The 288,358-nt window shown below is 38.7% G+C and overlaps 2 protein-coding genes and 1 pseudogene across 2 annotated transcripts; 2 read left to right on the top strand and 1 right to left on the bottom strand.

Moving 5' to 3' along the window:
• Nucleotides 1-47,081: 47,081 nt before the first annotated feature.
• On the top strand, nucleotides 47,082-245,460 carry LOC122038718 (annotated as a pseudogene).
• Nucleotides 245,461-258,475: 13,015 nt separating this feature from the next.
• LOC122038713 (13S globulin basic chain-like) lies at nucleotides 258,476-261,388 on the bottom strand. The gene is made up of 5 exons (XM_042598606.1): nucleotides 261,385-261,388; nucleotides 260,585-261,308; nucleotides 260,425-260,496; nucleotides 260,065-260,083; nucleotides 258,476-258,607 (listed from the first exon to the last, which is right to left on the bottom strand). The coding sequence occupies exons 1-5, from the start codon at nucleotides 261,386-261,388 to the stop codon at nucleotides 258,548-258,550; spliced, it is 879 nt and encodes a 292-aa protein (XP_042454540.1). The 3' UTR covers nucleotides 258,476-258,547.
• A 17,007-nt stretch (nucleotides 261,389-278,395) lies between these two features.
• Nucleotides 278,396-281,940, top strand: LOC121967711 (ankyrin repeat domain-containing protein 13C-like). Its single transcript, XM_042518113.1, has 2 exons — nucleotides 278,396-279,855; nucleotides 281,283-281,940. The coding sequence occupies exons 1-2, from the start codon at nucleotides 278,443-278,445 to the stop codon at nucleotides 281,628-281,630; spliced, it is 1,761 nt and encodes a 586-aa protein (XP_042374047.1). The 5' UTR covers nucleotides 278,396-278,442; the 3' UTR covers nucleotides 281,631-281,940.
• Nucleotides 281,941-288,358: the final 6,418 nt, after the last annotated feature.

Below are 288,358 nucleotides of genomic sequence, written 5' to 3'. Positions count from 1 at the left end.
TTGAGCTACTTGTTTAGGATCTCTTTTCACATTATGATTGATATTGGAAGTTGATATGTATTTAATAATAATTATGATTCAAAGAACTAGGCTAGTACTTTGGTTTCCTAGGTGAGCCATCACTACATTTTAGTTACTAGAGAAAACTTAAATCATGATACTTATTAGGAAAAATTAAAATCCCGAAAAAGAGAGAACAAAAGAATGATATGAGTGACAAAAAAAAAAGAATATGAGATAAAAAAAATAGTTGTCATGAGTGGAGAGTAATATGGTACACCTTTGACAATGAGTTATTTTACTAGCGAAATACCTATCATATTTCTCTAGATATCGAATATTTCTTTGAGACCTATGTAAATAGTGCATAGAATCTTAGGGGGGACTAACCTTGCATGTGATAGATAAGTACCTATCGCTAGAAGCATTAGGAACATAGTTAGATGACAACTTGACTAGGATTGGAAGTTAAAGTTAGAAAGAGTTAATTCACTTTTTGGACTAAGCACAGAGAAAATTTAGTTAGGACACATTAAGATAATTTGGTTATCTTTGCTCATGAGTGAAATTCATGATAGGATTTGACTGATTCATTAGGGATCATGATGCGTCATTCACACATATAGATCTAGATTATAAGTTTTGCTCAAGGACAAGTACAAGTTTAAGTTTGGGGTATTTGATGTGGTATTTCATGAATAGTTTTTGGTATTGTTTACATTCATTTTATTTCATCACATGAGCATATCTTATATACTTGCATTTTATTTTTATTGTTTTCACTATTTTTGTTTGGAGATATTCTCTTTGTGCTTTTCAATTGATATGACACATAATTAGAGATAAATAAGAGTTTATAAGCCTAGCTTGGCATGTAATTCAAAGCAAGGAACATGCTATAGTTGTGCCCCATGATTGGCGAATTCCTCTACCCGAAGATAGACAAAAAATGGAGCAACAACTGAGTCCACAACTTCTAAAATGCCTAGGTTGTGCCCACGAGCATGGCTGCATTCAAAGACTCAGCCTTTGACACACCTTGGTCATGGCAACTAGCATGGCCATGTTGCTTGGTGCCTCATGGTGGGCTGAAACAACAGAGCAAATTTACAAAGGACATACCTTTTGACTCAAGTTCCTATATAATATATCAAATTAAAGATAATATAGTGATTAACAAGTTTTATTTAGTGTGTAACCTATAAAAAACTAGTTTAAAGGCCCAAAACTCATGTTTTGTGGCATGGTGGTGGCTCCTCAACAATTTAGGAAAGGTTCAACAAATTTGGAAGGTTTTAGAGGCTATAAAAGGACCCATGGGGTTCATGTTTCCATCATCTAGGATTTGGGGATTCTTCTTGTGGGATCGGTATGCATGTTAGAGGAGGAGGAGGAGGGGGGGGGGGCGGCTGAATCATGTGGTTTTGAAAACTTAACTTTTCTTCAATTTTGATAAACAACGGAAAAGATGAAAAGAGATAAAAAGGAAAACCAGAACACAAGAATTTTACTTGGTTCAGAGTGTTCGGCGACTCCTACTCTACGACCCACGATCCTACGGACCATATCGATGGGCAATCCACTATGATCCTCTTCCGAAACCGTCGAAAGAAGGAAATGTGTATAATGAAAGGATGGGGACAGTATAGCAACCTACACTTTTCCTTTTTGCAGCAGTAATAAAGAAAGCAACACTTAAATAAATTTACCAACTGTTTGAGGAATGCTTGCGTGTTGCTGTCAATATGCTAGAGATGGTCGGATCACTCGGAGGAGTAGCTCAATGGTAGAATGACTTCTTTTACATAGTAGTAGAGCTCAGAAGGACACTTGAATTGAGTGAATATTCATTGTTTTCAAAAAGCTGATTCAAGCCTCCTTTTATTTGCTATTGGGGCGCCGATAATAGCCTCCAGAGCACCTCCAACATCAGCTAGCTTCAGAGCTGATAAAACCCGCTTCCTGTGGTTTTTATCCTACTAAGGGTGCCTCCATCAACCTCTATGGCACCTCCAACCTCTGACCGTAGTGGACCTGATAGCCTTCGCGAGCTTTGCTCCTATCCTACGTGAGCGTGCCTGCAATCACTAGGAGGCACCTTATGCTCCTATCCTACGTGAGCGTGCCTGCATTGTTCATCTGAGGCATTTTATGCTTTTTCACTCTTGCAAAACATGTTAGTCCAAAAACTAAATACAACCTGCAAAACAAAGTTAGCACACTAGAAAAAACTAGCTTATTAATTATTTTATATCTTTCCAAACCAGAAATTAGTCATGGTCTCAATTTAGATATTCAAAATGGACCTAAATTAAACTAGTGGCTAAAGTCCCCAAATAGGATTTGTCCTCACTAAATCACTTTCTTCCAGTGACTTACCTTACTTACCATGCAGAATCGCTTAACTCTATTTTGGTCAATATGCCAGAGATGGTAGGATCACTTGTCAAAAGTATTTTTTTTTTAAGTTTTAATTTTTAGGGAAACTTTTGAAAGTTAATTTTTTAAAGCACTAAGGCAAGTTTTTGAAGAAGTTCTACAATTATTTTTAAAGTGTAAAACATGTTTCAAAATATCTTCAAAAAATTATAGAATAGTTTTGAAAATATTTACAAGATATTTTTTAATAAAGTTTCAAAAGAATTTGCAAATCAACAGTTTGAAACAATTTGTAAAAAAAAAAAATCCTTTGGAAGCAATTTTCAAATATCCTCCCTTTTAACCTGATATTACTTTAAAAATAATATTCATCAACAAATTATCTTTAAATGTCTAACCTTTAGTTACTAACTAACTGTTAGAAGGTAGCAGCGTTCACTTGGTTAGTCAAGTTAAGTAATATTATCCGGTTAGAAGTTTGCTAAAAAAGGACTACTTAACTTGATCATTGTATTTTTATATTTTCCACCCAAACTTATGTTGTAACGCCCGAAAAATCTCAAAATAATTATTAGAAATATTCTATGATTTTTTTCTGGAATTTTAGGATATTTTTATAGAATTTTTAGAGTAGCGGAAGTAGCAAAAACAAATAGAGTCGTAAAAGGGTCTAGGCGAGTATTGAACCCGAGACCTATTGGGTCCTACGACTTATAGTGGACTCTAGTAACCAAGTGAACCCAGCAGGGTCGTGCTGAAAGGAGAGGGAAACAATTATATTTATATTTGAGTTGGGCCGAATTACCCACTTAATATAAATAGGGAATTTAAGTGAGGAATTGTTATTTTCTTAAACGAGAAAACTCTTCCTCAAACCCTCACCCGCCGACCCCTCTTCTCCTCCTCATCCTCTCGGCGCCCAAGTCTAGGAGACCTAGGGTTTCATCCCTAGGGTCGTAAGAGCACCTTCCGGCAACAACTCCGACACGAGGACGCTCCCTCCGCGAGAGGAACGCATAGGCGCAAGAAGATCGTCGAAAGGATCCTCTTCTCCGGAAATCTAGCGATTAGAATCGTAAGAAATCTAGCGCAGGAGGTAAGAAACCCCTCACCTGCAGTATAAGTAGCTCTCGTATGAATTTCTGCCTTGTTTAGTAGCATACGAATTTTTGACACATAGGTTGTGCAATAGTGCACACTAGGTGTTCGATAATAAGTGTAGCACAGGAAAAGAATGCAACTTAGGCATTTTAATAGCTTAGTAAATGCTATAGAAACATTTATTCAGTATGCATAGTTTTATTATAGTCTTATGGGACTACGGTCCAATGGGTGGTCTCCCACAGTCGCCTCTAGGTTCAGATAACCTAGCTCTAGGTTCAAATAACCTAGAAATAGCAATATAAGAAGAACTCAGCTATAATCAGTATTTTATTTTAGCAGAGGCACTGTACTGGATTAGATATCCATTGGGTTGGGCTCCCACAGTCGTCCCTAGGTTTAGATAACCTAATAACCCTACTAAATTCGGATGCGCGCACAGCAAGTACAGTTGCCAGGCCCAAACAGCAGCATGATTATTATTTTAATCTATTTATGAAAATAGTTTCCAAAACTTCACAAATAGTTATGTGGATTCAGTACAGCTTTAGCATTAGTTTAGAATCAGCTCAGCTCAGTTTTGTATCGGTTTAGTTTTCTATTAATACATATGATAGCTTATGTTAGCACTTGTTGCCATGACTAGTTTGTTTGTATGCCATGCTATGCTTTTACATGTTCTGTATTCATACATTTCAAATAGCATCTTTTAAAAGCATGATTTCATCGTATGCATGTTTTTGTGAGGTAGATGGTTTCTTACTAAGCTCTCAAGCTTACAGATACTCTTTTCCTTATACTGCAGATAAAGGTAAAGGAAAGATGGACTAGTGGAGGTGGAGGTCAATGCGATGAAGATGTGTGTGGATGGAACTTGGAATAAAAATTTTGGAGAAACTAGCAACTAAAGAACTTAGTATTTCAGATTTTAGTTACTTTTCCGCATCTTAGTATGTTTAAGTACCATGAACTAGTAAACTCGTGAACTATGCATTAGGCTATGCTTAGAATACTAAATATTTGTTGTTAGAATGTTTCCTAGCCATTTTTGAACCTGTATATGTGATTTAGGCACGAACCAGTGCTGAAATCAGAGCCCAGCCGTGAAATCAGAAACCCCAATCGATCAGTCGATCGATTGGGGGTCCTCAATCGATCAGCTGATCGATTGGGAAGTTGGGTTCCACGAACAGTAAGCTTCTGGATCGATCCTCCGATCGATCCAGCCGCATTCTGTCGCGAACAATAAGCTCCTGGATCGATCGTTCGATCGATCGGGGAAAACGCTCCCGCGAACAGAGAGCTCTGGAATCGATCAATGGATCGATTGGCCAGTCTGGATCGATCAGCCGATCGATCCAGAATATTACCCCGAGCACAGTAGCAAGCTGAATCGATCCATGGATCGATCCAACAGCTTGCAATCAATTGAGTTGAGTCTGGATCGATTGGGAAGCTGGGTTTCGACCAAGAGACCTTGTAATTCAGCTCCTTGACCATAGGGGATGCAGGATATGCCATGTATACCTTAGATTGCATCTCTTAGTACATGTAGAGCCAAGAATTTGTATTAGCTTGGCAAAGTTTTAAATTAGTTTACGTTTCCGCACCTTAAAACATAGCCTAGCACAGCATATTGTGACGGTCTAGCCTTACAGCCTAGCCAGTAGAAGGCGGGTCGTTACATATGTTGATGCACTGATATAAGTATCTGAAATCCAAGTAAAATACCTACACATCTCATGTTGTTCTAAGTTTTTGAATACACACAATCTGTTGGTGCGGGAAGCATCTGACAATCGAACTCGTATTTTGATAATGGCAAAGGATTCAAAGTTAAGATGTTTAGTGATCTAACAAATCTGTTAAGCGTTTCAGGAAATGACCTAACTGTGGTTAGGCAAGGTAAAAACCCGAGGGGGTGGTAACCCTAGGTCATAGGGGGTGGTAACCCTATGCGGAAAGTCTTGGCAGGTCGAAGGCTTCAGGCAAAAGTCCGAGGGGGTGGTAACTCGAGGTGGAAAGTCCTGGTGTCTAGCAGAAAGTCCGGAAGCTTCGAGTGCTGAGCAACAGTCCAGTCGATCTGGAGGGCCGCACTGGCAGTAGGTAAATCTCCTTAGTGGAGTAGGTGAGGGCGCGTTCCCCGCAAAGGGAACAATAGGCGTCGGGTCGACCTAGGGTTTCTGGTTGGAAACCCGAAGTTAGACTTGGACAGTCCAGAGATTGTCAAACTTTCACTTTTATATTATCACTTGTGTTATGAGCTAACTTTGTGCTGCAGGTCATTTTTGTGTTTAACATATCTTGCAGGGACCAAAGTGCAAAATTGGCCTCGGATGAACAGTACCGAGGCGCCTCCATGGAGCTTGGAGGCGCCTCGGGTGCAAAACCTGAGCTGGCTGCGAAGCAAGCTTAGAGGCGCCTTGAAGGAAACCAAGGCGCCTTGGACAACTTGATGAAGGCGCCTTCAACCTGATAAGGTTCGACCAGTTCAGCCCTTATCTCCGCGGCTGAATCGGCTCATTCAAGGCGCCTTGGTGAATAGTAAAAGGCGCCTTGAACACCCTTTATAAGGGATCTCGACCAGCAGCTCATTCCAAGCAATTCCAAGTAATCTCTCTGCGACCAGTTGCTAACGACACGATCCCGAACTGCTGTGACAACCACCCGACGACTCGGAGCTCCGAAACTTCAATTTTTCTCACTGTCGTTGGTATAATTTAATTGTTTATTGTTAGCTATTGTACTTCATCTTGTAATCATTTTTATCGAGCTTATAGTTGTTGCCCACGCAAAGCGATCAAGGATCGCGGGCCTTCGAGTAGGAGTCGATCTAGGCTCCGAACGGAGTAAAATCCCCTACGTCTCTCTGTGTGATTGTTCTCTATTTATTCCGCTGCTTTAACTCTTACGCCTTTACGATTCCGATAAACGAAACAAAATAGCCGCGAGCGCTATTCACCCCCCCTCTAGCGCTTCTCGATCCAACAATTGGTATCAAAGCGGGGTAGCGTTGATCTGGTGCAACCACCAATTATGCAATTTTTTCGCAGCGTTTTAAATTTTAAGGAGTCAACTGAAATTAGTATTATTACTATATTCCAGTTTTTTTTTCGTTCGTTCGCATCAATTTCGCTCGAGGTTGGTGCAACACCACTCGAGTTAGTTCTCTTTTCAAATCTTTACTCCCGCACTGCTAATCCAAGACATCAGCACCGTCCATCCCCCGCTCTTCTCTGGAGAAGATTTCGGGTACTGGAAGGGATGGATGTAGACGTTTCTAAAGATCCAGCTCGAGATGCGGATGATCATCTGAACTAGATTTCAACTACCGACTGACACTGATGGCAAACCTACTCCCTACGAAGACTGGGAACCCTCCCTCATCAAGAAAGTGGAAGCCAACGCCAGAGCTACCTGCACCCTCTAGTGTGGACTGACCAAAGAGGAGCTCAATAGAGTTGGTCCGTTCTCATCAGCAAAGGAGCTTTGGGAAAAGCTGATTGAACTTCACGAGGGAACCTCTGACACAAAGGTGAGTAAACGTGATTTACTACTTAATAAATTATATAATCTGAAAATGCAGGAAGGTGAGACGGCGAGTTCACTACACCCAAGAATTCAAGACATCCTCAACTCTCTCCACGGAATCCAGCAAAAGATAGAGAATCGGGACATCATAAGGTACACACTAAACACGTTTCCGAGGAGCACATTGTGGGCATCAATGGTAGATGCTTACAAAGTCTCTAAGGATTTATCTTCAATAAAGTTAGATGAATTATTCTGTGAGTTTGAATTACATGAGCAGACTAATGCATAGCCGACCGAGAAGGGGGTTGCTTTGATTGCAAGTGCCAGTCGAACACGTGAACCGAGAGCACGACGAAGAACTGAACCTGAATCGGAAGAAGATCCTGACTCAGACGATGAAGACGACGAACTAACAACCGAGCTCGTGAACCTCGTAAAGAAGCTCTACAAGAAGAGAAGGGCTTCAACAAGAAAGATCTAAAGAAGGTGGTACAAACCAAGGAGGTTCAACCAAGTTCGAAAGGTAAGTTTGAAGTTATCTGCTACGGGTGCAACCAGAAGGGGCACATCAAGGCCAACTGCCCAAATCAAAAGGAAGCTAAGAAGCAGAGAAGGAAGAAGGCCCCGAAGGCGACGTTGGATGAATCTTCTTTGGAAGACAATGACGACGAACTTGATCAGAAAATCCTACTTGCTCTGATGGCCAGGGACCAGATTGACGGATCCAAGAGCGAGAGTGAGTCGTAGACCGAGTCCGAGCGAAGCCACGGATCCGTATCTGATTCTGAAGGGCCAGATCCCACTGTAAGTATCCCTCGTCTAAATAATCTAGTCAATTATTTGTTGCGCAAACTAGCTAAGTCGAACCTTAAGGTCAAGTCACTTCTAAAGGAAATAGTAGTCCTTAAAGAAGTGACTAACTCTAAATCATTACCTGACCAAGTTCAGACTGGAAATTCAACTCAAGTTCAAAAACTTGAGGAAGAAAACACTGGTCTGAAAAATCAGGTCAAGAATTTAAAAAATACTTTAGAACGGTTTTCCTTAGGTTCAAAGAATCTTGATTAATTCTTGGGGCACAAAGAGCCGTTTATAATAGAACTGGGCTAGGATACAAAACCAAAAAGAAATATAAATCTTATTTATCCTTAATAAACAAACCAAATATTAAATTGGTCAATCAAGTTGGACTTGGTCAATACTGGGTCCCGAAAGATCAAATACACTACCTCGATAGGCCATATCGAGGCTATGATTCAGGGGGAGTTAACAGAAAAACCATTAAAATTAAAATTTAAAATTCAAAGTCAAATTCAAAATCAAATTAAAAATTTGAAATTAAATTAAAATTCAAAATTAAATTAAAAATTCAAAACTAAATTAAAAATTCAAAATTAAATTAAAAATTTAAAAATTTAAAATCAAATTAAAAATTCAAAATTAAATTAAAATTCAAAACTAAATTAAATTAAAAATTAAATTAAAATTCAAAACTAAATTAAAAATTCGAAATTTAATTAAAAATTAAATTAAAATTCAAAATTAAATTAAATTCGAAATTAAATTAAAATTCAAAATTCAAAATCAAATTTAAATTCAAAATGAAATTAAAAATTTGAAATTAAACTTAAATTCAAAATTCAAAATTAAACTAAAGTTCAAAATTCAAAATTCAAAATTCAAATTTAATTCAAAATTCAACTTAAATTAAAAAAAAATTAGAAAGAGGAACCAGAATAGCTGGCACCCCCAACTAAACTACCCGACAGGGTAACCGAACTTAATCTACCCGAAATGGGTAAACAAGAGTAGACTACCCGCTAGGGTAATTAAGGTTAGAAAAAAAAAATGGGCTAGGTTTAACTTGATCCACGGTACTAGTGAAGTTTTTGGATGATAGTACGTTAGGGAAGCTTGGGCATCGCATGTCTACGAAGATATGGCTTCGACTTGGTGCATTTGGCCAAGTGGAACTGACCGAAGCTACCCTTAAATGGATCCTAACTAGTTAGACCAAGGTTTAGTATTAAGTTCAATGGGTAGGACTATTTGGGAAACCTCGAAGGCATGGTTACTTTAATGAGTTCCTTATGACTCACCATAGCCCAGAAGTTTATCCAAAGAATGTTTACTTGTTGAACTCAAAGCTAAACCTGAATCTAATAGAAAGTTAAACCAAACTCTTAAATTGAACCTCAATTCTTCTCACGAAAATTATAGGATTCCCTGATTGAAAAGATAGAACGGGTGAGATGACTAAGGAATTTAAAATTCAAATTAAAAATTAAACTCACAACTATAATTAATTCACATTCTATAATCAATTAATCAACTTTCAAAATTATTTTAAAAATCTTTTTAAAAAAAACTTAATTTCAAAATTACATTCAAAATCATTTGAAAAATTCTTTAAATAAATTATTCTCAAAATTTAATAAACTTAACATTATTTTCAAAATTTCTAACTTAAATTATTTTCAAAATTAATTAACTTAAATTAATTTCAAAATTAATTAACTTAAAATTATTTTCAAAATTAATTAACTCAAAATTATTTTCAATTAACTTAAATTTATTCTCAAAACTTAAAATTATTCTCAAAACTTAAAATTATTTTCAAAATTAATTAATTAAAATCATATTTAATAAACTTAAAATTATTTTCAAATTTAATTAACTTAAAATTATTTCCCAAATTAATTAACTTAAATTATTTTAAAAAGTAATTAACTTAAATTATTTTCAAAACTTCTAACTTAAATTAATTTCAAACTTAATAAACTTGAAATTACATTCAAAATTTAATAAACTTAAAATTATTTTCAAATTTAATTAACTAAAAATTATTTCCAAAATTAATTAACTTAAATTATTTTCAAAATTAATTAACTTAAATTATTTTCAAAACTTCTAACTTAAATTATTTTCAAACTTAATAAACTTGAAATTAATTTCAAAATTTAATAAACTTAAAATTATTCTCTAAATTTAATTAACTTAAAATTATTTTAAAAATTAATTCACTTAAAACCTTTTCCAAAACTTTTCAAAACGTTAATTTATTAAAACCATAGGATTAATTGATTGCTAACTTAGGTTGGGTGAGATAGAAAAAGTAAGGAGTCTACTTCAATTAAGCTATCTTTGAATCCATTAAAAGGAAACCTATTCAACTACTTCTTGTGTAGGAATTGGATCAATGGATGTTGGATAGTGGATGCTCAAGACATATGACTGGAGATAAGTTGAAGTTTACTAAACTCAAATACAAGAATTAAGGATCGGTTGCATTCGGCAACGACGGTAAACTGAAAGTAATCGGAAAAGGTAATATTGAACTTAGTTCTGACTTCATTATTCAAAATATTTTATTGGTTGAAAATTTTAACTTTAATTTACTAAGTATAAGTCAATTGTGTGATAGTGGATACTTAGTCAATTTTGACAAATCTGGGTGTTTAGTTAAAAACATCGAAAACCCTAGAAACAGACTTAAGGGACTTAGAAAAAATAACATCTACACTATTAGTTAGAGCCCTAGAGCCAATCATTTGATGATTGTATGGACTCATTGTATCATATTCTTGTATATTAATAAAGGCATTTGTTTGGTTATTATACTTATTTGTATTAGTGCCAAATAGACTAAGTATAATAGCGTCCTTGAGTAGAAGGTTCATACCTATATCAATCGATTAGTTGAATCGATAGTGAGATGAAATAGGGAACACTACTCTAAATCATTCCTAGTCGAGTATTAATATTCAGGGACAATGTTAATGCAATAAGACTAGCATGTAGGTCAGCTCGATGACTTGATCTCACAAGTCATGGATATAGAGATATCATGCTGACACATGGGTATACATTGGAGAATGTATACTGAATGACCCGCCATGAGAAAGTATCATGGATCATTATATGAGTGTAATATACTTTCTCATGTGACTATTAGTCCTTAGACCTGAAGTCACCATGGATCCCTACATAAGGAGTTATGTACTTTGGTTTCGTCAAACGTCACCCGTAACTGGGTGGACTATAAAGGTGATTACTGGGTATATAACGAATTATGTAGAGGGATGTGAGTGATGTAGATGGGATCTATCCCTCCCATATGACGGGAGCGATATCGGTATTCTTGATAGAGTGAGACCACTAAGTGCATGACCATGCCCAAATGAGTCAACATTAGATGTTGAGCTCATTTGATCGAGTGAGTCTACTTGGAGTTCAAGATTTAGATTGATTAGAGGATGACACGGTCTATGCCTCATATTGATCAATCTAGATGTCTAGGATAGAAGGACAATGTCACATATTGTGAGGAGTCACAATTAGTAGTCACAAGGTGATGTCGGATCTCGACATTCTTGTAACTTGGGTAGTAATGATGTGTTGCTAGATACCGCTCATTACTTATGTTCCTAAATGGGTTTAGGGCATTGCCAATGTTACAAGAACCTATAGGGTCACACACTTAGGGCAATTAGATGGAGATTAGGTTTATATGATGAACCAAGAGGATTAGATTCATTTGATGAATCAAATTGGATTAAGAGTAATCCTAATTGGGCTAACTTGAGTTCGACTCAAGTTGATTCATGTGTTCAATGTGTCTAATTTTGATTTTTGACTCATTGAATCAATTTAATTAAATGAATTAGATTCATTATATTAAGTTGGCTTGAATCAAATGGTTGGATTCGATCAACCATGGAAGCGATTTGGTCAAGTTTGACTTGACTTGAGAGGAAGATTAAAAGTCAAGTTTGACTTGACTTTATGACACCTCATTGGTGAGTTGGCATTGAAGTGGACCAATGATGTTACTCCACATCATCATGGGTGCCACCTCATGGAAGTTACAAAGCCATTCTCTTTAATGGCTTCATATTAATTGCAATTAATGCAATTAATTTGGGAGTTTTCACCATTGAGAGTGGCCGGCCACTTTGGGTTTGAATGTGAATTCATTTTTCATTCCAAGTGGTGTATCTTCTTTCTTCTTCCTCTCAAGCTTTCCCTCTCCCTCTCCTACTTGCTTGGCCGAATCTCACTAAGGTGCTTGCACACCTTTGTGTGAGGTTTTTCTCCACCTACGTGTCCGTGTGGATACTTCTAGAGGAAACTAACTATGGAACACATAAGCACACAACAAGGGTAAAGCTCTTAACATGTAGATCTAGAAGTAGATCTAAAAAGGTTTTTGAAACTCGTACTCGTAATTTTTCGTTCGGCTTTCCTTGCACGGATCTACGGCTTTGGGTGATTCGGGGTTTCCGCGACGCGAAAAGCGGTTTTCGCGGCCCGAAGAACCCAACAGTGGTATCAGAGCCATGTGCAAGGCTTGTACGAGTTTGTTTTTGGTTTTATGAAAACTAAAGTTTCTGTAATTTTCTGTAAAATTATGATTTTTGAGTTTTTATGGGTAATTTTTCCGTAGAAGCGAAGCACAAGTGTCTCGGCACTTGTAGGCTTCGGCTACAAAATTTCAAAGTTTCGCCCCAAAATTTTTGGGGACAGCGGGCTTGGGTGCCATTAGATCGCTTAGGAGCAACTCGCGATGGTTAGATCGTGGGTAGGGGTACTGCCCCTAACCCCGCAAGGGGATTTGCTCCGCGGTTGCACCCGAAATCGCTAAAAACGAACCCGCCGGGAAGATTTTTCCGAAACGACAATGTCTCGCCCCAAATCGTTTTGGGACAGCGGGTTTAGGCGCTTTTGGATCGCAAAGGAACCCTCACGATGGTTAGATCGCGGGTAGGGGCGCTGCCCCTGGCCCCGCAAGGGGATCCGCTCCGCGATTGCGCCCGAAACCACTAAACGGGTCCGCCGGGAAATTTTACTCGTAAAATTGTAAAAATTAATTTTAAAATTACAGAAAATTATGAAAAATATATAATTTTGAATTATATATTAATTTTTTAATAGTCATGGCCCAAAAACCCAATATGATTAGATTGTGTTGTAATTCATAATACGGCATGCGTGCCGTTATGTGTTTGCGAGTGTTGTATTATATTCGCGACCTGCGCGTCATGCCTTCTCTTATATTCTTGTTGTAAATTAGATTTAGACTCGAATGTAACTCGAGTTTCAAATTGTAATGTACAAATTAGAGCGGTGGAGGGTCCACACGAGACGGAGTTCCGAGGCGGGCACGAGCAACACAAGGTGGTCAAAGGGAGGAGCTTGGAGAAGCTGTTGACCCTAGGTTGACCAATCGATCTTCTCATTGGCTTGAGAAGATCGTAGTAGGGCCATGACTAAATCACAAATAGATTAATTAATTGCTTGTGTATGTGATGCATATTTAATAAGTAGTTAATTAATTAGTGCCTTACGATTAGATTAGATCTAAGTTGTGCACATGATGCACCCTTGCGATTAGATTAGATCTAAGTCGTGCACAAGATGCATCCCTTTCGATTAGATTAGATCTCAATCGACTCAACTCTAATGCCTAACCGTGCCGTGATACCTATCACTACCTCGATCACATGTATTGTTGAATCTGCCAAAGCAAAGCAATACATATTATCTTGGTAGGGTACGGAGGGACAATCTTGGTCCCGCCTATCAACGCATGGGTGAATACAAGCTCAATTAGATTGAGTATTCCTAGTTACTCGGTTGGATCGAGTCAACTATAGGTATTTTTCCAATAGTTGGAAAGGTAGGACAAAATCACGTTTATATTAACTCTCGGGCGTATTAGCCAAAGATAACTCGAATTTTAATATAAATACGGATCTTGATCCTATAAACAAGAGTTGCATAGAGATGTAATTGGTAATAGTTATCTACCGATCATACTAAGCCTTGGGCGTATTTGTTAGTTAGAGCCCTAGAGCCAATCATTTGATGATTGTATGGACTCATGTATATCATATTCTTGTATATTAATAAAGGCATTTGTTTGGTTATTATACTTATTTGTATTAGTGCCAAATAGACTAAGTATAATAGCGTCCTTGAGTAGAGGGTTCATACCTATATCAATCGATTAGTTGAATCGATAGTGAGATGATATAGGGAACACTACTCTAAATCATTCCTAGTCGAGTATTAACATTCAGGGACAATGTTAATGCAATAAGACTAGCATGTAGGTCAGTTCGATGACTTGATCTCACAAGTCATGGATATAGAGATATCAAGCTGACACATGGGTATACATTGGAGAATGTATACTGAATGACCCGCCATGAGAAAGTATCATGGATCGTTATATGAGTGTCATATACTTTCTCATGTGGCTATTAGTATGACTATTAGTCCTTAGACCTGAAGTCACCATGGATCCCTACATAAGGAGTTATGTACTTTAGTTTCGTCAAACGTCTGGGTGGACTATAAAGGCAATTACTGGGTATGTAATGAATTATGCAGAGGGATGTGAGTGATGTAGATGGGATCTATCCCTCCCATATGATGGGAGCGACATCGCTATTCTTGATAGAGTGAGACCACTAAGTGCATGGCCATGCCCAAATGAGTCAACATTAGGTGTTGAGCTCATTTGATCAAGTGAGTCTACTTGGAGTTCAAGATTTAGATTGATTAGAGGATGACACGGTCTATGCCTCACATTGATCAATCTAGATGTCTAGGATAGAAGAACAATGTCACATATTGTGAGGAGTCACAATTAGTAGTCACAAGGTAATGTCGGATCTTGACATTCTTGTAACTTGGGTAGTAATGATGTGTTGCTAGATACCGCTCATTACTTATGCTCCTAAATGGGTTTAGGGCATTGCCAACGTTACAAGAACCTATAGGGTCACACACTTAGGACAATTAGATGGAGATTAGGTTCATATGATGAACCAAGAGGATTAGATTCATTTGATGAATCAAATTGGATTAAGAGTAATCCTAATTGGGCTAACTTGAGTTTGACTCAAGTTGATTCAAGTATTTAATGAGTCTAATTTAGATTATGACTTATTAAATCAATTTAATTTAATGAATTAGATTCATTATATTAAGTTGGCTCGAATCAAATGGTTGGATTAGATCAACCATGGTAGAGATTGGGTCAAGTTGGACTTGACTAGAGAAGGAAGACCAAAGGTCAATTTTGACTTGACCTTTTGCCACCTCATTGGTGAGTTGGCATTAGGTGGACCAATGATGATGTTCCACATCATCATGGTGTGCCACCTCATGGAAGTTACAAAGCCATTTTCTTATTAACTCCACATTAATTGCATTTAATGGGGAGTTACTCTTGTGGAGAAAGTGGCCGGCCACTTTGTGTGTGAATGAGAATTTGATTTTCATTGAAGTGGTGCATCTTCTTCCTCCTTCCTCTCAAGCTCTCCCTCTCCCTCTCCTCCTTACTTGGCCGAACCTTACCAAGGTGCTAGCACACCTTTGTGTGAGGTTTTCTCCATCTAAGTTGACCGTGTGGATACTTCTAGAGGACCGGCGCTTGACGGTCTTGAGATCCGGCAAAACCTTGGAAGAGCGGGATTCGCGTAGGGCGCGCATCAAGGGTAAACACTTTTTCTCGTAGATCTAAGTAGTAGATCGGTTTTTGAACTCGTACAAGAAATAGTTTTTCGAATTTTCTATACGAATCTTTGAAAAAGCGGTTTTCGCGGCCCGAAGAACCCAACAGTGGTATCAGAGCCACGTGCAAAGACTTGTACGAGTTAGTTTTTGGTTTTTGGAAAACAAAAAACTTCTGTGATTTTCTGTAAAAATTCAATTTTTATGTTTTTATGGGTAATTTTTCCTTATAGGCGAAGCACAAGTGTCTCGGCACTTGTAGGCTTCGGCTATCGGGAAGAATTTTCCCAAACGGCTTCGTTTCGACCCAAAATCTTTTGGGACAGCGGACTCGGGTGCCTTTAGATCGCAACGGAGCAACTCACGATGGTTAGATCGTGGGTAGGGGCGCTGCCCCTAATCCCGCGATCGCACCCGAAATCGCTAAAACGAACCCGTCGGGAAGATTTTTCCAAACGGTAATGTCTCGGCCCAAATCGTTTTGGGACAGCGGGTTTAGGCGCTGTTGGATCGCAAGGGGATCCGTTCCGCGATTGCGCCCGAAACCGCTAACCGGGACCGCCGGGAAATTTTACTTGTAAAATTGTAAAAAATTATTTTTAAAATTATAGAAAATAAGAAAATATATAATTTTGAATTATATATTAATTTTGTGATAGTCATGGCCCAAAACCCAATATGATTGGTTGTGTTGTAATTCATAATACGGCCTGCGTGTCGTGATGTGTTTTCGCGTGTTGTATTTATTTTATTATTCGCGACCTGCACGTCGTGCCTCGTCTTTTATTCTTGTTGTAAATTAGATTTAGACTCGAATGTAACTCGAGTTTCAAATTGTAATGTACAAATTGGAGCGGTGGAGGGTCCACACGAGACGGAGTTCCGAGGCGGGCACGAGCAACACAAGGTGGTCAAAGGGAGGAGCTTGGAGAAGCTGTTGACCCTAGGTTGACCATTCGATCTTCTCATTGGCTTGAGAAGATCGTAGTAGGGCCATGACTAAATCACAAATAGATTAATTAATTAATTGTTATGTATATGATGCATGTTTAATAGTTAATTAATTAATTAGTACCTTAACGATTAGATTAGATCTAAGTCGTGCACATGATGCACCCTTGCGATTAGATTAGATCTAAGTCATGCACAAGATGCATCCTTCTCGATTAGATTAGATCTAGATCGAACCAACTCTAAATGCCTAACCATGCCGTGATACCTATCACTACCTCGATCACATGTATTGTTGAATCTGTCAAAGCAGAGCAATACATATTATCTTGGTAGGGTACGGAGGGACAATCTTGGTCCCGCCTATCAACGCATGGGTGAATACAAACTCAATTAGATTGAGTATTCCTAGTTACTCGGTTGGATCGAGTCAACTATAGGCATTATTCCAACGGTTGGAAAAGATAGGTCAAAATCACATCTATATTAACTCTCAGGCGTATTAGCCAAAGCTAACTCGAGTTTTAATATAAATGCGGATATTGATTCTATAAACAAGAGTTGCATAGAGATGTAATTGGTAATCGTTACCTACCGATCATACTAAGCCTTGGGCGTATTAGCCAAAGCTAACTCAAGGGTTAGTATGATGTGGATCTTGTCCCACAAGAATTATAGTATTCAGTGGGAGCATCATTTAGTTAAAGGCCTAATTAAATGATTTTAAAAGAATATGATATTTATTTCTGCAAATTTTTCTGTTGTAGATAACCATGACGTCAAATACGAACATTTTCTCTCGATCCGTCCTTAAGAAGGACAAGCTCAACGGAGCAAATTTCTGGGACAGGAATCGAGAATAGTTCTCACCCAAGAACGTAAACTGACGTTCTGGAGCAGGCAGACCGAGATGCTTACAAGAAGCATCGAGATGACGCATTAGATGTGTCTTGTCTTATGCTCGCAACCATGAACTTTGAGCTTCAGAAGCAACATGAGTTGATGGGCGCTTACGATATGGTTGAACATCTTTGTCACCTATATCAAGGACAAGCAAGGCACTGGAAGAGGAACTCCAAAGAATACCTGGAAGATCTTAAGAAGAAGAGAAATAAGATTTCTACTTCAGGTATAAATGTTATAGAAGTCAACCTCTCTATTTCTTCATCGTGGGTATTAGATACCGGATGTGCTTCGCACATTTGTACTAATGTACAAGCGCTGAGGAATAGCAGAGCATTGACGAAGGGTGAGATAGACCTACGAGTAGGCAATGGAGCACGAGTTGCTGCTATTGCTGTAGGAACTTATCATCTATCTCTGCCCTCTAGTACTAGAATTAGACGATTGTTGTTATGTGCCTGCCTTGACAAAGAACATAATATCAGTTTCTTGTTTGGACAAGAGAGGATACTCGTTTATAATAAAGAACAAATGTTGTTCCGTCCTTTTAAACGATATGTTCTATTGTAGTGCACCTCTGATAAACGGACTCTACATTCTAGACCTAGAGAGCCCTGTCTATAACATAAATACCAAGAGGATCAAGTCGAATGACTTGAACCAAACTTACCTCTAGCGCTGTCGTATAAGCGCTTATCCCAGCTCCATAAGGATGGTTTGCTGGACTCATTTGATTTTGAATCATATGAGATATGCGAGTCATGCCTACGAGGCAAGATGACCAAGACTCCCTTTAGTGGGCACGGCGAGAGAGCGACTGATTTGTTAGGACTCATACATAGTGATGTATGTGGCCCTTTCAATGTCGCTGCTAGAGGCGGTTATAGGTACTTCATCACATTTACTGATGACTTCAGTAGATACGGTTATGTGTACTTGATGACACATAAGTCCGAATCCTTTGAAAAGTTCAAAGAATTCAAGAATGAAGTACAGAACCAGCTTGACAAGAGTATTAAGATACTTCGATCTGATCGAGGTGGTGAATACTTAAGCCATGAGTTTCGTGACTACTTAGCTGAGTGTGGGATTTTATCTCAACTCACTCCTCCTGGAACACCACAGTGGAATGGTGTATCCGAAAGGAGGAATCGTACCCTATTAGATATGGTACGATCTATGATGAGTCACACAGATCTTCCGACATACCTCTGGGGCTATGCTCTAGACACGGCAGCTTTCATTCTCAACCGAGTTCCATCTAAGGCCGTGATAAAGACACCATATAGGATATGGACTGGGAGAGATACCCAGGTGTCTTTCATGAGGATTTGGGGTTGTGAGGCTTACGTACGACGTCAAGTCTCAGACAAATTAGGACCCAAATCCGACAAATGCTATTTCATCGGATATCCCAAGGAAACTAAGGGATATCACTTCTACATTCCCAGTCAGCACAAGACTTTGTTTCTAGAAAGACTAGTGGGAGCGCGTTCAATCTTGAAGAAGTTCAAGATGCGAACAATAGCACTGATGCCTCGATGGAAGTTGAACTGGAACCACAAAGTGTTGTGGATGATGTTGTTCCACAAAGAGTTGAGGAACAACAATCAGTTCATGTAGACATACCTCGATAGGGTACGTCGTCAGCCTGAGAGATACTCATTTCTCTTGTCTGACCATGATGACATTGTGCTCATAGAAGATGAGCCTACCACCTATCAAGAAGCTGTGATGAGACCAGATTCTGAGAAAAGGCTAGAAGCCATGAGATCCGAGATAGATTCCATGTACACCAACCAAGTATGGACTTTGGTTGATCCACCTGAAGGGGTAAAACCCATTGGGTGCAAGTGGGTCTTTAAGAGAAAGACTGCCATGGATGGACTTATCTATAAGGGTCGCTTGGTAGCTAAAGGTTTCAAGCAGATTCATGGTATTGACTATGATGAAACCTTTTCTCCAGTGGCGATGTTTAAGTCCATTCGGATCATGCTTGCTATTGCAGCCTACCATGACTATGAGATATGGCATATGGATGTCAAAACCGCGTTTCTGAATGGAAACCTACTCGAGGATGTGTACATGACACAACCTGAGGGTTTTGTAGATCCACAGCATACTAGTTCTATTTATGGACTACAGCAAGCTTCTCAGAGCTGGAATCTTCGATTTGATGATGCGATCAAACAGTTTGGTTTCATCAAAAACGAAGATGAGCCTTGTGTCTACAAGAAGGGAAGGACATAGTTGTCTTTCTCATATTATATGTGGATGACATACTAATCATTGGGAAGGACATCCCTATGCTTCAGGGCTAGGGAGTTGCTTCTCAATGAAGGACTTAGGTGAGGCATCCGCATTCTAGGGATCTATAGAGATAGATCTAAAAGATTTCTTGGCCTAAGTCGAGTACATATATTGACAAGGTACTCCTTCGGTTTGCCATGCGGAACTCATTTCTGGCGATGTCACATGGCGTGAGTGTTTCAAGACTCAAGGTCCCTCTTCTAGAGAGAGAGACCGCATGGATCAGATCCCTGCCTCAGCCATAGGATCGATCATGTACGCCATGCTACTCGACCCGATGTCTCGTATGCTTTGAGCATGACGAGATGATACCAGGTGAAAGTCATCGATAGCGGTCAAGAATATTCTTAAGTACTTACGGGACTAAAGAATATTTCTTGATATATGGAGGCAATGATGAGCTAACGTAAGGGTTACAGCTTCCAGACCGATCGGGATGATTACCGATCGAGGATTCATATTTTGCATTAATGGTGGTGCCGGAAGAGTTCGACGGGTGATGGCGATTCTACAGTATATTGCGCATCGAGGCGAAAGGAGGCGATTGGATCTACAAGTTCATCACCGAACTTGGGGTGGTACCTAACATCACCAGTTGAGCTCTATTGTGACAACAATGGAGCTATAACACAAGCGAACCTCGCTCACACCAGCGGACCAAGCACATACTACGGGCTTCCATCTCTTCGAGAGATTATCGATAGAGGAGATGTGAAGATTTGCAGAGTACCTACTAACATCGCCGATCCCTTGACCAAGGCTTTGGCACAGAGGAAGCATGATGGTCACACTAGGTCATTAGGCCTTAGAGCCTATACTGATTGGCACTAGTGCTAGTGGGAGATTGTTAGTTAGATCCCTAGAGCCAATCATTTGATGATTGTATGGACTCATGTATATCATATTCTTGTATATTAATAAAGGCATTTGTTTGGTTATTATACTTATTTGTATTAGTGCCAAATAGACTAAGTATAATAGCGTCCTTGAGTAGAGGGTTCATACCTATATCAATCGATTAGTTGAATCGATAGTGAGATGATATAGGAACACTACTCTAAATCATTCCTAGTCGAGTATTAACATTCAGGGACAATGTTAATGTAATAAGACTAGCATGTAGGTCAGTTCGATGACTTGATCTCACAAGTCATGGATATAGAGATATCAAGCTGACACATGGGTATACATTGGAGAATGTATACTGAATGACCCGCCATGAGAAAGTATCATGGATCGTTATATGAGTGTCATATACTTTCTCATGTGGCTATTAGTATGACTATTAGTCCTTAGACCTGAAGTCACCATGGATCCCTACATAAGGAGTTATGTACTTTAGTTTCGTCAAACGTCACCCGTAACTGGGTGGACTATAAAGGTGATTACTGGGTATGTAATGAATTATGCAGAGGGATGTGAGTGATGTAGATGGGATCTATCCCTCCCATATGACGCGAGTATCATCGGTATTCTTGATAGAGTGAGACCACTAAGTGCATGACCATGCCCAAATGAGTCAACATTAGATGTTGAGCTCATTTGATCGAGTGAGTCTACTTGGAGTTCAAGATTTAGATTGATTAGAGGATGACACGGTCTATGCCTCATATTGATCAATCTAGATGTCTAGGATAGAAGGACAATGTCACATATTGTGAGGAGTCAAAATTAGTAGTCACAAGGTGATGTCGGATCTCGACATTCTTGTAACTTGGGTAGTAATGATGTGTTGCTAGATACCGCTCATTACTTATGTTCCTAAATGGGTTTAGGGCATTGCCAACGTTACAAGAACCTATAGGGTCACACACTTAGGGCAATTAGATGGAGATTAGGTTTATATGATGAACCAAGAGGATTAGATTCATTTGATGAATCAAATTGGATTAAGAGTAATCCTAATTGGGCTAACTTGAGTTCGACTCAAGTTGATTCATGTGTTCAATGTGTCTAATTTTGATTTTTGACTCATTGAATCAATTTAATTAAATGAATTAGATTCATTATATTAAGTTGGCTTGAATCAAATGGTTGGATTCGATCAACTATGGAAGAGATTTGGTCAAGTTTGACTTGACTTGAGAGGAAGATTAAAAGTCAAGTTTGACTTGACTTTATGCCACCTCATTGGTGAGTTGGCATTGAAGTGGACCAATGATGTTACTCCACATCATCATGGGTGCCACCTCATGGAAGTTACAAAGCCATTCTCTTTAATGGCTTCATATTAATTGCAATTAATGCAATTAATTTGGGAGTTTTCACCATTGAGAGTGGCCGGCCACTTTGGGTTTGAATGTGAATTCATTTTTCATTCCAAGTGGTGTATCTTCTTTCTTGGCCGAATCTCACTAAGGTGCTAGCACACCTTTGTGTGAGGTTTTTCTCCACCTACGTGTCCGTGTGGATACTTCTAGAGGACCGACGCTTGACGGTCTAGAGATCCGGCAACTCCTTGGACGAGCGGGAACGCGAAAGGGCACGCAACAAGCGTAAAGCTCTTAACATGTAGATCTAGGAATAGATCTAAAAAGGTTTTTGAAACTCGTACTCGTAATTTTTCGTTCGGCTTTCCTTGCACGGATCTACGGCTTTGGGTGATTCGGGCTTTCCGCGACGCGAAAATCGGTTTTTGCAGCTCGAAGAACCCAACATACACAATTGACCTATCAATATCCTCAATAAAGTGTCTCATGACACAACAAGAGGAAACCCAATTGTCGCACAGAAGACTAGGTCACACTTACACTAGACTCATTTCTAAAATGAGTCAAAATGGTCTAGTTAGAGGTTTGCCAAAATTAAAATTCATTGAAAACTCAATCTGTAATGCTTGTCAACAAGGAAAACAAATCAAATCAAAACACAAGTCAACGAATCTAGAAAGAACTAACTCTGTGCTTGAGCTCCTTCACCTTGACCTATTTGATTCACATGGAGCCAAGTCACTAAGCAAGAACCAGTATTGCTTAGTTATAATTGATGACTACTCTAGATTCACATGGGTAAAATTTCTAAAAATAAAAGATGAAACCTTTGAAATATTTAATAATTTCTGCAAATTAACAGAAAATGAAAAAGATATTAAAATTAAACGTATCAGAAGTGATCACGAGGGGGGGGGGGGGGAATTTAAAAATCATAGGTTTACCCAATTTTGTGAAATAAATAGATACCAACATGAATTTTCATGTCCTAGAACCTCCCAACAAAATGGTCTAGTGGAATGTAAAAATAGAACCCTACAAGAAGCAGCTAGAACCATGCTAAATGAGTATAACTTAAATCATCAATTTTGGGCCGAAGCCATAAATACAACAAATTATATTCAAAACAGAATTCTAATTAACAAACCTCATAATAAAACACCTTATGAACTTTATTACCATAAAATTCCCAACCTAAACTATTTAAAAGTATTTGGTTGTAAAGTTCACATTTTAAATACTTTTACTTAGGAAAATTTATACCCAAATCTAACCAAGGAATATTTTTAGGATACTCCTCATCCAGTAGGGCCTTTAGAGTATATAATAAAAATACCTTAAAAGTTGAAGAAACAACTAATGTAATATTTGATGAAGAAAACAACCTACCTAATATAAATGAAAATATTGACATCAATCCAAGAACTATAGAAGATGATGAAATCCAACCTAACCTTAATAAACTAGAAGAACCAGTTTCTGACCCACACATAAGACCAACTAAAGTAAGTACCTCTCACCCACCTGACCAAATTTTGGGTGACCCAAACATAGGAGTCAGAACTAGATCCTCTTATAGAAACCTGAGTCAGATTGCCCTTATTTCTAAATTTAACCTAAGACTATAGAAGAAGCCCTACCTGACCCAGACTGGGTTATTGCTATGCAAGAAGAATTAGCCCAATTTGAAAGAAACCAAGTCTGGGAATTTGTACCTAAACCAATAGATAAGTCCATAATTGATACCAAATGGGTATTTAGAAACAAATTGGATGATCAGGGTGATATAGTATGAAATAAGGCAAGACTAGTGGCCAAAGGGCTCAGTCAGGTTGAAGGTTTGGACTATGATGAAACCTATGCACCAGTAGCTAGACTTGAATCCATTAGGATGCTACTGTCTTATGCAGCACATAAAGGATTTAGACTATACCAAATGGAAGTCAAGTCAGCCTTTTTAAATGGGTTTATTAAAGAAGAGGTCTATGTAAGCCAACCCCCAGGATTTGAGGACTTAGACTATCCTAGTCATGTATTTAAATTGAAAAAGGCTTTATATGGACTTAAACAAGCCCCTAGAGCATGGTATGAACGGTTATCCAATTATTTAATATCCAAAGGCTTTAAACAAGGTAACATCGATCCGACCCTATTTGTAAAAATCATAGAAAAAGACATCTTCATAGCCCAAATCTATGTTGATGATATAATCTTTGGCTAAACTAACTCTAAATTTCTAAAAGAATTCGTTAAATTAATAGAAAATGAATTTGAAATGAGTATGGTTGGAGAACTAAATTTTTTCTTGGGTTTACAAATTAAGCAAACTAAAGATGGTATTTATATTTATCAAACTAAATATGCTAAAGAATTAATTAAAAAATTTGGCATGGAGAATTCAAAGATAATTAATACACCAATGGCTACTAATGCTAAAATTGACTCAGACTTAGAAGGTAAACCAGTAGATTTGAAATACTATCGAAGTACAATAGGAAGTCTACTGTACCATACTGCGAGTCGACCAGACATAATTTTCGCAGTAGGTATGTGTGTACGATATCAATCTTGTGCAAAAGAGTCTCACTTAACCCTTGTCAAAAGAATCCTTAGGTACGTTAAAGGAACTCTAAATGTAGGACTATGGTACCCTAGATCTGGCACGCTTGACCTAATCAGCTATTCTGACTCAGACTATGCCGGATGCAAGCTAGATAGAAAAAGCACAAGCAGTAGCTGTCAATTTCTAGGACAATGCCTAGTAAGTTGGTCAAGTAGAAAGCAACACTGTTGTTCGCTCTCCGCAAGTGTACGGAAATGTCGCAAGTAATATAAAAGATTATCGTATCCACAGGGACTGTTGATTAAGCATTAGTTAACTTCGCACGGCGAATTATCTAGACAATCGAAAAGTGGTTTACAAATGTTAGGATAAGAAATAGAAGAGAAAAGAAAGAGAGTAAGAAGGGAGAGAATGAGCGTAGTGAATGGAGGGGAATAGATACTAGGATTTTGGTTTCTTTGTGATGTTATTCAATGTAAATGGTTCACCAATTCTTATCCCTCAATTGCCAAACACTTGTAGAAAGTTGCCGGTTCACTCTTGCAATAGATAACCGGCTAAGGACTGAGAAATATATCTAGATATGATCAATTAGACGTGAACCTACGTTGTCCTTACACAGAAGCGCACCTATTACTATGCCTTCCTCGGATATCAACATAGAAGCCCACAACTTATTAATCTATCAAGATACAAGAAACTAATCACAAGATCCATCCTACTCTCTTGAATATTCCTATTTCCTCTTCAAGATTATCTCTCAAACGTCCTTACACGGGCTTGCACCTGTCACGTGGATCCCTCGGATGATCGAGTGAGAGTTTATCTTTACAAAGTCCACAAGAAATCCAAACATTCAATCAAGCATGGTCATTAAGCCAAATCACCATATTCCACACAAGATCAAATAGGTACAAACAAGGCAATATCATGGAAACAAGAAAATGACAAATCCACAAAGGTTTGCATACAATCACATTACATCAAACAAGAACAATGCATCAACAAGTCATTGAATAGAATCATGGTGTCTTCATAGTTTTACATCATTCATCTCATCACAAATACTTCCTACATCCTAGATCTAGAGATCTACTCCATTGCAAGATAATTACAATCAAGAGACAAGAAATAAAGCTATCTACAACTCAAAACATAAGGAGAAGAGAAGGGAAAGCTTATCCATGTAGCACCGGTCTTCTTGGATGCAATCTTTGCTCCGGAGGTGGACGGATCGGCGAAGGATCGAAGATCTAGGGTTCCCCCAAGGGGGAGAACCCTTCCCCAAGCAATGGGGAAGAGCCCCAAGCCAAAGACCAGCCCCCGATCTGAGAAAAGGGGAAGAAAACCCCTTTTATAGGCTTGGCACGGGTGCCACACGGCCCCGTGGCACGGCCGTGTGAGGCTCACACAGCCTGCACCACTTCCTTCTCTGCCAACCTGACACGGCCGTGTGCGGAACACGGTCATGTGAGGTTCTGCTTCTGTTTCCTTTGCACGACCGTGTAGATTTACACGGCCACGTAAGGTTTCAGCACTGGATGCCATACATGGCCGTGTGCAGCTCACACCCCCTTGCATGGCCCTTGCACACCCTTTGTCTTAGCTTTGAATAGTTATGTTTCATTGCAACATCTTTTAGGCCACCAAGATGGGGTTTTATCTCATTGAAGTCTTCATCAAAGTTGTAGATCTTGAAGTTATCTACAAGTTGGTATAAAGAACAGCCAAAATCTCCAACCGAGCATAAAGTTATGGCCATTTTAGTTTCAGTCTGCAGTGCAGAAAACCTCACACGGCCTTCACACGGCCGTGTGAGGTTCACACGGCCCCAACATGACCCCTACACGGCCTTAACACGCCCATGTGAGTTCTACACGGCCAGAACATGAAGAAAACATAGTTTTGCATGCCCATGTCACTCTGGAAGCTCTAGACTTCATTTAAACTCTGTTTTTACTCCAAATCACGTCCTGTCAATCAAAATAAGCAAAGAGTAGATCTCCGAACAGAATATAATGAAAGTATGACATTCTAATGAAATAGGGTGCAATAAACATAGATTATGTCAATGAAATACAAGTAGATGTGCGTCAAAGTATGCATAAAAGAGTATATAATCTACGCACATCACACCCCCAGACTTAAACTTTTGCTTGTCCTCAAGCAAAACCCACAATCTAGATTCATGTGGTTAAATAGTGCATCATAATCTCTAGCAAGTCAATCTAATCCTTTCAAATGATTTCATTGGTGAGCAAGATACAAAAGTAGTTTGAGTATGACCTAAATAGTAGTCCTCCGTGCTCAGTGCGAAAGTGACCTATGTTTATCAAGTTTCAATCCCTAAGCCTAGTCAAATCGTCATAAAATTGTGTTCCTTAAGCTTCCGACGATAGACACTTACCTGCCACACGCTTGGTTCATCCTTCTCAATCTACCCAAGGTCTCAAAGGTGTGCTCGATATCAAGAGAAATATAGCAGTTATTTCCCCAGTAACCTAACTCGGTCTCAAAGGGGTAACTTGCTAATTTCCACTCACGACAACTATTTTTTATATCCCTTATTCATTTTTTTTCATCATTTCATTTTTTTTTAAGTGATTGCAAGATGCAACACTGGAACACAAATGCATATAAGTGCAAATGTTGGGATATTTTGATTTTTCCAAATGAGTTGACATGATTCGAGCATCATCCAGTAACCAAAATGTAGTTTGAGAAATCACCATGAAAACACTAGTACTAAACAAGTTTTATGAATCATGACTATTTTAAGAGTTATCTACCATCAAAACTAGGCAAAGTGTATAAAGGTCCTAAAACAAGGTCAATACTTAAACTCTTATAGTAAACACATTGCTCACTTCATGCTATCATAGATAGAAAAAGAAAGATCACTAAACATACTAGCACCATAAGTAACCAATAAACCACATAAATCTAGAACAAACGTGCTAGTATTTTACATTAAGGAACAAACAATCATGATATGATGAATGATGCAACTAGCAAAAACAAAAAATTTATTATGCAAAAACTAAACTAAATCAAATGCATCTAATGCATCCCCCCAGACTTAAACTTTTCATTGTCCCAATGAAAACTAAAAACAATGTGGAGAATATTCATGAAATTTAGAGAAGTTACCAAGTGATGAGCTCCAAATGGTTGACATTCATGTTTTAAAAATACTCCTCTCTCCAATGCTCACATTCCTCCACAACTTTGAATTCTACAAAAATAAGATAGACAAGAAAAATTAAGTAGAGGATACATGTTTATTATAAAGAAAGAACTAAAGACATAAAAGAAAACAAGGAAAATGAACTTGGGTTGCCTCCTAAGAAGCGCTTGTTTAAGGTCATTAGCTCGACCACCTCATTAGATTCATCGAAATCTCTCTCTTAGAGGGGTAAGATATTTTAGAACCTTCTTACCAAGGGTTCTCAGTTTTTTAACAAATAAGCTCTCCTTCAAAGGTTCAACACTATCTTTACCTTGTGACTCTTGTGCAACGTATGTCCTGCCACCATCATGCTCAAAAAAGAATTGATTAGTAACGATAGAAAAATTAATTGAAATTTGACTTTTACCAATCACTAATGTAAGAAAGTCATCAAGCATGGTTTGACATTTAGATAAGGAATTTCGTGGCTCAAGTGGTAGTCTTTCTAAAAGATGTGATTCTTGAGACTTAGCTTCTATTGCACAAGTCCCTACACTCTCAACTTCAACTAATTCATGTCCTACATCATCTAAAGTGACTAATGGTTGTGTGATTAAGGGGAGTGATTCTTGAGTCATCCCTACACATCCCTCCACAACATGACTATAAATTGATTCAGATGTAGGAAGGGAAGGTTCTTCTATATCTTCAATATTAGGAGGTAATGGAGTTAAAGTGATGCACTCCTTTATCAAAATCTTAGATTCATGATCCTCAAGCTCATCACAACGTTTTCTTATCATAGACTCGAGATTAGCTGATATTCTATTATTTGTTGAGTCTATACTATCAAGTATAGCATGCATTTTCTTGATGTCCTTGCGTGATTCAGCTTGAATAGATAGAACCTCCTCTAAACCTTTCAACACTCTATCCATAAATGATGAAAATTGGGGGTCATTCGAGTCAGAGCCATATGTGTGTGAATTTGATGAAGCCATTTCATCTATCTTTCTATCGAGTTCATCTATTGATAATCCCAAATTGTATAGCTTGTAGCAACTCTCAATTGAATGGCCTATTTCATTGCAAGCTTTACAAAAATTTTGCTCTGACCTATGATTAAAGTTAGAGAAAACACCCCTTCTTTCAACATGCATTCTATATGGACGGTCAAGCAATATTGGACAATTATCATATATATGACCAGTTGCACAACAAAATTCACAAAAAAGAGTACTAGAGTTCCCAACAAACATTTGGTCAAACTTTTGAAATAGAGCTTTCAATCTAGTAATCAGTTTATACATGTCCATCTAAATGATTATAGCCAAAACAAGATAGACATGTAGAAGTAACAAAAAAAAATGCAGAATTTAAATTGTAGGAAAAAAATGCATAATGAAAACAAGAAAGAAAATGCAAAAAGAAAAAGAAAAATGTCTGGAGTAACTCATATGCTAATCAACTAATGTTAATCGAAAGCAGTCCCCGGCAACGGCGCCAAAAACTTGTCACGCTCCCGCAAGTGTACGGAAATATCGCAAGTAATATAAAAGATTATCGTATCCACAGGGACTGTTGATTAAGCATTAGAAATCTCATAGCGAATTATCTAGACAATCGAAAAGTGGTTTACAAATGTTAGGATAAGAAATAAAAGAGAAAAGAAAGAGAGTAAGAAGGGAGAGAATGAGCGTAGTGAATGGAGGGGAATATATACTAGGATTTTGGTTTCTTTGTGATGTTATTCAATGTAAATGGTTCACCAATTCTTATCCCTCAATTGCCAAACACTTGTAGAAAGTTGCCGGTTCTCTCTTGTAATAGATAACCGGCTAAGGACTGAGAAATGTATCTAGATATGATCAATTAGACGTGAACCTACGTTGTCCTTACACAGAAGCGCACCTATTACTATGCCTTCCTCGGATATCAACATAGAAGCCCACAACTTATTAATCTATCAAGATACAAGAAACTAATCACAAGATCCATCCTACTCTCTTGAATATTCCTATTTCCTCTTCAAGATTATCTCTCAAACGTCCTTACACGGGCTTGCACCTGTCACGTGGATCCCTCGGATGATCGAGTGAGAGTTTATCTTTACAAAGTCCACAAGAAATCCAAACATTCAATCAAGCATGGTCATTAAGCCAAATCACCATATTCCACACAAGATCAAATAGGTACAAACAAGGCAATATCATGGAAACAAGAAAATGACAAATCCACAAAGGTTTGCATACAATCACATTACATCAAACAAGAACAATGCATCAACAAGTCATTGAATAGAATCATGGTGTCTTCATAGTTTTACATCATTCATCTCATCACAAATACTTCCTACATCCTAGATCTAGAGATCTACTCCATTGCAAGATAATTACAATCAAGAGACAAGAAATAAAGCTATCTACAACTCAAAACATAAGGAGAAGAGAAGGGAAAGATTATCCATGTAGCACAGGTCTTCTTGGATGTAATCTTTGCTCCGGAGGTGGACGGATCGGCGAAGGATCGAAGATCTAGGGTTCCCCCAAGGGGGAAAACCCTTCCCCAAGCAATGGGGAAGAGCCCCAAGCCAAAGACCAGCCCAAGATATGAGAAAAGGGGAAGAAAACCCCTTTTATAGGCTTGACACGGGTGCCACACGGCCCCGTGGCACTGCCGTGTGAGGCTCACACGGCCTGCACCACTTCCTTCTCTGCCAACCTCACACGGCCGTGTGCGGAACACGGTCATGTGAGGTTCTGCTTCCGTTTCCTTTGCACGGCCGTGTAGATTTACACGGCCACGTAAGGTTTCAGCACTGGATGCCATACATGGCCGTGTGCAGCTCACACCCCCTTGCATGGCCCTTGCACACCCTTTGTCTTAGCTTTGAATAGTTATGTTTCATTGCAACATCTTTTAGGCTACCAAGATGGGGTTTTCTCCCGTTGAAGTCTTCATCAAAGTTGTAGATCTTGAAGTTATCTACAAGTTGGTATAAAGAACAGCCAAAATCTCCAACCGAGCACAAAGTTATGGCCATTTTAGTTTCAGTCTGCAGTGTAGAAAACCTCACACGGCCTTCACACGGCCGTGTGAGGTTCACACGGCCCCAACATGACCCCTACACGGCCTTAACACGCCCATGTGAGTTCTACACGGCCAGAACATGAAGAAAACATAGTTTTGCATGCCCATGTCACTCTGGAAGCTCTAGACTTCATTTAAACTCTGTTTTTACTCCAAATCACGTCCTGTCAATCAAAATAAGCAAAGAGTAGATCTCCGAACAGAATATAATGAAAGTATGACATTCTAATGAAATAGGGTGCAATAAACATAGATTATGTCAATGAAATACAAGTAGATGTGCGTCAAAGTATGCATAAAAGAGTATATAATCTACGCACATCAACTGTGTTGCTTTTATCTACCACTGAAGCTGAATATATAGCCTTAGGTGAATGCGCATCTCAATTGCTATGGATGATGCATACTCTTAAAGACTATCAACTGGAATATAATAAAACAAAAATCTCAATTGATAATATAAGTTCAATAAATCTAACGAAAAACTCAATTCATCACTCAAGAACTAAACATATAGAAATGAAGCACCATTTTGTAAGGGATCATGTAGCTAAGGGTGATATTGCACTCAACTATGTTGAGTCAAAATTAAACCTAGCTGACATCTTTACATAGCCCTTACCTGAACTTGAGTTTAGCTCATTTAGAAGGCAAATAGGAATGTGTTGGGTAGAATAAAAATTACTTTTCAAACTCATTGTCCTATTTCAAAACTGGTATCATTTTAAAAAATTCTAGGAAAATATTTATTTCAAAATCCTAATTAATTAGATTTTTCGAAAAGTTGGACTTAGCCTAGGCTTTCCCCCTAGATATCATGTTCCCCTAGACTTAAACCAGAGCATCTCACAAACACCTAGGTATACCTTGCTTGTGCTTGTAAAACATAGAACGGCGTGAGATGCATAGGGTACAGCCTGGACTCAAGAATGCTTATTTTTGTGCATCAATATGAGTCTGGGCGTTAAATACTTTATTAACAGTAATCCAGTCAAGTCTTCCAGTCTTAGTCAAATCTAACTAGACTAAATGACTTAACTCGACTAACCAAGTGAAAGTTGTTGTCCTCTAGGCAATCAGCAAGTAGGTACTGTTAGTTAGAGCCCTAGAGCCAATCATTTGATGATTGTATGGACTCATGTATATCATATTCTTGTATATTAATAAAGGCATTTGTTTGGTTATTATACTTATTTGTATTAGTGCCAAATAGACTAAGTATAATAGCATCCTTGAGTAGAGGGTTCATACCTATATCAATCGATTAGTTGAATCGATAGTGAGATGATATAGGGAACACTACTCTAAATCATTCCTAGTCGAGTATTAACATTCAGGGACAATGTTAATGCAATAAGACTAGCATGTAGGTCAGTTCGATGACTTGATCTCACAAGTCATGGATATAGAGATATCAAGCTGACACATGGGTATACATTGGAGAATGTATACTGAATGACCCGCCATGAGAAAGTATCATGGATCATTATATGAGTGTCATATACTTTCTCATGTGGCTATTAGTATGACTATTAGTCCTTAGACCTGAAGTCACCATGGATCCCTACATAAGGAGTTATGTACTTTAGTTTCGTCAAACGTCACCCGTAACTGGGTGGACTATAAAGGCGATTACTGGGTATGTAATGAATTATGCAGAGGGATTTGAGTGATGTAGATGGGATCTATCCCTCCCATATGACGGGAGCGACATCGCTATTCTTGATAGAGTGAGACCACTAAGTGCATGGCCATGCCCAAATGAGTCAACATTAGATGTTGAGCTCATTTGATCAAGTGAGTCTACTTGGAGTTCAAGATTTAGATTGATTAGAGGATGACACGGTCTATGCCTCACATTGATCAATCTAGATGTCTAAGATAGAAGGACAATGTCACATATTGTGAGGAGTCACAATTAGTAGTCACAAGGTAATGTCGGATCTTGACATTCTTGTAACTTGGGTAGTAATGATGTGTTGCTAGATACCGCTCATTACTTATGCTCCTAAATGGGTTTAGGGCATTGCCAACGTTACAAGAACCTATAGGGTCACACACTTAGGACAATTAGATGGAGATTAGGTTCATATGATGAACCAAGAGGATTAGATTCATTTGATGAATCAAATTGGATTAAGAGTAATCCTAATTGGGCTAACTTGAGTTTGACTCAAGTTGATTCAAGTATTTAATGAGTCTAATTTAGATTATGACTTATTAAATCAATTTAATTTAATGAATTAGATTCATTATATTAAGTTGGCTCGAATCAAATGGTTGGATTAGATCAACCATGGTAGAGATTGGGTCAAGTTGGACTTGACTAGAGAAGGAAGACCAAAGGTCAATTTTGACTTGACCTTTTGCCACCTCATTGGTGAGTTGGCATTAGGTGGACCAATGATGATGTTCCACATCATCATGGTGTGCCACCTCATGGAATTTACAAAGCCATTTTCTTATTAACTCCACATTAATTGCATTTAATGGGGAGTTACTCTTGTGGAGAGAGTGGCCGGCCACTTTGTGAGTGAATGGGAATTTGATTTTCATTGAAGTGGTGCATCTTCTTCCTCCTTCCTCTCAAGCTCTTCCTCTCCCTCTCCTCCTTACTTGGCCGAACCTTACCAAGGTGCTAGCACACCTTTGTGTGAGGTTTTCTCCATCTAAGTTGACCGTGTGGATACTTCTAGAGGACCGGCGCTTGACGGTCTTGAGATCCGACAAAACCTTGGAAGAGCGGGATTCGCGTAGGGCGCGCATCAAGGGTAAACACTTTTTCTCGTAGATCTAAGTAGTAGATCGGTTTTTGAACTCGTACAAGAAATAGTTTTTCAAATTTTGTATACGAATATTTGCACGGATCTACGGCTTTGGGTCTTTCGGGGTTTCCGCGACGCGAAAAAGCGGTTTTCGCGGCCCGAAGAACCCAACAAGTACAGGTTAGATAGTTGGTGAAGGAAATGGATCTATTAAGGTTAAACATGCTTGTACTTTCGGAATCTGATACCTGATCAAATCATATTCATAATTTAAAATTTCTTTAATTTGACTCATGTTTGGACTTAAGGACCAACTGAATAATTCACCTCAATTTTTAGCTACTCCCTCTTTGTTCTAAATATTCCCAAGTTCTTAATTTTACCCCTATTTTCAAAATCAAGTGTTGTGTTATTCAAGTTAAGCTAAGTTTTTTTTAAATCTTAAGCTATATTTTCGAAATTCAATGTTTGCAAAAGACCTAGCAACTTTCATTTTTTAAAACCTCTACTAAGCATATTTTTGAGCTAAGGTTTCTCACAGAATCATTCGTTACTTAAAAATTTAAAAATTTCTGCTAAGCAAAAGTAGCTTTCAAAATTTTCTACGTTTGAGTACTTGGTTTTTCAACAATACAAGTTCAAAATTTTCTAAGTGTTTCACTTAGCTAAACGATGAAATCACTTATAAAATGCTAAGTGTTTTTGAAATTCTCTCTCTCTTTAGAAATCTATTGGCTATTTAATTCTCTATCTTTCTAACAAACAATTGTTTTTGGAAAATCATTGACTATTCTACCAAAGCCAAGTATTCCATTACTTACTTTTGATATATGACAAAGGGGGAGAGTAGCCAATTCAAAATTAATCACAAAATATTATTTAAAGGGGGGAGTAATACTTAAGGGGGAGCTTTACAAGATCATTTTTGCTCGCCTTAAAATTTTTTCTTTATGCTTGCTTTACTTGCATATCTGTTTACTTAACTTTGAATTTGAGTTGCCATAATCAAAAAGGGGGAGATTGTTGGTGCGGGAAGCATCCGACGATCGAACTCGTATTTTGATAATGGCAAAGGATTCAAAGTTAAGATGTTTAATGATCTAACAAATCTATTAAGCGTTTAAGGAAAAGACCTAACTGTGGTTAGGCAAGGTAAAAACCCAAGGGGGTGGTAACCTAGGTCATAGGGGGTGGTAACCCTATGCGGAAAGTCTTGGCAGGTCGAAGGCTTCAGGCAAAAGTCCCAGGGGGTGGTAACCCTAGGTGGAAAGTCCTGGTGTCGCTGTCATGCCCCAAAGGAGTCCTTGTCCGAAGAAATTTCGACAGCATCTCCCCTGTACGGGTGACAATCTGAAGCATTTCTACATAGAAAATATACATCAGCCACATTCGGCTGGAATATATACACAACCACGCAGTTTATATCATCAGCCCACCCGGCTGGAACAAAATAAACACAACCACGCAGTATAATAAGCCTACACGGCTGAAAGTAAACACAACAGCGTAAACGTAGCAGAAAACAAAAAATAATACGAACATAAGACCAACAATGGTACTAACAAAAATACCTGCAACCACTAGGCGAGACTCCAAAAAAAAAATCCCTAGTGACTTGTTCAAAAGCAAAGTACGCAAAATTAACATACAATCCAAACGATAACAAAACTCAAAAAGAAACTATTCCCGAGTGTGACGTAGGACGCAGGACTGGCAGCCGGCATCTCTCCAAGCATCCATGGCTCATCTACCTGTTACCTGGCGAAAGAAAACCATTTTGTGGGGTGGTGAGTATTGGAACTCAGCGGGTAAGAAAAGAGATAGTGCATGAACATAACATATAAGTAGAGAGTGTCAACAATATACAACCTCATAAGAAGAATAACAGATACTATAATAGAACCAAAATAAATGCTCATACCTGAAACCATATCCTATGCTAGGTATAGTAGGTCAGAACTAGTACTAATCTGCTACAGTATTACTCATACTATAGAGGTAATAAGAAAGGTATATACAAATTTCCAATGACTAAACATCTACAATGAGAATATATCTCAACATAAGTAAGCATATCAGCATATGTGAACAACAACAGTAAGCAATAACAGCACATATAGACAGCAGCAGCCAAAGCAAATATAATAACAGCGTATGCACGGATGGTCACTCCCGCCCACCTCTCTGCACCATGACCCCTGTATGGTCGAGAGGCCGGGTCAGTGACAGACTGTACACCACTCCAGCTACCACTCACACGAGTGGCCGAGGGGACAGTTGCATAGTAGCTAACTAGCTACATCTGCGACGGGGTCCCTGCTGCTCGTACTCCAGCTACCACTCACACGAGTGGCCGAGTGCGGCACGATAGGACAAGCGGCATCAACTCCAGCTACCACTCTCTCGAGTGGCCGAGGATGCAACATGCATGCAATGACATGATGCGAACAATGCAACAGTCATCATATATATATAAGAAGAAACTGGTATGCTACATGAAGCCAGCATGCTCAATATCGTACGTAAATAAGCAACAGTCAAAGTATACAAACATGGTATCTAGTATCTGCTACTGATCATTAATAACAACAAGAGACTGTATAGATATGAAAATGGATTTCTGAAAGATCACATGAAAGTATCAAGCGCAGGAAAAATAAGAGTGGAGTCAAGGTAAAATAATCCTTATCCAAATATAGTTCATGCACAAAGTTCAAAGAACTATAGAATCAAGGTAAGAAGTACCCGCCTCAAAAGAAAATCGTATCAAACCAAATCCGACGTCGAGACGCTCATCTCGAATAAGAGTCTTGTAAATCATATATATTATACAATTTAGCTAACAGATAAGCAATAAGTGGCTAGACCTAAAGATCGAAAACCTCAGAAAAAAAAACCCAATTCACCATTTAATCTCGATTTATCTAATCCATTTGATTGAGTCAGGTTTAACCCAACATTCCCAATTCATCGAATAAATCCAATTGTAAAATACTGGAAAAATGACGAATATTAATAAGGGAATTTTCTAGAATTTTTGGATATTTTTCGGGAATTTTTCGGAGCTCGTATGGACGAGTTAGCGGGGACCGGAACGGGGCCCAGAAAAGTCTGTTTGGGCTACCCGTTTTAAGTGAGGAATTGTTCCTTTAATAAATTCTTTTATTAAATATTTCTTATTTCTTTATTCTCTCTTATATCGCCGAATCCCTCAGCCCCGATCCGCACCTCATCTCTTCCCCGACGCCGCCGACTACTCCAAGCCCTAACCGCTGCCCTCTCCGCCGCCGAAGCCTTCACCCCTCGGTGCCCTAGCCACCGGCGCTGACGCCGAGCACCGCTCCTCCCCGCTGCGTACGGTGATCCCGACTCCTCTGTGCCGGCAACCGAGCCCTAGAGCCGACGACCACCTTGTGCCCTAGCCGACTCCTTCCCGACGCCACTGCCCTAGGTTTGGGCCACAGCTTTGCATTTCCTTTCCTCTGCCCTTTGCTGTGGAGTTTACAGCCGCCGACCACAAATTTGCATTTCCTCTGCCCTTGATTCATTCAGCACCGTCGGCCACAGTTTTTCCTCAGCCTTCTCCACTGCACAGTGCTGACCACGACCTCACCTTGTGCCCTAGTGCTCTTTGCCTTTGATCAAGTCCACGGTGAGGTTTTGTTTGGTTGGAAATTTAGTAGGTGCAAGGATTTTTATTTTTGATCTGGTTTGCTTGTGGTGTGCTTTGGTCCAGCGATTCACCTGGTTGCCAGTAGCAACGATCTTGGCAGAGGATCATCAGAAGAGGGGCTGTGAGGAAGAGGTAAGGTGTAGTAATTATGTTCATGAGTACTTGGATTTAGGTTTTTGGATTTCTATCTAATGGTTTGTTTAGAGGTAAGGTGTATAAATTTGTTCTGGTATCAGGTTCGTATTTGGGAGAGTTTAAGTTGATTTAGGTTTAGACCTAAATCAAATTTTATAGTGGAACGAATTAGGGTTCTGGTAAATAAGGAATTTTCTTTAGCTATGTGATATATATGTAGCTAAATTAAATGTGGTTATTACAGGACTGGTCGCGAGACGAGTATCTCGATTGGACCTTTCTATTTTCGGAGGTGGGTACTTTTGACTTATGTCATTTGATATGCTTAGTAATTAAATTTAACATGTTGCATTAATTGTGTTTCTTATCTTTCGGTTAATCACTACCCAAATCTTACATGCTTGATTGATTGATTGGTTTTGCATCTCGGTATATTTTACCTGTTTATACATGCTTATAGGGTAGTGATATGCCATGCTTGACCATGTTCAGGACCTAGGTTTTTTCTGTGTACCTTGATTTGATATGATTCTTTGACCTAGGGTGCACATTTCTATATATATGGATTAGGTCGGGATGTTTATATGGTTATTGCCATGCATCATTTGCATGATTGCATCCTGTGCGATAGTCCGCTCCACTATTCGAGCACATCGCCTACATGGATCTGCACACCACCACTCATGGGTTAGTGGTCGATTCAGTGTGTGTTGCAGCAGGGGACTCTGTTAGGCACCGTTGGTCCGCTCATGGGTAGTGTGACTGCAACGTGTTATCCGGCAGATCCTCGCGTACTGGGAGTTGAGAGCATTGTGCTCCCCATCTATGATTTGGGGTAGGAGGATAGGTGTACTCCGACGTCCACTCGGTCACTCATCGGGAGTAGTGACGACAGAGTGCACGGTTGTCACAGCCCTACCCACTCGGCCTCACTTTGGTATGAGATGATCGACTGGCGTCAACCAGGACCCATCATTGGCATCATATGCATGATGCATTTATTGCTTGTGTTTGTTGTGTATGCTGCATATTGTTTGAATACCTATGTTTGACATGCATACAGGATTTCCTTATCCCTCGGATTGTTTGACCTTATACTCGGGACTGGTTAGTATAGTATTCTTATTTCAGATGCATTCTTATCTTTCTTATCGGGAACGTATGATTAGTGCTAGGTGTTGTTTCTTTACTTTGCATATCAACTGTACTGCTGAGTGTTGGACTCACCCGCCTCCATTGTTGTTATTTTCGGGGTTGATCTTTCGGGAGGAGTTCCATCGCTAGTCCCCACTGCACGTAGTGCTACTCCGCCTGGGTTTTGAGTTGTTTCATTTTAGCTTTTTCGCTATCGGACTTTATTTTAGTTTTGTTTTGGACTTACATATGGATATTGTATGGAATCTTTCCGTTGGATGAACTTTTCGTATGATTTGGATTTACTCTACTACATGCTGCCTGAACGGCAGAAGAGGTAAGAAAAAATCGGATTTGGGCTTTACGAGTGTAGTTGAGTAGGGTTGATTTCAAGTCAGAGTTATACTGCGTGGTTGTGTCAACCAAAGGTGAATATATATATATAAACTGCGTGGTGATTGATTTTCATTATTATTATGTAGCTGAGTATTTAGTGCTTGTAGAAAATTTTGATTGTCCACCGTACAGGGAGCTGTCAAATTTTCTCGGACATGGACTCTTCCGAGGCGTGACAATTTAGTGGTATCGGAGCAGGTTTACGATCTTGTTATTTGTTTTGGGATTTAACTGATACCAATTTATTATTTGGTATCGAGCCAGTTATGATACACTTTTGGTGTCGGAGATTTATCGGATACATTGTTGGTATTCGGATATTTGGGTTAGCTCGCATTATCAGATTTTCGATATGGTTATGTTTGGATTTCCGTTTGGATTTATTTGGTTTCGTGATATGTACGCGTTGAATTTTGAGGTCAAATTTGGGACTGGACTCCAGACAGCAAATAGGTATGTTATTATTTTATGTTGGTTATATTGGTATTGATATCCGTAATTTAATTTAACGAGATATGGAGCGATCTACTCGTATTCTTGCGAGAGGCGTCGGCGACCACGTGCGAGGACACAGGATCTCGGATATGCCGAGATGCCCATTGTTAGGATGCAGCGGGAGCATCGGGCTCTCAAATCCCGATAGCTCCTGTAGAGATACCTACTTTGGCCACACCGACGGTATCCACGCCTACCGCATTTACGGTACCATTAGGAGTACCATTGGTGTACCCACTTGGACCTACAGTGTACCCGACACCAGTGGCACCTGTACCCCCACTGCCTACAGTAGCAGCAGCTGCTCCACATCCGGTACCTTTTCCTACCGTACCTTCGGTTGCCACCACTTTTGTTCCCCAGGCAGTACCACAGACGGTCTATGCTTCGGTATATACAGCAGTACCGGGAGTTCCTCCTTCGGTTTATTCCAGTTCCTGCAGCCGTCCCGACACAGCTCACTGATATTGTCGCTGCACGAGCTAGGATTCCAGCACTGGCCGAGTCGATGAAGACTCGTTTCACTCTTTTCCGCGGAGATCTCGATCCGAGTATGACTCTGTCATGGATAGAGACTATGGAGCAGACTTTCTTCTATATGGCTTGCTCGAGGAGAAAGCAGTATTGGTCGCTTACCATTTACGGATGAAGCTAATGCCAGTGGGTTACTCGGTTCTATTATTGGTGAGCGCAACGTCACATGGACCGGAGTTGAGAGGCTTTTCCACTGTTCTATCAGATGTCTCGCCGACAGGATTTTATGAGTCTGAGGCAGAATAACCGCTCAGTGACTGAGTATAATACAGAATTCCTCCGGTTGGCTCAGTTTTGTCCAGAGTTAGTTGCGGAGGACAGAACTCGCATGATGCAGTTTATACAGGGATTGGATGGTTATCTGCATATACAGCTTGCCGGATTAGGGATTTCATCTTACTCGATGCATTGAATCGAACTTTGATGATAGAGTTAGCTCGCGACAACATATCGGAAAAAAAGCATCTGGTCGACATCGAGGCAGTCCAGCGACATGCTGACGGCCATGGCTGAGTAGTCGTGAGCGGTGGTCGAGTACTGGGCGTCTCGAAACCTGATCGGTCTTCTTGGGGCGTTCCGGTTTTCTTAGCGAACCGGCAACCATCTTCGTGATACTCATTGTTTCAGATGTGGATCGAGATCACCTCACCCGGCTTGCTCTGGGACGATCGGTTTGCTTTATTGCAACCGCCGCACCTGAGCCGAGATTGTCGGTGAAGGCTCGGCTGGAGGGTCGGTCGAGGGGCAGTCTAGTCGATCGGCATATCGAGGAGGCGAAATCCCAATCTTCACGTCGTGAGAGAGCGGCTCCCTCCGGCAGATTTGGCATGCTTGGGAGAGTACTCACAGCACCCAGTTTGCACGGACCTTATTATCCGACTGTGCTCGTACTCGGTCAGCCGGTACCGTCGATCACCATCCTCTCGGTCTTATCGGCACATAGTCGGCTGGCGAGCGGCGGCATTGGCACCACCTCCTCCTCCGCCGACGAGACCGTTCGCGACTACGGATGCTCGGTGGACAGCGGATCCGTTTTCATGATACGATTTCCATTTATGCATTTACTGCTATTTTGATTGATATTGGTAGTTCGCACTCTTTTATATCCGTACATTTATGCGGAGATTGGTAGATTACCTCTTGTTAGGTTGCGGCGATTGATTTGTCTCCCTCGGTGATACTTTAGCGTCACCCGGAGATCGAGAGGTTGCCGTTAGACTTTGGCAACATGATACTTACGGTAGATCTTCTAGTATTGGAGATGGTCGAGTTTGATGTCATACTTGGCATGGATTGGTTAGTTTATCATGCTACCGTTGATTGCCGGACGAGGGTGGTCACCTTCCGGCCTCCGAACCAACCTCGTGGAGTTTCACCGGCATCGAGATGACGGCATCTCGATTATTTCAGCGATTCAGGTCACGGTTGTCATGGTTTTGTTATCGTTGATCGATCGAGGGATGTAGTAGTTCAGACTCTCGAGCGTTCCTATTGTTGGAATACCTAGATGTATTTCGGAGGGCTGCCGGTTGCCTCCCGAAGGCGGTGGAGTTCGCTATTGAGTCGATTCGGAATCGCGCACATCAAGCTCCGATCGTATGGCACCAAAGAGTTGAGCAGTGAAGGTTCAACTCCGAGGATTTTAGACAGGGGATTTATTCGCCCTAGTGTTTCACCATGGGGTTCTCCGGTACTGTTTGTCAAGAAAAAGATGGTACTATGAGGTTGTGTATTGACTACAGGCGGTGAATGCGATTACCATCGAAATAAATATCCATTACCGCGGATCGAGGATTTGTTTGATCAGCAGGTACATCGGTGTATTCTAAGATTGATCTGCGATCCGGATATCATCGTTGAGAGTCGATTCGATATCGAAGACATTAGTACGGTCGGTCATTATGAGTTTTGGTAATGCCATTTGGGCTTACCAATGCTCGGTGTTTATGGACTTGATGAACCGCATATTTCTGGAGTATCTGGATCAGTTTGTTATCGTTTTCATTGATGACATATTGGTCTACTCTCGTTCCGAGGAGCATGCAGACATCTTCGGATCTTGGAGATTCTTCACGACATCAGCTGTACGCGAAGTTCATGCCTATCTCGATCGGTTTTCCGGGACACGTGGTTTCTAGCGGATTTCAGTTGATCCTCGAAGATCGAGGTCACCGGTTGGGAGCGACAAGTCGATTCGATCCAGATTTTACGGGATTGGCGATATTACCGGCGATTTGTCGAGGACTTCTCGCGTATTGCACGCCTTACTTGGAAAGGCGTGAAGTTCATATGGTCCGAGGATTGCGAGACTAGCTTCCAGGAAGAGGAGATTAGTGTCGGCTCCGGTTTTGGTTTTACCTTACGGAGAGGATGGATTTATACTCTACACCGCGTCTCTTGAGGGTTTGGGTCTTGATACGATGCGACAGTAGTCTCTTATGCTTCTCGTCGGTGAAGGAGCATGAGAAGAACTATCCAGTTCATGACCGAGTCGCCATCATCTTTGCTTTGAAGCTTTGGCGTCATCATTTATATGGCATTTGAGATTCTCACCGATCATAAGAGTCTCAAATACATTCACTCGAAGGCTTAATCTCCGACGGAGGAGATGGATGGAGTTCTGAAGGACTACGATTGTACCATTAGCTACCAGGAAAGCTAATGTGGTTGCGAATGCACTCGTGAAGTCGAGGGAATTTGGCTTGCCGACTTGATCACGGACTTGATTCGAGTTTCTCGAGTTAGATCTTGAGGCGAGGACCGGGGGTATTACGGTTACCATGGTTGCTTAGTCGTCGATCGGGACGAGGATCCGAGAGGCAGGCGATGATCGGCATTTGTAGTTTATTAGCGATCGAGATAGCGAGTTTACGAGTTTACGAGAAGGGTATCATATACTTCCGAGGCGATTATGCGTCCTCGGTCTCATCCGGTCTTGGAGCTACTTGAGAGGCACACCGTTCTCGTTGCGATCCATCGCGAGGACCCGTATCGAGACTTGGCGTTCCTATTGGTGGGCACCATGAAGAAAGACATCGCGGTTTCATAGGTAGGTGTCTTGCTTGTCAGCAGGTGAAGGCCGAGACCTGCGGGTTACTTCAGATTCCTATTCACGAGTGGAAGTGGGATCACATTACCATGGACTTTGTGGTAGGATTGCCGAGGACACGACGAGGCCATGACGCGATTTGGGTAATCGTTGATTGATTAACCAAATCCGCGCACTTGGAGGACTGATTCCCTGGATCGATTGGCAGATCTGTATTGCCGAGAGATTATCAGACTACATGGTGTTCCATTGAGTATCATTTCGTATAGAGATCCACGGTTCACGTCTCGTTTCTGGCAGAGTCTGGAGCAGGCCTTGGGCGCACAACTCCGTTTCAGTACAGCTTTTCATCCACAGACAGATGGACAGTCAGAGCGGACCATTCAGACTTTAGAGGACCTGCTGAGGTCATGTGTTATGGATTTCGGAGGCAGTTGGGAGGATCATCTGCCGTTAGTAGAGTTTGCCTACAACAACAGCTTCCATTCGGCTATCCAGATGGCACCGTTTGAGGCGTTGTATGGTAGACCTTGTCGGACACCCGTCCTTTGGGATGAGGTTGGAGAGGCTCAGTTGTTGGGACCTCATAGAGTTCAGCAGGATGCAGAGTTGGTCCGTACTATCAGACGGAGGATGTCAGAGGCGCAGGATCGTCAGAAGAGTTATGCTGATCGGAGACGCAGACCAGAAGAGATTTGGCCTCAGGGGTAAGCTAGCTCCACGATATATTGGTCCTTTCGAGATCTTGGAGAGGATCGGAGCAATAGCTTACCGCCTGGCACTACCACCGTCTCTATCAGGCGTGCACGATGTATTTCATGTATCCATGCCGAGGAGATATGTGCCGATCCAGCGCATGTGCTGTCAGAATATCAGTTCCCTTCAGCCTGACATTACCTATGAGGAGGTTCCAGTACGGATTCTCGACCGGAAGGAGCGTCAGTTGCGGAACAAGACCATCCGGCTGGTTAAAGTCGGATGTCAGCATCATTCGGACGAGGAGGCTACTTGGGAGCTCGAGGATACGATCCGAGCTCGATATCCCCATCTTTTCACTTGAGGTATGTGAGTTTATTTACCGTTCAGCATTTATACTGTATGTCTGTTATTAGTACTTGCTGATGGTAGATACTGAAATTTGGGGACCAAATTTTTATTAGTGGGGGAGAATGTAAAATACTGGAAAAATGACGAATATTAATAAGGGAATTTTCCAGAATTTTTGGATATTTTTCGGGAATTTTTCGGAGCTCGTATGGACGAGTTAACGGGGACCGGAACGGGGCCCAGAAAAGCCTGTTTGGGCTACCCGATTTAAGTGAGGAATTGTTCCTTTAATAAATTCTTTTTATTAAATATTTCTTATTTCTTTATTCTCTCTTATATCGCCGAATCCCTCAGCCCCGATCCGCACCTCATCTCTTCCCCGACGCCGCCGACTACTCCAAGCCCTAACCGCTGCCCTCTCTTTCTGCCCACCGGCGCTGACGCCGAGCACCGCTCCTCCCCGCTGCGTACGGTGATCCCGACTCCTCTGTGCCGGCACCCGAGCCCTAGAGCCGACGACCACCTTGTGCCCTAGCCGACTCCTTCCCGACGCCACTGCCCTAGGTTTGGGCCACAGCTTTGCATTTCCTTTCCTCTGCCCTTTGCTGTGGAGTTTACAGCCGCCGACCACAAATTTGCATTTCCTCTGCCCTTGATTCATTCAGCACCGTCGGCCACAGTTTTTCCTCAGCCTTCTCCACTGCACAGTGCTGACCACGACCTCACCTTGTGCCCTAGTGCTCTTTGCCTTTGATCAAGTCCACGGTGAGGTTTTGTTTGGTTGGAAATTTAGTAGGTGCAAGGATTTTTATTTTTGATCTGGTTTGCTTGTGGTGTGCTTTGGTCCAGCGATTCACCTGGTTGCCAGTAGCAACGATCTTGGCAGAGGATCATCAGAAGAGGGGCTGTGAGGAAGAGGTAAGGTGTAGTAATTATGTTCATGAGTACTTGGATTTAGGTTTTTGGATTTCTATCTAATGGTTTGTTTAGAGGTAAGGTGTATAAATTTGTTCTGGTATCAGGTTCGTATTTGGGAGAGTTTAAGTTGATTTAGGTTTAGACCTAAATCAAATTTTATAGTGGAACGAATTAGGGTTCTGGTAAATAAGGAATTTTCTTTAGCTATGTGATATATATGTAGCTAAATTAAATGTGGTTATTACAGGACTGGTCGCGAGACGAGTATCTCGATATCGGATTGGACCTTTCTATTTTCGGAGGCGGGTACTTTTGACTTATGTCATTTGATATGCTTAGTAATTAAATTTAACATGTTGCATTAATTGTGTTTCTTATCTGTTTTCGGTTAATCACTACCCAAATCTTACATGCTTGATTGATTGATTGGTTTTGCATCTCAGGTATATTTTTACCTGTTTATACATGCTTATAGGGGTAGTGATATGCCATGCTTGACCATGTTCAGGACCTAGGTTTTTATACCTTCTGTGTACCTTGATTTGATATGATTCTTTGACCTAGGGTGCACATTTCTATATATATGGATTAGGTCAGGATGTTTATATGGTTATTGCCATGCATCATTTGCATGATTGCATGCTGTGCGATAGTCCGCTCCACTATTGCTGAGCACATCGCCACACCACCACTCATGGGTTAGTGGTCGATTCAGGCTGAGTGTGTTGCAGCAGGGACTCTGTTAGGCACCGTTGGTCCGCTCATGGGTAGTGTGACACAACGTGTTATCCGGCAGGGATTCCTCCCCGTCATCGTGTACCGGGAGTTGAGAGCATTGCGCTCCCCCATCTATGATTTGGGGTAGAGGTGTACTCCGACAGCATCCCGTCCACTCGGTCACTCATCAGGAGTAGTGACGACAGAGTGCACGGTTGTCACAGTCCTACCCACTCGGCCTCACTTTTGTATGAGATGATCGACTGGCGTCAGGGGTGACCAGGACGCATCATTGGCATCATATGCATGATGCATTTATTGCTTGTGTTTGTGTTTGCTGCATTTATGTGCTGCATATTGTTTGGATACCTATGTTTGACATGCATACAGGATTTCCTTATCCCTCCTGACCTTATACTCGGGACTGGTTGTACGATTCTCTGTTTATTTGGATGCATTCTTATCTTTCTTATCAGAGTGCGCATGATTAGTGCTAGGTGTTGTTTCTTTACTTTGCATATCAACTGGCTGAGTGTTGGACTCACCCGCCTCCATTGTTGTTATTTTCGGTTGATGTCAGGAGGGAGTTCCAGTCGCTAGTCCCCACTGCACGTAGTGCTACTCCGCTGCTGGTTTTTGAGTTGTTTCATTTTAGCTTTTTCGCTATCAGACTTTATTTTAGTTTTGTTTTGGACTTACATATGGATATTGTATGGAATCTTTCCGTTGGATGAACTTTTCGTATGATTTGGATTTACTCTACTACATGCCTGCCTGAACGGTAGAAGAGGTAAGAAAAAAATCGGATTTGGGCTTTACGAGTGTAGTTGAGTAGGGTTGATTTCGAGTCAGAGTATTATTACTGCGTGGTTGTGTCAGCCAGAGGCTGAATATATATATATAAACTGCGTGGTGATTGATTTTCATTACTGTTATTATTCCAGCCGCCTATGGCTGAGTATTTAGTGCTTGTAGAAAATTTTGATTGTCCGCCGTACAGGGGAGATGCTGCCGAAATTTTCTCGGACAGGGACTCTTCTGGGGGCGTGACACCAATAATCCTCAATCAAAATCAAAGACTCTACGTATGATAATCAATTCAATGAGCCCATCGACAAACATACAATCATGATATTCAACTAATCCCAATTACGTAAACCATGAGAGATTTACTAACACAAAATCCACGTTTAACCTCATCAATCAACAAACCAAATCGAATATAGAAATGAAATTAAATTAACAACAATCCATTCCTAACTTAAAACACCAAACAACATTTGAAGAACCCTCTTGAAGAGCCGTACATGAAACCAAAAACCGTTCAACCTCCCTAGAATCCAAAATAGAAACTCAAGCAAAAGAAACCCTAGCGTAGAACAGGGCAGCCTCTGAATCTGCATGCTAGCCTACAAAAGAAAACACTCATCCATACCTATAAGGGAAGAGCTACTTGTTGGATTAGTTAGGGCACGTCTCAAAGAGATGAGGATCGGTGTCTTTGCTGCTCGCGTGAGGAGGAGAAGAAGATCGCCGGCTGCTGTTCGCGTGAGGGAGAAGGAAGAAAGGGGTTGGATGCTCGTGTCAGGAGAGGAAAACGCCGGCTGTGTGGTGCTCGGGCAAGGGGGAAAGGTCGGCACAGGTGCGGAAACTCGGCGGTTATTGCTTGATGGAGAAAAGGACTGACGACAGCTTGGGGAGAAGAGGCTAAGCGGAGGAGGGGGGAGCGGTGTCGGGAGGCGATGAGGAGGAAAAGGGGACGCTCGGCGCCGCGGGGGAAGGGGAAGCTAGGGCACGGGCAAGGGGTTTGGCACCGAGAGCTTAGGGGAGAAGATATTTATATTTAGAACTTAGGATTCGGTAAATCAAAACCTAAGTTTATTCCTCAATCAACTCCCATATTTGGGTATTCCAAACAGGCTTTTCTCAAGACCACAAGTGCATCCCCTCTAAATATGTCGTACAGACTCCAATTAAATCCCAGAAAATTTCTAAAAATTCCTAAAAATTTCAATAAGATTATTTATCAAATAATCTTATTTTTTATTATTATTTTATTGCCGTATTTTACATTCTCCCCCACTAATAAAAATTTAGTCCCGAAATTTATTGCTCAACTCAGGGAATCCTCATCCGAGGTAACAACCAAATAACACACCCATAAACTAGTCCAACATAATATTATGATCAAATCCTTAACCGAAAAGGATGCTTCTATGGGTTATGGACTCATCTTGCTTCCACTGCGCCACTCTGATATTCTGCCTTCACTTGTTGACACAAAGAGAATCAAACTTCAAAGTTCACAATATTATCCTCTGCATTTTCCCTTTCCATAATTGCTATATATATAAGGAGTCTTAGACCTATGAAAGAGTAAGTGGGTCTCCTACTGATTAAGCTAATAAGAGTAAATCAGTCCTATACTAACCAAACCAACGCGGGTAAATCGATACTCTATACATCGGGTACATAAAAAATATCTAGGGCACTGCAAACCTGAATAGCAATATCAAGGACTCCTCATGTCCGTACAACAACATACCCCAAAATAAGATCACTGGCACAAAGTCTGTAATCTAACCTTCAACTAAAATCACCAACTCCATAAGCATCAAGACATTATACTCTTTAAGTTACTATCAACATCAAAGACTAAGTAATAGGCCATCAAGTCTAATATCCACGAATAGATCATCAAAAGACCACATATCATCATTTCTGATCTAACCAATGACTGACACAACACAAACCATACATGATATAAACACATGGTACAAACAACTAAACATTTACTCATGGTATAAACAACTACCCAAGTACTAATAAATATGTATGATAATAATTTACTAACATACCTCCTATAGCTTGGAGATGTCCTGCTACTGCCTGGTCCCATAACTCGAGAGTCATATCGAGAGATCAACTTAGAAATGGAAAACAAAACAATCGGAACACCGAAAATCATAAATCGAAACAAGATCAAAATTTCAAAACACAAAACACGACATTTGACCCGAACCGTGCTCTCATACCATTAAATTGGTATCAGACTAACTCAAAGAATCCAAAATGAAAAGCAAGTATTACAAACCCACTCTGATACCAAAAATTAGTATCAGATTAACTCAAAAATAATTATAAATCAAAACAAGATAAAAACTACTCTGATACCATATAATTGGTATCAAATTAACTCAAAAATAATCATAAATCGAACCAAGATCGAAACAGCTCTGATACCACTAAATGTCACGCCCCAAAGGAGTCCCTGTCCGAAGAAATTTCGACAGCATCTCCCCTGTACGGGTGACAATCTGAAGCATTTATACATACAAAATATACATTAGCCACATTCGGCTAGAATATATACACAACCACGCAGTTTATATCATCAGCCCACTCGGCTGGAACAAAATAAACACAACCACGCAGTTTAATAAGCCTACACGGCTGAAAGTAAACACAACAGCGTAAACGCAGCGAAAAACACAAAAATAATATGAATATAAGACCAACAATGGTACTAACAAAAATATCTGCAACAACCAGGCGAGACTCCAAAAAAAAAATCCCCAGTGACTTGTTCAAAAGCAAAGTACGCAAAATTAACATATAATCCAAACGATAACAAAACTCAAAAAGAAACTATTCCCGAGTGTGACGTAGGACCCAGGACTGGCAACCGACATCTCTCCAAGCATCCATGACTCATCTACCTGTTACCTAGCGAAAGAAAACCATTTTATGGGGTGGTGAGTATTGGAACTCAGCGGGTAAGGAAAGAGATAGTGCATGAACATAACATATAAGTAGAGAGTGTCAACAGTATACAGCCTCATAAGAAGAATAGCAGATACTATAATAGAACCAAAATAAATGCTCATACCTGAAACCATATCCTATGCTAGGTATAGTAGGTCAGAACTGGTACTAATCTACTACAGTATTGCTCATACTACAGAGGTAATAAGCAAGGTATATACAAATTTCCAATGACTAAACATCTACAATGAGAATATATCTCAACATGAGTAAGCATATCAGCATAAGTGAACAACAACAGTAAGCAATAACGGCACATATAGACAGCAGCAGCCAAAGCAAATATAATAAAAGTGTATGCACGGATGGTCACGCCCGCCCACCTCTCTACACCATGACCCCCCTGTATGGTCGAGAGGCCGGGTCAGTGTTGTAACGCCCCGCCCCTTCCTGCTCAAGCTGACGTCTTATCTATAGTATGGTCGAGAGGCCGGGGGTTACTTATCATTTCTTCTTAAAACAGCGGAAGTCTTATCTATAGTATAATTTTTTTTTTCTTTAAAACTTTTTCCTTACTTTTCAAATCATCATCACTAACTACTTATCATATGAGTCACATAACATGCTTAACATAAATTTAAACCATGATACTAAAGAGCATGATGAAATGTCATGGAGTCATAAAGAACGACATAAAACATAATTCTTATTATCTAGAAGCAGGTCTTTCTCTTTAGCCGAGTCACTACTACACACGTCCTTCTTGCCCCCTCCTGCTGCTCCCTTAGTACATCCATTCTTTGCCCTTTTCTGTGGTACAAGGAAAGTAAGCTGTGAGCACACAAGGCTCAGTAAGATCCTTTCCTACTCACAAAAACCGTATAGCATAACTAAATCTCCAAGGCATAAAGCATAAATACAACTCATCATATCATGTATAGAAGCATCATATCATAACATAATCGTAAGGTATCATGGCATATCATAACATAATCAAAATCACAACATATCATAACATGATCATAAAGTTCATCCTAGAATAACATAACATAATCATAAGCATATCATAACATGATCATAATGTTTATCCTAGCCTAACATAACATAATCATAAGCATCATAGCATATCATGATATAATCATAAAGTGCATCCTAGCATAACATAATCATGATCATAGCATGTCATAACATAATCATAAAGTTCAACCTAACATAACATGTCATAAGCATCATGGTATATCGTAACATAATCATAAAGTGTTATGCGAGATGACTTTCAAAAATATGATTCATGCAATAATATATGCAACATGTCCTTTGAAAACTTATTATATACATACTTAAAACATAATCATAACATGATTAGGGCCCCGGCTTGTACAACATACATAATTGCGCGCGTCCTATGTAGGTCTAAGGTAGCAAGTCTTGAACCCTACAAGGCATACATACTAGGCCCGTTTCTTAGTCCATCGACCTAGGGGCACTTAGGAGCTCATCCCTAACGAGGCCCGTTTCTTAGTCCATCGACCCCGGGGCACTTATGGAGCCCACCCTTGGTACAAACCATATAAAGTAAAGTAGCATGTCATACATATCATGGTTCTTATTATTTCATGCACATCATATTTCTTATCATATCATACCATATAGAATTTGGGCACATAGCTCATAATAATGGTATATACAATTTGGGCACACAGCACATCATAAATACATGCATAGTTAGGACACACAGCTCATCATAAATAGCATGCATAATTTGGGTACACAGCTCATCATAAATATCATGCATAAATTGGGCACACAGCTAATCATAAATAGCATGCATAACTTGGGCACATAGCACAGCATAAAGGTTATCATCATACATAGATCATAAGTGCACATAATTAAACATAGAAACATAGTTGGTTCTTACCACATCATAAAACATTGCATCTGAGATACATGGAAAATCATATTTGGATTTCTAACCCTAATGTCATATAATGGCCAAAATATATAGTTGTGTCTTAGGTTAGAAATCAACATACAAGCATGTGAACCCTAAACCAATATCATATCATATACCATAAGAAAACATCATGAGCATGTTTAGGTTAGGTTCTAGGTTTCCTAAGCTTATAAACTTATCATGGCCGAATCTTATCAAGCATTCCATGGGTTAAAATCAACATTCACGCATGTGAACCCTAAACCAAATTTCATAGCAATTATTACAAGAAACATCATGAGCATAATTAGGTTAAGTTCTAAGTTCCCTAGGCCCTTAAACTTGTTGTGGCTTGAAACCCTTAAGGCTTAGAACTAGGTTTCAAGTGTCATAAAAGCATGAGAACCTTAAACAACTTCCATAGCAATTATTTCAAGGAACAACAGGAGCAAAGTTAGGTTAGGTTCTAAGTTTCCAATGCCCTTAAAACATGATGTGGCCGAGACTTATCAAACTTAAAGCTAGGGTTCAAGTGTCATGAAAGCATGAGAACCTTAAACAAATTTCATAGCAATTATTACAAGGAACAACATGAGCATAATTAGGTTAGGTTCCAAGTTTCCTAGGCCCTTAAACTTATTGTGGCCGAAACTTATCAAGGCTTGAATCTAGGGTTCAAGTGTCATAAAAGCATGAGAACCCTAAACAAATTTCATAGCAATTATTTCAAGAAACAACATGAGCCTAATTAGGTTAGATTCTAAGTTTCCTAGACCCTTAAACATGATTGTGGCCGAAAGTTCATGGAGCATGAAAACAAGTTCTAACCTCACTACAACATGAGCATGTCATATTATTTCCATAACTTGTCTTAAGGAGGATCAAGGCATGATTAGTTTAGGTTTAACAATTTTTCTAGGCCCCTAATCCTATCATGGCCAAATACTTAGGAGCATGGAACATAATTTATTCATCATATAGGCATGAGCATATAATGTTAACCACTTTCTCATCATTAAGTACTTATCATAAAACAAAAAGAAGCATGCTTGGTTTGAGTCTTAACTTATCTATCTCCTTTATTCATGTTTGGCCGAGAGTCTAAGGGTATGAATCTAAGTTCCAAATCAAACATTCTAACATATGAACATTAGATAAATCCCTACCTTAAGATACATGTTACAAGAAACATATTTGAGTATGTTAAAATTTAGGTCTTTATATTTCCTAGGTCCTTCCTTTTGATCTTGTCTTGGCCGAAATTCTTCATGAGGTTATCTTAGGTTTTTATGTAACCAAATCTCATAGAAAACACAAAAGCTATTGTACCACAGGTGAGGGAAACTTACATCCTTTCGCTTGTGGTTTTTTCTTAAGGAAAAAGGTATCCTAAGAAGAGAGCTTCTTCTTCTTGTACCTCCTTTTGCTTCTCTTGCTTGGAAGGGATGGATCTTGAAGGCTTCTTCTCTAAACTTAGTTTTCTTGGAGAGAAACTTAGCTTAGCTTTTGGAATATGGAGAGGGTAGGGCTCTTGGTTTCGGTGAGAATGAAGAAGGAGAAGGAAGGAGGAAGAAAAAAGAATTAAATCCCTTGTTTTTCTTCTCCCAATCCTATTTATTCCTAGGTAAATGAAGCATGTCTTCATTCATTCCCTCAACTCCTCTTTTCCCTCATTCCTTTAATTCCCATGAAAATAGAGAGAGGGAGGGAAGTAGGCAATTTACCTTTTGCTTGCTTCTTCTCTTAACCAAGTGGAAGAGGAGGTAAGCCACTTGGTTTTCTCTTGCTCTTTTGTTTAGTTTTCTTTTATTTCCTTCTCACCTTTAACTAAATTTTTCATTCCTTTCTATCCAAATATTATTGATTATCCTAGTGGTTATCATACACTAATTTATCTCCATTATTTGTGGGAGGTTCAAGGTTCAATCCTTGACCTCACCTCTTTTATTTTTGGTTTCTATTTTCCCTTTTCTCTTATCCTTTTTATTTCTATGCTCTAATGAAAAATAATACCCATATACTTATCTTATAATTTCGTGGGTGTTACAGTAACCCAAACCTCATAGAAAGTTCATCCTCGAACTTAGAATAACGATGTCAGGTGGTACCAGACTTCCGGCTGAGTGCATCGGCCACCTTGTTCGCATTCCCGGGATGATAAAAGATTTCGCAATCGTAATCCTTGACTAGCTCGAGCCATCTGCGTTGTCTCATATTTAGGTCATTCTGCGTGAAGAAATATTTCAGATTCTGGTGGTCTGCATAGATCCTGCACTGGCTCCATATAAGTAATGCCTCCATGTTTTTAGAGCGAAGACCACTGCTGCTAGTTCTAAGTCATGAATGGGGTAATTTCTTTCATGATCTTTGAGTTGTCTAGAGGCATACGCGATGACTTTGCCGTCTTGCATCAGTACAGCTCCAAGTCCTAGTAAGGAAGCATCGCTATACATATCAAAGCCTTTGTTACTTTCCGGAAGAGTAAGGATCAGAGCACTGGTCAGTCCCCGTTTCAGTTCCGTAAAAATCTTCTCGCAGTCGTCCGTCCATACATACTTTTTGTTTTTCTTGGTGAGATTCGTCATAGGGGCCGCAACTTTGGAGAAATCCTCTACGAACTTCCTGTAGTAGCCTGCTAATCCCAGAAAACTTCTGATTTCGCTGGCATTCTTTGGCCTGTTCCAGTTACTTACGACTTCAATCTTGCTTGGATCTACCATGAATCCATCCTTGGAGATGACATGACCCAAGAATATTACTCGGTCTAGCCAGAACTCGCATTTGGAGAACTTTGCATATAGTTATTTTTCTCGGAGAATCTGCAGTACAATATTCAGATGTTCGACATGTTCTTCCTGGGTTCTTGAGTAGATGAGAATATCGTCAATGAAAACGATCACACATTTATCGAGATATGCCGCAAATACCCGATTCATCAAATCCATAAATACAGTAGGGGCATTTGTCACTCTGAAGGGCATAACTACGAACTCATAGTGTCCGTATCTTGTTCGTAAGGCTGTCTTTGGTATATCATCTTGTTTCACTTTCACTGGATGATAGCCGGACCTTAGGTCAATCTTCGAGAAGACAGTTGCTCCCTTCAATTGGTCGAACAAATCGTCGATCCGTGGAAGAGGGTATCTGTTCTTGATCGTTGCGTTGTTCAGCGCTCGATAGTCTATACACATTCGCATAGACCCATCCTTCTTTTTCACAAACAGTACCGGAGCTCCCCATGGAGAGTGACTAGGGCAAATAAGTCCCTTCTCGAGGAACTCCCGTAGCTTTTCTTGAAGTTCCTTCAACTCCGTCGGCGCTATCCGGTAAGGTGCTTTAGAGATTGGTTTAGTACCAGGAACTAATTCAATCGTAAATTCTATTTCTCTATCAGGGGCTAATCCCGGTAGTTCATCAGGAAATACTTCTGGATAGTTGCATACCACCCTGACCTCTTCTAGCTTCTAGCCCACGATTTGACTTGTATCAACCACGTGCGCTAGAATTCCAGTACATCCTTTGTCTAACATCCTCTTGGCCTTTACCGCTGATAAGAATCTCTCAGTTTCTTTCCCAGATTCCCTAATAAATTCATACATCGGTTCAGCTTCAGGAAAGGAAGACTACCTTTCTCTTACGACACTCAATTGAGGCGCCGTAATTGCTCAGGAAGTCATGCCCAGTATAATGTCATAATCCCGCATGTCGAGTACTATCAGATTGCAGTAGAGTTCCTTGTCTGCGATTCGGATAGGTACGACCCGCAGCATATGATCCGATGGCATAACTTCCCCAGATGGTAGGGTTGTTAAGAACGTGCCATTTAGTGTTTGGGGTGGCATGTCTAATTTCTTTGTAAATGGTGTTGAGACGAACGAGTGTGTCGCCCCAGTATCAAATAAAACTAAAGCATACTGACTGAAAATAGGCAGCTGACTTGTAACGACAGTAGAGGCGTTCGCCACATCTTCTTTAGTAAGCGAGAAAACCCTGGTGTTCATTGTAGTTAGTGGGGCTTCCAATCTCCCTTGGCTAATCGGTGTTCCTTCAATAGTGGCTTGCATCTGATGTAGTTGTGAGGGGGTACTCTTATTCTGGTTGTTCTGCTGGGGTGGTGCCTGAACCCGGTTAGTGCAGTCTCTGGCCAGATGTCCTTCCCCTTCGCAATTATAGCACCACCTTGTACCCTTGTGGCATACTCCGGAATGCAGCTTTTCGCAAATAGTGCACTGGGGGTATTTCGGTTGCTTATTCACTGAGCCACCTTTAGTATTGTCCCATTGTTTCCTTTTTCCGGTAGAGGTCCCTTTCAAGCTTGTTTTGCTACCTGAGGGTCTCTGTCCTTCTGTTCGGGTCTGGCTCTTATTCTCGTTCATCGCTTTCTGAAAATGTTCTGTGATTAGGGCACTGCTGACCAATTCCTCTATAGTTTGCGGTCTATTAACTCCGCCGGCCACGTTCAGTGCTATCTCGGGTCGAAGCATCTTCAGCATCAGTCTGACCCTTTCTCTTTCTGTGCGAACCAACTCCGGACATAGGCGTGCCAAACGATTAAAGCATTTTACTGCTTCGTTCACTGATAGGTCACCTTGCCGAAACTCAGTGAACTCGTCGTAATGCCGGTTCGTCACTTGCATATGGAAGAACTCCTCGAAGAACTCTTTCTCGAAGTCCGTCCAGTTCATCAGATTAATCTGTCTCTTTGCTTTTACTCTTTCCCACCACATCCTTGCGTCTCCGGAAAAGAAGAATGATACACATTTGATCTTTTCCGATACGGGCCAGTCCAGTAATTCCACTATGCTTTCCACTATCTTGAACCAGGCCTGAGCGTCCCATGGCTCGCAAGTACCTGAGAAGTTTTCCGGCTTCAGCCTTATCCACTGTATCAAGTAGGTCTCCTGTCGGACCACTGGGACAGGGGCTATCGGTGGTACTGGTGCAACTACTGGGATGATGGGCACTGCATTCTGATTTACTGGCGGGGTGGCAGGATTTCCTTGCTGACCCATCAAAGTCGTGATCAGCTGTTGTTGCTCCGTGATCTGACGCTGGAGGTCGGTAACTACCTGAGTCAGATCTGGTGGAGTTGCTGTCTCGTCTGCTCGGGTAATACGTCTCCTAGCCATGCTTATCTTCATTAAATGACAATAAATTATCGTAATTTCTATCCAGGCTAACATAAGGTCGTTATTATTCGTATCCTACCATCATGCATACCTAAACTAGAACTGTGACTTATCATCATAAAAATAAATAAATAAACAAATAAATATGCATAACATTAAAGCATCATAGAAGAATTAATTTAAGCATATAGATTCTTACTTGGAGCGTCAGGATGGAGGCTTGACATGTGTATAGTGAAAAGGCTAAACTTGGCTCTGATACCAAACTATAACGCCCCGCCCCTTCCTGCTCAAGCTAACGGGGGTTACTTATCATTTCTTCTTAAAACAGCGGAAGTCTTATCTATAGTATAATTTTTTTTTCCTTTAAAACTTTTTCCTTACTTTTCAAATCAGCATAACTAACTACTTATCATATGAGTCACATAACATGCTTAACATAAATTTAAACCATGATACTAAAGAGCATGATGAAATGTCATGGAGTCATAAAGAAAGACATAAAACATAATTCTTATTATTTAGAAGCAGGTCTTTCTCTTTAGCCGAGTCACTACTACACACGTCCTTCTTGCCCTCTCCTGCTGCTCCCTTAGTACATCCATTCTTTGCCCTTATCTGTGGTACAAGGAAAGTAAGCTGTGAGCACACAAGGCTCAGTAAGATCCTTTCCTACTCACAAAAACCGTATAGCATAACTAAATCTCCAAGGCATAAAGCATAAATACAACTCATCATATCATGTATAGAAGCATCATATCATAACATAATCGTAAGGTATCATGGCATATCATAACATAATCATAATCACAACATATCATAACATGATTATAAAGTTCATCCTAGCATAACATAACATAATCATAAGCATATCATAACATGATCATAAAGTTTATTCTAGCCTAACATAACATAATCATAAGCATCATAGCATATCATGATATAATCATAAAGTGCATCCTAGCATAACTTAATCATGATCATAGCATGTCATAACATAATCATAAAGTTCAACCTAACATAACATGTCATAAGCATCATGGTATATCGTAACATAATCATAAAGTGTTATGCTAGATGACTTTCAAAAACATGATTCATGCAATAATATATGCAACATGTCCTTTGAAAACTTATTATATACATACTTAAAACATAATCATAACATGATTAGGGCCCCGGCTTGTACCACATACATAAATGCGCGCGTCCTATGTAGGTCCAAGGTAGCAAGTCTTGAACCCTACAAGGCATACATACTAGGCCCGTTTCTTAGTCCATCAACCTAGGGGCACTTAGGAGCCCATCCCTAACGAGGCCCGTTTCTTAGTCCATCGACCCCGGGGCGCTTATGGAACCCACCCTTGGTACAAGCCATATAAAGTAAAGTAGCATGTCATACATATCATGGTTCTTATTATTTCATGCACATCATATTTCTTAACATATCATACCATATAGAATTTGGGCACACAGCTCATCATAATGGTATATACAATTTGGGCACACAGCACATCATAAATACATGCATAGTTTGGACACACAACTCATCATAAATAGCATGCATAATTTGGGTACACAGCTCATCATAAATATCATGCATAAATTGGGCACACAACTCATCATATATAGCATGCATAACTTGGGCACATAGCACATCATAAAGGTTATCATCATACATAGATCATAAGTGCACATAATTAAACATAGAAACTTAGCAAGTTCTTACCACAGCATAAAACTTTGCATCTGAGATACATGGAAAATCATATTTGGATTTCTAACCCTAATGTCATATAATGGCCGAAATATATAATTGTGTCTTAGGTTAGAAATCAACATACAAGCATGTGAACCTTAAACCAATATCATATCATATACCATAAGAAAACATCATGAGCATGTTTAGGTTAGGTTCTAGGTTTCCTAAGCTTATAAACTTATCATGGCCGAATCTTATCAAGCATTCCATGGGTTAAAATCAACATTCAAGCATGTGAACCCTAAACCAAATTTCATAACAATTATTACAAGAAACATCATGAGCATAATTAGGTTAAGTTCTAAGTTCCCTCGGCCCTTAAACTTGTTGTGGCTTGAAACCCTTAAGGCTTAGAACTAGGTTTCAAGTGTCATAAAAGCATGAGAACCTTAAACAACTTCCATAGCAATTATTTCGAGGAACAACATGAGCATAGTTAGGTTAGGTTCTAAGTTTCCAATGCCCTTAAAACATGATGTGGACGAGACTTATCAAACTTAAAGCTAGGGTTCAAGTGTCATGAAAGCATTAGAACCTTAAACAAATTTCATAGCAATTATTACAAGGAACAACATGAGCATAATTAGGTTAGGTTCCAAGTTTCCTAGGCCCTTAAACTTATTGTGGCCGAAACTTATCAAGGCTTGAATCTAGGGTTCAAGTGTCATAAAAGCATGAGAACCCTAAACAAATTTCATAGCAATTATTTCAAGAAACAACATGAGCCTAATTAGGTTAGATTCTAAGTATCCTAGGCCCTTAAACATGATTGTGGCCGAAAGTTCATGGAGCATGAAAAAAAGTTCTAACCTCACTACAACATGAGCAAGTCATATTATTTCCATAACTTGTCTTAAGGAGGATCATGGCATTATTAGTTTAGGTTTAACAATTTTTCTAAGCCCCTAATCTATCATGGCCAAATACTTAGGAGCATGGAACATAATTTATTCATCATATAGGCATTAGCATATCATGTTAACCACTTTCTCATCATGAAGTACTTATCATAAAACAAAAAGAAGCATGCTTGGTTTGAGTCTTAACTTATCTATCTCCTTTATTCATGTTTGGCCGAGAGTCTAAGGGTATGAATCTAAGTTCCAAATCAAACATTCAAACATATGAACATTAGATAAATCCCTACCTTAAGATACATGTTACAAGAAACATATTTGAGTATGTTAAAATTTAGGTCTTTATATTTCCTAGGTCCTTCCTTTTGATCTTGTCTTGGCCGAAATTCTTCATGAGGTTATCTTAGGTTTTTATGTAACCAAATCTCATAGAAAACACAAAAGCTATTGTACCACAGGTGAGGGAAACTTACATCCTTTCGCTTGTGATTTTTCTTAAGGAAAAAGGTATCCTAAGAATAGAGCTTCTTCTTCTTGTACCTCCTTTTGCTTCTCTTGCTTGGAAGGGATGGATCTTGAAGGCTTCTTCTCTAAACTTAGTTTTCTTGGAGAGAAACTTAGCTTAGCTTTTGGAATATGGAGAGGGTAGGGCTCTTGGTTTCGGTGAGAATGAAGAAGGAGAAGGAAGGAGGAAGAACAAAGAATTAAATCCCTTGTTTTTCTTCTCCCAATCCTATTTATTCCTAGGTATATGAAACATGTCTTCATTCATTCCCTCAACTCCTCTTTTCCCTCATTCCTTTAATTCCCATGAAAATAGAGAGAGGGAGGGAAGTAGGCAATTTACCTTTTGCTTGCTTCTTCTCTTAACCAAGAGGAAGAGGAGGTAAGCCACTTGGTTTTCTCTTGCTCTTTTGTTTAGTTTTCTTTTATTTCCTTCTCACCTTTAACTAAATTTTTCATTCCTTTCTATCCAAATATTATTGATTATCCTAGTGGTTATCATACACTAATTTATCTCCATTATTTGTGGGAGGTTCAAGGTTCAATCCTTGACCTCACCTCTTTTATTTTTTGTTTCTATTTTCCCTTTTCTCTTATCCTTTTTATTTCTATGCTCTAAAGTAAAATAATACCCATATACTTATCTTATAATTTTGTGGGTGTTACAGTACCTCATACCTCATAGAAAGTTCATCCTCGAACTTAGAATAACGATGTCAGGTGGTACCAAACTTCCGGCTGAGTGCATCGGCCACCTTGTTCGCTTTCCCGGGATGATAAAAGATTTCGCAATCGTAATCCTTGACTAGCTCGAGCCATCTGCGTTGTCTCATATTTAGGTCATTCTGCGTGAAGAAATATTTTAGACTCTGGTGGTCTGTATAGATCCTGCACTGGGCTCTATATAAGTAATGCCTCCATGTTTTTAGGGCGAAGACCACCGCTGCTAGTTCTAAGTCATGAATGGGGTAATTTCTTTCATGCTCTTTGAGTTGTCTAGAGGCATACGCGATGACTTTGCCGTCTTGCATCAGTACAGCTCCAAGTCCTAGTAAGGAAGCATCGCTATACATATCAAAGCCTTTGTTACTTTCCGGAAGAGTAAGGATCGGAGCACTGGTCAGTCTCCGTTTCAGTTCCGTAAAAGTCTTCTCGCAGTCGTCCGTCCATACATACTTTTTTTTTTCTTGGTGAGATTCGTCATAGGAGCCGCAACTTTGGAGAAATCCTCTACGAACTTCCTGTAGTAGCCTGCTAATCCCAGAAAACTTCTGATTTCGCTGGCATTCTTTGGCCTGTTCCAGTTACTTACGGCTTCAATCTTGCTTGGATCTACCATGACTCCATCCTTGGAGATGACATGACCCAAGAATATTACTCGGTCTAGCCAGAACTCGCATTTGGAGAACATTGCATATAGTTGTTTTTCTCGGAGAATCTGCAGTACAATATTCAGATGTTCGGCATGTTCTTCCTGGGTTCTTGAGTAGATGAGAATATCGTCAATGAAGACGATCCCACATTTATCGAGATATGCCGCAAATACCCGATTCATCAAATCCATGAATACAGCATGGGCATTTGTCACTCCGAAGGGCATAACTACGAACTCATAGTGTCCGTATCTTGTTCGGAAGGCTGTCTTTGGTATATCATCTTGTTTCACTTTCACTTGATGATAGCCGGACCTTAGGTCAATCTTCGAGAAGACAGTTGCTCCCTTCAATTGGTCGAACAAATCATCGATCCGTGGAAGAGGGTATCTGTTCTTGATCGTTGCGTTGTTCAGCGCTCGATAGTCTATACACATTCGCATAGACCCATCCTTCTTTTTCACAAACAATACCGGAGCTCCCCATGGAGAGTGACTAGGGCGAATAAGTCCCTTCTCGAGTAACTCCCGTAGCTGTTCTTGAAGTTCCTTCAACTCCGTCGGCGCTATCCGGTAAGGTGCTTTAGAGATTGGTTTAGTACCAGGAACTAATTCAATTGTAAATTCTATTTCTCTATCAGGGGCTAATCCCGGTAGTTCATCAGGAAATACTTCTAGATAGTTGCATACCACCCTGACCTCTTCTAGCTTCTGGCCCCCGGTTTGACTTGTATCAACCACGTGCGCTAGAATTCCAGTACATCCTTTGTCTAACATCCTCTGGGCCTTTACCGCTGATAAGAATCTCTCAGTTTCTTTTCCAGATTCCCTAATAAATTCATACATCGGTTCAGCTTCAGGAAAGGAAGACTACCTTTCTCTTACGACACTAGATTGAGGCGCCGTAATTGCTCAGGAAGTCATGCCCAGTATAATGTCATAATCCCGCATGTCGAGTACTATCAGATTGCAGTAGAGTTCCCTGTCTGCGATTCGGATAGGTACGGCCCGCAGCATATGATCCGATGGCATAACTTCCCCAGATGGTAGGGTTGTTAAGAACGTGTCATTTAGTGTTTGGGGTGGCATGTCTAATTTCTTTGTAAATGGTGTTGAGACGAACGAGTGTGTCGCCCCAGTATCAAATAAAACTAAAGCCTACTGACTGAAAATAGTCAGCTGACTTGTAACGACAGTAGAGGCGTTCACCACATCTTCTTTAGTAAGCGAGAAAACCTTGGCGTTCATTGTAGTTGGTGGGGCTTCCAATCTCCCTTGGCTAATCGGTGTTCCTTCAATAGTGGCTTGCATCTGATGTAGTTGTGAGGGGGTACTCTTATTCTGGTTGTTCTGCTGGGGTGGTGCCTGAACCCGGTTAGTGCAGTCTCTGGCCAGATGTCCTTCCCCTTCGCAATTATAGTACCTCCTTGTACCCTTGTGGCATACTCTGGAATGCAGCTTTCCACAAATAGTGCACTGGGGGTATTTCGGTTGCTTATTCACTGAGCCACCTTTAGTATTGTCCCATTGTTTCCTTTTTCCGGTAGAGGGACTTTCCAGCTTGTTTTGCTACCTGAGGGTCTCTGTCCTTGTGTTCGGGTCTGGCTCTTGTTCTCGTTCATCGCTTTCTAAAAATGTTCTGTGATTAGGGCACTGCTGACCAATTCCTCTGTAGTCTGTGGTCTATTAACTCCGCCGGCCACGTTCAGTGCTATCTCGGGTCGAAGCATCTTCAGCATCAGTCTGACCCTTTCTCTTTCTGTGCGAACTAACTCCGGACATAGGCGTGCCAAATGATTGAAGCATTTTACTGCTTCGTTCACTGATAGGTCACCTTGCCGAAACTCGGTGAACTCGTCGTAATGCCGGTTCGTCACTTGCATATGGAAGAACTCCTCGAAGAACTCTGTCTCGAAGTTCGTCCAGTTCATCAGATTAATCTGTCTCTTTGCTTTTACTCTTTCCCACCACATCCTTGCGTCTCCGGAAAAGCAGAATGATACACATTTGATCTTTTCCGATACGGGCCAGTCCAGTAATTCCACTATGCTTTCCACTGTCTTGAACCTAGCCTGAGCGTCCCATGGCTCGCAAGTACCTGAGAAGTTTTCCGGCTTCAGCCTTAGCCATTGTATCAAGTAGGTCTCCTGTCGGACCACTGGGACAGGGGCTATCGGTGGTACTGGTGCAACTACTGGGATGATGGGCACTCCATTCTGATTTACTGTTGGGGTGGCAGGATTTCCTTGCTGACCCATCAAAGTCGTAATCCGCTGTTGTTGCTCCGTGATCTGACGCTGGAGGTCGGTAACTACATGAGTCAGATCTGGTGAAGTTGCTGTCTCGTCTGCTCGGGTAGTACGTCTCCTAGCCATGCTTATCTTCATTAAATGACAATAAATTATCGTTATTTCTATCCAGGCTAACATAAGGTCGTTATTATTTCTATCCTACCATCATGCATACCTAAACTAGAACTGTGACTTATCATCATAAAAATAAATAAATAAACAAATAAATATGCATAACATTAAAGCATCATAGAAGAATTAATTTAAGCATATAGATTCTTACTTGGAGCGTCAGGATGGAGGCTTGACATGTGTATAGTGAAAAGGCTAAACATGCCTCTGATACCAAACTGTAACGCCCCGCCCCTTCCTGCTCAAGCTGACGGGGGTTACTTATCATTTCTTCTTAAAACAACGGAAGTCTTATCTATAGAATAATTTTTTTTTCTTTAAAACTTTTTCCTTACTTTTCAAATCATCATCACTAACTACTTATCATATGAGTCACATAACATGTTTAACATAAATTTAAACCATGATACTAAAGAGCATGATGAAATGTCATGGAGTCATAAAGAACGACATAAAACATAATTCTTATTATCTAGAAGCAGGTCTTTCTCTTTAGCCGAGTCACTACTACACACGTCCTTCTTGCCCCCTCCTGCTGCTCCCTTAGTACATCCATTCTTTGCTCTTATCTGTGGTACAAGGAAAGTAAGCTGTGAGCACACAAGGCTCAGTAAGATCCTTTCCTACTCACAAAAACCGTATAGCATAACTAAATCTCCAAGGCATAAAGCATAAATACAACTCATCATATCATGTATAGAAGCATCATATCATAACATAATCGTAAGGTATCATGACATATCATAACATGCATCCTAGCATAACATAATCATAATCATAACATATCATAACATGATCATAAAGTTCATCCTAACATAACATAACATAATCATAAGCATATCATAACATGATCATAAAGTTTATCCTAGCCTAACATAACATAATCATAAGCATCATAGCATATCATGATATAATCATAAAGTGCATCCTAGCATAACATAATCATGATCATAGCACGTCATAACATAATCATAAAGTTCAACCTAACATAACATGTCATAAGCATCATGGTATATCGTAACATAATCATAAAGTGATATGTGAGATGACTTTCAAAAACATGATTCATGCAATAATATATGCAACATGTCCTTTGAAAACTTATTACATACATACTTAAAACATAATAATCATAACATGATTAGGGGGGGCTTGTACCACATACATAAATGCGCGCGTCCTATGTAGGTCCAAGGTAGCAAGTCTTGAACCCTACAAGGCATACACACTAGGCCCGTTTCTTCGTCCATCGACCTAGGGGCACTTAGGAGCCCATCCCTAACGAGGCCCGCTTCTTAGTCCATCGACCCCGGGGCGCTTATAGAGCCCACCCTTGGTACAAGCCATATAAAGTAAAGTAGCATGTCATACATATCATGGTTTTTATTATTTCATGCACATCATATTTCTTATCATATCATACCATATAGAATTTGGGCACACAACTCATCATAATGGTATATACAATTTGGGCACACGGCACATCATAAATACATGCATAGTTTGGGCACACAGCTCATCATAAATAGCATGCATAATTTGGGCACACAGCTCATCATAAATATCATGCATAAATTGGGCACACAGCTCATCATAAATTGCATGCATAACTTGGGCACATAGCACAGCATAAAGGTTACCATCATACATAGATCATAAGTGCACATAATTAAATATAGAAACATAGCAAGTTCTTACCACATCATAAAACATTGCATCTGAGATACATGGAAAATCATATTTGGATTTCTAACCCTAATGTCATATAATGGCTGAAATATATAGTTGTGTCTTAGGTTAGAAATCAACATACAAGCATGTGAACCCTAAACCAATATCATATCATATACCATAAGAAAACATCATGAGCATGTTTAGGTTAGGTTCTAGGTTTCCTAAGCTTATAAACTTATCATGGCCGAATCTTATCAAGCATTCCATGGGTTAAAATCAACATTCAAGCATGTGAACCCTAAACCAAATTTCATAGCAATTATTACTAGAAACATCATGAGCATAATTAGGTTAAGTTCTAAGTTCCCTAGGCCCTTAAACTTGTTGTGGCTTGAAACCCTTAAGGCTTGGAATTAGGTTTCAAGTGTCATAAAAGCATGAGAACCTTAAACAACTTCCATAGCAATTATTTCAAGGAACAACATGAGCATAGGTTAGGTTCTAAGTTTCCAATGCCCTTAAAACATGATGTGGCCGAGACTTATCAAACTTAAAGATAGGGTTCAAGTGTTATACCCACTAAGCTTGTAAGATAAATATATGAATGTGGGATTTTGCCTTAGAAAATAATAGGAAGTGAGTTGAACCAAAAAGGAAATAAAAAGAAATAAAAATAGGGAGAGGTCAAGGATTGAACCTTGAACCTCTTATATTATATTTCATAGAATTAATGGGTAATAACCAGTTGGGATAGGAATAATATGTTGATAGCAAAGGAGGGAAACTTATGATAAAAATGAGAGTAAAAGCTACCCAAAAGGAAACAAGAAAAGAGCAAGAGAAAGGCAACTTGCCTTCCTCCCTTCCTCTCCCTCTTCCTCTTTGATTTTGCCGAAAACTTAAAGAGGAATTAAGGGGATTCATTCCCCCTTATTTCACCATGAATGATGAGAATAAATAAATAAAAAAAATAAAATAAAATAGAAAAAAAAGGCTAAGGGAGATGGAAAGCAAAAACTAAGTTTGCTACTTCTTCCCCCTTAACATAAAAGGGAGCAAGAAAAGAGAAAATTATTTTTCTCTCATTTTCTCTCCTCCATCCTCTCCCTCACCGAGAACACCACAGTCCCCTCTCCTCCATCTTCGGCCCCAAAGCCAAGTTTTTTCCCTAAGAAAGCCTAAGATACAAGGAGGACTTAGCAAAGGAATCAAGGGAAAGGAACTAGAAGAAGAGACTACTTCTTCTTCACCATACCTTAGATCCACAAGCGAAAAGGATGTAAGCTTCCCCTCACCTGTGGTACAAGGCGTTTTAAGTGTTTTTTCGGATTTTATGAAGATTTTAAAACCTAGAAACAAGTTTGAGAAAATTCGGCCAAGAAGGGCTTCCAAAAAAATCTAATGATGTTTAAACTAGTCTTCACTACATGATAGATTTTTCTATGCTATGTAGAGGGGTTCTTCTTCATGCTTTTATACCTATATGATGCTTGATCAGAGGAGTACTGAACCCTAGAATTTTGGCCAAAAATATTCTTAAGAGGCTAGGGAAATTTATTGTTTACCCAACTAGTACAAGGTTCTCCCTATGAAATATTAAGGATCATGTATTAGTTTTCTTCCTTAGAAGATATTTGAAACTAAAAGAAAACCCACTCATATGATTCGGTCAAGAAAGGGTTTAGGGTTAGGAAGACCTTTAAATTTAAATAACCATGCTCATGTGATAGAATACAAAGATCTTAAAGGATTTGTATGCTAGAATATTGCTAGAATTTCATGAACTCCTTCTTTGGGTTTTTCGGCCATGATGAGATGGATAGCTTAGAAAAGCTTAAAACAAATTTTAATAAGCTCAAGACCTCTGTTCTGTTTAGATATGAAAGTTTTTCAATGCCCTCATGCTTAATTAGGGTGTAGAAAAATTAGTTGCATGACATATAATATGTATGACCACAAGGGGTCGTAGCTTATTCATGAACCAATTTGTATATATGTTTCTTAGTAACTTTTGCCATGAAACTTACTTAGGTTGTTCATGCTTTAGGCCACTTAAGAACCTAGCTAAAGAATGGTAGGTTTCGGCCATGAGAAAAAATTAAAATAAAAAAAGAGAAAAAGAAACCTAGAAAGCCTAAGACACAATTCATATGTATACTCATTATGCTTGTCTTTACATATGCTATGAAACTCGTATGACTTCATATGTTTTTATGTTATTTGAAGCAAGTTTAAACACTGATGAGTTTCAGCCAAGTAGGGTTTAAATGACCTAGAGGCCTTAGAATTTAAACCAAAGGTGTTTAAATGCTTCTTATGAAAATATGATAACCTATTGCTTGTGTCACATGCTTGTATAATTTTTTCATGACCTAGATGGATCATTGTAAGTCTCGGCCATGAAGGTTTAGATGCCCTAGGGACCCTAGGACTTAAATTAAATATGCTCATGTCACTCTACATGAAATATGATAAGTAGAAAGCCAAGGTTCAATTGCTATATGTTGTTTTATGACCTAAAATGATGCTAGGGTATGTTTCGGCCATAACTATTGTATGATGCCTTGTATGAATTTATACATAAGGTTAGTCCAAGTTCACATGCTTGTATGCTTGTTTGTAGCCCTAATGAGAACTTGTTAAATTTTGGCCATGACATATGTTAAGGTCTTAAAGAACTTAGGAACTAATTCAAATGTGTCAAATGTGTTTACCTTGTTCCTTGGTAAAAATGTTATAAATATGATTTAAAGTTGTCCATGCTTTTATGTCATATGGAACCTTGTTTCACACCTTAAGGTTTTGGCCACATGAAATTAGGAACTTGAAGAACTTAGAAACTAAGTTAATCATGTTTATAATGCTTCCTATGAAAATGTTATGATGATAATTTAGGTGCCACATGCTTGGATGTTGTGTTTAACCTAAATTAAGCTCTAAAGGGGTTTCGGCCACAAGGGTTTAGGAAGCTTAGAACCAAGATGAATATGATACCATGTTTCCTATGATAGGATAATCACAAGATACACCCTTATGCTTAATATGTATGCTTGTGATTTATGACTTATGATATGATATGCATGCTTTTATGATATGATATGCTTTGTGCTAAAAATATGCATGCTTATGTTATGATATGTGATTAAATTATGCATGCTTTAATGCTATGTTTAGTGCTTAAAATATGCATGCTTTCATGATATGCTATGTGGTTAAATCATGCATGCTTGATGATATGCTTTATGCTTAAGATATGCATGTTTTTATGATCTATGCCTAAGTGATACATATTGTTATGACATGATGTATGCCTAAGTGATGCATGCCTTTATGATGTGATGTATACCTAAGTGATGCATACCTTTATGACATGATGTATGCCTAAGTGATGCATACCTTATGATATGATGTATGCCTAAGTGATGCATACTTTTTGACATGATGTATGCCTAAGTGATGCATACTTTTATGACATGATGTATGCCTAAGTGATGTATACCTTTATGATATGATGTGTGCCTAAGTGATGCATGCTTTTATGATACATGATATGTATGACATGTACTTTACTTTATGTGTGAGTGGCTTGTACCAAGGGTGGGCTCCATAAGCGCCCCGGGGACTAAGGACCTCGTTAGGGATGGGCTCCTAAGTGCCCCTAGGACTAAGGGCCTAGTATGTTTGCCTCGTAGGGTTCAAGACTTGCTACCTTGGACCTACGAGGTTGCGCGCAATATGTAAGTGGTACATAGCCGGGATCCCCCTTATGTTGAGATTACTTTCAAGTATATATATGTAAAATAAAATGGTTTTAAAGATCATGAGACATACACATGTTTTTCGGATACATGTTTTCCAAAATCATATTGCATACACCTTATGATTATGCTATGTTTCATGCTATGCTCTTGATTATGATATGCCATGATAAGGTATGATTATGTTATGTTCATGCTATACCTTATAGACATGTTTCGGCCATGGATATGTTGATGCTTGATATATAGATTTCGGCCATGGATATGATGATGCCTTGATGTACATGTTCGGCCATAATTATGATGCTTTGATATACATGTTTCGGCCATGCTTTGATATACCATGATACTTGGTTGTTATGCCATGTCTAGCTATGTTTTATGCAATGCACTAGGTATATGTTTCGGCCATGATGATGTTTGATATGCCATGACTAGTGGTGATTATATTATGATGCATGATATGCTTGAATAGAATGCTAGGTTATGCCATGATTAGTTGAGATTATGACTTGTTGATACATTCTTGATTATGTGCTGATTTTTGGTTTTAGTGAGTAGGAAAGGAACTTACTGAGCCATGAGTGCTCATAGCTTACTTTCCTTGTACCACAGATAAAGGAAAAAGCTGGATGAGTTAAAGGAGCAGCAGGAGGGGCAACGAAGATGTGTGTGGCGGTGGCTAGGCAACTAATTAAGAACCTGCTTTAAAACCTTTAAGAACTATGCTTTGGTTTTGTGAAATGTAATACACTATTGGTGACTTGATGTTAAGTTTTTATTGATTTTGTTATCATGTTATGAAACCATGTTAGTGTAGTTCGGTTTGAAATAAGTTAAGAAAAATAATTTTTAAGTCTTCCGCTGTAATATTAGCAGGGAGGGCGGGCGTTACAGGTTGGTATCAGAGCCAAGTTATTGCCAGCTCACTACACACACATCAAGCCTCCTACCTGCCGCTCCAAGTAAGAATGTTTATGTTAAATTTATTTGTTATATGTTTATGTTTGATTTTCTTGTCATATGCTTATGCTTTATTTTCTTTACTACATTGCTTATGCTTTATTTCCTTATGTTACATTGTTTGTCATTATATTCCTTATTTTTCCTTATGTTGTTTATGCTTTAGTTCATGTTTTACTTGCTTATGTTTGATGCTTTATTCTATGCTTTTAGTTATAAATTAGATTAGGATTACATATTGGTAGGTTAGGAATAATACCATAACAAATAAATAGAAACAAACCAGTACGTTAGATTGGCTAAAATCGATAACCACTTACACTAGTCTATTTCTTTTAGATAAACATTGTTAGGACACGGAATGCCCGAACCGGAGGGATAGTGACTCCACCAGATCTGACGCAGGTAGTCGCAGACCTCCAGCATCAGATCGCAGAACAACAACAGCTGATCACTACCTTAATGGGTCAGCAAGGAAACCCAGTTACCCCATTGTACCTACAGCCGCCCCAGTGCCCCCGGCAGCCCCTACTCCGATGGTCCGACAAGAGGCCTATCTGATTCAGTGGCAAAGGCTTAAGCCGGAAGCATTCTCGGGAAACTGTGAACCATGGGATGCGCAAGCCTGGCTCAAAACCGTGGAGAACATAATGGAACTATTGGATTGGCCTGAACACGAGAAGGTCAAATGCGCGTCGTTCTGTCTTACCGGAGATGCCCGGATGTGGTGGGACAGAGTAAAGGCGAAAAGACAAATCAACCAAATGCAGTGGACAGATTTTGAGACAGAGTTCTTAGAGGAATTTTTCCATATGCAAGTGACCAACAAGCACTAAGACGAGTTCACTGAGTTCCGGCAAGGTGATCTGTCAGTCAATGAAGCCGTCAAGAGGTTCAACCGCTTAGCTCGATTGTGCCCAGAACTGGTCCGTACTGAAAAAGAAAGGGTCCGGTTGATGTTAAAAATGCTCCGACCCGAGATAGCTCTGAACGTAGAGGAGTTAGTCAGCAGCGCCCTGATTACCGAGCACTATCAGGAAGCAATGAATAAGGGCAAGAACCAAGCATCGACCGGAGGATAAAAATCGCACACTGGAAAGGAAACTCAGGTGGAAAGAGGAAACAATGGAATAAAACAAAAGGTGGTCCGGCCAATAAGCAGACTAAGTACCCTCAGTGTGCCACATGTGGGAAGATGCATTCTGGAGTATGTCTTCTGAGCACCAAAAACTGCTACAACTGCGGAGGGGAAGGTCATTTGGCGAGAAATTGCCCTACTCAGTCTCAAGCACCACCTTCGCAGAACTTCCATAACAGGAGTGCCCCCCGCACAGCTTCACCAGATGCAAGCTGCCATAGAAGGGACTTCAATCAGCCAAGGAAGATTGGAGGCCCCTCCCACTATGACCAATGCCAGAGTCTACTCTCTCACTCAGGATGATGTGGCGAACGCCTCTACTATCGTCACAGGTCAGATATCTAATTTCAGTTAGTATGCTAGAATTTTATTCAATGCTGAAAGCGAATTAATAAGGGAATCCATCGAGAAACTGAAACATGTTCCATATCCATTAGTTGAAACCATGTCCGGACGACTCTCTACCCTCACCATAACACCGACGTTATTCGAGAACATGTTAGAGAAGCAAACCAGAGACCCGAGCCTTCAAAGAATTAAACAAGAGACCGCAGAAGGAAAGAATGACGGATTTTGTATCGCAGATGATGGAATATTATACCTCAGGGATCGATTATGTATTCCAGAGGATCCAGAGTTGCGAAAGAAGATACTGGAAGAAGGCCATACAACGCCTTATGCAATGCACCCGGGTTCCACTAAGATGTACCAGGACCTGAAAAAGAAATTTTGGTGGTCCGGTATGAAAAGAGAAGTGGCTCAGTACATCAGTACTTGTCTGACGTGCCAAAGGGTAAAAGCTGAACACCAGAGACCCGGCGGATTATTACAACCTGTCCAAGTTCCAGAATGGAAATGGGAAGAAATCTCCATGGATTTCATTTCAGGTCTACCCAGGACGACAAACGGATATGATGCTATATGGGTGATCGTGGACAGATTGACGAAGTCTGCACACTTTTTGGCGACCAAGATGACTTATTCAACTGAACAACTAGCTCAGATATATGTTAAGGAAATCGTCAGATTACATGGTATCCCTATGACCATTATTTCTGATAGAGACGGACGTTTTGTCTCGCACTTTTGGGAGTGCGTTCAGAAGGCCCTCGGCACGAAGTTGTTGTTTAGCACAGCCTTCCACCCACAGACTGATGGGCAGACTGAAAGAGTAAATCAAATATTGGAGGATATGTTAAGAGCTTGTGCCCTGGACTTCAAGGGGAGCTGGTGCCGATATTTATACCTGGCAGAATTCGTCTACAATAATAGCTACCAAGCTACTATTGGAATGACACCTTACGAAGCTCTATATGGGAGGAAGTGTAGATCTCCTATATGCTGGTATGAAAGTGGTGAAAAGAAGGAAATGGGGTTCCGAACGGAACTTATTGATGACACCACCCGAGCTATACAAAAGATCCGTCAACGAATAGAAACTGCTCAGAGTCGACAGAAGAATTATGCCGATAAATGGCACAGGCCGCTAGAATTCAACATCGGAGACTTGGTATTCCTTAAAGTATCCCCCATGAAAGGGATAATGAGGTTCGGAAAGAGGAGCAAGTTAAGCCCCCGATACGTAGGACCGTACCGGATTTTAGAGAGAGTGGGCCAAGTCGCATATAGACTAGAACTACCTCCAGACATGGCAGCCATTCACAATGTGTTCCATGTATCGATGCTCAAGAAGTGTATTCACAGCATAGATCAAGTAATTGAGCCGCAGTCGGTACAGGTTCAGGAGGACTTAAGTTACGAAAGTAAACCTATCCAGATTCTGTACCGAGAAATCAAGATATTAAGGAACAAAGAAATACCCTTAGTAAAGGTCTTGTGGCAGAATCAACGATTCGAAGAAGCCACCTGGGAACACGAGGACGATATGAAACAAAAGTACCCGGAGCTATTTTAAAGTTTGAGGACGAACTTTTTATGAGGTACGGGGTACTGTAATACCCACTAAGCTTGTAAGATAAATATATGAATGTGGGATTTTGCCTTAGAAAATAATAGGAAGTGAGTTGAACCAAAAAGGAAATAAAAAGAAATAAAAATAGGGAGAGGTCAAGGATTGAACCTTGAACCTCTTATATTATATTTCATAGAATTAATGGGTAATAACCAGTTGGGATAGGAATAATATGTTGATAGCAAAGGAGGGAAACTTATGATAAAAATGAGAGTAAAAGCTAGCCAAAAGGAAACAAGAAAAGAGCAAGAGAAAGGCAACTTGCCTTCCTCCCTTCCTCTCCCTCTACCTCTTTGATTTTGCCGAAAACTTAAAGAGGAATTAAGGGGATTCATTCCCCCTTATTTCACCATGAATGATGAGGATAAATAAATAAATAAAAATAAAAATAAAATAGAAAAAAAAGGCTAAGGGAGAAGGAAACAAAAACTAAGTTTGCTACTTCTTCCCCCTTAACATAAAAGGGAGCAAGAAAAGAGAAAACTATTTTTCTCTCATTTTCTCTCCTCCATCCTCTCCCTCACCGAGAACACCACAGTCCCCTCTCCTCCATATTCGGCCCCAAAGCCAAGTTTTTTCCCTAAGAAAGCCTAAGATACAAGGAGGACTTAGCAAAGGAATCAAGGGAAAGGAACTAGAAGAAGAGACTACTTCTTCTTCACCATATCTTAGATCCACAAGTGAAAAAGATGTAAGCTTCCCCTCACCTGTGGTACAAGGCGTTTTAAGTGTTTTTTTGGATTTTATGAAGATTTTAAAACCTAGAAACAAGTTTGAGAAAATTCGGCCAAGAAGGGCTTTCAAAAAAATCTAATGATGTTTAAACTAGTCTTCACTACATGATAGATTTTTCTATGCTATGTAGAGGGGTTCTTCCTCATGCTTTTATACCTATATGATGCTTGATCAGAGGAGTACTGAACCCTAGAATTTCGGCCAAAAATATTCTTAAGAGGCTAGGGAAATTTATTGTTTTACCCAACTAGTACAAGGTTCTCCCTATGAAATATTAAGGATCATGTATTAGTTTTCTTCCTTAGAAGATATTTGAAACTAAAAGAAAACCCACTCATATGATTCGGTCAAGAAAGGGTTTAGGGTTAAGAAGACCTTTAAATTTAAATAACCATGCTCATGTGATAGAATACAAAGATCTTAAAGGATTTGTATGCTTGAATATTGCTAGAATTTCATGAACTCCTTCTTAGGGTTTTTCGGCCATGATGAGATGGATAGCTTAGAAAAGCTTAAACAAAATTTTAATATGCTCAAGACCTCTGTGCTGTTTAGATATGAAAGTTGTTCAATGCCCTCATGCTTAATTAGGGTGTAGAAAAATTAGTTGCATGACATATAACATGTATGACCACAAGGGGTCCTAGCTTATTCATGAACCAATTTGTATATATGTTTCTTAGTAACTTTTGCCATGAAACTTACTTAAGTTGTTCATGCTTTAGGCCACTTAAGAACCTAGCTAAAGAATGGTAGGTTTCGGCCATGAGAATAAAATAAAAGAAAAAAAGAGAAAAAGAAACCTAGAAAGCCTAAGACACAATTCATATGTATACTCATTATGCTTGTCTTTACATATGCTATGAAACTCGTATGACTTCATATGTTTTTATGTTATTTGAAGCAAGTTTAAACACTAATGAGTTTCGGACAAGTAGGGTTTAAATGACCTAGAGGCCTTAGAATTTAAACCAAAGGTGTTTAAATGCTTCTTATGAAAATATGATAACCTAATGCTTGTGTCACATGCTTGTATAATTTTTTCATGACCTAGATGGATCATTGTAAGTCTCGGCCATGAAGGTTTAGATGCCCTAGGGACCCTAGGACTTAAATTAAATATGCTCATGTCACTCTACATGAAATATGATAAGTAGAAAGCCAAGGTTCAATTGCTATATGTTGTTTTATGACCTAAAATGATGCTAGGGTATGTTTCGGCCATAACTATTGTATGATGCCATGTATGAATTTATACATAAGGTTAGTCCAAGTTCACATGCTTGTATGCTTGTTTGTAGCTCTAATGAGAACTTGTTAAATTTCGGCCATGACATATGTTAAGGGCTTAAAGAACTTAGGAACTAATTCAAATGTGTCAAATGTGTTTACCTTGTTCCTTGGTAAAAATGTTATAAATATGATTTAAAGTTGTCCATGCTTTTATGTCATATGGAACCTTGTTTCACACCTTAAGGTTTCGGCCACATGAAATTAGGGACTTGAAGAACTTAGAAACTAAGTTAATCATGTTTATAATGCTTCCTATGAAAATGTTATGATGATAATTTAGGTGCCACATGCTTGGATGTTGTGTTTAACCTAAATTAAGCTCTAAAGGGGTTTCGGCCACAAGGGTTTTGGAAGCTTAGAACCAAGATGAATATGATACCATGTTTCCTATGATAGGATAATCACAAGATGCACCCTTATGCTTAATATGTATGCTTATGATTTATGACTTATGATATGATATGCATGCTTTTATGATATGATATGCTTTGTGCTAAAAATATGCATGCTTATGTTATGATATGTGATTAAATTATGCATGCTTTAATGCTATGTTTAGTGCTTAAAATATGCATGCTTTCATGATATGCTATGTGGTTAAATCATGCATGCTTGATGATATGCTTTATGCTTAAGATATGCATGTTTTTATGATCTATGCCTAAGTGATGCATATTGTTATGACATGATGTATGCCTAAGTGATGCATGCCTTTATGATGTGATGTATGCCTAAGTGATGCATACCTTTATGACATGATGTATGCCTAAGTGATGCATACCTTATGATATGATGTATGCCTAAGTGATGCATACTTTTATGACATGATGTATGCCTAAGTGATGCATACTTTTATGACATGATGTATGCCTAAGTGATGTATACCTTTATGATATGATGTGTGCCTAAGTGATGCATGCTTTTATGATACATGATATGTATGACATGTACTTTACTTTATGTGTGAGTGGCTTGTACCAAGGGTGGGCTCCATAAGCGCCCCGGGGACTATGGACCTCGTTAGGGATGGGCTCCTAAGTGCCCCTAGGACTAAGGGACTAGTATGTTTGCCTCGTAGGGTTCAAGACTTGCTACCTTGGACCTACGAGGTTGCGCGCAATATGTAAGTGGTACATAGCCGGGATCCCCCTTATGTTGAGATTACTTTCAAGTATATATATGTAAAATAAAATGGTTTTAAAGATCATGAGACATACACATGTTTTTCGGATACATGTTTTCCAAAATCATATTGCATACACCTTATGATTATGCTATGTTTCATGCTATGCTCTTGATTATGATATGCCATGATAAGGTATGATTATGTTATGTTCATGCTATACCTTATAGACATGTTTCGGCCATGGATATGTTGATGCTTGATATATAGATTTCGACCATGGATATGATGATGCCTTGATGTACATGTTCGGCCATAATTATGATGCTTTGATATACATGTTTCGGCCATGCTTTGATATACCATGAAACTTGGTTGTTATGCCATGTCTAGCTATGTTTTATGGAATGCACTAGGTATATGTTTCGGCCATGATGATGTTTGATATGCCATGACTAGTGGTGATTATATTATGATGCATGATATGCTTGAATAGAATGCTAGGTTATGCCATGATTAGTTGAGATTATGACTTGTTGATACATTCTTGATTATGTGCTGATTTTTGGTTTTAGTGAGTAGGAAAGGAACTTACTGAGCCATGAGTGCTCATAGCTTACTTTCCTTGTACCACAGATAAAGGAAAAAGCTGGATGAGTTAAAGGAGCAGCAGGAAGGGCAACGAAGATGTGTGTGGCGGTGGCTAGGCAACTAATTAAAAACCTGCTTTAAAACCTTTAAGAACTATGCTTTGGTTTTGTGAAATGTAATACACTATTGGTGACTTGATGTTAAGTTTTTATTGATTTTGTTATCATGTTATGAAACCATGTTAGTGTAGTTCGGTTTGAAATAAGTTAAGAAAAATAATTTTTAAGTCTTCCGCTGTAATACGTACGTAGAGTATCATAGCCCCGTCCCTTAGGGTTAGCAGAGAGGGCGGGCGTTACCAAAAACAACTTCCATAGCAATTATTTCAAGGAACAACATGAGCATAGTTAGGTTAGGTTCTAAGTTTCCAATGCCCTTAAAACATGATGTGGCCGAGACTTATCAAACTTAAAGCTAGGGTTCAAGTGTCAAGAAAGCATGAGAACCTTAAACAAATTTCATAGCAATTATTACCAGAAATAACATGAGCATAATTAGGTTAGGTTCCAAGTTTCCTAGGCCCTTAAACTTATTGTGGCCGAAACTTATCAAGGCTTGAATCTAGGGTTCAAGTGTCATAAAAGCATGAGAACCCTAAACAAATTTCATAGCAATTATTTCAAGAAACAACATGAGCCTAATTAGGTTAGATTCTAAGTTTCCTAGGCCCTTAAACATGATTGTGGCCGAAAGTTCATGGAGCATGAAAACAAGTTCTAACCTCACTACAACATGAGCATGTCATATTAATTCCATAACTTGTCTTAAAGAGGATCATGGCATGATTAGTTTAGGTTTAACAATTTTTCTAGGCCCCTAATCCTATCATGGCCGAATACTTAGGAGCATGGAACTGTAACACCCACAAAACTATAAGATAAATATATGGGTGTTATTTGCTTTAGAGCATAAGAGTAAGAAGAATCAAAGGAAAAAGAAATAAGAGAAATAAAAAAGAAGAGGTGAAGGTTTGAACCTTGAACCTCTCACAAAGGATAGAAATAAAATTATGTATGATAACCACTAGGATAATGAATAACATATGAATGGAAAATGATGGGAATTGTAGTTAAAAGTGATGATATAATTAAGTGAGGGAACAAGAGAAAATCAAGTAGCTTTCTTCCTCTTGTTTACCTCTTGGTAAAGAAAAAGAGTTAGCAAAAGACAAGTTGTCTTTTCTATTTTTTTCTCTATTTTCGTGGGGATTAAGAGAGTGAGGATGAGAAGAGTTAAGGGAGATGAATGAGGACATATTCTCATTAGAAAAGTATATACATGAATTAAGGAGAAAGGGAAGCAAAATTCATATTTGTTTCTTCCACCCACTTAGCATAAAAAGGAAAGAAAGAAAAGGATTTCATTTTCTTTCTTCTTCCTCACCATTGCCGAAACTAGAGCTCTTCTCCCTCATCACCACAAGCCGAGTTTAGGTCTTCTTCCTAAGAGAAAAAAACTAAGATACAAGAAGGAGCCTTCAAGGTGTACCCTTCCAAGCAAGAGAAATCAAAAGGAGTGCTAAAAGAAGAAGCTCTCTTCTTCCTCTTCACCAAGGTTACCATTTCCTTAAGGATTAACAAGTAAACACTAGGTAAGCTTCCCCTCACCTGTGGTACAATAGCTCATATGGTTTTCCATGAAGATAGATTGCTAAAAAAAAAAAAAAAACTAGGGTTGCTTTATGGAAATTTCGGCCAAGACAAAAGGAAGAGTCTAAGAAATTTTAAACTAGATATGCTTATTATTTTTCTTGTGACATGTATCTTATGTAGGAGGTTAATCTATTGTTTCCATGCTAGAATGATTAATTAGAACTTAGATCCATGAACCTTAGACTCTCGGCCAAGCATGAACAAGAGGACTAGGTAAGCTAAAGACTCAAACTAAACATGCTCCCTTGTTCTTGTGTTATGTACCCTATGAAAATGGTGTTGTTAATTTTTTCTCTTACTTGTATGTTGATTGAAACTCCATTTTTTATGCTCATGAATATTCGGCCATGGAAGAACTAAAGGCCTAGGAGAGCTTTAAACCTAAAACTAAGCATGCTATGATTTTTCGTAAGACAAGATATGAAGCTAAAATGTTATGCCTGGATTGTATGTTGGTTTGAAAGTCTATTTCATGCTTATGAAGATTCGGCCATATTGTGATTTGAGGCCTAGGAAAGTTTAAACTAAGTCTAAGATGCTCATGACCTTCTTGATGAAATGATATGAAACTAGTTTGATGTTCTTAGGGTTGCTTGTTACATAGAAATTTAGTTACATGTAACTTTCGGCCACACTAAGTTTTAGGGCTAGGATGCTTAGATTTTAAACTAAGTTTACTCATGATGTTTCTTGTAATAAATGCTATGAAATGTGTTGTGGTTTCTATACTCTTATGCCACTAGAAACCTAGTTTTCATGCTCACATGTTTCGGCCACCATTGGTTTAAAGGCCTAGGGAAACTTAGAACCCAACTTGGATATGCTCATGATGTTTCTTTTGATAAATGCTATGAAATGTAGTTGTGGTTTCCATGCTCTTATGCCATTAGAAACCTAGTTTCCATGCTCACATGTTTCGGCCACTATTGGTCTAAAGGCCTAGAAAAATGTAGAACCCAACTTAGATATGCTGATGATGTTTCTTGTGATAAATGTTTCCATGCTCTTATGCCCTAGAAACCTAGTTTTCATGCTCACATGTTTCGGCCACTATTGGTCTAAAGGCCTAGGGAAATTTAGAACCCAACTTAGATACACTCATGATGCTTCTTGTGATAAATGCTATGAAATGTAGTTGTGTTTTCCATGCTCTTATGCCACTAGAAATCTAGTTTCCATGCTTAATATGTTCCGGTCACCTTGAGTTAATGGGTTTAGGAAGTTTGGAACTTGAACCAAATGTGCTTATGATGTTCCTCATGAAATGTGTAGGATATTGGCTTAAGGTTCAACACCTTCATGCTACATGTAACCTAGAATAAGGCTTGCTAGGGTTCGGCCATGATAAGGATAGAAGCTTATGGAACTTAGAACCCAAATTAAACATGCTCAAGTTGTTCCTTATGAAATATGATGTGATATGAGTTTAGGGTTTTCATGTTTGTATGTTGTTTAGAACTTGATTGCTCTTCATGAAGGTTTCGACCATGAAAGAATTAGAAACCTAGGAGGGCTTAAAAATTTAGGTTAACATGCTTATGATCTTTCTTATGATAGGATGTGAAGTTAGCATGAGATTCTTATGTTTGTATGTTGTCTAGAGTTCATGTCCCGACTCTTGACTTTCGGCCATAAAAGGTTTAGTGACCTAGATGTGCCTCACATGCTATGCTATGAATTAAGAGATGTTATTTAAATGATTCCATGTATGATTATGTCTTTCTATGATGAATGATATGTTCATTATGTATGTTTATGACCCATGCATGTGCTATGTGCCCAATTATGCATGCTTTATGATATGGTAAATGACATGTCCATTATGTACGTTTATGATCCATGCATGTGCTGTGTGCCCAGATATGCATTCCTTATGATGTGATAAAATGACATGTTCATTATGTATGCTTATGATTCATGCATGTGCTGTGTGCCCAAATATGCATGTTTTATGAAATGTTAAGAAATATGTTATGCATGAAATGATAAGAACTATGATATGTATGACATGCTACTTTACTTTATGTATGACTTGTACCAAGGGTGGACTCCATAAGCGCCCCGGGGTCGATGGACTAAGAAACGGGCCTCGTTAGGGATGGGCTCCCAAGCGCCCCTAGGTCGATGGACTAAGAAACGGGCCTAGTATGTATGCCTTGTAGGGTTCAAGACTTGCTATCTTGGACCTACATAGGACGCGCGCATTTATGTATGTGGTACAAGCCGGGGCCCTAATCATGTTGAGATTATGTTTAAGTATGTATATTATAAGTTTTCAAAAGACATGTTGCATATGTTTCATGATACATGTTTAGGAATTCACCTTGCATATACTTTATGATTATGCCATGATATTTATAATGATGTTATGCTATGTCAGGATTCATTTGATGTTCATGTTAGAATATGATATGATACTTTATGATGATTATGTTATGATATGCCATGATATGCTGCTTGATATGATAAATTGTTTCCATGCATTTTGACTTGTGATTTTGATATGCTATACGGTTTTTGTGAGTAGGAAGGGAACTTACTGAGCCATGAGTGCTCACAGCTTACTTTCTTGTACCACAGATAAAGGCAAGGAATGGATGTACTAGGGGAGCAGCAGGAGGGGCTAGAAGGATGTGTGTGGTAGTGACTTGGCTAAAGGGAAAGACCTGCTTTTGTTAATAAAGAAATATGCCATGTTTATGTTATTTCATTTTGACTCCATGACCTTAATTATGTGTTTGGGTATTATGACTCAAAAATCATGTTAAGTATGCTATGTGGTTTTATATGTCTATAGTGATTTTAAAGTAAAAGCTTTTAATTTCTCTAAGTAAGACTTCCGCTGTGTTAAGTAAGTATGTATGTGTCCAAGTAACCCCCGTCGCCTTAGCAGGAGGGGCGGGGCGTTACAGTTTGGTATCAGAGCCAGGTTTAGCCTTTCCACTACACACATGTCAAGCCTCCATCCTGCCGCTCCAAGTATGATTCTATATGCTTAATTTAATTTTTGTTTCGATGCTTTAATATTATGCATGTTTACTTATTCTTTGATTTAGTTTAGGTATGCATGATGGTAGGATAGGAATAACCTTATGACAGTGGAACTACTGGACTGGCCCGAATCAGAGAAGATCAAATGCGTATCTTTCTGCTTCTCCGGAGATGCGAGAATGTGGTGGGAAAGAGTTAAAGCTAAGAGGCAAATTAATCTGATGAATTGGATGGACTTCGAGACAGAGTTCTTTGAAGAGTTCTTCCATACGCAAGTGATGAACCGGCATTACGGCGAGTTCACCGAGTTCCGGCAAGGTGATTTATCAGTGAACGAAGCAGTAAAGCGCTTCAACCGTCTAGCACGCCTTTGTCCCGAATTAGTGCGTACAGAAAGAGAAAGGGTCAGACTGATGCTGAAGATGCTTCGACCCGAGAGAGCACTGAACGTGGCCGGCGGAGTTAATAGATCGCAGACTACAGCGGAATTAGTCAGCAGTGCATTGATTACGAAACATTATCAGAAAGCAATGAAGGAGAATAAAGGTCAGACACGTGCCGAAGGACAGAGACCCCAGAGTACCAAACCAGGCTGGAAAGGAACTTCTACCGGAAAAAGCAAGCAGTGGGACAACGCAAAAAGTGGGTCAGTGAATAAGCAACCGAGATACCCCCAGTGTTCTATTTGTGGGAAGCTGCATTCCGGAATGTGTCACAAAGGTACAAGAAAATGCTATAATTACGGACAGGAAGGACATTTGGCCAGAGACTGTCCTACTCAGTTTCAGGCACCATTCCAGCAGAATAACCAGAACAAGAGTGCCCCTTCACAGTTACACCAGATGCAAACTGCTATAGAAGGGACTTCGATCAGCCAAGGGAGATTGGAAGCCCCGCCAGCGACGACGAATGCCAGGGTTTTCGCGCTTACCAGTGAAGATATGGCGAACGCCTCTACTATCGTTACAAGTCAGCCGCCTATCTCTAGCCAACATGCTAAAGTTTTATTTAATACTGAAGGCAAACCACTGGTCGAATCTATCGGGAAACCGAGAACCATTTCATGTCATGGGGTCGAGACTATGTCCGGGCGACTCTCCACCCTGACCATAGCACCCACCCTATTCGACAATATATTAGAGAAGAAAACCAGTGACCAAAGCCTCCAAAGGATTAAACAAGAGATCTTAGAAGGAAAGAATGATGGATTTCGTACCGCGAACAGCATAATATTATACCTCAGAGATCGATTATGTATTCCCGAGGACCCCGAGTTGCGAAGGAAGATATTAGAAGAAGCTCATTCAACGCCCTATGCAATGCATCCGGGATCCACCAAAATGTACCAGGATTTGAAAAAGAAATTCTGGTTGTCCGGTATGAAAAGAGATGTGGCTCAGTACATCAGTGCCTGCCTGACCTGTCAGAGGGTTAAAGCAGAACACCAGAGGCCTGGAGCATTACTGCAGCCTATCCAAATTCCGGAATGGAAATGGGAGGATATCTCTATGGACTTTATTTCAGGATTACCCAAGACAACAAACGGCTATGACGCTATATGGGTAATCGTGGATAGACTAACCAAATCCGCCCACTTTCTGGCAATTAAGATGACTCATTCAATTGAGCAACTGGCTCAATTATATGTCAAGGAAATTATTAGACTACATGGGATCCCTAAGACCATCATCTCTGACAGAGATGGTCGTTTTGTCTCGCATTTTTGGGAATGTGTTCAGAGGGCTCTTGGCACAAAGCTATTATTCAGTTCTGCTTTCCACCCTCAAACCGACGGACAGACAGAGAGGGTGAACCAAGTGCTAGAAGACATGCTACGGGCTTGTGCCTTGGACTTCAAAGGAAGCTGGTGCCGATATTTATGCTTAGCAGAATTCGCTTACAACAATAGCTACCAGGCTACTATTGGGATGGCACCCTACGAGGCTCTGTATGGTAGGAAATGCAGATCACCTATATGTTGGTATGATGGCAGGGAAAAGAAAGAGATGAGATTTCAAACAGAGCTTATCAATAACACCACCCGTGTTATACAGAATATCCACCAAAGAATAGAAACTGCTCAGAGTCGACAGAAAAATTATGCGGATAAGCAACGAAGGCCATTGGAGTTCAGTGTCGGAGGCTCAGTATTCCTCAAGGTAGCTCCTATGAAGGGAGTAATGAGGTTCGGTAAGAAGGGAAAGCTAAGCCCGCGCTATGTGGGACCATACCAGGTTCTGAAAAGAATCGGCAAGGTAGCGTATGAAATAGAGCTGCCTCAAGAGATGCCAGCCATTCACAACGTGTTCCACGTTTCGATGCTAAAGAAATGTATTCCGAACACGGGCCAAGTGATCGAACCCCAGACAGTATAAGTGCAAGAGGACCTAACCTACGAAAGCCGACCAATTCAGATATTAGATCGAGACGTCAAAAGACTAAGGAACAAAGAAGTACCCTTAGTAAAGGTCTTATGGCAAAATCAACAGTACGAAGAAGCCACGTGGGAACGAGAAGATGATATGAAACAAAAGTATCCGGAGCTATTTTAAGTTCGAGGACGAACTTTCTATGAGGTATGGGGTACTGTAACACCCACAAAACTATAAGATAAGTATATGGGTGTTATTTGCTTTAGATCATAAGAGTAAGAAGAATCAAAGGAAAAAGAAATAAGAGAAATAAAAAGAAGAGGTGAAGGTTTGAACCTTGAACCTCTCACAAAGGATAGAAATAAAATTATGTATGATAACCACTAGGATAATGAATAACATATGAATGAAAAATGATGGGAATTGTAGTTAAAAGTGAAGATATAATTAAGTGAGGGAACAAGAGAAAATCAAGTAGCTTTCTTCCTCTTGTTTACCTGTTGGTAAAGAAAAGGAGTAAGCAAAAGACAAGTTGTCTTTTCTATTTTTTTCTCTATTTTCGTGGGGATTAAGAGAGTGAGGATGAGAAGAGTTAAGGGAGATGAATGAGGACATATTCTCAATAGAAAATTATATACATGAATTAAGGAGAAAGGGAAGCAAAATTCATATTTGTTTCTTCCACCCACTTAGCATAAAAAGGAAAGAAACAAAAGGATTTCATTTTCTTTCTTCTTCCTCACCATTGCCGAAACTGGAGCTCTTCTCCCTCATCACCACAAGCCGAGTTTAGGTCTTCTTCCTAAGAGAAAAAAACTAAGATACAAGAAGGAGCCTTCAAGGTGTACCCTTCCAAGCAAGAGAAATCAAAAGGAGTGCTAAAAGAAGAAGCTCTCTTCTTCCTCTTCACCAAGGGTACCATTTCCTTAAGGATTAACAAGTAAACACTAGGTAAGCTTCCCCTCACCTGTGGTACAATAGCTCATATGGTTTTCCATGAAGATAGATTGCTAAAAAAAAAAAAAAAAACTAGGGTTGCTTTATGGAAATTTCGGCCAAGACAAAAGGAAGAGTCTAAGAAATTTTAAACTAGATATGCTTATTATTTTTCTTGTGACATGTATCTTGTGTAGGAGGTTAATCTAATGTTTCCATGCTAGAATGATTAATTAGAACTTAGATCCATGAACCTTAGACTCTCGGCCAAGCATGAACAAGAGGACTAGGTAAGCTAAAGACTCAAACTAAACATGCTCCCTTGTTCTTGTGTTATGTACCCTATGAAAATGGTGTTGTTAATTTTTTCTCTTACTTGTATGTTGATTGAAACTCCATTTTTTATGCTCATGAATATTCGGCCATGGAAGAACTAAAGGCCTAGGAGAGCTTTAAACCTAAAACTAAGCATGCTATGATTTTTCGTAAGACAAGATATGAAGCTAAAATGTTATGCCTTGATTGTATGTTGGTTTGAAAGTCTATTTCATGCTTATGAAGATTCGGCCATGTTGTGATTTGAGGCCTAGGAAAGTTTAAACCAAGTCTAAGATTCTCATGACCTTCTTGATGAAATGATATGAAACTAGTTTGATGTTCTTAGGGTTGCTTGTTACATAAAAATTTAGTTACATGTAACTTTCGGCCACACTAAGTTTTAGGGCTAGGATGCTTAGATTTTAAACTAACTCATGATGTTTCTTGTAATAAATGCTATGAAATGTGTTGTGGTTTCTATACTCTTATGCCACTAGAAACCTAGTTTTCATGCTCACATGTTTCGGCCACCATTGGTTTAAAGGCCTAGGGAAACTTAGAACTCAACTTGGATATGCTCATGATGTTTCTTTTGATAAATGCTATGAAATGTAGTTGTGGTTTCCATGCTCTTATGCCATTAGAAACCTAGTTTCCATGCTCACATGTTTCGGCCACTATTGGTCTAAAGGCCTAGGAAAATGTAGAACCCAACTTAGATATGCTCATGATGTTTCTTGTGATAAATGTTTCCATGCTCTTATGCCCTAGAAACCTAGTTTTCATGCTCACATGTTTCGGCCACTATTGGTCTAAAGGCCTAGGGAAATTTAGAACCCAACTTAGATACGCTCATGATGCTTCTTGTGATAAATGCTATGAAATGTAGTTCTGTTTTCCATGCTCTTATGCCACTAGAAAAATAGTTTCCATGCTTAATATGTTTCGGTTACCTTGAGTTAATGGGTTTAGTGTAAAATACCGGAAAAAAATGACGATTATGAAATCTAAGGATGGGTGACCTCCTGGGAAGTTTTCCAGGGTGCGTGCGAGTGAGGACAAAGCACGCTGAAAGGACCTCCGGTGGTCTGTGGAGCTAGTCGTCAACCCAATGGGCAATTGTGGTGGCGTTCCCGGTTCGGTTCGGTGGGGCCCGCCCGGGCCGGGGGGTTACAAATGGTATCAGAGCGACCTTGCGACCATGAGTGCGCCTGTGGCAGGAGCACCCAGGGCACCACCTAGCGAGGGAGATTTTGGGATTTGTCTGTGGTGTGATTTGTGGTTACACAACGAGGATGTTGTGTCTTTAAGTGGGGGTGATTGTAATACCCCGGTTCTGAGATTCTGGTTAAGTATGGCTTAAAAGGTTAGATGGTACTATCCATATCACCAAGGTGCACCTTCCTTTTCGGAAGCCCAAACTCAAAGAACTCCAAAGTTAAGCGTGCTTGGCTGGGAGAAATCTAAGGATGGGTGACCTCCTGGGAAGTTTTCCAGGGTGCGTGCGAGGGAAGGAACAGGGGGGCTCGGAGAGGGCAGGCGCGGGCGAAGAGAAGGATACGGCGAAAACAAGAGAAAAATAAAGGAAAAGAAAAAGAAAAGAAAAGGAAAAGAAAAGAAAACTTTTCCTCATTAAAACAGGGTAGCCTAAACAGGCTTTTCCGGACTCCGTTTTTATCCCCGTCAACTCGTCCGTACGAGCTCCGAAAAAATTCCCGAAAAATGTCCAAAAAATCCTGAAAATTCCCTTATTAATAATCGTCATTTTTTTCTGGTATTTTACATTTAGGAAGTTTGGAACTTGAACCAAATGTGCTTATGATGTTCCTCATGAAATGTGTAGGATATTGGCTTAAGGTTCAACACCTTCATGCTACATGTAACCTAGAATAAGGCTTGCTAGGGTTCGGCCAGGATAAGGATAGAAGCTTATGGAACTTAGAACCCAAATTAAACATGCTCAAGTTGTTCCTTATGAAATATGATGTGATATGAGTCTAGGGTTTTCATGTTTGCATGTTGTTTAGAACTTGATTGCTCTTCATGAAGGTTTCGGCCATGAAAGAATTAGAAACCTAGGAGGGCTTAAAAATTTAGGTTAACATGCTTATGATCTTTCTTATGATAGGATGTGAAGTTAGCATGAGATTCTTATGTTTGTATGTTGTCTAGAGTTCATGTCCCGACTCTTGACTTTCGGCCATAAAAGGTTTAGTGACCTAGATGTGCCTCACATGCTATGCTATGAATTAAGAGATGTTATTTAAATGATTCCATGTATGATTTTGTCTTTCTATGATGAGTGATATGTTCATTATGTATGTTTATGACCCATGCATGTGCTATGTGCCCAATTATGCATGCTTTATGATATGGTAAATAACATGTCCATTATTTATGTTTATGATCCATGCATGTGCTGTGTGCCCAAATATGCATGCCTTATGATGTGATAAAATGACATGTTCATTATGTATGCTTATGATCCATGCATGTGCTGTGTGCCCAAATATGCATGTTTTATGATATGTTAAGAAATATGTTATGTATGAAATGATAAGAACTATGATATGTATGACATGCTACTTTACTTTATGTATGGCTTGTACCAAGGGTGGGCTCCATAAGCGCCCCGGGGTCGATGGACTAAGAAACGGGCCTCGTTAGGGATGAGCTCCCAAGTGCCCCTAGGTCAATGGACTATGAAATGGGCCTAGTATGAATGCCTTGTAGGGTTCAAGACTTGCTACCTTGGACCTACATAGGACGCGCGCATTTATGTATGTGGTACAAGACGGGACCCTAATCATGTTGAGATTATGTTTAAGTATGTATATTATAAGTTTTCAAAAGACATGTTGCATATGTTTCATGATACATGTTTAGGAATTCACCTTGCATATACTTTATGATTATGCCATGATATTTATGATGATGTTATGCTATGTCAGGATTCATTTGATGTTCATGTTAGAATATGCTATGATACTTTATGATGATTATGTTATGATATGCCATGATATGCTGCTTGATATAATAAATTGTTTCCATGCATTTTGACTTGTGATTTTGATATGCTATACGGTTTTTGTGAGTAGGAAAGGAACTTACTGAGCCATGAGTGCTCACAGCTTACTTTCTTGTACCACTGATAAAGGCAAGGAATGGATGTACTAGGGGAGTAGCAGGAGGGGCTTGAAGGATGTGTGTGGTAGTGGCTTGGCTAAAGGGAAAGACCTGCTTTTGTTAATAAAGAAATATGCCATGTTTATGTTATTTCATTTTGACTCCATGACCTTAATTATGTGTTTGGGTATTATGACTCAAAAATCATGTTAAGTATGCTATGTGGTTTTATATGTCTATAGTGATTTTAAAGTAAAAGCTTTTAATTTCTCTAAGTAAGACTTCCGCTGTGTTAAGTAAGTATGTATGTGTCCAAGTAACCCCCGTCGCCTTAGCAGGAGGGGCCGGGCGTTACAGGAACATAATTTATTCATCATATAGGCATGAGCATATCATGTTAACCACTTTCTCATCATGAAGTACTTATCATAAAACAAAAAGAAGCATGCTTGGTTTGAGTCGTAACTTATCTATCTCCTTTATTCATGTTTGGCCGAGAGTCTAAGGGTATGAATCTAAGTTCTAAATCAAACATTCTAACATATGAACATTAGATTAATCCCTACCTTAAGATACATGTTACAAGAAACATATTTGAGTATGTTAAAATTTAGGTCTTTATATTTCTTAGGTCCTTCCTTTTGATCTTGTCTTGGCCGAAATTCTTCATGAGGTTATCTTAGGTTTTTATGTAACCAAATCTCATAGAAAACACAAAATCTATTGTAACACAGGTGAGGGAAACTTACATCCTTTCGCTTGTGATTTTTCTTAAGGAAAAAGGTATCCTAAGAAGAGAGCTTCTTCTTCTTGTACCTCCTTTTGCTTCTCTTGCTTGGAAGGGATGGATCTTGAAGGCTTCTTCTCTAAACTTAGTTTTCTTGGAGAGAAACTTAGCTTAGCCTTTGGAATATGGAGAGGGTAGGGCTCTTGGTTTCGGTGAGAATGAAGAAGGAGAAGGAAGGAGGAAGAAAAAAGAATTAAATCCCTTGTTTTTCTTCTCCCAATCCTATTTATTCCTAGGTAAATGAAACATGTCTTCATTCATTCCCTCAACTCCTCTTTTCCCTCATTCCTTTAATTCCCATGAAAATAGAGAGAGGGAGGGAAGTAGGCAATTTACCTTTTGCTTGCTTCTTCTCTTAACCAAGAGGAAGAGGAGGTAAGCCACTTGGTTTTCTCTTGCTCTTTTGTTTAGTTTTCTTTTATTTCCTTCTCACCTTTAACTAAATTTTTCATTCCTTTCTATCCAAATATTATTGATTATCCTAGTGGTTATCATACACTAATTTATCTCCATTATTTGTGGGAGGTTCAAGGTTCAATCCTTGACCTCACCTCTTTTATTTTTGGTTTCTATTTTCCCTTTTCTCTTATCCTTTTTATTTCTATGCTCTAAAGAAAAATAATACCCATATACTTATCTTATAATTTCGTGGGTGTTACAAGTGACAGACTGTACACCACTCCAGCTACCACTCACACGAGTGCCCGAGGGGACAGTTGCATAGTAGCTAACTAACTTCATCTGCGACGGGGTCCCTGCTGCTTGTACTCCAGCTACCACTCACACGAGTGGCCGAGTGCGGCACGACAGGACAAGCGGCATCAACTCCAGCTACCACTCTCTCGAGTGGCCGAGGATGCGACATGCATGCAATAACATGATGTGAACAATGCAACAGTCATCAAATATATATAAGCAGAAATAGGTATGCTACATGAAGCCAGCATGCTCAATATCGTACCTAAATAAGCAACAGTCAAAGTATACAAACATGGTATCTAGTATCTGCTACTGATCATTAACAACAATAAGAGACTGTATAGATATGGAAATAAATTTCTCAAAGATCACATGGAAGTATCAAGCGCAGGAAAAATAAGAGTGGAGTCAAGGTGAAATAGTCCTTATCCAAATATAGTTCATGCACAAAGTTCAAAGAACTATAGAATCAAGGTAAGAAGTACCCGCCTCAAAAGAAAATCGTATCAAACCAAATCTGAAGTCGAGACGCTCATCTCGAATCAGAGTCCTGTAAATCATATATATTATACAATTTAGCTAACAGATAAGCAATAAGTGGCTAGACCTAAAGATCCAAACCCTCAGGAAAAAAAAACCCTATTCACCATTTAATCTTGATTTATCTAATCCATTTGATTAAGTCAGGTTTAACCCAACATTCTCAATTCATCGAATAAATCCAATAATCCTCAATCAAAATCAAACACTCTACGTATGATAATCAATTCAATGAGCCCATCGACAAACATACAATCATGATATTCAACTAATCCCAATTACGCAAACTATGAGAGATTTACTAACACAAAATCCACGTTTAACCTCATCAATCAACAAACCAAATCCAATATAGAAATGAAATTAAATTAACAACAATCCATTCCTAACTTAAAACACCAAACAACATTTGAAGAACCCTCTTGAAGAGTCGTACACGAAACCAAAAACCGATCAACCTCCCTAGAATCCAAAACAGAAACTCAAGCAAAAGAAACCCTAGCGTAGAACAGGGCAGAAGAAACCCTAGCGTAGAACACGCCAGGGTGCATTGCATAAGGCGTTGTATGGGCTTCTTCCAGTATTTTCTTTCGCAACTCTGGATCCTCTGGAATACATAATCGATCCCTGAGGTATAATATTCCATCGTCTGTGATACGGAACCCGTCAGTCTTTCCTTCTGCGGTCTCTTGTTTAATTCTTTTAAGGCTCGGGTCCCTGGTTTGCTTCTCTAACATGTTCTCGAATAACGTTGGTGTTATGGTGAGGGTAGAGAGTCGTCCGGACATGGTTTCAACTAACGGATACGAAACATGTCTCAGTTTCTCGAGAATACTTCCGGCTTAAGCCTTTGCCACTGAATCAGATAGGCGTCTTGTCGGACCATCGGAATAGGGGCTGCCGGGGGTACTGGCGCGGCTGTCGGTATAACCGGTAGTGTATTCTGAAGCTTAGAACCCAAGCTAACTATGTTACCATGTTTCTTATGATAGTATAATCACATGATACACCCTTATGCTTAAACATGTATGCTTGTGATTTATACTTTCCATGATATGATATGTGCTTAAAATATGCATGCTTTCATGATATGCTATGTGGATAGAAATATGTATGCTTTGATGATATGCTATGTGCTTAAAATATGCATGCTTTTATGATATGCTATGTGGATAGAAATATGCATGCTTTGATGATATGCTATGTGCTTAAAATATGCATGCTTTCATGATATGCTATGTGGATAGAAATATGCATGCTTTGATGATATGCTATGTGCTTAAAATATGCATGCTTTCATGATATGCTATGTGGATAGAAATATGCATGCTTTGATGATATGCTATGTGCCTAAAATATGCATGCTCTCATGATATGCTATGTGGTGAAAATATGCATGCTTTTATGACATGATGTATGCCTAAGTGATGCATACTTTTTATGACATGATGTATACCTAAGTGATGCATACTTTTTATGACATGATGTATGTCTAAGTGATGCATACTTTTATGACATAATGTATGCCTAAGTGATGCATACTTCTATGATATGCTATGTGACTAAATGATGCATTTTTATACATGCTACTTTACTTTGTAAGGCTTGTACCAAGGGTGGGCTCCTAATCAGCCCCTAGGCCTTTGGCTGTGTGATCCAAGCTAGTAAAAACAAAGGGATGGGCTCCTTAGTACGCCCCTAGGTCTATGGCTGGGTGATCCGGACCTAGTTCCTAGTATAATTCAATACTTGCTACCTTGGATATACTTAGGAAGCGCGCATATCTACGTGATTCATCTATGTGTGGTACAAGCCGGGGCCCTGATTATGTTGATATTATGTTCAAGTATATATGTAAGAAAAAATGGTTTTAAAGATCATGAGACATACACATGTTTTTCGGATACATGTTTTCAAAATCATATTGCATATACCTTATGATCATGTTGTGATGATGCTATGATTTATGATATGCCATGATTAGATATGATTATGTTATGTTTCATGCTATGCTTTAAGAGCTTGATATGTCATGCCACCTTATGATGATACTATGATATGCCATGATTAGATATAATTATGTTATGTTTCATGCTATGCTTTAAGAGATGATATGCCATGACTAGTTATGATTTTGTTATGTTGCATGATATGCTTAAAGAGTATGATATCTTATGCCATGACTAGTTGAGATCATGTTATGTTGAGACTTTCTTTGATCATGTGATGATTTTCGGTTTTAGTGAGTAGGAAAGGAACTTACTGAGCCATGAGTGCTCATAGCTTACTTTCCTTGTACCACAGATAAAGGAAAAAGCTGGATGAGCTAAAGGAGCAGCAGGAGAGGCCAGGAGATGTGTGTGGCAGTGGCTAGGCAACCAAATAAGAACCTGCTTTAAAAACTTTTAAAGAACTATGCTTTGGTATCATGAATTGTAGTACCGTATGTGTGACTTGATGTTATGTTTCTACTAATTTTGATATCATGTTATTGATGCCGTGATAGTGTAGTTCGGATCTGATGAAAAGAAAAATAAAAGAAAAGTTTTTATTAAACTAAGAAAACTATTTTAAGCCTTTCGCTGTTTTAAAAAGAAAAATTTGTACATGGAGTATCGTAGCCCCGTCCCTTAGGGTTAGCAGGGAGGGCGGGCGTTACAGGTTGGTATCAGAGCCAGGTTTTTGCCAGCTCACTACACACACATCAAGCCTCCGACCTGCCGCTCCAAGTAAGAATGTTTATGCTTAATTTTCTTGTTATATGCTTATGCTTAGTTTCACGTGATATGACTTATGCTTTATTTTTCTTCCTTGTTATATTGCCTATGTTTTATTTTCTTTGCTATATTGCTTATGCTTTATTTCCTTATGTCATATTGTTTGTCACTCTATTCTTTATTTTTCCTTATGTTGCTCATGCTTTATTTCTTTATGTTATATTGCTTGTCACTCTATTCTTTATTTTTCCTTATGTTGCTTATGCTTTAGTTTCATGTTTTGCTTGCTCATGTTTGATGCTTTATTCTATGCTTTTAGTTATAATTTAGATTAGGATTACATATTAGTAGGTTAGGAATAATACCAGAACAAATAGATAGAAACAAAACAGTACGTTAGATTGGCTAAAAACGATAACCACTTACACTAGTCTATTTGTCATTATTTAGATCAACATGGTTAGGACACGCAATGCCCGAACCGAGGGGACAGTGATTCCACCAGACCTGACACAGGTAATCGCAGACCTCCAGCATCAGATCACAGAACAACAGCAGCTGATCACTACCTTAATGGGTCAGCAAGGCAACCCGGTTACCCCACCGACAGATCAGAATACACTACCGGTTATACCTACAGCCGCGCCAGTACCCCCGGCAGCCCCTATTCTGATGGTCCGACAAGAGGCCTATCTGATTCAGTGGCAAAGGCTTAAGCCGGAAGTATTCTCGAGAAACTGAGACATGTTTCGTATCCGTTAGTTGAAACCATGTCCGAACGACTCTCTACCCTCACCATAACACCAACGTTATTCGAGAACATGTTAGAGAAGCAAACCAGGGACCCGAGCCGTAGAAGGATCCAGAGTATTATACCTCAGGGATCGATTATGTATTCCAGAGGATCCAGAGTTGCGAAAGAAAATACTGGAAGAAGCCCATACAACGCCTTATGCAATGCACCCGGCCTCCACTAAGATGTACCAGGACCTGAAAAAGAAATTTTGGTGGTCCGGTATGAAAAGAGAAGTGGTTCAGTACGTCAGTACTTGTCTGACCTGCCAAAGGGTAAAAGCTGAACACCAGAGACCCGGCGGATTACTACAACCTGTCCAAATTCCAGAATGGAAATGGGAAGAAATCTCCGTGGATTTCATTTCAGGTCTACACAGGACGACAAACGGATATGATGCTATATGGGTGATCGTGGACAGATTGACGAAGTCTGCACACTTTTTGGCGACCAAGATGACTTATTCAACTGAACAACTAGCTCAGATATATGTTAAGGAAATCGTCAGATTACATGGTATCCCTAAGACCATTATTTCTGATAGAGACGGACGTTTTGTCTCGTACTTTTGGGAGTGCGTTCAGAAGGCCCTCGGCACGAAGTTGTTGTTTAGCACAGCCTTCCACCCACAGACTGATGGGCAGACTGAAAGAGTAAATCAAATATTGGAGGATATGTTAAGAGCTTGTGCCCTGGACTTCAAGGGGAGCTGGTGCCGATATTTATACCTGGCAGAATTCGTCTACAATAATAGCTACCAAGCTACTATTGGAATGACACCTTACGAAGCTCTATATGGGAGGAAGTGTAGGTCCCCTATATGCTGGTATGAGAGCGGTGAAAAGAAGGAGATGGGATTCCGAACGGAGCTTATCGATGACACCACCCGAGCTATACAGAAGATCCGCCAACGAATAGATACTGCTCAAAGTCGGCAGAAGAATTATGCCGATAAAAGGCGCAGACCGCTGGAATTCAGTACCGGAGATTTGGTATTCCTTAAAGTATCCCCAATAAAAGGGATAATAAGGTTTGGAAAGAGGAGCAAGTTAAGCCCAAGATATGTAGGACCGTACCGGATTTTAGAAAGAGTGGGTCAACTCGCATACAGACTGGAACTACCTTCAGACATGGCAGCCATTCACAACGTGTTCCATGTATCGATGCTCAAGAAATGTACTCCCAGCACAGATCAAGTGATTGAGCCTCAGTCGGTACAGGTGCAGGAAGACCTGAGTTACGAAAGTAAACCCATCCAGATTCTGGACCGAGAAATCAAGAGGTTAAGGAACAAAGAAATATCCTTAGTAAAGGTCCTGTGGTGGAATCAACGATTCGAAGAAGCCACATGGGAACGCGAGGACGATATGAAACTAAAGTACCCGAAGCTATTTTAAAGTTCAAGGACGAACTTTTTATGAGGTACGGGGTACTGTAACACCCAATAAGCTTTTAAGATAAATAAGAGAATGATGAATTTGCCTTAGAAAAATATTAGTAGAATGTTGAACCAAAAAAAAAATAAAAAGAAATAAAAAATAGGGAATGGTCAAGGATTGAACCTTGAACCTCTCATGATGTAAATGATAGGATTAATGGGTAATAACCAGTTGGGATAGGAATAATATATTGATAGCAAAGGAGGGAAACTCATGATAAGGGTGAGAGTAAAAGCTAGCCAAAAGAAAACAAGAAAAGAGCAAGAGAAAGGCAACTTGCCTTCCTTCTTTTCTCTCCCTCTCCTTCTTCTTTTGCCGTGACTTAAAGAGGGGAATTAAGGGGATTCATTCCCCCTTGTTTCCTCATGAATGATGAGAACAAATAAATAAATAAAATAAAAATAAAAATAAAAAAAAAGGGCTAAGGGAGAAGGAAAGCAAAAATCAATTTTGCTACCTCTTCCCCCTTAACATAAAAGAGAATATGTAAAGAGAAGATTTTATTTTTCTCTCATTTCTCTCATTCTCTCCTCTCCCTCACCGAACCCTCAGTCCCCTCTCCTCCATCTTCGGCCCCAAGCCAAGGTTTTCTCCTAAGAAAGCCTAAGATACAAGGAGGACTTAGCAAGGGAATCAAGGGAAGGGAACTAGAAGAAGAGGCTACTTCTTCCATCACCACACCTTAGATCCACAAGCGAAAAGGATGTAAGCTTCCCCTCACCTGTGGTACAAGGCGTTTTATGTACTTTTCGGATTTTATGAGGATTAGAAAACCTAGAATAGAATTTAAGAAAAATTCGGCCAAAGAAGAGTTTTCAAATCAAGGGCGGTTTAAACAAGTCCTCATTTCATGATATTTTTCTATGCTATGTAGGAAGGTTTTCCTTCATGTTTTTATACCTATATGATGCTTGGTCAGAGGAGTACCTAACCCTAGAATTTCGGCCAAAAATATTTTAAAGAGGTTAGGGAAATCATTGTTTAACCAAACTAGTACAAGATTCCCTCCATGAATTACTAAGGGTCTTTTATTGGTTTTTCTTGCTTGAAAGTTACTTGGAACCAAAAGAAACCCACTCATATGTTTCGGCCAAGAAAAGAGCTTAGGGTTAGGAAGACCTTTAAATTTAGGTAACCATGTTTATATGATAGAATATAGAGTTCTCTTAAAGAATTGCATGTCGAATATTGCTAGAAATTTATGAACTCTTCATTAAGATTTTCGGCCATGATAAGATGGATAGCATAGAAAAGCTTAAACAAAATTTTAACATGCTCAAGACCTCTGTGATATTAAGATATGAAAGTTGTTTAATGCTCTCATGCTTAATTAGGGTATAGAGAATTTAGTTACATGATATATGACATGTAAGATCACAAGGGTCCTAGCTTGTTTATGAACCAAATTTGTATATGATGTTCTTAGTAATTTTTGCCATGAAACTTACTTAGGTTTTCCATGATTTAGGCCACTTAAAACCTAGTTTAGAGATTGGTAGGTTTCGGCCATGAGGAAAAATAAAAGAAAAAGGAAAGAAACCTAGGAAGCCTAAGACACAATTCACATGTATGTTTATTATGCTTGTCTTTATACATGCTATGAAACTTGTATGACTTCCTATGCTTTTAGGCTATTTGAAGCAAATTTAAACACTGATGAGTCTCATCCAAGTAAGGTTTAAATGACCTAGAGGCCTTAGAATTGAAACCAATTGTGTTAAAAATGCTTCTTGTGGAAATATGATAATATGTTGATTGTGTCACATGCTTGTATAATTTTTCCATGACCTAAATGGACCATTGTATGTTTCGGCCATGAAGGGATAGATGCCCTAGAAACCCTAGAACAAAAATTAAATATGCTCATGTCACTCTACATGAAATATGATAAGTAGAAAGCTAAAGTTCTCATGCTATATGTTGTTTAATGACCTAAAATGAGGCTAGGGTAAGTTTCGGCCTTACCCATTGTATGATGCCTTATTATGAATTTATACATGATGTTAGTTCAATTTCACATGCTTGTATGCTTGCTTTTAGCCCTAATGAATACTTGTTAAATTTCGACCATGGCATATGTTAAGGGCTTGAAGAACTTAGGAACTAGCTCAAATATGCTTACTATGTTACTTGGAAAAAAATGCTATAAATATGGTTTAAGGTTTCCATGCTTTCATGACATTTGGGACCTTGTTTCACACCTGATAGGGTTCGGCCACATGAAGTTTAGGGACTTGGAGAACTTAGAAACCAAGTTAATCATGCTTATAATGCTTCCTATGAAATTGATGTGATGATAATTTAGGTTCCACATGCTTGGAGGTTGTTTTTACCTAAATTGAGATCTAAGGGGGGTTCGGCCATGATAAGAACCCAAGGGATTAGGAAGCTTAGAACCCAAGCTAACTATGTTACCATGTTTCTTATGATAGTATAATCACATGATACACCCTTATGCTTAAACATATATGCTTGTGATTTATACTTTCCATGATATGATATGTGCTTAAAATATGCATGCTTTCATGATATGCTATGTGGATAGAAATATGCATGCTTTGATGATATGCTATGTGGATAGAAATATGCATGCTTTGATGATATGCTATGTGCTTAAAATATGCATGCTTTCATGATATGCTATGTGGATAGAAATATGCATGCTTTGATGATATGCTATGTGCTTAAAATATGCATGCTTTCATGATATGCTATGTGCTTAAAATATGCATGCTTTCATGATATGCTATGTGGATAGAAATATGCATGCTTTGATGATATGCTATGTGCCTAAAATATGCATGCTCTCATGATATGCTATGTGGTGAAAATATGCATGCTTTTATGACATGATGTATGCCTAAGTGATGCATACTTTTTATGACATGATGTATGCCTAAGTGATGCATACTTTTTATGACATGATGTATGCCTAAGTGATGCATACTATTTATGATATGATGTATGCCTAAGTGATGCATACTTTTATGACATAATGTATGCCTAAGTGATGCATACTTCTATGATATGCTATGTGACTAAATGATGCATTTTTATACATGCTACTTTACTTTGTAAGGCTTGTACCAAGGGTGGGCTCCTAATCAGCCCCTAGGCCTTTGGCTGTGTGATCCAGGCTAGTAAAAACAAAGGGATGGGCTCCTTAGTACGCCCCTAGGTCTATGGCTGTGTGATCCGGACCTAGTTCCTAGTATAATTCAAGACTTGCTACCTTGGATATACTTAGGAAGCGTGCATATCTACGTGATTCATCTATGTGTGGTACAAGCCGGGGCCCTGATTATGTTGATATTATGTTCAAGTATATATGTAAGAAGAAATGGTTTTAAAGATCATGAGACATACACATGTTTTTCGGATACATGTTTTCAAAATCATATTGCATATACCTTATGATCATGTTGTGAGGATGCTATGATTTATGATATGCCATGATTAGATATGATTATGTTATGTTTCATGTTATGCTTTAAGAGCTTGATATGCCATGCCACCTTATGATGATACTATGATATGCCATGATTAGATATGATTATGTTATGTTTCATGCTATGCTTTAAGAGATGATATGCCATGACTAGTTATGATTTTGTTATGTTACATGATATGCTTAAAGAGTATGATATCTTATGCCATGACTAGTTGAGATCATGTTATGTTGAGACTTTCTTTGATCATGTGATGATTTTCGGTTTTAGTGAGTAGGAAAGAAACTTACTGAGCCATGAGTGCTCATAGCTTACTTTCCTTGTACCACAGATAAAGGAAAAAGCTGGATGAGCTAAAGGAGCAGCAGGAGAGGCCAGGAGATGTGTGTGGAAGTGGCTAGGCAACCAAATAAGAACCTGCTTTAAAAACTTTTAAAGAACTATGCTTTGGTATCATGAATTGTAGTACCGTATGTGTGACTTGATGTTATGTTTCTACTAATTTTGATATCATGTTATTGATGCCGTGATAGTGTAGTTCGGATCTGATGAAAAGAAAAAACAAAAGAAAAGTTTTTATTAAACTAAGAAAACTATTTTAAGCCTTCCGCTGTTTTAAAAAGAAAAATCTGTACATGGAGTATCGTAGCCCCGTCCCTTAGGGTTAGCAGGGAGGGCGGGCGTTACAGCACAGGTGCGGAAACTCGGCGACTGTTGCTCGACGGAGAAAAGGACTGACGACGGCTTGGGGAGAAGAGGCTCGGCGGAGGAGGGGGGAGCGGCGTCGGGCGGCGGTGATGAGGAAAAGGGGAAGCTCAGCGCCGCGGGGGAAGGGGAAGCTAGGGCTCGGGCAAGGGGTTTGGCGCCGAGAGCTTAGGGGAGAAGATATTTATATTTAGAACTTAGGATTTGGTAAATCAAAATCTAAGTTTATTCCTCAATCAACTCCCATATTTGGGTATTCCAAACAGGCTTTTCTCAAGCCCACAAGTGCATCCCCTCTAAATATGTCGTACAGACTCCAATTAAATCCCAGAAAATTTCTAAAAATTCCTAAAAATTCCGATAAGATTATTTGTCAAATAATCTTATTTTTAATTATTATTTTATTGCCGTATTTTACAGTCGCGAAGCAGGTGAAAGACTGGACTAGCTGGGAAGCGGACGTCCAGTAGAAAGTCCAGAAGCTTCGATTGCTGAGCAAAAGTCCAGTTGATCTGGAGGATCGCACTGGCAGCAGGTAAATCTCCTGAGTGGAGTAGGTGAGGACGCGTTCCCCACAGAGGAAACAGTAGGCGTCGGGTCGACCTAGGGTTTCCAGTTGGAAACCCGAAGTCAGACTCGGACAGTTCGGAGACTGTCAAACTTTCACTTTTATACTATCACTTATGTGTTATGAGCTAACTTTGTCCTGCAGGGTATTTTTGTGTTTAACATATCTTACAGGGACCAAAGTGCAAAATTGGCCTCGAATGAACAGTACCGAGGCGCCTCCATGGAGCTTGGAGGCACCTCGGGTGCAAAACTTGAGCTGGTTGCAAAGCAAGCTTAGAGGCGCCTTGAAGGAACCAAGGCGCCTTGGACAGCTTGATGAAGGCGCCTTGGAGAGGCTGAAGGCGCCTTAAACCTGATAAGGTTCGACCAGTTCAGCCCTTATCTCCACGGCTGACTCCGCTCATTCAAGGCGCCTTGGTGAATAGTAGAAGGCGCCTTGAACACCCTTTATAAGGGATCTCGACCAGCAGCTCATTCCAAGCAATTCCAAGTAATCTCTCTACGACCAGCTACTAACGACACGATCCCGAACTGCTGTGACAACCACCCGACGACCCGGAGCTCCGAAACTTCAGTTTTTCTCACTGTCGTCGGTATAATTTAATTGTTTATTGTTAGCTATTGTACTTCCATCTTGTAATCATTTTTATCGAGCTTATAGTTGTTGCCCACGCAAAGCGATCAAGGATCGCGGGCCTTCGAGTAGGAGTCGATCTAGGCTCCGAACGAAGTAAAATCCCCTACGTCTCTCTGTGTGATTGTTCTATGTTTATTCCGCTGCTTTAACTCTTACGCCTTTACGATTCTGATAATCGAAACAAAATAGCCACGAGCGCTATTCACCCCCCCCCTCTAGCGCTTCTCGATCCAACACAATTAAGGTAGACCTAGTGTGCTTAGGAGATGTTTGTTTCCTAGATCTATAGGATCATGTTTTCTAGGGGATTGTCCTAGACTAAGTCTAAAGTTTCTCAAATACTAGGAAAACTGGGATTTTGAGAAAATGTTAAATAATTTAGCCTAGAATTAAGAAAAATGTAAAATAGATAAAGCAAATCCTAGTCTATCATATACATAAGAAAGAACCAACAAAGGCCAAATGAACTGATAAGACAGATAAGTCAGATAAGTGATCATCCATGTATCTCAAAAGTTTGAAGGGCAATATCTAGACAAAAATATCTAAGACTCATCTACTGGAGGTGGAGGTAGTCGTAGAAGCTGGAGTATCTCTTCCAACCTATGATAGATATGTCGATAAGTAGCAGTCATTTAGTCATGTAGATCGGTCTGAGTCTGCTGAAGTCGAGTACATAACCCCTCAACCCTAGTGATATGCTTGTCGAAAGACTGAAGAGTCGGAGGCAAAGAGGTCGAAGGGTGAGATGTCAAAGGCTAATTTAGATGCGGAGCAAGTCCAAAGATCTCCTACATCGTGAACTCAAACATCTCATCCTCAGAAATTGTCTCATCGAATGCTATTGGGACATTGTCTCTAGGCTCACCAGGTAAGACATGCTCAAACTAAGCGCCTCCTCTCCAAGCTAGACCCCCCTGAGCGGTGATCTCTATATGAGCTAATGCTAATTGGCGTTGGCCAAACTCATCACACTCACTCAGAGGAGTGAACGGTCCCTTAGTAATGTCTACTCCTATGACCAAGAATATATAGGTTAAAAACATGGTGTAAAAAGGTGACTATGCTCACTCCAGTGCTCCGCCAACCCGTCCCAGGGTCAACAGAGAGGAGGTAAATTATGGGTGGCTACTAGCCTTTGGAATAGTGACTAGTGCATGAGGGAGGCATTTACCTAGGCTATGCCGAGATTTAAAATACAGACCTCATGGTGGCAGCACCTCATGCACTAGCCACTAGACCGTCCTGAAGGGATAAAAAAATTATCCGGGCAAATTTTTTATAGTGACCGACCCCACTGCTGAAATGGCCCCATATCAAAAAACCCCCTAAGGGATTTTTTGGAGGCACGGTACCACTGTGTTGATAAGAGGTCCCACTACCGAGATAGCACCTCAATCAATAGACCCTTCAAAGGGGGATTTATTTGTTGCTAAGGGGACTCAGACCTGGAACCCCAACAACACATGTCTCCATGCTTACCACTTGGGATAAGTCACTTCGACAAAATCTGTCCGAATAAAATTTTTGTAGTGACCGACTCCACCGATGAAATAACCCCATATCAGAAATCCCCAAAGGGATTTTTTTGGAGGCACGGTACCACTATGTTGATATGTGGTCCCACTGTTGAGATAGAACCTCAATCAACATACCCCTTAAAGGGGGATTTATTTGTTGCTAAGGGGACTCAAACCCATAACCCCAGCCAGTATGGCATGCGGACTCGCCTCTGGGTGACTAGCTAGATGAATGTTTTGGTACAGGTTACATTAATAATAAGGTTTTGATATATGACAAATAGGTTAAAGTTAGAAGTGTTATTTATTTAAACTTTTTATCAAGTGTACAAGAGTTGACTGATCTGAAGGACTTGACACTAGGCTATAATTCAGCTAGGTTCGCTGGACTTAATAGCTGGTGCGAAGTCCAGATAGGTCTAGGGGATCCGATATCTGGCGGGAAGTCCAGTTGGGTCCGTGAGATCTGACAATTAGCCAAAGTCTAGTAGGATCCACGAGACCTAACAACTAGCAGAAAGATTTGGTGGGTCAAAGGCAAGTCAAGCGACTGCAGTTGGTAAGTGGAGGTAACCAACTAGAGGAGAGATCAGTGAGGATGCTTTCCAAATTAAGGGAACTGTAGGCGTCGGTCCAACATAGGTCTATCTGGGAAACCTAAGTTGAGACTATAACGACCAGATCCCTCAGCCCCTTGGGTGGCCCAACTGGCGGCCCAAATTGGCGACCCCTTATGTCGTCGACCGATGACCCTCGAAAGTGCCATTAATCACTAGGTCTTCCCACCCCTGGCCAGTGGATTTTTGCCTTCCCCAGGATTCGAACTCTAGACTTCCAGGTTAAATACTAGAGTTTATGAATCCTGGTAGCCAAGTGGGCGGAGCTCACTTGGCTACCAGGATTCATAAACCCTAATACTTAGCCTGGAGGTCTAGAGTTTGAATCCTGGGGAAGACAAAAATCCACTGGCCAGGGGTGGGAAGACCTAGTGAGTAATGACACGACCGAGGGCCGTCGATCGACGACATAAGTGGTTGCCAAATGGGCCATCAGTTGGGCTACCCAAGGGACCGCCAAGGGGCCGCCAAATGGGCCGCCAGTTGGGCCGCCCAAGGGGCCGGGTCGTTACAGAGACCTTGACTAGATCTTGGTCTTAGGGAGACAAGATTTTATTACTATTCTCCCATTTGGCGGCCCCTTGGCGGTCCCTTGGGCGGCCCATTTGGTGGCCCAAATTGGCGACCCCTTATGTCGTCGACCGACGACCCTCGACCGTGTCGTTACTCACTAGGTCTTCCCACCCCTGGCCAGTGGATTTTTGTCTTCCCCAGGATTCAAACTCTAGACCTCCAGGCTAAGTATTAGGGTTTATGAATCCTGGTAGCCAAGTGGGCGGAGATCCTGGGGAAGACAAAAATCCACTGGCCATGGGTGGGAAGACCTAGTGAGTAACGACACGACCGAGGGACGTCGATCGACGACATAAGTGGTTGCCAAATGAGCCATCAATTGGGCCACCCAAGGGACCGCCAAGGGGCCGCCAAATGGGCCGCCAGTTGGGCCGCCCAAGGGGCCGGGTCGTTACAGAGACCTTGACTAGATCTTGGTCTTAGGTAGATAAGATTTTATTACTATTCTTATTTTATTAATATTGTGCTAACTTTATTTTACAGGATAAACATATTTTCTGTTGCCTGGACTAACCTTATTTACAGGGAAGAAGCTGCTGAAAAAAGGGATTCTGGGTGCCCGGACTCTGGATGCCCGGAGTTGGTCCAAGCGCTTGGACCAGCTTGCTCGAGTGGGTGCCGCAAGCACATGGGTTGTTCGAGCGCTCGGAGTTGGTCCAGGCGCCCAGACCAGAAAACTTATCCAAGAGTTGAGTTGGAGCACATCAACTGGGTGAGCCATGTCAGCATGGTCCAAACACCCGAAGGGGTTCCATGTGCCCAGAATGGACATATATAAGGGCCTTCAACCAGCAGCTTCAAAACATCATATGTTATAACTTTCATATTTAAGTGTTGCTCCGAAAAGGCTTCCACAACACAGAAAGGCTGCTCCGAAGTTCAAGGAACAAGAGACTTTATTTTCCTTTCTATTTGTCAGTAACAAGTTTTATTTTCAATTCTCGTACTCAATCTTTGTAATCTATTTATGAACTGATAGTGATTACCCAATGAAAGCGATTGACGATTGCGGACCTTGGAATAGGAGTCATCACAAGCTCTGAATCAAGTAAAAATTGGCATTATTAGTGTTGTCTTTTTGTTTCCCTTTTCTGCTGCGTAACTCATTTTCAATCATAATTTTTGATGATTACTATTCACCCCTCCCCCTCTAGCGAATTTACGATCCTACAACATGTACAATGTTATGAAAAATATATAATGCTATATCTGTTGGAATGTATACTAAAAGTCTAGCTTTTGTAAACATTTATTTTTGAAATAAAAGAATCACATTGGTCAAATGTCTATATTTATTTGTTAAATATAGTTGTTCAATTAATTTATAAAGTAGATAACATGGTGTGTGGTGTCATACACAAAAGATCATGTTATCAGCTCTTTATAAATTATAAACAGTTGCTCTCGACTAAGATGGAAAGGAACAAACCCTTGGTATAGTCGTAGTGTAATTAGGTATTAGTTTATATTGACTAATAAATTACACTAGTACAATCTAAGTGTATTGAGTAGGACCATTTTAGGTAAGTTCTTTTTATACTGACTTAATAAAAGAACTAGACCTTAGTTATTATGGAAGTGTGTGCTCTTAATCCTAATATAATAACAAGCACATATATTTAGTGTTTATTTCTTTAACTTATCAAAAGGTGAGATTTAGCTCGATAAATCAATAGGCCTGATAAGTTGGGAAATGATATTACTTATAGTGTGTGTTGTTGATTATAGAAGGAAACTTTGTCCTAGTTATCTAGGTTGAGAATGTCCTCAAGAGGAGCTCATAAAGATTGCCATGTTAAACCCTACAGGTGGACTTAGTCCGACATGACAATGAAGTTGAGTGGTACTACTCTTGGAGCTAGATATTAATTAAGTGAGTTGTCAGCAACTTACTTAATTAGTGGACATTTGTTATCTTAAACACAGGGAAACTAGCACACTCATGGTAAGAAGGAGCCCATAAATGTAATTTGGGATTGGTGCGGTAGTGCAACAATAACTCTCTAGTGGAATGAGTTATTGTTGATGAACTTGAGTTGTGTGTTCAGGGTGAACACGGGATACTCAAGCTCATCGGAAGGCCAAAACCAATTTCTCCTCTAGGTCCCTGTCGTAGCCTCATTAGTGCCTTATAAACCACTCATTAAAAGCCCTTCTTGGTGTCCAAGAAAGGAGGTCGGCCCATTGCTTGGTGATCAAGCAATGGCCGACCACCATCTCCTCTATGGGGCCGACCATATTGCTTGGTGACCAAGCAAGTAGGGGTCGGCCAAAATAAATTCAAATAGGAGGGGTGTTTTGAATTTTTAAAATCTTCTCTTTGTGGAAAACTATAAGTTTTAAAAGAGAGATTTGAATTTTAAAATTTTTCCTTATTTGAATTGGGTCACATGGTTTAATAGAGAGTTTTAAAAGTTTAAAACTTTCCCTTTTTAACCATCCTCATGGTTTTAGAAAAAAGGAAGAGAAGTTTTAAAAATTAAAATTTTCTATTCATGTTAAAAAAGGAAATTTTTGATGAGAAGTTTTAAATTTTAAAACATGGTTTTAATTTTTAAAAACTTTCCTTTTTAACATCCACTTTAAGAAAGAGACCTTGTAAAATTTTATAAGAGAATTTCTTCTTGTAAAATTTTATAATATTTTTTAATTTCTTCCTATAAGTGGCCGGCCACCCTTGCTTGGTGCCCAAGCAAGGGGCCGGTCAAGATTAAATCAAACCAATTATTGATTCGGTGATTGATTCAATCAAGAGGAAAGAAAAGGAAAAACAAAAGGTAAAAGGAAAAACTAGAGGAAGATTTTAATTTTTGTAAAAATTCTTCCCTTATTTGCCTTGGGCAAGTAATATAAAAGAAGGTGTGAGGAGGGCTTATGAGACACAATTCTTATTCTCTTGCTTGGTGATCCTCTTGGTGTGGCCGACCCTCTCCCTTCTCCCTTTCCCTTTGCTCTCTTTTGCTATTTGTTGGTGGTGGCCGAATATAAGAAGAAGGAGAAGAAATCTTTGGGTGGTGTTCATCTTGGAGGATCGTCGCCCACACGACATCCAAGGCGAGGCGAGGAATACGGCAAAAGATCGCGAGGTCATTAGCTTGCAAAGAAAAGGTATAATTAGCAATTATTTTCCGCATCATGCTAGTTATTTTTCTTTGTAGTAATTTCAAACACAAGAGGCATTAGATCTAGTTTTTTGAATTAGTAATTTGTGTTTGTGTTTTTCTTTGTTTTTCGAATTTGTGATTCGATTGTTCTTTTTGGTTAAACCTAGAGTTATATAAGGAAATTAAATATTAGCTTTTTTTAAAAGGCTTTGTCTAGGCGGTGGTGGATGCTCCCATACCCAAGAAGGCCATGTGCCTCGCCATGCAGGCCTGGAAGCCAATTTTGGAAAATACTATTTAATTAAATGTAAAATGTAGGTGGATTTGGATCAATAGTGTTAAGTTCCGCTTGCGATCCAAGTCTAAATTGTAACGACCCAATTTTCCTTATTAGGAGTTCTAAAAGTTCTTAAAAATATTTAGAAATACTTTAGAAATATTCTAGAGATTTTTAGGAATTTTTAGAGTATTTTTATACAATTTTTGGAGGTCGTTTGGTATTTTTACTAAATGAAAGAAGTTTCGACAAAAAAATGTCCAAGCAGAGATTCGAACCTGAGACCTCCGGCCGAACCAAGCTTTAAGTGAGTTCGGCTGACCAAGTGTGCAAGCAATTGTTACTTGATCAAATAAAGGAAGAATTTTATTTAAGTAGCAGAAGTTAATAACAAGAAATAATAGGAAGAAAATGGGTTGCAGCCGAGATTTGAACCCAAGAGCCGAGTCTTAAGCAACGCGCGCCTGACCAAGTGTTCACGCGGTCAGTTTTGTTTAGAAAAGGGTAGCAAATTTATTTAAAGAAGTTAACAGAATATTGAGTTATAAGAGAAGAACTTAGGGCTTGATTATTTTTCCGTGACCTAGCTTTTCCCTTCTCCTTCCTCGCGTGCGACGTCAGCGCTTCTCTTGGGCGAAAACGCAGCAGCAGCTAGGGCACGATTTCGACGGCCGGCCAAGGTTCTCCAAGGGATTTTCTTCACTATCACAATCCCTTGCGTCGAGGAGGAGCCGTGAGCACAAGAAGAGACCGAGATTTGGAGCTCACCCGAAACCCTAGAGCCTTCCCCTTCGGTTGTAAGTCCAAGAACACCTCGGTAAGTTGCTTCTCACCTGCGGTAGGAGTAGTTTTCGGACCTTGCTTCTCCTTGTTTTCGAATTTTACAGTGAAAGTTATTGTGATGGGTTTGTTGTTGTGAGTTTCAAAGAAGAACATGAATGGTAAGGTTCAAGCATGTGGGCTGTTTTACCTCAAGCTTTGTAGCTAGAATTCGGATTTTGTTGTCCTAGGCAAGGAGCATGAAGAACAATTATGATTTTAGATTTCCAGCAGCAAAATTTCTATTCTCTTTTGATTTCTGTGGTACCTAACGTGAAGAACAATTAAGATTTTTGGTTTCGAGTAGCAATTTTCTTGATTCCTTCAAGCTTTGGAATTAGTATTGTAGCTTTTGATTTGAAGTCTTCCTTACATTACTGATTGGTTGAATCATGGTAAGTAGAGATGCGGATTGGTGGTTTTATTGTTAATTTCCTGCAAACTTGCTGTGATTTGAGGATTTTAGCTTTCCGAATCATGTGGGATTTGAGAAGGTGTTGTGTAGTGTACTGGTCTTCAAAGTAGTGTCAGTGGTTGCCTGGCTGAGTTACGTAGTACTCCATAAGTGAGCTTGATGGCTGAAGGGAATGATTATGTGGCTTAGTGCACGTGTGGTGTTAATTCTGGGATGCAGTCTTGCTTGGTGCAGGTTGTGGAGGTTGTTAATAGAAGTAGGTAGTGGGAAGTTGGGGTCAATGAAACAAAGATATTAATGTCCTGTTCATACTTTTCTTGATTTTGGATGAGATAGCTTTAATAGTATCAGAATGGGTGGTGTTTACGGAATTATGCTGTAGGGGTTGGATGCTTATTCTAGTTCTCTATCATGTATGCTAGTTTATGGATTGATCTTTCAAGTGTTGGTATAAATTTTAAGTACTGGATTTTGCTCTGGTTCCTTTCATGTGTACAAGCCCTTAATTGTTTCATCCAAGGGTTGTTATATGAACTATATGCTAATTTATAGTGTAGCTCCCCTATGTGTTTGCATACTTCAGTTGGAAATTTCCTTAATAGTTATGCTTACGAAATTTATGCTATAGGTGCTGGACTTTAATCTAGTTCTCTACCATGTGTGCTAGCTTCTAGATTGAATTTTGATGAGTTCTTGTTTTCTTTGAAACTCTAGACAGAATTAAGTAAGTTGAGATTTGATTTCTATGTTGAGTTTGGTTCTTCAAGATAACTTTAAACTTCTAGATAGATTTGGGTATACGTACCATGAACCAATAGTTTGCTTATGTTTATCCCTGTAGAATTTTAGTGCAGTTTCTTTAAGTAACTCGTGCGTCAGCAAGTGCAGATCATATTCGAGTTTTCTTTTGTGTTCTATGCATGATTGTGTGTTATCTAGTTAGTTTCACTTATAGATGCATATGGAAAATACCCTATCAGTATTTTGAGTGTAAGAAAAGTATAAGAAAGATGAAGAAAAGAAAGAAAAAGGCCAAGGTCTTAAGTAGATCCCAAAGTCAAGACTTTAGGGAATTTTTGCACAAAAGGTGCTCGTTAAAATGCCGAGGCATTATATAAATTAGAAGTATTAAAAGATAACAAGTATTTTACTTTTATCAGTGGCACATTGCTGGACTCTCAGTTGTCCTTGGGTTGGGCTCCCATAGTCGTCCCAAGGTTTAGATAACCTAGTATGCTGGACTCTCAGTTGTCCTTGGGCTGGGCTCCCATAGTCGTCCCTAGGTTTAGATAACCTAGTAAACCCTACTAGATTTGGGACCAGCTATCTTGGGTCTAGTTAGGGATGCGCGCATAGCAAGTACAGTTGTCAGGCCCAAGAAGAAAGTTGATTATTATTTTGAAGTATTATAAGTATACGTTTTTGAACAAGTAAAATAAGTTTCACATAAGTATAAAAGTATTAAAGGATAAGTTTTAAACAAGTGAGATAAAAGAATAAGTTTAGAACAAATGAATTAAGTTTCACTTTGTTTTAAAATTAGCAAGTTGAGTTTTCTTTTATGTTAGCATGTTATTTAGATTAGCTTACTGTTCTTTACTATTAGAAGAGCATGAGTAGCTTTACAAGTTTAGCATTTTAGCCTGTTTGATTCCTTTACTATTAGATGAGCATGATTAGTCTTCAGTAATCATTCAGTTAGTTCATGTTATAGATATATGTTCATGCATATCGAGATTTTTTTTGAGTTGGATAGTGCTTACTAAGTATTTTGCTTATAGATTGCATTTCCTCTTACTGCAGATACAGGAAAGGAAAAGTTTTAGCAAAGGTAGGCGACCAGGAGGTGCGGATGGATGTGTGATGCCAGGAATATGGAAGCCTTGGGACTTAGTTTAAGAATTTGTTAGATGAATTCGATATATAGGTTGATAAGAAAATTTTGGAGTAAGAAGCTGTATTTTATTTTGTTTCCGCTTTTCATTACTTGCATGATTTGATTTTATTAAACTGCGTGGTGATGTTATTTCTTTTGCGTGTTTGATATATGTTCCAGCCACCTGTGGCTGATGTATATTATGTTTGTATCTCAGTTTAAGGTCACCGGTACAGGGGAGACTCTGCCAAAATTTTTCGGTAGGGATTCCTTGTGGTTTCGATCATACCGGTTAGGTAGAGTTAGTCGTTAAGTAACGGTCATCCTTAGAGAGTAGTATAGTAAGAAGGGTGGTCATTACATAAACCATTTAGAACAGATAAGTTTAATTTGGAATCAATGATGTTAAGTTCCGTCTGCGATTCCTAATTTAACTTCTAAAGAACACAATAGGTTATTTAGGAAAGGTTTGACACTTGTACAAAATTTTTGTATAGTGGAACTGGCACGATCTTCTAGGATTAACCTGTTAGCTAGAGCCCTAGAGCCAATCATTTGATGATTGTATTTTTGAATTGTTGTATCATATTCTATATAAATAAAGACATTTGGTTTTGGTTATTATACTTGCTTGTATTGGTGCTAAATAAACTAAGTATAATAACGTCCTTGAGTAGACGGTTCTCACCTATATCAATCAGTTAGTTGAACCGATAGTGAGATGATATAGGGAACACTACTCTTAATCATTCCTAGTCGAGTATTAACATTCAGGGACAATGTTAATGGAATAAGACTAGCATGTAGGTCAACTCGATGACTTGATCTCACAAGTCATGGATATAGAGATATCAAGTTGACACATGGGTATACATTAGAGAATGTATACTGAATGACCCGCCATGAGAAAGTATCGTGGATCGTTATATGAGTGTCATATACTTTCTCATATGGCTATTAGTATGACTATTAGTCCTTAGACCTGAAGTCACCATGGATCCCTACATAAGGAGTTATGTACTTTAGTTTCGTCAAACGTCACCCGTAACTGGGTGGACTACAAAGGCGATTACTGGGTATGTAACGAATTATGCAGAGGGATGTGAGTGATGTAGATGGAATCTATCCCTCCTTTATGACGGGAGAGACATCGATATTCTTGATAGAGTGAGACCACGAAGTGCATGGCCATGCCCAAATGAGTCAATATGAGATATTGAGCTCATTTGATTTAGTGAGTCTACTTGGAGTTCAAGATTTAGATTGATTAGAGGATGACATGGTCTATGCCTCACATTGATCAATCTAGATGTCTAGGATAGAAGGACACTTGTCATATATTGTGAGGAGTCACAATTAGTAGTCACAAGGTGATGTTGGATCTCAACATTTTTGTAACTTGGGTAGTAATGATGTGTTGCTAGATACCGCTCATTACTTATGCTTCTAAATGGGTTTAGGAGCATTGCCAACGTTACAAGAACCTATAGGGTCACACACAAAGGGCAATTAGATGGAGATTAGGTTCATTTGATGAACCTAAAGGATTAGGTTCATTTGATGAACCAAATTGGATTAAGAGTAATCCAAGGTAGGCTAATTGAGTTGGACTCAATTTGGTTCATGTGTTAAGTGAGTCTAATTTGGACTTAGATACATTTAATTAATTTAATTCAATGAATAGAGATTCATTAAATTAAAATTGACTTGAACCAATGGTTAGATTAGATCAACCAAGGGAGAGAAGTGGTCAAGTTTGACTTGACATAAGTAGTGATGTGAGCCAAGAAGAGGCATTGAAGGGAATTGGGGGACCCATGACAAGGTCCAAGACTTAGAGAATGAAGCAAGCTTTGGAAGGCTTAATAATGAGGCTCAAGGAAAAGGAGGATCAATGCACAATGGAGGCAACAACTAAGTGGATCACATTCCTTCAATTTGAAAGTGAAATTAGACCAACATGAGGACCATTTTCGTGTGCATGCATGGGGGGGTTTTCTAAAGTGACTTTTGATGTCCTTTGTGGGGCTTTAATGCATTTTTGAAAGTTCCTAAGCTAGTATAACAAATACCATGCATGCATGGTTGCATTAAGCTAGTATTAGGGATTAGTGGTTGCATTAGTGGATAATAAAACCCATACATGCAAGCATGATATTTATTGCATAATTAGTGCATAGGGGATCTTAAGGGATGTTAAATAGGAGAACTCTTGTATGACAAATCATGTAAGTTTGAATTAAAATTTGAGTTTCTCTTTTGTGAGAGCTTCCTTCTTGTTCTTAGGCAAAGAACTAATTTTGATCTTAACAAGGCAACTTGTGGCGATCAAAACTCCATGACTTATCACTCACCTTCTCATCTTGCTTGAGTGTGGCGTCAATACCCTTCCCCAAGCTGAATTTCAAGGCGATCCATTTACAAGGTTTCTTTATCATTTGGTATCAGAGCCTTGGCTCCTTGATTTTCAGGTTTGTGCCTTGTTTTCATCTTTGTTCTTGTCCATCTTTGTTGATCTCTTCGTCCCTATCTATCATAAATTTCTGTTCGCTATTTGGGTCCTCAACTCAAAAAAAAATAAGAAGGAAAATTCAAAAAAAAAAAAAAAAAAAAATCATTAGAGTCATTGATTTCTGATTGAAAAAAAAAAGAAAAAAAAAAGAGGAGGATTTGTGAATTGAAAGGACTCAATATTCTTTCTTTGTGAAATCTGAATTCAAAGATATATTCCTTCCATTGCTCTTGGTCATTGCTGAATTTCTCGTTTTATCCGTTTATTTCTCTTGTTCTACTCATATTTCTTTTGTTGGTTTCTTATTCACTTGATTGTCTACTTGTTGTCTTGAGAAAGATATTGATAAGGTTCTTTCCTTAAGAACTTATAAAGGAAGCTGAGTGGATAAATTTGAGTGCAACCACGTGAGTAGAGTGGTGAGGTCCGTCTAACATTTCTTTTGTAATTTTCCTTGTCATCTTCTATTTTTTTGTTGCAAGCATGAGTGGGGGAAAATCACCTAATTCCCCTAGGCGAGATCTTAATAGGCTTCAAATGGAGGCACTTACTCAACAATTTGAGAGAATACTTCAAAGACAACTTGAAGAAATACACGAAAGGATGGACCGACTTGAAGGAGAAAAAGTTTCGAACCGTGGGGGTAATTCTAATCATGAAGAATTTTGTCAAAGTGAACAATTGTATGATTCACCAAGAGAAAGAAGGAGGCATGAAGGGGGAAGAAGACATGAAAGAGGAGGTAGAGACCATAGACGAGAAGATGATCTAGGAGGTGTGAAAGTCCAGATACCTTCCTTCCAAGGGAGGAATGATCCTGAAACATATCTTGCATGGGAGATGAAAATAGAACAAATTTTCTCATGCCACAATTACAATGATGCAAAGAAAGTAAAGGTGGCTGCCCTTGAGTTCACCAATTATGCCTAAATTTGGTGGGATCAATTGCAAAAGGAGAGAAGAAGGTATGGAGAGCATCCTATCAACACTTGGGACGAAATGAAGACTTTGATGAGAAGGAGATTTGTGCCTTCCCACTACCATAGGGAATTGCACAACAAATTGCAAAGACTCACCCAAGGGAGTAGGAGTGTGGATGATTACTACAAGGAGATGGAGGTGGCTTTGATTTGGGCCAATATTGTGGAGGATAGGGAAGCTACCATGGCTCGGTTTCTCCATGGCCTAAACCGAGACATTGGAGACATTGTGGAGTTACAACATTATGTGGAGCTTGACGACTTAGTGCATCAAGCAATGAAAATAGAGCAACAATTAAAGAGAAAGGGCGTTATGAAGAAATCATCTTCTCCAAACTACTCTTCAAGTTGGAAGGACAAGCCAAAGAAGGAGGGTTCTTCTTCAAATTCTAAGGAGGCAGCAAGCTCTAAGAAGCCTATTCCTACTACCTCTTCTTCCACTTCTAAGAGTAGGGATATCAAGTGTTTTAGGTGTTTGGGAAAAGGTCATATTGCATCAGAATGCCCGAATAAGAAGACTATGGTGGTGAGAGATAATGGGAGTATCTCTAGTGAAGAAATTACTTCTCATTCCTCTTCCTCAAGCGATGAGGAAAATGATGGAGCAGCCTATGTGCAAGATGGAGATCTCTTGGTGGTTAGGAGATTATTGGGAAGCCAAGCCAAGGAGCATGAGGAGGACCAAAGAGAAAATATTTTTCATACCCGCTGCCTTATTCAAGGTAAAACATGCTCTATGATCATTGATGGTGGAAGTTGTACCAATGTGGCAAGTACTAGGATGGTCACCAAACTCAACCTCAAGACTACCCCACATGCAAGACCATATAAACTCCAATGGCTTAGTAATAGTGGTGAATTGGTAGTGAACTAGCAAGTGTTGATTAATTTCTCCATTGGCAAATATGAAGATCAAGTTCTATGTGATATTGTGCCTATGGAGGCAAGCCACATTCTTCTTGGAAGACCTTGGCAGTTTGATAGGTGAGCTCACCATGATGGATTCTCCAACAAGTTCTCTTTTGTCCACAATTCTCGCAAAGTCACACTTGTACCGTTATCACCAAGGGAAGTTTGTGAGGATCAAATAAAAATGAGAGAGAAAAGAGAAAAAGAAGAGCGAGAGCTTAAGAAAAAGAAAGAGTGTGTGAAAAAGAAAATACTTGATTTTGAGGACAAAATTCAAAAGAAAAGAGAGAATGAGGAAAAGAAAGAGAGAAAAATAGAAAATTTGTTTACAAGAGAAAGTGAGGTGAAGAAAGCTTATTTGACAAGGCAGCCTATATTTCTTCTTTTGAGTAAGGAAACTTGCTTGGAATCTAACCCTAACTCCTTGCATAGTGATGTTGTTGTTATTTTACAAGATTTTAAGGATGTGTTTCCCAAGGAAGTACCTCACAGTTTGCCACCAATGAGGGGGATTGAACACCAAATAGACCTTATTCCTGGCGCTTCTCTGCCCAATAGGCCAGCTTATAGGAGCAATCCTCAAGAAAAAAGGAGATACAAAATCAAGTGGAGGAGTTATTGCAAAAAGGATGGGTTAGAGAAAGTTTAAGTCCTTGTGCTGTACCCGTAATTTTGGTGCCTAAAAAGGATGGAACATGGAGGATGTGCACTGACTGTAGAGCCATCAACAACATCACAATTCGGTATAGACATCCAATCCCTAGACTTGATGATTTGCTTGATGAATTGCATGGTGCTTTCTTCTTTTCTAAAATTGATTTAAAAAGTGGGTACTATCAAATTAGGATAAGGGAAGGGGATGAATGGAGAACAGCTTTCAAAACCAAATATGGATTGTATGAATGGTTGGTAATGCCTTTTGGGTTACTAATGCACCAAGCACTTTTATGAGGCTTATGAACCATGTCTTACGAGAATTTCTTGGAAAATTTGAGGTAGTATACTTCGATGATATTTTGGTATATTCCAAGAATTTTGTTGAGCATATTGCACATCTCCAATCTGTCTTGCATGTCCTTAGAAAGGAGAAACTATATGCTAACTTGGAAAAGTGTTCTTTTTGCACTAATCATGTGGTTTTTCTTGGTTTTGTCATAAGTTCTAAAGGAGTGCAGGTTGATGAAGGGAAAGTTAAGGCCATTAGAGATTGGCCAACTCCTAAAACTGTGAGTGAGGTTAGGAGCTTCCATGGGTTGGCAAGTTTCTATAGGAGGTTTGTGAAGGACTTCAGCACAGTGGCAGCACCTCTAAATGAAATTGTTAAGAAAAACATGGGTTTTAGATGGGGAGAGAATCAAGAAAAGGCATTTCAAACACTTAAGGATAAACTCACACATGCACTCATTCTTGCTTTACCTGATTTTTCCAAATCTTTTGAAATTGAATGTGATGCATCTCATGTGGGTATTGAGGCTGTTTTACTTCAAGATGGTCATCCCATTGCATATTTTAGTGAGAAACTAAGTGGCGCCACTCTCAACTATTCCACTTATGATATAAAATTGTATGCACTTGTTAGAGCATTACAAACATGGCAGCATTATCTTTTGTCTAAAGAATTTGTCATTCATAGTGATCATGAATCTTTGAAGTATTTGAAAGGGCAAGGGAAGCTCAACAAAAGGCATGCCAAATGGGTCAAATTTCTTGAACAATTTCCTTATGTGATTAAGCATAAGCAAGGAAAGGTAAACGTTGTAGCAGATGCACTTTCAAGAAGGTATAACTTGTTAGCTACACTTGAAACTAAATTGCTTGGCTTTGAACATATTAAGGAATTGTATATACATGATAATGAGTTTTCCCAATTATATGCTGCGTGTGAAAAGAAATCACAAAATGGGTTTGCTAGGCATGACAACTACTTGTTTAAGAATAACAGACTTTGTGTGCCTAGAGGATCCATGCGTAAATTGCTTGTTAGGGAAGCACATGAGGGGGGTTTAATGGGACACTTTGGGGTTCAAAAGACCTTAGAAATGCTTCTTGAACATTTTTATTGGCCACACATGAAACACGATATGCAGAAATTTTGTGCACAGTGCATTGTGTGTAGAAAAGCAAAATCTAAGACATTACCTCATGGACTTTACACGCCTTTGCCTATTCCTAATTTTACTTGGACTGACTTGTCTATGGATTTTATTTTAGGGCTACCACGTACTCAAAAAGGTAAGGACTCCATTTTTGTGGTAGTTGATAGATTCTCCAAGATGGCACACTTCATACCTTGCCACAAAGTGGATGATGCAACTCATGTGGCAGATTTGTTTTTCAAAGAGGTGGTAAGACTTCATGGCATGCCTAGGAGCATTGTTTCAGATCGTGACACCAAATTTTTAAGCCATTTTTGGAGGACCTTATGGAACAAGCTGGGAACAAAGCTTCTTTTCTCCACCACATGCCACCCACAAACTGACGGCCAGACTGAGGTGGTAAATAGGACACTTTCTACTCTTCTTAGAGCAATTATTAAGAAGAACATTAAGTCTTGGGAAGAATGTTTACCTCATGTTGAATTTGCTTATAATAGGGCGGTACATTCTACTACTCAATTTTCTCCTTTTGAGATTGTTTATGGGTTCAATCCACTAACACCTCTTGATTTGCTTCCTTTACCTAACACTTCTTCTTTAGTTCACAAGGATGGCAAAACAAAGGCAGAATATGTGAAGAAGCTTCATGAGCAAGTTAAAGCTCAAATTGAGAAGAAAATGGAGCAATATGCAAATCGAGCCAATAAAGGGAGAAAAAGAGTGGTCCTTGAACCCGGTGATTGGGTGTGGGTTCATATGAGGAAGGAACGGTTTCCTACCCAAAGGAAATCAAAGCTTCAACCAAGAGGAGATGGACCATTCCAAGTGTTGGAAAGAATTAATGACAATGCTTACAAAATTGATTTGCCGGGTGAGTATGGTGTTAGTGCAACATTTAATGTGGCTGATTTGAGTCCTTTTGATGTAGGAGATGAAGACCTAAATTCGAGGACGAATTCACCTAAAGAAGGAGGGAATGATGTGAGCCAAGAAGAGGCATTGAAGGGAATTGGGGGACCCATGACAAGGTCCAAGACTAAGAGAATGAAGCAAGCTTTGGAAGGCTTAATAATGAGGCTCAAGGAAAAGGAGGATCAATGCACAATGGAGGCAACAACTAAGTGGATCACATTCCTTCAATTTGAAAGTGAAATTAGACCAACATGAGGACCATTTTCGTGTGCATGCATGGGGGGTTTTTTCTAAAGTGACTTTTGATGTCCTTTGTGGGTTTTTAATGCATTTTTGAAAGTTCCTAAGCTAGTATAACAAATACCATGCATGCATGGTTGCATTAACCTAGTATTAGGGATTAGTGGTTGCATTAGTGGATAATAAAACCCATGCATGCAAGCATGATATTTATTGCATAATTAGTGCATAGGGGATCTTAAGGGATGTTAAATAGGAGAACTCTTGTATGACCAATCATGTAAGTTTGAATGAAAATTTGAGTTTCTCTTTTGTGAGAGCTTCCTTCTTGTTCTTAGGCAAAGAACTAATTTCGATCTTATCAAGACAACTTGTGGCGATCAAAACTCCATGACTTATCACTCACCTTCTCATCTTGCTTGAGTGTGGCGTCAATACCCTTGCCCAAGCTGAATTTCAAGGCGATCCATTTACAAGGTTTCTTTATCAAGTACGAAGATGAAGAGTCAAGTTTTGACTTGACTTTGACTTGACCAATGCCATATCATCAAGGCTTCTTCATTTGGTCAAGTTTGACTTGACCAAATGCCACCTCATGGGAGTTACCAAGAGTGGTGACTCTTGATATTCCATGGGAGTTACAAGCCAAAAAATGTGGCCGGCCACTTTTATTCATGAAAAGGAGTTTCATTTTTCATGTGTAACTCCATCTTCTTCTTCCTTGGTTCTCTTCTCTCCCTCTCCTCCTCCACTACTGATCTCTAAGGTTGCTAGCACATCCTTAGAGATTTTTCTCCATCTCTTGCTTGTGTGGATACACATAGAGAAGTGTCTACTTTGACACTTTCGAGATCCGGCGAACCGAGGACGAGCGGGATACGCGAAGGGCTTCGCTTCAAAGGTATAATCCTTTTTCCATGTAGATCTAGGAGTAGATCTCGGTAGAAACTCGTATTCGTATTTTTCAAAAATTTTCTTTGCACGGATCCGTTGGCTTTGGGGCTTTCGGGATTTTAGCGACGCGAAAACGCTGTTTTCGCAGCCCGAAAAACCCAACATAACCAACAATTGGTATTAGAGCTAGGGTTTGCCTCTGTGTGTTTTGGTTTTCAAATTAATTATGCACATGTCATACATAATTTAGGCAGGATAATAGTAGAATGTGTTAACTTTGTGGTTGCAGGCTCCAACTATTATGACATTTTGATATTGTGTGTGATTGGACTCTTAGACATGTCAAGGGCATTATTTTGTGTGCATGATTATATGTATCAAATACAGCAGGAGCTGTATTATTTTTAGAATTTTATTTTTGTTTGATATAGAATACATGTCCTTTATGGAATATAGGATCAATATATATATATATAATTCTATATTTGTCGTGGATCGTATCTTAGCGAGGCATGGTGCTTTTGGAGGACCAGAGACGCAGTGGAATAAGAAGCAAGAGAGATGCGACAACTCAACCTGATGGTGGTGGCTAAAGATGGCAGCAGCTAGGGTTGGAGCATACTGAAGACAGTGATGGAAAAGACCATAATAGTTGGAAAATTAATTTCCAAATTTATTGCTTTTATTTACTGTAATGTTTATGTACATGTGATGTATGCTAGCATAGGTTAAAATCCTCATTTTTAAATAACTAAGTGGAAGAGGGATTTTAATAAATTCCACGGTCTCCATTACTGGTTTGTAAGTGATGCAACAAGCTTGCGTGTTGGCTCTGAGTGCCTCCCTCCACAACGGATGGGTTTGTTGCAGATCACTAGATCAAACTTCCTTTATGGATGGTTATAGGAATTATTTAGGAGCGTGTGATCTTCTTCAACTGAAGGGGTACAATCCTATTTAATGGACTAAGTATCAAGTAACGGTATACACTTAGATGCATTCAACTGTATCCTCCCCAACGGAGTCACTGCTATTGTTTTGTGTGACCAAAGAAAAACCAACTATTAATTTTATTTGCCATAAAGTTAGGATGACAAGATAATAAAATTAATGGGTTACACCCTCCTCTTACAAATGTTGAATTTGTATACATCCACACTAACGTGGCATGCAATATTCACAGTGTTTTGAGGTTTTGGTAAATTTAAATAGTATTGTTTGAGGAATCAATATTATTCTAAATTTAGAGTCCTGACCAAAATTTATTTTATGATTCTTAGGATGAATTTCAACCCACTGGCCATTATTTTAAAAGAGAATAGTCTTACTAGTCCCAACTATATTGATTGGAAAAGAAACCTGGATATTGTCTTAACTGCTGAAAGTTATAAGTTTGTACTGTCAGAGGTATGCCCAGATACAACTAATGGTGACTCTACCCCAGAGGAGATTGAGTGTCATAAGAAATGGGTAAAAGTAGATGAGATGGCGCGGTGTTACATTCTGACTTCAATCTCAAATGTATTGCAACATCAGCATCAAGATTTACCAACGGCTTATGATATAATGAACAATCTCAAAGAACTCTTTGGGCACTAGAGTCGAACTGCTAGGCAAGAGGCAATGAGAAAGTTAATGACAATCACCATGTCTGAGGGGACACCCGTAAGGGATCATATCCATAAAATGATGGCTTATCTGAACGAAATGCAAGTCCTTGGAGGAGAAATCGATTGGGAAACCCAGGTCGATATAATTCTCCAAACACTACCCAGAAGTTTTGAGCAGTTCCGCCTGAACTATAACATGAACAAAAGAGAGTATATGTTGGCGGAACTTCTGACAGAACTACAGGCAGTAGAAGGTATATTTCATCACAGTTCTCAGATTCACTATACTGAAAATGGTTCTACTTCTAAGTCGAAAGGCAAGAAGAAGAAGAAACAGGTCTTTTCAGCAAAGAGAGTGAATAAACCTCAGGGTACAGGACAAAAAGCTAGAATGAAGGAGACGAAAGGCAAGTGCTTCATCTGCAAGCAGTCAGGATATTGGAAGGCGGACTGTCCTCGTAGGAATCAGAACAATAAAGGTATATCTCATGCTATAATAGTTGAAACATGTTTAGCGGTGTTTATCTACCAGCACCTGGTGTGTAGATACGGGAGCCACTGATCATGTCTGTAATTCTTTGCAAGGGTTCCAGCAAACCCGACGACTATTTGAAGGAGAGATAACCGTCTACATGGGCAATGCTACTAAAATGGCGGCTGTTGCAGTGAGGAGACGTCTACTTATCTTTTGATAGGAATAGAAGTTTGATTTTAAGAAATTGTCTTTATGTAACTAGTTTTAGAAAGAATTTAATTTCAGTTTCTAAACTGTATTTAGATGGATATTCTGTTTCCTTTAGTAACAATGTGGTTATAAAGAGAAATAAGGTGATTATCTGTTCTGGTACATTGGTTGGCAATTTATATACTTTAAATCCAATTTCACCCACAATGAAAAATATGGAAATTAATAACACATCTTCTAACTCTAATAAGAGAAAAAAACCTTCGGAAATGAATCAAACATATATTTGGCATCTAAGGCTTGGTCATATTAACTTAAGTAGGATTCAAAGGCTCATAGCCGATGGACTCTTAGGTTCATTAGAGTTGGAAAATTTTTCAACCTGTGAATCTTGCTTGGAAGGTAAAATGACCAAGAGACCTTTTAAGGCCAAGGGGTATAGAGCCAAAGATGCGTTAGAATTGTTCATTCTAATTTGTGTGGTCCTATGTCTATCCAGGCAAAAGGTGGTTATGAATATTTTGTCTCCTTTATAGACGATTATTCAAGTTATGGATACATTTACATGATGCGCCGCAAGTCTGAATGCTTTGATAAGTTCAAAGAATATAGGGCTGATGTGGAGAAACGTCTTGATAAAAGATCAAGACACAACGGTGTGACCGTGGTGGTGAATACCTCTTTGGAGAGTTTAGGAATTACTTATCAGAAGTCAGGATTCAATCCTAATTGTCTGAACCTGGTACACCCCAATAGATGTTAGAGTGTATACTAAAAGCCTAGCTTTTGGTATAAATATTTATCTAGAAATAAGAATCACATTGGTCAAAAGTCTACATTTATGATAAATGTAGTTGCTCAATTAATTTATATTGTAGATAACATGGTGTGTGGTGTCACACACAGAAGATCATGTTATTGGTTCCTTATAAATTATAAACAGTAGCTCACGACCAAGATGGAAAGGAACAAACCATTGGAAGGTCGTAGTGTAATTAGGTATTAGTATATCTTAACTATATAATTACACTAGTACACTTAGAGTGTATTGAGTAGGACCATTTGAGGTCGTTCCTTTTATACTGACTTTATAAAGGAACAAAGACCTCAGTTATTATGGAAGTGTGTGCTCTTAATCCTAATATAATAACAAGCATATATATTTGATATTTATTTCTTTAATTTATCAATGGGTGAGATTTAGTTCGATGAATCAATAAGCCCGATAAATTGGGAAATGATATCACTTATAGTGTGTGTTGTTGATTATAGAAGGAAACTGTATCCTAGTGATCTAGGTTGAGAATGTCCCCAAGAGGAGCTCATAAGGATTGTCATGTTAAACCCTGCAGGTGGACTTAGTCCGACATGACGATGAAGTTGAGTGGTACTACTCTTGGAGCTAGATATTAATTAAGTGAATTGTCAGTAACTTACTTAATTAGTGGACATTTGTTATCTTAAACACAGGGAGACTAACACACTCATAATAAGAAGGAGCCCAAAATGTAATTTGGGATTGGTGCGGTAGTTCAATAATAGTTCTCTAGTGGAATGAATTATTATTGATAAAATTAAGTTGTGTGTTCGGGGCGAACACGGGATGCTTAATTTTATCGGGAGACCAAAACCAATTCCTCCTCTCGGTCCCTATCGTAGCCTCTAGTATATAGAGATTTATACCCACCGCATACCCACCTTCTTACCCATCCAATGGGGCCGGCCAAGCTAGCTTGGAACCCAAGCTAGGGCCGGCCAAGACCAAGTGGATAAGCCATGTAGGTGGCCGGCCAAAGCTTGGGTCCCAAGCTTAGGTGGCCGGCCACTAGAATATTAAAATTATTTCTTATGTGGATATCATGTTTTAAAAGAGAGTTTAAAATTAAAAATTTCCTTTTATAGCTTTCTACAAAGATTAAGAGAAGAGATTAATCTCTTTCCTTATTTGTAGTTTAAAAGGATGGTTTAATTTTTGGTAAAAACTTTTCTTATTTGTAAATCATCTATATGTTTAAAGAGAGTTTAAAATTTGAAATCTTTCCTTATTTGTTGATTAAAGGAGGATTTTAAATTTTAAGAAAACTTTCTTTTTAAACATGTTCATGATTTAAAGAAAGTTTAAAATTAAATATTCTCTTTTATAAGTTTCTACAAGAGATTAAGAAAAGATTTGATATCTTTCCTTATTTGTAGATTAAAGAGATTTTAATTTTAGAGATAACTTTCTTTTATCCACATGTTTAAAAGAAAGATTTTAATTTATTAAATTTCCTTTTATAAACCAATTATGAAGGGATAAAATTATTGAGAAATTTTATAAAATTCGGAAGCAAATAAGGAAGTTTTAATTGGTGTTTAAAATTTTATTTGCTTGGAGTTTTTATTGTGGTCGACCATTATAAAATTGAGAAAGGAAATTATTTTAATTAAATAAATTTTCCTTTTCAATGGCAAAAGAATTAAGGAAGTTTTATTAAAATTTCCTTATTTGCCAAGATCAAGGATTATAAAAGAGGGGTAGAGGAGGCTTCATGGCTAACGAATCTATTCTATTTTTCTCCCTCTTGCCGGCCCTAGACTTTCTCCTTTCTTCTCTTTTGGTGGCCGAACCATACATCTCTTGGAGCTCTTGTTGGTGGCCGGACCTAGGAAGGAGAAGAAGAAAAGGAGGAAGCCTCATCTTGAAGATCCCTTGGAGTATTGGTGGTGATCAAGTTCTTCTTCCTTGGAGGTGGTTCTTCTTGTGGCCGAACCTTGCTTGGAGAAGAAGAAGGTGCGTGGTGGTTCTCGTCTCGGAAGATCGTCGCCCACACGACGTCCGGGATAAGAAGAGGAATACGGTAGAAGATCAAGAGGTTTTTCTACAAGGTATAACTAGTAATTTCTATTTCCGCATCATGCTAGTTATTTATGGAAATAATACCAAATACAAGAGGCTTACGTTCTAGTGTTTCGAATATGGTTTTTCGAAGTTGTGTTCTTTTGTTTCTTTCTTTTCCTTGTGATTTGATTGTTCTCTTTAGTTAACCTAAAGTTATTTTAGGAAATTAAATATTAGCTTTCTATTAAAGGTTTTGTCTAGTCGGTGGTGGTTGCTCCCATATCCAAGAAGGCCGTGTGCCTCGCCACGTCAATCTTGGGAACCTATTATGGAAATTAATATTTAATGGAATTAATAACTTAAGGAGACTTGGGTCGAACGTGTTAAGTTCCGCAGGAGATCCAAGTCAAAACCTAGAAGAACAAATAGATTAAGTTTTGGATCAAACGTGTTAAGTTCCGCAGGCGATCCAAAATTTAATTTAAAAGAACACATGGTAGCTAGGAAAAGGTTCAGACCTTTGTACAAAAATTTTTGTACAGTGAAACCTCTAGGTTTTCCGAGTAGCAACCAACAATTGGTATCAGAGCTAGGGTTTTGCCTCTGTGTATTTGGTATTAGGTTAATTATGCACATGTCATACATAATTTAGGCAGGTTAATAGTAGGATGTGCTAACTTTGTGGATGTAGGATCCAACTATTATGGCTTATAGTTATTATGTGTGTGATTGGACCCTTGGACATGTCAAGGGCATTTTATTGTGTGTGCATGAAATATAACAGGAGCTGTATTTAGTTTTATTAGGATTTTATTTTGATCTAGATACATGTACATTCCTTTTATGGAATATAGGATCAAAATGTAAAATTCTATTTATGTCGCGGATCTAATCTTGCAAAGCGTGGAACCTTCTGAGGACCAGAGGCGCAGCGGAACTAGGAGCAAGATGGATGCGACAGCTAGACCCAGTGGCGATGGCCAAATATGGCAGCAGCTTGGGATAACAACACACGGAAGACAACTAGAGATAAAAGCCATAATAGTTGAAAATTAGATTTTCTATTTATTGCTTTTATATTGTGCTGTGTGTGCATGTTAGTATACATGTTTAGTAGGCTAGCATAGTTAAAATTCCTCATTTATAAATAACTAAGTGGGAGAGGGATTTTTAAGTAAATCCCGTGGTCTCCATTACTGGTTTGTAAGTGATGCAAACAAGCTTGCGCGTTGGCTCTGAGTGCCTTCCTCCATAACGGATGAGCTTGTTTGCGGATCACTAGAACAGACTTCCATTTTTGGATGACTATAGGAAGTTAATTAAGAGCGTGTGATCTTCCCCAACGGAAGGGGCATAATCTTATTAATGGACTTAGTGTCAAGTAATGGTATACACTTAGACATATCTAATAGTATCCTCCCCATCGGAGTCACTGCTATTATTTGTGTGACCAAATAAAACCAACTATTAATTTGTCATAAAACTAGGTTGACAAGATAATAAAATTAAAGGGTTAAAACCCCTCTTACAAATGATTGATTTTGTATACGTTCACACTAACGTGGCATACAAAATTAACGGTGTTTGAGATAATTTTATTTGTCATAAAGTTACGTTGACAAGATAGTTAATGGGTGAAAACCCTCCTCTTACAAATGTTGATTTTGTATACGTCCACACTAACGTGGCATGCAAAATGCACGGTGTTTTGAGGTGTTGGTAAATTTAAATAGTATTGTTAGAGGAATCAATATTATTTTAAATTTAGAGTCTTGACCAAATATTTGATTAAAGATAGACCAACTATTTTATTCGTCATAAAGTAAGGATGACGAGATAATAAAATTAAATGATAAAATTTCCTCTTTGAATTTGTATACGTCCACGCTAACGTGGCATACAAAATTCATGGGGATTTTTAAGGTGTTGGTCTTAACCAAATATTTTTGTGATTCTTAGGATAATGGTCAATCCCTAGCTGATATACTTAGTGGTCCCAATTATAATTGATTGGAAATAGGATTTGGACATTAAGGTAGACTGTCCTTTTAGAACTAAGAACAATATAGGTGTATTTTATTCATTAGTTGAAACATGTTTAGTGGAGTTATCTACCGGTACCTGGTGTGTAGATATGTGAGCCACTGATTCATTGCAGGGTTCCAGGAAAATAAAAAAACACCGTCCACATGGGCACTACTGCAAAAGTAGCAGCTATTGCAGTGGGAGAGGTTTATTCTCTAATGAGAATAAAATTTGGATTATTAGTAATTGTCTTTACGTACTAAGTTTAGGAAGAACCTGATTTCAGTTTCCAAACTATTATAGAATAGATATTGTGTCTATTTTGATAACAAAGCTGTTATTAAGAAAAATAGACAAGTTATCGATTCTGGTATGTTGGTTGACAATTTATAATCCAATAACTCCCACGATGTAATAAATGGAAATTATAACACATCTTCTAACTTTAAGAGGAAGCAACCTTCGGAGATGAACCAATTATATCTTTGGCATCTAAGGCTAGGTTATATTAACTTGAGTAGGATTCAATGGTAGTGATGAACTTTTGGGTTCATTAGTAGTGGAAATCTTTCCAACCTGCGAGTCTTACTTGGAAGGAAAAATAACCAAGAAGCTTTTAAGTCTAAGGGGTATGGAGCCAAAGATATGTTGGAATTGGTTCATTCTGATTTATGTGATCCTATGACTATCCAGGCAAGAGGTAGTATCGAATATTTCATCTATTTTATAGATAACTATTCAAGATACAAATACATTTACTTAATGTGCCGCAAGACTAAGTACTTTGATTAGTTCAAAGTGTACAAGGCTGATGCGGAGAAACGTCAAAGTAAAAGTATTAAGACACTACGGTGAGATCGTAGTGGCAAGTACCACTTGGGAGAATTTAGGAGTCACTTATCAAAAGTAGGGATTCAATCCCAACTAACTACACCTGGTACACCCCTACAGAATGGTGTAGAAAAAGGAAGGTATAAGGCTCTTATGGAATAATTAGATCGATGATGAGTTATTACCAAATTTGTTTTAAGGATATACACTAGAAACAAAAGTGAACATAATACCTTCTAAAGTCAGAACTCTCTACTCCCATAGAATTGCAGAATGAGCATAAGCCTAGTATATTCGGATTTGGGTGGTCTAGCATATGAGAGACACTGATAAGTTGGGCAGGAGTTCACTTGTTTGTGAGTTATCCTAGAGAAACAAAAGTAGGTTTATAGTCTTAAAAATCAGAAGGTCATTATCAATGACCGATTTTTAGAAAATAACTATGTGCCCATAAGAAAATTTGTTCTTAAGGAAATAATAGAAGACATGTCTAATCTAGTACCAACTGTACAAGATGAGATACTACAAGGAAACGCAACACGTATCACAAATGATACACAATTGCAGAAAGTGCCTTGTCGTAGTGGGAGGGTTGATAAGCAACCTAAAAGGATTCATGTTTTGGGAGAGTTTTTGGACTTGATCCCTGGAGGACATGAACCTGATCTCCGGACATATGACGAAGCACTCCAAGATAAAAATGCAAAATCTTGGCAAAGAGTAATGAATAACAGAATTAGAATATATGTATTCTAATAAAATCTGGAAGCTTGTAAAAACACCAAATGGTGTAAAAGCCTTTGGGTGTAAAAAGGTCTATAATAGGAAAAGAGGGATAGACAGGAAGGTAGAAACGTTCAAAAGCAAGGCTTGATGAAAAAGGAAACTTTTCACTGGTAGCCATGTTTAAGTCTATCCAGATTCTTTTATCTATTTGGCAAGTGGATGTCAAGACAGAATTCCTTAATGAAAGTCTTGAAGATAGCATCCACATAAAGCAAACCAGAAGGGTTCATTACAAAGGGCTAAGAGCATCTTGTGTGAAAGCTCAATCAGTCTATGGACTGAGGCAAAGCTTCAAGGTCTTGGAACATCCAGTTTATCAAAGTAATCCAGACCTTTGGATTTATTGAGTAAACGGATAAGTCTTGTGAATACAAATGGTGTGATGGAAACGTGGTGGTGATTCTTGTACTATACGTAGATAACAATTTTGGTAGTTGGAAACAATATCAAAATGTTGTCAGAAGTATGGGTATGGTTGTCCAAATAATTCAAAATAAAGGACTTGGGAGAATATATATATTTTTGTGATCAAAGTAATAAGGGATCGCAAGAAAAATATATAGATATATCCCAAGTTTAATACATCGAAAAAATCCTTGCTCGTTTTTAGCATGCAAGACTCCTAGAAAGGTTTCTTACCTTTTAAGCATGAAGTGTCTTTATCTAAAGGGATGTCTTCGATGACATCAAAGGAGATTGAGGACATGTAGGCAGTTCTTTATGCTTCGGCAGTTAGACAACCTAATGTATGCTATGCACGAGATCAGAAATCTATTTTGCCAAGGGCATAGTTAGTAGATATCAAAGTAACCCTAGACAAGGACATTGGACTGCAATAAAGCATATAAGTACCTTAGAGGCACTAGAGATTATATGCTAGTTTACAAGGCAGTTATTTTGGTCCCTATGGGTTGCATGGATTTTGACTTCCAATCGGACAGGGACAATATTAAGTCAACCTCGGGGTTTTGTGTTTACTTTAGGAGGTAAAGTCATAACTATGGAAGAGTGATAAGCATAGGTGTTTATCTGGACTCCACCATAGAAGCTTAGTATATGGCAAGCCTCTAAGGTAGCCATAAAAGCTGAATGACTCAATAACCTCAAGATAGATTTAGATATGATTTCTGGTTTGTCCAAAGATTATTACAATTTATTGTAATAATGTTGGTGCAGTAACAAACTCGAAGAAACCATAAGTCTATAAGGCAAGTAAACACAATAGAGCGCAAGTACCACCCAATACGAGAAATCGTATAAACGAGGAGAAGTTGTTGCCGCCTAGATTGCATCAGATGATAACCTAAGGTCCTTAAGGCAAGAGCTTTTTGAAAGGCATGGGAATCAGATGTATGGCAGCAGATATGACAGCTTAGTATATGTTTGAGATTGTTAGAGTGTATACTAAAAGCCTAGCTTTTGGTATAAATATTTATCTAGAAATAAGAATCACATTGGTCAAAAGTCTACATTTATGATAAATGTAGTTGCTCAATTAATTTATATTGTAGATAACATGGTGTGTGGTGTCACACACAGAAGATCATGTTATTGGTTCCTTATAAATTATAAACAGTAGCTCACGACCAAGATGGAAAGGAACAAACCATTGGAAGGTCGTAGTGTAATTAGGTATTAGTTTATCTTAACTATATAATTACACAAGTACACTTAGAGTGTATTGAGTAGGACCATTTGAGGTCGTTCCTTTTATACTGACTTTATAAAAAAACAAAGACCTCAGTTATTATGGAAGTGTCTGCTCTTAATCCTAATATAATAACAAGCACATATATTTGATATTTATTTCTTTAATTTATCAATGGGTGAGATTTAGTTCGATAAATCAATAAGCCCGATAAGTTGGGAAATGATATCACTTATAGTGTGTGTTGTTGATTATAGAAGGAAACTGTGTCCTAGTGATCTAGGTTGAGAATGTCCCCAAGAGGAGCTCATAAGGATTGTCATGTTAAACCCTGCAGGTGGACTTAGTCCGACATGACGATGAAGTTGAGTGGTACTACTCTTGGAGCTAGATATTAATTAAGTGAATTGTCAGTAACTTACTTAATTAGTGGACATTTGTTATCTTAAACACAGGGAGACTAACACACTCATAATAAGAAGGAGCCCAAAATGTAATTTGGGATTGGTGCGGTAGTTCAATAATAGTTCTCTAGTGGAATGAATTATTATTGATAAAATTAAGTTGTGTGTTCGGGCGAACACGGGATGCTTAATTCTATCGGGAGACCAAAACCAATTCCTCCTCTCGGTCCCTATCGTAGCCTCTAGTATATAGAGATTTATACCCACCGCATACCCACCTTCTTACCCATCAATGGGCCAAGCTAGCTTGGAACCCAAGCTAGGGCCGGCCAAGACCAATGGATGAGTTAGGTGGTCGCCAAAGCTTGGGTCCCAAGCTTAGACCACTAGAATATTAAAAGGATTATTATTAAAATTATTTCTTATGTGGATATCATGTTTTTAAAGAGAGTTTAAAATTAAAAATTTCCTTTTATAGCTTTCTACAAAGATTAAGAGAAGAGATTAATCTCTTTCCTTATTTGTAGTTTAAAAGGATGGTTTTAATTTTGGTAAAACTTTTCTTATTTGTAAATCATCTATATGTTTAAAGAGAGTTTAAAATTTGAAATCTTTCCTTATTTGTTGATTAAAGGAGGATTTTAAATTTTAAGAAAACTTTCTTTTTAAACATGTTCATGATTTAAAGAAAGTTTAAAATTAAATATTCTCTTTTATAAGTTTCTACAAGAGATTAAGAAAAGATTTGATATCTTTCCTTATTTGTAGATTAAAAGAGATTTTAATTTTTAGAGATAACTTTCTTTTTATCCACATGTTTAAAAGAAAGATTTTAATTTATTAAATTTCCTTTTTATAAACCAATTATGAAGGGATAAAAATTATTGAGAAATTTTATAAAATTCCGGAAGCAAATAAGGAAGTTTTAATTGGTGTTTAAAATTTTATTTGCTTGGAGTTTTTTATTGTGGCCGGCCATTATAAAATTGAGAAAGGAAATTATTTTTAATTAAATAAATTTTCCTTTTCAATGGCAAAAGAATTAAGGAAGTTTTTATTAAAATTTCCTTATTTGCCAAGATCAAGGATTATAAAAGAGGGGGTAGAGGAGGCTTCATGGCTAACGAATCTATTCTATTTTTCTCTCCCTCTTTTCTTCTTCTTGTGGCCGGCCCTAGACTTTCTCCCTTCTTCTCTTTTGGTGGCCGAACCATACATCTCTTGGAGCTCTTGTTGGTGGCCGGACCTAGGAAGGAGAAGAAGAAAAGGAGGAAGCCTCATCTTGAAGATCCCTTGGAGTATTGGTGGTGATCAAGTTCTTCTTCCTTGGAGGTGGTTCTTCTTGTGGCCGAACCTTGCTTGGAGAAGAAGAAGGTGCGTGGTGGTTCTCGTCTCGGAAGATCGTCGCCCACACGACGTCCGGGATAAGAAGAGGAATACGGTAGAAGATCAAGAGGTTTTCTACAAGGTATAACTAGTAATTTCTATTTCCGCATCATGCTAGTTATTTATGGAAATAATACCAAATACAAGAGGCTTACGTTCTAGTGTTTCGAATATGGTTTTTCGAAGTTGTGTTCTTTTGTTTCTTTCTTTTCCTTGTGATTTGATTGTTCTCTTTAGTTAACCTAAAGTTATTTTAGGAAATTAAATATTAGCTTTCTATTAAAGGTTTTGTCTAGTCGGTGGTGGTTGCTCCCATATCCAAGAAGGCCGTGTGCCTCGGAACCTTTTATGGAAATTAATATTTAATGGAATTAATAACTTAAGGAGACTTGGGTCAAACGTGTTAAGTTCCGCAGGAGATCCAAGTCAAAACCTAAAAGAACAAATAGATTAAGTTTTGGATCAAACGTGTAAAGTTCCGCAGGCGATCCAAAATTTAATTTAAAAGAACACATGGTAGCTAGGAAAAGGTTCAGACCTTTGTACAAAAATTTTGTACAGTGGAACCTATAGGTTTTCCGAGTAGCAACCAACAATAGAATGGTGTGGCAGAATGAAGGAATTTGACTCTTATGGAAATGGTTAGATCCATGATGAGTTATTCAAAATTACCAAATTTATTTTGGGGATATGCTTTAGAAACAACAGTGAACATTCTGAATATGGTAGCTTCTGAAACAGTTCTGTAACACCCGCCCTCCCTGCTACCCTAAGGGACGGGGCTACGATACTCTACGTATAAATTTTTCTTTTTAAAACAGCGGAAGACTTAAAATAATTTTCATAGTTTTAATAAAAACTTTTCTTTTAAATTTCTTTTGAACTATACTATCACATGGCATCAAAATCATAACATCAAATCCAGTGGAACCATAATGTCAAGCCACACATGTTTAGGTATCACAAGTCATAAAATACCAATGCATAGTTCTTTAAAGAAACTTTAAGCAGGTTCTTATTTATTTGGTTGCCTAGCCACTGCCACACACATCTTCATTGCCCCTCCTGCTGCTCCTCTAACTCATCCAGCTTTTTCCTTTATCTGTGGTACAAGGAAAGTAAGCTATGAGCACTCATGGCTCAGTAAGTTCCTTTCCTACTCACTAAAACCAACAATCAGCACATAATCAAGAATGCATCAACAAGCCATAATCTCAACTAATCATGGCATAACATAGCATTCTATTCAAGCATATCATGCATCATAATATAATCAAAACTAGTCATAGCATATCAAGCATCACCATGGCCGAAACATATACATAGTGCATTGCATAAAACATAGCTAGACATGGCATAACAAACAAGTATTATGGTATATCAAAGCATGGCCGAAACATGTATATCAAAGCATCATACTATGGCCGAAACATGTACATCAAGGCATCATCATATCTATGGCCGAAATCTATATATCAAGCATCAACAAATCCATGGCCGAAACATGTCTATAAGGTATAGCATGAACATAACATAATCATACCTTATCATGGCATATCATAATCAAGAGCATAACATGAAATATAGCATAATCATAAGGTGTATGCAATATGATTTTGGAAAACATGTATCCGAAAAACATGTGTATGTCTCATGATCTTTAAAACCATTTTCTTTTACATATATACTTGAAAGTACTCTCAACATAAGGGAGATCCCGGCTATGTACCACTTACATATTGCGCGCAACCTTGTAGGTCCAAGGTAGCAAGTGTTGAACCCTACGAGGCAAACATACTAGGCCCTTAGTCCTAGGGGCACTTAGGAGACCATCCCTAACGAGGTCCTTAGTCCCCGGGGCTCTTATGGAGCCCACCCTTGGTACAAGCCACTCACATATAAAGTAAAGTACATGTCATACATATCATGTATCATAAAAGAATGCATCACTTAGGCACACATCATATCGTAAAAGTATGCATCACTTAGGCATACATCATGTCATAAAAGTATGCATCACTTAGGCATACATCATATCATAAAGGTATGCATCACTTAGGCATACATCATGTCATAAAGGTATGCATCACTTAGGCATACATCTCATCAAAAAGGCATGCATCACTTAGGCATACATCATGTCATAACAATATGCATCACTTAGGCATAGATCATAAAAACATGCATATCTTAAGCATAAAGCATATCATCAAGCATGCATGATTTAACCACATAGCATATCATAAAAGCATGCATATTTTAAGCACTAAACATGGCATCAAAGCATGCATAATTCAACCACATATCATAACATAAGCATGCATATTTTAAGCACAAAGCATATCATATCATAAAAGCATGCATATCATATCATAAGTCATAAATCACAAGCATACATTTTAAGCATAAGGGTGTATCTTGTGATTATCCTATCATAGGAAACATGGTATCATATTTATCTTGGTTTTAAGCTTCCTAAACCCTTGTGGCCGAAACCCTTTAGAGCTCAATTTAGGTTAAACACAACATCCAAGCATGTGGCACCTAAATTATCATCATAACATTTTCATAGGAAGCATTATAAACATGATTAACTTAGTTTCTAAGTTCCTCAAGTCCCTAATTTCATATGGCCGAAACCTTAAGGTGTGAAACAAGGTTCCATATGACATAAAAGTATGGACAACTTTAAATCATATTTATAACATTTTTACCAAGGAACAAGGTAAACACATTTGACACATTTGAATTAGTTCCTAAGTTCTTTAAGCTATATGTCCGAAATTTAACAAGTTCTCATTAGGGCTACAAACAAGCATACAAGCATGTGAACTTGGACTAACCTTATGTATAAATTCATACAAGGCATCATACAATAGTTATGGCCGAAACATACCCTAGCATCATTTTAGGTCATAAAACAACATATAGCAATTGAACCTTGGCTTTCTACTTATCATATTTCATGTAGAGTGGCATGAGCATATTTAATTTAAGTCCTAGGGTTTCTAGGGCATCTATTCCTTCATGACCGAAACATTCAAGGGTTCATTTAGGTCATGGAAAATTATACAAGCATGTGAAACAATCAACACATTATCCTATTTTCATAAGAAGTACTTTTAACACATTTGGTTTCATTTCTAAGGCCTCTAGGTCTTTTAAACCCTACTTGGCCGAAACTCACAGAATATAAACTTGCTTCAAATAGCCTAAAAGCATGAGAATTTATACAAGTTTCATAGCATGTATAAGGACAAGCATAATGAGTATACATATGAATTGTGTCTTAGGCTTTCTAGGTTTCTTTTTCTCTTTTTCTTTTATTTTTTTTTTCTCATGGCCGAAACCTACCATTCCTTAGCTAGGTTTTTAAGTGGCCTAAATCATGAAAAACCTATGTAAGTTTCATGGCAAAAGTTACTAAGAAACATATATACAAATTGGTTCATGAATAAGCTAGGACCCCTTGTGGTCATACATATTATATGTCATGCAACTAATTTTTCTACACCCTAATTAAGCATGAGGGCATTAAACAACTTTCATATCTAAATAGCACAGAGGTCTTGAGCATATTAAAATTTTTTTTAAGCTTTTCTAAGCTATCCATCTCATCATGGCCGAAAAACCCTAAGAAGGAGTTCATGAAATTCTAGCAATATTCAAGCATACAAATCCTTTAAGATCTTTGTATTCTATCACATGAGCATGGTTATTTAAATTTAAAGGTCTTCCTAACCCTAAACCCTTTCTTGACCGAATCATATGAGTGGGTTTTCTTTTAGTTTCAAATATCTTCTAAGGAAGAAAAACTAATACATGATCCTTAATATTTCATAGGGAGAACCTTGTACTAGCCGGGTAAAACAATAAATTTCCCTAGCCTCTTAAGAATATTTTTGGCCGAAATTCTAGGGTTCAGTACTCCTCTGATCAAGCATCATATAGGTATAAAATCATGAAGAAGAACCCCTTTACATAGCATAGAAAAATCTATCATGTAGTGAAAGACTAGTTTAAACACCATTAGATTTTGAAAGCTCTTCTTGGCCGAATTTTCTCAAACTTGTTTCTAGGTTTTAAAATCTTCATAAAATCTGAAAAGCACATAAAAGCCTTGTACCACAGGTGAGGGGAAGCTTACATCCTTTTTCTCTTGTGGATCTAAGGTATGAAGAAGAAGAAGTAGCCTCTTCTTCTAGTTCCTTTCCCTTGATTCCCTTGCTAAGTCCTCCTTGTATCTTAGGCTTTCTTAGGGAAAACCTTGGCTTGGGGCCGAAGATGGAGGAGAGGGGGAACTGAGGTTTCGGTGAGGGAGAGGAGAGAATGAGAAAAATGAGAGAAAATAGAATTTTCCCTTTACATATTCTCTTTTATGTTAAGGGGGAAGAGGTAGCAAACTTAGTTTTTGCTTTCCTTCTCCCTTAGCCTTTTTTTCTATTTTATTTTTATTTTTATTTATTTATTTATCCTCATCATTCATAATGAAATAAGGGGAATGAATCCCCTTAATTAACCTCTTTTATTTTCGGCAAAATCAAAGAGGAAGAGGGAGAGGAAAGGAGGAAGGCAAATTGCCTTGCTCTTGCTCTTTACTTGTTTCCTTTTGGCTAGCTTTTCCTCTTACCTTTATCATGAGTTTCCCTCCTTTGCTATCAACATATTATTCCTATCCCAACTGGTTATTACCCATTAATTCTATGAAATATAATATAAGAGGTTCAAGATTCAATCCTTGACCTTCACTTCTTTTTATTTCATTTTATTTCTTTTTGCTTCAACTCACTTCCTATTATTTTTATAAGGCAAAATCCCACATTCATATATTTATCTTACAAGCTTAGTGGGTATTACAGTACCCCGTACCTCATAAAAAGTTCGTCCTCGAACTTTAAAATAGTTGCATCAGGTGGCACTGAACTTTCGGCTGAGTGCATTGGCCGCTTTGTTCACCTTTCCTGGATGATAAAGAATCTCGCAGTCGTAATCTTTTACTAACTCGAGCCATCGGCGTTGCCTCATATTTAGGTCTTTTTGTGTGAAGAAATATTTCAGACTCTGATGGTCGGTATAAATCTTACACTAAGCTCCATATAAATAATGTCTCCATATTTTGAGAGCGAAGACCACGGCTGCTAGTTCTAAGTCATGAATGGGATAATTCTTCTCATGCTCTTTAAGTTGTCTTGAAGCGTAGGCAATGACTTTGCCATCTTGTATGAGTACAGCTCCAAGTCCTGTGATGGAAGCATCGCTATACATATCGAAGCCTTTGTTGGTTTCCGGAAGAGTAAGAATCGGAGCACTAGTCAGTCTCCTTTTTAATTCCGCGAAACTCTTCTCGCAAGCTTCTGTCCATTCATACCTTTTGTTCTTTTTGGTGAGAACTGTCATAGGGGCTGCAATTTTGGAAAAATCTTCTACAAATTTCCTGTAATAGCCTGCAAGCCCGAGAAAGCTCCTGACTTCGCTGGCATTCTTCGGCCTGTTCCAGTTACTTACAGCTTCGATCTTGCTTGGATCCACCATAATTCCATCTTTGGAGATGACATGACCTAGAAATATTACCCGGTCAAGCCAAAACTTGCATTTGGAGAATTTTGCATATAGTTGTTTCTCTTGAAGGATCTGTAGTACAATATTTAGGTGTTCAGCATGTTCTTCTGGGGTTCTTGAGTAGATAAGTATATCATCAATGAAGACAATTACAAATTTATCAAGATATGTCGTAAATACTTGATTCATCAGATCCATAAATACTGCAAGAGCGTTGGTTACTCCGAAAGGCATAACTATAAACTCATAATGTCCGTACCGAGTTCGAAATGCTGTTTTCGGTATATCATCTGGTTTCACCTTCACTTGATGATAACCGGATCGTAGATCTATTTTTGAGAAAACGGTCGCACCCTTCAGTTGATCGAACAGATCATCGATCCGTGGGAGTGGGTACCGATTCTTGATCGTCACATTATTCAGCGCTCGGTAGTCTATACACATTCGCATAGACCCATCCTTCTTCTTTACGAATATCACTGGAGCTCCCCATGGAGAGTGACTAGGACGAATAAGTCCCTTGTCGAGTAATTCGGATAACTGTTCCTGAAGCTCCTTTAATTCAACCGGAGCCATACGATAAGGTGCTTTTGAGATCGGCTGAGTACCAGGAATCAATTTGATTCCGAATTCTATCTCTCTGTCAGGGGCCAACCTTGGTAGTTCATCAGGAAATACTTTTGGATAGTTGCACACTACTCTGACATCTTTTAACTTTGGGTCTTTGACTTGATTGGTGTCAACCACGTGCGCTAGAAATCCCATACATCCTTTATCTAACATCTTTTGTGTTTTAATAGATGACAATAACTTCTCCGGTCAGTGCTTGGTTCTTGCCCTTGTTCATTGCTTCCTGATAGTGCTCGGTAATCAGGGCACTACTGACTAGCTCCTCTGCAGTCTGCGGTCTATTAACTCCGCCGGCTACGTTCAGAGCTATCTCGGGTCGGAGCATCTTTAACATTAACCGGCCCCTTTCTTTTTCAGTTCGGACCAGTTCTGGGCACAGTCGGGCTAGGCGGTTGAACCTCTTAACGACCTCATTAACTGACAGATCACCTTGTCGGAACTCAGTGAACTCGTCATTGTGTTTGTTGGTCACTCGCATATGGAAGAATTCTTCTAGAACTCTATCTCAAAATCTATCCACTGCATTTGGTTTACTTGTCTTTTCGCCTTTACTCTGTCCCACCACATCCGGCATCTCCGGTAAGACAGAACGACGCGCCTTTGACCTTCTCGTGTTCAGGCCAATCCAATAGTTCCATTATGTTCTCCACGGTTTTGAGCCAGGCTTGCGCATCCCATGGTTCACAGTTTCCCGAGAATGCTTCCAGCTTAAACCTTTGCCACTGAATCAGATAGGCCTCTTGTCGAACCATCGGAGTAGGGGCTGCCGGGGGCACTGGCGCGGCTGTAGGTATAACTGGTAGTGGATTCACCGGTGGGGTAACTGGGTTGCCTTGCTGACCCATTAAGGTAGTGATCAGCTGTTGTTGTTCTACGATCTGATGCTGGAGGTCTGCGACTACCTGCGTCAGATCTGGTGGAGTCACTGTCCCTCCGGTTCGGGCATTGCGTGTCCTAACCATGTTTATCTAAAAGAAATAGACTAGGGTAAGTGGTTATCGATTTTAGCCAATCTAACGTACTGGTTTGTTTCTATCTATTTGTTATGGTATTATTCCTAACCTACCAATATGTACTCCTAATCTAATTTATAACTAAAAGCATAGAATAAAGCATCAAACATAAGCAAGTAAAACATGAACTAAAGCATAAACAACATAAGGAAAGATAAGGAATATAATGACAAACAATGTAACATAAGGAAATAAAGCATAAGCAATGTAGTAAAGAAAATGAAGCATGGGCAATATAACAATAAAGAAAATAAAGCATAAGTTATATAATCATGAAAATTAAACATAAGCATATGACAAGAAAATCAAACATAAACATATAACAAGAAAATTAAGCATAAACATTCTTACTTGGAGCGGCAGGTAGGAGGCTTGATGTGTGTGTAGTGAGCTGGCAAAAAACTTTGGCTCTGATACCAACCTGTAACGCCCGCCCTCCCTGCTACCCTAAGGGACGGGGCTACGATACTCTACGTATAAATTTTTCTTTTTAAAACAGCGGAAGACTTAAAATAATTTTCATAGTTGTAATAAAAACTTTTCTTTTAAATTTCTTTTGAAATATACTATCACATGGCATCAAAATCATAACATCAAATCCAGTGGAACCATAATGTCAAGCCACACATGTTTAGGTATCACAAGTCATAAAATACCAATGCATAGTTCTTTAAAGAAACTTTAAGCAGGTTCTTATTTATTTGGTTGCCTAGCCACTGCCACACACATCTTCGTTGCCCCTCCTGCTGCTCCTCTAACTCATCCAGCTTTTTTCCTTTATCTGTGTTACAAGGAAAGTAAGCTATGAGCACTCATGGCTCAGTAAGTTCCTTTCCTACTCACTAAAACCAACAATCATCACATAATCAAGAATGCATCAACAAGCCATAATCTCAACTAATCATGGCATAGCATAGCATTCTATTCAAGCATATCATGCATCATAATATAATCACAACTAGTCATAGCATATCAAGCATCACCATGGCCGAAACATATACATAGTGCATTGCATAAAACATAGCTAGACATGGCATAACAAACAAGTATTATGGTATATCAAAGCATGGCCGAAACATGTATATCAAAGCATCATACTATGGCCGAAACATGTACATCAAGGCATCATCATATCTATGGCCGAAATCTATATATCAAGCATCAACAAATCCATGGCTGAAACATGTCTATAAGGTATAGCATGAACATAACATAATCATACCTTGTCATGGCATATCATAATCAAGAGCATAACATGAAACATAGCATAATCATAAGGTGTATGCAATATGATTTTGGAAAACATGTATCCGAAAAACATGTGTATGTCTCATGATCTTTAAAACCATTTTCTTTTACATATATACTTGAAAGTACTCTCAACATAAGGGGGATCCCGGCTATGTACCACTTACATATTGCGCGCAACCTTGTAGGTCCAAGGAAGTAAGTCTTGAACCCTACGAGGCAAACATACTAGGCCCTTAGTCCTAGGGGCACTTAGGAGCCCATCCCTAACGAGGTCCTTAGTCCCCGGGGCGCTTATGGAGCCCACCCTTGGTACAAGCCACTCACATATAAAGTAAAGTACATGTCATACATATCATGTATCATAAAAGCATGCATCACTTAGGCACACATCATGTCGTAAAAGTATGCATCACTTAGGCATACATCATATCATAAAGGTATGCATCACTTAGGCATACATCATGTCATAAAGGTATGCATCACTTAGGCATACATCTCATCATAAAGGCATGCATCACTTAGGCATACATCATGTCATAACAATATGCATCACTTAGGCATAGATCATAAAAACATGCATATCATCAAGCATGCATGATTTAACCACATAGCATATCATGAAAGCATGCATATTTTAAGCACTAAACATGGCATAAAAGCATGCATAATTCAACCACATATCATAACATAAGCATGCATATTTTAAGCACAAAGCATATCATATCATAAAAGCATGCATATCATATCATAAGTCATAAATCACAAGCATACATTTTAAGCATAAGGGTGTATCTTGTGATTATCCTATCATAGGAAACATGGTATCATATTTATCTTGGTTTTAAGCTTCCTAAACCCTTGTGGCCGAAACCCTTTAGAGCTCAATTTAGGTTAAACACAACATCCAAGCATGTGGCACCTAAATTATCATCATAACATTTTCATAGGAAGCATTATAAACATGATTAACTTAGTTTCTAAGTTCCTCAAGTCCCTAATTTCATATGGACAAAACCTTAAGGTGTGGAACAAGGTTCCATATGACATAAAAGTATGGACAACTTTAAATCATATTTATAACATTTTTACCAAGGAACAAGGTAAACACATTTGACACATTTGAATTAGTTCCTAAGTTCTTTAAGCCGTTAACATATGTCATGGACGAAATTTAACAAGTTCTCATTAGGGCTACAAACAAGCATACAAGCATGTGAACTTGGACTAACCTTATGTATAAATTCATACAAGGCATCATACAATAGTTATGGCCAAACATACCCTAGCATCATTTTAGGTCATAAAACAACATATAGCAATTGAACCTTGGATTTCTACTTATCATATTTCATGTAGAGTGGCATGAGCATATTAAATTTAAGTCCTAGGGTTTCTAGGGCATCTATTCCTTCATGACCGAAACATTCAAGGGTTCATTTAGGTCATGGAAAAATTATACAAGCATGTGAAACAATCAACACATTATCCTATTTTCATAAGAAGTACTTTTAACACATTTGGTTTCATTTCTAAGGCCTCTAGGTCTTTTAAACCCTACTTGGCCGAAACTCACAGAATATAAACTTGCTTCAAATAGCCTAAAAGCATGAGAATTTATACAAGTTTCATAGCATGTATAAGGACAAGCATAATGAGTATACATATGAATTGTGTCTTAGGCTTTCTAGGTTTCTTTTTCTCTTTTTCTTTTATTTTTTTCTCATGGCCGAAACCTACCATTCCTTAGCTAGGTTTTTAAGTGGCCTAAAGCATGAAAAACCTATGTAATTTTCATGGCAAAAGTTACTAAGAAACATATATACAAATTGGTTCATGAATAAGCTAGGACCTCTTGTGGTCATACATATTATATGTCATGCAACTAATTTTTCTACACCCTAATTAAGCATGAGGGCATTAAACAACTTTCATATCTAAATAGCACAGAGGTCTTGAGCATATTAAAATTTTGTTTAAGCTTTTCTAAGCTATCCATCTCATCATGGCCGAAAAACCCTAAGAAGGAGTTCATGAAATTCTAGCAATATTCAAGCATACAAATCCTTTAAGATCTTTGTATTCTATCACATGAGCATGGTTATTTAAATTTAAAGGTCTTCCTAACCCTAAACCCTTTCTTGACCGAATCATATGAGTGGGTTTTCTTTTAGTTTCAAATATCTTCTAAGGAAGAAAAACTAATACATGATCCTTAATATTTCATAGGGAGAACCTTGTACTAGCCGGGTAAAACAATAAATTTCCCTAGCCTCTTAAGAATATTTTTGGCCGAAATTCTAGGGTTCAGTACTCCTCTGATCAAGCATCATATAGGTATAAAATCATGAAGAAGAACCCCTTTACATAGCATAGAAAAATCTATCATGTAGTGAAGACTAGTTTAAACACCATTAGATTTTGAAAGCTCTTCTTGGCCGAATTTTCTCAAACTTGTTTCTAGGTTTTAAAATCTTCATAAAATACGAAAAGCACATAAAAGCCTTGTACCACAGGTGAGGGGAAGCTTACATCCTTTTTCGCTTGTGGATCTAAGGTATGAAGAAGAAGAAGTAGCCTCTTCTTCTAGTTCCTTTCCCTTGATTCCTTTGCTAAGTCCTCCTTGTATCTTAGGCTTTCTTAGGGAAAACCTTGGCTTGGGGCCGAAGATGGAAGAGAGGGGGAACTGAGGTTTCGGTGAGGGAGAGGAGAGAATGAGAAAAATGAGAGAAAATAGAATTTTCCCTTTACATATTCTCTTTTATGTTAAGGGGGAAGAGGTAGCAAACTTAGTTTTTGCTTTCCTTCTCCCTTAGCCTTTTTTTCTATTTTATTTTTATTTTTATTTATTTATTTATCCTCATCATTCATGGTGAAATAAGGGGAATGAATCCCCTTAATTAACCTCTTTTATTTTCGGCAAAATCAAAGAGGAAGAGGGAGAGGAAAGGAGGAAGGCTTTTCTTGTTTCCTTTTGGCTAGCTTTTACTCTTACCTTTATCATGAGTTTCCCTCCTTTGCTATCAACATATTATTCCTATCCCAACTGGTTATTACCCTTTAATTCTATGAAATATAATATAAGAGGTTCAAGGTTCAATCCTTGACCTTCACTTCTTTTTATTTCATTTTATTTCTTTTTGCTTCAACTCACTTCCTATTATTTTTCTAAGGCAAAATCCCACATTCATATATTTATCTTACAAGCTTAGTGGGTATTACAAGTTCCTTCTACTCCCAAGGAATTATGGAATGGGCATAAGCCTAATCTAAATCATATCCGGATATGGGGTTGTCCAGCACATGTGCTGAAGGGAGATACTGACAAGTTGGAATCACATACAGAAGTTTGTCTGTTGTGGGATATCCTAAGGAAATGAAAGGTGGTTTGTTTTATAATCCTAAATCAGAAGATCATTATTAACACCAATGTTTGATTTTTAGAAAAAAATTATGTAATGAACCATAAGCCCATGAGTGAAATTGTTCTAGAAGAGATGAGAGAGGATACGTCTACTTTAGTACCAACAGTACAAGATGAAGTACCAGAAGAAACTACAACACGTGTCACACATGATACACAACTAGAGACAGTGCCTCGCCGTAGTGGGAGCGTTGTAAGGCAACCTGAGAGATTCATGTTTTTGGGAGAGTCTTCGGACTTGATCCGGGGTAAACATGAACCTGATCCCCGTATATATGACGAAGCACTCCAAGATATAGATGCAGTATCTTGGTAAAAGGTAATGAATTCAGAAATAGAGTCTATGTATTCTAATAAGGTCTGGGAACTTGTAGAATCACCAGATGGTGTAAAAGCCTTGGATGGAAATGGATCTACAAAAGGAAAAGAGGGACAGACGGGAAGGTAAAAACCTTCAAAGCAAGGCTTGTTGCAAAAGGGCAAACTCAGAAAGAGGGAATCGATTATGAGGAGACTTTTTCGCCGGTAGCTATGCTAAAGTCTATCCGGATACTCTTGTCCATTGCTGCTCATATGGATTATGAGATTTGGCAAAGGGATGTCAAGACAGCATTCCTTAACGGAAGTCTTGAAGAAACCATCCATATGAAGCAACCAGAGGGTTCATTGAAAAAGGCAAAGAGCATCTAGTGTGCAAGCTCAATCGGTCCATTAATGGACTAAAGCAAGCTTCAAGATCTTGGAACATCCGATTTAATGAAGTAGTCCATTCATATGGATTTATTCAGTGTCCGGATGAGTCTTGTGTATACAAGAAGTGTAACGAAAATGTGGTGGTATTTCTTGTACTATACGTAGATGATATTTTGTTAATTGGCAACAATGTCAAGGTATTATCGGATGTAAGGGTATGGTTATCCAAATAATTTGATATGAAGGACTTAGGAGAATGTGTACACATTCTTGGGTTCAAAGTTATAAGGGATCGTAAGAAAAGAATGTTGTGCCTATCTCAAACTTTATATATAGATACAATCCTTGCTCGTTTTAGCATGCAGAATTCCAAGAAAGGTTTCTTACCTTTTAGGCATGGAGTAGCCTTATCTAAAGAGATGTCTCCGAAGACATCAAAGGAGATGGAGGATATGAAGGCAGCTCCTTATGCTTCGGCTGTAGGAAGTCTTATGTATGCAATGCTGTGTACGAGACCAGATATCTGTTTTGTCGTGGGCATGGTTAGCAGATATCAGAGTAACCCTGGACAAGGACATTGGACTGTTGCAAAGCATATATTGAAGTAGCTGAGAAGGACTAGAGATTGTATGCTAGTTTACCAAGCAAACGATTTGCTCCCTGTGGGTTACACGGATTCGGATTTCCAATCAGATAGGGACAACAGTAAGTCTACATCATGCTATGTGTTTACTTTAGGAGGTGGAGCCATTGCATGGAGGAGTGTTAAGCAGAAATGCATTTCAGACTCAACCATGGAAGCTGAGTATGTGGCAGCCTCTTAGGCAGCCAAAGAAGCTGTATGGCTCAGGAACTTTCTAATGGACTTAGATGTGATTCCTGGTTTGCCCAAAATCATCACAATTTATTGTGCTAATAGCGGTGCAGTTGCAAATTCGAAGGAACCACGAGCCCATAAGGCAAGTAAACATATAGAGCGCAAGTACCACCTGATACGAGACATCGTCAAGCGAGGAGAAGTTGTCGTCGCCAAGATTGCATCAGCAGATAACCTGGCAGATCCTTTCACTAAGGCCCTTTCTGCGAAAGCTTTTGATCGGCATGTGGAAGTGATGGGAATCAGATGTATGACAACAGATATGGCAGCTTAGTCTTTTAGTATAAGTGGTAGATTGTTGGAGTGTATACTAAAAGCCTAGCTTTTGTAAACATTTATTTTTGAAATAAAAGAATCACATTGGTCAAATGTCTATATTTATTTGTTAAATATAGTTGTTCAATTAAGTTATAAAGTAGATAACATGGTGTGTGGTGTCATACACAGAAGATCATGCTATTAGCTCTTTATAAATTATAAACAGTTGCTCACGACTAAGATGGAAAGGAACAAACCATTGGTATAGTCATAGTGTAATTAGTATTAGTTTATCTTGACTAATAAATTACACTAGTACACTCTAAGTGTATTGAGTAGAACCATTTTAGGTATGTTTTTTTTATACTGACTTAATAAAAGAACTAGACCTTAGTTATTATGGAAGTATGTGCTCTTAATCCTAATATAACAAGCACATATATTTAGTATTTATTTCTTTAACTTATCAATGGGTAAGATTTAGCTCGATAAATCAATAGGCCCGATAAGTTGGGAAATGATATTACTTATAGTGTGTGTTGTTGATTATAGAAGAAAACTATGTCCTAGTTATCTAGGTTGAGAATGTCCCTAAGAGGAGCTCATAAGGATTGTCATGTTAAACCCTGTAGGTGGACTTAGTCCGACATGATAATGAAGTTGAGTGGTACTACTCTTGGAGCTAGATATTAATTAAGTGAGTTGTCAGTAACTTACTTAATTAGTGGACATTCGTTAAACACACTCATGGTAAGAAGGAGCCCATAAATGTAATTTGGGATTGGTGCAGTAGTGCAACAATAACTCTCTAGTGGAATGAGTTATTGTTGATGAACTTAAGTTGTATGTTCGGGGCGAACACGGGATACTCAAGCTCATCGGATGGCCAAAACCAATTTCTCCTCTAGGTCACTGTCGTAGCCTCATTAGTGCCTTATAAACCACTCTTTAAAAGCCCTTCTTGGTGTCCAAGAAAGGTGGCCGACCCATTGCTTGGTGACCAAGCAATGGCCGCCCACCATCTCCTCTATGGGGCCAGCCATATTGCTTGGTGACCAAGCAATGGCCGCCCACCATCTCCTCTATGGGGCCAGCCATATTGCTTGGTGACCAAGCTAGTAGGGGCCGGCCAAAATAAATTCAAATAGGAGGGGTGTTTTGAATTTTTAAAATCTTCTCTTTGTAGAAAACTATAAGTTTTAAAATAGAGATTTTAATTTTAAAAACTTTCCTTATTTGAATTAGGCCACATGGTTTAATAGAGAGTTTTAAAAGTTTTAAAACTTTCCTTTTTTAACCATCCTCATGGTTTTTGAAAAAAGGAAGAGAAGTTTTAAAAATTAAAATTTTCTATTCATGTTAAAAAAGAAAATTTTTGAAGAGAAGTTTTAAATTTTAAAACATTGTTTTAATTTTTAAAAACTTTCCTTTTTAACATCCACTTTAGGAAAGAAAGCATGTAAAATTTTATAAAAGGATTTCTTCTTGTAAAATTTTACAAATTTTTTTTTATTTCTTCCTATAAGTGGTCGTGTAACGCCCGCCCCTCCTGCTAGTAGGGCGGGGTTACTTTACTACTTGCGGAAACATACATGCATATTAAAATTTCTTTCTAAAGTAAAACAGCGGAAGTATCATGAAGTCATGCGGAACATTAACATAAATAAACTTAGTTCATGTCAACATAAAAAAAAAAATAACATAAGCAGGTCTTTTATTTGTCTTAGGCGAGCCACTACCACACACATCTCTTGCCTCTCCTGCGGCTCCCCTAGTTCATCCATTCTTTGCCTTTATCTGCGGTACAAGGAAAGTAAGATATAAGCACACAGGCTTAGTAAGATCCTTTCCTACTCACAAAAACCATATATCATAGCATAATCACATAAGCATATAACAATGAAAACATAATCATCTAACATCATATTGTGAAAACATAGCATCATAACATATCATCTCATAAAGAACATCATGCTATATCATATCATAAATCATAAGAGCATCATGTCATATAAATCATAAGGGCATAGCATATCATAAAGAAATATCATGATGTATCATATCATCAATAAAAAAACATCATGTCATATAAATCATAAAAGCATATCATATCATAAATCATAAGAGCATCATGTCATATAAATCATAAGGGCATAGCATATCATAAAGAAATATCATGATGTATCATATCATCAATAAAAAAACATCATGTCATATAAATCATAAAAGCATATCATATCATAAATCATAAGAGCATCATGTCATATAAATCATAAGGGCATAGCATATCATATCATGCAAGATGTCTTTTGAAACATGTGTCATGTCATGTGCAAGATGTCTTTAAACATATCATATAGTACTTGAACATAATATCATCATGAGGGCCCGGCTTGTACCATATACATACATAAATGCACGCAATCCCTAGGACAGGGTAGCTAGCCCCGAACCTACTAGGGAACTAGGTCCGTACTACGACCGTCGATCTAGGGCCGTACTAAGGAGCCCATCCCTTTTTACTAGACCCGTTCATAGTCCGTCGGCCTAGGGGCGCTTATGGAGCCCACCCTTGGTACAAGCCATACAAAGTAAAATAGCATATCATGGTTCATGTCATAACATAGCATATCATATCTTGTCATATCATGAAGAGTGCTCTTAGTCCCCAAGGGGAAGCAACTCTTAGGCCTTCACTTGTCATATCATAGAAAGTGCTCTTAATCCCAACAAATAGGGAAGCAACTCTTAGGCCTTTACTTATCATATCATAAAGCATGCATACTTTAGCACATAGCACATCATAAGAGACATTATCATGCATGGATCATAAGCATACATAAATGAGCATATTACTTGTCATATCATAAAGCATGCATACTTGAGCATATAGCACATCATAAGAGACATTATCATGCATGGTTCATAGGTATAAATGAACACATCACCTATCATAGAAAAACATAATCATGCATGGAATCATTAAATAACATCTCTTAATTCATAACGTAGCATGTGAGGCACATCTAGGCTTCTAATCCCATCATGGCCGAAAGTTCAAAGAGTATGAACTTAAACTCTAAACAACATACAAGCATAAGAATCTCATGTTAACTTCATATCATATCATAAGGAAAGTCATAAGCATGTTAATCCAATTTTTAAGCTTTCCTAGGTCTTGATCCTTATCATGGCTGAAAGTTCATGAAGAAGGGAATTAAGCTCTAACAACATACAAGTATAAGAATCTCATGTTAACTTCATATCATATTATAAGGAAAGTCATAAGCATGTTACTCCAATTTTTTAAGCTTCCCTAAGTCTCTAATTCTTTCATGGACGAAAGTCCATGAAGAAGGGAATTAAGCTCTAACAACATACAAGCATAAGAATCTCATGTTAACTTCATATCATATTATAAGGAAGGTCATAAGCATGTTAATCCAATTTTTAAACTTTCCTAGGTCTTGATCCTTATCATGGCCGAAAGTTCATGAAGTAGGAAAATAAACTCTAAACAACATACAAGCATAAATATCAAGCTAACTTCATATCATATCATATCATAAGGGAATTCATGAGCATGCTAGATTTAATTTTAAGCTTCCTTGGACCCTAAATTTGATCATGGCCGAAAGTTCATGAAGAAGAAAATCAAGCTCTAAACAACATACAAGCATGAATATCTAGCTAACTTCATATCATATCATAAGGGGATTCATGAGCATGCTAGGTTTAATTTTTAAGCTTCCTTGGACCCTAAAATTGATCATGGCCGAAACCCTAATTCCCTAAGGTGGAATGTATTTAGTTTCCAAAAATCATACAAGTGTGAAAAACACTAAGTACTCTTCATAACATATTAATAAGTAAGTCATGATCATGGTAGACTAAATTTTTAACCTCTCTTAGTCAATTTCTCTATCAAGGCCGAACACTTCATGAGCATAGATTTAGGTTTAAAGCAACATACAAGCATAAAAATACCAAACTAATCTCTTATCATAGGGTACATATCATAAAGACATAGTCAGCATATTTAGTTTAGGTCTTAAGTCTTCCTAATCTTTTATTCACACTTGGCCGAAAGTTCAAGAGCATGGATCTAAGTTTTAGGTAAGCATACAAGCATAAGAAACATTCACTAACTCCTATACTAGGGTACATATCATAAGAACATAGTGAGCATGCTTAGTTGGTCTTAACCTTTATCTAAAAACCTTTGTTCAAGTTTTTTGGCCGAAATTTCCAAAAAGTGATCCTAGGTTTTTTAAGCATTCTAACCTTATGGAAAACACATAGACAACTTGTACCACAGGTGAGGGGATACTTACAACTTGTTGCTTGTTTTTCCTAAGGAAGATGGTACCCTTGTGAAGAGGAAGAAGAAACTTCTCTTCTTAGTTTTCTCCTTTCTTCTCTTGCTTGTAAGGAGTAGATCTTGAGGACTCCTTCTTGTGAATTTGTTTTTTTTTTCTTAGCAAGAAGAAACTTAGCTTGGATTTTCGGAAATGAGAGAGGAAGAGGTTTAGGTCTCGGTGGAGAAGGAAGAAGGAGAAGGAAGGAGGAGGAAGAAGAAGAAGGAAGAATTAACCAACTTCTTTCCCTTTTCTTCTCTCATTCATTTATACTACAACAAAAACCCTCATAGACATCGGTTTTCCACAGCTGTCTATTATATTTTCGACTGATGTCTATGAAGGCGATGTAAAAGGTCTGTCATTTTAGACATCAGGTTAAAACTGGTGTAGTATCACTTAACGACACCGGTTTTCGAATCGGTTATTAACCGGTGTAGTATCACTTAACGACATCGTTTCATCAACGGTGTAAAACCGATGTAATATTATATGTTAAAAACACCAGTTTTGGCAGCAGTATACGACCGATGTAATATTAGTTAATGACACCGATTTTGCAGTGGTGGAAAATCGATGTAATATCAGTATTATTTAACGACACAAATTCGATTTCCGAAATAGTGAAAAATCGACAGTATCCAAGAAAATACACAAATAATGTCACGCCCCGGAGGAGTATCTGTCCGAAGAAATTTCGGCAGCATCTCCCCTGTACGGCGGACAATCTGAAACTTTTCTACAAGCACTATATACCTCAGCCACATGCGGCTGGAATAATAACACAAATAAAAACAATCACCACGCAGTTTATATAGATATTTAACAGCCTACACGACTATACTAAAACCAAAAACACAGCGGAAAAAGATAACGCATACAACCCAAAACTGCTAGCCGGCTAGGCTTACACAATAAACAAAGCAACATTTCTAGAAACAAAACTGGAACACAGAACCAAAAACTCTCATATCATATACCATGATAAAACAGCAAAAAGACAGCGACATGTCTTCTGATGTGACGCGGGGACCAGCAAACAGGATGCTCCAAGCGACACCATAAATAACCTGGTACCTGAAAAAGATAGTGTTCACGGGAGTGAGTTCAACAACTCAGCGAATACCAATAAACATGCCTAGTAAGATATATCTAACAGCAATAAACATGGAATACAGCTTCCGAATAATATATATAAAATATACAAAACTGAAAAGTAACAAGCAGTCAGTGTCACCAGGAACTCCTATCCCGAACTAAAGGGTCATCAAACCGATACGCAGTATATGTCTTCGTATGCATGTCAAACAAATGCATCCATAAAATATATAAGTGCAGCAAACACAAGCAAATAAATGCAATCAATGCATGTGATGACCGTGCACTCTAACATCACCGCCCCTGATGAGGACCGAGTGGATGGGATGCTGCTGTCCTGTGACCCCAAATCATAAATGGGAGCTCAATGCTCTCATCTCCCTCAGAACCAAACAGAGTAGCACATCACCTGACTGGAAGGATCTATACCTGAGCCAATGTCCATGTCCAACTCACTCAATCGAGCAAATTGACTATGCACCTATGTCACTAACCAGATGGATGGAATAACTGAGCCAAACAATGTAACCACCACACACGCTCAGATAAACCACTAATCCATGAGTGGTGGTGTGTGCAGTACATGTAATGGCAATGGGCTCAACCATAGTGGAGCCGACAATCGCACAACATGCAATCATGATGCATGACACTAAACATAGCAAACCGATCAACATAACCATATCCATATATATAAAATAGTATCAGAAAATCGATGGTCACATACCAAGATCTAGAGTACACAGGTCAGATAGAATATCAAAAACCTATGTCCTGAACATAATAAGTATGGAATATCCTGATCAGCATAGAAAAATCCATATATACATAATATGAGTACCACAGTATCAGTAGGTCAAATCCACGGATCTAGGGTATACAGGCCCTCTTTGGTATAACAACCTAGATCCTAAACATATCCCCCTTCCATAGCATATGTACCAACAATATGCACAGATCAAAGCCACAAAGTCTAGGGACACGAATCATATATGATATACCAATAGAAATACACAATCCAGGCATGGCATAAAAACCTAAGTATCAGATAATTTGAATACACATGCCAGAAACAAAAATCCAGAGTCTAATCCTAACCTCAGTAAAGCATGGTATGTCACTCTAGAAACTAAGATACTCATGGCAATAAGATACTCATGGCAACAAATCACGAGATATAAGCACGGACACATCACAGGCGACAAACCTAACATGCTATGGATATCAAACAGTGACATACCAAAGACAAACATGTTCATTGCTTGTAGTTATAAAATACTATGCATATCCAAATGACAATATCATAAAAGATAAATCAAGAGGTACCCGCCTCCAATCGCAGGTTCAATCCAGTCCAATCCAACGCTGAGATACTAGTCTCGCATTAGAGTCCTCAAACTCACAGCAATAAACAAGGTGGGCCGCTGGAAATCCACCTCACTGCCCTAAAGCTTATGTAGACAATGTTAGTTAGAGCCCTAGAGCCAATCATTTGATGATTGTATGGACTCATTGTATCATATTCTTGTATATTAATAAAGGCATTTGTTTGGTTATTATACTTATTTGTATTAGTGCCAAATAGACTAAGTATAATAGCGTCCTTGAGTAGAAGGTTCATACCTATATCAATCGATTAGTTGAATCGATAGTGAGATGATGTAGGGAACACTACTCTAAATCATTCCTAGTCGAGTATTAACATTCAGGGACAATGTTAATGCAATAAGACTAGCATGTAGGTCAGCTCGATGACTTGATCTCACAAGTCATGGATATAGAGATATCAAGCTGACACATGGGTATACATTGGAGAATGTGTACTGAATGACCCGCCATGAGAAAGTATCATGGATCGTTATATGAGTGTCATATACTTTCTCATGTGGCTATTAGTATGACTATTAGTCCTTAGACCTGAAGTCACCATGGATCCCTACATAAGGAGTTATGTACTTTAGTTTCGTCAAACGTCACCCGTAACTGGGTGGACTATAAAGGCGATTACTGGGTATGTAACAAATTATGCAGAGGGATGTGAGTGATGTAGATGGGATCTATCCCTCCTATATGACGGGAGAGACATCGATATTCTTGATAGAGTGAGACCACGAAGTGTATGGCCATACCCAAATGAGTCAATATGAGATATTGAGCTCATTTGATTGAGTGAGTCTACTCGGAGTTCAAGATTTAGATTGGTCAGAGGATGACACGGTCTATGCCTCACATTGATCAATCTAGATGTCTAGGATAGAAGGACACTTGTCACATATTGTGAGGAGTCACAATTAGTAGTCACAATGTGATGTTGGATCTCAACATTTCTTGTAACTTGGGTAGCAATGATGTATTGCTAGATGCCGCTCATTGCTTATGTTTTTAAAGGAGTTTATAACATTGCCAACGTTACAAGAACCTATTGGGTCACACACAAAGAACATGTGCATGGAGATTAGGTTCATATGATGAACCAATAGGATTAGATTCATATGATGAATCAAAGATTGGATTCAAATTAGACTTATTGAGTTAGACTCAATTAGATTCAATTGTTGAATGAGTCTAATTTAAATTTGATTCATGAGTCAATTTATATTAATGAATTGAGATTCATTAAATTAAAATTGACTTGAATCAAAGCTTGGATTTAACTCAACTAGGAAGAGCATTGGTCAAGTTTGACTTGACCAAATAGAGGTTGACACATCAAGTTTTGACTTGATGAATTGACACATCATGAGGATGACTCATCCTACATGGCATGCCACATCATCCCCTTATATAATGGTGTGCCACCTCATGGAGGTTACACACCATTAATCCTCTTAATGTGGTCGGCCACATTAATGTGGGGGTTACACATGTGGTGGCCGGCCACACTAAGTGAGGAGAGGGTTTCATTTGGTTGCAATTGAATGGTGTTCAATGCTTCTTCTTCCTTGGGTGCTTCTCCCTCTCTCTAGCTTGCTGATGGTCGTGGCTTCATGGTGGAGAAGAAGTGAGAGTTGATTCCAAGCAACTAGGTGGTGTGAAGGTCACAAAAGGAGAGTACCTAGAGGAGTGTGTGAGTTCCTTTTCCCTTCTCTCCTTTCTCACCTTTTAGATCCAATCCGAGAGCCCTAGAAAGTGCTAGCACACTTGTGGGTTCTCCTCTCCATCTTTGAGTGGTAGAAGACCACTCCTTGTTCGTGTGGATACCGCTAGAGGACCGTTCGCTTGACGGTCTCGAGATCCGGTTACCTTTGGACGTTGCGGGATTACGAAGGGCACGCATCAAGGGTAAATGTTTTTCCCTCGTAGATCTAAGAGTCGATCGTGTTTTAAACTCGTACTCATATTTTTCAAAAGTTTTACCTTGCACGAGATCCGTGGCTTGGGCGATTCGGGGTTTCCGCGATGCGAAAACCCAACAGTGGTATCAGAGCCACGTGCAAGGCTTGTACGAGTTTATTTTTATTTTTATGAAAAATAAAACCCTTCTGTGATTTTCTGTAAAAATTAGTTTTTTATGATTTTATGGGTAATTTTTCCGTAGAAGCGAAGCACAAGTGTCTCGGCACTTGTAGGCTTCGGCTACCGGAAAGATCTTTCAAAACCGGCTTCGTTTCGCCCCAAATCCGTTTGGGACAGCGGGCTTGGGTGCCATTAGATCGCAAAGGAGCAACTCACGATGGTTACATCATGGGTAGGGGTACTGACACTAACCCCACAAGGGGATTTGCTCCGCGATCGCACCCGAAATCGCTTAAAACGAACCCGCCGGGAAGATTTTTCCGAAACGGCAATGTCTCGGCCCAAATCGTTTTGGGACAGCGGGTTTAGGCGCTGTTGGATCGCAAACGAACCCTCGCGATGGTTAGATCGCGGGTAGGGGCGCTGCCCCTGGGCCCCACAAGAGGATCCGTTCCGCGATTGCGCCCGAAACCGCTAAACGGGACCGCCGGGAAATTTTACTCGTAAAATTGTAAAAATTATTTTAAAAATTATAGAAAATTATGAAAATATATAATTTTGAATTATATATTAATTTTGTGATAGTCATGGCCCAAAAACCCAATATGATTGGATTGTGTTGTAATTCATAATACGGCCTGCGTGCCGTTATGTGTTTGCGCGTGTTGTATGTTTTTATTTTTCCGCGACCTGCGCGTCGTGCCTTTCTCTTATATTCTTGTTGTAAATTAGATTTAGACTCGAATGTAACTCGAGTTTCAAATTGTAATGTACAAATTGAAGCGGTGGACGGTCCACACGAGACGGAGTTCCGAGGCGGGCACGAGCAACACAAGGTGGTCAAAGGGAGGAGCTTGGAGAAGCTGTTGACCCTAGGTTGACCAATCGATCTTCTCATTGGCTTGAGAAGATCGTAGTAGGGTCATGACTAAATCACAAATAAATTAATTAATTGCTTGTGTATGTGATGCATGTTTAATAAGTAATTAATTAATTAGTGCCTTACGATTAGATTAGATCTAAGTCGTGCACATGATGCACCCTTGCGATTAGATTAGATCTAAGTGTGCACAAGATGCATCCTTTTCGATTAGATTAGATCTCGATCGAACCAACTCTAAATGCCTAACCATGCCGTGATACCTATCACTACCTCGATCACATGTATTGTTGAATCTGCCAAAGCAGAGCAATACATATTATCTTAGTAGGGTACGGAGGTACAATCTTGGTCCCGCCTATCAACGCATGGGTGAATACAAGCTCAATTAGATTGAGTATTCCTAGTTACCGGTTGGATCGAGTCAACTATAGACATTATTCCAACGGTTGAAAAGATAGGTCAAAATCACATCTATATTAACTCTCGGGCGTATTAGCCAAAGCTAACTCGAGTTTTAATATAAATGCGGATATTGATTTTATAAACAAGAGTTGCATAGAGATGTAATTGGTAATCGTTACCTACCGATCATACTAAGCCTTGGGCGTATTAGCCAAAGCTAACTCAAGGGTTAGTATGATGTGGATCTTGTCCCACAAGAATTATAGAATTCAGTGGGAGCATCATTTAATTGAAGGCCTAATTAAATGATTTTAAAAGAATATGATATTTATTTCTGCAAATTTTCTGTTGTAGATAACCATGACGTCAAATACGAACATTTTCTCTCTGCGATCTGTCCTTAAGAAGGACAAGCTCAACGGAGCAAATTTCCTTGACTGGTACAGGAACCTGAGAATAGTTCTCACCCAAGAACGTAAACTGTATGTTCTGGAGCAGCCCATTCCGGCCACTGCCACGCGAGTAGACCGAGATGCTTACAAGAAGCATCAAGATGACGCATTAGATGTGTCTTGTCTTATGCTCGCAACCATGAACTCTGAGCTTCAGAAGAAACATGAGTTGATGAGCGCTTACGATATGGTTGAACATCTTTGTCACCTATATCAAGGACAAGCAAGGCACTGGAAGAGGAACTCCAAAGAATACCTGGAAGATCTTAAGAAGAAGAGAAATAAGATTTCTACTTCAGGTATAAATGTTATAGAAGTCAACCTCTCTATTTCTTCATCGTGGGTATTAGATACCGGATGTGCTTCGCACATTTGTACTAATGTACAAGCGCTGAGGAATAGCAGGGCATTGACGAAGGGTGAGATAGACCTACGAGTAGGCAATGGAGCACGAGTTGGTTTCGGCCATGATCTTCTCATTAAGATGTTTATTGACCTTCTTTTCCTTTTATAAGTTTCGGCCATGATGAAGATTTAGAGTTCATGAGGCTTAAAACTTAATCTAACATGCTCATGGATTTATTTATGAAGTGTTATGAAATTGGCTAGAGATTCATGTTCATATGTTGTTTAGAAGTTATGTTCTTGCTTGAGAAAGTTTCGGCCATGATGGAAATATTAGGGTTCATGAAACTCAAAACCTAAATTAGTATGCTCATAGACCTCCATGTGATATGTTATGAAATTAACTAAGAGATTTATGTTTACATGTTGCTCATAAGTTTACTTATTAGTTTATGAAGTTTCGGCCATGATAGAGATTTAGGGTTCCATAAAGCTCCAAACTTAATTTAGTATGTTCATAGGATTCCTTGTGATATGTTAACAAATTGGCTAGGTATTCATGTTAAAAGGTTGCTTATGTACGACCCACCTTCTACACTACTACTCTCTAAAGGTGGACGCTACTTAACTACCTAACCGGTGTGATTAAAAACCACATGGAAACTCTACCGAAAAATTTCGGCAGAATCTCCCCTGTACCGGTGACCTTAAACTGATATACAAACACTATATACATCAGCCACAGGCAGCTGGAACATATATTAGACAACCACGCAGTTTATATATATGAAAAAGAATCAAAATATTGAAAGAAGTAACTCTATCAATGCATGATAAAAACACTCCAATGAAAATAACCTATACAAATTCTAAATTCTTTTAACAATTCAACGGAAGCAATCTTAATAATTTTTTAAAGCTAAGTCCCAAGGTCACTCCATAGTCCTGGCATCACACACCGTCACAGCATCTCCTTGTCGCCTTCCTTTCATACTTTAGCTTTTCCTTTATCTGCAATAGGAGAAAGTGCAATCTATAAGCATAAAGCTTAGTGAGCGCTATCTAACTCACAAAAACTCGATATGCATGTATACAAATAAAAACATGCTAAAACTGAATGCTAATATGTAAAGCTACTCATGCTCATAAATAGCAAAGAAATCAACTAACAGAAGACATCATACTATCTGATATACTAAACATGTGTAGCTAATCATGCTCATAAGCTAATAAAGAAAGCAAACTAACTGGAATGCTAACATATTAAGCAAAACATGCTCATCAACTAGCAAATAAATAACATGTAAGAAACTAAACATGTAAAAGTTGCTAGTATAAAAGAAAGCTAAACTTGCTGATCTTTAAAACAAAGTGAAACTTACTTCTATTACTCTAAACTTATTCTTTTATTTCACTTGTTTAAAATTTATACTTTAATACTTGAAAATAATAGTCAACTTCTCTTGGGCCCAGGCATAGTACCATCTTATGCGCTTTCCCTAATAGGTTGGGGTAGCGAGCCGCCAATCCTAAAAGAGCAGACCTTGGTCTACCAGGGCCAAGACCTTGGAATTGGACACCTGGATTTGTTTAACGACAACCTTGGAAGTCGGGTACTAGCCTCTTCTTAAAAGTAAAATACTTTTTATCTTAAATACTTCTTCTTTAAATGCCTTGGCATTTTAATAGCATCTTGTGTGCCAAAATCCCTAAAGTCTTGACTTTGGGATTTACTTAAGGTCTTGACCTTTTCTTTCTTTTCTTTTTCTTTCTTTTTACTTGTTAATGCCTCTAAAAGAATTTGATAGAACTCTTATTTTCCCACTAGAATACGTGGTTGTTCATGCTTATTAAAATAGCAAATAAAAACCAAAGAAACTGCTCATGTGTATCTAGTAATAGAGAAAACTGATCATGCTCAACTCATAGCAATTAAAAACTGCACATGCTCAATAATAGCAAATGAAAACTAGAAAATCTGCATATAAGACTAATACAAATCTGCGCTGTGAATGTTACAAAATTCTACACTACAATGCTTAACAAGATTCTGTTCTACAATGCTTAGTCATTCTATTCATTCTGTAAACATTCATACCTTGAGAGGAAACTATTGAGGCATATATGCACCTAAGAAAACTAGGCTAAATTCTATACCAAAATCATGCCTAATGAGCTAGAGAAAAATGGATATTGCTTCTACTTAAACTCGATGTTCACTAACTACTCAGCTAAATCCCTAGCAACCATTCTGCACAATAAATTGCAAAATAAAGGAATCAAGCTTGCTAAATCCTTGCAACAGAACACTTGGAACAGGATACTAGCAACATCAACTACGGTTTCATTCCAACATCAACAGGATACTTGAATCAAGCTTGCTGAATTCTTCTACTAAACCTGTTGGAAACTTGGAACCTATATAAAGCTTGTTTCGTTCCAAAATCAAATCCCATATCTAGCAACAGAATACTAATTCTTGCTACTACAGAATTTAAAAGAAAGGAAACCAAGAATGCATGCTACTAAACTTCAATTAAACAGAACCCTAATCAAAAAGGGAACAACATGGCAGCAACCAACACAAGCAAGCCGAAACTACAACTCTTCCCCTGTTCAATTTCAACTGCCCTATATCTAAAGGAACAAAAATGCCTAGTTCATACAATTATTTCCATTCTTTGAAGTACACGGCAGCAAACACACAAGCGATTTCACAGCATGTTTCAAAAATCAAAAGACACAAGCACAATCTTTACAGCATGATTCGAAATCAAAAAGAACAAGTCCGAAAACCCCTCCTACTACATGCTTCAGAAATCTATCTCGCGACAATAAGCATAAAACCAAAATCCTTAAATCTCGGCAGCAAGGAAAACAAATCTCGGAGCTATCCTACTGCAGGTGAGTAGCAACTCACCTCGCTGTTCTTGGACTTACAACCGGAAAAGAGAACTCTAAAGCTTCTAGGGTTCGGAGAAGGTGAAGATCTCAGCGATCCCTTCCTTTTCGCGTGTTCTCCTTGACGAGGAGAGCTCGGATCCGCCGGAAGAAGCCTTCGCCGACCGCTCGTCCGAACGAGAAGGCGAAATCGCCGTCGGGAGAGGAGAGGGGAAAGGAATTTAGGGTTCGGGAAAAACACTTAACCCTTTATAACCTAGGTTTTATTTTTGCCCTTTACAATAACTTAAATAAATCTCGCTACATACTTAGTTAACAAATCACGCGCAGCCCAGTTGGTTGGCTGCGTTCGGTTAAGTCGAGTTCGGCCGGAGGTCTTGGGTTCGAGTCTCAACTTCCACGTTTTTTTGTCCAAACTTCTTTCTTTTTGTAAACCTACTAAACGACCTCCAAAAATTACGTAAAAATACTCTAAAAATTCCTAAAAATCTCTGGAATATTTTAAAAGCATTTCCAAATATTTTTATGGAGTTTTAAAACTTGAAATAGGGAAAATTGGGTCGTTACAGCTTAGAAGTCTACTTCTTATTGCATGATGTTTCGGCCATGAAAACTTTTTAGGGTTCATGAAGCGCTCATAGGTTTCTTTATGATATGTTATAAAATGGGATAGAAACTTATACTTATATGTTGCTTAGAAGTTCATTTTCTACTTGATGGAGGTTCGGCCATGATGAGTCCTTATGGTTCATGAAGCTCCAAACCTAATTTAGTATGCTCATAGACTTCTTTATGATATATGATGGAATTAGCTAGGTGTTCATATTACATGTTGTTTAGAAGTTTGTATTCTTGGCTTATGAAGTTTCGGCCATGATAAGATTTTAGGGTTTCATAAAGCTCAAAACCCAATCTAGCATGCTCATGGACTTCCTTATGATATGTTATCAATTTGGCTAAGTATTTGTGTTCATATGTTGCTTAGAAGTTTACTCCTTGTTATATGATGTTTCGGCTATGATAAGGTGTTAGGGTTCATGAAACTCAAAACCTAATTTAGTATGTTCATAGACTTCTTATGATATGTTATGAAATTTGCTAAGTATTCATGTTGTATGTTGCTTAGGAGTAGTCTTTTGTTATGAACTCTCGGCCATGAATATAACCTAGGATTCAAGAAAGTTTAAACTTAAACTTAGCAAGCCATGAATTTTCCTTGTGATATGATATGAAGGTAGTTGCTATTTTTATGCTTATGTAGAACCTAATACTCTTAGGGGTTCGGCCACAACTAAGTTAAAAGGGGTTAAGAAGCTTAGAACCTACTACCTATGCTCATGACATTCTTATTAGCTTATGACATGAAATTGATTTAAAGTTCACATGCTTATATGTAGTTGTAACTTAAACTTAGCATGGTGACTCTCGGCCACCATATATAACTAGGGTTAGAGAGCCAATCATGACATTACTAGGTGTCTCACATACTAGAATATGAACTAAGAGATGCTAATATATGTTTTTCATGTATGATTATGGTTGCCTACGATAATTCATGTACTTAATTAAGGATACTCATGAATTATGCATGATGATGACCCTTATGATATGTTTTATGTTTAAGTACGCATGTTTTATGATAAGATCAGTAACATGTTGATTAAGTATGTTATGAATTATGCATGATATGATTCTTATGATGACTATGTACTCAAGCATTATGTTGTCAATATGTTGCATGCTCATCTATGTAAGCTTATGAACCAAGCATGATGATGGTTTTATATGATGGCCATGTGCCAAGAATGTATGCCTTATGATATGATAAGAAAATGACAAAGAGTTGCTTCCCTTAAGTTGGGATTAAGAGCACTCTTCATGTTAAGACAAGAGCATGACAATTATGATGATATGATATGACAATTATATGATATGCATGACATGTACTTTACTTTGTATGGCTTGTACCAAGGGTGGGCTCCATAAGCGCCCCTAGACCGACGGACTATGAACGGGTCTAGTAAAAAGGGATGGGCTCCTTAGTACGCCCCTAGACCGACGGACTATGAACGGGTCTAGATCCCTAGTAGGTTCGGGGCTAGCTACCCTGTCCTAGGGATTGCGCGCATTTATGTATGTATGTGGTACAAGCCGGGCCCTCATGATGATGATATTATGTTCAAATATTAAAAGATATGTATAAAGACATCTTGCACTCGACATGGCATATGTTTTAAAAGGACATTTTGCATCATGCACCCATTTATATATGATATGTTTCTTTCTATGTTCCATGTAATCTGATGATATGTTATGCTTCTCATGATTCACCTCATATGATTCCTTGTTTATGATATGTTAGAAACATGATTCATAAGGATATGTTATAATAAGAAACTATGCTCACATATTGATGATTATGTTTTCATTGATGATATGCTTGTATGATTATGCTTGAGATACGGATTTTGTGAGTAGGAAAGAATCTTACTGAGCTCGTGTGCTCATAGCTTACTTTCTTGTACCACAGATAAAGGCAAGGGATGGATGACCTAAGGGAGCTGCAGGAGAGGCAAGGAAGTGTGTGCGGCAGTGGCTCGGCTAAGACAAATAAGACCTGCTATAATGTTTGGTTATGTTTGACATGAACCATTGTATTTATGTTACATTCCAGTATAACTCTATGACATTTCCGCTGCTTTATATTATAAGAAAGAAATTTTGAATATGTATGTATCCTGGAATAGTTAAGTAAGTCAGTAGCCCCGTCCCTTTGAGTAGCAGGGACGGCGGGCGTTACATCATGATATGTAACTCACCATATGATGTTAGTATAAAGATTTCATGTTTTAGGTTGCATAAGAACTTAGAATCATGCTTCTAGGGTTTCGGCCAAGAAGAAATAAAAGCATTGGAGGAAGTTTTAAAACCTAACCATGCTTGCTTATGCTCTCTCATGATATATGATCTCCTACATAATGATAGTTTAAGTTTTCATGTCTTATGTTGCATTAAAAACCTAGAGGCTTACCTTTAGGTTTCGGCCAAAAGAAAGAAAAAGGTTTAGAGAAAGTTTTAGACCTAAACCATGCTTACTTATACATCTAGGGTTTCGGCCAAGAAGAATTAAAGGACTTAGAGGAAGTTTAAAAAAAAAACATAACTATGCTTGCTTATGTTTCCTCATGATATGTAACCCACTATATGATATTCATTTAGGGTTTTCATGCTTTAGGTTGCATAAAAAGCTAGACCCATGCTTCTAGGGTTTCGGCCAAGTAAAGATAAAAGGGTTTAGAGGAAGTTTAAAAACCTAACAAGACTTGTTTATGATTCTTCATTATATGTAACCCACTATATGATGTTAGTTTAAGGTTTCATGCTTTAAGTTGTTGAAAGAAACCTAGAATCATGCCTTCATGCTTCGGCCAAGACAAGAAAAAGGAGGTTAAGGAACTACCTAGGGTTTCTAAGGTCTCATATGTTATATTAGTACCATGAGAACTTATGTTAGTGATTTCCATGTTTTTATGTTGCTTGAAAATCCATGATTTCATGTCTACATGTTTCGGCCAAGATAAGAAAAATGAGGACAAGGAGCTACTTAAGGTTTCTATGATAGAATATGAATTTATGTCACCATGTTATTTGATATGTATACTCATGCCATCATGTTACGATTCCTATGATATGTTATTATGTTATGTGCACTTTATGCCATCATGTATGATTCCTATGATATGCTATATGCACTTTATGCCATCATGTTATGATTTCTATGATATGCTACATGTTATGTGGACATTATGCCACCATGATATGATTCCTATGATATGCTATATGTTATGGGCACTCATTGCAATCATGTTATGTTTATGCAAGGCTTATGTATGAGGAAAAGCCTAAGAGATGCTTCCCTTAAGTTGGGATTAAGAGCACTCTTCATGATAGCCTAAGAGATGCTTTCCTTAAGTTGGGACTAAGAGCACTCTTCATGTTATGACAAGAGATATGATATGCTATGATATGACAAGGAACATGATATGCTATGATATGACAAGAAACATGTATGCTATTTTACTTTGTATGGCTTGTACCAAGGGTGGGCTCCTAAGCGCCCCTAGGTCGATACTCAATGAAACGGGCCTAGTAAAAGGGATGGGCTCCTAAGTTGCCCCTAGGTCGACGGTCAATGACACGGGCCTAGTTCCTAGTAGGTTCAAGATTAGCTACCTTGGATCTACTTATGATGCGCACATTCATTTATATATGTGGTACAAAGCCGGACCCTCATGTTGAGATTATGTTTAACTATTTATGTAATATATGTTTACAAAAGGGCATTTGGCATATACTCATTTCATGATACATGTTTCAAAAGAACATCTTGCATCTACATGTTCATGCTATATAGTTCCCTCTATGCTTTAGTAAGATGCTATTGAAGATATGTCTATGATGCTTAGATAATCATGCTACTACTTTATGCTTATGCTATAACAACCCAAATTTCCTCATTTCGAGTCCTAAGAGTAATTTAAAAATATTGAGAAATGCTATAGAAATATTCTAGAAATTTTTAGAGTATTTTTATGCAATTTTTGGAGGTCGTTTGGTATTTTTACTAAACGAATGAAATTTCGACAAAAAAATATCCAAGCTGAGGATTCGAACCCACGAGCCAAGCATTAAGCAATGCGCGGCTGACCAAGTGATCACACAGATGTTATTAATAAGAAGGGGAGCGAAATATATATAAGCAATTGTAGTTAATAGAAATATGGGAGTTATAAGAAGAGAACTTAGGGCTTGATTTCCCGTGACGTAGAAATCTTTCTCCTTCTCCCTCTCGTGCGCGCGGTGACTTCTTCTCGGGCAAAAATGAAGCCGAGCTAGGGCTTTGTTTTCCGGCAGTCGGCCAAAGTTCTCCGAGGTGTTTTCTCCACTTCTCGTCGAGGAGAAGCTGTGAGCACGAAGAAGAGCCGGAATTTGAGCTGCCCGAACCCTAGAACCTTCCTTCCTTCTCGGTTTGAATCCAAGAACACGTTGTAAGTTGCTTCTCACCTGCAGTAGGAGTAGCTCCCGGAATCTTGTTCTTTTTGATTTTCGAAGTATGCTTGAAAGGTGTTGTTTTGAATTTGCTACCATGAATCACAAAGGAAGGAAGTAAATGGTTTAGATGTGGAGCTTGTGGTTCAATTTCGTTGAGTTTACATGCATTGGAAAAGTTTGAACTATGTGATATGTTGATACCCATCATCCTTTGTAGTTAGTACAGATTATGTTCGTAGTTTGGTGTGGTTTCTTCATGTTTTTCCTGAAGCATGAAGAAGGGAGCAAGGAGTTGATGTTGTGCCGTGTACCTCATAGAAAGGAATAGGGTTTGTTTGTTAGTTTACGGTTGTATGCTTTAGACTTTGTTTCTTGTTATTCTTCTTATTTTTGAATCCTGCTGTGGACCGAAACAGTAGAAATCATATGTTTCCTTTTTGTTGCCGTGGCACATAGCAAGAGGTATAATCATGTTTTGGGTTTATTGCAGCAATTAACCTTACTAGTGCCTTTTGTTTCCCTACTGTAACACAGAGTAGAGGGATAATTGTAGCTCTCAGTTTGAGTTTATAGTGTAGTATTTCAGTTAGAATAACATGAGCAGCTATATATATGTTATTTATTTCAAGCATTCAGAATTAAGTTTCTTGCCACCTGTATATGCATGATCAGATTCTATTTTCTATTTCGTTGCTATAGGTTTGAGCATGAGCAGTATTGAATCTTATTTCCATTTCTTTGCTATGGATTTGAGTATGAGCAGTATTGAATTATAATGTTTTCTTTGCTATTAGAATAACATGAACAGCCTTAGGTTCGGTTTATCTTGAAGCTTGCTGCCATAAAACCAAATTTAGTTTGTTTAGATTTGGAAATGAGAGCATGTAACATCTTAGTATTTGATTTTCTCCTTGCTGCCATGTGTAGGAAAAGCCCTCTAAATGAAGATGTGGTAAAATGGTTTTGTTCCTCATAGACCTTTAGAGACTTATGGGTTGTTAAACATACTGTACAGAACTCTCACCTTAGTTGGTTCTAGGATGAGGTTTAATTAGTTTGATATGAGCAACGTATGTATGTTCAATTAATGGATTATTGTTTTTTACTTCTTTTTAGTATGAGATAGTTCTATGCTTTTAGGTTGCTTGTGACCTTAAACAGATTCAGTTTTGTTGGTTTAGCATTGGAATATCTAGAGATTATTGAGTAGCATGCATTCTTTGCTCTCCTTCTTTATCTCTATTGTAGCAAGATTTAAGGTTTCAATTCCAACAAGTTTTAGATTTAGTTTAAGCTTGTATGATATGCAGATTTTTACAAGTGTAGTATGCAGAATAGTATGAAGATTTTATAAGTATAGTAAGCAGATTTTTGGTTTAAGCATTTCAAAGTTAGAATTTGCTTAAACATTTCAGATTCTTTTTAAAGAAGTATTCTTTTAGAAGTATAAAGAAGTATAAGAAAGATAAAGAAATGAAAGAAAAAGGCTAAGGTCGTAAGTAGATCCCAAAGTCAAGACTTTAGGGATTTTGGCACACAAGGTGCTTATTAAAATGTCAAGACATTTAAAGAAGAAGTAATTAAGATATTTTACTTTGAAGAGGCTAGTACCCGACTTCCGAGGTTGTCGTTAAACAAATCCAGGTTTCCAATTCCGAGGTCTTGGCCCTGGTAGATCGAAGTCTGCTCTTTTAGGGTTAGTTGCTCGCTACCCCAACCTAATAGGGAACACGCATAAGATGGTACTATGCTTGGGCCCAAGAGAAGTTGATTATTACTTTGAAGTATTAAAGTATAAGTTTTAAACAAGCGAAATAAAAGAATAAGTTTTTAAGCAAGTGAAATAAGATTCAGAAAGTATTTAAAACTCAGCAAGTTTTAGTTTTCCTTATGCTAGCATGTTATTCCGATTATCTTTACATGTTTAGCATTCCAGTATGCATTATTCTTTTACTATTAGAAGAGTATGAGTAGCTTTACATGTTTAGCATTTCAGTTTGTTATGATTCTTTTACTATTAGAAGAGCATGAGTAGCTTTACATGTTTAGCATTTCAGCCTATTTAATTCCTTTACTATTAGATGTTTACATGTTTAGCATTTCAGCCTATTTGATTCCTTTACTATTAGATGAGCATGAGTAATTTTCAGTAAGCATTCAGTTAGTTTATGTTATGGATATATGTACATGCATATCGAGTTTTTGTGAGTTAGATAGCGCTTACTAAGAATTCGCTTATAGTTTGCATTTCCTCTTACTGCAGATACAGCAAAGGAAAAGTTTTAGCAAACGAAAGCGACAAGGAGGTGTTCGATGATGTGTGATGCCAGGACTATGGGAGAGACTTGCGGCATTTTTAAGTTTCGGCATTTTAGTAATTAATAAACATTTGAAGTTGTATTTTAAGTTCATGTCATTTGAGATTATTTTTGTTTTAGATTGCATGGAGATGAGTTCCGTTTAATAAGTAGATATTTTGATGTTTGTCACTTATTTAACTGCGTGAGTGTTAGGTATATATTCCAACCGCCTGTGGCTGATGTATACTATGTATGTATCTCTGTTTATGGTCACCGGTACAGGGGAGATGCTGCCGAAATTTTTCAGTAGAGACTCCTCGTGATTTCGATCATACCGGTTAAGTAGAGTTAGTAGTTAAGTAACGGTCACCTTAGAGAGTAGTAGTAGTAAGAAGGGTGGTCATTATAGTTGGTATCAGAGCAATTCCATTCTCTAGCATCACACATCAGCACCATCCTTGCCGTCTTCAAGTAAGAATGTATTTATACTTTCTTTATGCTTTTCCTTTAGTGCTTGCAGTATAGAGAAATGTTTAGAAGTACCTACTCATATGTGTTTAAAAGTTAAGAATTATGCCTAGTTTTCTCTTCCTGCATAACTAGATGTCAAGATAGAGGACAAGACAGTGGGGAGTCAGAAACCCCAGTCAAGTAATTAGAACTGGAAGGACAATGATAACAAGAAAGACCCAAGCAGGAAAACGTTCGAGTAGTCTGTGAGTATCCAGAGGTACTTCTAGAAAAGCTACCTGGACTATCTCCCAACAGAGAAGTAGAGTTTGAAATTGAGTTGTTTCCGGGTACCGACTCAAATCAAAAGCTCCATACCGCTTGTCTCCAGCAAAACAGAAAGAATTACAAGAACAACTTCAGGAGATGCTTGACAAAGGTTTCATCCGCCCTAGTCATTCACCATGGGGAGCTCCTGTGTTGTTTGTCAAGAAGAAAAATGGATCTATGCGGATGTGCATAGATTATAGGGCTCTTAATCAAGTGACAATCAAGAGCAAGTAAGTACCCACTGCCCAGAATCGACGATCTATTTGATGAATTGAAAGGGGTAACAGTGTTCTCCAAGATAGACCTGCGCTCTGGGTACCATCAGTTGAAAGTGAAAGAAAGTGATATACCCAGAACAACTTTCAGGACCAGATACGGACACTACAAATTTATAGTCATGCCTTTTAGTGTGACTAATGCACCTGCAGTCTTCATGGACTTGATGAACAGAGTGTTCAGAGAATACCTTGACAAATTTGTCATCGTGTTCATCGACGACATTCTAGTCAATTCCAGAACCTCAGAGGAGCATGACACGCACTTGAGAATAGTGTTGCAGACCCTTCAGTAAAAGCAGTTATATGCTAAATTCTCAAAGTACGAGTTCTGGTAAGATCAGGTGGCATTTCTAGGTCATATAATTTATAAAGAAGGTATTCAAGTAGATCCAGCCAAAATAGAAGCGGTCAACAACTGGAAGAGACCCAAGAACGCCAGGGAGATCAAAAGCTTCCTTGGTTTAGATGGGTACTACAGAAAATTCGTGGAGGACTTTTCCAGGATAGCTTCTCCACTAACGGCCTTAACCAGGAAGAATAAGAAGTTTGAATGGTCAGACAAATGTGAGCAAAGTTTCCAAGCGTTGAAGAAGAGATTGACTAGTGCTCCTATTCTGACAGTTCCAGAGAGTGACAAGAGTTTTGACATCTACAGTGATGCTTCCAAGATGGGTCTAGGAGTTGTACTCATGCAAGAAGGAAAAGTTATAGCTTATGCTTCCAGACAACACAAAGATTATGAGAAGAACTACCCCACTCATGATCTTGAGCTAGCAGCTATGGTCTTTGCACTGAAACTCTGGCGACACTACTTGTATGGAGTCCAGTGCAGAATCTTCACAGACCATCAGAGTTTAAAGTATTTCTTTACCTAGAAGGACTTAAACATGAGACAGCATAGGTGACTAGAGTTGGTTAAGGACTATGACTGTGAAATCCTCTACCACCCAGGCAAAGCTAACAAAGTGACAGATGCACTAGGCAAAAAATCGAGTGCATCCCTGATGTCTTTGTCATCATTATCCCTGCCACTGCAGAAGGAGTTGTCAGATTTCAGACTTGAAGTTATTTATGGGCAACTCTCTGCATTGACCTTAGAGTCAACCCTTCTTGAGGATATACAGAGAAAGCAAAGGGAAGATCCAGATATCCAGAAGATCAAGCAAGGGATACAAAAAGAAGAAGATACAGAGTTTCGAGTATCAGACAGTGGAGTTCTTTATCACGAGAACCGTCTTTGTGTTCCCAATAATGAGGAATTAAGGAGGAAGATTCTAGAAGAAGCTCATAGTACACCTTACTCCATGCATCCTGGTTCTACCAAGACATGAAATAGAGGTTCTGGTGGTCTGGACTCAAAAGAGATGTAGCTAAATATGTCAGTACCTGTCTGACATGTCAGAGGGTCAAAGCAGAATATCAGAGGCCAGGAGAAGTGCTACAGCCTCTCCTAATACCAGAATGGAAGTGGGAAGACATATCCATGGACTCTATAACAGGTCTTCCAAGAACCACAAATGGATATGATGCGATATGGGTAATAGTGGACAGATTGACCAAGTCTGCCCATTTTCTAACCATCAAGGTGTCCCATTCTATAAAGCAGTTGACACAACTGTATGTTAAGGAAGTGATCAGACTTCACGGAGTTCCCAAATCTATTGTTTCCGATAGAGATGGGCGTTTCACCTCTCACTTTTGGGAGTGTGTTCAGAATGCACTAGGCACCAAACTCAAGTTCAGCACAGCCTTCCATCCTCAGACTGATGGACAGACAGAGAAATTAAATCAGAGTTTAGAAGATATGCTCAGGGCTTGTGCACTAGATTTCAAGGGAAGTTGGTGCAAGTATCTGTGCTTAGCTGAATTTGCCTACAACAACAACTATCAAGCCACCATCAAGATGGCACCATATGAGGCGTTGTATGGCAGGAAGTACAGATCACCCATTTGCTGGCAAGAAGCAGGTGAAAGAAAAGAAATAGAAGTGGAACTGGGCATTCAGAAAGAGCTGATAGATGAGATTATTCAGGCTATTCAGAAGATCAGACAGAGAATTGATACTGCCCAGAGTAGACAGAAGAGTTATACAGACACACACCGTAGGCCACTTGAATTCCAAGTAGGGGATTCAGTTTTTCTCAAGGTCGCTCCGATGAAGGGAGTGATGAGATTTTGGCAAGAAGGGCAAATTAAGTCCACGTTATGTAAGACCCTACCTGATCACAAAAAGGATTGGGAAAGTAGCATACAAGTTGGATTTACCACAAGACATGTCAGCAATACACAATGTATTTCATGTCTCCGTGCTAAAGAAGTGTCTCCACGACCCTAGCCAAGTGATTCAGCCTCAGTCAGTATAGATTCAGGAGAATCTTAGCTATGAGAGCAGACCTACACAGATAGTGGACAGAGAAGTCAAGAGACTAAGGAACAAAGAAGTGTCACTAGTGAAGGTCATCTGGCAGAATCAGAAGCACGAGGAAGTTACTTGGGAGCGTGAGGACAGTATGAGACAGAAATACCCAGAGTTGTTCTAAATTTGAGGACGAACTTTTTGTAAGGTATGGGGAATTGTAACAACTCAAATTTACTAATTTCGAGTCCTAAAAGTAATTTAAAAATATTGAGAAATGCTATAAAAATATTCTAGAGATTTTTAGAGTATTTTTATGCAATTTTTGGATGTCGTTTGGTATTTTTACTAAACGAAAGAAGTTTCGACAAAAAAATGTCCAAGCTGAGGATTTGAACCCACGAGCCAAGCCTTAAGCAATGCGCAGCTGACCAAGTGTTCACGCGGATGTTATTAATAAGAAGGGAAGCGAAATATATATAAGCAATAGTAGTTAATAGAAATATAGGAGTTATAAGAAGAGAACTTAGGGCATGATTTCCTGTGACCTAGAATTCTTTCTCCTTCTCCCTCTCGTGCGCGCGGCGACTTCTTCTCAGGCGGAAATGAAGCCGAGCTAGGGCTTTGTTTTCCGGCGGCTGGCCAAAGTTCTCCGAGGGGTTTTCTCCACTTCTCGTCGAGGAGAAGCTGTGAGCACGAAGAAGAGCCGGAATTTGAGCGGCTCGAACCCTAGAACCTTCCTTTCATCTCTATTTGGATCCAAGAACACACTGTAAGTTGCTTCTCACCTGGAGTAGGAGTAGCACCCGGAGTCTTGTTCATTTTGATTTTCGAAGTATGCTTGAAAGGTGTTGTTTTGAATTTGCTACTATGAATCACAAAGGAAGGAAGTAAATGGTTTAGATTTGGAGCTTGTGGTTCAATTTCGTTGAGTTTACATGCATTGGAAAAGTTTGAGCTATGTGATATGTTGATACCCATCATCCTTTGTAGTTAGTACATATTCTGTTCGTAGTTTGGTGTGGTTTCTTCTTGTTTTTCCTGAAGCATGAAGAAGGGAGCAAGGAGTTGATGTTGTGCCGTGTACCTCATAGAAAGGAATAGGGTTTGTTTGTTAGTTTGCGGTTGTATGCTTTAGACTTTGTTTCTTGTTATTCTTCTTATTTTCGAATCCTGCCGTGGACAGAAACAGTAGAAATCATATGTTTCCTTTTTGTTGCCGTGGCACATAGCAAGAGGTATAATCATGTTTTAGGTTTATTGCAGCAATTAACCTTACTAGTGCCTTTTGTTTCCCTACCGTAACACTGAGTAGAGGGATAATTGTAGCTCTCAGTTTGAGTTTATAGTGTAGTATTTCGGTTAGAATAACATGAGCAGCTATATATATGTTATTTATTTCAAGCATTCAGAATTAAGTTTCTTGCCACCTGAATATGCATGATCAGATTTTATTTTCTATTTCGTTGCTATAGGTTTGAGCATGAGCAGTATTGAATCTTATTTCCATTTCTTTTCTATGGATTTGAGCATGAGCAGTATTGAATTATAATGTTTTCTTTGCTATTAGAATAACATGAACAGCCTTAGGTTCGATTTATCTTGAAGCTTGCTGCCATAAAACCAAATTTAGTTTGTTTAGATTTGGAAATGAGAGCATGTAACATCTTAGTATTTGATTTTCCCTTGCTGCCATGTGTAGGAAAAGCCCTCTAAATGAAGATGTCGTAAAATGGTTTTGTGCCTAGTAGACCTTTAGAGACTTATAGGTTGTTAAACATACTGTACAGAACTCTCACCTTAGTTGGTTCTAGGATGAGGTTTAATTAGTTTGATATGAGCAACGTATGTATGTTCAGTTAATGGATTATTGTTTTTTAGTTCTTTTTAGTATGAGATAGTTCTATGCTTTTAGGTTGCTAGTGACCTTAAACAGATTCAGTTTTGTTGGTTTAGCATTGGAATATCTAGAGATTATTGAGTAGCATGCATTCTTTGCTCTCCTTCTTTATCTCTGTTGTAGCAAGATTTAAGGTTTCAATTCCAACAAGTTTTAGATTTAGTTTAAGCTTGTATGATATGCAGATCTTTACAAGTATAGTATGCGGAATAGTATGCAGATTTTATAAGTATAGTAAGCAGAATTTTGGTTTAAGCATTTCAAAGTTAGAATTTGCTTAAACATTTCAGTTTCTTTTTAAAGAAGTATTCTTTTATAAGTATAAACAACTATAAGAAAGATAAAGAAACGAAAGAAAAAGGCAAAGCCCTTAAGTAGATCCCAAAGTCAAGACTTTAGGGATTTTGGCACACAAGGTACTAATTAAAATGTCAAGACATTTAAAGAAGAAGTAATTAAGATATTTTACTTTGAAGAGGCTAGTACCCGACTTCCGAGGTTATCATTAAACAAATCCAGGTGTCAAATTCCGAGGTCTTGGCCCTGGTAGATCGAGGTCTGCTCTTTTAGGGTTAGTTGCTCGCTACCCCAACCTAATAGGGAACGCGCATAAGATGGTACTACGGCTGGGCCCAAGAGAAGTTGATTATTATTTTGAAGTATTAAAGTATAAGTTTTAAACAAGTGAAATAAAAGAATAAGTTTTTAAGCAAGTGAAATAAGATTCAGAAAGTGTTTAAAACTCAGCAAGTTTTAGTTTTCCTTATGCTAGCTTGTTATTCTGATTATCTTTACATGTTTAGCATTCCAGTATGCATTGTTCTTTTACTATTAGAAGAGCATGAGTAGCTTTACATGTTTAGCATTTCAATTTGTTATGATTCTTTTACTATTAGAAGAGCATGAGTAGCTTTGCATGTTTAGCATTTCAGCCTATTTGATTCCTTTACTATTAGATGAGCATGAGTAGCCTTACATGTTTAGCATTTCAGCCTATTTTATTCCTTTACTATTAGATGAGCATGAGTAATTTTCAGTAAGCATTCAGTTAGTTTATGTTATGGATATATGTACATGCATATCGAGTTTTTGTGAGTTAGATAGCGCTTACTAAGCATTCACTAATAGTTTGCATTTCCTCTTACTGCAGATACAGGAAAGGAAAAGTTTTAGCAAAGGAAGGCGACAAGGAGGTGTTCGACGATGTGTGATGCCAGGACTATGGGAGAGACTTGGGGCATTTTTAAGTTTCCGCATTTTAGTAATTAATAAACATTTGAAGTTGTATTTTAAGTTCATGTCATTTGAGATTATTTTTGTTTTAGATTGCATGGAGATGAGTTCCGTTTAATAAGTAGATATTTTGATGTTTGTCATTTATTTAACTGCGTGAGTGTTTGATATATATTCCAGCCGCCTGTGGCTGATGTATACTATATATGTATCTCTGTTTATGGTCACCGGTACAAGGGAGATGCTGCCAAAATTTTTCGGTAGAGACTCCTCGTGATTTCGATCATACCGGTTAAGTAGAGTTAGTAGTTAAGTAATGGTCACCTTAGAGAGTAGTAGTAGTAAGAAGGGTAGTCGTTACAGTTGGTATCAGAGCAGTTCCATTCTCCAGCATCACACATCAGCACCATCCTTGCCGTCTTCAAGTAAAAATGTATTTATACTTTTTTTATGCTTTTCCTTTAGTGCTTGCAGTATAGAGAAATGTTTAGAAGTACCTACTCATATGTGTTTAAAAGTTAAGAATTATGCCTAGTTTTCTCTTCCTGCATAACTAGATGTCAAGATAGAGGACAAGACAGTGGGGAGTCAGAAACCCCAGTCAAGTAATTAGAACTGGAAGGACAATGATAACAAGAAAGACCCAAGCAGGAAGACGTTCGAGTAGTCTGTGAGTATCCAGAGGTACTTCCAGAAAAGCTACCTGGACTATCTCCCAACAAAGAAGTAGAGTTTGAAATTGAGTTGTTTCCGGGTACCGACCCAAATTCAAAAGCTCCATACCGCTTGTCCCCAGCAAAACTAAAAGAATTACAAGAACAACTACAGGGCCTACTTGACAAAGGCTTCATTCGCCCTAGTCATTCACCATGGGGAGCTCCTGTGTTGTTTGTCAAGAAGAAAGATGGATCTATGTGGATGTGCATAGATTATAGGGCTCTGAATCAAGTGACAATTAAGAGCAAGTACCCTCTGCCAAGAATCGACGATCTATTTGATCAATTGAAAGGGGCAGCAGTGTTCTCCAAGATAGACCTGCGCTCTGGAACCATCAGTTGAAAGTGAAAGAAAGTGATGTACCCAAAACAGCTTTCAGGACAAGATACAGACACTACGAATTTGTAGTCATGCCTTTTAGTGTGACTAATGCACCTGTAGTCTTCATGGACTTGATGAATAGAGTGTTCAGAGAATACCTTGACAAATTTGTCATCGTGTTCATCGACGACATTCTAGTCTATTCCAGAACCTCAGAGGAGCATGACACGCACTTGAGAATAGTGTTGCAGACCCTTCAGCAAAAGCAGCTGAATGCTAAATTCTGAAAGTGCGAGTTCTGGTTAGATCAGGTGGCATTTCTAGGTCACATAATTTATAAAGAAGGTATTCAAGTAGATCCAGCCAAAGTAGAAGCGGTCAACAACTGGAAGAGACCCAAGAACGCCAGGGAGATCAGAAGCTTCCTTGGTTTAGCTGGGTACTACAGAAAATTCGTGGAGGACTTTTCCAGGATAGCTTCTCCACTAACGGCCTTAACCAGGAAGAATAAGAAGTTTGAATGGTCAGACAAATGTGAGCAAAGTTTCCAAGCGTTGAAGAAGAGATTGACCAGTGCTCCTATTCTGACAGTTCCAGAGAGTGACAAGAGTTTTGACATCTACAGTGATGCTTCCAAGATGGGCCTAGGAGCTGTACTCATGCAAGAAGGAAAAGTTATAGCTTATGCTTCCAGACAACTCAAAGATTATGAGAAGAACTACCCACTCATGATCTTGAGCTGGCAACTATGGTCTTTGCACTGAAACTCTAGCGACACTACTTGTATGGAGTCCAGTGCAGAATCTTCACAGACCATCAGAGTTTAAAGTATTTCTTTATCCAGAAGGACTTAAACATGAGACAGCGTAGGTGGCTATAGTTGGTCAAGGACTATGACTGTGAAAACCTCTATCACCCAGGCAAAGCTAACAAAGTGGCAAATGCACTAGGCAAAAAATCCAGTGCATCCCTGATGTCTTTGTCATCATTAGCCCTGCCACTGCAGAAGGCGTTGTTAGATTTCAGACTTGAAGTTATTTATGGGCAACTCTCTGCATTGACCTTAGAGTCAACCCTGCATGAGGATATACAGAGAAAGCAATGGGAAGATCCAGATATCCAGAAGATCAAGCAAGGGATACCAAAAGAAGAAGATACAGAGTTTCGAGTATCAGACAGTGGAGTTCTTTATCACGGGAACCGTCTTTGTGTTCCCAATGATGAGGCATTAAGGAGGAAGATTCTAGAAGAAGCTCATAGTATATGTTGGGTTCATCGGGCCGCGAAAACCGCTTTTTCGCGTCGCGGAAAACTCGAGTCACCCAAAAGCCATGGATCTCGTGCAACGATTCGTAAACAAAACTTTTCGAAAAACCTTTTCTTGTACGAGTTTGTAAAAACTTTAGATCTACACTAAAGTTAAGATCATTACCCTTGTAGCGAAGCCCTTCGCGTTCCCGCTTGTCCAAGGTGCCGGATCTCTAGACCGTCAAGTGTACGGTCCTCTAGAAGTATCCACACGAACAATCCTTGATGGAGAAGACCAAACAAAGGTGTGCTAGCACCTTGTCTTGTTCGGCCAAGAGAGGAGGAGAGGGAGAAGAGAGAGCTCTAGAGGAAGAAGATGACTTAATCACACTTGAATGAAAAATGAATATTTTCATTCCCCACTAGAGTGGCCTGCCACAACTTGGAGGTGTAACTCCCCACATTAATTCCAATTAATGTGGAGACCATTAAGAGTTGTAACCCCCATGAGGTGGCACTCTAGGATGATGTGGATCAACACTATTGGTCCACATCTTGCCACCTCACTAAATGACATGGCAACAAGTGTAACCTCCTCATTTAATGTGGGCCGGCCACATTAAATGCTATGGAGGCTTGTAACCTCCATGAGGTGGCACACATTGATGATGTGGAGCAATCATATTGGTCCACATCTTGCCAACTCACTAGTGATGTGGCAAAAAGTCAAGTCAAACATGACTTTTTCTCTTCCTCTCAAATCAAGTCAAACTTGATCAAATCTTCTCATGGTTGATCTAATCCAACCATATAATTCAAGCCAACTTAATATAATGAATCTAATTCATTAAATTAAGTTGATTTAATGAGTCATAATCTAAATTAGACTCATTGAATACATGAATCAACTTGAGTCCAACTCACTTAGCCCAATTTGGATTACTCTTAATCCAATATGATTCATCAAATGAATCTAATCCTCTTGGTTCATCATATGAACCAAATCTCCATCTAATTGTCCTTAGTGTATGACCCTATAGGTTCTTGTAACGTTGGCAATGCCCTAAACCCATTTAGGAGCATAAGTAATGAGCGGTATCTAGCAACACATCATTACTACCCAAGTTACAAGAATGTCGAGATCCGACATCACCTTGTGACTACCAATTGTGACTCCTCACAAAATATATGACATTGTCCTTCTATCCTAGACATCTAGATTTATCAATATGAGGCATAGACTGTATCATCCTCTAATCAATCTAAATCTTGAACTCCAAGTAGACTCACTCGATCAAATGAGCTCAACATCTCATGTTGACTCATTTGGGCATGGCCATGCACTTAGTGGTCTCACTCTATCAAGAATACCGATGTCGCTCCCGTCATATGGGAGGGATAGATCCCATCTACATCACTCACATCCCTCTACATAATTCGTTATATACCCAGTAATCGCCTTTATAGTCCACCCTGTTACGGGTGACGTTTGACGAAACCAAAGTACATAACTCCTTATGTAGGGATCCATGGTGACTTCAGGTCAAAGGACTAATAGTCATACTAATAGCCACATGAGAAAGTATATGACACTCATATAACGATCCATGATACTTTCTCATGGCGGGTCATTCAGTATACATTCTCCAATGTATACCCATGTGTCAGCATGATATCTCTATATCCATGAATTGTGAGATCAAGTCATCGAGCTGACCTACATGCTAGTCTTGTTGCATTAACATTGTCCCTGAATGTTAATACTCGACTAGGAATGATTTAGAGTAGTGTTCCCTATATCATCTCACTATCGATTCAACTAATCGATTGATATAGGTATGAACCTTCTACTCTAGGACGTTACTATACTTATTTTATCTGGCACTAATACAAATAAGCATAATAACTAAAAACCAAATGCCTTAATATATATACATGAATATGATATACATGAGTCCATACAATCATCAAATGATTGGCTCTAGGGCTCTAACTAACAATCTCCCACTAGCACTAGTGCCAATCAGTATAGGCTCTAAGGCCTAATGACCTAGTGTGACCATCATGCTTCCTCTGTGCCAAAGCCTTGGTCAAGGGATCTGCGATGTTAGCCTCTATAGGTACTCTGCAAATCTTCACATCTCCTCTATCGATAATCTCTCGAATGAGATGGAAGCGCCGTAGTGTTTGGTCCGTTGGTGTGAGCGAGGTTCCTTCGTCAGTGCTATAGCTCCATTGTTGTCACAATAGAGCGATCAGCGATGCTAGGAACCACCCCAAGTTCGATGAACTTGCGGATCCAAGCGCCTCCTTTGCGCCTCGATGCGATATACTCGACCTCTGTAGAATCACCATCGATCCGCTTGAACTCTTCCACTCACAAGACCACCATTTAAGCAAAACACGAACCCGATGCGATCGGTAATCATCACGATCGGTGGAAGGAACAGCATCATGTAACCCTTTATAGTTAGCTCATCATTGCCTCCATATATCAAGAACTATTCTTTAGTCCTTCGTAAGTACTTAAGAATATTCTTGACCGCTATCCGATGACTTTCACCGATCGACTGGTATCTACTCGTCATGCTCAAAGCATACGAGACATCGGTCGAGTGCATAGCATGGCGTATATGATCGATCCTATGGGTGAGGCATAAGGGATCTGATCCATGCGATCTCTCTCTCTAGAAGAGGGACCTTGAGTCTTCGAAGACTCACGCCATGTGACATCGGCAAATCCCTCTTGGAATTCCGCATGGCAAACCGAAGGAGTACCTTGTCAATGTATGTACTCTGACTTAGGCCAAGCAATCTCTTAGATCTATCTCTATAGATCTGTATCCCTAGAATGCGGGATGCCTCACCTAAGTCCTTCATTGAGAAGCAACTCCCTAGCCAGGTCTTGACAAACTGAAGCATAGGGATGTCCTTCCCAATGAGTAGTATGTCATCCACATACAATATGAGGAAGACAACTATGTCCCCTACAACCTTCTTGTAGACACAAGGCTCATCTTCGTTCTTGATGAAACCAAACTGTTGATCGCATCATCGAATCGAAGATTCCAGCTCCGAGAAGCTTGCTTTAGTCCATAAATGGACCTATGCAGCTTGCATACTCTACTAGTATGCTGTGGATCTACAAAACCCTCAGGTTGTGTCATGTACACATTCTCGAGTAGGTTTCCATTCAGAAACGCGGTTTTGACATCCATCTGCCATATCTCATAGTCATGGTAGGCTGCAATAGCAAGCATGATCCGAATGGACTTAAACATCGCCACTCGAGAAAAGGTTTCATCATAGTCAATACCATGAATCTGCTTGAAACCTTTAGCTACCAAGCGACCCTTATAGATAAGTCCATCCATGTCAATCTTTCTCTTAAAGACCCACTTGCAGCCAATGGGTTTTACCCCTTCAGGTGGATCAACCAAAGTCCATACTTGGTTGGTGTACATGGATTCCATCTCGTATCTCATGGCTTCTAGCCATTTCTCGGAATCTGATCTCATCACAGCTTCTTGATAGGTGGTAGGCTTATCCTCTATGAGCACAATGTCGTCATGGTCAGACAAGAGAAAAGAGTATCTCTCAGGCTGACGACGTACCCTATCAGACCTGCGAAGAGGTATGTCTACTTGAACTGGTTGTTGTTCCTCAACTCCTTGTGGAACATCATCCACAATACTTTGTGGTTCCAGTTCAATTTCCATCGAGGCATCAGTGCTATTGTTCGCATCTTGAACTTCTTCAAGATCGAACGTGCTCCCACTAGTCATTCTAGAAACAAAGTCCCTTTCTAGAAAGACTCCAGTCTTTGCCACAACAACCTTGTGCTGACTGGGAGTGTAGAAGTAATATCCCTTAGTTTCCTTGGGATATCCGATGAAATAGCACTTGTCGGATTTGGGTCCTAATTTGTCTGAAACTTGATATCGTACGTAAGCCTCACATCCCCAAATCCTCATGAAAAACACCTGGGCATCTCTCCCAGTCCATATCCTATATGATGTCTTTATCACGGCCTTGGATGGAACTCAGTTGAGAATGAAAGCTGCCGTGTCTAGAGCATAGCCCCAAAGGTATGTCGAAAGATCTGTGTGACCCATCATATATTGTACCATATCTAATAAGGTACGATTCCTCCTTTCGGATACACCATTCCACTGTGGTGTTCCAGGAGGAGTGAGTTGGGATAGAATCCCACACTCAGCTAAATAGTCACGAAACTCATGGCTTAAGTATTCAACACCTCGATCTGATCGAAGTATCTTAATACTCTTGCCAAGCTGGTTCTGTACTTCATTCTTGAATTCTTTGAACTTTTCAAAGGATTCCGACTTATATGTCATCAAGTACACATAACTGTATCTACTGAAATCATCAGTAAATGTGATGAAGTACCTATAACCGCCTCTAGCAGCGACATTGAAAGGGTCACATACATCACTATGTATGAGTCCTAACAGATCAGTCGCTCTCTCGCTGTGCCCACTAAAGGGAGTCTTGGTCATCTTGCCTCGTAGGCATGACTCGCATATCTCATATGATTCTAAATCAAATGAGTCCAGCAAACCATCCTTATGGAGCTGGGATAAGCGCTTGTCATTTATATGACCTAAGCGACAGTGCCAGAGATAGGTGTGGTTCATATCGTTCGATTTGAACCTCTTAGTACTAACGTTATAGATAGAGCTCTCAAGGTCTAGAATATAGAGTTCGTTCATCAGAGGTGCACTACAATAGAACATATCGTTTAAATAGACAGAACAACATTTGTTCTTTATTATAAACGAGAATCCTTTCTTGTCCAAACAAGAAACTGATATAATGTTCTTAGTCAATGCAGGCACATAACAACAATCGTCTAACTCTAGTATAAGCCCAGAGGGCAGAGATAGAAAATAAGTCCTTACAGCAACAGCAGCAACCCGTGCTCCATTGCCTACTCGTAGATCTATCTCGCCCTTTGTCAATGCTCTACTATTTCTCAGTGCTTGTACATTAGTACAATTGTGGGAAGCACATCCGGTATCTAATACCCACGACGAAGAAATAGAGAGGTTGACTTCTATAACATTTATACCTGAAGTAGAAATCTTATTTCTCTTCTTGTTAAGATCTTCCAGGTGTCCTGTGAAGTTCCCTGCTTGTCCTTGATATAGTTGACGAAGATGTGCAACCATATCGTAAGCACCCATCAACTCATGTTGCTTCTGAAGCTCAGAGTTCATGGTTGCGAGCATTAGACAGGACACATCTAATGCGTCATCTTGATGCTTCTTGTAAGCATCCCGGTCAGCTCGCGTGGCAGTGGAGGAGGAGCCTCCGGAATGGGCTGCTCCAGAACGTACAGTTTACGTTCCTAAGTGAGAACTATTCTCAGGTTCCTGTACCAGTCCAGGAAATTTGCTCCGTTGAGCTTGTCCTTCTTAAGGACAGATCGCAGAGAGAAGGAATTCGTGGTCGACGTCATGGTTATCTACAACAGAAAATTTGTAGAAATAAATATCATATTCTTTAAAAATCATTTAATTAGGCCTTTAATTAAATGATGCTCCCACTGAATTCTATAATTCTTGTGGGACAAGATCCACATCATACTAACCCTTGAGTTAGCTTTGGCTAATACGCCCAAGGCTTAGTATGATCGGTAGGTAACCATTAACAATTACATCTCTATGCAACTCTTGTTTATAGAATCAATATCCGCATTTATATTAAAACTCGAGTTAGCTTTGGCTAATATGCCCGAGAGTTAATATAAACGTGATTTTGTCCTACCTTTCCAACTATTGGAAGAATGCCTATAGTTGACTCGATCCAACCGAGTAACTAGGAATACTCAATCTAATTGAGTTTGTATTCACCCATGCGTTGATAGGCGGGACCAAGATTGTCCCTCCGTACCCTACCAAGATAATATGTATTGCTCTGCTTTGGCAGATTCAACAATACATGTGATCGAGGTAGTGATAGGTATCACGGCACGGTTAGGCATTTAGAGTTGGTTCGATCTAGATCTAATCTAATCGAGAAGGATGCATCTTGTGCACGACTTAGATCTAATCTAATCGCAAGGGTGCATCATGTGCACTACTTAGATCTAATCTAATCGTTAAGGCACTAATTAATTAATTAATTATTAAACATGCATCAGATACATAACAATTAATTAATTAATCTATTTGTGATTTAGTCATGGCCCTACTACAATCTTCTCAAGCCAATGAGAAGATCGAATGGTCAACCTAGGGTCAACAGCTTCTCCAAGCTCCTCCCTTTGACCACCTTGTGTTGCTCGTGCCCGCCTCGGAACTCCGTCTCGTGTGGACCCTCCACCGCTCCAATTTGTACATTACAATTTGAAACTCGAGTTACATTCGAGTCTAAATCTAATTTACAACCAGAATAAGAGAAAGGCACGACGCGCAGGCCGTGGGAAAAAAATAAAAATACAGCACACACAATCATATGACGGCACGCAGGCCGTATTATGAATTACAACACAAATCCAATCTTATTGGGTATTTTGGGCCATGACTATCACAAATTAATATATAATTCAAAATTATATATTTTTCATAATTTTTCTGTAATTTTAAAAATAATTTTTACAATTTTTATGAGTAAAATTTCCCGGCGGTCCAGTTTAGCGGTTTCGGGCGTAATCGCGGAACGGATCCCCTTGCGGGGTCCAGGGGCAGCGCCCCTACCCGCGATCTAACCATCGCGAGGGTTCCTTTGAGATCCAACAGCGCCTAAACCCACTGTCCCAAAACGATTTGGGTCGAGACATTGCCGTTTCGGAAAAAACTTCCCGGCGGGTTCGTTTTTAGCGATTTCGGGTGCAATCGCGAGGCAAATTCCCTTGCGGGGTTAGGGGCAATGCCCCTACCCACAATCTAACCATCGTGAGTTGCTCCTTTGCGATCTAATGGCACCCGACCCCGCTGTCCCAAACGGATTTGGGGCAAAACGAAGCCGTTTAAAAGAAAACTTTCCGGTAGCCGAAGCCTACAAGTGCCGAGACACTTGTGCTTCGCTTCTACGGAAAAATTACTCATAAAAACACTAAAAACTCAATTTTTTACAAAAAATCACAGAAGGTATATTTTTCATAAAAATACAAACGAACTCGTACAAGTCTTTGCACGTGGCTCTGATACCACTGTTACGGTTCGTCGGGCCGCGAAAACCGCTTTTTTACGTCGCGGAAACCTCGAGTCACCCAAAGCCATGGATCTCGTGCAAAGATTCGTAAACAAAATTTTCGAAAAACCTTTTCTTGTACGAGTTTGTAAAAACATTATTAATATACAAGAATATGATATACATGAGTCCATACAATCATCAAATGATTGGCTCTAGGGCTCTAACTAACAGTATATACCTTACTCCATACATCCTGGTTCAACCAAGATGTACCAAGATGTGAAACAGAGGTTCTGGTGGTCTGGACTCAAAAGAGATGTAGCTAAATATGTCAGTACCTGCCTGACATGTCAGAGGGTCAAAGCAGAACATCAGAGGCAAGGAGGAGTTCTACAACCTCTCCCAATACCAGAATGGAAGTGGGAAGACATATCCATGGACTCTATAACAGGTCTTCCAAGAATCACAAATGGATATGATGCGATATGGGTAATAGTGGACAGATTGACCAAGTCTGCCCATTTTCTAACCATCAAGGTGTCCCATTCTATAGAGCAGTTGGCACAACTGTATGTTAAGGAAGTGATCAGACTTCACGGAGTTCCCAAATCTATTGTTTCCGATAGAGATGGGCATTTCACCTCTCACTTTTGGGAGTGTGTTCAGAATGCACTAGGCACCAAACTCAAGTTCAGCACAGCCTTCCATCCTCAGACTGATGGACAGACAGAGCGAGTAAATTAGATTTTAGAAAATATGCTCAGGGCTTGTGCACTAGATTTCAAGGGAAGTTGGTGCAAGTATCTGTGCTTAGCTGAATTTGCCTATAAAAACAACTATCAAGCCACCATCAAGATGACACCATATGAGGCGTTGTATGGCAGGAAGTGCAGATCACCCATTTGCTGGCAAGTAGCAGGTGAAAGAAAAGAAATAGAAGTGGAACTGGGCATTCAGACAGAGCTGATAGATGAGACTACTCAGGCTATTCAGAAGATCAGACAGAGAATTGAGACAGCCCAGATTAGTCAGAAGAGTTATGCTGACACACGCCGTAGGCCACTTGAATTCCAAGTAGGGGATTCAGTTTTTGTCAAGGTCGCTCCGATGAAGGGAGTGATGAGATTTGGCAAGAAGGGTAAATTAAGTCCACGCTATGTAGGACCCTACCTGATCACAAAAAGGATTAGGAAAGTAGCATACAAGTTGTATTTACCACAAGACATGTCAGCAATACACAATGTATTTCATGTCTCCGTGCTAAAGAAGTGTCTCCTCGACCCTAGCCAAGTGATTCAGCCTTAGTCAGTACAGATTCAGGAGGATCTTAGCTATAAGAGCAGACCTACACAGATAGTGGGCAGAGAAGTCAAGAGACTAAGGAACAAAGAAGTGTCACTAGTGAAGGTCATCTGGCAGAATCAGAAGCACGAGGAAGTTACTTGGGAGCGTGAGGACAGTATGAGACAGAAATACCCAGAGTTGTTCTAAGTTCAAGGACGAACTTTTTATAAGGTATGGGAAATTGTAACAACCCAAATTTCCTCATTTCGAGTCCTAAAAGTAATTTTAAAATATTGAGAAATGCTATAAAAATATTCTAGAGAATTTTAGAAATTTTTAGAGTATTTTTATGCAATTTTTGGAGGTCGTTTGGTATTTTTACTAAACGAAAGAAGTTTCAACAAAAAAATGTCCAAGCTGAGGATTCGAACCCATGAGCCAAGCCTTAAGCAATGCGCGGCTGACCAAGTGTTCATGCGGATGTTATTAGTAAGAAGGGAAGCGAAATATATATAAGCAATAGTAGTTAATAGAAATATGGGAGTTATAAGAAGAGAGCTTAGGGCTTGATTTCCTGTGACCTAGAAATCTTTCTCCTTCTCCCTCTTGTGCGCGCGGCGACTTCTTCTCAGGCGGAAAAAAAGCCGAGCTAGGGCTTTGTTTTCCGGCGGTCGGCCAAAGTTCTCCGAGGGGTTTTCTCCACTCCTCGTCGAGGAGAAGCTGTGAGCACGAAGAAGAGTCAGAATTTGAGCTGCCCGAACCCTAGAACCTTCCTTTCTTCTCGGTTTGAATCCAAGAACACGCTGTAAGTTGCTTCTCACCTGCAGTAGGAGTAGCTCCCGGAGTCTTTTTCTTTTTGATTTTTGAAGTATGCTTGAAAGGTGTTGTTTTGAATTTGCTACCATGAATCACAAAGGAAGGAAGTAAATGGTTTAGATTTGGAGCTTGTGGTTCAATTTCGTTGAGTTTACATGCATTGGAAAAGTTTGAGCTATGTGATATGTTGATACCCATCATCCTTTGTAGTTAGTACAGATTATGTTCGTAGTTTGGTGTGGTTTCTTCTTGTTTTTCCTGAAGCATGAAGAAGGGAGCAAGGAGTTGATGTTGTGCCGTGTACCTCATAGAAAGGAATAGGGTTTGTTTGTTAGTTTACAGTTGTATGCTTTAGACTTTGTTTCTTGTTATTCTTCTTATTTTCGAATCCTGCCGTGGACCGAAACAGTAGAAATCATATGTTTCCTTTTTGTTGCCGTGGCACATAGCAAGAGGTATAATCATGTTTTAGGTTTATTGCAGCAATTAACCTTACTAGTGCCTTTTGTTTCCCTACCGTAACACTGAGTAGAGGGATAATTGTAGCTCTCTATTTGAGTTTATAGTGTAGTATTTCAGTTAGAATAACATGAGTACCGATATATATGTTATTTATTTCAAGCATTCAGAATTAAGTTTCTTGCCACCTGAATATGCATGATCAGATTTTATTTTCTATTTCGTTGCTATAGGTTTGAGCATGAGCAGTATTGAATCTTATTTCCATTTCTTTGCTATGGATTTGAGTATGAGCAGTATTGAATTATAATGTTTTCTTTGCTATTAGAATAACATGAACAGCCTTAGGTTCGGTCTATCTTGAAGCTTGCTGCCATAAAACCAAATTTAGTTTGTTTAGATTTGGAAATGAGAGCATGTAACATCTTAGTATTTGATTTTCTCCTTGCTGCCATGTGTAGGAAAAACCCTCTAAATGAAGATGTGGTAAAATGGTTTTGTTCCTCGTAGACCTTTAGAGACTTATGGGTTGTTAAACATACTGTACAGAACTCTCACCTTAGTTGGTTCTAGGATGAGGTTTAATTAGTTTGATATGAGCAACGTATGTATGTTCAATTAATGGATTATTGTTTTTTAGTTCTTTTTAGTATGAAATAGTTCTATGCTTTTAGGTTGCTTGTGACCTTAAACAGATTCAGTTTTGTTGGTTTAGCATTGGAATATCTAGAGATTATTGAGTAGCATGCATTCTTTGCTCTCCTTCTTTATCTCTGTTGTAGCAAGATTTAAGGTTTCAATTCCAACAAGTTTGAGATTTAGTTTAAGCTTGTATGATATGCATATCTTTACAAGTATAGTATGCAGAATAGTATGCAGATTTTATAAGTATAGTAAGCAGATTTTTTGTTTAAGCATTTCAAAGTTAGAATTTGCTTAAACATTTCAGTTTCTTTTTGAAGAAGTATTCTTTTAGAAGTATAAACAAGTATAAGAAAGATAAAGAAACGAAAGAAAAATGCAATGGCCTTAAGTAGATCCCAAAGTCAAGACTTTAGGGATTTTTGCACACAAGGTACTTATTAAAATGTCAAGACATTTAAAGAAGAAGTAATTAAGATATTATACTTTGAAAAGGCTAGTACCCGACTTTCGAGGTTGTCGTTAAACAAATCCAGGTGTCAAATTCCGAAGTCTTGGCCCTGGTAGATCGAGGTCTGCTCTTTTAGGTTAGTTGCTCGCTACCCCAACCTAATAGGGTGTTGGCTAGAGCCCTAGAGTCAATCATTTGATGATTGTATTGTGGACTTGTTGTATCATATTCTATATAAATAATGGCATTTGGTTTTTGGTTATTATACTTACTTGTATTGGTGCCAAATAAACTAAGTATAATAACGTCCTTGAGTAGAAGGTTTTTACCTATATCAATCGGTTAGCTGAACCGATAGTGAGATGATATAGGGAACACTACTCTTAATTATTCCTAGTCGAGTATTAACATTCAGGGACAATGTTAATGCAATAAGACTAGCATGTAGGTCAACTCGATGACTTGATCTCACAAGTCATGGATATAGAGATATCAAGTTGACACATGGGTATACATTAGAGAATGTATACTGAATGACCCGCCATGAGAAAGTATCATGGATCGTTATATGAGTGTCATATACTTTCTCATGTGGCTATTAGTATGACTACTAGTCCTTAGACCTGAAGTCACCATGGATCCCTACATAAGGAGTTATGTACTTTGGTTTCGTCAAACGTCACCCGTAACTGGGTGGACTATAAAAGCGATTACTGGGTATATAACAAATTATGTAGAGGTATGTGAGTGATGTAGATGGGATCTATCCCTCCTATATAACGGGAGAGACATCGGTATTCTTGATAGAGTGAGACCACGAAGTGCATGGCCATGCCCAAATGAGTCAATATGAGATATTGAGCTCATTTGATTTAGTGAGTCTACTTGGAGTTCGAGATTTAGATTGATTAGAGGATGACACGGTCTATGCCTCACATTGATCAATCTAGATGTCTTGGATAGAAGGACACTTGTCATATATTGTGAGGAGTCACAATTAGTAGTCACAAGGTGATGTTGGATCTCAACATTCTTGTAACTTGGGGTAGTAATGATGTGTTGCTAGATACCGCTCATTACTTATGCTCCTAAATGGGTTTAGGGTCATTGCCAACGTTACAAGAACATATAGGGTCACACACTAAGGACAATTAGATGGAGATTAGGTTCATATGATGAACCAAGAGGATTAGATTCATTTGATGAATCAAATTGGATTAAGAGTAATCCTAATTGGGCTAACTTGAGTTGGACTCAAGTTGATTCATGTGTTCAATGAGTCTAATTTAGATTATGACTCATTAAATCAATTTAATTAAATGAATTAGATTCATTATATTAAATTGGCTTGAATTAAATGGCTGGATTATATCAACCATGAGAGAGATTAAGTCAAGTTTGACTTGACTTGAGAGGAAGAGAAAGAGTCAAGTTTGACTTGACTTTTTGCCACATCATTAGTGAGTTGGCAAGATGTGAACCAATGATGATGCTCCATATCATCATGATTAATTAAGTGAGATGCCACCTCATGGAGGTTACAATTCTTCACTTTAATGGCTACACATTAATTGCACTTAATGCAAAGATGGGAGAAGGTGTATTAGTTGTGTTCCAAGAAAAGGTCACAAAGGAGGGTACCTAGAGGATTATGTGAGATCCCTTTTCTTTCTCTCCTTTCTCCCCCTTTTAAATCCTACCCGAGAGCCCTACAGAGTGCTAGCACACTTGGGTGCTCTCTTCTCCATCCTTGAGTGTTAGAGAACACCTCTTGTTCGTGTGGATATCACTAGAGAGTTATCTACGTTGACAACTTCGAGATCCAGCGTACCGTTGGACGAGCGGGATTTGCGAGGGCACTCTTCGAGGGTAAAAATGGTTTTCCTTTGTAGATCTACTGTAGATCGTAGTTTAAAACTCGTACTCGTGTTTTCGGAAAGTTTTCTTCGCACGAGATCCAATGGCTAGGGTGATTCGGGGTTTCCGCGAAGCGAAAACGTGGTTTTCGCGGCCCGAAAAATCCAACAGTGATATCAGAGCCACATGCGAAGGCGTGTACGAGTTTGTTTTTGATTTTTATGAAAAATAGCTTCTGTGATTTTCTGTAAATTTAGGTTTTTTATAGTTTTTATGGGTAATTTTCACGTAGAAGCGAAGCACAAGTGTTTCGGCACTTGTAGGCTTTCGCTACCGGGAAGATTTTTCCAAAATGGCTTGGTTTCGCCCCAAATCTTTTTGGGACAGCGGACTAAGGCGCTATTAGATCGCAAAAGAACCCTCGCGATGGTTAGATCGCGGGTAGGGGCGCTGCCCCTAGCCCCGTAAGGGGATTCGTTCCGCGATTGTGCCCGAAAATCGCTAAACGGAACCACCGGGAAATTGTGCCCGTAAAAATTGTAAAATTATAAAAAAATTACAGAAAATTATAGAAATATATAATTTTTAATTATATATTAATTTTGTGATAGTCATGGCCCAAATGACCCAAATTAGATTTGGAAATGTGTTGTAATTCATAATACGGCCTGCATGCCGTTATGTGATGTGCGTGCTGTATTTATTTTTATTTTATTTTATTTTCATGACCTGCGCGTCGTGCCTTTCTCTTATATTCTGGTTGTAAATTAGATTTAGACTCGAATGTAACTCGAGTTTCAAAATGTAATGTAAATTTTGAAGCGGTGGAAGGTCCACACGAGACGGAGTTACGAGGAGGGCGCGAGCAACACAAGGTGGTCAAAGGAAGAAGTTTGAGAAGCTGTTGACCTTAGGTTGACCATCTGATCTTCTCATTGGCTTGAGAAGATCGTAGTAGGGCCATGACATAATCACAAAATTATTTAATTAATTGCTTATATGTATGTGATGCATGTTTAATTAAGTAGTTAATTAGTGCCTAGCGATTAGATTAGATCTAAATCGTGCACATGATGCACCCCACGATTAGATTAGATCTAAATCAAGTATTTGATACGCATCATCGTTTAGATTAGATCTAAATCGTGTCAACTCGTAATGCCTACCATGCCTGATACCTACCACTACCTCGATCACATGTTGTTGTTGAATCTGCCAAAGCAGAGCAACACATACTATCTTGGTAGGGTACGGAGGGACAATTTTGGTCCCGCCTATCAACGCATGGGTGAGTTCAACTCAATTAGATTGAGTAACTAGTTAACTCGGTTGGATCGAGTACAACTATAGGCATTCTTCCAACGGTTGGAAATATAGGTCAAAATCACATATATATTAACTCTCGGGCATATTAGCCAAAGCTAACTCGAGTTTTAATATAAATGCGGATTTTGATCCTATAAACAAGAGTTGCATAGAGATGTAATTGGTAATCGTTACCTACCGATCATACTAAGTCTTGGGCGTATTAGCCAAAGCTAACTCAAGGATTAGTATGATGTGGATTTTGTCCCACATGAATTATAGAATTCAGTGGGAGCATCATTTAGTTAAAGGCCTAATTAAATGATTAAGAATATGATATTTATTTCTGCATTTATTTCTGTTGTAGATTACCATGACGTCGAATACAAACACCTTCTCCCTGCGATCTGTCCTCGAGAAGGACAAGCTCAACGGAGCAAACTTCCTGGACTGGTACAGGAACCTGAGAATAGTTCTCACCTAAGAACGTAAACTGTACGTTCTGGAGCAGCCCATTCCGGAGGCTCGCCAGCTGACCGAGATGCTTTCAAGAAGCATCAAGATGACGCATTAGATGTGTCTTGTCTAATGCTCGCGACCATGAACTCTGAGCTTCAGAAGCAACACGAGTTAATGGGCGCTTACGATATGGTTGAACATCTTCGTCAACTGTATCAAGGACAAGCGAGGCATGAGAGATTTGAGATCTCAAGGGCATTGTTTCAGTGCAAGATGTTAGACGGGGCTCCCGTAGGCCCATATGTACACAACATGATTGGGTACATAGAGAACCTACAAAGGTTGGGGTTCCCACTTGGCCAAGAGCTGGCTACTGACCTGATCTTGCAATCCTTGCCGGATAGCTACAGTCAATTCGTTCTAAACTACAATATGAACGAGATTGACAAGCCACTGCCCGAGCTGCTTAGCATGTTAAGAACTGCTGAGCTAAACCTTAAGAAGGCTAAGCCCAACACTGTTCTGATGGTTCAGAAACATAAGGGCAAGGGCAAGCCCAAAGGTAAGGGCAAGCCCAAAGGCACTGAAGCCTAAAGGAGGGGTCGCCAAGGATGCTACCTGCTTCCACTGCGGTCAGACCGGGCACTGGAAGAGGAACTGCAAGGTATACTTGGAGGATCTTAAGAAGAAGCGAAGTGAGACTTCCACTTCAGGTATATATGTTATCGAAGTCAATCTATCTATTTCTACATCATGGGTATTGGATATTGGATGTGCTTCTCATATTTGTACTGATGTGCAGGCGCTGAGAAATAGCAGGGCATTGACAAAGGGCGAGGTGGACCTACGAGTAGGCAATGGAGCACGGGTTGCTGATGTTGTTGTAGGGACTTACTTTCTATCTCTGCCCTCTGGGCTTGTCGATTGTTGTTATGTGCCTGCATTAACTAAGAACATTATATCAGTTTCTTGTTTGGACAAGAAAGGTTTCTCGTTTACAATAAAGAACAAATGTTGTTCCGTCTATTTAAACGATATGTTCTATTGCAGTGCACCTCTGATAAACAGACTCTATATTCTAGACCTTGAGAGCCCTATCTATAACATAAATACCAAGAGGTTCAAGTCAAATGACATGAACCGAACCTACCTCTGGCACTATCGCTTAGGTCATATAAATGACAAGCGCTTATCCCAGCTCTATAAGGATGGTTTGCTGGACTCATTTGATTTTGAATCACATGTGATATGCGAGTCATGCCTACGAGGCAAGATAACCAAGACTCCCTTTAGTGGGCACAGCGAAAGAGCGACTGATTTGTTAGGACTCATACATAGTGATGTATGTGGCCCTTTCAATGTCGCTGCTAGAGGCGGTTATAGATACTTCATCACATTTACTGATGACTTCAGTAGATATGGTTATGTGTACTTGATGACACATAAGTCTGAATCCTTTGAAAAGTTCAAAGAATTCAAAAATGAAGTACAGAACCAGCTTGGCAAGAGTATTAAGATACTTCGATCAGATCGAGGTGGTGAATACCTTAGCCATGAGTTTCGTGACTACCTAGCTGAGTGTGGGATTCTATCCCAACTCACTCCTCCTGGAACACCACAGTCGAATGGTGTATCCGAAAGGAGGAATCGTACCCTATTAGATATGGTACGATCTATGATGAGTCACACAGATCTTCCGACATACCTTTGGGGCTATGCTCTAAACACGACAGCTTTTATACTCAACCGAGTTCCATCCAAGGCCGTGATAAAGACACCATATAGGATATGGACTGGGAGAGATGCCCAGGTGTCTTTCATGAGGATTTGGGGTTGTGAGGCTTACGTTCGACGTCAAGTCTCAGAAAAGTTAGGACCCAAATCCGACAAGTGCTACTTTATTGGATATCCCAAGGAAACTAAGGGATATTACTTCTACATTCCCAGTCAGCACAAGGTAGTTGTGGCAAAGACTAGGGTCTTTCTAGAAAGGGACTTTGTTTCTAGAAAGACTAGTGGGAGCGCGTTCGATCTTGAAGAAGTTCAAGATGCGGACAATAGCACTGAAGCCTCGATGGAAGTTGAACTGGAACCACAAAATGTTGTGGATGATGTTGTTCCACAAAGAGTTGAGGAACAACAACCAGTTCAAGTAGACATACCTCTTCGCAGGTCTGATAGGGTACGTCATCAGCTTGAGAAATACTCATTTCTCTTGTCTGACCATGATGACGTTGTGCTCATAGAGGATGAGCCTACCACCTATCAGGAAGCTGTGATGAGATCAGATTCCGAGAAATGGCTAGAGGCCATGAGATCCGAGATGGAATCCATGTACACCAACCAAGTATGGACTTTGGTTGATCCAATTGAAGGGGTAAAACCCATTGGGTGTAAGTGGGTCATTAAGAGAAAGACTGACATGGATGGACTTATCTATAAGGGTCGCTTGGTAGCTAAAGGTTTCAAGCAGATTCATGGTATTGACTATGATGAAACCTTTTCTCCAGTAGCTATGTTTAATGTCATTCGGATCATGCTTGCTATTGCAGCCTACCATGACTATGAGATATGGCAGATGGATGTCAAAACCGCGTTTCTGAATGGAAACCTACTCGAGGATGTGTACATGACACAACCTGAGAATTTTATAGATCCACAGCATACTAGCAGAGTATGCAAGCTGCATAGGTCCATTTATGGACTAAAGAAAGCTTCACGGAGCTGGAATCTTTGATTCGATGATGTAATCAAACAGTTTGGTTTCATCAAGAACGAAGATGAGCCGTGTATCTACAAGAAGGTTGTAGGGGATATAGTTGTCTTCCTCATATTATATGTGGATGACATACTACTCATTGGGAAGGACATCCCTATGCTTCAGTCTGTCAAGACCTGGCTAGGGAGTTGCTTCTCGATGAAGGACTTAGGTGAGGCATCCCGCATTCTAGGGATACAGATCTATAGAGATAGATCTAAGAGAATGCTTGGCCTAAGTCAGAGTACATATATTGACAAGGTACTCCTTCGATTTGCCATGCAGAATTCCAAGAAAGGATTTCTGCTGATGTCACATGGTGTAAGTCTTTTGAAGACTCAAAGTCCCTCTTCTAGAGAGGAGAGAGACTGCATGGATCAGATCCCTTATGCCTCAGCCATAGGATCGATCATGTACACCATGCTATGTACTCGACCTGATGTCTCGTATGCTTTGAGCATGACGAGCAGATACCAGTCAGATCCAGGTGAAAGTCACTGGATAGCGGTCAAGAATATTCTTAAGTACTTAAGAAGGACTAAAGAATATTTCTTGATATATGGAGGCGATGATGAGCTAGCTGTAAAGGGTTACAGTGATGCTAGCTTCCAGACCGACCAGGATGACTATAGATCGCAGTCGGGGTTCGTATTTTGCATTAATGGTGGTGCTGTCAGCTGCAAGAGTTCGAAGCAGGACACAGTAGCTGATTTTACAATAGAAACCGAGTTCATTGCTGCATCAGAGGTAGCAAAGGAGGCAGTTTGGATTCGCAAGTTCATCACTAAACTTGGGGTGGTTCCTAGCATTACTGAATCCATTGGGCTCTATTGTGACAACAATGGAGCTATAGCACAGGCGAAGGAACCTCGCTCACACCAGCGGACCAAACACATACTACGGCGCTTCCATCTCATTCGAGAGATCATCGAGAGAGGAGATGTGAAAATTTACAGAGTACCTACAGAGGCTAACATCGCAGATCCCTTGACCAAGGCTTTGGCACAGAGGAAGCATGAAGGTCACACTAGGTCATTGGGGCTTAGAGCCTACATTGATTGGCACTAGTGCTAGTGGGAGATTGTTCGCTAGAGCCCTAGAGTCAATCATTTGATGATTGTATTGTGGACTTGTTGTATCATATTCTTTATAAATAAAGACATTTGGTTTTTGGTTATTATACTTACTTGTATTGGTGCCAAATAAACTTAGTATAATAACGTCCTTGAGTAGAAGGTTCTTACCTATATCAATCGGTTAGTTGAACCGATAGTGAGATGATATAGGGAACACTACTCTTAATCATTCCTAGTTGAGTATTAACATTCAGGGACAATGTTAATGCAATAAGACTAGCATGTAGGTCAACTCGATGACTTGATCTCACAAGTCATGGATATAGAGATATCAAGTTGACACATGGGTATACATTAGAGAATGTATACTGAATGACCCGCCATGAGAAAGTATCATGGATCGTTATATGAGTGTCATATACTTTCTCATGTGGCTATTAGTATGACTACTAGTCCTTAGACCTGAAGTCACCATGGATCCCTACATAAGGAGTTATGTACTTTGGTTTCGTCAAACGTCACCCGTAACTGGGTGGACTATAAAGGCGATTACTGGGTATATAACAAATTATGCAGAGGGATGTGAGTGATGTAGATGGGATCTATCCCTTCTATATGACAGGAGAGACATCGGTATTCTTGATAGAGTGAGACCACGAAGTGCATGGCCATGCCCAAATGAGTCAATATGAGATATTGAGCTCATTTGATTTAGTGAGTCTACTTGGAGTTCGAGATTTAGATTGATTAGAGGATGACACGGTCTATGCCTCACATTGATCAATCTAGATGTCTTGGATAGAAGGACACTTGTCATATATTGTGAGGAGTCACAATTAGTAGTCACAAGGTGATGTTGGATCTCAACATTCTTGTAACTTGGGGTAGTAATGATGTGTTGCTAGATACCGCTCATTACTTATGCTCCTAAATGGGTTTAGGGTCATTGCCAACGTTGTAAGAACCTATAGGGTCACACACTAAGGATAATTAGATGGAGATTAGGTTCATATGATGAACCAAGAGGATTAGATTCATTTGATGAATCAAATTGGATTAAGAGTAATCCTAATTGGGCTAACTTGAGTTGGACTCAAGTTGATTCATGTGTTCAATGAGTCTAATTTAGATTATAACTCATTAAATCAATTTAATTAAATGAATTAGATTCATTATATTAAATTGGCTTGAATTAAATGGTTGGATTATATCAACCATGAGAGAGATTAAGTCAAGTTTGACTTGACTTGAGAGGAAGAGAAAGAGTCAAATTTGACTTGACTTTTTGCCACATCATTATTGAGTTGGCAAGATGTGAACCATTGATGATGCTCCATATCATCATGATTAATTAAGTGAGATGCCACCTCATGGAGGTTACAATTCTTCACTTTAATGGCTACACATTAATTGCACTTAATGCAAAGATGGGATTAGGTGTATGAGTTGTGTTCCAAGAAAAGGGTGAAGTGAAGGTCACAAAGGAGGGTACCTAGAGAATTATGTGAGATCCCTTTTCTTTCTCTCCTTTCTCCCCCTTTTAAATCCTACCCGAGAGCCCTAGAGAGTGCTAGCACACTTGGGTGCTCTCTTCTCCATCCTTGAGTGTTAGAAAACACCTCTTGTTCGTGTGGATATCACTAGAGAGTTGTCTACGTTGACAACTTCGAGATCCGACGTACCGTTGGACGAGCGGGATTTGCGAGGCCACGCTTCGAAGGAAAAAATGGTTTTCCTTTGTAGATCTACTGTAGATCGTAGTTTAAAACTTGTACTCATGTTTTCGGGAAGTTTTCTTCACACGAGATCCAATGGCTAGGGTAATTCGGGGTTTCCGCGACGCGAAAACGCGGTTTTCGCGGCCTGAAAAACCCAACATAGGGAACGCGCATAAGTTGGTACTACGCCTGGGACCAAGAGAAGTTGATTATTATTTTGAAGTATTAAAGTATAAGTTTTAAACAAGTGAAATAAAAGAATAAGTTTTTAAGCAAGTGAAATAAGATTCAGAAAGTGTTTAAAACTCAGCAAGTTTTAGTTTTCCTTATGCTAGCATGTTATTCTGATTATCTTTACATGTTTAGCATTCCAGTATGCATTATTCTTTTACTATTAGAAGAGCATGAGTAGCTTTACATGTTTAGCATTTCAGTTTGTTATGATTCTTTTACTATTAGAAGAGCATGAGTAGTTTTCATGTTTAGCATTTCAGCCTATTTGATTCCTTTACTATTAGATGAGCATGAGTAGCTTTACATGTTTAGCATTTCAGCCTATTTGATTCCTTTACTATTAGATGAGCATGAGTAGTTTTAAGTAAGCATTCAGTTAGTTTATGTTATGGATATATGTACATTCATATCGAGTTTTTGTGAGTTAGATAGCGCTTACTAAGAATTCGCTTATAGTTTGCATTTCCTCTTACCGCAGATACAGGAAAGGAAAAGTTTTAGCAAAGGAAGGCGACAAGGAGGTGTTCAACGATGTGTGATGCCATGACTATGGGAGAGACTTGGGGCATTTTTAAGTTTCCGCATTTTTGTAATTAATAAACATTTGAAGTTGTATTTTAAGTTCATGTCATTTGAGATTATTTTTGTTTTAGATTGCATGGAGATGAGTTCCGTTTAATAAGTAGATATTTTGATGTTTGTCACTTATTTAACTGCGTGAGTGTTTGATATATATTACAGCCGCCTGTGGCTGATGTATACTATGTATGTATCTCTGTTTATGGTCACCGGTACAGGGCAGATGCTGCCGAAATTTTTCGGTAGAGACTCCTCGTGATTTCGATCATACCGGTTAAGTAGAGTTAGTAGTTAAGTAACGGTCACCTTAAAGAGTAGTAGTAGTATGAAGGGTGGTCGTTACAGTTGGTATCAGAGTAGTTCCATTCTCCTGCATCACACATCAGCACCATCCTTGCCGTCTTCAAGTAAAAATGTATTTATACTTTTTTTATGCTTTTCCTTTAGTGCTTGCAGTTAGAGAAATGTTTAGAAGTACCTACTCATATGTTTTTAAAAGTTAAGAATTATGCCTAGTTTTCTCTTCCTGCATAACTAGATGTTAAGATAGAGGACAAGACAGTGGGGAGTAAGAAACCCCAGTCAAGTAATTAGATTGGAAGGACAATGATAACAAGAAAGACCCAAGCAGGAAGACGTTCGGGTAGTCTGTGAGTATCCAGAGGTACTTCAAGAAAAGCTACCTGGACTATCTCCCAACAGAGAAGTAGAGTTTTAAATTGAGTTGTTTCCGGGTACCGACCCAAATTCAAAAGCTCCATACCGCTTGTCCCCAAAAAAACTAAAAGAATTACAAGAACAACTTCAGGAGCTGCTTGACAAAGGCTTCATTCGCCCTAGTCATTCACCATGGGGAGCTCCTGTGTTGTTTGTCAAGAAGAAAGATGGATCTTTGCGGATGTGCATAGATTATAGGGCTCTGAATCAAGTGACAATCAAGAGCAAGTAAGTACCCACTGCCCAGAATCGACGATCTATTTGATGAATTGAAAGGGGCAATAGTGTTCTCCAAGATAGACCTGCGCTCTGGGTACCATCAGTTGAAAGTGAAAGAAAGTGGTATACCCAGAACAGCTTTCAGGACCAGATACGGACACTACGAATTTGTAGTCATGCCTTTTAGTGTGACTAATGCACCTGCAGTCTTCATGGACTTGATGAATAGAGTGTTCAGAGAATACCTTGACAAATTTGTCATCGTATTCATCGACGACATTCTAGTCAATTCCAGAACCTCAGAGGAGCATGACACGCACTTGAGAATAGTGTTGCAGACCCTTCAGCAAAAGCAGCTGTATGCTAAATTCTCAAAGTACGAGTTCTGGTTAGATCAGGTGGCATTTCTAGGTCACATAATTTATAATGAAGGTATTCAAGTAGATCCAGCCAAAATAGAAGCGGTCAACAACCGGAAGAGACCCAAGAACGCCAGGGAGATCAAAAGCTTCCTTGGTTTAGCTGGGTACTACAGAAAATTCGTGGAGGACTTTTCCAGGATAGCTTCTCCACTAACGGCCTTAACCAGGAAGAATAAGAAGTTTGAATGGTCAGACAAATATGAGCAAAGTTTCCAAGCGTTGAAGAAGAGATTGACAGCTCCAGAGAGTGACAAGAGTTTTGACATCTACAGTGATGCTTCCAAGATGGGCCTAGGAGCTGTACTCATGCAAGAAGGAAAAGTTATAGCTTATGCTTCCAGACAACTCAAAGATTATGAGAAGAACTACCCCACTCATGATCTTGAGCTAGCAGCTATGGTCTTTGCACTGAAACTCTGGCGACACTACTTGTATGGAGTCCAGTGCAGAATCTTCACAGACCATCAGAGTTTAAAGTATTTCTTTACCCAGAAGGACTTAAACATGAGACAGCGTAGGTGACTAGAGTTGGTCAAGGACTATGACTGTGAAATCCTCTACCACCCAGGCAAAGCTAACAAAGTGACAGATGCACTAGGCAAAAAATCCAGTGCATCCCTGATGTCTTTGTCATCATTAGACCTGCCACTGCAGAAGGAGTTGTCAGATTTCATACTTGAAGTTATTTATGGGCAACTCTCTGCATTGACCTTAGAGTCAACCCTGCTTGAGGATATACAGAGAAAGCAAAGGGAAGATCCAGATATCCAGAAGATCAAGCAAGGGATACAAAAAGAAGAAGATACAGAGTTTCGAGTATCAGATAGTGGAGTTCTTTATCATGGGAACCGTCTTTGTGTTCCCAATAATGAGGAATTAAGGAGGAAGATTCTAGAAGAAGCTCATAGTACACCTTACTCCATGCATCCTGGTTCTACCAAGATGTACCAAGACGTGAAACAGAGGTTCTGGTGGTCTGGACTCTAAAGAGATGTAGCTAAATATGTCAGTACCTGCCTGACATGTCAGAGGGTCAAAGCAGAACACCAGAGGCCAGGAGGAGTTCTACAGCCTCTCCCAATACCAGAATGGAAGTGGGAAGACATATCCATGGACTCTATAACAGGTCTTCCAAAAACCACAAATGGATATGATACGATATGGGTAATAGTGGACAGATTGACCAAGTCTGCCCATTTTCTAACCATCAAGTTGTCTCATTCTATAGAGCAGTTGGCACAACTGTATGTTAAGGAAGTGATCAGACTTCACGGCGTTCCCAAATCTATTGTTTCCGATAGAGATGGGCGTTTCACCTCTCACTTTTGGGAGTGTGTTCAGAATGCACTAGGCACCAAAGTCAAGTTCAGCACAGCCTTCCATCCTCAGACTGATGGACAGACAGAGCGAGTAAATCAGATTTTAGAAGATATGCTCAGGGCTTGTGCACTAGATTTCAAGGGAAGTTGGTGCAAGTATCTATGCTTAGCTGAATTTGCCTAGAACAACAACTATCAAGCCACCATCAAGATGGCACCATATGAGGTGTTGTATGGCAAGAAGTGCAGATCACCCATTTGCTGGCAAGAAGTAGGTGAAAGAAAAGAAATGGAAGTGGAACTGGGTATTCAGACAGAGCTGATAGATGAGACTACTCAGGCTATTCAGAAGATCAGACAGAGAATTGAGACTGCCCAGAGTAGACAGAAGAGTCATGCTGACACACGCCGTAGGCCACTTGAATTCCAAGTAGGGGATTCAGTTTTTCTCAAGGTCACTCCGATGAAGGGAGTGATGAGATTTGGCAAGAAGGGCAAATTAAGTCCACGCTATGTAGGACCCTACCTGATCACAAAAAGGATTGGGAAAGTAGCATACAAGTTGTATTTACCACAAGACATGTCAGCAATACACAATGTATTTCATGTCCCCGTACTAAAGAAGTGTCTCCTCGACCCTAGCCAAGTGATTCAGCCTTAGTCAGTACAGATTCAGGAGGATCTTAGCTATAAGAGCAGACCTACACAAATAGTGGGCAGAGAAGTCAAGAGACTAAGGAACAAAGAAGTGCCACTAGTGAAGGTCATCTGGCAGAATCAGAAGCACGAGGAAGTTACTTGGGAGCGTGAGGACAGTATGAGACAGAAATACCCAGAGTTGTTCTAAGTTCAAGGACGAACTTTTTATAAGGTATGGGAAATTGTAACAACCCAAATTTCCTCATTTCGAGTCCTAAAAGTAATTTTAAAATATTGAGAAATGCTATAAAAATATTCTAGAGAATTTTAGAAATTTTTAGAGTATTTTTATGTAATTTTTGGAGGTCGTTTGGTATTTTTACTAAACGAAAGAAGTTTCAACAAAAAAATGTCCAAGCTGAGGATTCGAACCCATGAGCCAAGCCTTAAGCAATGCGCGGCTGACTAAGTGTTCAAGCGGATGTTATTAGTAAGAAGGGAAGCGAAATATATATAAGCAATAGTAGTTAATAGAAATATGGGAGTTATAAGAAGAGAGCTTAGGGCTTGATTTCCTGTGACCTAGAAATCTTTCTCCTTCTCCCTCTTGTGCGCGCGGCGACTTCTTCTCAGGCGGAAAAAAAGCTGAGCTAGGGCTTTGTTTTCCGGCGGTCGGCCAAAGTTCTCCGAGGGGTTTTCTCCACTCCTCGTCGAGGAGAAGCTGTGAGCACGAAGAAGAGTCAGAATTTGAGCTGCCCGAACCCTAGAACCTTCCTTTCTTCTCGGTTTGAATCCAAGAACACGCTGTAAGTTGCTTCTCACCTGCAGTAGGAGTAGCTCCCGGAGTCTTTTTCTTTTTGATTTTTGAAGTATGCTTGAAAGGTGTTGTTTTGAATTTGCTACCATGAATCACAAAGGAAGGAAGTAAATGGTTTAGATTTGGAGCTTGTGGTTCAATTTCGTTGAGTTTACATGCATTGGAAAAGTTTGAGCTATGTGATATGTTGATACCCATCATCCTTTGTAGTTAGTACAGATTATGTTCGTAGTTTGGTGTGGTTTCTTCTTGTTTTTCCTGAAGCATGAAGAAGGGAGCAAGGAGTTGATGTTGTGCCGTGTACCTCATAGAAAGGAATAGGGTTTGTTTGTTAGTTTACAGTTGTATGCTTTAGACTTTGTTTCTTGTTATTCTTCTTATTTTCGAATCCTGCCGTGGACCGAAACAGTAGAAATCATATGTTTCCTTTTTGTTGCCGTGGCACATAGCAAGAGGTATAATCATGTTTTAGGTTTATTGCAGCAATTAACCTTACTAGTGCCTTTTGTTTCCCTACCGTAACACTGAGTAGAGGGATAATTGTAGCTCTCTATTTGAGTTTATAGTGTAGTATTTCAGTTAGAATAACATGAGTACCGATATATATGTTATTTATTTCAAGCATTCAGAATTAAGTTTCTTGCCACCTGAATATGCATGATCAGATTTTATTTTCTATTTCATTGCTATAGGTTTGAGCATGAGCAGTATTGAATCTTATTTCCATTTCTTTTCTATGGATTTGAGCATGAGCAGTATTGAATTATAATGTTTTCTTTGCTATTAGAATAATACGAACAGCCTTAGGTTCGGTTTATCTTGAAGCTTGCTGCCATAAAACCAAATTTAGTTTGTTTAGATTTGGAAATGAGAGCATGTAACATCTTAGTATTTGATTTTCCCTTGCTGCCATGTGTAGGAAAAACCCTCTAAATGAAGATGTCGTAAAATGGTTTTGTGCCTAGTAGACCTTTAGAGACTTATGGGTTGTTAAACATACTGTACAGAACTCTCACCTTAGTTGGTTCTAGGATGAGGTTTAATTAGTTTCATATGAGCAACGTATGTATGTTCAGTTAATGGATTATTGTTTTTTAGTTCTTTTTAGTATGAGATAGTTCTATGCTTTTAGGTTGCTTGTGACCTTAAACAGATTTAGTTTTGTTGGTTTAGCATTGGAATATCCAGAGATTATTGAGTAGCATGCATTCTTTGCTCACCTTCTTTATCTCTGTTGTAACAAGATTTAAGGTTTCAATTCCAACAAGTTTTAGATTTAGTTTAAGCTTGTATGATATGCAGATCTTTACAAGTATAGTATGCAGAATAGTATGCAGATTTTATAAGTATAGTAAGCAGATTTTTGGTTTAAGCATTTCAAAGTTAGAATTTGCTTAAACATTTCAGTTTCTTTTTAAAGAAGTATTCTTTTAGAAGTATAAACAAGTATAAGAAAGATAAAGAAAAGAAAGAAAAAGGCAAAGGCCTTAAGTAGATCCCAAAGTCAAGACTTTAGGGATTTTGACACACAAGGTGCTTATTAAAATGTCAAGACATTTAAAGAAGAAGTAATTAAGATATTTTACTTTGAAGAGGCTAGTACCCGACTTCCGAGGTTGTCGTTAAACAAATCCAGGTGTCCAATTCCTAGGTCTTGGCCCTGGTAGACCGAGGTCTGCTCTTTTAAGGTTGGTGGATCGCTACCCCAACCTATTAGGGAACGCGCATAAGATGGTACTACGCCTGGGCCCAAGAGAAGTTGATTATTATTTTGAAGTATTAAAGTATAAATTTAAACAAGTGAAATAAAAGTATAAGTTTTTAAGCAAGTGAAATAAGATTCAGAAAGTATTTAAAACTCTGCAAGTTTTAGTTTTCCTTATGCTAGCATGTTATTCTGATTAGATTTACATGTTTAGCATTTCAGTATGCATTGTTCTTTTACTATTAGAAGAGCATTAGTAGCTTTACATGTTTAGCATTTCAGTTTGTTATGATTCTTTTACTCTTAGAAGAGCATGATTAGCTTTACATGTTTAGCATTTCAGCCTATTTGATTCCTTTACTATTAGATGAGCATGAGTAGCTTTACATGTTTAGCATTTCAGCCTATTTGATTCCTTTACTATTAGATGAGCATGAGTAGTTTTCAGTAAGCATTCAGTTAGTTTATGTTATGGATATATGCACATGCATATCGAGTTTTTATGAGTTAGATAGCGCTTACTAAGCATTCGCTTATAGTTTGCATTTCCTCTTACTGCAGATACAGGAAAGGAAAAGTTTTAGCAAAGGAAGGTGACAAGGAGGTGTTTGACGATGTGTGATGCCAGGACTATGGGAGAGACTTGGGGCATTTTTAAGTTTCCGCATTTTAGTAATTAATAAACATTTGAAGTTGTATTTTAAGTTCATGTCATTTGAGATTATTTTTGTTTTAGATTGCATGGAGATGAGTTCCATTTAATAAGTAGATATTTTGATGTTTGTCACTTATTTAACTACGTGAGTGTTTGATATATATTCCAGCCGCCTGTGACTGATATATATTATGTATGTATCTCTGTTTATGGTCACCGGTACAGGGGAGATGCTGCCAAAATTTTTCGGTAGAAACTCCTCGTGATTTCGATCATACCAGTTAAGTAGAGTCAGTAGTTAAGTAACGGTCACCTTAGAGAGTAGTAGTAGTAATAACGGTGGTCGTTACACATGCTCTCACATGATATGTTATGATTTGCTTAAGATGAGTATGACACTACTTTATGCTAGTATGTAAGTTTTTTTTTCATACCTAGATGTGAGTTGAATGAGCATGTTACCACTTTATGATTAATGCATGATTTATGGTTTTGTGTGTAGGAAGGGATCTTACTAAACCTATGTGCTTATAGTTTAATTTCCCCTGTACTGCAGAAAAAGGAAAAGAATGACTAAATTAAAGGGAGCAGTAGGAATGGCAAGGATGTGTGTGGAAGTGGCATGGTGGAAAGAAGATCTATTTTATATTACAAGACTTATTCATTCTCTAAGTTTTGCTTATGAACTAGTTTTCCTACTAGATACTTTTGGATGGTTTATACTTGATGTGAACTTATGTTTCATGTTTTATGCTTTAATAAGATGATCATGTTGCAAGTAGTAAATATGAATCAAGTTATATGCACTAGCATGTTGACACGTTTATTATGTTACATGATTTTATAGCTCACATGCCATGTTTTATTAATATGCTTTTATGATAGCATGATCAGTAGTTAGTTTTCTTATATATACTTCCGCTGCCATGATTTTATATTTATGAATGCACGTATGTATGTTCAAGTAACCCCGTCCTCCCTAAGTAGTGGAAGGGCGGGCGTTACAGTTTGGTATCGGAGCAGGTTTGCCTTTCCACTACATACACATCAATCCTCCATCTTGCCGCTCCAAGTAAGAATCTCTATGTCTACCCTACTTCTTTTAATTATGATAAAGAATGGTTTAGTATAAATAAGTATGCATGCTTACTCTCTTCTTTAATTATGATAAGAAATACTTTAGTCTAAGTATGCATGGATATAGGTTAGAATGGTAATCTTATGCTAGCCTTGTTGTTGTTGATGAAGATAAGGAATGGCTAGAAGACGTAATACCAGAACGGATGAGACAGTACCACCACCTGATCTGATGCATGTAGTTACCGAGCTCCAACGTCAGGTTACAGAATAACAGTAGGTGATTAATGCTTTGATGAATCAGCAGGGAACCCTGCTACCCCACTAGGAAATCAAAATGCGATGCCAGTACCACCAGCACTAGTACCACCTGTGGGCCCTGCTCCAATGGTTAGACAGGAGGCGTACCTGATTCAATGGCAGTGAATGAAGCCGGAAGCCTTCTCTGGTAATTGTGAACCATGGGACGCTCAAGCCTGGTTCTAGACTGTAGAAAGCATAGTAGAGCTATTGGACTGGCTTGAACACGAGAAAGTCAAGTGTGCATCGTTCTGCCTTACAGGAGATGCCAGAATGTGGTGGGACAGAGTTAAAGCAAAATGACAAGTGAATCAAATGCGATGGACGGACTTCGAAACAGAATTTTTCGAAGAATTCTTCCACATGCGTGTGACAAACAAGCACTAAGACGAGTTCACCGAGTTCCGGCAAGGTGACCTATCAGTCAATGAAGCTGTGAAGAGGTTTAACCGATTAGCGCGCCTATGCCCAGAGCTAGTCAGTACAGAAAGAGAAAGGGGCAGACTTATGCTGAAGATGCTCAGACCCGAGATAGCCCTGAATGTGGCCGGCGGAGTTAATAGACCGCAGACCGCCGAAGAGCTGATCAGCAGTGCCCTGATCACCGAGCACTATTTGAAGGCGCTGAACGAGGGCAAGAGTCAAGCCCAGTCGGGATGATAGAAATCTCAAAGCACCCGAGCCAGCTGGAGAGGAAATAACAGTGGCAAGAGAAAGCAATGGAACGATCCCAAGAGTGGGCCAGCGAACAAGCAACCGATGTACCCTCAGTGTACTATATGTGGAAAGATACATCCTGGAGTATGTCGTATGGGCACAAATAGGTGCTACAATTGTAGACTGGAAGGGCATAGAGCCAGAGACTGCCCTACTCAGGTTCAGACACCTCCCTAGCAGTACGTCCAGAACAAGGGTGTTCCCCCACAGCTACATCAGATGCAAGCTGCAATAGAAGACCCTCAGATAAGGCAAGGGCGATTGGAAGCCCCGCCAGTTACAACGAATGCTAGGATTTTCTCCCTCACCAAGGAAGACGTGGCGAATGATTCTACGGTTGTCACAGGTCAGATATTTATTTTCAATCAGCATGCTACTGTATTATTTGATACTGAGGCAACACACTCGTTCATCTCTACACCTTTCACAAGGAAGATAGATATGCCACCGCAAGTTTTAAATTGCAAGTTCTTAACAACCCTGCCTTCAGGAGAAGTGATGCCTTCTACTCATGTGCTGCGAGCCGCACCTATCAGAATTGCAGACAGAGAACTCTATTGTGATCTGATAGTGCTCGACATGTAGGATTATGACATGATATTGGGCATGGATTTCCTGAGCAAATACGGTGCTTCGATCGAGTGCCGTAAAAGAAATGTGATTTTTCAGTCCGAAGCAGAACCGACATTTGAGTTTATGGAAGAGCCAAGGAAGGAGACTAAGGAATTCTTGTCAGCCTTAAAAGCGCAAAAGATGTTAGACCGCAGATGCACTGGATTTCTAGCACATGTAGTCGATACCAGTCAAGCAGAGGACCAAAAGCGAGAATATGTCAGAGTTGTATGCGACTACCCAGAGGTATTCCCCGAGGAACTACTAGGGTTAGCCCCCGATAGAGAAGTTGAATTTGAGATCGAACTGATTCCTGGTACTAAACCGATCTCTAAAGCACCTTACCGTATGGCGCCAGCTGAATTGAAGAAACTGCAGGAACAAATACGGGAGTTGCTCAACAAGGGACTTATACACCCTAGTCACTCTCCATGGGGAGCTCCGGTACTGTTTGTAAAGAAGAAAGATTGGTCTATGCGAATGTGCATAGACTACCGAGCGCTAAATAAAGTGACGATCAAGAACAGGTACCCGCTACCACAGATTGACGACATGTTTGACCAGTTAAAAGATGCCACCGTCTTCTCTAAGATTGACCTGAGATCCGGATATCATCAAGTAAAAGTGAAACAGGATGATATACCGAAGACGAATTTCCGAACAAGATATGGACACTATGAGTTCGTAGTTATGCCCTTCGGAGTGACGAATGTTGCTGCTTTGTTTATGAATCTGATGAATCGGGTATTCTCGGCATTCCTCGAAAAATTCATAATAGTCTTTATTGACGATATCCTTATCTATTCGAGAAACCAAGACGAGCACGCCGAGCACCTGAATATGGTATTACAGATTCTTCTTGAGAAGCAGTTGTATGCGAAATTCTCCAAATGCGAGTTCTGGCTCGATCGAGTATCATTCTTGGGTCATATTATCTCCAAGGATGGAGTGATGGTGGACCCAATAAAGATCGAAGCTGTGAGTAACTGGAACAGGCCAAAGAATGCCAGTGAAGTTAGAAGTTTCTTGGGTTAGCAAGCTATTACAGGAAGTTTGTGGAGGGTTTCTCTAGAATTGCATCCCCAATGACCGTTCTCACCAGGAAGAACAAGAAGTATGAATGGACCGACGACTGCGAGAAGAGTTTCACGGAGTTGAAACGGAGACTGACCAGTGCTCCAATTCTCACTCTTCCAGAAAGTAACAAAAGCTTCGATATGTACAGTGACGCTTCCAGATTAGGACTCGGAGCTGTACTCATGCAGGATGGCAAGGTCATTGCCTACGCCTCTAGGCAACTCAAATAACATGAAAAAAAATTATCCCACTCACGATCTCGAGCTAGCTGTCGTGGTCTTCGCTCTTAGAATATGGAGACATTACCTATATGGAGCTCAGTGTAAGATTTATACAGATCACCAGAGTCTGAAATACTTCTTCACACAGAAAAACCTGAACATGAGACAGCGCAGATGGCTTGAACTGGTCAAGGATTTTGACTGTGAAATCTTCTACCATCCGAGAAAAGCCAACAAAGTGGCCGATGCACTCAGCAGGAAGTCTTGTGCCGCCTTAATATCACTATAAGTATTATCCCAACCCAAAAGTACCCAGAGTTATTTTAAGTTCGAGGATGAACTTTTATGAGGTATGGGGGATTGTAACACCCATAGGATCCCTAGCAATTTTATGAATTATTTTCCCATGGTTAAAATAGGCATTATGTAGATTTTTCAAAAATAAAAAGGAAATAGAACCAAAAAGAGGCAAAATCAATGTTTGAACCTTGGACCTCTTGTTAGATGCATGTAAGTGATAACCAGTAGCCCCAACAGGGGTGTGCTGTTAGGAAGGGAAGCAACATTGTAGTTAAAGGTAAGGAAAGGCTCCCTTCACTTAGAAGAAAAAGTTTGAGTTGCCTTCTTCCTCCCTAATGAAAAGATGAATTTGCCTTCTTCCTTCATTTAGCATAAATAAGAGAAAGGGAAAGAGAACTTCATTTTTTCTTCTCTCTTCTTCCTCCCTTCTTCTCTCCACCTAAAACCTAAGCCCTCACCTTCACCATTGCCGAAACCAAGCCAAAGGATTTATCCTAGGGAAACTTCACAAAAGCAAGGGTACTTTTCATTAGTAAACCAAGCGAAAGGATGTATGTAATACCGTCACTTGCAGTACAAGTAGCTTTCCTACGTTTCTATGCTTAAAAGTTTCTTGAAAACCTAGGATCTTGCCTGGTAAGTTCGGCCAAGGTAAGGTTAAGAGGCTATCTATTGTTACTAAAAGTTTTCATGCTTCATGTGGTTTAAAAAAAATTGGAATCACACCTCCTATAGGTTTCGGCCATGAAGTGATAAAAGGTTTAGAGAAAAGTTTTGAAACCTAACTATGCTTGTATATGATTCCTCATGATGTATGATCTTCTATATGATGTTAGTTTAGGTATTCCATGCCTTATGTTACTCAAAAGTTAGAACCATGTTCTATAGGTTTCGGCCAAGTAAAGATAAAAAGGTTTAGAAGAAGTTTAAAAACCTAACAATACTTGTTTATGATTCCTCATGATATGTAACTCACCATATGATGTTAGTTTAAAGATTTCATGTTTTACGTTGCATAAGAACTTAGAATCATCCTTCTAGGGTTTTGGCCAAGAATAAATAAAAGCATTGGAGGAAGTTTTAAAACCTAACCATGCTTGCTTATGCTCTCTCATGATATATGATCTCCTACATAATGATAGTTTAAGTTTTCATGTCTTATGTTGCAGTAAAAACCTAGAGGCTTACCTTTAGGTTTCGGCCACAAGAAAGAAAAAGGTTTAGAGAAAGTTTTAGACCTAAACCATGCTTACTTATACATCTAGGGTTTTGGCCAAGAAGAATTAAAGGACTTAGAGGAAGTTTAAAAAAAAAACTTAACTATGCTTGCTTATGTTTCCTCATGATATGTAACCCACTATATGATATTCATTTAGGGTTTTCATGCTTTAGGTTGCATAAAAAGCTAGACCCATGCTTCTAGGGTTTCGGCCAAGTAAAGATAAAAGGGTTTAGAGGAAGTTTAAAAACCTAACAAGACTTGTTTATGATTCTTCATTATATGTAACCCACTATATGATGTTAGTTTAAGGTTTCATGCTTTAAGTTGTTGAAAGAAACCTAGAATCATGCCTTCATGCTTCGGCCAAGACAAGAAAAAGGAGGTTAAGGAACTACCTAGGGTTTCTAAGGTCTCATATGTTATGTTAGTACCATGAGAACTTATGTTAGTGATTTCCATGTTTTTATGTTGCTTGAAAATCCATGATTTCATGTCTACATGTTTCGGCCAAGATAAGAAAAATGAGGACAAGGAGCTACTTAAGGTTTCTATGATAGAATATGAATTTATGTCACCATGTTATTTGATATGTATACTCATGCCATCATGTTACGATTCCTATGATATGTTATTATGTTATGTGCACTTTATGCCATCATGTATGATTCCTATGATATGCTATATGCACTTTATGCCATCATGTTATGATTTCTATGATATGCTACATGTTATGTGCACTCATTGCCATCATGTTATGTTTATGCAAGGCTTATGTATGAGGAAAAGCCTAAGAGATGCTTCCCTTAAGTTGGGCTTAAGAGCACTCTTCATGATAGCCTAAGAGATGCTTCCCTTAAGTTGGGACTAAGAGCACTCTTCATGTTTTGACAAGAGATATGATATGCTATGATATGACAAGGAACATGATATGCTATGATATGACAAGAAACATGTATGCTATTTTACTTTGTATGGCTTGTACCAAGGGTGGGATCCTAAGTGCCCCTAGGTCGATGGTCAATGAAATGGGCCTAGTAAAAGGGATGGGCTCCTTAGTTGCCCCTAGGTCGATGGTCAATGAAACGGGCCTAGTTCCTAGTAGGTTCAAGATTAGCTACCTTGGATCTACTTAGGATGCGCGCAATCATGTATGATTCCTATGATATGTTATTATGTTATGTGCACTTTATGCCATCATGTATGATTCCTATGATATGCTATATGCACTTTATGCCATCATGTTATGATTTCTATGATATGCTACATGTTATGTGCACATTATGCCACCATGATATGATTCCTATGATATGCTATATGTTATGGGCACTCATTGCCATCATGTTATGTTTATGCAAGGCTTATGTATGAGGAAAATCCTAAGAGATGCTTCCCTTAAGTTGGGCTTAAGAGCACTCTTCATGATAGACTAAGAGATGCTTCCCTTAAGTTGGGACTAAGAGCACTCTTCATGTTATGACAAGAGATATGATATGCTATGATATGACAAGGAACATGATATGCTATGATATGACAAGAAACATGTATGCTATTTTACTTTGTATGGCTTGTACCAAGGGTGGGATCCTAAGTGCCCCTAGGTCGATGGTCAATGAAATGGGCCTAGTAAAAGGGATGGGCTCCTTAGTTGCCCCTAGGTCGATGGTCAATGAAACGGGCCTAGTTCCTAGTAGGTTCAAGATTAGCTACCTTGGATCTACTTAGGATGCGCGCAATCATGTATGTATGTGGTACAAAGCCGGGCCCTCATGTTGAGATTATGTTTAAGTATTTATGTAATATATGTTTTTTAATACCCACTAAGTTTGTAGGATAAATATATGAATGTGGGATTTTGCCTTAGAAAATAATAGGAAGTAAGTTGAACCAAAAAGGAAATAAAAAGAAATAAAAATAGGAAGAGGTCAAGGATTGAACCATGAACCTCTTATATGATAATTCATAGAATTAATTAGTAGAAACCAATTGGGATAGAGAGAAGATATTGATAGCAAAGGAGGGAAACTTATGATAAAGGTAAGAGTAAAAGCTAACCAAAAGAAAATAAGAAAAGAGCAAGAGAAAGGCAACTTGCCTTCCTCCCTTTCTCTCCCTCTTTCTCTCTTCTCTTGCCAAAAATAAAAGAGGCTAATTAAGGGGATTCATTCCCCCTTATTTCACCATGAATGATGAGGATAAATAAACAAATAAAAATAAAAATAAAATAGAAGAAAAAGGCTAAGGGAGAAGGAAAGCAAAAACTAAGTTTGCTACCTCTTCCCCCTTAACATAAAAGAGAATATGTAAAGGGAAAATTCTATTTTATCTCATTCTTCTCATTCTCTCCTCTCCCTCACCGAAACCTCAGTTCCCCCTCTCCTCCATTTTTGGCCCCAAGCCAAGGTTTTCTCCTAAGAAAACCTAAGATACAAGGAGGACTTAGCAAGGGAATCAAGGGAAAGGAACTAGAAGAAGAGGCTACTTCTTCTTCACCATACCTTAGATCCACAAGCGAAAAGGATGTAAGCTTCCCCTCACCTGTGGTACAAGGCTTTTATGTGCTTTTTCGGATTTTATGAAGATTTTAAACCTAGAAACAAGTTTAAGAAAATTCGGCCAAGAAGAGCTTTCAAAATCTAGTGATGTTTAAAACTAGTCTTCATTTCATGATAGATTTTCTATGCTATGTAGAAGGGTTTTTCTTCATGTTTTTATACCTATATGATACTTGATCAGTGGGGTACTTAACCCTAGAATTTCGGCCAAAAATATTTTAAGGAGGCTAGGGAAATTATTGTTCTACCAAATTAGTACAAGATTCTCCCTATGAAATATTAAGGATCTTGTATTAGTTTTCTTGCTTAAAAGATATTTGAAACTAAAAGAAAACCTCTTATATGTTTTGGCCAAGAAATGTTTTAGGGTTAGGAAGACCTTTAAATTTAAATAACCATGCTCATGTGATAGAATACAAAGATCTTAAAGGATTTGTATGCTTGAATATTGCTAGAATTTCATGAACTCCTTCTTAGGGTTTTTCGGCCATGATGAGATGGATAGCTTAGAAAAGCTTAAACAAAATTTTAATATGCTCAAGACCTCTGTACTATTTAGATATGAAAGTTTTTTAATGCCCTCATGCTTAATTAGGGTGTAGAAAAATTAGTTGCATGACATATAACATGTATGACCACAAGGGGTCCTAGCTTATTCATGAACCAATTTGTATATATGTTTTTTAGTAACTTTTGCCATGAAATTTACTTAGGTTTTTCATGCTTTAGGCCACTTAAGAACCTAGCTAAAGAATGGTAGGTTTCGGCCATGAGAAGAAAATAAAAGAAAAAGAGAAAAAGAAACCTAGAAAGCCTAAGACACAATTCATATGTATACTCATTATGCTTGTCCTTATACATGCTATGAAACTTGTATAAATTCTCATGCTTTTAGGCTATTTGAAACAAGTTTATATTCTGTGAGTTTCGGCCAAGTAGGGTTAAAAAGACCTAGAAGCCTTAGAAATGAAACCAAATGTGTTAAAAGTACTTATGAAAATAGGATAATGTGTTGATTGTTTCACATGCTTGTATGATTTTTCCATGACCTAAATGAACCCTTGAGTGTTTCAGTCATGAAGGAATAGATGCCCTAGAAACCCTAGGACTTAAATTAAATATGCTCATGTCACTCTACATGAAATATGATAAGTAGAAAGCCAAGGTTCAATTGCTATATGTTGTTTTATGACCTAAAATGATGCTAGGGTATGTTTCGGCCATAACTATTGTATGATGCCTTGTATGAATTTATACATAATTTTAGTTCAAGTTCACATGCTTGTATGCTTGTTTTTAGCCCTAATGAGAACTTGTTAAATTTCAGCCATGACATATGTTAAGGGCTTAAAGAACTTAGGAACTAATTCAAATGTGTCAAATGTGTTTACCTTGTTCCTTGGTAAAAATGTCATAAATATGATTTAAAGTTGTCCATGCTTTTATGTCATATGGAACCTTGTTTCACACCTTAAGGTTTCGGCCATATGAAATTAGGGACTTGAGGAACTTAGAAATTAAGTTAATCATGGTTATGATGCTTCCTATGAAAAATGTTATGATGATAATTTAGGTGCCACATGCTTGGATGTTGTGTTTAACCTAAATTGAGCTCTAAAGGGTTTCGGCCACAAGGGTTTAGGAAGATTACAACCAAGATAAATATGATACCATGTTTCCTATGATAGGATATTCATAAGATACACCTTTATGCTTAATATGTATGCTTGTGATTTATGACTTATGATATGAGATATGCATGCTTTCATGATATGATATGTGCTTAAGAAATATGCATGCTTTTATGATATGATACGTGCTTAGAGACATTCATGTTTTATGATATGATATGTGGTTAAAAATGCATGCCTTGATGATATGTTAAGTGCTTAAAAATGTGCATGCTTTAAAATGTGATATGTGGTTAATATATGCATGCTTGATGATATGTTAAGTGCTTAAAAATGTGCATGCTTTAAAATGTGATATGTGGTTAATATATGCATGCTTGATGATATGTTAAGTGCTTAAAAATGTGCATGCTTTAAAATGTGATATGTGGTTAATATATGCATGCTTTGATGATATGTGAAGTGCTTAAAAATGTGCATGCTTTAGAATGTGATATGTGGTTAATATATGCATGCTTTGATGATATGCTAAGTGTTTAAAAGAATGCATGCTTTATGTTATGATATGTGGTTAAAAATGCATGATTTGATGCTATAATGTATGCCTAAGTGATGCATACTTTTATGAAGTGATGTATGCCTAAGTGATGCATACTTTTATGAAGTGATGTATGCCTAAGTGATGCATACTTTTATGGTGTGATGTATGCCTAAGTGATGCATACTTTTATGATATGATGTGTGCCTAAGTGATGCATGCTTTTATGATACATGATATGTATGACATGTACTTTACTTTATATGTGAGTGGCTTGTACCAAGGGTGGGCTCCATAAGCGCCCCGGGGACTAAGGACCTCGTTAGGGATGGGCTCCTAAGTGCCCCTAGGACTAAGGGCCTAGTATGTTTGCCTCGTAGGGTTCAAGACTTGCTACCTTGGACCTACAAGGTTGCGCGCAATATGTAAGTGGTACATAGCCGGGATCCCCCTTATGTTGAGATTACTTTCAAGTATATATGTAAAAGAAAATGGTTTTAAAGATCATGAGACATACACATGTTTTTCGGATACATGTTTTCCAAAATCATATTGCATACACCTTATGATTATGCTATGTTTCATGTTATGCTCTTGATTATGATATGCCATGATAAGGTATGATTATGTTATGTTCATGCTATACCTTATAGACATGTTTCGGCCATGGATTTGTTGATGCTTGATATATAGATTTTGGCCATAGATATGATGATGCCTTGATGTACATGTTTCGGCCATAGTATGATGCTTTGATATACATGTTTCGGCCATGCTTTGATATACCATGATACTTGTTTGTTATGCCATGTCTAGCTATGTTTTATGCAATGCACTATGTATATGTTTCGGCCATGGTGATGCTTGATATGCTATGACTAGTTGTGATTATATTATGATGCATGATATGCTTGAATAGAATGCTATGTTATGCCATGATTAGTTGAGATTATGACTTGTTGATGCATTCTTGATTATGTGCTGATTTTTGGCTTTAGTGAGTAGGAAAGGAACTTACTGAGCCATGAGTGCTCACAGCTTACTTTCCTTGTACCACAGATAAAGGGAAAAGCTGGATGAGCTAAAGGAGCAGCAGGAGGGGCAACGAAGATGTGTGTGGCGGTGGCTAGGCAACTAATTAAGAACCTGCTTAAAGTTTCTTTAAAGAACTATGCATTGGTATTTTATGACTTGTGATACCTAAACATGTGTGGCTTGACATTATGGTTCCACTGGATTTGATGTTATGATTTTGATGCCATGTGATAGTATAGTTCAAAAGAAATTTAAAAGAAAAGTTTTTATTAAAACTATGAAAATTATTTTAAGTCTTCCGCTGTTTTATAAAAGAAAAATTTATACGTAGAGTATCGTAGTCCCGTCCCTTAGGGTAGCAGGGAGGGCGGGCGTTACAGGTTTTCAAAAGGACATTTGGCATATACTCATTTCACGATACATGTTTTCAAAAGAACATCTTGCATCTACATGTTCATGCTATATAGTTTCCTCTATGCTTTAGTAAGATGCTATTGAATATATGTCTATCATGCTTAGATGATCATGCTACTACTTTATGCTTATGCTCTCACAAGCTATGTTATGATTTGCTTAAGATGAGTATGACACTACTTTATGTTAGTATGTAAGTTTTTTTTTCATACCTAGATGTGAGTTGAATGAGCATGTTACCACTTTATGATTAATGCATGATTTATGGTTTTGTGAGTAGGAAGGGATATTACTAAGCCTATGTGCTTATAGTTTAATTTCCCTTGTACTGCAGAAAAAGGAAAAGAATGGCTAAACTAAAGGGAGCGGCAGGAATGACAAGGATGTGTGTGGAAGTGGCATGGTGGAAAGAAGATCTATTTTATATTTCAAGACTTATTCATTCTCTAAGTTTTGCTTATGAACTATTTTTCCTACTAGATACTTTTGGATGGTTTATACTTGATGTGAACTTATGTTTCATGTTTTATGCTTTAGTAAGATGATCATGTTGCAAGTAGTAAATATTGAATCAAGTTATATGCACTAACATGTTGACACGTTTATTATGTTACATGATTTTATAGCTCACATGCCATGTTTTATTAGTATGCTTTTATGATAGCATGATCAGTAGTTAGTTTTCTTATATATACTTCCGCTGCCATGATTTTATATTTATGAATGCACGTATGTATGTTCAAGTAACCCCGTCCTCCCTAAGTAGTGGAAGGGCGGGCGTTACAGGTCAGAAGTTGGGTTCGGGTGAGCCCTATTCCGAATGGTTGAAATCACCCAAGTGAGCGGAGCTGGAGCGGAAGACCCGGACTGGAAAAAGTCAATGTGGTTGACTTTCTTGGTTCAGGTGCCCGAAATGGAGTTTTATCTGGATCGCGTTTGACCATGATCCATCGCAAAGGGGATAAAGTTTTATCCCCCTCCATGCACCTAAAACCTTTTTAAGCACCCGATTAAGGCTATAAATATAGCCTTGGTCCAAGAAGCTAAAAACAACAAGCATTCTTGCAACAATACTTGTATGATTCTAGTTTTCCATTTAGCTTCCTATTTTGTGCGATCATTGTTGTAAAGAGGCTTCTCCACCTGAAGGAGATATTTGTGCGCTCTACTTCCTTGGATTAACAACCTCCCTGGTTGTAACCATGTAAAAACTCCGTGCCTCTATCTTTTTGATTTCCTTATTATTTTTTATGCAAGTGTTTGTTTAAGTTATAAGTTGAGAAAGGTGTTTGGCTATTCACCCCCCCCCCCTCTAGCTGACCGCTTGCAGTCCTAACACTTTTCAGGTTCAAGAACTCCAAATATTGAGCTATTTAGAAAAAGGTAGAGAAATACTATCTCTCTAAAACATCTCAAAAATCATCACTAACTGATGCTCTATTCCTCAAAAATCATCCTCTATATTTTCCACCATGTCATAGATGATATTAAACTAAAATAGTATTTCCTACATTTGTACAAGTCATGCACTCAAATATACCTTCTAGGTTATCTAACTAGGCATGAGGTATCCAAGGATCAGAATCTCCATGAAATAGAGTAAGTTGATCCTCTACTAATTGAACCAATAAGAGTAAATCAGTCCTCTATTGACCTATCCAAAAAGAATAAATCAGTCCTCCACTAACCAAGCCAACCAGGGTAAATCGATCCTCCACTGCCCATGTCAACAAGGCTAAATTGGTCCTCTACTGATTGAGGCAACAAGAGTATAACGACTCTACAATCCACTCAGCTGGTCGTAGCTGGGGTTGGTATGGATGGTGGTATTCCTTGAGACTATAAACTTTTATCTCCAATAGGTTGTCGATGAACCTGACCTTAATTCCCAACTCGAAATTGTTTATGCCATATAAAAATTCTACATTCACTACATCAGTTTTGAGTCCCAAAGTGTCAACTGGTCGCGTCTATGGTCATGCTCGACCATAACTACAAGTAAGGCTGACACACTAAGTGTCACAATACTAACACTAAGTCAGTGGGTATCTACTAGATATGTATAGAAATAACTATACAATCCAACATAACTAAACAAGATAATAAACCCAAACAAACCACTAGAACATACCTTTTTTTTTATAGTTTGGAGATGTCCTGTCGTTGTCTGGTCCCAAAACTCAAAAAGGTCACATCGAGAAACCAAAACCATGAAATCTGAAATATGGAAAATAGGCCTCGTAAACCTATGGCTTTGATACCAATAAATTTTCCCGACCCGGAGGATCCTTGCCCGACAAATGGACATCATCTCCCCCCTTATGATAACATGTGAAACCTATTTCTACAAGGTTGTACATGTAAGATTTCTATAACCCACATGGTTGGGAACAAAGGAATAAGCTATAGCCCATACGACTAGATTAAACACAGTAGAAGTTAAAACTATTGCTCAGTCTGTAAAATTCGATAATTAAATAATAAGTGTTATCAGAGGAATAACCTTATTGGTTTTTTTTTAGAATTTTTAGAAAATTTTTGGGATTTAAACGGATGTCGTATGACACATTTGAAGGGATGAATCGATTAGGCTTAGAGAAAGCCTGTTTGGAATAACCATTTAGGTGAGAGTTGATTGAGGAATTAACTTAGTGTTTAATTAATTTAAACCTAAGTATATATAAGCAGCCGATTCTTTCCTTCTTTCCTCCTCTCACCGTCGCACACCACCATTTCCTCTTTTGCCTCTCCCATCGCCCCTCACCGCCACCACTGGATCACCGATGTCGACTGTCCAAGCACCGATGGTCGGAGTACCATCTCAAAGGCTGGCCGCTAATTTGAGGTTCACCCTTCTCTCCCTCACAATTTCTCTTCTCTCGATCTACCACCTGTGCCCTAATGCCATCACCCTATCACGTTAGCACCACCCAGTCGATGTTGCCCTAATGTTCCCTCATCTTCTGTCCGACCACCACTAAATCTCCCATTTGATTGCCGCTGTGAACATTTTACCGCCAGGTATAGCTGTCGCTATAAGGGGGAAATTGACATGAGGAGGAGATGAAACTAGTTCTAGACAGAGTGTCGACTTCAAGCTAGCGTCACTCAGGTATAAACAAGGAGACGCTGTGGTGCCCTAGATCAACTCGCCATAATTTTCCTTCATCCCTTTCATTGGTGACAACCGGAATGCTCTATCTCCTCACTGTGTATGATTAATCTCTTCCCTTGTGCTAGATCATTGCTCTGTACAGATCTTATGCTTCAGCTACCAATTTCTGATGGCAAGTATCCACGACAGTGAATTGACAGGGGGAGTAATCAGTGTTGGGGTATGTATGCTTGTGTATAAACTTTTGTTAGAGTTGATTGAGTAAAATAATGGTCGATTGTGGAATGGGGATGATTGGAATTAGTTAATTTTGGACAACTTTATAAGTCGACTTACATGATTGATTGAAGCATTAGTTTGATGATGTTATTGAAATAATATTGTTAAAAAGGTTGATTAACCTTTAGGAAGTGGATGGATTGGGCGAAGTCAATTAGGATTTCCTAATTGAATTTGGATTTGGGTAGCTATTTGATGTATGAACAGATTAGGTTGTAATCGTATGATTTATTGCAGGACACTAATAATACGAGACAAGTGTTCCGAAGTGGAGACAATCTAGCGTGATCTATAGTGAAAGGTGGATACTTCCTGCTTTGTCTCTTTAGTATTTTGACCTTAGTGCATGAGCTATATATTTGGATAGTTATTGTATTTATCTTTACTCCACTCGTATTTTTCCTATGCTTGATGCTTATCCATTTGATTTTTGAGATACTCGTTTCTATATCTATATAGTCTCACATTGCTATCTATGATATTTAGTAGATACTAGATATCATGCTTACATGCTTTGACTGCTGTTTATTAATGTATCTTATTGAGCATGCGGGCTTCATGTAGCATACCTGATATATATATATATATATATATATATATATATATATATATATATATATATATATGATGGCTGTTGCATTTTACGCATCATGTCATTGCATGCATGCCATCGACCATGTCTCCCTTGTGGTTGAGAGAGTCATTGGCTAGGGCCGCACGCTTGGCCACTCATGGGTAGTGGTAACTGGAGTAGATGTCGTTTGTCCTGCTGTGCCCCCACTTGCTCACTCATGGGTAATGATAGCTGGAGTTACGAGCAACAGGGACCCTCGTTGCTATGTAGCTAGTTAGCTACTATTCAAATGTCCCCTTGGCCACTCGAGAGTAGTGGTAGCTAGAGTGGTGTACAATTTGTCACTAACCCAGCCTCTCGACCATACAGAGGACATGGTGCAGAGGGGTGGGCGGGAGTGACCATCCATGCATATACTATTATTATTTTGCTTGCTTATGCTGTTGATTGTTTACTTATGTAGTTCTCTTATTGTATCCATGTGATATGCTTACATATGCTGAGTTATATACCTATTGCATATGGTTCGACACTGGCTTACTTATTAGTAGTATATATATAACTCACATGTTACTCTTGTAGTTATTAATAGTACTATGTTAGATCCTCACCAACCCTGACCTACTATTACTATCTTAGGATATGGTTTCAAGTACGGACATTTACTATAATACCACTATAGTATCTATCATTTTTCCTATGAGACTGTATACTTTGTATCTCTAGTTCTTTATTATGTTCATGCACTATCTGTCTATTACCTGTTAAGTTTTAGCACTCACCACCCCTTAAATTGGTATTCTTTCGCTAGGGAATATGTATAGGATTTATAGAGTTGCCTGGAGGTCCTGTCCGCCAGTCCCCTATCACATCTAAGGATGTTTTCTAGTTTTATTTCATGCTCTACTTATGTTCTGAATTTATGGATTTAGTATTGTAATAATTCATTGTGGATTTTAGAATTTAGCCTTATGGCTTCATGTATTTATTTTGATGTCGTTGGGTCAAGCCAGGCCGGCTCACAGTTGGTTGTTTTGTGGTTTTGTGATCGTTATTTTGTGACTTCCGCTGTTCTTTTTATTTTAGCTGTGTGAGTTGTTTATCAACTGCATGGTTGTGTTTACTTTTAATTGTGTGAGCTGCTTATAATCTACGTCATTATATTTATATCTAGCCATGTGGGATGTCGTTAGCTTGTCAGTAGCATTGTGGCATTGCATATTGATTTCATTTGTCACTGCTACAGGGGAGGTGCTGTCCGATTTTCGTTGGATAGCCTTACCCTCGGACCATGACACAATCCACACGGCTAGTACAGATACTGTTAATAATAGCCTTAAGAGTCAATTAAGAGATGATTAGGCTTATTGAGTTATTGGGTTAATGGTTAATCCAATATAATAATCCAAGCTATTAAGAGGAAAACAAAGAGAAGTTTAATCCGAATTAGACTCATTGAGTTAGACTCAATTGGTTCCAATTATTGGATTGAGTCTAATTTGAATTAGATTCATGGAGTCAATTTGGATTGATGTCCATGGAGTCAATTGGGATTGATAAGGCTCAATGAGTTAGACTCATTCTATGAACTTAAATTCACTAAGGAAGAGGAAAGATCAATTTTGACTTGACCAAAAGGGAAGAGGAAAGGTCAATTTTGACTTGACCAAAAGACTCTTCATGAAAGATGACTAAGAGTCAATTCATGAAGAAGATCAAGAGGCAAAAGGGAGATCAAGAGCTAAATGGACTTTTGGTATTCCATGGGAGTACAAAAGGAGGAATTTTGGCCATTGATTGTAAGAAAGTTCATTTTTTTGTCTTCTTCTCCTTCCTCCTCTTCTTCCTCTTGACCGATCCTTCCTCATGGCTGAATCACCTTATGTGGCTAGCACCACAAAGTTGATTCTTATCCAGATTGAGAGTTTGTGAGATGAACGAAACATGTTCGTGTGGATACCGTAGAGGCGCGGACACATGATCGCGCTGAGATTTGCATCTAAAGAAAGGTTGCTGCCGGGATTACGAAGGGCACACATCAAAAGTATAATCCTCTCATGTAAGAATTATTATATGGTTTCCCTTCACATGGATCTTCTGGAGGAACTAGATATTTTCTGTTGTGCTTTCGCGTGTTTAGCACCCTAGTTCCTTACAGATACAAACCACACAGGGAAATAAAATGAATAATAGACTACATGTTGACATGCCTTACACAAAAATAAAACCCCAAAGTGAATAAAAATGGCAACAAGGCTCAAAGCAATAATCAGGACAACTTATTACAAACCCAAACTCAAATACAAACTACAAATAGTGCAGTGGACAATATTAGGGGAAATCTGATCTAAGATTTGACATGGGACTAGCTGTTGGTGCTGGAAGCACCAGCTAATCAAACTTGTGTTTCAATATTGGCAAAGGTTAAGTAGTGTTGTTTGTCTAACAAGTTAAATTGAGTGTACGGGAAAGTCCTAAGTGATGTTAGGCAAAGGAAAGTCCTAGTTAAGGCTTGGTAGGTGGAAAGTCCTAGTTGTAGTTCGGCAACAAAGTCTTGGTCTAGGGGACAGGGCAAAGTCTTGGGGGGGGAGGGGGGGTTGAGAATGTTAGGTGAAATCCTATAGTCGAGGATGCTAGGTGAAAATCCTTGGGGTCACATACACCAGGTGGAAGACTAGACGAGTCAAGGATCAGATGTCCAACATGAAGTCTTGACATCTCGAACGCTGAGCAAAAGTCTAGATGGTCTGGAGGACTGGTTTGGCAAAAGGTAATTTTTCTAGAGGGGAATAGGTGAGGACGTGTTTCTTGAAGAGGGAACAAAAGGCATTGGTTCGACCTAGAGTTTCAGCAAAACTCAAAGTCAGGATCAGATAGTCTGAAGGCTATCAAAACTTATCATTCTTTATATATTATTGCCTTGACTAACCTTGTTTTGTAGGAAAAAGGAGGTAGCAAAAATTGGTCCGGGTGCCTGGAGATGGTTCGGGTGCCCAGAAATGGTCTGAGCACTCGGAGTTTGTTCGAGCGCTTGAGAAGGTTTCGACGAAGAGACTGTAACACCCACGAATTTTTATAAATACATGAGTATTATTCTCATTAAGAGCATGGAAATAAATAAAAAGAATAAGAGAAAAAGAAGAGTAAGAAACAAAATAAAAATAAGAGGTAAGAGGTGGAGGCCAAGGATTGAACCTTGAACCTCCCACTAATAATGGAGAAAGATTAATGGCATGATCACCACTAGGATAGAGAGTAACATATGCATAGGAAGGAATAAAAATGTTAGTTAAAGGAGAGAAGAAAAAAATAAAGCAAAGAGCAAGAGAAAACCAAATTGCTCACCTCTTCTCCCTCTTGGTTAAGAGAAGGAACAAGAAGAAGGCAAGTTGTCTTCCTCACCCTTCCCTCTCCTCATTTTCGTGGGAATCAAGAGAGGAGTAATGGATGAATTAAGGGAAAGATTAATGAAGGCATAAATTCCTCTCATGATGAATAAATAGAAAAATGAGAAGTAAATCTCTCATTTTCCTCATTCTTCCTCCTCCTTCCTCCTTTTCTTTTCTTCACTGAGACTAGGAGATCCTCCCACTCTTTGATCCGAGCACTAAGTCAAGTTCTTCTCCAAGGAAGCTAATTTCCAAGAAGAAATCTTCAAGTTCTAGCCCTCCCAAGCAAAGGAAATCAAAGGAGGCACAAGAAGAAGAACCTTCTTCCTTCCTTAACAACTAGAACACTTTCCTCCTTAAGAAAAACCACAAGCGAAAGGATGTAAGTTCCCCTCACCTGTGGTACAATAGCTACGTGATTGTTATGTACAAATATTGCTTAAAAACCTATGGTTGTTTCATGAGGGTTTCGGCCAAACAAAAAGAAAGAGTTTAAAGAACCTTGAAAACCAACTAAGATATGTTCATGATGTTGCTTATGTTATGTACCTTATGGTAGGAGGGTTAAACTAATATTTTCATGCTAGAATGTTTGGTTAGAACATAAATTTATGAACTTAGATTTTTGGCATAGAAGGAACAAAAGAACTAGAAGAGCTCTAAACCTAAACCAAGCATGTTCCCTTGTTCTTATGATGTGTACCTCATGATAAATGGTGTTGTTAATGTTTTTCCCCCTTGTATGTCAATTTAAACTTGATTCCATATTCATGTGCATTCGTCCATGATAGAGTTGAGGGCCTAGAAGGGCTTTAACCTAAAAATCTAAGCATGCTATGATTCTCATAAGACAAGATATGAAGCTAATATGACATGCCATGATCTTAGGTTAAGTTGAACAATATTTCTTATGTATATGATGATTCGGCCATTTTAAGACTTGAACCCTAGGAAAGTTTAAATCAAGTCTAAGATACTTATGATCTACTTGATGAAGAGATATGAAATAAGTTAATGTTCACATGTTGCTTGAAACTTGAATCCTTGTTCTTTAGCATTCGGCCACAATTATTTTTAAGACCTAGGATGCTTAAATTTCTAAACTAAGTGGTCCATGTTATTCTTTGAAATGAATGCTAGGAAAGTTCTTATGGTCTTCATGCTAATATGCCACTAGAAACTCAATTCCCATGCTTACAAGATTCGACCACATTAGGTTAAAAGGCTTGAGAAGCTTGAAACTTAGACTAAAAGTACTTATGGTGATTCTCATGATATGTATTGATATGTTAGTATGAAGATCAACCTTTTCATGTTGCTTGTAACCTAGAAACATGTTGCTAGGGTTTCGGCCATGTTAGGGTTAAAGGCTTAGAGAACTTAGAACCTAAATCAAATATGCTCAAGTGGTTTCTTATGGAATATGATGTGAAAATTATTAGGGTTGTTCATGCTTGTATGTTGTTAATAACCCAAAAGGAGGCTTAATGAGTTTCGGCCAGGTTATGAAAAGGGACCTAGAAAGCTTGAAACCTATACCTAACATGCTTAAGATGCCTCTTATGTCATAAGAAATGATAGATGTTTAGGGTTCACATGTTCTTTTGTTGCTTGATAACCTAAACCATCTCTACATGTTTCGGCCACCACTTGTTACTAGGGTTAGAGACCTAATTGTGTTCTTCCATGAACTTCACATGCAATGCTTTATATATGTGGAGAGTATGACATGCTGTGATGTTCATTTATATATATTAGGTCCTATTCATGATACGCTGTGTGCTTGATTTCATGATATGTTATGTGCTTATTTTCATGATATGCTGTGTGCTCAATTTCATGATATGCTATGTGCTCCAGTTCATGATATGCTGTGTGCTTAAACTCATGATATGCTATGTGCTCAAATTCATGATATGCTATGTGCTTAAACTCATGATATGCTATGTGCTCAAATTCATGTTATGCTATGTGCCTAAACTCATGATATGCTATGTACTCAAATTCACGATATGCTGTGTGCTCAAACTCATGATAAGTTGTATGCTTAATTATGCATGTGTTCATGATATGCTGTGTGCTCAAAATCATGATATGCTGTGTGCTCAAATATACATGCTTTAAGCTATGCCTAAAAGAGTTGCTTCTCTATAAGTGGGATCAAGAGCACTCTTCATGACATGAATATGACATGAGTGATATGGACTATGTAAATATGACATGCTATTTTACTTTTAAGGCTTGTACCAAGGGTGGGCTCCATAAGCGCCCCGGGGTTGATGGACTAAGAAACGGGCCTCGTTAGGGATGGGCTCCTAAGTGCCCCTAGGTCGATGGACTAAGAAACGGGCCTAGTATATGCCTTGTAGGGTTCAAGACTTGCTACCTTGGACCTACTAGGACGCGCGCATTTATGTACGTGGTACAAGCCGGAATCCCCTCTTATGTTGAGATTATGTTTAAGTATCTATACTATACGTTTTAAAAAGACATGATGCATGTTTTAAAAGTTCACCTTGCATATACTTTATGAATATGCCATGATGAGTATGATGATCATGTTATGATATGTCATGCTACCTTGTGTTTATGCCATGATTATGCCATGATATCTATGATTGTGCTCATGATACGTATGATGATCATGTATGATATGCTATGATACTTTATGCTTTGATATATACTTTGTGATTGTTGACATGCTATACGGATTTTGTGAGTAGGAAAGGAACTTACTGAGCCATGAGTGCTCACAGCTTACTTTCTTGTACCACAGATAAGGGCAAAGGTTGGATGAGCTAGGCGAGCAGCAGGAGGGGCTAGCAGGATGTGTGTGGTAGTGACTGGCTAAAGAAGAAAAGACCTGCTTTCATTAAATATGAATTGTGCTTAGTTGATATTTTTATGGTTGTAACTCCATGACATTTTATCATGTTAATTCATATATGTCTTGAAATAATGTAAAGTATGACATATGGATTCTATGTTTCAAAAATTTACAAGTAAGACTTCCGCTGTAATAAGTTAATAAGTTGTTAAGTAGGGTAAAGTAACCCCCGTGACCTTAGCAGGAGGGGCGGGGCATTACAGAGACCCCCGAGTGGGTGCTTGGCTAGCCGCCCTAACGGTTAAGGTGTTCGAAGTTGCTCCAGGCACCCGAATGGCCAAAAGTTGATGGACACGGTGAGCTGGAGTATGATGATTGGCGGACCTATGTCATAGTCTAGGCACTCGGGGGTGGTCCGGATGCCAAAAGATGGATAACTTTTGCCGGATCAAGTTTCAATGAGAGCACACCATGTCAGCCCGATAGCTACTCCGATGATGACTATGTTCATGATTCATTTCTAAGATGTCGGTATTACTTAATTTTAAAAGTTACTTTTTCTAAATTGTAATTCACTTTTGTAACTTTTTGATTAACTAGTGATTTCCCAACAAAAGCATTTTCACGTGTAGGCCTTAGAGTAGGAGTCACTATAGGCTCCGAACCAAGTAAAACTTAGATTTGTTATCATTGTTTCTTTTCATTCCTTTCTTTATTCTGCTGCACATTTTACTCCGATTGATTTTAAACGAACATGAAAGCCACAAGTGCTATTGACCCCCACCCCCCTCTAGAGTAACAATCCTACACTAGAAGCTAGGATCCTCCAAGCAACTCCTCAAACATCTACCTATTATTTGAGGAAAGTAAAATATAGATAGGGGTGGTGAGTCCGGGTAACACAGCGAGTAATAGCCAAATGGTTGTGCATGGTCAAATGTGTAAGAAGATCAAAGATATACAGTCTCAGTAGAAAAATAAGAATATAATTATATATGGCATAACAAATACACATACCAGTACCAACCTAAGACATGGTATAAAGATCAGTAAATCACTAGGGATCAGTAATATATCTACTTGTAAAACCTAAGCAATATATATGACAACATGCACATTTATGATAAATGAACATGTATGAAAAATGACAATCATATGCAACATGAATCTACAACATAAACAACCTACTTAAATGTAAATAATTCAATGAGCAGAGCTAGATAATGATCAACATGGATATCGCAAAACCTAAGGATGTGCTAGTATATATAACAATAATAGATCATCATATGTGAGATCAATGCTCCATCACAAGAATACATCATATGTGGGAGCAACGCTCCATTACAAGCAAACCATCGTATTGTTGGTTGCTACTCGGAAAGCCTATAGGTTCCACTGTACAAAAATTTTGTACAAAGGTCTGAACCTTTTCCTAGCTACCATGTGTTCTTTTAAATTAAATTTTGGATCTCCTGCGGAACTTAACACGTTTGATCCAAAACTTAATCTATTTGTTCTTTTAGGTTTTGACTTGGATCTCCTGCGGAACTTAACACGTTCGACCCAAGTCTCCTTAAGTTATTAATTCCATTAAATATCAATTTCCATAAAAGGTTCCCAGTACTGACGTGGCGAGGCACATGGCCTTCTTGGATATGGGAGCAACCACCACCGACTAGACAAAACCTTTAATAGAAAGCTAATATTTAATTTCCTAAAATAACTTTAGGTTAACCAAAGAGAACAATCAAATCACAAGGAAAAGAAAGAAACAAAAGAACACAACTTTGAAAAAACATATTCGAAATACTAGAACGTAAGCCTCTTGTATTTGGTATTATTTCCATAAATAACTAGCATGATGGAAATAGAAATTACTAGTTATACCTTGTAGAAAAACCTCTTGATCTTCTACCGTATTCCTCTTCTAACCTCGGACGTTGTGTGGGCAACGATCTTCCAAGATGAGAACCACCAACCACCTTCTTCTCCTCCAAGCAAGGTTCGGCCACAAAGGGAAACTTCACCAAGGAGGAAAAACAAAATACTAACCAAGCTCCAAGAGATGCTAGCTTTCTCTCCTTCTTCTTCTTCTTCTCCGAGTAGTATCCGGCCACCACAAGAACTCCAAGGGAGAGGGAGAGGTTCGGCCACCGAAGAGAGGGAGAGGGTAATGGCCGGCCACAACACCAAGGAAAGAGGAGAGAAAACAATAGAGGTTGTGTCTTGTGAAGGCACCCTCACCCCTTCTTTTATATTCCTTGGCCTAGGCAAATTAGGAAATAAATTTTCCTTAATTTCCTTAACATGATTTAATTGAGAGAAATAAAATAAAATTTCCCCAATTAATTTGTGATGGCCGGCCACATCATTGGAAGGCAAATAGGACAAGTTTCAATCAACAATTAAAACTTCCTAATTTGTTTCCGGAAATTTTAAAAAATAAAATTTCTCTTTAAAATCTCTTCATGGTTAATAAAAGGAAATATCTATAATTTTAATTTTATTAACATGTGAATAATTTTAAAGAGAAAATAAAACATCTCTCCAATCTACAAATAAGGAAAGAGATCTAATCTCTTTCTTTAATCTTTTGTAGATTTTTTATAAGAGAGATATTTTAATTTTAATTCTCTTTAAAATATATCTTCCACATAATAATAAAAATTAAAATTAAAATTCTTTTTTAATTTTATTTGGCCGGCCCTACTAGCTTGGGTTCAAGCTAGGGCCGGCCACCCAAAATCATACCTAGGCCGGCCCTAGCTTGATTCCCAAGCTAGCTTGGCCGGCCCCCTTTGGGTGGGTGTAGAAGGTGGGTATAGGTGGGTATAGTACTCTATAAATAAGAGGCTACGATAGGGACCGAGAGGAGGAATTGGTTTGGTCTCCGATAAAATTAAGCCCCTAACACACAACTTAATTTTATCAATGATAATTCATTCCACTAGAGAACTATCATTGAACTACCGCACCAATCCCAAATTACATTTTGGGCTCCTTCTTATTATGAGTGTGTTAGTCTCCTTGTTTAAGATATCGAATGTCCACTAATTAAGTGAGTTACCGACAACTCATTTAATTAATATCTAAGTCCAAGAGTAGTACCACTCAACCTTATTATCATGTCGGACTAAGTCCACTGCGGGGTTTAACATGACAATCTTTATGAGCTCCTCTTGAGGACATTATCAACCTAGTATCACTAGGACACGATTTCCTTCTATAATCAACAACACACACTATGAGTGATACCATTTCCCAATTTATCGGGTTTATTGATTCATCGAACTAAATCTCACCCATTGATAAATTAAAGAAATAAATATCAAACATATATGCTTGTTATTATATTAGGATTAAGAGCACACACTTCCATAATAACTAAGGTCTTTGTTCCTTTATAAAGTCAGTATAAAAGAAACGGTCCTACTCAATACACTCTAAGTGTACTAGTGTAATTATATAGTCAAGATAAACTAATACCTAATTACACTACGACTTTCTAATGGTTTGTTCCTTTCCATTCCGGTCGTGAGCTACTATTTATAATGATAACATCATCTTCTTATGTGACACCACATACTATGTTATCTACAATATAAATTAAATGAACAACTACAAACAAATGTATATAATTAGACCAAATGTGATTCTTTATTCATAATGAATGTTTACAAAGCTTAGGCTCTCAGTATACACTCAACAATCTCCCACTTATACTAATGACTAAGTTCATATCTTCTACCATACATCCGATTCCCATTCCCTCCCAAAAGCTTTCGGCGGAAGGGCCTTAGTGAAAGGATCGGTTATCCGTGATGCAATCTTGGCGATGACAACTTCTCCTCGCTTCACGATATCTTGTATCGGTGGTACTTGCGCTCTATATGTTTACTCGCCTTATGAGCTCGTGGTTCCTTCGGAGTTTCACCGCTATTATCACAATAAATTGTGATGATCTTGGGCAAACCAGAATCACATCTAAGTCCATTAGAAAGTTCCTGAGCCATACTGCTGCCACATACTCGACTTCCATGGTTGAGTCCAAAACGTTTAACACTCCTCCATGAAATGGCTCCACCTCTAAAGTAAACACATAGCCTGATGTAGACTTACTGTTATCCCTATCTGATTGGAAATCTGAATCCGTGTAACAAATCATCCGCTTGGTAAACTAGCATATAATCCCTAGTCCTTCTTAGATTTACTGCAGTCCAATGTCCTTGTCGAGGTTACTCGATATCTGTGACCATGCCTACGGCAAAACAAATCTCGGTCTCGTACATAACATTGCATACATTAGGCTTCTCATAGCCGTAAGGAACCGCTTTCATGTCCTCTATCTCTTTTGATGTTTTGGAGACATCTCTTTAGATAGAGCTACTCCATGTCTAAAGGTAAGAAACCTTTCTTGGAGTCTTGCATGCTAAAACGAGCAAGGATTGTATCTATATATGAAGCTTGGGATAGACACAACATTCTTTTCTTGCGATCCCTTATAACTTTGATCCCAAGAATGTGTGCACATTCTCCTAAGTCCTTCATATCAAATTGTTTGGACAACCATACCCTTATTCGATAATACCTTGACATTGTTGCCAATTAACAAAATATCATCTCGTATAGTACAAGAAATACCACCACGTTTCGTTACACTTCTTATATACACAAGACTCATCCGGACTTTGAATAAATCCATAAGATTACTTCATTAAACCGGATGTTCCAAGACCTTGAAGCTTGCTTCATTCCATAAATGGACCGATTGAGCTTGCATACTAGATGCTCTTTGCCTTTTCAATAAATCCGGTTGCTTCATATGGATGTTCTCTTCAAGACTTCCATTAAGGAAAGTCTTGACATCCATTTGCCAAATCTCATAATCCATATGAGCAATGGATAAGAGTATCCGGATAGACTTAAGCATGGCTACCGGTGAAAAGGTTTCCTCATAATCGATTCCCCTTTTGCAACAAGCCTAGCTTTGAAGGTTTCTACCTTCCGTCTATCCCTCTTTTCCTTTGTAAATCCACTTGCATCCAACGGCTTTTACACCATCGGTGGTTCTACAAGCTCCCAGACCTTATTAGAGTACATGGACTCTATTTGAATTCATTGCCTTTTGCCAAGATCTGCATCTATATCTTGGAGTGCTTCGTCATATGACCGGGGATCAGGTTCATGTTACCGGATCAAGTCGAAGACTCTCCCAAAACATGAATCTTTTGCATTACAACCCTCCCACTACGACGAGTTGTCCGTGGTTGTGTATCATGTGTGACACGTGTTGCAGTCTCTTGTGGTACTTCATCTTGTCTTGTTGGTACTGAAGTAGACATGTCCTCTCTAAGTTCTTCTAAAACAAGTTTACTACTGGGCTGATCCATTATATAGTCTTCTTCTAAAAACTGGGCATTGGTGCTAACAATGACCTTCCGGTCTTTAGGACTATAAAATAAACCACCTTTCGTTCCTTTGGGATATCCTACAAACACGCGAACTTCATGCGAGATTCTAACTTATCGGCATCTGGTTTCAGCACATGTCTGGACTACCCCATATCCGAATATGTCTTAGACTGGGTTTTCGCCCATTCCACAATTCTATGGGAGTAGAAGAAACTGATTTAGAAGGTACTAAGTTCAGAATGTCCTCTTTTCCAGAGCATATCCCCAAAATGAATTTGGTAATCTGAATAACTCATCATTGATCTAACCATCTCCATAAGAGTCCTATTCCTTCGTTCTGCTACACCATTCCGTTGGGGTGTTCGGTGCGAACAATTGGGATTGAATCGGCCTCGATAAATAATTCCTAAACTCTCCTAAGAGGTATTCGCCACCACGATCTAACCGTAGTGTCTTGATACTTTTAGTCGTTTCTCCACATCAGCCTTGTATTCTTTGAACTTATCAAAGCACTCGGACTTCTCGGCGCATTAGGTAAATGTATCCATATCTTGAATAATCGTCTATGAAAGAGACAAAATATTCAAAACCTCCTCTTGCCTAGACATAGGACCACACAAATCGAGTGAACCAACTCTAACACTTCTTTGGCTCTATACCCCTTGGCCTTGAGCGGCCTCTTGGTCATTTACCTTCTAAGCAAGATTCACAAGTTGGAAAATTTTCCAACTCTAATGAACAAAGTCCATCGGCTATAAGTCTCGAATCCTACTTAAGTTAATATGACCAAGCCTTAGATGCCAAAGATATGCTTGGTTCATTTCTGAAGGTTCTTTTCTCTTATTAGAATTAGAAGATGAATTATAAATTTCCATGTTTTGCTTTGTGGAAGAATTTGGATTTAAAATATACAAATTGCCAACTAATGCACCAGAGCAGATAATCACTTTATTTCTTTTAATAACTACATCGTTACTGAAAGAAACTGAATATCCATCTAAAAACAGTTTAGAAACTGAAATTAAATTCTTTCTAAAACTGGGTACATAAAGACAATTTCTTAAAACCAAATTTCTATTTCTACTAAAAGATAAGTAGACGTCTCCCACTGCAACAGCTGCCACCTTAGTAGCATTGCCCATGTAGACGGTAATCTCCCCTTCAGATAGTCGTCGGGTTTCCTGGAACCCCTGCAAGGAATTGCAGACATGATCAGTGGCTCCCGTATCTACACACCAGGTGCTGGTAGATAACACCGCTAAACATGTTTCAACAACTAGAGTATGAGATATACCTTTGCTTTGGTTCTTACGAGGACAGTCCGCCTTCCAATGTCCTGCCTGCTTGCAGATGAAGCACTTGCCCTTCGGCTTCTTCATTCCAGCTTTAAATCCCGTACTCTGAGATTTATTCACTTTCTTTGCTGAACCATTTTGTTTCTTCTTCTTCTTACCTTTCGGTTTAGAAGTAGAACCATTTTCAACATAGTGAATTTGAGCATTGTGACGAAATAACCCTTCTGCTGCTTGAAGTTCTGTCAGTAGTTCCCCTAATGAATAAATCCTTTTATTCATATTATAGTTCAGGCGGAACTGCTCAAAACTTCTAGGTAGGGTTTGGAGGATCATATCGATCTGGGTTTCCCCATCAATTTCTCCTCCAAGGATCTGTATTTCGTTCAGATAAGCCATCATGTTTAGGATATGATCCCTTACAGGAGTACCCTCTTGCATGGTGGCTGTCATTATCTTTCTCATAGCTTCTTGTCTAGAAGCCCTATCCTGATGACCAAAGAGTTCCTTGAGATTGTTCATAATATCATAAGCTGTTGGTAAATCTTTATGTTGATGTTGCAATACATTTGACATTGAAGCCAAAATGTAACACCGCGCCATCTCATCTGCTTTTACCCATTTCCTATGATATTCAATCTCCTCTTGGGTAGATTCACCAGTGGGTGCATCAGGGCAATGCTCAGTCAGTACAAATTTATAGCTTTCAGCAGTAAGAACAATATCCAGGTTTCTTTTCCAATCTATGTAATTTGGTCCAGTAAGTCTATTTTGTTGAAGTATGATGGACAGTGGGTTGAAAGTCATCCTAAGAATCACAAATAACTTTTGGTCAGAACTCTAAATTTAGAATAATATTGATTCCTCAAACAATACTATTTTAAATTAACCAACACCTCAAAACACCGTGAATTTTGTATGCCACGTTAGTGTGGACGTATACAAATTCAACATTTGTAAAAGGAGGGTTTTAACCCATTAATTTTATTATCTTGTCAACCTAACTTTTTGACTAATAAAATTAATAGTTGGTATCATTTGGTCACACAAATAATAGCAATGACTTCGTTGGGGAGGATACTATTAGATGCGTCTAAGTGTATACCATTACTTGACACTAAGTCCATTAATAAGATTATGCCCCTTCCGTTGGGGAAGATCACACGCTCTTAATTAACTTCCTATAGTCATCCATAAATGGAAGTCTGTTCTAGTGATCCACAAACAAGCTCATCCGTTATGGAGGAAGGCACTCAGAGCCAACGCAAAAGCTTGTTTGCATCACTTACAAACCAGTAATGGAGACCATGGGATTTATTTAAAATCTCTCTCCCACTTAGTTATTTATAAATGAGGAATTTTAACTATGCTAGCCTACTAAACTTGTAAACTAACATGCACACACAGCACAATATAAAAGCAATAAATGGAAAATCTAATTTTCAACTATTATGGCTTTTATCTTTAATTGTCCTCCGTGTGTTGTCATCCCAGTCGCATCCATCTTGCTCCGAGTTCCGCTGCGCCTCTGGTCCTTAGAAGGTTCCACGCTTTGCAAGATTCGATCCATGACATAAATAGAATTTTACATTTTGATCCTATATTCCATAAAAGGAATGTACATGTATCTAGATCAAAATAAAATCCTAATAAAACTAAATACAGCTCCTGTTTTAATACAATCATGCACACACATATAAATTGCCCTTGACATGTCCAAGGGTCCAATCACACACATAATTAACTAAAAGCCATAATAGTTGGATCCTGCATCCATAGAGTTAGCACATCCTACTATTAACCTGCCTAAATTATGTATGACATGTGCATAATTAAACTAAATACCAAATACACAGAGGTAAAACCCTAGCTCTGATACCAATTGTTGGTTGCTACTCGGAAAGCCTATAGGTTCCACTGTACAAAAATTTTGTACAAAGGTCTGAACCTTTTCCTAGCTACCATGTGTTCTTTTAAATTAAATTTTGGATCTCCTGCGGAACTTAACACGTTTGATCCAAAACTTAATCTATTTGTTCTTTTAGGTTTTGACTTGGATCTCCTGCGGAACTTAACACGTTCGACCCAAGTCTCCTTAAGTTATTAATTCCATTAAATATCAATTTCCATAAAAGGTTCCCAGTACTGACGTGGCGAGGCACATGGCCTTCTTGGATATGGGAGCAACCACCACCGACTAGACAAAACCTTTAATAGAAAGCTAATATTTAATTTCCTAAAATAACTTTAGGTTAACCAAAGAGAACAATCAAATCACAAGGAAAAGAAAGAAACAAAGAACACAACTCGAAAAACATATTGAAATACTAGAGCGTAAGCCTCTTGTATTTGGTATTATTTCCATAAATAACTAGCATGATGCGGAAATAGAAATTACTAGTTATACCTTGTAGAAAAACCTCTTGATCTTCTACCGTATACATCTTCTAACCTCGGACGCATCATGCTAGTTATTTATGAAAATAATACCAAATACAAGAGGCTTACGTTCTAGTATTTCGAATATGGTTTTTCGAAGTTGTGTTCTTTGTTTCTTTCTTTTCCTTGTGATTTGATTGTTCTCTTTGGTTAACCTAAAGTTATTTTAGAAATTAAATATTAGCTTTCTATTAAAGGTTTTGTCTAGGTGGTGCTCCCATATCCAAGAAGGCCATGCGCTTATGGAAATTGATATTTAATGGAATTAATAACTTAAGGAGACGTGGGTCGAACCTAAAAGAATAAATAGATTAAGTTTTGGATCAGACCTTTGTACAAAATTTTTGTACAGTGGAACCTATAGGCTTTCCGAGTAGCAACCAACACGTATGTGGGAGCAATGCTCCACCACAAGAAAACCATCATATGTAGGTGCAATGCTCCACCATAAACAAACCATTATATGTGGAAGCAACGCTCCACCATAAACAAACCATCATATGTGGGAGCAACAGTCCACCACAATAATACAAATGACCAAGACATCTAGCTAGGGACTGACTATATGAGATCACTCTACCACAGATCACCGTGGGCAATCTAAAATGTTAGGGTCCTTGTCTGGGCAAGATCACTCTACGACAAATCACTGTGGGTACACAAGAAGTAGCTATCTCGCTAAGGGTTACGTGAGATCACTCTACCACAGATCACTGTGGGCGACCTAGAGTATAACACTCATTGTCGATTGGCTCTGACTTGATTGTACAATGGGAGGGAGCCCTTGTGTATAGGATACATGCAAATCCATATGTATAATAATCACTATTGACTGGCTTTGACCTCAACCTATAATGGGAGGGAGCCCTGGATGACAAGATATATGCAAGTTCAGATGTATAACAAATCATTGTTGACTAGCTTTGACCTTAACCTACAATGGGAGGGAGCACTGGCCGACATGATATACACACAATCACTATCAACTTTGTCAACATCATAGTGGAGACATAATCGTCAACCACTCGTAAGAGACTTAATTAACAGGATATATAGACATCGACACACTGTAGTATTGCTTACATAGTAACCGACTACATCAACAAGAGTATACGAACTCTATACAATGGTACACAATCATACATTGTATGATCAACATAGGTGTCTCTAAAAACATGGTCTATCCATCTCATATATCAATATATAGGGAAAAATCCATCAGGTGTCTACTAAACATCATATACTGTAGGTAGAAATACCTACAGTTCACACCGGACATGTGTACACACTATAACATAGATATAATTAATTAATATGATACCTCCAATAAATACACCAGATACATGTGTACACACAGCATAGGTATAATCAATATGATACCTCTAATATTATTCACCCAACATGTACGTACATACAACATAAGTATAATAAACTTGATACCTCTAATAATACCCACAAGATATGTACATAGATACAACATAAGTATAACATGCCAGACACATGTGCACATACAACATATGTATAATTAACATAATACCTCTAATAGTACACACCAGACATGTACATATATACCACATAAGTATAATTAATAAGATACTTCCAATGGTATACACCAGACATGTACGTACATACAACATAAGTATACTCAACCCGATACCTCCAATAGTACACACCAGATATGTACACACAATAGACACTCATGCACACACAATATAGGTGTATATTCAATAAGATACTTCCAGTAAAACATGTCAGAAATGTGTGCACATACAACATAGAAATACCTAGAAATATGATCCATTAACCACATATATCTATATGTATAAAAAGATCCAACAAGTGTCTACCAATAACATCTACAATAAGTAGCAACACCTATACACGGGTGCACACTAATATATGCATAATTAGCATGATAACTCCTATGGTACATAACATACACATATCTACGTTATAGAGTAAGAATATCTAAAGATGAAACTGTATATATAATAAACAGATCATCTCTAAGATCAAGTAAACAAGTATCAAGAATGGATAAGTATGAGTATATTTAAGGTAAAACAATCTAATCTATCAAGTAAAAACCATGCACTAAGTTCAATAAACTATAGAGGCCTAGGAAGAAGTACCAACCATTAATGTAGCTCGTGTTAGATAACTCTCCATGTCGAGACACTCATCTCTAACAGAGTCATGCATCAACATATATTATTTAGCTAATTACATATGAAGTAAATAGCTTAATCAAATCCCAAACTAAATTAGGGTAACCCTATTTTAGATTAAGTCCAATTAACTTAATCACATGATTAAACTTGGTCTAATCCATGATTAACCCTAGTTTAATCTATCTAATTAATTAGGTTAGGGTTCTAATCATGTCATTAACCCCAATCTAGTTCATTAATGTAATTTGATTAGATTTAACCCCTAAGATAAACCCTAATCCATTCCATACACTAATTACATTTGGGTTTACATCAAGGTCATCACCCAAAACTCACCAAGTTTTTTTGTCACTGGTGGCTCACAACTGGAGGTGATGCATGGCCAGAGAAGATGGTCAAAACTCTGGATAGTCGGCAAACAGTGATGGTCGGAGATAGCTTGCAAAGAAACCCCCAGTCTGAGTGCTCTCAGCCTTTAGTTTGTGACTGAGTGACATTGGACCATCACAGGAGTCAGATGACCTCTTGTCGATGGACGGAACAACTTTGACGAAGGGGGTAGTGCCCAGGAAAGCCCGTGGTGTGTCTCCTTAATTGGCTTAAAAACCAGGGGCCTAAAGAGCTACTAATGTTGTCACCTACCTCCTTTGCTCGCCTGTCGATGGCGCAAATGACCAACGATGGGTCAATCAGGAAGAAGAGGAGGCGACACTGAGTTGCCTTCACTCAAATAAATGGCTATGTGGAGGAGAGGGATTAGGCGGAGGCTTCTGGGCGATGGCGATAGAATCGAGCGACGACTGCTAGATGACCTGTGATGATTAGGAAAGGGGTGACAACTCACGAGGATAGCGACATCGATGAATCAGGGTAGGACGACATGGATCGGGAAATAGGGTGGAGGATTTGGACAAAAAATGTCAACTAGAGATGATCAAGGAAACAACAGTTGTGGTGGTGGTTGACAGTGATGACGAGCACAGGAGGGAGAGAGAGGGTTGGTTGGGGGCCGGATCTTCTGGACCAGGAATTCCTGGTCCCCTCCTAGATGACACAAGTAGCATAAAACTCTCCCTCACGTGCAAAGCACGTGCACACGCCAACGCCCAAAAAAACCCTAGCCTCTTCCAACTCCAACGTCGTCTCCCTCCCTCCAGCGTCGCTTCCCTCTCGTTGCCCTAGGGTTTTGATCCAAGTATGCTGATGTTGGGATTTTCGATCCGTAAAAACTGCTTTTTGCGTTGCGAAAACCTCTAAATCTCATGCCACCGGATCCGTGCGAAGTTATAAAACAAAATTTCGTGTGCATGTTTTCTAAACCTAGATATACTCTAGATCTACATGGTAGAGAGATTACCCTTGATGCGAAGCCCTTCGCTTATCCCGCTCGTCGAAGTTTGCCGGATCTCGAGAGTGTTCAAGTGGAGACTCCTCTATACGTATCCACACGAATTATTAGGTGGAGAAAAACCAAACAAAAGGTGTGCTAGCACCATTGAAGGTTCGACCAAGGTGGAGGAGAGGGAGAAGAAGATGAGAGGAGGAAGAAGAAGGAGGTTACAAACCCAAAATGAAACTCACACAAGAGTAAAGTGGTCGGCCACTTCAAAAGCTTTTAAACCTCCATGGGATATCAAGAGTCAAGGATCTTGATCTCCCTCATGAGGTGGCACACACATGTGCTAGCCTTGATGATATGGCACATCATCATTAGTCCACTTAATGCCAACTCACAAATGAGGTGGCAATGGTCAAGTCAAACTTGACCTTTCATCTACCTCTCAAGTGAAGTCAAACTTGACCACTTCTCTCCCATGGTTGATCAAATCTAACCATTGGTTCAAGTCAATTTTAATTTAATAAATCTCTATTCATTGAATTAAATTGGCTCAATGAGTCTAAGTCCAAATTAAACTCATTTAACACATGAACCAAATTGAGTCCAACTCAATTAGTTTACTTTGGATTACTCTTAATCCAATTTGGTTCATCACATGAACCTAATCCTCTTGGTTCATCAAATGAACCTAATCTCCATCTAATTGCCCTTTGTGTGTGACCCTATAGGTTCTTGTAACGTTGGCAATGCTCCTAAACCCATTTAGAAGCATAAGTAATGAGCGGTATCTAGTAACACATCATTACTACCCAAGTTACAAGAATGTTGAGATCCAACATCACCTTGTTACTACTAATTATGACTCTCACAATATATGATAATGTCCTTCTATCCTTGACATCTAGATTGATTAAATTGAGACATAGACCGTGTCATCCTCTAATCAATCTATATCTTGAACTCCAAGTAGACTCAGTCTAAACAAATGAGCTCAATATCTCATATTAACACATTTGGGCATGGTCATGCACTTCGTGGTCTCACTCTATCAAGAATTATGATGTCACTCCCGTCATATAGGAGGGATAGATCCCATCTACATCACTCACATCCCTCCGCATAATTTGGTACACACCCAGTAATCACCTTTATAGTCCACCCAGTTACGGGTGACGTTTGACGAAGCCAAAGCATGCAACTCCTTATGTAGGGAACCATGGTGACTTCAAGTTCAAGGACTCATAGTCATACTAATAGTCACATGAGAAAGAGTATGACACTCATATAACGATCCATGATACTTTCTCATGGCGGGTCATTCAATATACATTCTCCAATGCATACCCATGTGTCAACTTGATATCTCTATATCCATGACTTGTGAGATCAAGTCATTGAGTTAACCTATATGCTAGTCTCGTCGCATTAACATTGTCCCTGAATGTTAATACTTGACTAGGAATGATTAAGAGTAGTGTTCCCTATATCATCTCACTATCGATTCAACCAATCGATTGAAGGACGCTATTATGCTTAGTTATTTGGCACCAATACAAGTAAGTATAATAACCATAAACAAATGCCTTTATATACATAAGAAATATGATACAATGAGTCCATACAACAATCATCAAATGATTGGCTCTAGGGCTCTAACTAACAATCTCCCACTAGCACTAGTGTTAATCAGTGTAGGCTCTAAGGCCTAATGACCTAGTGTGACCATCATGCTTTCTCTGTGCCAAAGCCTTAGTCAAGGGATCTACGATGTTAGCCTCTGTGGGTACTCTGCAAATCTTCACATCTCCTCTATCAATAATCTCTCGAATGAGATGGAAGCGCCGTAGTATGTGTTTGGTCCGCTGGTGTGAGCGAGGTTCTTTAGCCTGTGCAATTGCTCCATTGTTGTCATAATAGAGCTCAATCAGATCAGCTATGCTAGGAACCACCCCAAGCTCAGTAATGAACTTGCGGGTCCAAACTGCCTCCTTTGTTGTTTCTAATGCAGCAATATACTCGGCTTCTGTTGTAGAATCAGTAATTGTGTCCTGCTTCAAACTCTTCCAGCTCACAACACCACCATTTATGAAAAACACGAACCCTGACTGCGATCGATAATCATCCTAGTCAGTTTGGAAGCTGGCATCACTATAACCCTTTACAGTTAGCTCATCATCGCCTTCATATATCAAGAAATATTCTTTAGTCCTTCTTAAGTACTTAAGAATATTTTTGACCGCTATCTAGTGCCTTTCACCTGGATCTGACTGGTATCTGCTTGTCATGCTCAAAGCATACAAGACATCAGGACGAGTACATAGCATGGCGTACATGATAGATCCTATGGCTGAAGCATAAGGGATCTTAACCATGCGGTCTCTCTCTTCTCTAGAAGAGGGACCTTGATTCTTCGAAAGACTCACACCATGTGATATCGACAGGAATCCCTTCTTGGAGTTCTGCATGGCAAACCATAGTAATACCTTGTCAATGTATGTACTCTGACTTAAGCCAAGCAATCTCTTAGATCTATCTCTATAGGTCTTTATGCCTAGAATGCGGGCTGCTTCACCTAAGTCCTTCATTGAGAAATAATTCCCGAGCCAAGTGTTTACAGACTGCAGCAAAGGGATGTCATTCCCAATGAGTAGTATGTCATCCACATACAATACTAGGAAGACAACTATGTTCCCTACAACCTTCTTGTAGACACAAGGTTCATCTTCATTCTTGATGAAACCAAACTGTTTGATTGCATCATCTAATTGAAGATTCCAGCTCCGAGAAGCTTGCTTTAGTCCATAAATGGACCTATGCAGCTTGCATACTCTGCCAGTATGCTGTGGATCTACAAAACCCTCAGGTTGTGTCATGTACACATCCTTGAGCAGGTTTCCATTCAGAAATGTGATTTTGACATCCATTTGCCAGATCTCATAATCATGGTATGCTGCAATAGCAAGCATGATCCGAATGGACTTAAACATCGCTACTGGAGAAAAGGTTTCATCATAATCAATACCATGAATTTGCTTGAAACCTTTAGCTACCAAGCGACCCTTATAAATAAGTCCATCCATGTCAGTCTTTCTCTTAAAGACTCACTTACATCCAATGGGTTTAACCCATTCAGGTGGATCAACCAAAGTCCATACTTGGTTGGTGTACATAGATTCCATCTTGGATCTCATAGCCTCTAGCCATTTCTCAGAATTTGGGCTCATCACAGCTTCCTGATAGGAGGTAGGCTCATCCTCAATGAGCACAACGTCATTATGGTCAGACAAGAGAAATGAGTATCTCTTAGGCTGATGACGTACCCTATCAGACCTGCGAAAAGGTAGGTCTACTTGAACTGGTTGTGGTTCCTCAACTCCTTGTGGAACAACATCATCCACAACACTTTGTGGTTCCAGTTCAACTTCCATCGAGGCTTCAATGCTATGGTCCACACCTTGAACTTCTTCAAGATTGAATGTACTCCCACTAGTTTTTCTAGAAATAAAGTCTCTTTCTAGAAATATCCCAGTTTTAGCCACAACTACTTTGTGCTGACTGGGAATGTAAAAGTAATATCCCTTCGTTTCCTTGGGATATCCAATAAAATAGCACTTATCAGATTTGGGTCCCAGGTTTTCCGAGACTTGACGTCGAACGTAAGCCCCACAACCCCAAATCCTCATAAAGGACACATGGCCATCTCTCCCAGTCCATATCCTATATGGTGTCTTTATCACAGTCTTGGATGGAACACGGTTGAGTATGAAGGTTGATGTGTCCAGATCATAGCCCCAAAGAGATATAGGAAGATCTGTGTGACTCATCATAGACCATACCATATCTAATAAGGTACGATTCCTCCTTTCGGATACACCATTCGACTGTGGTGTTCCAGGAGGAGTGAGTTGGGATAGAATCCCACACTCAGCTAGATAGTCACAAAACTCATGGCTAAGGTATTCTCCACCTCGATCTGATCGAAGTATCTTAATACTCTTGCCAAGCTGGTTTTGTACTTCATTCTTGAATTCTTTTAACTTTTCAAAGGATTCTGACTTATGTGTCATCAAATACACATAACTATATCTACTGAAGTTATAAGTAAATGTAATGAAGTACCTATAACCACCTCTGGCAGCGACATTGAAAGGGTCACATACATCACTATGTATAAGTCTTAACAAGTCAGTCGCTCTCTCGCTGTGTCCACTAAAGGGAGTCTTGGTCATCTTGCCCAGTAGGCATGACTCACATGTCTCATAAGATTCAAAATCAAATGAGTCCAGCAAACCATCTTTATGGAGCTGAGATAAGCGTTTGTCATTTATATGACCTAAGCGACAGTGCTAGATATAGGTTTGGTTCATGTCATTTGACTTGAACCTATTGGTACTTATGTTATAGATAGGGTTCTCAAGGTCTAGAATATAGAGTCCGTTCATCAGAGGTGCACTACAATAGAACATATCATTTAAATAAACTGAACAACATTTGTTCTTTATTATAAATGAAAAGCCTTTCTTGTCTAAACAAGAAACTGATATAATGTTCTTAGTCAGAGCAGGTACATAACAGCAATCATTCAATTCTAGTACAAGCCCAGAGGACAGAGATAGAGAATAAGTTCCTACAGTAACAGCAGCAACCCGTTCTCCATTGCCTACGTGTAGGTCCACCTCGTCCTTCGTCAATGCTCTGCTATTTCTCAGCGCCTGCACATTAATACAAATGTGAGAAGTACATCCGGTATCTAATACCCATGATGAAGAAATAGATAGATTGACTTCTATAACATATATACCTGAAGTGGAAGTCTCACTTCTTCTTCTTAAGATCTTCCAGGTACACTTTGTAGTTCCTCTTCCAGTGCCCGATCTGACCGCAGTGGAAGCAGGTAGCATCCTTGGCAACCCCTCCTTTGGGCTTCAGTGTCTTGCCTTTACCCTTGGCTTGGGACTTTCCCTTACCTTTGGGCTTGCCCTTGCCCTTGTGTTTCTGAACCATCAGAATAGAGTTGGGCTTAACCTTCTTAAGGTTGAGCTCAGCAGTTCTTAACATGCTAAGCAGCTCGGACAGTGGCTTGTCAATTTCATTCATATTGTAATTTAGAACAAATTGACTATAGCTATCTGGCAAGGATTGCAAGATCAGGTCAGTGGCCAGCTCTTGGCCAAGTGGGAATCCCAACCTCTGTAGGTTTTCTATATACCCAATCATCTTGAGTACATATGGGCCTACGGGAGTCCCGTCTTGCATCTTGCATTGAAACAGTGCCTTAGAGATCTCGAATCTCTCGTGCCTCGCTTGTCCTTGATATAGTTGACGAAGATGTTCAACCATATCATAAGCACCCATCAACTCATGTTGCTTCTGAAGCTCAGAGTTCATGGTCACGAGCATTAGACATGACACATCTAATGCGTCATCTTGATACTTCTTGTAAGCATCTCGGTCAGCTCGTGTGGCAGTGGCAGGAGGTGCCTCAGGAATGGGCTGCTCCAGGACATACAGTTTTCGTTCCTGTATGAGAATGATTCTCAAGCTCCTGTACTAGTCCAGGAAGTTATCTCCATTGAGCTTGTCCTTATCAAGGACAGAACGCAAGGAGAAGGAGTTCATGTTTGACGACATAGCAATCTACAACAGAAAAATGTAGAAAATAAATATCATATTCTATTAATCATTTAATTAGGTCTTTAATTAAACGATGCTTCCACTGAATTATAGAACTTTTGTAGAATCGAGTCATGGATGTGGTCAAACCACACTTACTAGATTCTATCTATAATTCGTGCGGGATAAGATCCACATCATACTACGCCTTGAGTTAGCTTTGGCTAAATCGCCCAAGAGTTAGTATGATCGGTAGGTAACTAATTACCAATTACATCTTTATGCAACTCTTATTTATAGGATCAAGATCCGCATTTATATTAAAACTTGAGTTAGCTTTGGCTAAATCGCCCAAGAGTTAATATAAATGTGATTTCGACCTATCTACCAACCATTGGAAAATGTCTATAGTTAAACTCGATTCAATTGAGTTAACTAGTTACTTAATCTAATTGAGTTGTACTCACCCATGCGTTGATAGGCGGGACCAAGATTGTCCCTCCGCACCCTACCAAGATAATATGCATTGTTCTGCTTTGGCAGATTCAACAACAACATGTGATTGAGGTAGTGATGGGTATTACGGCATGGTAGGCATTTCGAGTTGACGCGATTGAGATCTAATCTAATCGACGATGTGTATCATATACGTGATTTAGATCTAATCTAATCGTTAAGGTGCATCATGTACGCGATTTAAATCTAATCTAATCGTTGAGGCACTAATTAATTACTCTACTAGCATGCATCACATATACACACACAAGAAATTAATTAATTGTGATTAGTCATGGCCCTACTCCGATCTTCTCAAGCCAATGAGAAGATCGGATGGTCAACCTAGGGTCAACAGCTTCTTCAAGCTCCTCCCTTTGACCGTCATGTGTTGCTCGCACCCTCCTCGTAACTCCGTCTCGAGGGAACCTTCCACCGCTCCAATTTTGTACATTACAAATTTGAAACTCGAGTTATATTTGAGTCTGAACTATTTACAACAGGAATATAAAATAAAAGAAGGCACGACGCGCAGGTCCCGAATCAAGTACAATACGCACAAACATACAAAATGGCACGCAGGTCATCTTATGAATTACAACACATATTTCCAATCAAATTGGGTTCTTTGGGCCATGACCATCACAAAATGATACATATTTCTAAATTATGTAATTTTCATAAATTTCTGTAATTTTTCTAATATTTTTTATGATTTTATGAGTCGCAAATTCCTGGCAGTCCCAATTAGCGATTTTCGGGCGCGATCGCGGGACAATGCCCCTTGCGGGGTTAGGGGCGGCACCGCTTCTCGCGAAATGAATCTCACGAGTGTCCTACGATGATCTTACAGTGCCTTAGCCCGTTGTCCCAAAATATTTTGGACGAGGCCTTGCCGTTCGGAAGTTGTTTCACGGTAGTCGAAGCCTACGAGTGTCCAAACACTTGTTGCTTCGCTTCTACGAGAAAAATACCCATAAAATACATAAAAATCATAAAATCACAGAAACTTACAGATCCTTAATTTTTCATAAAAATTAAAATAAAACATGTACACGCTTCGCACGTGGCTCTGATACCACTGTTGGGATTTTCGAGCCGCAAAAATCACTTTTTGCATTGCGGAAACCTCTAAATCTCATGCCACCGGATCCATGCGAAGTTATAAAACAAAATTTTCGTGTACATGTTTTCTAAACCTAGATCTACTCTAGATCTACATGGTAGAGAGATTACCCTTGATGCAAAGCCCTTCGCTTAGTCCGCTCGTCCAAGTTTGTCGGATCTCGAGAGTGTTCAAGTAGGCACTCCTCTATACGTATCCACACGAACAATTAGGTGTAGAAAAACCAAACAAAAGGTGTGCTAGCACCTTTGAAGGTTCGGCAAAGGTGGAGGAGAGGGAGAAGAAGATGAGAGGAGGAAGAAGAAGGAGGTTACAAAACCAAAATGAAACTCACACAAGAGTAAAGTGGTCGGCCACTTCAAAAGCTTTTAAACCTCCATGGGATATCAAGAGTCAAGGCTCTTGATCTCCCTCATGAGGTGGCACACACATGTGCTAGCCTTGATGATGATGTAGCACATCATCATTAGTCCACTTAATGCCAACTCACAAATGAGGTGGCAATGGTCAAGTCAAACTTGACCTTTCATCTACCTCTCAAGTCAAGTCAAACTTGACCACTTCTCTCCCATGGTTGATCAAATCTAACCATTGGTTCAAGTCAATTTTAATTTAATAAATCTATATTCATTGAATTAAATTGGATCAATGAGTCTAAGTCCAAATTAGACTCATTTAACACATGAACCAAATTGAGTCCAACTCAATTAGTTTACTTTGGATTACTCTTAATCCAATATGGTTCATCACATGAACCTAATCCTCTTGGTTCATCAATGAACCTAATCTCCATCTAATTACCCTTTGTGTGTGACCTTATAGGTTCTTGTAATGTTGGCAATGCTCCTAAACCCATTTAGAAGCATAAGTAATGTGCGGTATCTAGCAACACATCATTACTACCCAAGTTACAAGAATGTTGAGATCCAACATCACCTTGTGATTACTAATTGTGAGTCTTCATAATATGTGACAATGTTCTTCTATCCTAGACATCTAAATTGATCAATGTGAGGCATAGACCGTGTCATCCTCTAATCAATCTAAATCTTGAACTTCAAGTAGACTCGCTCAAATCAAATGAGCTCAATATCTCATATTGACTCACTTGGGCATGACCATGCACTTAGTAGTCTCACTCTATCAAGAATAATGATGTCACTCCCGTTATATAGGAGGGATAGATCACATCTACATCACTCACATCCCTCCGCATAATTTGTTGCATACCCAGTAATCGCCTTTATAGTCCACCTAGTTACGGGTGATGTTTGACGAAGCCAAAGTATGCAACTCCTTATGTAGGGAACCATGGTGACTTCAGGTCCAAGGACTAATAGTCATACTAATAGCCACATGAGAAAGTATATGACACTCATATAACAATCCATGATACTTTCTCATGGCGGGTCATTCAGTATACATTCTCCAATGCATACCCATGTGTCAACTTGATATCTCTATATCCATGACTTGTGAGATCAAGTCATCGAGTTGACCTACATGCTAGTCTCGTCGTATTAACATTGTCCCTGAATATTAATACTTGACTAGGAATGATTAAGAGTAGTGTTCCCTATATCATCCCACTATCGATTCAACCAATCGATTGATATAGGTAAGAACCTTCTAGTCAAGGACGCTATTATACTTAGTTATTTGGCATCAATACAAGTATAATAACCATAAACAAATGCCTTTATATACATAATAAATATGATACAATGAGTTCATACAACAATCATCAAATGATTGGCTCTAGGGTTCTAACTAACAACTGAAGAATAAGGGAAAAGTAGGGAAGAACTTGAAGAGGGGAAAGAATGAAGCCGGAGATGAGAAGCACGAGATGGTCTTCAAGCCCTAGCCTTGTCGGCCAGGAGTACGCCCAGGTCCTCCGGATGCTCAGAAACGGCCGCTGCAAGGCAACGTGCTTCGACGGATCGAAGCGCCTCTACCACATCCGTGGTAAGATGCACAAGAAGGTCTAGATTGCCGACGGGGACATCATCCTCGTCGGCCTCTGTGACTACCAGGACGACAAGGCGGACATCATCTTCAAGTATATACCTGACGAGGCCCGTCTCCTTAAGGCTTGCGGTGAACTCCCTGAGAACATCCGCCTCAACGAGGGTACCGGAGGGCTTGACGAGGAGTACAAGGGCGGTGCCGATGACTACATCGAGTTTGAGGATGAAGATATCGACAAGATCTAAGGTAGTAGTGTTCTCTCCTATCTGTTGATGAGATTTTCCTTATCGTCGTCTTAAATCCGCTTCTGAGAATTGGGCAATAACATATGTGTATGTTGTTAAGGTCTTGATTTCTGTGATAGTTGTCGGTCTTAAATAAGGTTATAGTTCTTGTTTAATGTGATGAATGGTGCTTGTATTTCACTCGAGTGGGCTATAAAAATAACATCTTTGAACATCTTTAGTTTGATTGTTGCTATACCCTTTCAAACAATGCCGCAGATTTTCTCTGGCGACGCCGTCGGTGTCAGCTACGACTACGCCACCACCGTGGTTGATAGCCTCACTGAGAAGAAGCCTCTACCGGAGAAAGGTCAGTTCTTGGAGGCGGTGTTGCAAGCAGGGCCGACGATGAAAATTTTGAGGGCGGTGGAGCGTAATGGCCGCCTTCTTCCTCCTCTGCCACCCTGGTGGACCAATCCTCCTCCGCCAATGTCGGGCGTTGATAGCCTCACCGTGAGGAAGCGTCTTCCAAAGCGACGCCAACTAATGAAGGTGACTGTGCAAGCGGAGCCAACGACGGAAGTGGCAGGCGACCGCCTTCTTCCGCTGCCAATGCAACATCTTTTTTCTGGCGTTGTCATCGATGCTGGCTATGACCACAGTGCTGCCATGGTCGTAGCCAGCCTCGCAGCGAGGAAGCCTCTGCCGAAGAGAGGTCCATTTTTGGAGGTGGTGATGCAAGCGGGGCCGATGCTGAAAAATATGATCGCGGCGGAGCACAGTGGCCACCTTCTTCCGCCGCTGCCACACTCGAGGATTACTCCTCCGGCACTGCCATTGCTTCAGGTTCAAGTTCCCGGTGGGAATTGGACCGACGGTCTGGTTCGTGGTTCGCTTCCGATGTAGAGTCTAGTTCGCGGTTCATAATTAGATCAATATTTTAAAATTGATTTAGGAAATTAATCACTTCGATGCAATTTATTTGCTACGATTTTGAGGATAATTAGGGACAAATTGTTTCTTTGTCTCCGAAGAAAACCTTTTCAAAAAAATTTAATCAAGAATTTTACTTTGGTGATTCTTGCTCACTACAAAAAAACATAAATTTAGGGACAAACATTTGGAACGAAAATTATTCGTCCCAAAATTGCGACAAATTTAGGGTCGAAAACAAATTTCGACCCAAATAACCAACGAAACTTGCAACAAAAAAAAATTTGTTTCAAATTTGCAACAAGAAAAATTTCGTTGCTAAATTCGTCGCCAAATCTGGAACGAATTCAGAATTCGTCCCAGATTTTGGGACAAATACTGGATTCGTCCCAAAATCTGGGACGAATCCAGGATTCATTCCAAAAATGACATTATTTTTTAAAAAAAGACAATCAAATATCAAAGGCTTAAAACTTGACCTAGAAACATCGAAATTTGATGAAACAAATTTCTATGCATTCGTATCATTAACCTGATCGTAAATAAGTCACCATCCATAATTTTTAGGTAATATTTTAAGTGATTCAAATTTCTAACCCCAAATTAGGTCAAATTGAAATTTAAAAATACCAAAAATAAATATATTTGGTCAAAAATATTTTTATGGATATATTTACGATCAGCACAATGATATGAACGCATAGAAACTTGTTTCATCAAATTCCGATGTCTCTAGGTCAAGATATAAGCTTTCAGTCTTTGATTTCATTTTTTTTAAAATTATTTTCAGTTTTGGGACGAATCCAGAGATTCGTCCCAAAAATTTAATTATCTAAAAACAAAATGGGTCGCCTTATATACGGACCTAGAGACATCAGAATTTGATGAAACAAATTTCTATGTGTTCGTATCATTGTCTTGATCGTAGATATATCCATAAAAATATTTTTTACTAAATATATTTATTTTTGAAATTTTTTAATTCCAATTTGACATAATTTGGGGTTAAAAATTTGAATCACTTAAAATATTAATTAAAAAATATGGATGGTGACATATTTACGATCAGGGCAACGATACGAACGCATAGAAACTTGTTTCATCAAATTCTGATGTCTCTAGGTCAAGATATAAGCTTTCGGTCTTTCATTTTATTTTTTTTTAATTATTTTCAGTTTTGGGACGAATCATGGATTCGTCCCAAAAATTTAATTATCTAAAAAAAAAAACAAAATGGGACGCCTTATATACGGACCTAGAGACATCGGAATTTGATGAAACAAATTTCTATGCGTTCGTATCATTTCCCTGATCGTAAATATATTCATAAAAATAGTTTTTACCAAATATATTTATTTTTGGAATTTTTTAATTCCAATTTGACCTAATTTGGGGTTAAAAATTTGAATCACTTAAAATATTAATTAAAAAATATGGATGGTGACATATTTACGATCAGGGCTACGATACGAACGCATATAAACTTATTTCATCAAATTCTGATGTCTCTAGATCCATATTTAAGCTTTCAGACATTAATTTACAACCGTTAACTGCACAACACCTTTTTAGTTATTAGCAATCTATATATGTATTAAAAAATATCTACCTAGAGACATCGGAATTTGATGAAACAAATTTCTATGCGTTCGTATCATTGTCCTGATCGTAAATATATCCATAAAAATATTTTTCCAAATATATTTATTTTTGGAATTTTTTAATTTTAATTTGACCTAATTTGGGGTTAAAAATTTAAATCACTTAAAATATTAATTAAAAAATATGGATAGTGACATATTTACGATCAGGGCAACGATATAAACGTATAGAAACTTGTTTCATCAAATTCCGATGTCTCTAGGTCAAGATATAAGCTTTCGGTCTTTGATTTTATTTTTTTAAATTATTTCCAGTTTTGGGACGAATCCTGGATTCGTCCCAAACTTTGGGACGAATCCGGATTCGTCCTAAATTTAAAAAATTTAATTATCTAAAAAAAAAACAAAATGGGACGCCTTATATACGGACCTAGAGACATCGGAATTTGATGAAATAAATTTCTATGCGTTCGTATCATTGTCCTGATCGTAGATATATCCATAAAAATATTTTTTACTAAATATATTTATTTTTAGAATTTTTTAATTCCAATTTGACCTAATTTGGGGTTAAAAATTTGAATCACTTAAAATATTAATTAAAAAATATGGATGGTGACATATTTACGATCAGGGCAACGATACGAATGCATAGAAATTTGTTTCATCAAATTCTGATGTCCCTAGGACAAGATATAAGCTTTCGGTCTTTGATTTTATTTTTTTTTAAATTATTTTCAGTTTTGGGACGAATCCTGGATTCGTTCCAAAATTTGGGACGAATCCTGGATTCGTTGCAAAATTTGGGACGAATCCAGAGATTCGTCCCAAAAATATAATTATCTAAAAAAAAAACAAAATGGGACGCCTTATATACGGACCTAGAGACATCGGAATTTGATGAAACAAATTTTTATGCGTTCGTATCATTTCCCTGATCGTAAATATATTCATAAAAATAGTTTTTACCAAATATATTTATTTTTGGAATTTTTTAATTCCAATTTGACCTAATTTGGGGTTAAAAATTTGAATCACTTAAAATATTAATTAAAAAATATGGATGGTGACATATTTACGATCAGGGCTACGATACGAACGCATATAAACTTATTTCATCAAATTCTGATGTCTCTAGATCCATATTTAAGCTTTCAGACATTAATTTACAACCGTTAACTGCACAACACCTTTTTAGTTATTAGCAATCTATATATGTATTAAAAAATATCTACCTAGAGACATCGGAATTTGATGAAACAAATTTCTATGCGTTCGTATCATTGTCCTGATCGTAAATATATCCATAAAAATATTTTTCCAAATATATTTATTTTTGGAATTTTTTAATTTTAATTTGACCTAATTTGGGGTTAAAAATTTAAATCACTTAAAATATTAATTAAAAAATATGGATAGTGACATATTTACGATCAGGGCAATGATACGAACGCATAGAAACTTGTTTCATCAAATTCCGATGTCTCTAGGTCAAGATATAAGCTTTCAGTCTTTGAATTTATTTTTTTTTAATTATTTTCAGTTTTGGGATGAATCCTGGATTCGTCCGAAAATTTGGGATGAATCCAGGAATTCGTCCCAAAGTTTGGGACAAATCTCTAGATTCGTCCCAAATTTTGGGACGAATCCAGAGATACGTCCCAAAAATTTAATTATCTAAAAAAAAAAACAAAATGGGACGCCTTATATACGAACCTAGAGACATCGGAATTTGATGAAACAAATTTCTATGCGTTCGTATCATTGTCCTGATCGAAGATATATCCATAAAAATATTTTTTACTAAATATATTTATTTTTGGAATTTTTAATTCCAATTTGACCTAATTTGGGGTTAAAAGTTTGAATCACTTAAAATATTAATTGAAAAATATGGATGGTGACATATTTACGATCAGGACAATGATACGAACGCATAGAAACTTGTTTCATCAAATTCCGATGTCCCTAGGTCAAGATATAAGCTTTCGGTCTTTGATTTTATTTTTTTTAAATTATTTTCAGTTTTGGGACGAATCCAGAGATTCGTCCCAAAAATTTAATTATCTAAAAAAAAAAAATGGGACGCCTTATATACGGACCTAGAGACATCAGAATTTGATAAAACAAATTTCTATGCGTTCGTATCATTGTCCTTATCGTAAATATATTTATAAAAATATTTTTTACCAAATATATTTATTTTTGGAATTTTTTAATTCAAATTTGACCTAATTTGGGGTTAAAAATTTGAATCACTTAAAATATTAATTAAAAAATATGGATGTTGACATATTTACGATTTGGACAATGATACGAACGCATAGAAACTTATTTCATCAAATTCTGATATCTCTAGCTCCATATTTAAGCTTTCAGACATTAATTTACAACCGTTAACTGCACAAAACCTTTTTAGTTATTAGCAATCTATATATGTATTAAAAAATATCTACCTAGAGACATCGGAATTTGATGAAACAAATTTCTATGTGTTCGTATTGTGGTCCTGATCGTAAATATATCCATAAAAATATTTTTTTACCAAATATATTTATTTTTGGAATTTTTTAATTCTAATTTGACCTAATTTGGGGTTAAAAATTTGAATCACTTAAAATATTAATTATAAAATATGGATAGTGACATATTTACGATTAGGGTAATGATACGAACGCATAGAAACTTGTTTCATCAAATTCCGATGTCTCTAGGTCAAGATATAAGCTTTCGATCTTTGATTTTATTTTTTTTTAAATTATTTTCAGTTTTGGGACAAATCCAGAGATTCGTCCCAAAAATTTAATTATCTAAAAAAAAAACAAAATGGGGCACCTTATATACGGACCTAGAGACATCGGAATTTGATGAAACAAATTTCTATGCGTTCGTATCATTGTCTTGATCGTAGATATATCCATAAAAATATTTTTTACTAAATATACTTATTTTTGGAATTTTTTAATATCAATTTGACCTAATTTTGTAAAATACCGGAAATAAGCGAATATTAATAAGGAAATTTTCCGGAATTTTTCGGAACTCGTACGGACGAGTTAACGGGGATAAAAACGGGGTCCAGAAAAGCCTGTTTAGGCTACCCTGTTTTAATGAGGAAAAGATTTATTTTTTTTTCTTTCTTTTTCTTTTTCTTTTTCTTTTTCTTTTTCTCTTATTTCTTTCCCGTGCACCCGACGCCGAAACCAACCGCGCGCCGACTTCTTCCCTTGCCCTAACCGGCGCCGACGCCTCACTTCTCCTCTCCTTTGCCTTTCTTTTCTTCCCTTCACCACAGCGCCGATCGCCACCTTAGCCGACGACCCCAATCGCCGGTGCCCTAGCCTCTGCCCCGACGCCAGCGACGCCGACCTTCTCCACCCGACGACTCCGCCAGCCACCGAGAGTCCTCCGACTGCCGTCGACGCACGGAGCACTACCGCCGGCGACGCACGGAGCACTGCCTCACACCCCGGTGCCCTAGCAGACTCCTTCTTGATGCCCTCTGCCCTAGATTTGGGCTACAGCCGCCGCCACTTTGCCCTAGCCGAATTCCTTCCACCGCCGGCAGTCCGAGTTCCCTTCTGATGTTCGTGCCCTAGCCACAGCCTGCACCGCCGCGAGTTCCTCCGCTCTAGGTCAGGCCGACACCCGACTTTCTCTTCTCCCTGTGCTCACGACCCACCGCACCTCTGCTCAGTGCCGACGCCACTGCTTAGTGATTTCTGCCCTTGTCGACTAAGCCTCAGCCCTAACACCGGTTGCCATGAGCATTAGCTGAGTGTTGCTGTTTATTGGTTTTGGCTGCCGAAAATTGGGTTGTTGAGAGTCGTCAGTAGACACTTAGGGGTAAGTGTGGATTCGATCTCTTGTGTGATCATTTTAACTTCACTAGAATCCTTATGTTGGCTGGAATATTTGCAGGTGTTGGCGATACAGACAGAACCTAGAGAGCAGTGAAAGGTAAGGTTCTTGTTTAATGTTTATGGATTTAGGTTTTGATGTGGACAAGTTAATTTATGATTAATTAAGGTTAATCGATAATTAGGGTTTTCCTAATTGAATTAAGAGTTTGATTTAGTTATTTGATACAGGTTGAGTAACTAAATTATATGTGTTTAATTAGGTAGGTTAATGATTATGACTTAGGGTTTTGTCCTAAGTTGTGTTGGGAATTTTATTTAGCAATTCATTGGAATTTTAGCTAAATAAAATATATCTCTGTTGGTATCACAGGACCTTGACGCGAGACGAGTAGCTCGACGTCGTGTTCGGATCAGATTTGACATTTCCTATTGGAGGCGGGTACTTTTGACTTATTGTCTTTGATATGCTTAGTAATTAAATTAACAAGATGCATTAATTGTGTTTCTTACTTGTTTCGGTTAATCACTGCCCAATACATGCTACCTGTTGATTGATTGTTTGTTTACATCTTGTATGGATATGTACCTGATTCCACATGCTCATGGGTAGTGATATAACCATATTTTACCATGTCAGGACCTAGGTTTGATACCTTATAGGATCAGATACCTTGATATGATTCATTCGCTTTGGTGCACATTATGATATATCCAGAGATTGGTTTAGTATATTACCATGCTTAGTGACATGCACCATTTGCATGATCGCATGCTGTGCGATAGATTACTCCATTATTGTCGAGCACTTTGCCAGTTTTCATCACTGTTCGGTGCTCCGTTGTGACGCTCATGGGTAGCGTGACACAGCGTGGTAGCACGTCAGTTTGACTCTTCCGGTGCTCCGTTGATCCGCTCATGAGTAGTGTGACGCAGCGTGTAGCACGTTAGAGATTCCTCTCCGTCATAGTGTACCGGGAGATGGCGCCCCCATTTATGATCTGGGGTAGGAGTACGTATGTACTCCGACAGCATCCCGTCCACTCGATCACTCATCAGGAGTAGTGTTGCTGAGTGCACGGTTGTCACAGCCCTACCCACTTGGTCCCACTTTTGTTGTGAGTTGGCTGACTGGCGTCAGGGGTGACCATGACATTGGCATCATATGCATGATGCATTTATTGTTTGTGTTTGTGTTTGTTGCACTTATATGCTGCACATTGCTTGGATACCTTGATTGACATGCATACAGGTCTTCTATACCTTTCGGACTGTTTGTCCTTTTACCGGGTCCTGGTTAGCCTGCTTACTTCAGTTTGGTATTTATCTTTATTCATCAGGAGACTGTACGCATGATTAGTGCTAGGTGTTATTTCTTTACTTTGCATATCAATTGTACCTGCTGAGTGTTGGACTCACCCCGCCTCCATTGTCGTTATTTTCAGGTTGATGTTGTCAGGAGGGAGTTCCAGTCGCTAGTCCCCACAGCACGTAGTGCTAGATCTCTGCAGACCTCGATGGTTTATATATCGTTTAGTTTTGTTTTGCATTTATTGATTATGTGTGGACTTGGTTTGTTTGGATACTTGGTTGTTGTATGGATTTTTGTGATGATGATGGATTTTTATTCGATGTGTTTTTTTTACTACGTGCCTGCCTGGACGGCAGAAGAGGTGAGTTCGTCGGTTTTGAGCTTTACGAGTGTAGTTGAGTAGGGTGGTTTTTGAGTCAGAGTATTACTACTTTGTTTGATTATATATAACTGCGTGGTGATGTTTTATTTTGTTGTTATTATTCCAGCCGCTTGTGGCTGAGGTATTTGTGAGATGTAGAAAAGTTTCAGATTGTCCACCGTACAGGGGAGATGCTGCCGAAATTTTCTCGGACAGGGACTTCTCTGGGGCGTGACAAATTTGGGGTTAAAAATTTGAATCACTTAAAATATTAATTAAAAAATATGGATGGTGACATATTTACGATCAGGGCAACGATACGAACGCATAGAAACTTGTTTCATCAAATTCCGATGTCTCTAGGTCAAGATATAAGCTTTCGGTCTTTGATTTTATTTTTTTTAAATTATTTTCAGTTTTGGGACGAATCCTGGATTCGTCCCAAATTTAGGGACGAATCTCTGGATTCGTCCCAAATTTTGGGACGAATCCAGAGATTCATCCCAAAATTTTAATTATCTAAAAAAAAAAAACAAAATGGGACGCCTTATATACGGACCTAGAGATATTGGAATTTGATGAAACAAATTTCTATGCGTTTGTATCATTGTCCTAATCGTAAATATATTCATAAAAATATTTTTTACCAAATATATTTATTTTTGGAATTTTTTAATTCCAATTTGACCTAATTTGGGGTTAAAAATTTGAATCACTTAAAATATTAATTAAAAAATATGGATGGTGACATATTTACGATCAGGGCAACGATACGAACGCATAGAAACTTATTTCATCAAATTCTGATGTCTCTAGGTCCTTATTTAAGCTTTCAGACATTAATTTACAACCGTTAACTGCACAACACCTTTTTAGTTATTAGCAATCTATATATGTATTAAAAAATATCTACCTAGAGACATCGGAATTTGATGAAACAAATTTCTATGCGTTCGTATCGTTGTCCTGATCCTAAATATATCCATAAAAATATTTTTTACCAAATATATTTATTTTTGGAATTTTTTAATTCTAATTTAACCTAATTTGGGGTTAAAAATTTGAATCACTTAAAATATTAATTAAAAAATATGGATAGTGACATATTTACGATCAGGGCAACGATACGAATGCATAGAAACTTGTTTCATCAAATTCCGATGTCTCTAGGTCAAGATATAAGCTTTCGGTCTTTGATTTTATTTTTTTTAATTATTTTCAGTTTTGGGACGAATCCTGGATTCGTCCCAAAATTTGGGACGAATCCAGAGATTCGTCCCAAATTTTTAATTATCTAAAAAAAAAAAAAAATGGGACGCCTTATATACGGACCTAGAGACATCGGAATTTGATGAAACAAATTTCTATGCGTACATATCATTGTCCTGATCGTAGATATATCCATAAAAATATTTTTTACTAAATATATTTATTTTTGGAATTTTTTAATTCCAATTTGACCTAATTTGGGGTTAAAAATTTGAATCACTTAAAATATTAATTAAAAAAATATGGATGGTGACATATTTACGATCAGGGCAATGATACGAACGCATAGAAACTTGTTTCATCAAATTCCGATGTCCCTAGGTCAAGATATAAGCTTTCGGTCTTTAATTTTATTTTTTTTTAATTATTTTCAGTTTTGAGACGAATCCTGGATTCGTCCCAAAATTTGGGACGAATCCAGGAATTCGTCCCAAAGTTAGGGACGAAATTGGGAACAAAAAAATATTTGTTCCTAAAAACCCTAGATCTAATTCCCCGATTCTTTTTCCCTTCACTCTTTTCTTTCCTCTCTCCCCCGTTCCCCCTTCTTCCCATCTGCGATTTCCAGGTTTCGGCCACAACTCCGACCGACGACGGCGTGATCTACGACGATCGGCGGTGGAAGGTTTTCGTTTGGTAAGCAAAACGATCTCGGATCTCTCTCTGTCGGCGTCGCGGGGCTGCCTGCCGGCGCGGGCTGGCCGCGGCCAGGCGCTGCCTGGCTGGCCCCAAGCGCTGCCTGGCCTCCGGCAGTCCGCTGCATGGCCGGCGTGTGGCTGCCCGTTGCCAGGCGATGGTTGGACGGCGTATGGCTGCCGCCGTGCACCATTTTGCAGTTGGCTGGACTGTTTATGGCTGCCGCCGTGCACCATTTTATCAGTTGTTTAAGTTAATATTCAAAAATTACTGTCTGAATTCATAATGTTCGTTTGTGCAGGTCTCATTTTGGCGTGATCTCAGTGTAGTTGAAGACAGCTGTATTTGTTGACTTCTTTTCGGTATTTTTAAGTTCATTATTATGCATTTACTTTGTATATAAAGTTAGCTTTAAATAATTTTATTAAAGTTGATTAATTGCGTTCCGTCTTTTTGATTAGCTGTTGTTTTTTGTTTTGTCTTCAATGATAAGATTTATCTATAGTAACTTTTAATAATGTTTAACTAAACAGTTGAATTCAGGTAAAATGCAGAATGAGCGAAGTTGGATGTATAACAAAAATTTGCCTAATCGTCAGGGGTTAACTCCTGAGTTTATCACTGGACTGAGGCAATTTTTAAATTTTGCATCTACTCAAGTTATGTATATGGATGGAAAGAAGATAAGGTGCGCGTGTAGAAAATGTCACAATGGGAAAGTTATGTTTATGTTTACTGCTTTACACATTAATCAATGATTTGTTTAACTTTTCAACTCTGCCATTTGTAGGTTAAGTCTGTTGTCTTCTTGCACTATTCCACTATCAATGTATGAGATGACTTATCTTTGACGTAGACTAATCTATATGATTCTTAGTTGTGTACCAGTAACAAAATTAAAGCATAACTAGGCATTATGAATGAAGTCTCTAATACTCTGACTTTATTTTTGTCCTGATTTGATAATGTTGTTTGTGTAGGTCTCAATTTGGTGTGATCTCAGTGTAGTTGAAAACACCTGTATTTGTTCACCTCTTTTCGGTATTCCTAAGTTCTTTAATATGCATTTACTGATCTATATATAAAGTTAGCTTTAAATAATTATGTTATAGTTGTTTAATTATATAAAGTTAATTTTAAATAATTATGTTAAAGTTAGCTTTAAATAGTTGTTTAATTGTGTTCATTCTTTTTGATAAGTTGTTCTTTCTTGTTTTGTCTTCAATGATAATGATGCATAAAAGTTCTGAATTTGATCTATGTACAGTCTCAAAACTATATAGATACATAAAAGTTCTATATTTCATCTAGAATTACATCACACTATTCTAAAATTCTTTACTAGATAACGATGCATCCTCCTACCTTAATATTTTGTAAAGAGTTGTTAAAAATGTGCTAAAGTTATTCATATGAAATTGTCAACTACTTAACACAATGAAATGAACAATTATTTTAAACATCCTTTAGTTTACATTAAATATCAACCAAAGACAAAACTATAAATTCAGCAAAATAAACTGAAAAATAAAGATAACTAAGTGAGAAAATTTAAACCCTAATACCATACTTCACAATATCTCTCTCTCTTTCTCTCTATATGATGTGCTAATTATATTAGGTTGTATCGTAGTTACGATACATGTACTTAGCTTCAAAATAATTCTTATAATTTTATTTACCGTTGTTATGACATGAATGATTCATATCGTTGGTATATATGACTTTTATTAGAATTAAAGCTTTTATTAGAATGTTTAAGGAATTTCACATTTATGTTTTGTTTCCAATTATTCTTTTTACATGGCCATATCGTATAATATTTACAATCTTTCTTGTTAGACATGATCTAAGTTTATTTGTTTGTTGTTATGTAGGCAAAGGAGATTTGATGGGGATCAAAGATTTTGTGACACACGAAGATGACTATATGTATTCTTAGTGTTTGTTGATGGACTATTTTGTGGCACACGAAAACATTGGGTTGTTGAACTTTGTATCATATTTTCTAGTAGCTTGAACAAGATGGATATTGTAAACTTTGTTGAAATCTTTATATTTCTTGAATTATGAGTTGATGTGTTGAATGTTAAATTAGGATGTGTTGAATGTTAAATTAGGATGTGTTGAATGCATATTATTTGTTATTTGAATTTTCTTTGTACATTTGGATTGTATTGTAGAAAGAAATTGAAGCTGGAAAAAATTATTTGATATAGGGACGAATTTGGCAACGAAAATTATTTGTCCCAATTCTATCGTAATTTGGGACAAAATTATTTTCGTCCCAGAATTCGTCCCAGATTTTGGGACGAATTTTGGGACGAATCCACAAAATTCGTCCCAGAATCTGGGACGAATTTTGTGGATTCGTCCCAGATTCTGGGACGAATCCACAAATTTCGTCCCAGAATTTGGGACGAATTCTGGGACGAAATTTTATCTTATGGTGCAAAGAATTTGGCATGGCAAGTTTTTGTTGCCAAATTCGTTGCCAGTTTTGCAACAAATTTATTATTCGTTGCAAAATTAGGAACAAAGATGGCAACAAAAAAAAATTTGTCACCGAATTTGTCCCCAAATTCGTTGCAATATTAGGGACAAACTTGGCAACAAAATATAATTTGTCACCGAATTCGTCCCCAAATTTGTTGCAAAAATCAAGACAATTTTGGCGGAAAATTTATGTAAATTCGTCCCTAAATTCGTTCCTAAGTTTGTAACAAAAATAATTTTCGTTGCAAATCTGTATATTTTTTGCAACGAATTTGGGGACGAAAATTTTATTCGTCGCCAAATTCGTCCCCAAATTCGTTCCCAAATTTGCAACAATCCATAATTCGTTCCAAAAGTTGGCATCAACCATTTTGGGACAAAAAAATTTTCGTCCCAAATTTTGTCGCAAAAATTTTTGCAACGAATTTTTTTTTAAAATTCGTCCCCAATTTTGTCCCGAAATCCTTTATTTTTTGTAGTGGCTGGACGCTATCTGAAATTACGAGACACTGAGAGCACAACGATTTTTAAAAGCTAATGCTTTAACCACGATGAAGATGAATAAAAAGACAGTAACAGAAGGTCGTTATTGCACTAAAATAGACCAAACATTAGATCTCATGGTAGATTAAGACACCAAATGGTGTCTATCATAATTCTTAACACAAATTGTACTGAGCTTTATTTGGACGCAAGAAACTAACTAACTAACTACTAGCTTAATTGGGAGGGAAGAAGATTTCATCGGAAGTCCTTTTAGATCTAAACAACTTCTCTAGCTTAGGGTGTTGGGACTTTCGAGCCGCAAAAATTACTTTTTTCTTCGCGAAAACCTCGAAGTCTTGCCACGGATCCGTGCAAAGATATATAAAATAAATCATGTACATGTTTCTAACCTAGGTCTACCTTAGATTTATATGAACAAGAAGCGTTACCTTTGTTGCGAAGCCCTTCGCTTATCTCGCTCATCCAAAAGGTTGTCGGATATCAAGAGTGTCAAGCATACACTCCTCTATACGTATCCACATGGACAAGAAAATAGAGAAAACACCTTAGAGTGTGCTAGAACCCCAAAGGAGTCACGACAATAGAGGAGAGGGAGATCAAGAAAGAAGAGAGGAGGAAGAAAAAAGAGTGAATAAAATACTTAATTTGGCCGGCCGGCCACACATTGAGTGCTATATACCTCCATGTAATACCAAGGGTCATGACTCTTGGTCTTCCTCACGAGGTGGCACACAATGAGGTGACTCTTGATTATGTGGAACACTATCATTAGCCGGCCCATGCCAAGTCACAAATGAGGTGACATTTGGTCAAGTCAAACTTGACTCTTCATCTTCCCTTTCAAGTCAAGTCAAACTTGACCCATTTATCTCCCATGGTTGATCAAATCTAACCATTGATTCAAGTCAATTTGATTTAATGAATCTCTATTCATTAAATTAAATTGATTCAATCAGTCATAATCTAAATTACACTCATTCAATACATGAATCAAATTGAGTCTAACTCAATTAGTCTAATTTGGATTACTCTTAATCCAATTTGGTTCATCACATGAACCTAATTCTCTTGGTCCATTATATGAACCTAATCTCCATCTAATTGCCCTTTGTGTGTGACCCTATAGGTTCATGTAACATTGGCAATGCTCCTAAACTCATTTAGAAGTATAAGTAATGAGCGGTATCTAGCAACACATCATTACTACCCAAGTTACAAGAATGTTGAGATCCAACATCACCTTTGTGACTCTCACAATATATGACAATGTTCTTCTATCCTTGACATCTAGATTGATCAAATGAGACATAGACCGTGTCATCCTCTAATCAATCTATATCTTGAACTCCAAGTAGACTCACTCTAAACAAATGAGCTCAATATCTCATATTGACTCATTTGGGCATGACCATGCACTTAGTGGTCTCACTCTATCAAGAATCATGATGTCACTCCCGTCATATAGGAGGGATAGATCCCATCTACATCACTCACATCCCTCCGCATAATTTGTTACATACCCAGTAATCGCCTTTATAGTCCATCCAGTTACGGGTGACATTTGATGAAGTCAAAGTATGCAACTCCTTATGTAGGGAACCATGGTGACTTCAGGTTCAAGGACTGATAGTCATACTAATAGTCACGTGAGAAAGTATATGACACTCATATAACGATCCATGATACTTTCTCATGGTGGGTCATTCAGTATACATTCTCCAATGCATACCCATGTGTCAACTTGATATCTCTATATCCATGACTTGTGAGATCAAGTCATCGAGTTGACCTACATGCTAGTCTCATCGCATTAACATTATCCCTGAATGTTAATACTTGACTAGCAATGATTAAGAGTAGTGTTCTCTATATTATATCATCTCTCTATCAATTCAACCAATCGATTGATATAGATGAGAACCTTCTACTCGAGGACGCTATTATACTTAGTTATTTGGCACCAATACAAGTATAATAACCATAAAGAAATACCTTTATAAATATATAGGAATATGATACATCAAGTTCATACAATAATCATCGTATGATTGACTCTAGGGCTCTAACTAACACAGGGGTGGTGTCGAACGCAGCTTGCAACACCTCCGAGGACATCACCTTCCACACAGAAGTCTTTCCGGCTAAATGAGTGATCACAGGGATGCAAAGTTGCATAAAAACAGGTGGATGTTAGATGATATCGAATTTGTTTCTTTTAAGAAGATGGGGGTGTTGAGAGAGAAATATACTTAGGCATGGATATGATAGAGAACCACTCCATTCCATCAGCATCAGCAATCTTTGATACAACAAAGAACCTTGGCATGATGAATAGATAACTAGCCTTCACATGTGTCTTGAGAACACACTTGCCGTCGACCCCGACCACCTGAACATGACCGCTGCCTCTAACGATATAATTCACCTGGTAAGCTGAATCACAAGAGAATCTAGGAGAAGACATGGCATGGCCATTGATCCTCACGAGATCAGCACCAAGGCCAACCTGTCCGACTAGTGGAAGATTCTTAGTGTTCAGGACTACAACACATCTACCGTTCTTGATGTCCACGTCTAGAGGCGCTTCCTCGCAGTTGAGGACTATGCCCTCTCTATACTTCGGTGAAGGTTCAGGCATTGCTTGGCAATCCTTAACCTTGACAATACCATAATTGGTTTGGCTACTGACAAGGTTCATTGCCTCATCTTCTGTTAGGTCCCAAGCACGACTAACAAATTCAGTACTGAAGCCTGTGAAGATGCCATTGGTGCCAGTGATGGAGGTATTGGTGAATTGCCCAGCCTTGTGGCCCTTCGAAGTGTCCCCGAGGAAGAGTACCACAAGTTCAGTGTCATTGGGATTGAACCACCAGGTCACAACTCCAAAAGGAAGGGCAATAGCATCGCCCTTCTTTATCGCAATTACCTTCTCTTTTGTAGCCTCTGGAAGCACAATGCCAAAAGTTCCAATACCTGTTAATCAAAAACATATTAGGACAAATAACTTCTAGTATCATTCAAGTATTTCCTTGCATCGAAAACATATTACGCATGATTGACTACGATGTGCTGGGTTAGTTCAGTTATATGATGACAGTTGCTAGCTTTCACTGCAAATTTCAATGGTATCCATTATTGTTGTTTCTTCCAAATGCTTTCTAGATGCATAGCTACATTTGATTCTTCCTAGCAGTTAAATTGTTAGCTATGATACTGAACTGAAATTGTTCTTTTATTTTTTCATGCCATAGTGATCGGTGGCATTTTTTTCTGTAGTTAGGGAAAGGCAATTGTGTCGTGATGCTTTCTGAGGTGTTGTATCACCTTCACTACGCTACTATTAAACTGCTACTAATGTTACAATATATTGCATTAGTGAACTGAGGTTCACTATGTGCTATTAATTTTTCAAAAACAAAACAACAGTTGAAGTGATAGAGAGGGATGAAATAGAAAAGATGTTCAAAAGGGTATAGCAACAATCAAACTAAAGATGTTCAAAGACGTTATTTTTACAGCCCACTTGAGTGAAATACAAGCACCATTCATCTCATCAAACAAGAACTATAACCTTATTCAAGACTGACAACTATCACAGAAATCAAGACCTTAACATCATACACATATGTTATTCCCAATTCCCAGAATCGGATTTAAGACGACGATAAGGAAAATCTCATTAACAGATATGAGAGAATACTGCTACCTTAGATCTTGTCGATATCTCCATTCTCGAACTCGATGTAGTCATCGGTGTTAGTTAGAGCCCTAGAACCAATCATTTGATGATTGTATTATGAACTTGTTGTATCATATTCTTATATAAATAAAGGCATGTGTTTTGATTATTATACTTACTTGTATTGGTGCTAAATAAACTAAGTATAATAGCGTCCTTGAGTAGAAAGTTCTCACCTATATCAATCGGTTAGTTGAACCGATAGTGAGATGATATAGGGAACACTACTCTTAACCATTCCTAGTCGAGTATTAACATTCAGGGACAATGTTAATGCAATAAGACTAGCATGTAGATTAGCTCGATGACTTGATCTCACAAGTCATGGATATAGAGATATCAAGTTGACACATGGGTATGCATTGGAGAATGCATACTGAATGACCCGCCATGAGAAAGTATTATGGATCGCTATATGAGTGTCATATACTTTTTCATGTGGCTATTAGTATGGCTACTAGTCCTTAGACCTGAAGTCACTATGGTTCCCTACATAAAGAGTTATGTACTTTGGTTTCGTCAAATGTCACCCGTAACTGGGTGGACTATAAAGGCGATTACTGGGTATATAACAAATTATGCAGAGGGATGTGAGTGATGTAGATGAGATCTATCCCTCCTATATGACCGGAGAGACATCGATATTCTTGATAGAGTGAGACCACGAAGTGCATGGCCATGCCCAAATGAGTCAATATGAGATATTGAGCTCATTTGATTTAGTGAGTCTACTTGAAGTTCAAGATTTAATTTGATCAGAGGATGACACAGTCTATGCCTCACATTGATCAATCTAGATGTCTAGGATAGAAAGACACTTGTCATATATTGTGAGGAGTCACAATTAGTAGTCACAATTAGTAGTCACAAGGTGATGTTGGATCTCAACATTCTTGTAACTTGGGTAGTAATGATGTGTTGCTAGATACCGCTCGTTACTTATGTCCCTAAATGGGTTTAGGGGCATTGCCAACGTTACAAGAACCTATAGGGTCACACACTAAGGACAATTAGATGGAGATTATGTTCATATGATGAACCAAGAGGATTAGATTCATTTGATGAATCAAATTGGATTAAGAGTAATCCTAATTGAGCTAATTGAGTTGGACTCAAGTTAATTCATATGTTCAATGAGTCTAATTTAGATTATGACTCATTGAATCAATTTAATTAAATGAATTAGATTCATTATATTAAATTGGCTTGAATTAAATGGTTGGATTAGATCAACCATGAGAGAGATTAAGTCAAGTTTGACTTGACTTGAGAGGAAGATGAAGAGTCAAGTTTGACTTGACTTTATGCCACCTCATTGGTGAGTTGGCAAGATGTGGACCAATGATGATGCTCCACATCATCATGGTTATTTAGGTGTGTGCAACATCATGGAGGTTACAAGCTTCCTTTCCATTTAATGTGGTCGACCACATTAATTGTAGAGGAGTTACAATTTTGGCCGACCACACATAGTGAAGGGAATTTATTTTTCTCATTCAAGGCTATTCACTTCTTCTTCCTCCTTGAGCTCTCTCTTCTTGCTCTCCTTCTCCTACCTTGGCCGAACACCCTAGGTGCTAGCACACCTTGTTTGGTCCTTCTCCATCTAGTGTGTTCGTGTGGATACGTGTAGAGGATTGTCTACGTTGACAATCTTGAGATCCGGCAAGCCGTTGGACGAGCGGGATACGAAAAGGGCACGCTTCGAAGGTATAAAAGGTTTTCCCTTTGTAGATCTACTGTAGATCGAAGTTTTGAAACTCGTACTTGTATTTTTCAAAATATTTTTCTTTGCACGGATCCGATGGCTGGGGCTTTCGGGGTTTCCGCGATGCGAAAACGCGATTTTCGCTGCCCAAAAAACCCAACAAAAGTATTGTTATTTACCACCTAAGTCTTTTAGATCTTTAAGTCAACTATGACCCTTAGACACATCTAGGAATATCTTCCTTATGGGTAACAAGGATATCTAAAAAGAGTGTCTGGTTAAAGGGGAGAGACTTTACTGAAGGACATTTTTTTTTAAAAATGCCTAAAAAAAAAATTATTCTTTACAAATATTTTTGAAAATTATCTTAAAAACTCTTGACCAAATACTTTTTGAAAATTACTTTTACAAAATTATTTTTTCAAGTATTATCTTTTCAAAATCATATTTTTCAAACTCATACTTTTTGAAAAATCATAGTTTAAAAAAAATACTTTGAAAACTCCTTTAATACTTTATGTTTCAGACTTTGAAAAACTCTTTGCAAATCTTTTTGAAAATTATTTTTATGACATTTTTATTCCTTAATAAATACTTTTTGAATGCATTTATATCTTGGTTTTGCAAAAAAAAAAATTTAAGCCTTGGAATATCTCAGTAAAATCCTTGAAAATATTTTTCAAATTAGCCTTGAAATATTTTATCTTTATTTTGAAAATGATTTTGAAAACTTCTTCAAAAGAATTTTTGACACTAAAAATCAATATTTTTCAAAATATAATTGATGCATGTTCAATTTCAAAACCTATTATACATCTTATTATTGTCTTTCAAAAGAGTGAGGGAATACCTTAAGGACCAACTTGAGAATGTTTCAGGTTTTCATCATTGTTGGTGCTAAACTTAGGGTCTTCTTAGAAATTATTGATATTTATGGAAGATTCTTTTTGATGAATGACAAAAGGGGGAGAAGAAGGGTTTAAGTTAGAAATCTAAATCTTTTGAATTGACCAAACTTAAACATATTTGTCAAACATCAAAAAAGGGAGAGATTGTTGGTGCAATCGACCTCCAAGGTTTTAATGTCAGACAAATATGTTTAAGTATGTTTAAGTATGGAACTTGATTTATGGAAATCCTAGTTGTAGGCTAGGCAAGTGAAGTCCTAGTTGTAGGCTAGGCAAGGGAAGTCCTGGTTGGAGGCTAGGCAAGGGAAATCTCGGTATATCGTGGAAGCCAGGTGGATAGGTCTGGAGGACCTGATCCATGTTGAGCCGAATACTGAGGCAAGGGAAATCTCGGTATATCGTGGAAGCCAGATGGATAGGTCTGGAGGACCTGATCCCTGGGGAGCCGAATACTGAGGCAAGGGAAATCTCGGTATATCGTGGAAGCCAGGTGGATAGGTTTGGAGGACCTGATCCCTGGGGAGCCAAATACTGAGTCTTGGTGAGTGAAGCCAAGTGGAGAAAATCCTAGGGGTGGTAACCTTAGGTAACGAGAAGTCTTGGAGGAGTGAACTCCAAGCAAGGTTGATCGTGCGCGATCGACCGAACCAGCGGATCTTGGTAAATCTAGGTTTAGGTTTACCATTGTTTTCTGTATTATTATTATTGCTGTTGGCTAATATAATATTACAGGAAAAGTCTTAGTGGATCAGACGATCAGACACTGAGCAGGCAAAAGTCCAAACAGGTTTGGAGGACCATGTTTGGCAGGTAAGTTGAGGTAAGCAACTGAAGGAGCGACAGTGAGGTCATGTTCCTGAAGGGAACAACCTAAGGTCGCTGATCCAACTGAAGAAACCGAGTAGGTTTCCAAGTTGAGATCAAGGCAGTTCTACTGTCTTATATTATTACTCATGCATTTTATATTACTGTGTTAATCTCTGTTTCGTAAGATTATTGTCTAACACTGTTTTGCAGGTTTGACACGATCGGTCGACCGATCCTCCCATTCGGTCGACCAAACCAGGTCAACTATCAGTTCAGACCAAAACAGAGTACAGTCCGATCTAAGCTTGATCGGTCGACCGAACCAAAGGATCGGTCGACCGAACCCTGTTGACTCAGCAAAGACAAACTCATCAGCGTTGATCAGAAGCAAAAGGAAATAGAGTTGATCGGTCGACCGAACAGAGGGATTGGTCGACCGAACCAATCAATATTAATGATACAGTAAATGCAGATCATGACAAATCTCGACGAACAGGGAAGGAGCCTGTTCGGTCGACCAAAAAGCATGATCGATCGACCGAACCCTTAAAGATCAGTAAATGCAAAAGATCGAGCCAGCGTCAGACTCTAGCCAGGAAGGAAGGGAGCGGGTTCGGTCAACCGAACAGAGGGATCGGTTGACCGAACGACATTGGCACTTATAAAAAGGAGGCTCGAAGTCTGAGGTTGTATATGACTGACTAATTCTGATCATCAAAAAGGTTGTTTTCTGCCTGCTGCTCGTGTTCCAAGCCTTTATCAAGCAAATCAAGCTACTTCGTTCAAAAGCACCGACCGCGCCTTAATCTTTATTTATTACTGTCGGTACATTTCTTATTGCACTTAATTTCATATAAGATAGTAAGGTTGTTACTATCTTATATTCTTGTAACTGTACGATCTGCTTCTTTCCGAAGGATTTCGGAAAGAAGAGTTATAGTGATTTGTCGATCGGTGCGGTCAAGGACCGTGGGCCTTCGAGTAGGAGTCGAGGTAGGCTCCGAACGAAGTAAACAGACTTGTCTATTCTTTTCCGCTGTGCACGACTCTATTTTTAAAAGATAAAGAAAAGTTTTAAAGTGCGATATTCACCCCCCCTCTATCGCTCGCATCCGATCTATCAAAATTAAATGTGACATGGTTATGTCCCCATCAACTACGATATTCTCAAGCAATAAGAAGATTGAAAGGTCAACCTAGGTCAAAGTATCTTCTCCAAGTGTTTCCTTAATCGTCGTGTGTTGTTGTCCTTCTCCCCTTTTCACCATCATCCAATAGACTAATTCTTTTTTAATTTGTACATTACAAAATCTAAAAAAACCTTGAGTTACATTCGAGAGTAGTCTAAATTTATAACAAGAGCATTGCTGTTCACAATAGTTTTTGGCCAAGACCCTGGAAGTATATTTTTATCAAATGAAATCAACTATAGCACACATTCATAACATGTATGAAGATGCTAATCCTTTAGTTTGTTCAACATAAACTATTTCGTTCCCAATAAAAATAATGACTCATAATCATGCAAATCATTGTAAACATCTCATGCAATTTCTATATCACATATAAAAATCTAACTGCTGTTGGTGCAACATCCCTCAGGTCAAGGTTGACCTGGTTGACCAAGCTGAGTCTTGGTTTGAGTTTAGATGTTTGACAATAAGAAATTGATTGAAGAAGAAGTCAAGTAGGTCAAGGTTGACCGGATACTTGACTGGGAAGTCCTAACTGGGATGTTAGGTAGAATGAAAGTCCTAGTGAGTGAAGCTAGGCAGATTGAAAACCTTAGTGAGTGAAACTAGGTGAAAGTCCTAGTGAGTGAAGCCAGGTGAAAGTCCTAGTGAGTGAAGCTAGGCAGATGGAAAACCCTAGTGAGTGAAGCTAGGTGAAAGTCCTGGTGAGTGAAGCCAGGCAAGGGAAAATCCAGATGGATCAAGGATGATCGGACATCTGGTGTTGGGAAGTCCAAGTAGGTCAAAGGATTGACTGGATACTTGGCACGAGGAAATATAGAAAAGTCCAAGTAGGTCAAGGGAGTGACCAGATACTTGGCATGACAAGAAAAGTTCAAGTGGGTCAAAGAATTGACCAGACACTTGGTGGGAAGTCCTGGCAGGTCAAGGGAGTGACCAGATGCTAGGCATGATGTACCAACAGGTCAAGGATGACCGGATGTTGGTTTGGGAGTCTTGGAACTTGGTTTTGGGCAAAAACCAAGTTCTGGATCGATCAGGGGATCGATCCAGGATCTGGATCGATCATTGGATCGATCCAGGCTTTTCCCAGCGAACAGAAAGCCTCTGGATCGATCCGTGGATCGATCCAGATGTCCCAATCGATCAGTGGATCGATTGGGACGCGGCTGCTTCGCGCGATAAGCGCTGAATCAATCCGTGGATCGATCCAGGCATTTTTCCTAGAGCACAGAGGCGCTCTGGATCGATCCATGGATCGATCCAAAGCCTCCCCGATCGATTGGGAACATTTGAATCGATCGGGTTCCGACCGTTGGCGTCGATTTAAGCTACAGGCGTGCGATGGCTGCAGGAATCGCTTCTCTGATTCACTCCAGATCTCTCACCAGCTCCTCCACAGCGCTCTTGAAGCTAAGATCGCCAGTTCTTGAAGGATCTTGGAGGTTTTCCAAGTCAAGAGGCGAATCAACAACAAGAAGAGAAGTTAGAGTTAGGGTTTTTACTGCACATCTTGTAAGCTTTTGCTTATCTTGTATTTCCCTTTCTTCTTCTTGTACTGAGAGTGTTGTAAGGCTTCTCCGCCTTTGGTAGTTACCATAAAGGAGTGTTATTCATAGTGGAGGGTGTGTGCGTGGTGTGGATCCTTGGATTAGTCACCTCCTTTGGAGGTGGATACCAAGTAAAATCCTAGTGTTAGCGTTGAGTGTTTTGTTTCTGTATTTTCCGCTACATATTCTTGAAGAAACAAACAACGCCAAGCAACGTCGAGCAACGAGCGAACGCGACAAGCTATTCACCCCCCCTCTAGCTACTTTTGGTCCTAACAAGTGGTATCAGAGCGAGGTTGCTCTTCACCGGAATCATCGCCGGAAGGGTCAAGCATAACAAGAAAAGCTAGAGGGTGAAGAAGTTGAAGCAAATTCATCAAAAGTTAAAGATTTCAAGAAGCTCAACTTCAAGATGCAATTCCAAGATGGACTTGGATTTGACACAAGGGTGGCTCCACCGTACACTTCCACGAGCTTCGATTCTTGGAAATCAAGAATCGAAAACTTTCTTATGATGGAGATAGAGCAATGGTTTGCTCTAATGGAAGGATTTGAAGCTCCAACAAACTCCAAGGGCAAGCTTCTCAAGAAAAGCAAATGGAGCTCGGAGCAAGTCCAAAGGTGCGATGCAAATGACAAAGTGACCAAGCTTTTGGTCAATTTATTGCCAAGCACCATCCTTTGCAAAATTGGAGAATTTGAAGATGCAAAGGAATTATGGAGCAAAATGGCGAAGCTTCATGAAGAGATCCTCCACTGTACAAGAGCAAGAAGTATCCAGAGGGTGACTCTTTGGAGCAAGACCAAGAGGAGGACTCCGAGGGTGAGAGATGCTCAACCTCCGAAGAAGAAATCCAAGAAGCTTCATCCTCAAAGGAATGCAACGAAGGGAACAAGGAGGGAGCATACTCCTTGTTTCATATTCAAGATGATGAAGCCTCCACCTCTAGGATTGAGGGGGAGCAATCCTTGGTGACGCCGGATCAAGAAGAAGGAGAAGTTTCTACATCCGGGTCAAGAGACGAAGAGGAGGAAGAAGATTCTACCTCCACAAGTCAAGAAAAATCAAATGGAGGAGAATCAAGGTCCGATCAAGAGGAAGCTTCTACCTCCGAATCCAAAGGAAAAGATGCCACCCCTACAAGCAAAGGTATAAATATTTCAATTAATAATAAAAATCATATTATATGCTTTGAGTGTAGGGAACATGGGCACTACAAGAGCAAGTGCCCTAAATTGGCCAAGAAGAAGGGCCAAGTGGCACAAAAAGGTAAGGTGAAGCCCAAGGAGACCATCCCCAACACAAAGAAGAGCAAGGAGGATATTATATGCTTCTCTTGCAATCAAAAGGGGCATTGCCGAAGTCAATGCCCCAAGGGGAAGAAGGTGGTCAAGGCTCAAGGAGGCACTAGTCAAGGGGGAGCCTCCAAGGTAAAGAAGAAGGTATCTTTTGTTGAGCCTACCCCTTTACATTATGGTAAAAAGCATGATAGTTCTAATTTTTATCATTTTAATGCGATTTACCATAAGAATAGGAAGCATGAGGGCTTTAAGGAAAAGCATGTGGCCCTACATGCCAAAACTACCCAACCTAAGGTTAGGAAGGTAGATGGACACTTGGGCAAGAACACTAAGGATAATAGATACAAGCCCAAAAACAAAAATGCTCATGGGTGTAATGAAAAATCAAAATCTAAGGATTTAATGATAGAAAATCAAGTCTTGAGATCAAGACTTGATAAAATGGAAAAGACCCTAAAAAGGATGGAAAATATCCTAAAAGGGCAAAATGAGCATAACCGAGGTTTAGGGGTACAAAAGCCATCCAATGGCCATAGAGGTTTGGGATACAAACCCAAAGCTAAAAAGGATGCTCCCTCTTACCATAGAGTTCCATACAGTTATGGAACAAACCCTAGGTCTAGTGGTCAAGTCAAAAATACTAGGGAAGTCATCCCTAAGAGTATTTTTGCAACAAATGTGACTAAGACCTCTAAGAAGTCAAAGAAGGTCACAAAGAAGGTCACAAGGGAAGAAATCCCTAGGGTTGACCTAGAAAATGTGACCAAGGCTTCTAAGAAGCTCAACAAGGTCACTAGGAAGGTATCTAGGGAAGTTATTCCTAGTGAGTACCTAGAGCATCCAAGGAGCACCAATAGGTTTTGGGTTCCTAGGAGCATCTTCTCTACCCCATAGATGGGTTAGAGAGTGTCAACTCCGATTAGAAGGGTAGTTAACCCAACTTTGAGGAAATTGACACTCAAGAAGCATTTTCAAGGTTTTTGTTAACCTTTGAAAATGAAATGGAATTATTGTTTATTCTTTGAAAGAGTAAAAATGTGCCAAAATTTGAGAAAACTTGATTTTATTGTAATTGGCACAAATTGGAAAAATATAAGAAATACTAAGTTGAGATTTTGGTATTTTCTTAGGATTACTCTTGAAGAAAAATGGAATATGCCAATATTTGAGGATATGCTTAATTTTAATTGGCAAAATAAATTCAAGAGATTAAAGAAATGTCAAGTTGGGTTTTGACATTTTCTTAAGGAAATTGGGCAATCTAGGGTTTATGTGTTAGGATTAACTAAGGTTTTAAGGATACTTAGATAGTTAATCTAGGTATAGTTTATTTATGCTAAATCTTGCCATGATTGTTTGCCCATCATATGCCATGACATCATGTTTATTTTTGCATTCATGTTTTATTATGAAAAATCCAAAAATACCATGTCATGACATTCATACATCATATAGTTATAGAATATTTTCTTTTGAAAATTATTTCCTTTTGATGTATGCCATAACCTTATCATGCATTAAGTTTAATTCCTTGTAATTAAGGACAAAAGGCATTTAACAACACTTATTAACAAGTGACATCCTAGGTGGATGTCTAATATCTTTAAAATGCCTAGATAGATATGCATGATCCCTAGATAAGGGCAAAACCAAAATCTACATCTCACAAAGACTATAAGGTGACTTGTATGTGTTTTAGTGCACATTAGATACAAGTGAGATGTTAGGATGATGAACAAAGCTCAAGATGTTGATTTAGTACATTCTTTTGAGTTTTTAGGTTCATCAAAACACATAGTTATGTGTTTTCCCATCATTGGGAAAGCTAATGTACAAGTCATGTGCATTAAGCCCAAGGAACATGATGGGATATTGGTTTTTAAAAGGTTTTAAAATGATTTTGGAAAACCTTGGTGAAGGCTATCTTTTGATAGTATTCACCATTGAATAGTTAGACACAAACTTGAAGAAAACACTAAAGTTTTTGCAAGATTTCAAGTTTGTGTCAATCTTTGAAAATATGAAGTATTTTCATAGAAAACTATTTTTCTTTGATAGTATATGGTCTAAATAATGTCTACACGAAATTTCATGATTTTTGGATTTTTTTAGAATTTTCTAAGGGTTTCTGAAGTTGACTGAAATGGAATTTCAGCAACTATCAGAGCTCCGATCGATCCATGGATCGATTGGAGTGCCTGAATCGATCCATGGATCGATTCAAAAGGCAAGTCACCCGCGAGCAGAAGCTCGCTGGATCGATCAGCCGATCGATCCAGGTAGTCTGAATCGATCAGTGGATCGATTCAGAAAGGTTCAATCGATTGGAACCCAACTCCAATCGATCCAAGTTGCTGATTTTGGCTGGGAAGGCCTGATTTCAGCACCTTTGAACCTCTTTGAGTCTAGGTAACCATTCCAAACCCCCCAAAATACATTTGTATACATACAAAGGGTGTTTTCATGTGAAAACAAGGATGGATTGGTTAAGGAAGACTTCATTGAAGTTTTAGGTTGAGGTTTGTTTAAAATTTTGAGTATTTAAACCTCAAAACTTCTAAATTTGGGTTTCCTAAAGGTTTAGGGATTCCAAGTCATTGTTGGTGCAATGACAGAAGTTACCACCATGTCTTTACGGGGAGGGACTCTTTAAAGACATGAAAAATTATTTTTCATGAACCTTGGAAGGTGGTTAACCTTCTTTAAAGAAAATGCTCATGTATGAGCTTTTGAACTTGAAATGGGGAGTGGATATCCTCATTATTTCAAGTGGGAACTCAAGTGGTTAGAAAATGCTCAAGGTTGGGTATTTGTCTACATTGAGGGAGAAGTTAAGGATAAATGAAGGGTATGAGACCTTCATTATCGTGTTGATCACGGCGAGTGATGTTGTGAACAACGATGAGCAACTCTTCAGGGGGAGAGTCGTCAACAAATGGATTTGTTGATGTGTACCCAAAATTGGGGCATGGGTTGATGTGTGCCCAAAGATGGGTTGATGTGTGCCAATAGGGGGAGAATGAAAGGACCTGTGCATGGGTGTAAGTTAGGCTTTCATTACCTAGAGGGAGTGTGCCCTCTCAGGGGGAGAATGAAGAGCTTAATTTATGTGTTCATTATTTAGTGGCATGAAGATTAAGGCTATAGGATTAGCCTAACTTACATGTGGTATTGTAAGTGTTATTGTGGTATTGTCAAACATCAAAAAGGGGGAGATTGTTGGTGCAACATCCCTCAGGTCAAGGTTGACCTGGTTGACCAAGCTGAGTCTTGGTTTGAGTTTAGATGTTTGACAATAAGAAATTGATTGAAGAAGAAGTCAAGTAGGTCAAGGTTGACCGGATACTTGACTGGGAAGTCCTAACTGGGATGTTAGGTAGAATGAAAGTCCTAGTGAGTGAAGCTAGGCAGATTGAAAACCCTAGTGAGTGAAGCTAGGTGAAAGTCCTGGTGAGTGAAGCCAGGTGAAAGCCCTAGTGAGTGAAGCTAGGCAGATGGAAAACCCTAGTGAGTGAAGCTAGGTGAAAGTCCTGGTGAGTGAAGCCAGGCAAGGGAAAATCCAGATGGATCAAGGATGATCGGACATCTGGTGTTGGGAAGTCCAAGTAGGTCAAAGGATTGACTGGATACTTGGCACGAGGAAATATAGAAAAGTCCAAGTAGGTCAAGGGAGTGACCAGATACTTGGCATGACGAGAAAAGTTCAAGTGGGTCAAAGAATTGACCAGACACTTGGTGGGAAGTCCTGGCAGGTCAAGGGAGTGACCAGATGCTAGGCATGATGTACCAACAGGTCAAGGATGACCGGATGTTGGTTTGGGAGTCTTGGAACTTGGTTTTGGGCAAAAACCAAGTTCTGGATCGATCAGGGGATCGATCCAGGATCTGGATCGATCAGTGGATCGATCCAGGCTTTTCCCAGCGAACAGAAAGCCTCTGGATCGATCCGTGGATCGATCCAGATGTCCCAATCGATCAGTGGATCGATTGGGACGCGGCTGCTTCGCGCGATAAGCGCTGGATCAATCCGTGGATCGATCCAGGCGTTTTTCCTAGAGCACAGAGGCGCTCTGGATTGATCCGTGGATCGATCCAAAGCCTCCCCGATCGATTGGGAACATTTGAATCGATCGGGTTCCGACCGTTGGCGTCGATTTAAGCTGCAGGCGTGCGATGGCTGCAGGAATCGCTTCTCTGATTCACTCCAGATCTCTCACCAGCTCCTCCACAGCGCTCTTGAAGCTAAGATCGCCAGTTCTTGAAGGATCTTGGAGGTTTTCCAAGTCAAGAGGCGGATCAACAACAAGAAGAGAAGTTAGGGTTAGGGTTTTTACTGCACATCTTGTAAGCTTTTGCTTATCTTGTATTTCCCTTTCTTCTTCTTGTACTGAGAGTGTTGTAAGGCTTCTCCGCCTTTGGTAGTTACCATAAAGGAGTGTTATTCATAGTGGAGGGTGTGTGCGTGGTGTGGATCCTTGGATTAGTCACCTCCTTTAGAGGTGGATACCAAGTAAAATCCTAGTGTTAGCGTTGAGTGTTTTGTTTCTGTATTTTCCACTGTATATTCTTGAAGAAACAAACAACGCCAAGCAACGTCGAGCAACGAGCGAACGCGACGAGCTATTCACCCCCCCCCCTCTAGCTACTTTTGGTCCTAACAACTGCAACTTAGTATATGCCTTCGCAAGTGGCTTTAATACCACTGTTAGGATCTAGAGCACTAAACATACAGAAAGCACAATAGAAAAACTAACTAGATCCTTTCCAGAATATCCATGTGAAAGAGAAACCCATATACTAAGTTTGTTAAAAGGGAGTTATACCTTTGTTGCGTAAACACAAACTCACGATTTAAAGAAGAACCAACTTTATGGTGCTAGTCACTTAGAAGGTACCATAGGAAGGATTCGTCCAAGAGGAGGAAGAGGAGGAAGAAAGAGAAGATCAAGAGTCTTAGCTAATGAACATGAATTACAAACCTTTTGTACTCATCCAAGGAATACCAAAGATTCTTTGGCTTTCGGTCTTCCTTTTTATTAATGCATGATTAATCAAAAAAATAATCATTATCTTTTGATCTTCCTTCTTCAACGAATGGATTCAATTGAGTCTAACTCAATGAGTCTAACTTGGATTAGATTCAATCTAATCTAATGAGTTTAACTCAATGAGTAACCTAAAAAGCCTAATCATCTCATAATCGGCTCTTAGGGCTAATACTAACAGGATATAACAATGCAAGTTGGATATCTAATATAGACTCTAAGTCTACAAATAGATATGTATTCACTCTAGGGGTACAACCATTTCTTGCAAATCTTCTAAATAAACTGTCTAGATCTATAATAGAATATGAGTTTGTAGCTCTTGACAAGTATAGTAAAGAGGCTGAATGACAACAACAATTCTTAGAAGATATTGTTAGATGGCCGAAACTAGTACCGACAATTTGCATATTGTGATAGTCAATCAGCAATTTGCCGAGCATAGAACCATCTGTATAATGGTAAATCTAGACATATATAAGTCATAGACATAATACCATTAGATAACTACTCTCAACTGGAGTTATCATTATTAACTATGTGAAGTCAAAGGATAACCTAGTAGATCCATTAATCAAATGATTAAACAGAGAGTTAGTTGCAAGTTTATCACGATGGATGGACTTAATACTGATGAGAAATGTTAATACAAAGGAAACCCAACCTATAGAGACTAATGATCCCAAGAACTAGGTTTAAAGGGACAACCTAATTGCACCGACAAAGTTACTCATTGTGGAGGAATGTCCCAATAGATTATTGAAGGATGGAGGTTAAGCAAATGAATTTTAGTGATCTAGAGATCACCTATGTGAGAAAGAAGTAGGGTCGCTTCAAAGATAATTGGAGGCACAATTCTGAGAACTTCTCATAAAACTAGGAGTGTTCATGGCCAACAACGAACACACTCTTGAGAACTGAGTTGTATCAGGGAGAGTCCTGGGTGAGATATATCAATACTTACACAGACGATAGAACAGTTCAATGACATCATATCTACTGTCAGTCAGTAAGCAAATAGATCTTCACAAAGGAATGTTTAAAGGATAAAACCTACCTATCTTATATTGGACTCAAGTGTTGAATGATATCGCATACCCTGTTTCCATGCATATGAAGGATTGTTAGAAATGTGAATGGAAAAATGGTGGAAAGGAAGAAGGAGACTCCTTTGTGTATGGGTTTAGTCCCACAGTAGAAGTTTCAAGACACTATGGTTGGTTTCTATTGTTGCACATGTATTGATTATGTGAATAAATGTATGGAAAGAGACTTTCTCTCACGTGTGGGTGCACAGGGGGTACAAATCGAGGACCTGTATTGCACTAAACCAAATTCACTTATGTGCGAGCATGACCTGTGTGTGGTGAATGCCAAATCGGCCAGGGTAAAATTTATCAAAGTGAATGAACCGATATTTTGCCACCTGAATATCTTTTTGGTACCTACTCAAGAGTATAACAGAAGCATTAATCTGAAGTTAATGGCGATTCCGTAACCTCTCGACAATAATATTCGATCAATAATGGCAGATGACTGTCATTAAATCCAACGTTAATCGGCAGACCTCGGCCATTCATTGAAGCTATGGATGAACGCTCCTATACAAGTAGGTTGTGAGTAAGAGAAGAAAATAGAAGCGAAAGCAATAGCAAAGGAATTCCTCCACTTTCGTTCCCCGATTCTTTTCTCTTAGTCATGCATCTGCTTGGATGAACTACTCATGATAGCACTTTGGTGCATTCTCAATTTACTGTGATCCACTAGTGCTTGATGGCAATTAAGGTCTACCGCTATATTCTGGGAAATAGATGATCCGAGAGAACCTTGAAGCACAGTCGGAGGTGGTGCGAATCTGTTTCAAGGAAACTGTATTAAACGCAAGCCTCAGCATCTAACACAGGCCTCAGCATCTCCCTCGGCGAATTCCTTTCCCGACTCGGTGACTCCAACTCCCACTCGGCTTCCAACTCCTGACTCAGCAACTCTGCCTCCTGACTTGATGACTTTGACTCCTGACTCTCCTTCCCGACTCGATGACTCCGACTCCTAACTCTACTTCCCGACTCAGCGACTCTATTTCTCGACTCTCGACTCAGTGACTTTGCTTGTGGACTCGGCAATAGGAAGTAGTTATCTTCCAGAGAACCTAGTAGCTCGGCCTAACTTTCAAGGCCGATAGCCTGAGATTATTAGCTTAGGTCATCTTGATAGATAAATTAGAATTGAATTTGTGTAATTTCAATTAAGCCAACCTATCCTTATACCTCCAACAATAGATTATCCAACACAAATTTATAAGAGATTTCTCCACTTCCGAAAGGTGTCTGACAAGGAGGAAATATTGTTGTGCTAACGTTAGGATGATAGACCGTGAAATCAGAATCGGAGATTCTAGACCATGTAAAAATTGTTTTACTACGCTTGTCTTGTTTTATGTTGTTTGTTTATATTTTTTTATGTGCTTTAACTCTTTGTAGACAAGCACACAAGAACGATTGATTGACATGAAGTATAGCTATTGAACATCCCAACAAATTATTCCTACGGTGAAATTCAAAAGCTTCGACAAGGATTAGTTGATTGATGCCAACAAGTAGTGACGAGTAAAGTAGTATTGTGTGACAAAGATCAATTGAATCGATACATAAATCAATTGATTGAGCCAGAACATAACATATATTTTGAAGGCTGATTGAAGACTCGGTTGAAGGTTGTACGTAGAGGCTTGGAGTCTTTGAATTGGTTAACTAAAAGTGTTAATACATTGTTAAAATCATTTATCTCCACTTCTATTTGTACTAATTATTTCTCTTATAAAGAAGACTATGATGAGATTTTTTTCACATTTTCAAAAAGTTAAAATTTTATGGATTTCAGACCTATTAAGGTTATAAAATATTAGGTTTGAGTTGCCCCTCTCACTATTCTCTTGTTATTTACATTTCAGCGTTTTTATAGTTTATTTTTTTGTCTTTGTTTTTGTTGTAGCAAATTAATCATTGAAGAAGTTCTAAGAGAGGATAAGAATATTTTTTTTTAATTTAAATATCCAATTTGTACTTGTTGAATAGATTAATATGATCAACCAAAATAAATTAGAAAGTACAAATGAATTCTGACAATATACCAACAGCATAAGTGATTCAAATATCAGGAACATTTGAAAGTGTCGAGTATGAAAATCGAATTCTCATTATACTGATATATCATTCTATAGTTTACCAGTGCACCATTACTTCACAAAAATAAAAACAAATTGATCCAAGGAAAACAGGGCTCGCACAACTTTTAAAGCATTAAAAAATTTCCTTTCTCTTTTTCTGACCATTTGGACGGGCCCTTGAGTTTTGTCGAGGAGAGTGACTGTCTAGATTAGCGGTCTGATAACCCAACGAGCTAGTCCTTGACTCGAGTTTGGCCCATAAGTTCCGCTATTTCTTTTGTGGATTTATTTCGAAGAAAAAATAATAAAATTGAAATCTAAGCAATCGATATTGCTAAAAGAAAAGGAAACAAAAGCAAAATAAAAAAGAAAGTCAAAAAAAAGAAAAAAAAAAAAAACAGAGACAGTTATCAGCTGGGTTTCTCCAGAACCCAATAAAGTCACCTCGACTGGGAGGAATAGTCCCAGGCGAGTGAGTAAAGCAACGGGTAATAACAGAAGAAATAGGAAATGATTAAAAAAAAGAAATGAGTGAGATTATAAGTGAGTAAAGAATTGGGTAACAAAAGGAGGAAAAAGGGCATGATTAAGAAAAAGAAAGCAGTGAGATTATAGGAACCCATTTTATACTCTCCCCCTCTTCTTACCTACCCTCAGTTGCTTTTCCTACAGTGAAACTCTCTTCGGTCATGGAGGAAGGGAGATTGGTAGTGGAAGAGTTCGCGCATAGTCCGGTGCACTACGCAGTGGCGATGGGCGACTCGGTCTCTCTAGGTCGCCTCCTCGCGTCACTCCCCTCCCTGGCGCACCCTTCCGAGATACGCACGGAGGCCGACTCCGCACGCGAGGAGCACCTCGCCGCGGAGATCGCCGCCGTTCTCGATCGCCGTGATGTGCCTCGCCGCGATACGGCCCTCCACCTGGCGGTCCGTCTAGACCGCACTTCTGCGGTCGCTGCGCTCGCGAACGCCGGCGCGGATCCGTCACTCCAGAACGCAGCCGGGTGGACGGCCCTTCAAGAGGCGCTCTGCCTCCGGAGACGCCGCCTTGCACTGATGCTTCTCCGTCATCACAGGAGATCTGCGTGGGCCAAGTTCCGCCGCCGCCTTCCGCCACTACTCGTAGCCCTCCGCCGTGTTTCGGACTTCTACTTAGAACTGGAGTTCCACTTCGAGAGTCCGCTTCTCCCTTTTCTTCCTCGTGTTGCCCCCTCCGACACTTACCGCATCTGGAAGCGGGCAACCGACCTCCGTGCCGACACCTCTCTCGCCGGTTTCGACGGCCTCCGTATCCGTCGATCTGACCAGTCCTTCCTGTTCCTCGGCACCGGCACGGGCTCCACCGTTCCCCCGGGATCCCTCCTCGTTCTGCACCGAGGTCGGAGGGAGGTGCGCGATGCGTTTGATGGCGCCGAAGCGGCTGCTCCGGCTGCTGACGAAGCCGACATTGTTGCTGATGCTAGCGCCTATCGTCCAGGCCTCGACATCACGGCTGCGCAGTTGGTCAGCAGGACCAACTGGCGAAGGCGAGAGAAGATAGAGATGGTCGGTGAGTGGAAAGCCAGGGTTTACGAGATCCACAATGTCGTCTTCAGCTTCAAGACAATGAAGGCTTGTGCAGAAGAGGGCGAGAATGACGGTGATGACGGACAAAATCTCGTTGTGCCCCTCGACCTCCATGAGGATGACGATGAGGGCTTCTTGGTGGCGGAGATCCCAGAGATGCCTCCGCGGCACAGCTGCTATGAGCCGAGGGTTCGGGAGAGGGAAGAACTCGGACAGACGGCTAGGAGGAGGAGTGTGGACGTGCGGCTGCGGGAAGAGGTCAAGGAGTGGGCAAGACCAGCGAGGAGGAGCGTGGACGTGCGGCTGCGGGAAGAGGACAAGGAGTGGGCGAGACCAGCGAGGGCGAAGGCTGGGAGGAAGAAGGAGAAGGAAATGGTGAAAAGCTTGCTGCCGGTTGTGTGGCTGACTGAAGACTTCCCACTGAAGCTGGAGGAACTGATGCCTTTGCTGGATATACTTGCTAACAAAGTGAAGGCAGTGCGCCGCCTCCGGGAGTTGCTGACCACTAAATTTCCCCCCGGAACTTTTCCGGTTAAGGTAAACATAGATATATGCTGCTGCCAACTTGGATAATCTATTTACTGCTTGCCGTTTATTGAGTTAAAATTTTTAAGCCAGACCTACAATCCAATTGTATATTTATTGCTTACATTTGATTGAGTTTAAATTTTTAGGCAGTCCTACAATCCAATTGTGTGGCTATTTACTTTTACTTACGCTTCCTACTGGGAGCTTGGTCCACACCATTAAATTTAATATATTCATATTTAATTTTTTTTTTTAGTGATTGTCATTTACTATAACACTAATATTTTGTTTGATATAGGAAGCTTTCAATAATATGAGATTCTTATTGAGTTTTAGATAGAAAGATTCTTTCGTTATTATCATCTGTCCATAATTATCATTCATTTTGTAGAAGTTCAAGTTGAAAATTTACATTGTTGTTTTGATATATTTACAATATGAATCATTTTATTATGCTTCATGATATTGAAATGTTCGATTTGAAAAAATCATATTAATACTATATATTGAAAGACAATAGAAATAGGAAAATATAAATATCAAATATAGTTCTAAAATATTCTTATTAAAGTGTAGGATCTTATGATCCTAAGTCCAAAGCTTAAATATCTCTCTCTCAATTCATAGAAAGGATCTCAATCTTTAGTTGTGATATCAACTCTAATCAAGTTAAGGCATTGCGTGTGTGCAGAATGATGAATCATTTTGATGTTCTGCTGCATATGGCAGAGTAAATCATGGTGTCACAATGTAGCGCTTGGAAGAATAGGGTAAAAGATTGTAGACAGTGTGCCACATTCAATCAACCTATAGCCTCCTTAATCTCCCATTTAAATCCCTTCTCAATGTTAGTTGTCACTGAAGAATTGCTGATTTGAATTGGTTTTGACTTTTGTTTTAAGATATTCTTCTCTGAAAATTATCATGTTAATGCTAGCCAAATCTTTATTTTAGTTTGATTTGTTTAAATTCTTTTTAAACACAATGAAGCAGGCCTTTACAGTGCTTCTTCATTAAGGCTTTTTTCACGACCATTGGATCTGAGCAGACTTAAAGGGAACTAATCTTGGCTGTTGATCGATCAATGTTCGAGATCTATTCCACTCAAATCCAATGGCTATGAAAAGGGCCTTCACGAAAAACACTCTGAAGGTTCACTGCTCATTAGTCTTATTCGTGCTATGAAAGAAACTACTGACTGCTTCTGATGTGAGAAACACCTATATTGAAAATGCTGTGGTGACCTAGTTTTGTGCTTAGATGAGAAAGTTTAACATTTTGTACTGTTTTTTTTTGGACAAGATCATAGTAATAGAATATATATTTTTATTTTCAACAATCCACTGGAAAGGTAAATTCTCATTTTGAAATTAGATATTCTTATTTTCAACACCGCAGCGGGGAGGTAAATTCTCATTTTGGTTTTGTTTCTGCAGGTTGCCATTCCAATCTTACCAACTGTGAGGGTGGTGGTTACATTCACCAAGTTTGCCTATCTAACACAATCTGAACAGTTTTTCACACCACTCTCAAGCCCAAGACTCTTGCCTGTTCCAGAAGATGAGGAGAATCACAAAATTGACACCCATAAGAGCTCTTGGCTAAGGTGGAACTCCTCTTCAACCAAAACATCTGTCAATCGATCAAAATCAGTGAACACTTCTCAAGTGATTGACCACATTGACCCATTCGACATCCCAACCAATTACAAATGGGTTAGTATCCACACGAAAAGCCAGAATAGTAGGACCATGAAGCCAAAGAAGGGAAAGCAGATGGCATAACTGACAGGATGATGCTTGTGGAGACTGGAGAGAGATGGTGCAACTTGCACAAGAAAATGTAATTTAGTTCAATCCCATCAGATCGTTCTCGCTAATACTAACTTAAGGATGTGTTACCCTCGGTTTTATCTTGATATGGCTATTGAATTGTTGGTTTGATGTTTTATGTCTCGGGATGTCTAGTGAGCTCTAGTGAGCTTGTTCTGTTGCTTGAGATTTTATAGAAAATCTGCAGTTTTTGTGCTCAAATGTATGAACCATGGATTTGGCTTCTCATAATATTCATGTAGGAGGCTGATTTGGGCGGGCACGATTCAGGTTTTTGTCAATCCAGATGTTGTCATGTTGGACTGGTATCAGTGAGCCGTTGTTGGTTTGCATGACTGTTGGATTGAATGGAGCTGTGTGTGTCATGTTCTGAAATGGCTCCGCATTGACCTAGTATGGATCAAGCTCGGTCCATGGATTCAATTATAAAATATTTATTAAATAATGAAAGAACCTGGGAAAAAAAGATAAAAGTATCGGATACGTAATATGGTGTCGGCTCAAGGCCATTATGGTATCTAGGACTCTATTTTTTATTTTGCCTTTAATTTTTTATATTTTAATATTATTTATATTTTATTTATTTATTTAAATATTTGGTTTTTATTTTAGTTTTTTTTAAAATATATCCATTTTTAATTTTAAATTATTTAAATTTTATTGGTTGTTGAATTTTTTAATTGTATATATTTTTTAATTAATCATCTCTTCGTTTTCCGTATTGATCTTTTAACAATGAGGAACTTGTAGTTGATGGTGATCTTTTACTTTTTCCCTCTCTTGTCGGTGTTTTCATACATTTTTTCTTTCCCGTCTTAGTGATCTCGTACTCACTCTCCTCCCTCGTCAATTACCATATCATTTTTTTTTTAATTCAAAGTATGTTTCAACCGTTTAAGATAAATAATGATAATTTTTTTTATATAAATTAGAAAAATTAAAATTGTTTGATAATTTTTTAAAAGAAAAATATTTGATTCTTAGGGTTTTTTTTACATGACATGTTAATAGGTAGACCTGATTACGGTTCGGAAGTGATGGTTCAGAAATGATGGTTCAGAACTGACAGTTTGATGGCTCGGCGGTTCCGAACCGACGGTTTAGAACTGACGGTTAAACTGTTCGATGGTTCGGAAACGACGGTTTGATATTTCGGAACAAGTCGACTCTTAATCTTAACCACCCAAGACAGTTATGGTTCACGGTTTGGAACCTCCAGTTTACAGTTCGATTCACGGTTCGCCACGATTCGAGATGATTATATTAAAAAATTTAAAATTTAAAATTTAAAACTTAAAACTTAAAAATTAAAACTTAAAATTTTTTTTAAAAAAGAGTTTGCACTTATTTAAATTGCCTACGTATCTCCTCATGGTATTAGAAAATTAAAACTCACGTAGTTTTTTTATATTTTTATCCTTTTAATTAGAAATGACATTGTTATTCACTTTTTTTTCCTATTCCTATTGTATTGGTTCCTTCGGTATAAAATTCTTCGACTTCATCATCAAGAAGTTGTATTCCTTGTCTTTTTTCTCGACTTTGGTCCAATCGTCGAGTAATGCTTGAGCTTTCAATGAGTGGAGAGACAAAATCGATCATCGTTCATCTAATATGTTGCCGCCGATACTAAACGTCTTCTCCATAGCAATAGTTGACACTGAATAAGCTAATATTTCTTTGGCAATCAATGAGAGAACGAGAAAGCTTTGAGCCTTCTATGACCACCACTTTAGGATATCAAAATTTTCGCTATCTACTTCACTAAAATCGAAAGAAGTCATAAAATAATTCTTAAGTTCCTGTGTGAAACTTGAGAATCCTTGTAGACGTTTCGTCCATTCTTGTAATAAAAGTTATGCTTTTGTAAGTTTAAATTACTACTAATAGTTGTTGTATTTTAGAAATATTATATTGGAACCCATATTTTACATAATATTGATTATAAATATTATATAAATAAATGTTAACATTATATATAATATTAACTGGATTAGGAGAAAAAAAAACTTTAATTGGAATTAAAGTATCATAATAAAAAGTTAACATTTTTTTATAAAACTTCTAATTTAAATCTACCATCTAAAACAAATAAAATTAAATATATTTCAGAAATAATATAAAATATTTTTTCCATTTAATTTTCATTGCTAATTTGTAAGAAGATAAATATTCATTATTAATATGTTCATTTAAAACTAATACTATACTAGAATTTTTTTCTAAAATTAAATAAGCAGTGGGATAATAAACACTAGAAAGTTGTTCGATTATATCGTTAAATACTCTTAAATTTTCATAAATATTACTACAAATATTCTATTATTTTGAAAATAAAAATATATATTAGTATTAGTATTTTGTGTAAAAAATAAATATAATAATTCTTTATATTTAAATGAATCTTGTAATAATTGATATGTTAAATTCTAACATGTTGGTACATCATGTGAAAATTTTTTATGTTTCATTCCATTAGTTTTACAAAACTTAACTCATTGTTTCATTATAGATGGATGCGATCATAAATAAGAAATTATAATTTTAATTGGTTTAATATGATTTTCAAAAATTTTTAATCTATCTTAAATATATAAAATTTAAAACATGACATACACAATAAATATGAAAAAATAAACCACTAATAATAGATTGATAATTTTTTTTTTAGTTTTTCTATACAAGCGTATTGGAACTAACATTATCTAATGATATTGAAAAAATTTTGTAAGTTAATCTATATCTTCTTGTCATACCCCGAGGGTATACTTGTCCTCTAAACTGGATGTTACCCCCTAGTGACAATATAGGAAATAATCGATATCAAATCATTTAAAGCCAACATAACTAGCTAATAATGATAATGCGTGTATGTATGCATGTATATGTGAACACACTAAAAAAAATCTAGAAGAGAAAGAAAAATTATAACCATAAGCAACGAAAACAATAAAACGAAGTAACTTAATATAAATTCAACTCAAGCGGGATTGGCAGCCAAGACCTTTGAGCAACACAACACCTCTTCTATCTACTAACCTGCAAGTCAAAGAAAAAGCAAAGGATAGTGGGTACAACAACTGAGTAGGTAGAAGAAGATAGTGCATGAATAATATTGTCAGGAGATCAAAGGATGCAGTATCAGGTGAAGTACTTACTATAACAGTAAGAGAGTCAATATAAGCAACTACTAACTAAGCATAACTTGTCACACCACAGGTAGTCCCTGTCAGAAGAAATTTCGGCAGCATCTCCCCTATACGGGTGACAAAATGAAACTATTCTACAAAGCCCTCACGGCTACATATACCTCGGCCAACACAGCCGGAACAATAACAATAAACATAACTAAACAACCACGCAGTTTATATATATTTCAGCCTCTGGCTGACACAACCACGCAGTTTATATTTGAAAACCACCTACTCCACTACAATGATGGAAACCTTAAAACCACGACAAAGAAACCAACACAGCGGAAAAAGAAGTGTAGTAGACTAAAAACTCGATAAAACTCCTCGAGTACAAACATACAAATCACACACATATATATGAAATGTAACAAGGAACCAAAAGACTAAAGAGTAGAAAACCGATGTGACACGAAGTGGGGACCAATGACTGGAACCTCTGGTGTGTAACGCCCTCCCTCCCTGCTAACCCTAAGGGACGGGGCTACGATACTCTATGTACAAATAACAGCGGAAGACTTAAAATAATTTTCTTAGTTTCATAAAAACTTTTCTTTTGTTTTTCTTTTCATCAAAACTGAACTACACTATCATGGCCTCAATAACATGATATCAAAATTAGTAGAAACATAACATCAAGTCACACATAAGGTACTACAATTCATGATACCAAAACGTAGTTCTTTAAAAGTTTTTAAAGCAGGTTCTTATTTGGTTGCCTAGCCACTGCCACACACATCTCCTTGCCTCTCCTGTTGCTCCTTTAGCTCATCCAGCTTTTTCCTTTATCTGTGGTACAAGGAAAGTAAGCTATGAGCACTCATGGCTCGGTAAGTTCCTTTCCTACTCACTAAAACCAAAAATCATCACATGATCAAAGAATGTCTCAACATAACATGATCTCAACTAGTCATGGCATAACATATTATACTCTTTAATTTAAGCATATCATGCAACATAACAAAATCATAACTAGTCATGACATATCATCTCTTAAAGCATAGCATGAAACATAACATAATCATATCTAATCATGGCATATCATAGTATCATCATAAGGTGGCATGGCATATCAAGCTCTTAAAGCATAGCATGAAACATAACATAATCATATCTAATCATGGCATATCATAAGTCATCATAAGGTGGCATGGCATATCAAGCTCTTAAAGCATAGCATGAAACATAACATAATCATATCTAATCATGGCATATCATAAATCATAGCATCATCACAACATGATCATAAGGTATATGCAATATGATTTTTGAAAACATGTATCCGAAAAACATGTGTGTCTCATGATCTTTAAAACCATTTCTTCTTACATATATACTTGAACATAATATCTGTTGGTTGCTACTCGGAAAGCCTATAGGTTCCACTGTACAAAAATTTTGTACAAAGGTCTGAACCTTTTCCTAGCTACCACGTGTTCTTTTAAATTAAATTTTGGATCTCCTGCGGAACTTAACACGTTTGATCCAAAACTTAATCTATTTGTTCTTTTAGGTTTTGACTTGGATCTCTTGCGGAACTTAACACGTTCGACCCAAGTCTCCTTAAGTTATTAATTCCATTAAATATTAATTTCCATAAAAGGTTCCCAGCATAGTTTGTAGAATCGCGATCCTACGTAGAATCGATTTAGGGTCAGGATCGGATCGGTCAGGATCGGATCGTAGAATCGTACGATCCTACCAAAAACCCTTAAAATCTTATCATACATGATTAATAATTAGAAAAAATACTTAAAAAACTCATTTACATATAAATAGATAACTAATTTTGCATATATATGCAATCATTTACACTCAACACCTTATATTACATTACTACATGTACAAATTTAAATTAACTAGTAATTTAACTATTATTCTCACATAGTAATAATATTTATATTTTCATATCATAAAATGAAAGAATATAAAATTTCTATTAACACAATAATAATAACACATTCAACGTCAAAAATATTTCCTTGGTTTATAAGATGATCCAATTTAAAGGCCAATAAAGCACATAACGTACATAACAAAAGTTATTGGATCCTTTGATTCAAATATGAACGTCGAAAATAATCTTCTAAAGATTGGTTGATGTCACACAATACTAGACAATAGACATCCAAAAATTCATCATTTTGGGGGGAAAATGACAGAATATTATTGATATAAAACTAACTCAAAAATAATTAAATATATGTTTAAATAATTTAAAACCCTAACAAGATGAAAAAATATAATAATAAAAAATAAAATCTTCTAGGCATCCGAAAAGGATTTAAATAATATTTTTTGGGTTTGAAATAGGGTGGTTAAGGATAAACTTTGAAATTTATTAAAGATCTCTGAACGAGCTTTGATTTGATATATTATAGGCCCCGTGGTTCAATCCGAGTCAAAAGTTATGACCTCTCAAAGCTTCCACCGATCCTGCTCCGATTCTGCTCCGATCCTGTTACGATCCTACCGATCCTGTTCCGATCCTACCGATCCTACCGATCCTGCTGCGATCCTGCTGCAAAACTCGATTCTGCACGATCCTGGATCGATTTTGGGTCTTAGGATCGTAGGATCGTACGATCCTACGATCCGGATCGCGATTTTGCAAACTATGCTTCAAAGTCTTGGATTAACAACCTTCCCGATTGTAACCAAGTAAAATCGGTAACCTCTTTCTTGTTATTAGTTTATCAATTCTTTTTATACAAGTGTCTTATTATTTCAAAAGATCGAGAAAGGTTCTATTTTCTTTTTGAAGGGTAATTCACCCCCTCTTGCCGGTCGCACGGGTTTTATCAGTTATTTGGTTTACAATCAGTGGATTGTTAATCCAAGACAGTTAAAGCTCACTAAAAAAACTCCTTGAGGCGGAGTAGCATTTTACAACATTGATAGCTCACAAACAAGTAGTAGAACAGAAAAGAGAATTGTTTACAAGTGTTGTTCTGAACTATAGAGATCAGGGTTGTATTTATAGCCCTACTTCGGGCACCTGGAAGAGTTCCAGGTGCCTGGAAGGGTTCCAGGTGCCTGGAAGGGTTCCAGTTGCCTGGATGTGGAAAGAATTTTATCCATATCGCAACGGATCGCGGCATGTGGTTTATCGATAAACTTACTGGTCCAAGCACCTGGACCGGGTCCAATTGCCCGAACTGGGTTGAACCAGCCTGTAACCAAACTTCGCAGTCGGGGCACCTTGACTGCCTCAGGTGATCTGGGCGCCCGGACTAGAGTCAACCCTCGATTGACTTTTTATCTGGGTCTTTCGCTCCGGTTCCTCTCGCTTGGGTGAATTCAGCCATCCGGAATAGGGCTCACCCGAATCCATTTTCTGGCCTTCTCGGAAACCTTCTGCTCCAACTTATCATCCCTCAAAAACGTCGCACGCCTCCTTGTCATCCGACAGCGTATTCTTCCACAGCATCTCGTCCCTCGAACACACCGAGCCCTTCGACTCTCTCCCGTGCCGTCCTTCTCACTACC

Source organism: Zingiber officinale, chromosome 1B (assembly GCF_018446385.1).
Source record: "Zingiber officinale cultivar Zhangliang chromosome 1B, Zo_v1.1, whole genome shotgun sequence".
NCBI classification, from domain to species: domain Eukaryota; kingdom Viridiplantae; phylum Streptophyta; class Magnoliopsida; order Zingiberales; family Zingiberaceae; genus Zingiber; species Zingiber officinale.
The sequence above is the reverse complement of the archived record's forward strand: the minus strand, read 5'-3'. Positions and strand labels throughout refer to the sequence as shown.

Excerpts from the sequence above, each read along its gene's own strand:
- LOC122038713 (XM_042598606.1), bottom strand. Across the intron at positions 260,497-260,584 it reads TCTATCATATCCATGCCTAA|CCCTGTGATCACTCATTTAG; the intron begins GTATATTTCTCT and ends GCAACTTTGCAT.
- LOC121967711 (XM_042518113.1), top strand. The coding sequence starts at position 278,443 with ATGGAGGAAGGGAGATTGGTAGTGGAAGAGTTCGCGCATAGTCCGGTG. Across the intron at positions 279,856-281,282 it reads CCGGAACTTTTCCGGTTAAG|GTTGCCATTCCAATCTTACC; the intron begins GTAAACATAGAT and ends TTGTTTCTGCAG.